The sequence below is a fragment of the Manis javanica genome, chromosome 3, assembly GCF_040802235.1.
Source record: "Manis javanica isolate MJ-LG chromosome 3, MJ_LKY, whole genome shotgun sequence".
NCBI classification, from domain to species: Eukaryota; Metazoa; Chordata; class Mammalia; order Pholidota; family Manidae; genus Manis; species Manis javanica.
In genome coordinates this window covers 172,074,035-172,362,392 of record NC_133158.1, presented here as the reverse complement: position 1 = coordinate 172,362,392, position 288,358 = coordinate 172,074,035, and the positions used below count along the sequence as shown (strand labels likewise).

The 288,358-nt window shown below is 43.8% G+C and overlaps 5 protein-coding genes and 1 long non-coding RNA gene across 17 annotated transcripts; 3 read left to right on the top strand and 3 right to left on the bottom strand.

The window, feature by feature from the left end:
- Positions 1-57,052: 57,052 nt before the first annotated feature.
- XCR1 (X-C motif chemokine receptor 1) lies at positions 57,053-66,633 on the top strand. Its single transcript, XM_017640616.3, has 2 exons — positions 57,053-57,111; positions 63,852-66,633. The coding sequence occupies exon 2, from the start codon at positions 63,869-63,871 to the stop codon at positions 64,868-64,870; it is 1,002 nt and encodes a 333-aa protein (XP_017496105.2). The 5' UTR covers positions 57,053-57,111; positions 63,852-63,868; the 3' UTR covers positions 64,871-66,633.
- Positions 66,634-78,526: 11,893 nt separating this feature from the next.
- FYCO1 (FYVE and coiled-coil domain autophagy adaptor 1) lies at positions 78,527-157,764 on the top strand. Of its 8 annotated transcripts, XR_001849880.3 has the most exons (19): positions 78,527-78,683; positions 88,300-88,457; positions 91,779-91,885; positions 93,402-93,527; positions 97,450-97,556; positions 98,983-99,126; positions 102,185-102,275; positions 103,237-105,660; positions 106,757-106,849; positions 107,577-107,695; positions 109,903-110,070; positions 114,238-114,387; positions 115,100-115,296; positions 118,003-118,147; positions 143,088-143,183; positions 146,540-146,750; positions 150,006-150,115; positions 153,952-154,956; positions 155,455-157,764. XR_001849880.3 is itself a non-coding variant. In XM_017640620.3 (18 exons), the coding sequence occupies exons 2-18, from the start codon at positions 88,403-88,405 to the stop codon at positions 154,025-154,027; spliced, it is 4,365 nt and encodes a 1,454-aa protein (XP_017496109.1). In that variant the 5' UTR covers positions 78,527-78,683; positions 88,300-88,402; the 3' UTR covers positions 154,028-157,764. The 8 variants fall into 8 exon arrangements, 7 of the variants coding, with proteins under 7 accessions (XP_017496109.1, XP_017496107.1, XP_036861510.1 ...); XM_017640620.3 differs by having other exon boundaries at positions 118,057-118,147; positions 153,952-157,764; XM_017640618.3 differs by having other exon boundaries at positions 153,952-157,764.
- On the bottom strand, positions 122,496-130,985 carry CXCR6 (C-X-C motif chemokine receptor 6). Its single transcript, XM_017640622.3, has 2 exons — positions 128,881-130,985; positions 122,496-126,103 (listed from the first exon to the last, which is right to left on the bottom strand). Exon 2 carries the CDS (start codon positions 126,080-126,082, stop codon positions 125,057-125,059), a length of 1,026 nt encoding a protein of 341 aa, XP_017496111.1. The 5' UTR covers positions 126,083-126,103; positions 128,881-130,985; the 3' UTR covers positions 122,496-125,056.
- Positions 157,765-164,384: 6,620 nt separating the features above from the next.
- CCR9 (C-C motif chemokine receptor 9) lies at positions 164,385-180,775 on the bottom strand. The gene is made up of 3 exons (XM_017640615.3): positions 180,554-180,775; positions 174,670-174,714; positions 164,385-168,726 (listed from the first exon to the last, which is right to left on the bottom strand). Exons 2-3 carry the CDS (start codon positions 174,688-174,690, stop codon positions 167,638-167,640), a joined length of 1,110 nt encoding a protein of 369 aa, XP_017496104.1. The 5' UTR covers positions 174,691-174,714; positions 180,554-180,775; the 3' UTR covers positions 164,385-167,637.
- A 1,372-nt stretch (positions 180,776-182,147) lies between these two features.
- Positions 182,148-271,643, top strand: LZTFL1 (leucine zipper transcription factor like 1). 3 transcript variants are annotated; one of them, XM_037005609.2, is made up of 10 exons: positions 182,153-182,347; positions 257,577-257,701; positions 259,696-259,890; positions 261,109-261,169; positions 262,271-262,342; positions 263,588-263,653; positions 263,733-263,810; positions 265,737-265,913; positions 266,526-266,629; positions 267,644-271,643. In XM_037005609.2, the coding sequence occupies exons 2-10, from the start codon at positions 257,625-257,627 to the stop codon at positions 267,660-267,662; spliced, it is 849 nt and encodes a 282-aa protein (XP_036861504.1). In that variant the 5' UTR covers positions 182,153-182,347; positions 257,577-257,624; the 3' UTR covers positions 267,663-271,643. The 3 variants fall into 3 exon arrangements, with proteins under 3 accessions (XP_036861505.1, XP_036861504.1, XP_036861502.1); XM_037005607.2 differs by lacking the exon at positions 182,153-182,347 and adding an exon at positions 254,010-254,153; XM_037005610.2 differs by lacking the exon at positions 257,577-257,701 and having other exon boundaries at positions 182,148-182,347.
- On the bottom strand, positions 197,796-236,369 carry LOC108383889 (uncharacterized). Of its 3 annotated transcripts, none has more exons than XR_005057895.2 (5): positions 236,228-236,369; positions 202,174-202,293; positions 200,822-200,896; positions 199,817-199,937; positions 197,796-199,040 (listed from the first exon to the last, which is right to left on the bottom strand). It is a non-coding gene; the product is annotated as an uncharacterized lncRNA (long non-coding RNA). The 3 variants fall into 3 exon arrangements; XR_005057896.2 differs by having other exon boundaries at positions 199,817-199,924; XR_012129539.1 differs by lacking the exon at positions 236,228-236,369 and adding an exon at positions 235,745-236,168 and having other exon boundaries at positions 199,817-199,924.
- Positions 271,644-288,358: the final 16,715 nt, after the last annotated feature.

The following is a 288,358-nucleotide window of genomic DNA, read 5'->3' as shown; positions in this document are numbered from 1 at the left end:
TGACTATACTATAATTATTTCCTTATTTCTGAAAATTTTCTCTAATTTTTCAATATCATAAATAATACATCAATAGATTGCTTTGTGCCCCACTATGTTTTCCAAAGATACACCCAGATATAACTGGGGCAGATTTTGATAAAGAGAGAGAACACTCATATTGTTATGAAAGTAGAGGTTAATGAGCTGGTAAAATGCAAATATTATATCATATCATATTAGATTGTATTATAGTATATTACTAGAATATGATTTTACCCACAAACTTAGGAAACTTGGGGATATTTGGATTATGTAATTATTTCCCACATTATCTATAATGAATTTATGTTACTTTATAACCAAGAAAATAAACTTAATTCAAAAGAAAATAATTTTATTTAAAATAATGTTCAATAAAAAAACGTTATTCAATAAAATAAAGTTCAAGATGACAAACAGCCATGTTTACCAGCCCTGTCTATAGAAAACTTGTCAAAATAACAATAAAGACTTATCAGGCTGAATAAGTTCATAAAGCACTATGTGTAGGGAAGAGGGTAGTAGACCAAAGATGATGATGAATTTAGTAAGATGGAAAGTGGATGGAATATAGTCTGTAAAATATAAATTTTGCAGACCAATCCTCACAGCATTGTGGGAACTGTAGCAGAAGTGGAAGTTATTGATTAAGGAGATGGGAGTCCTTCACATTGGAGCCTGTGTTGGCAAGTGCAAGTTCAGAATGGGCATAAAAGGAGGTGATGGATGGAACGATGGGACCTGATCTGCTGTGGGAACTGGCCTCCCCAGCCCATGAAGCAGCTCTTACCCCACAGGTGAAGCTGGAGAAATAATTTTTAAAAAATAAATAGAGGCACCTCACACCAGTTAGGATGGCCACTATCCAAAACTCAACAAGTTACAAATGCTGGCAAGGATGCTGAGAAATGGGAGCCCTCCTACACTGCTGGCAAGAATGTAAATTGGTGCAATTGTTGTGGAAAGCAATATGGAGGTTCCTCAAAAACCTAAAGTAGAAATACCATTTGACCCAGTAACTCTACTCCTAGAAATTTACCCAAACAAAATCCCTGATTCAAAAAGACATATGTACCCCTATGTTTATTGCTACATTATTTGCAATAGCCAAGAAATGGAAGCAACCTAAGTGTCCATCAATAGATGAATGGATAAAGAAGATGTGGTACATATACACAATGGAGTATTATTCAGCCACAAAAAGAAAAATCCTCCCATTTGTGAAAACATGGATGAATCTAGAGGGTATTAATGCTCAGCGAAATAAGCCAGGTGGAGAAAGACAAATACCAAATGATTTCACTTGTGTAGTATAAAACAAAGCAAAACAGAAGGAACAAAATAGCAGCAGACTCACAGACTCCGAGAAGTGACTAGTGGTTACTAAGGAGGAGCGGATGGGGAGGGGAAGGGGAAGTGGATTAAGGGGCACGATAATTCACAATCGCAGTGTAGGTTGGTCATGGGGCTGGTAATACAGCACAGAGAATACAGTTAATGATTTTGTAACACCTTACTATGTTGACAGATAGTGAACACACTAGAGGGGGTGAGGATTTGGTAATATGGGTAACTGTTGAACCACTGTGTTGTATATTTTAAACCAACAGAAGATTGCATATCAATGATACTTTAGTTTTAAAAAAAGCAAGTGACAAAATTACACACAAAGAATGCTATTAAAAGTCGAGTAGGTAAGAATATGAAGAGAATGATATGATTTAAATAAAATTTTATAATAAAGAGTGGAAAATAGAATAATCATAATTATAGCAATTACCAGCTCTAGTTCTAATACATTATATGCACTATTATTATCCTTATTTACAGATGAGAAGACTGGAACCCACTGAAGTGAGGACACTGGCCACCAATCAGACAATTCGGACTTGGCTTAATCAGGAAAGATGAGAGTTACTTACAATTGGAAATTGTCTAATTCTGAATGACAGTATCCAAATTCCAGTTTCCCAGAAAGGTTAGGCTAGGCATTGTGCTTTATTTTTCATTAGATTTTTAGAAAATTATTATTTTTACAGAGCATAAAGTATTTCATCATGCAAGTTGATAAATCAAAATGGTTAGCTAGGCATGCATAAATCCTTTGATCTCCCTGGGCTGAACAAAAAGCACAGCAAACAGCATTTCTGGAGGCCAATATAGTGTTAAGTATCAAAAGTCTATAAGATATTTCCCCCTTCTACCTAAGGATTCCTCTTCTGTGAATTTATTCTAAGAAAATAACAAACAAGTACACACAGAAAAAATGTCAGTGGTCCTTATCACAGGGTTATTTGGCAACAACCCACATTTCCCAGAATAGGGAAATAAATAGTTGTAGAATAAATAAACATGTAATATAAATAAATTATATGTATACAATGCAACTCTATAAGCCACTGAAGACAATAATGTAGGTAATGATGATGTTTGCAATTCACATGGAAAGATGATAGTGATGTAGTGAGTGAAAACTGTATGTAAAGTGTAACACCCAGAACAAATGTGTGTCTCTTCATCAAACATGTACCTACATAGGTATAGGATTAGAAGACTGGGTTGTGGGAAGATGTGGCTGGTCTGAATTTAGCTTTGCTTTTGTGATTTTTTTCTCATTAAAAAAATTTAATCCTTGGAATAAATAAATAAAGGCTGACTAGAAGGGGTTAGGGCTTACAGCATGGGAGGCATCCCAAAGAAGGGGGGGAGCGCGTTCTTGCGTCCTCCCCACCCTCACAGCTGGCGGGGATGCCAGGGGACAATACCTGACATCCGGTATTATAATACCGGAGAGTTTAGTCAACCTTCTAACTCAACGAAGAGGAAAGTCTCCCCTCCTCCCCATTCCCTCAGTTACACCACCCAGCCTGGCATACATAAATAGGAACAACCTGCCCCAAATCACCATTCACACAAGAAAACATGAGTCAGGGACCAAGATAAGTAAACAGAACAAATGAATATTTAGTAAAGCTAAGCAGAGGGGAGAGAACTAAATAGAAACATTAAACTCTAATTATCCTCATGGAGAATCAAGATGATACACCCATAACACAAAAAGTCTTCTATTAAAAGAAGCAGTTGGAATCTAACATTTTAAGTCCCTTTTGAAATGTGTTCACTTTTTTTTTTACCATTTTTTATTGGAATAAAGTTGATATACAATATTCTATTAGTTTCAGATGTACAACATAGTGACTTGGTAAGTATATACATATACCAGGATGAATAAAGACTTAACAGGCCACAATAAGTGTAGTTACCCCATTATCATACCAAGATATTAGAATATTATTCATTATATTCTCTATGTTGTACTTCCATTCCTATGTCTAACTTATTTTACAGTTTGTACCTCTTTATCCCTTTCACCTACTTCACCCATATCCCCATCCACCCCGTGGTAACCAACAGTCTGTTGTCTATATTTGTGGGTCTATTTCTTTTTTGTTTGTTTTGTTTTTAGATTCCACATATAAGTGAAATCATATGGTATTTGAAATGTATTTACTTTAAAATTATTATAATAATTTTTATATTTTATTAAATAATGTATTATCAAATAATTTTAATTATACAAAATATTTTAATTTAATTACAATAAATGTAATAGATTAAAAAATAAACTACACTAAAAAGTCAAGAATATTTTGCAAAATGAAAAGTAAAATGTCAAAAAGTGGGTCATTTGAGAAAAAAATACATAAATATTCAATTAGGTAGACCAACATTTATGTAATAGCAACTCCAGAAAAGGAGAAAAGTGAAAATGGAGAGAAGGAAATTTCCAAGGAAATCATTGAAGAAAATGTTACCGAGTTGACGAAAGAAAGTTTTAGATTGAAAGACTCCAAGTACCCAGAATGGTGAACAAAGAATTGTCCATAGAAATACCTGCATGGATGATAAAAGGTGATCCTAAATACATTGAGAGAGAGGCAAGAAACAGACAACCACCGAAAGAATAACAACAAGATTGACATCGTTCTCATCAGCAATACCCAATGCTTGAAAACAATGGGGCAATTACTTTCAAAGTTCAAAGAAATAATTTTTTACCTAGACTTTGATATCTTGTCAAACTATCCACAAAGTGTGGAGGAGAGATAAAGGATTGGTCTGACATGCAAGAACTCAGAGATTGACTCCCATATTTTCTTTGTGAAAATAAAATGATTTGATGATGTACTACCTAAGAAAGAGGAAGATATGAGAACTAAAAAAAGTAAACCACCTTAGAAACACAATTAAAAGAAATTTCAGTACAGATGTGCAGTTGGCTTTCAAAAGTCGGTATACTTTAGAGCATTCAATAAATATAATTAAAGAGCTAGAAGATAAGCTGTAATATTATAAAAAAGACATATGCTTCTATTTTCAATCAACGAAAAATTCCAGAAGCAGTTAGTTGTGAAGAAAATATCCATCTACATCTATCTAATCTATCATCTATCTATCTATCTATCTATCTATCTATCTATCTATCTATCTATCTATCATGACCAAAATATAAACCAACGAAAAAGTATCATGATTTGTATGGCTGATGAAGTCTAAGAAAATAAGGCCCCCTTGACCTTGACATTGGAGTATCTGCACATCTCAGCATAATACCTGCTTCTGTAGAGAGTTATATTTGCACCATCTTCATACTATAAATACTAAGTTTGTTCATTGGCTTCCAGTTATCAGAATTAACTTCCTGACAAAGCATGGATGACAAATTTAGTAAACAGAATGCCTGTGATATTGCCTTGACAATGAAAAGGAAGTGGTATAGTGGGAGAAGGTGGGGAGTAGAAGAGAGAGAATAAGGCAGGAAATAAAGGAGTACTAATTTCCTATCTTTCATAGCAGGGAATCAAGAATTACTACCTACAATTAATGGGTTAGTAAATAGAGACTGAATGTTATATAAGATCATAAGGATACCCTCAGATTTGGAGGAGGGAGAAAGGAGTTGATAAGTGAATTACTTACCTATCACAGGTAAAAGTCTATAGATAGTGCTTGAAGCTGATAAAGACATAGCTGTAATGTGTTATTTAGCAGTATCATTCAAGGTAAATGCCAGAAAAAACAGAAATAGAAACAATCAAAAGAAAATAACTGTTAGGAGGAAAACTAGAGAAGTAGTGGGGAAGAAGACTTATTTTTTATGTCTTTCTGTACTGAGTTTTAATTTCCATACACCTTTATCTTAATAATTAAAAAGCAAAATAAGAAAAATACCAAAGAATTTTAAAGTAATAGATAGATAGGTATTGGGTTTAAGAAAATTGTGTGGGTGGTTTTTTCCCCCTCTATTTTCCAGTTAGACTATAATGTGGTTTTTGTTCTTTCCATAATGGGAAAATTCATAAAGTAAAGAGAAAATAGTTAAGACATTATTTTTTATCACATGGTGGTTAGAAGTTGTAGGAAATGATAACTAAGCCAAGAAATTAATCTGAAATATTGATGGGATGATTCTACAATGACCATGAAGGCTGGGCTGTCTGTGTGGCCCTGGGCAAGTCACTTAGCCTCTCTGGACTTCAGTTGCCATGTCTGAAATACAGAGGAGTTGGCTTTAGAAGGTCTCAGGCTCTGTTAAGCTCCATTACTTATGAATCTCTGAATTTCTAGCAACTGTGAGCATTGCTATTGAGATCATGTGGCAATCTTAGCCACAGAAATGACCAGGTTATATTTTCTGTGGTTGTTAAGGAGCTGAACCAGATTTCCACTTGAAATCTGAAGCTGTGAGGTGCTTGCAAAACTCATGTTCCTTTAACAGAGTTGCAATCATTCACTCCACTACAATTAAAGTCCATGTAGACTAGCCTTGTTGTTCACATAGATAAAGGCCTCACTAACTGAAAGCCCAGGATGTGGCCCAGGCCCTGCTCAAGTCCTCAAAGAAACTGTAGTCATTTGGGCTGTGGCCTCCAAGAGAGGGGCAAGCAGTTCTTGTTTTGCAAGAAAAGCAGGAAGTGTGTTGGAAGACATAACCACAGTAACACTGCCACATCAAGCTGAGAGGTGTCTGCGAAATGTGGGGAAAGCACACACCACCAGGCACCCAGATGAACCCAAGCTCCTCTGCTTGCAAGACAAAGCTCCTCACCATGTGCTGGCCAGGATATGGGCATTTTATCCAAAATGAAGTTCTACATGGAGTAGGTTATTCACAACAACAACAAAACAGAAACCTTGTGGTGACATCATGTAACAAACGGCAGTTCGTTTGGTTTTTGTTGTTACAGCTTCTGAATTTGTGGGGACGAGTTCTGTAGCAGTAACTAAGGAATATCTACAAGTCATTATTACATAGCCTACATTTGCCAAACCTAGTGTGACCCCTGAGCTGCAGTGCCAAGAAGCTTTTACAGATGCAGAATCTTAGTCCCTAACTCAGACCCGCTGCATCAAAAACGCCTTCCACCAAAATCTCCAGGTGATGCATTTGAGCGTTTAAGTGCAGATGTCCACACGCCTACATGTAACACAACCTGAGGGTTTAACTATGTTCAAGGTCAGGTACCTGAGCCCAAAGCAACCCTCCGAAGATGATGTCCTTGTTGTTAATATTATTATTATTACACTTGCATACTCATGTGGGGACCTAGTTTAACCTCAACAGGACTAGGACTTATTGAAAGACTATCAGGAGCTTGGAGAGAAGCTTACAGGAGTCAGGAACTTGTCCAAGGCCAAAAGATGGTAAAGGGCAGAACCAGAGCCTGAAACACAAGATCTCCTTGAATCCTAGACTCACATTCTGAACCATTACTTTCAGTTGCCTTGCTAGAGTTGAATGTTTTTAAAGGATTTATTTAAGCAGTTTTCTCCAATAGGCAGCATGTCAAGAGCCATTTTCCAGAATGTCACCCTTAGGAAACGTCCTTAGGAGCTCCTTTCTTATCCCCACCCAGCCATCTGGGTGGGTACAGGTGTGCCAGGGGAACCCTTCCTGGAGTTTTGTACAAGAGGGTGTGAGCCTCCTCTGCCAAGCCTGAGTCACGGAAGGGCTGAGTACGACAGCCAGCCCCAGAAACAAAACCTAGAAACGCCTGTGTTTCAAAACAGAAGGCCAAAGCTTCCGGGAACGGTGATCTATTTAGTGATGCCTTAAGGTTTCAAAATGACTGTGGTTCCCTCTCACTTATCTCCTCTGAGCTAAACCTCATCATCTACCCACTGGCACTCAAGTCTGGAGGCAGGGGGTTTGGGGATGGAGGCAACTGCATTTGACACGAACCTGATTCTCAAGAACCCAGTCCCTGGAACAACCCTGGTCAAGGCTCCCTGAGCCCCGATGATATGACTTGGGGAAATCAGGCTTTTCTGGAAAGCTATGCACGCTCTTCCTGGATGCAGGGAAGGGAGAAGTGGGAGAGCCCATTAGTGATTCTTAGCAGTCCATTCTTCAGCCCCAGTGTCTTGGTGTCCCCACATGGGAATCTCCTCTCTGTCTGTAAGAATTAGATTTCAGCTGCTAATAACAGGAAAAGCAGTAATGATAATAGTAGCTTAAACCAATTCTTCTGGATCTTGTAAAACTACAGACTGATTCAGAAGATCTGGGCGGGCCCTGAGCTTCAGCATTTCTAACCAGCTCCTGGGGGATGCCCACATTTCCTGGCCCACCAGAAGGCACACTGAGTAGCGAGGGCTTCAACAAGACAGAAGTTTATTCCTCACTTAGGTACAGACAACCTGGAGGCTGACCCTCAGGGTATGTGGAAACCATAGCAGTAACAGAGACTCGAACTCTGACTTCTCTGCTCCTCCACCTTCAGCATGCAGCTTCCATCCTCAGGGTCACTCTGCAGTCCAGGGTGAACCCTGGAATCCAGCCTGTCCACCCATGCTCCAAGCCAGCAGCAGGAGGAAGCAGGAGAAGGAAAGATAGTGTTCCTACCAGCCACACCAACTCCTCTGAAAGATTTTTCTTTCAGATCTGCATCTTTTGCTTTGTCCCTTGGCCATCCACAAGTTGCCACAGGTTGCAGAGAGGCTAAAAGTTGTTTGTTTGTTTTTTTCCCAAGAAAGAGGGTAAGAGTGGGAGGCTGGTGGGCAGTTAGGATGTCTACCCCATTTCTTTATCCCATCCATCATCATTTTGAAACCTTGAAGCAGGGGAACACGACCGTGGCCACCCTTCCTTTCCAGCAGTTTCTGTAAGGAAGAAGAACCAAACTCCACTGTGCATTGTCTGGGTGACCGGTTAGCCACAGTTAGAAGCCAGAGCGAGAGTAAATGAAAAAATGCTGACAGCAGGGCAGGAGGAGGATGGATCGAGCAGAGTGGTCTGGAATGTTCTGCTAGAACCAGGCAGAGCAGTGGAAGGATCATAGAGAGACCTTGTGCCCCACTTTTGAAAACTGGCTTTGGTCTTGCTTCTGAGACTTGCTTCTTCTACCCCAAGGTGGGCCTTTTCCTCTGGGCCTGACAGCTTCTTTCGGTCTCCCTGGAGCAGAAGTCCTCTCTGTGATGTTCCAGCTGGACTCTCCCTGCCCTCTCTCCCTTCTCAAAGACAGGGTGCTGTGCATGCTCCAGTAGGAGCCTAGCACCTGACCTCCCCCACTCCTTTGGTTTGAGTGCAATCTCCCCAGGGCCTAAAACCTGCTAGAATCACCAGAAGCAGCTGCTGCCAATTCATTGATGCTTTAGATAGTTTTCTTCTATGCCAATATGCCCTTGAGCTGGAACTGGTTGGCCTATAGACCCATTCACCCACCCAGAGAGCAGTTCTGGAGTGACTTTGGGGCAGGTGTGACTATTGACAGGACCAGGAGTAGACACCCTACCATAAACTGCTTGTGGCTTGTGGCATAGCCTGAGACAGAGGGAACTGACAAAACACCAAGGTGATAACATTTACTAACAAAGCCAATCAGAGTCTTTCATCAGGGAATTTGGCATGAAGTTACAGGACAGAAAGAGGCAGACATGTGGCTTCTTAATTAAATTAAACTATTGCTAATGTCCCCAGCTCCTGGTGTCATTGGGCCTGAATTTCTAATTATCCATCCTGACAGTTTTTCCTCCTGCTTGCCATCTAGGAATTCCACAGCTTGGCAGATGGGTACAGCTGACATCCATTTCCATTCATTGAGTGAAAATGATTTGTGACATCTTGTGATGTATGACTAATGCTGGGCAAGGTTCTTGTTTTGATGCCTGCCCTGCATTACTATATATGCCTTCCTGGCTAAAACTGCTTTTCCCATAGCCCCTTATCCAGGGAAGCAGAGCTAAACTATTCTCTGTGGATACCTTGCCTGGCAATATAACTTTTGAAAATAAACCCAAATTACTTCACAGGCCTTACCCAATCTAGAGTATGCATAAGCTAGTTGTGAGAAGCCTAGAAGTGTTGGCATCCTGTTAACCCCAAGAGTGGGCATCTGTCATACATGCTGGCAACAAACCCACAAGCCAACTGCACTAGACTACTATGAGTCTCTGTTTTGGCCTCGATGATCCTCAGGTTAGGATTTGGACATGTTGGGCAGCATCAGGAGGACAGAGTGGGTGATTTGGGGCCTTAGCAGCAAGCACAAGAGGCCCCAGCAGCACAGAGCTTCAGCAAAGAGTGAAAGTTTGGTCCTGACAAGCAACTACTATTGATGGTGAACAAATTAATCAGAAACAACTCGCACCAGCTTGAGCAAAAAAAAGAATCTGTGGGTTACATAAGCAAACCACAGAGTTACAGAGGTACAGCTGGACCCCAGGACGACTGGGTTTGGAGATTCAACTATTGCTAGGACTCCTCTCTCTACCTATGTCTTAGTCAGTTTGGGCTGCTAACAAAATACCATAGACTAGGTGGTTTAAACACCAGGCACTTATTTCTCATGGCTGTGAAGGCTGGGATGTCAAGATCAAGGCACCGGCCCATTCAATTCTTATAGGAGGCCCCCTCCCTGGCTTGCAGATGGTTGTGTCCTCACAGGGTCTCTTCTCCCCAGGTGCACATGGGGAGAGAGTGAGTTCTGATGTCTCCTCCTCTTCCTGTAAGGACACTAATTCCATCAAGGGGTCCCACCCTCATGACCTCATCCAAACCTAATAACTTCCCAAAGTCTCCACCTTCTAATACTTTACTACTGCCATCACTCACACTGGGATTAGAATTTTGGCATAAAATTTGGTGGTGAGAACATAAACATTCAATCTATATCTCTGATTACTGCTGCATATTGGATTCATTCCCACACTCCAGGTGTCCCCACAAGGCCAAAGCCATGCCTGCAGGCAGCTCTGGACCTAAATACCAGTGAGGAGAGAGTGTCCTCACCAATTCTGGGTTGAAGAAGTCTCCAGGAAGTTTTCTGACTGTCCTTATAGGCCACTTGCCTATTCTTGGCCAATCCATTTGGCCAGAGGAGGAAGCTATATGACTGGCCTAGGTAGGTCACCTTGTCGTCTTCAAGGCCACATGGATGGTTGGAGTGGGAAGAAGCAGCTTGTGGCCAAAACGGGGGACACAGCTGCAGGCATTTCACACAAGCCATTGCCAAGGGATTTGGCAGTGGAAGGATGAAGTGAGGCCCTGCTCAGCTCTAGCTACTGAAACTTGGTAAGTCCATGTGAGATGCCTGAGGAAGCCTAGAAATAACCCATGGGACTTACTTTGCAAGGTGATGAAAAACATAGAATAACATCTTCTAAACCAAAGAAATGTTTACCACTATTAATACGGAAGTTGGGCTGCACTGGTTCTAAGGTATGTGCAATTTACTTCAGCACTGAAAGTGTGATCTAACTGGAGTCTGACTTTTGATCTATACCCTAGAGGAGGCCTCTCAGGGCAACTCCAGGGGTGGTAGCTAGAGTTTAATCAGAAGACCAAAGCCCAGAGGGTCTCCCACAAGTGCTTCTACTATCTTTATCTCCAATGAATACCAGTGGTTTTGCTAATTAGCATAGTGAATGGAGAAATGGGTTTTCACTGGTGAAGCATGTGGAGAAACTCCACAAACCTGAGAGCAGGGTATTTGAATGTAGTTAGCCTTCCCTCCTTCCCTCTTAGGAAGGTTGTCCACAGCATGTGTGTCCAGCTGCTCAACACTGGCCTGGAGAAGGTGAGCCAGTCTGAGCCCAACTGGACAGCTCACCAGCCCCACTACTGGAGCGCAGTCATGCTTGCCCCAAGCAGCCCTTTCTGTCATGCATGATCTTGTCGGATTGCTCTGATGAACAGGAGGTGGTGTGACGGATTTGTGCCTACTTATGAATAAATGTCTGCTTGGGGGGAAGAATTCAGTCTGGGACTTGCTTTTATGGAGTGAGGCTCATGGATCTGGCCCTTGACTCCTCTAACTAACGGCAGCTGCTGATTTGACCAAAAGGACCTCATGGTTGTTGTCTTGCCAATGGGTTGCAGCCCCGGGAAAGTTCGCTATGGATTCAAGGTGACCAAAGAAATTGACAGTAGAGCATTCGTGGGGCGAAAGGGTTTCTTACACGGCTTGTTCTCCCAGTGGTAGGTCGAGCACTAGCATCTCTGCCTCTGCCCAGAGCACTGGGTCGAGCTCTCTATATAGCGCAATATAGCTCATTGCCTAAAGGTGTGGAAGTGGTAGCCTAGCAACAGGCCAGTTACATCACCAGGTGGTTTAAGTTCAGTGAGGATCCTGGCCATAAGAACCCCAACTTCCCCACAGTTGTACATAACCAAACTGGGAAATAGAAGGCCCCTTCACAAGCCCAGAGACCTGTCAGAAAGAGCTGTCATCCATCAGGCCTCAAGGTGCCAGGTGAGCTAGAGTCTGGGGCAATATTCCAACCCCAGAGAGGTGGAGGGAAGGCTGTCAGGTACAAGGCAGGGCTCATTCATAGTGAGACCAGGGAATGAGCAGGCTTCCATGAGGATAAAGAAGACTCCAGAAATGAGACAAAGGCCCAGTAGCCAAAACAGGCATACATCTAGGACCAGAGTGCATAAGGAGCCTCCACGGGTGTGAGCCTCAGGGCCTGGGCTGCAGCCTCCTCAGATACCACCCAGGTCTTCGGAAGGGGACTTGAGGTAATGTTGTCTGTAGAAAGAAGGGGCCTGCAGAGACTGGAAGCCAGGCCAGCCTGACAGCCCTCCATCCATCCCAGTGACACCCCGGAACTGCTACAAGGAAATGCAGAGATTAGAACTCACCGTGCCTCACTCTTTATAAAAAACTTTGAATCACCACTCTTTCTTTTCCCTGATCAGCATTTTCAAGGTCAGTATTTCTTTGCATGCAGAGACAGCGTCTTTGAGAGGTTGCTGGTATCTACCAGGAAGGTATCTACCAGGAAGACCCCCAAGGACCTTCCTCAGGAAGGCACAAAGGGAATCGCTGCAGGAGCAGGCCTCATCTGTCCTGCTGCAGGGGCAGGCAGGAGGTCCAGTCTGGGCAGGCTTGAGTATCTGGAATCTGCCATGGTACAACAGCAGAGACCTACACCAGGTGAGCGTCTGGAACTGGGGTTCAGTTGGCCAGGCAGCAAGAGGGGGAGAACTCTGAACCCAACAAAGAGGACTTCAAGAGAAGTGATCCTCACAGACCCAGGAAAATGAGCAGCTGGTAGGAATGAGAATGACAGGAGCAATAGGAGTGGGTTCTGGAGCGATGGAACCACTGTCAGGTAGCGACTGCGTGCCGAGAGTGAGAGAACATCCCAGTTATCAGAAACCAAGTGGAGGACAAGGAGCATACTGGCCATCCCTGAAGCTTAGGCTTGGAGTGTTGAGCTAAATCTGCTTGAATGCCCCTTCCTAAGGTCAGGATTCATATTACCCAGAAATAGGAGGATTTTAATGAGGATGCATTCTACTGCACACAACCAGAAACTGAACTGGAAGTGGCTTGAACAATAAGGAGTCATTAACTCACAAGATGCGCAGCTTGGCAGAGCAGGTCTACCACTAACCTAACCCAGTGGCTCCAACTCCCATTTTCCAGTGACTTTCTTGAGTTGGGTGGTAGCTTCATCTGCGGGCTGGCAGCCAGATGGCTCCTGGCACGTTCACGTTGGATGTGGACAAAGCAACACTGCAGGGGCAGCTCCCTTTGGTGCATGTAAGCCATGTGGGCAGGGGAAACACCTGAACAAAATCATGCTTCTGTGAGGAAGAAGGAAGAGAGGGTGGTGCCAGCAAGCAACTGCCAGTGGCCACCATGGGCGGGATGGCGCTGAGGTGGGCAGGACCTCGGCCTCCCAGCGCCACTGCACCTCTGACCGGCTGTGTGATCTGAGGCAAGCTGCTTCAGCTCTTGAGACCTCAAAGTGTTTCATCTCATAATAAAGTGACTGAACTAGAGCATCTTTAAGATTCTACCTAGCTCTAAGAACTCTTCAACTCTAGGAAATGAGATGTTCATAGGTTACAGAATACAGGCCTTCAAGTATGGGAAATGAATCTACCTATTGTGAAAGTTGATGCTATCTAAAGATGGCCACAGCAAGTTCTCCAACCCACACATGCCCATCTGCAGTTGGACCTCGCCACGCTGCCATCAGGAGATGGAGTCCAATTCTCATGCCCTTGTCCCGGCCCGCGGGATGAACGTGGAGTGTGCCGGAGATGCCTGCAGAAATGAGACAAGCAAGAGACACAAAGAATGACCAGCAAGACAGGATGTCTGATCAAGCTGGCGAAGTTTATTGTTTACAGGTTCAATTTAATCAAGTAGCAAGTAAGGGGTGGGTCAGGAGATAATTGGACCTTAGGTGGCGCTGGCAGGGAGGTGTTTTCACACATCCTCAAGGTCTCCCTATTTTCAGAGTGAGGAGTATTGGCCCATCTTCAAGGACAAGATATGTTTTTGTGAGCAGATAACTTCCAAGGACTTCCCCGGTTGCTCTCAAGCTTGTGCTTTCCCATGCTGCGTTCAGACGTGGGGGAAGGGACATAGCCCCGGCTCCCAACATCTCCCCCTTTTTTCTTTAATAAAATAACCAGCCTAACTCAGACTGGGTCAAGGTATGTGCCTGTCTTAGGTTGTATGGTTGAAGTAAATCCTTACCCGTCATGGGGGTATAGTCCTCTGTAGACCACTCCCTGTCTTAGGTTGGTATTTACCATTCAACCATATCTTACCCGTCACTGGCTACCATACTTGACTTTAGATCTTATGATTTACAAGTGGGGGGCCGTCTGTAATTTCAAATAATGCAGGTCTCTTAAGGCTTGTTGGATGAGTTTCCACATGCTGCAAAGGACACAAGGCCCTAGTAACAGCAATAGACGACATAAAATGCTTAGGGTTAAGAGAGGTGTGACAGCGTGCCAGACACTATTCAGGGGTTCTTTGAACATGTCGAAAGACAGACATAACTTGAATATATATATAGGTTTTAACAAACTGCTAGTTCAATTGCATATACACATTAACAATAGGAATATAGATACATAACAAAGGCAGGCTTACAATTACTAGTTATATCTAATGAAACTAAAAAACTAGTTAAATAGCTTAGGCATTTGTAAAAACTTATTGACAATATGATGGATATCATCTAATTGATTTTGAGTAGTTTGGGAAATTGAAACAGCACATTCTTGGAAACTGATCACATCTTACATGCTCTTTTAACATCAGACAGTCCACAGCAGCGCGATTCTGAAGCACTGCAGCTCGCAATTCTGTTTTTGGTTGAGTTCAGATAATACAGAAGCAGTCAAGTTTGTTGTCTTGCTATATGCACAGGCCAGCTTAGATATCTCTTTCTGCATTCCAATGACAAGTCTAGGAACTGGCAGGAGGAATGCAGCTGCAACTGCAACAGCGACAGGACCTCAAAGTTTCAAGTTTTCATGACAATCAGATGGCAGAGCTCGGAGAAGTCTCTTGTGCTTATATCCAGGTGGTCTATTAGAGCAGGAAGAATGCGTCCCAAAACACCTCGATAGTGTGGAGAAAGGGCTTGATATCTTTTGTCATTACGCAAAAATACCCAACTATTTGGAAGTCTATATCCAGAAGACCATTTTACAATGATTGAAGAATTATAATAAGAGGGCACATGAGTACAATTAATACATACACAATCAGTAATTATAGTAATACTAACAGGTAGATTTAATTGGGCATCAGGAGTGAGCACTTTAGGGGGAAGAGTGATGTTTATGTAACATGAAAGATTCAATAATAAAGTTTAGTATTATTCCTTTTGACAGTGCTTTCCAGGTAAATATATATCAGGTAAATAAGCCAAATTAGTCAAATATTTTCTTGATGAAGAGAAGAAATTCTACTGATACGTTCCAGGGACCCTCTGGAAAATATCAGAGTTAATCGAGAGGTAAAAATACCTTTTAAATTTGGTCTTGGGAAGTTGTCAAAAGTTTTTAAGGCACTTGCCTAAATAGAATTATAGTTATTATATAACACTTACTATTTAACCAGAATGATAATAAGAAAGTTTAAAAGCGAATGCAGAAGGTTACATAGTTGTTAACAACACTTAGCTTAGTCTTTTTAATATTAAGATCTTATTTTCTTAAATAACTTGGCAAACTTTAAGAATTTTGGTTACCACAAAAATTCTCAGGCTGTTTGCAGATATATACATTGTTATAGATTAATACAGTATTATTATTAAAAGGTTTATTTGCTACACTTGTTTACTTATTTTTAGCAACTATGCTAAATTACTTACAAAACTTTCACCACACATCAAAGTCAAGCTTTTCTTTAAGTATTTTCTTGGAATATTTAACAGGTAACATCAACTTAAATGACTTTAAGTAAACTTTGGCAGCTAATAACTATAAAGACATATCCATTTCAGTTAAGCTTAAATTAGCATTAATGCATAATATTTTTTAATTAGATTTTCTGGAAATTTTAGAATGCCCAATTTTCACAAGCACATGTTTTTTTTTTTTTTTTTTTTTTTTTTTTTTTTTTTTTTGAGGGCATCTCTCATATTTATTGATCAAATGGTTGTTAACAACAATAAAATTCAGTATAGGGGGGTCAATGCTCAATGTACAATCATTAATCCATCTCAAGCCTAATTCTCGTCAGTCTCCAATCTTCTGAAGCATAACGAACAAGTTCTTACATGGTGAACGAATTCTTACAGAGTGAATAAATTCTTACATGGTGAACAGTACAAGGGCAGTCATCACAGAAACTTTCGGTTTTGATCATGCAATATGACCTATAAACCATCAGGTCAAATATGAATATTCATTTGATTTTTGTACTTGATTTATATGTTGATCCCACATTTCTCCTATTATTATTATTATTTTTATTTTTAATAAAATGCTGAAGTGGTAGGTAGATGCAAGATAAAGGTAGAAAACATAGTTTAGTGCTGTAAGAAGGCAAATGTAGATGATCAGATGATCAGGTGTGTGCCTATGGACTAAGTATTAATCCAGGCTAGACAAGGGCAGCAAGACATCCACGGATGCAGAAGATTTCTCTCAAAGCAGGGGGGGTGAGGTTCTGAGCCTCACCTCTGTTGATCCCCAAATTCTCACCTGATGGCCCCCCTGCGACTGTGCCTGTCTTAGGTTGTTCCTCCCTTGAGGAATCTTACCCGTCTCTGGCTAACCAGTCATCTTCCGGGGCCATACAGGGAAATGTAAAGTTGGTAAGTGAGAGAGAAGCCATATTGTTTGCAAAGGTTAGCTTTTTACTTCTTTGCAGATTTATGCCCTGTGGCTTCTATGCCCAGCACTTGTCTCGAGGTATCTTTACCACCTGGAGGAATTATGATACTCGGTAAATTCGATATGAGGCACGAATTCTATTTAAAGTTTGTAATTAGGAAGGAAGAAGAAAAGCTATAGATGTAGCATATGAAGGAAACTTGGGAGGATTGATTATTTCTTTGACATATCTTCTTGTATAGTACCTTAAGTATGTATAGGTTTTAAACTACTAACTAATTTGCACACACATATTGACATAATAGGAATACGGTGACATAAACAAAGCAAATCTATAATTACCAGCCATCTCCAGTGAAGCCAAGAAAACCATTTAGGCACCCTAGGCATTTGTGAAAATTTATCTATGATATGATGGATATTTTCCAACTGTACTTGAACCATCAGACAAATTAAAGCAGCCCATTTCTGGGATCTGTTCACATCCCATATGTTCTTTTAACCATAGATAGTCTATAGTCATGAGATTTTGGGGTGCTACAACTTGCACCCCTCCCAACTCCTGGTTGAGTTCCAACAGTACAGATCCAGTCAAATTCGTTGTCTCACTGTATGCACATGCCAGCCTAGACATCTCCCTCCTCCTTCTTATGGCAAGTCCAGGAGATGGTGGGCTGGATGCAGCCACAACCGCAGCATCATCCGGATCCCTGTGGAGGCTTTTTGATGATCATCCCCCGGCACGAGTCCTCCAGAGAGTGCTGATGCCGGAAGCTCCTCCTCATATCGTATCTTAGTTCATTTTCTGGGTATCCAAGCTAGGCCTTGATCTTCTGCGTAGAAACAAACAGACCCTTTGCCCACACTTTGACATGCCCTCTATACCACTGTGCAGAACTCATTGGAGGTCAGCACACAGTAACTGCTTTTTTTTTTTTTTTTAATTAAGAGAAAGGAATATTATCAGAAAAGAGTACCTCCATAGCTGATCATCTGACACCCTTTAAGTGATCAACATTAAGGATATTTAAAGCATGCGTTGATCTTTGATTTACCAATAGTTTTATCCTGTTAAGGAGTAATCCCCCTTTTCTTTCTTTCTTTCTTTTTTTTTTTTTAAATTTTTAATCTACACTTACCTGAAGAATACTATGTTTACTATGCTCTCCCCTATATCATGTCCCCCCTAACAACCACATTACGGTTACTGTCCATCAGCTTAGCAAAATGTTGTAGAGTCACTACTTGTCCTCTCTGTGTTGTGCAGCCCACCCTCCCCTTTCTCCCTCCCCCCCATGCATGCTAATCTTAATACCCCCCTTCTTCTTCCCCCCCCCTTATCCCTCCCTGCCCACCCATCCTCCCCAGTTCCTTTCCCTTTGGTACCTGTTAGTCCATTTTTGGGTTCTGTAATTCTGCTGCTGTTTTGTTCCTTCAGTTTTTCCTTTGTTCCTATACTCCTCAGATGAGTGAAATCATTTGGTATTTCTCTTTCTCCGCTTGGCTTATTTCACTGAGCATAATACTCTCCAGCTCCATCCATGTTGCTGCAAATGGTTGGATTTTTCCACTTCTTATGGCTGAGTAGTATTCCATTGTGTATATGTACCACATCTTCTTTATCCATTCATCTACAGATGGACATTTAGGTTGCTTCCAATTCTTGGCTATTGTAAATAGTGCTGCGATAAACATAGGAGTGCATCTGTCTTTCTCAAACTTGATTGCTGCGTTCTTAGGGTAAATTCCTAGGAGTGGAATTCCTGGGTCAAATGGTAGGTCTGTTTTGAGCATTTTGATGCACCTCCATACTGCTTTCCACAATGGTTGAACTAATTTACATTCCCACCAGCAGTGTAGGAGGGTTCCCCTTTCTCCACAGCCTCGCCAACATTTGTTGTTGTTTGTCTTTTGGATGGCAGCTATCCTTACTGGTGTGAGGTGATACCTCATTGTAGTTTTAATTTGCATTTCTCTGATAATTAGCGATGTGGAGCATCTTTTCATGTGTCTCTTGGCCATCTGTATTTCTTTTTTGGAGAACTGTCTGTTCAGTTCCTCTGCCCATTTTTTAATTGGGTTATTTGTTTTTTGTTTGTTGAGGCGTGTGAGCTCTTTATATATTCTGGACGTCAAGCCTTTATCAGATCTGTCATTTTCAAATATATTCTCCCATACTGTAGGGTTCCTTTTTGTTCTATTGATGGTGTCTTTCGCTGTACAGAAGCTTTTCAGCTTAATGTAGTCCCACTTGCTCATTTTTGCTGTTGTTTTCCTTGCCCGGGGAGATATGTTCAAGAAGAGATCACTCATGTTTATGTCTAAGAGGTTTTTGCCTATGTTTTTTTCCAAGAGTTTAATGGTTTCATGACTTACATTCAGGTCTTTGATCGATTTTGAGTTTACCTTTGTATATGGGGTTAGACAATGGTCCAGTTTCATTCTCCTACATGTAGCTGTCCAGTTTTGCCAGCACCATCTGTTGAAGAGACTGTCATTTTGCCATTGTATGTCCATGGCTCCTTTATCAAATATTAATTGACCATATATGTTTGGGTTAATTTCTGGGGTCTCTAATCTGTTCCACTGGTCTGTGGCTCTGTTCTTGTGCCAGTACCAAATTGTCTTGATTACTATGGCTTTGTAGTAGAGCTTGAAGTTGGGGAGTGAGATCCCCCCTACTTTATTCTTCTTTTTCAGGATTGCTTTGGCTATTCGGGGTCTTTGGTGTTTCCATATGAATTTTTGAATTATTTGTTCCAATTCATTGAAGAATGTTGCTGGTAATTTGAGAGGGATTGCATCAAATTTGTATATTGCTTTCGGCAGGATGGCCATTTTGACGATATTAATTCTTCCTAGCCATGAGCATGGGATGAGTTTCCATTTATTAGTGTCCCCTTTAATTTCTCTTAAGAGTGACTTGTAGTTTTCAGAGTATAAGTCTTTCACTTCCTTGGTTAGGTTTATTCCTAGGTATTTTATTCTTTTTGATGCAATGGTGAATGGAATTGTTTTCCTGATTTCTCTTTCTATTGATTCGTTGTTAGTGTATAGGAAAGCTACAGATTTCTGTGTGTTGATTTTGTATCCTGCAACTTTGCTGTATTCCGATATCAGTTCTAGTAGTTTTGGAGTGGAGTCTTTAGGGTTTTTTATGTACAGTATCATATCATCTGCAAATAGTGACAGTTTAACTTCTTCTTTACCAATCTGGATTCCTTGTATTTCTTTGTTTTGTCTGATTGCCGTGGCTAGGACCTCCAGTACTATGTTAAATAACAGTGGGGAGAGTGGGCATCCCTGTCTGGTTCCCGATCTCAGTGGAAATGCTTTCAGCTTCTCGCTGTTCAGTATAATGCTGGCTGTGGGTTTATCATATATGGCCTTTATTATGTTGAGGTACTTGCCCTCTATTCCCATTTTGCTGAGAGTTTTTATCATGAATGGATGTTGAATTTTGTCAAATGCTTTTTCAGCATCTATGGAGATGATCATGTGGTTTTTGTCTTTCTTTTTGTTGATGTGGTGGATGATGTTGATGGATTTTCGAATGTTGTACCATCCTTGCATCCCTGGGATGAACCCCACTTGGTCATGGTGTATGATCCTTTTGATATACTGTTGAATTCTGTTTGCTAATATTTTATTGAGTATTTTTGCATCTACGTTCATCAGGGATATTGGTCTGTAATTTTCTTTTTTGGTGGGGTCTTTGCCTGGTTTTGGTATTAGGGTGATGTTGGCTTCATAGAATGAGTTTGGGAGTATTCCCTCTTCTTCTATTTTGTGGAACACTTTAAGGAGAATGGGTATTATGTCTTCTCTGTGTGTCTGATAAAATTCCGAGGTAAATCCGTCCGGCCCCGGGGTTTTGTTCTTGGGTAGTTTTTTGATTACTGTTTCAATTTCTTTGCTTGTAATTGGTTTGTTTAACTTTTGTGTTTCTTCCTTGGTCAGTCTTGGGAGGTTGTATTTTTCTAGGAAGTTGTCCATTTCTTCTAGGTTTTCCAGCTTGTTGGCATATAGGTTTTCATAGTAGTCTTTAATAATTCTTTGTATTTCTGTGGAGTCTGTCGTGATTTTTCCATTCTCATTTCTGATTATGTTGATTTGTGTTGACTCTCTTTTTCTCTTAATAAGTTGGGCTAGAGGCTTATCTATTTTGTTTATTTTCTCAAAGAACCAGCTCTTGGTTTCGTTGATTTTTGCTATTGTTTTATTCTTCTCAATTTTGTTTATTTCTTCTCTGATCTTTATTATGTCCCTCCTTCTGCTGACTTTAGGCCTCATTTGTTCTTCTTTTTCCAGTTTTAATAATTGTGATGTTAGACTATTCATTTGGGATTGTTCTTCCTTCTTCAAGTGTGCCTGGATTGCTATATACTTTCCTCTTAAGACTGCTTTCGCTGCATCCCACAGAAGTTGGGGCTTAGTGTTGTTGTTGTCATTTGTTTCTATATATTCCTTGATCTCTATTTTGATTTGTTCATTGATCCATTGATTATTTAGTAGCATGTTGTTAAGCCTCCATGTGTTTGTGAGCCTTTTTGTTTTCTTTGTAGAATTTATTTCTACTTTCATACCTTTGTGGTCTGAAAAATTGGTTGGTAGAATTTCAATATTGTGGAATTTACTGAGGCTCTTTTTGTGAGCTAGTATGTGGTCTATTCTGGAGAATGTTCCATGTGCACTTGAGAAGAATGTATATCCTGTTGCTTTTGGATGTAAAGTTCTATAGATGTCTATTAGGTCCATCTGTTCTAGTGTGTTGTTCAGTGCCCACAAGCACATGTTTTTAAATCAATTTTATTAATACCCTCCGGAGGTAGAAAATATATATATATATTTTTTTACACACTTAGACACACGAACATACAGACTAAGACATAATGACTACAGTTAGTAACACTCTTCATACAAATACATATACACAGACAAACTGACATAAAGATTTGAGTTTCTAATACTCAATGGTCTTCTTTCTTCTTAGTTTATTTGATGAAAAGTACTTCAGTTTTCAAGAATACACTCTAAAGGCAAGCAGTTTACATAACTGGGTTAACGTTTAGACAGCCCCAGACTAACAGGGCCGCTGAAGGCTCTGAACTGATAGGGACCATGTGTGTCTAGGGGGCTGGAAATGAAATGCAAGTACAATTCTAGCTCCAGTCATTTAAAGCCAGGCTGTATTGCAGAAGATAAATTTCTTCTATCTCAGGGAGTTTAGTTTAAGACTTCTCAATTCTCAAAGACAGTGATGAACTTAATAAATAGAATAGATGTTCACTAAAAGAATTCAGAAAACTAGCTCTACATTTTAGCAGTTCATGGAACTCTTGACTATCCTCTTCCCTTGTGGCAAAATATATTTAGCTGCGTAACATTATATTGCATACTTCTTTCAGGGGCCAAGCCTCTCTAATCAGAGTTTGTACTGGGGCCAGGTTTGTGTGCAGAAGATAAGATACTTCTTTTTAGAGTTTAGGGATCGAATTGCTCTCAGTTAGTTTTGCTAGTTTTTTCTGCCTGAGCTATTGTCATTCCTCAAGAGGCCCCTGCCTGTCTGATAAATGCAAGGACTGTGTGACTTTTCGCTACTAAAGCCCTGATCTGAGTCACAAGCTTGTTTGGCTTCCCTGGGGCTGCTGAGGAGGTTTTGGGATGTAAGTTATGTGAGTCAATTTGGAGAGCTCTTGATCTAAATCACCGACGGCCTGCAGGAGTTGAATCTGCTCTTTTCTGTTTTTGACCATGTGCCTGAGGACTGAGAGGTCATTTGTCATATGCAGACGCTCGCAGGAGAGAGTTGATGAGGCAGGGAACACTTGATCAAGGACAGGGAAATGATAAGGTGGTGGTGGGAGGAAGGGAGGCAGGCTTACAGGCAGGCTTATGGTTGGAGGGCGGGGTAAATACTTGGGGGAGAAATAACAGGATCGGCAGAACTATCAAGGGGAGGGGACGGAGAAAGAGACTCAATTGTTGGCAAGGGCGGGAGCTCGCTTGGGTCCTGGGAGGAGTTTGTAACAGGATCTGAAGGGTATGTTTTAAAAGAAGGGGAAGCTGGCTGGGAGGCTTCAGAAGGGGGATGGGAGCGGGATTTTTGCTAGGGAGGTAGTAGGGGAGCCTTTAGGAGGGATGCGCCGCCAGGCTTTAAGGGCTGCGTTTTGGACTTGAGCTAAAAGGCCTGGGGGGAAGGCTGCTTGGGCTTCATTTGTTTCATAGGGGCTTCACCCAAGCAGTTTATCTCTTGTCCATGCGCGTGAAGTTTTACTTTCACTATTGCGCTGCGCAATCTCACGGCAATTTTCTACAAAGTCAGTGCGCCATAAAACATACTCTCCTCCTGACAAGGCGGCTCGAGCTAGGGAAAGCCAGTCATTAGGAATCAACCACCGGTCACTCAGGCTTTCAATTAAGGCTAATGTAAAAGGAGCTGTGGGGCCATAATTGGTAACAGCTGTTTTTAAGTCTTTTAAGTGTTTAAGGTTAAGGCGGCGGTATTTCTGGGCTTTAGCTGGTTTTTCTATACGATCACCAGACTCTTTTCCAACATTTATGATTGATAGTGCCTTCGAGGGGAAACCAGGAGCAAGTCTCATGAATAAAGGAAAAAATTGTCTAAGATCTTTTCTTTTAACCCTTACTCTTCGTGTCCTGAGGGACTCCCTGAGTCCGCTAAGAAATACCTCGTGGGAGTTCAGTGAGTTGCCCATTCGGACGGCTGGGATTTCAACTCTATGTAACTTGGAATTATACTAATGCAGCCGCAACCACGCCAATGTTCTGAACTACTGGAGGCACTCTCATCAGCTCAGGCGAGCCCTTGCTTATGTAGGACAGTCAGCAAGTATAATCCGCTTGCTCGGACCCTCTAGGGCAGGCCCTAGAGGTGAACAACCATTATCCCAAAGTAAGCACAAGGTTTTCAGAGAGGAACAACCAGAGGACAAAACAAGGAATAAATTGCGGCAGCAAACTAGAGGGAGGGGATCAGTGAGAACTCACAAGAGGTATTTAAGATGCTTGCTTGGGTGATGCGTCTACTCACCTCTCCGGGATCTGTATTACGGACGGGTGATCCGCAGTGATCCTCAACGCAGAGTCCACATCAGGTCAATACCTGTGCGATGACTCAGAAGAATGCCTGGCCAGGGCTTCCGAGCAGACGTTTCAGCAGGAGTCCCAGGGTCCCACGTTGGGCGCCAGTTGTCCCGGCCCGCGGGACGAATGTGGAGTGTGCCGGAGACGCCTGCAGAAATGAGACAAGCAAGAGACACAAAGAATGACCAGCAAGACAGGATGTCTGATCAAGCTGGCGAAGTTTTTTGTTTACAGGCTCAATTTATACAAGTAGCAAGTAAGGGGTGGGTCAGGAGATAATTGGAGCTTAGGTGGCGCTGGCGGGGAGGTGTTTTCACACATCCTCAAGGTCTCCCTATTTTCAGAGTGAGGAGTTTTGGCTCATCTTCAAGGACAAGATATGTTTTTGTGAGCAGATAACTTCCAAGGACTTCCCCGGTTGCTCTCAAGCTTGTGCTTTCCCATGCTGCGTTCAGACGTGGGGGAAGGGACATAGCCCAGGCTCCCAACATGCCCTGAGTCTGCATTAAGCTGGTGACTTGCTTGTACTCAGGGGGCCATAGCAGCTTAAAACTATGAGCAAAGTCACACTGCCAGCCTTCCCAAAGGCCACACAGATTGATTCCAACTGGCCCTTTTAGGACCTAGCTAAGGAGAATCCAGCACTGTAAGAAACTCAATGACTCTGAGATGGCCATGCCGTGGAAGCCATGTGTGGGCATTCGTGTCAGCCACCCAGCTGAGCATCCAGCCCACAGCCAACATTGGCTGCCAGCCACAAGTGTGCACTGTCTTGGACATCTAGCCCAGACTGACCTTCTGATGACTGAAGCCTTAGCCAACAGACACTGCGACCCCATGAGAAATCCCAGGGGAAACAGTCCAGCCACGCCTTTCCAGGATTCCTAACCCAGAAAATCATGGGCAAAACGAAGTGGCTGCTGTTCTACACCCCTGTATGCCAGCAGTGGTAACCAGAGTACCCTTAGAGAAGAGTGGGCATAAATGAACCAGGAAAGATTTAGAGTCAATGTTGAGAAGCTGTTTCTGATAGTTGCAAAACATTCAAGATACTTAAATCTGTTTTTGTGGCTGTTTAAGGAATCAGGTGGAGAGATTCTCTGAGCAGTGACTGGGGGCAGTCTTGCCAAGAGTAACCATGGACCTTTACGTTTATGAAGCCCTTTGGAGGTCGTGAAGAGCAAACCCATTTGAATGTTAGGACGAAAGGCTAGGGCACAATTCAGCCTCCACTTGGACTCAGCCCCTCTTCTGGAGTTCCTGAGCCTCTGACCCACCTGTTTTCCTTCGGGAGAAAACTAATGGAATGAGGAAGCTTCCCTTAGGTGAGCACCATCTGTGACAGCCGCACTGTCGGGCACTTTCCTAATTGTCTCCACATCGTACCTTCAAATGGGACAGCAAAGAGCCCTGGAGGCCTCTGAGCGATGAAGTTTCCACCTGGCCCCCCTTGTGCTCCTCATGGAGTCCCTTTTACAGCTCTTTTTAGCAGCTGCTGCCTTGACTCTTAGCAGATGCACCCTCCAGTTAATGGTTTTCCTTGCAGTGGCTGTGCAAACAAAACCTCATGCCGGCTCTGTGAGATGGGCAGTGCTGTCGTGGTGGCCAGCTTTCAAGGTGGCCCCTGGTAGTTCGTACTTCCTGGTATTCACATCCGTGCACAGAGCTGACTCGTGTAACAAATAGGATACCAGACAGAGCTTGACTTCCGACGGAGGTCAGAAACGATAGCGTCATTTCTGCCTTGCTCTTTCAGATCGCTCACTCTGGGGAAGGCCAGCTACCATGTCAGGACGACACTCAAGCAGCCCCAGGGAGAGACACATGGTAGGGAACCGAGGGCTCCTGCCGGCAGCCATGTGAGTGGGCCGTCTTGAAAGCAGATCCTCCACCTGCAGTCAGGCCTTGAGATGTCTGCCAACATCTTGACCTCATCCCATGAAAGACCGTGAGCCAAAACCAAAACTCCTGACCCACAGGCACTGTGAAATAATAAATGCTTATTATTTGAGCCACTAAGTTTTGAGGGAATTTTTTAAAGAGTGATAGATAACTAATACAAACATTTTACAAATGAGAAACTGAGTCCCAGAGATGTACAGTGATTGGGAAAGTCACACAGCTAGAGTTGTGGCAGAACTGGAAAGAGAGCCCTCATCATAGGACTGAGGATCTGCACAGCGTGACTTCTCTCACAGCCCCATGATTCAGCAGTTCTCCAATTTGGCCTCAGAAAGGGGAGAGGGGAGGTTTCAGACACAGTGCAGTGACTGCCCAAGCAACCAGGGTCATGCTCAGGGTCTAGACCAACTCACTCCTAGACCCGGAATCCAGGTGTAGGGATGGTGGTTAGGACCCTTTGCTCCCACTTGCGTGGGGACTCCATGACGAGGAAAGACAAGCCAGCAATAGAGACCTCTTCTCATGTAGGCAGACACACACGCAGAGGCTCACACATGTGCTCTAGGCCTCAACCCCTGCGGCGGATGAAGCTCTTGCTGACTCATGCTGCTGCAGGTCTGACGGGCTGCGGTGGAGGTTTGTGGTGTGGGGCTTGTGCTTCAGATACCTGGCCGTGAAGAGGGTCTGTCCTTGCCTCCCGGCTTTCCTGGCTTCCCCTCTGCCGACTCATGTACTTGCTTTAGAGAAGTCACCCCGCGGAAGGGTGCTTTCAGTTCCTGTGTGAATCACTGTCCACGTGCTCGCTGGTCACTCCTCTGCAGGCCGGGTGTACGGGTTATGTGTCCCTGGAGTGACAGAGTGTGGTGGTCATGCAGTCAGCAAGTGACAAGTCTGGCTGACTGCTTCTCATCCTTTCAGCTAGATTGGACTTATTCCAGTGAGAGCCAGCAACCCCTGGGTGGGCCTGGGCCTGGGTAGTTGAAGAGAAAAGGATAAAGATAAGCCATCATCGCTTGTCTTCTGGTCTCTAGACAGGCTGTCAGCACCCCAGCAGGGGCAACTGGATAGAGCTTGAAGCATGGGCTGGGATTCCCGGCAGGAAGCAGAGCAATGCTCATGGGGTGGGCAGACAATGTAGCAGAAAGCAACCCTTTAGGGTGTGCAGGAGACGTGTGGAAGGCCACAAGGGAGAGGCCTGGGATGGTGACATTTCTTGATAAAGGACCTTGAAGGCTCAGCAGAGGGTCTTGTGCCTATGTTCCTATATGGGCATTCAAAGACCTCTGTAATAGGAGAGAGAGAGAGAGAAAAAAAAAAGAGGGTATAGGACACTGGGTTCTAATCTAAATTCAAAATTCTATCACTGGAATAACCTTGGAAAAATTGTTGGCCAATATGGGTCTCAGTTTCTTCATAAGTTAGGCAACTTTTTCTCAAACTGGGTTCCTTGGAACCCTAGGGTATTGCAGACCTACCTTAGAGTTTGCCACTGGGAGGGAGCCTCTTGACCAGTGCTGTCCAATAAAAATATAAGTGAGCCCATATGCAATTTAAATTTTTTTTAGTAGTCACATTTTTTAAAATGAAAAAATAAATAGGTGAAATTAATTTTATAGTATCTTTAACCTAATATATCCAAAATATTACCACTTCAACATGTAATCAATTTATTACCTTTATTAATGAAATATTCTCTTCATAGTGTATCTTCAATATCTGCTATGTAGTATGTACTTAAGCAAATCAAAGTTCAGACCAGCCACATTTCCCGGTCTCAATAGCCAGAGCTCAGTACCCGGCCAAGGAGGGAGGAAGAATAGAGAATAAAAGAGGAGAAGACCTCCCCCTGGTGAGCAAAACAGGAAAGTACATGGAGACTGAAAGAATGAGCAGAACCCTGGAAGGGCCAGAGAAGCGGGGTATGTTTGCAGGGGCTTGAGTCCAGTGAGAAGGGAGAAAGCAGGAAAGCAGAGGTCACGAATGAACTCACGTGGCCTTCTCCTGCACCGTGGGTTTTCAAGGTCTCAGTCTTTGAAAATGTCTTTGGGTTGTGACTGTCACCAGCATTCTCGGGCAGGCGTTGTGCACAATAATAGAACCAAGGACAAGACGGCATGTTGAGAAAGTGCACACAAATCAGAGAGGCGGGTTGGGGCCAGATTCTTGAGGAATTTAGGAATGAGAACTGATGGCAGACTCACTGCCGGGAAGAGAATGGGTGTGGACTACTCTTTCAAAGAATTTTGCTGGACAGTGGAGGGGTGTACAAGTGGGTAGGGCACAGACTCTAGGGTGCTTTAAATGGGGAAAAATACTGGGAAACAATACAGGCTGCAGAACAATTCCAGATTAAGGAATCAGCGGCATTCAAGAGGCAGAATACAGAACTGGTTAGGAAAACAGACTGGAGCCAGCTTTGCTGCTTCCTGGCTGTGTGACTTTGGACCAGTTACCTAACCTCCCTGTGCCTCAGGTCCCTCATCCATATAATTTAGATAATAATAGTCCTGCCTCTTGTGCTTGCAGTGCAATGAGTTGTGTTTGTAGTGAGGACTGATTCCTTTTTCTTGAAATAATATACATCAAATGCTTAGAACAGACATAAGAATGTGCTGTGTATTAACTATTATGATTATAGAAATTCCTTTAGAGGGGTAGTATTTTCTGTGAGTGCTCACAGAAGGGTCAGGCTTTTCCCCAGTGAGCTGAGGTTCGAGTGGAACTACATGGTAATTGTGAGTATTCTCTACTCAGAAGTGACAATATTTTTCAATAGAGGGCAGCGGCCAACAGTAAATTTCTTCAGCATCTTTAAATGGAAACTACTGGGAAGGGCCGACACCCTGGCCTGGTGGGGACATTCAGTACCATTGAGCGCTGAAAACCAGCCCTTTGTTTTACCAATGTACAAGCTTCCCTCCTTCTCAGGAAAGCATGGTAATTTAACAGATTTCACAATTTTACCTTTTAACTTTGCCGCCGATCATTTCAATGATCCTGCAGGGTTTTTTTTCCAACATAATGCCTACCATTTGTTGAGCCACTACTAAGTAGGGATCACTGACCAACATCACATCTATCCATTCAGTTCTGCAAGGTGAGTGTCCTCCCGTTTTACAGTTGAGGAAGCTGAGGTCTCCCAAACTTCCCTAAATTACAGGGTTGCCTGGAGCAGTAGTTTTATGTACCGTACCTGAGCCCCTGGGCAGTGTTCTCAGTCCTGGCCGCACTTCGAAGCAGGGAAGGGGAGGGAGCAACTTTTTATAAATCCTGGTGTTCCAGGCTCACACTCCAGGGCAATTAAACTGAAATCTCTGGCTGTGAGACTTAGACATCAGTGTTTCCATACTCCCCAGAGATTCAGTGTGTAGCCCAGATTGAAAACCACTGACTCCAAAGTCGTGGTTCCTGTTTCCAAACCTGGCCGATTCTCAGTATTACACTTGGAACATTTTTGCAAGCTATTTAGGTGCACAGAATTTAATTGAATGTTCTCTTCATCACAGCATGCTGAATTATTGGTCCATACCAAGTCGTTCTTTCTCTTTGTTATTTTCTCCCTTATTACTCATTCCTAGCCCATTCCCCTCCACACTCTTAGGCACTCATCTCTCTCCAGTTTAGTAATGTATATTCTTCTGGTCCACTTTTCATATGGAATTATATTTCATATCAATAAAATTATGTTACAGTCTTAAATTCTAGGGTGCATGCATTTAGTTGATACAAGTGACACTATGCCATAAATATCATTTGGAATACTTTTTAAATTCAACAAAATATTTCTGAGCTACAACCATGTAGTTATAGGAAATATACTTCTGATTGCTGCTTCATGTTACTACATGTGCACATACCAACAGTTTATGCATCCATTTCCCCATGACAGACTCCTGCATTGTCCCCATCTTTGCCATCAAAAACAATGCTGCAATGAGCATCTCCCCACCTGTCCCCTTACAACCTGTGCAGTTTCTTGGCATGAGGAACCCAAGAATGAAACTGCTGGATCAGAGGGTAAATGCAGCTTTAATTTCTCCCAGGTTGTGCTCCAAATGCGACCCTAATTCACACTCCACCAGCCTTGTCTCCAGGGCTCTCACTTTCTCCAGGCTTGTCAGTCCTTGACATTGTGACTTCCTAATTTTTACCAAATACTTGGGTAAAGAATGATGGCTGGCAGCTTTAATTTGTGTATACCTGATGGCTATTGAAATCTCCTCATGTTCTTAGAGCCATCTAGACTTGGATTCAAAGGGCTGCACAAAGGGAAGTTTCCATCCAAGAACTAGTAAAAATTCCTGACAGGGGTGTGGCTCCTCACCAGCTGACGTCACGTACTTCAGTGTGTTAATTGCTCCTGCCAGCCCCGGGAAGTACAGCAGAGGAGGAAACTGGGACTCAGAAACTTAATAATGGACCGTGGGTTGTCCAGCCAGTCATCACTAAAACCAGGATGAGCATCCAGGTGTCCTGATCCCTCACCAGGGCTCCTACTTAACTGTATTGTCTGGAGCCCATCAAGAAGAGAGAGACTTTCTTTTAAAGCACAGGGTCAGATATTTGTGAGAGAGCTGGGGCTTTTTTTGTTTCATAGAGGTGTAATTCATATACAATAAAATGCATCCATGTTAAATGGCATTTTCACAAGTATACATCAGGGTACCCACCCCACCTCAAGATATGAGAGAGTCCTGTTGCCCCAAAAAGTTCTCTTATAGTCACCCCCCTTCCCAGATAATCACCCACCCAGGAACCATTGATTTGCATTCAGTTAATGTCAAGCAGGGGTTCTACTGCTATAGATGAGTCCTTCCCTTCAGAGTAAATACTCTTTTGTATTACTCTGAATAATTTATGTGAGATCTGTCCATATTCTACATAATCTGTATAAGCAGTTTGTTTCTTTTTATTGCTGACTAGTATTCCATTCTATGACTAGACCACAGTTTGCTGGTCCGTTCACTAGCTGATGGACATTTGGTTGTTTCCAGTTTTGAGTTATAATGTAATAGAGCTATTACAAATCTTTACGTCCAAGTTCTTTGTGTGCAGAGTAGGGCCGGGACCAGGAGGAGGCACCTCAGGGCAAAATTTAAGGAGGCGCTCACACTCAGGTTCGGGAAAGAGCTGACTCTGCACTTGCACGGACCTGAGAGCGACTGCCTCCTTAAACGTAACACCCTCTGCTTCTGCAGTCCTCGCCGTCCTGGACCTGGTAACCAGATGTTTTTGTTGTAGAGCAGGGTTTTAATTGTAAACTGAGAGCTCAAGAGCAGAGCCAGAGTCTGAGTTTCTCAAAGTGTGACCAGAAGACCCCTCCTACAACCTAATCCTCTGCTGAGCTCATTAGACATGCAGGTCTCTGCCCTGCTAGCCTACCATCTGCATCAGAATTTTTGAAGGACCTGGGGATCTGCATGTTTAACACGAGATAACTGACAAGTAACTGAAGTTGTAAAACCACTGTTGTAGGCAACAGATAATTGTTGCAGATTTTGAGCTGAACAATAGCAGGATCATAGCTTTTATGTTTGTGTAACTTCGAAATAATTGTAGATGCACAGGAAGTTGCAAAAATTGCATGGAGAAATCCCACCTAGCCTTCGCTCCTTTTCCTCCATTGGTTACATCTTGCGTAACAAAATACAGTACCAAAAGCAGGAAGTCGACAATGGCACAATGTGTGTGCATTAATTCTGCTCCATTTTATCAATGTGTAGATTCCTGGAACCATCGCCTCAATCAAGATACAGAACTACCCACCCCCACAAGCTACCACTTTATAGTCACCCCTGTCCCCACCATCCTTAACCCCCCGCAGCCACGGATCTGCTTCACACCTCTGTGATTTTGTCATTTCGAGAATGCTATGTAAATAGAAGAGCCCAGGATGTGACCTTTAAGATGGAATCTTTTACTAATCATAACACTCTCTGAGATCTATCCGAGTTGTCGCACATACCAAAGGCTTGTTCCTTTTTCTTACAGGGTAGTATCCGGTGGCATGAAGTTTAGTAATTCACCCATTAAGGGACATTTTGATTGTTTCCGGTTTGGACCCATTTAGAATTAACCGTCCATAAACATTTGTAGGCTTTTTGTGAGACTATAAATTTTCACTTCTCTGGAATAAATGCCAAAGAGTGTGATCGTTGGACCATACGGTCCTTTTTAACTGAGCCCTTTTTAACTATGCTCTTTTCCAGAGCAGCTATGCCCTTTTACATTTCCAAAAGCAATGTATGGGTGATTAGTTTCTCCACCTCCTTGCCAGAATCTGCTCTTGCCACTGTTTTTCATTTTAGCTATTCTAATAGACATGTGATACCCTCTCATCAGAGTTCTAATTTATATTTCCCTCATGGCTAGTGATGCTACATATCTCTTCATGTGCTTATTTGCCATCTGTATCTCACCTTCAGTGAAATGCCCCTTCAAGTCCTTTGCCCATATTGAACTAAATTGTTTATTTTTTTACTGCTGAATTCTGAGGATTCCATCTATATTCTAGACACCAGCACTTTGTCTTTTGCAAGTATTTACTCCCAGTCTGTGACTTGTCTTTTGCATAGCATTTTTCATTTTGATGAAGTCTAATTTATCTATTTTTTAAATTTATTATGTTTTTGGTATTACATCTAAGAAATCTTCATCAAGCTTTCAGTCCCCCAAATTTTGTCCTATGTTTTCCTCTGAAAGTTTTTATAATTTTACATATACATTTATATCCATGATATATGCTGAGTTGGTTATTGTACAAGGTCCAAATTTTAGGCTGAAGTCTTGGGGGCTTTTTGCCCATGGATGTCCAGTTGCTGCAGCACCATTTGTTGAAAAGATTCTCCATCTGCCATTGGCTTGCTTTTGCACCTTTGTCCAAAATCAGTCTGGCCATACTCATGAGGGGCTATTTCTGGGATTCCCATTCTCTTCTCTTAGTCTTTGTGTCCACCCCTCTGCGAGTACCATAGTCTTGATTACTATAGTTGCAGAGTACGTCCTGAAATACAGTGATTTCTCCTATTACTTTCTTCTTTTTCAAAGAATTTTAGCTATTCTAGTTCCTTTGCTTTCCATATAAATTTTAGAATAAGCCTGTCTGTGTGTACAAAATATCTTGGGGGCTATTGATAGGAATTGCATTATAGCTATTTATTATTTTGGAAATAATTGACATTTTTCCTATGACGAATCTTCCAGCCCATGAACACAGTACATCTCCCCATTTATTTTGATCCCTTTTGATTTTCTTCATCAACATTTTATAATTTTCAGCATACATGTTTTGTACACGTTTTGGTCATTCATGCACAATATTTCTTTTTTGAGAGAGAGATTATAAATGATATTGTACTTTAATTCTGCTTTTCATGTGTTGTTTGCTAATATACAGAAATATATTGACTGTTATGTGTTGATCTTGCATTCTGCAACTGTACTAAACTCACATATGATCCTAGGAATTATTTCAGTTTTGTTTTGTTCTTGGATATCCTTTGGCATTTTCTCTATAGACCATTATGTCCTCCGCAGAGACAGTTTTATTTCTTCCTTTCCAATCTATATGACTTACTTCCTTTTCTTGCCTTACTGTGCCACATAGGATTTCTAGTACTGTAATGAATGAGTAAGACTGGGGAAAGCAGACATCCCTGCCTTGTTCCCAATCTTATGAGAAGACAGTCTTTCACTATTAGAATGATGTTAGCTGCTTGTTTCTTAAATAAATATTCTTTATCAGGTTGAGGAATTTCTCCAGCATCCCCAGTTTTTCTGAGCCTTTTATCATGAATGGGTGTTTTGTCAAATGGCTTTTCTGTATCATGTACCTGCTCATGTACCTGTTTTTCTTTAGCCTTTTAATATAGTGGATTACACTGACTGAGTATTGAACCAGCCTTGCATCTCAGGAATAAACCTCATATTCTATTTGCTAATATTTAGCTAGGGATTTTTTGCATTTATGTATGTGAGGGATATTGGTCTGTAGTTATATTTATGTATTTTTGTACTATATTTGTCTGGTTTTGGTATCAGGATAACACTGGTCTCACAAAATGAGTTAGGAAGTATTTTCTCCTCTTCTAATTTCTGGAAGGGATTATATGGAATTGGCATTAACTCTTCTTTAAATATTTGGAAGAATTCTCCAGCCAAATTATATGTACCTGGAGACTTCTTTCTCAGGAGTTTTTAAATTATGACTTCAATGTCTTCAGTAGTTGTAAGGCTAGTCAAGTCACTCAGTTCACATTGGCCAAGTTGCAGCAGTCTGTGCTTTTTGACAGATTAGTCAATTTCATCTAAATCGTAGAGTTGTTCATACGCTTTGATTATCTTTGAGGTCTGCAGAATCTGTAGTAATAACCTCTATTTCATCCCTTATATTAGTAATTTGTGTCTTTTTCTTTTCTAATGAATCTTTCTAGGGGTGTATCACTTTTATCCATCTTTTCAAAGGCAAACCTTTGCTATTTCATTTCCCTGTTTTTTGTTTTCAGTTTTATTAATTCTCCTTTAATCTTTATTTTCTCCTTCTTTCTACTTGCTTTGAGTTTATTTGGTTTTCTTTTTCCATGTTCTTAAGATAGGAGCTTAGATTATTGATATGAGACAGTTTCTCTTTTGTAATGTAGGCATTTAGTGCCATAAATTCCCCTCTCAGTGCTGTTTTAATCATTTCCTACAAGTTTGATGTGTTGTATTTTCATTTTTATTCCATTCTTTGTTGCTTTTTATTCCCCTTAAGACTTATTTGATCCTTGAATTATTTAGAAGTATGCTATTTATTTTCCAATCACTCCCTTAGTGAAGATTTTCAGGCACAGTAAACTGGTTTATAATTTTTATTATATTCTTTTCAGCTGTTCAGCTGTTTATTTCCTAGTGAGGGTGTGCTTCAAGGAGAACCACATCTCTATTATTAAAGGAGCCCAGACCTTTGTCAGCTAACTTGTGTTGACATGGAAACAAATGTGAATCTCCCTCCACAAATACACACGAGCACACACACACACACACACACACTCACACACACACGTGGCATACTTACACCCATATGTAACCAGCAGAGCTCAAACTCCCATTTTTTTCAAAAAGCTAGACTAATGGCAGACACCATGGCAAGCAAGAAACAGGAAAAAGAAGCCGTACAGGAAGGAAAAAAAATCTAGTCAGTATTGCATCTCTAAAAAAATTAGGCCAAACCAGAAACCTCCAGCGGAAACATCAGAGACATTTCAGGGTCTGGGCTGACTGTAGACAAGCTGTATTTCTTGAATTTTGGCAACACCTGCCTTCAAAGTTAACCTCTCCCCCACTTCCCACCACCACTGGCCCTATCATAACAGGCCAATCAGCTTATTCTGCTTCAAAAAATTGAAAGGAAAAGAAGATACTTCCTTGAATATAACACTGAATGGAAATTTCAGAAACTAGGGATGTATCAAGAAGAAACAGAGGCATGTCCTGCAAAGCGATGCAGTGCCTCCCAGATAATAGCACTCTCCTCAGATGGCATGTGCTGAGGACCATGTATTTATGTATATATGCAATATATGTAAACATACAAGTATGTTTATAAAATCTTTTCCTGTCCGATAACTATTTCTGTCTTCCAGTTTTAATGGTTTTGTTTCTTACATTTGAATCTATCTGGAACTTCATATGGTTGGAGCTTTATAGTAATTTATACCCTGGCAGTGTCTCAGGTTCCTCAGCTGCTGAGCGATGAAACTGGATCTTTGGGCTCCAAACTCCAAAAGTACAGTAAGGGAGGCAACCTCACCTCCCCATATAAGCTAAGGGCACCTCATCAGTTTAGATCAGTGTTTCTCAACCTCAGCACTATTGCCTTTTGGTAATTTTCTTTCATAGGAGTTTGTTGTTTGGCAGCATCCCTGACCTCCTCCTGCTTGATGTCTGTAGCTTCCTCCTAGTTGTGATGACCAAAAATCCCCCCTGACATCACAAAAATTGTCCCCAGTGAGAGACCCTGGTTTAGACATATGCCTCCATATTTCCTGCTCTGGATCTTGTACAAAGCCATGATGCTTGGCACTGTAGCAGCCATCTTGCAATCATGAGGAATGATGCTACAGAGACACTGCAGTGCCACAAGAGAGAGAAAGGCCTTGGTTCTTGATGACATTGCTGTGTTGCTGTGCTGACACTTGTGTTACCTTCCAAAGGGAATTAACCTCCTACTACTCAAGTCACTTTAGTGACATGCTCTGTCACTTGTAGCCAAGGCCGCCCTTGTGAATCCATGGATCACCTTATTCTTCTGCTTAAAACCCTTCACTAGTTCTCTATTTAGGATGAATTTCAAGCTACTTCACTGAGTCTCTCTCTCCTGCCTCATTTCCCAGCACATACGTTCTCTTTTTGAGTCATAGTTATAGAGTCCTTTGAACCAGCCCTGAGACTTTCTGTCTCCTGATTTTTACATCTGCTGGTCCCCACATACCATGTCCTTCCTCCTTTTCTCTCTCTGTTCCCTCCTATTCACCTTTCAAGGCTTAGTCCCTGTCGTCACATCTGGAAAGTTTTCCTTGAATCTCCATGTGGTGGTTTAGAATCATGGGCCCCACATTATTTACAGTCCTCTGCTTGAGAGTGATTGCAGCTTTCCTCAGGCAGGGATTTGGACCTGTATGACTTCTCATACCCTGAGCACCAAAGACAAGTGCTAATGGACTAGTCCAGGGGCAGCGCTATTCAGTGACACACAGGGTCACCTTTGTGCAAGGACATGCAATGCAGGAGATGAGCTAGTCCTAACTGAAGGCATTGGGCAACCCAACTCAACCCAGCCAGCTGGTGCTGTTTGTCTTTTGAGCCTCAAACCCTGACAGTGCCACCTCTTTTACCACACACCTCACCCTCTGAATCACTAGGGAGCCCAGAATTCACACGGTTATGTAAGTGCCACCTACACATGGCATTTAACTCCTTGTACCTAGATAATTCCTACTCATTCTTCAGATCTCCCCTCAACATCAGCTCCTCTAGGAAGCCTTCCCTGCTTCTTCAAGGTTGGCGTGTGTGCCCAGTCACCTGTGCCCTCAAGTCACACTTCACTGCATCCTGATCACCCATTTCCACATTTATGAGTCTGTGAGCATCTTAAGGGCAGGGAGTGATTCATTCCTTTTTGAACCCCCACTACCTAGAATAATGCCAAGGCTTGCTACAACAATAAAAGTTCATGGCGTGATTGTGCCAATGGTATGGCTGAATGGGTTTTTCTCTTGTCCCCACTGAATAAACATTTATTGAGATCTGACTCTGTACTGCAAGTATGGCTTCTGGCACCACATCTACTGCTATCATCCAGGGCGCTGGAGCTAACAGCTATTGAGCACTTGGCAGGTGTGTTCTAAGACCCTAACTCATAACAAGTCAATGAGTTTGATGCTCTAATAACCTACAATTCATGTAGGGAAACTGAGGCACCAAAATTACATGGGCCCTGAATTTTGGGGTCCAAATTTGAACCCCTGCAGTTTAATTCCAGAGCCTGTGATAACACTGCCTGGCTTCCTCCTTCTGAACCACCTCTAGGTGGCTCTTACTTGTTACAAATGCCAAGGCCCAGACCCCACCAAAACAGCTTGTTTCTGTCCATCTGGGTACAGCCTGGAAAACTGCATTATCACGAGCCCCACACAGTGCGGTTTCCACACCGATCTCCCGCTAGGAAGTGATGGCAGGGACACCACGGGGTCCCTGAGGCTCTGCGAGGTCCGGCCCTCATGGGCCTTTCTCTTGGCATCACAAACATATCCTGTACTTCCTCTTCTTCAGATTCCAGCTACTGGTGTCCAGAATGCTGTCACCACTCCCACCCACCCAAGTGTGCTTGAGGAACGACTGAAGGAAGGAGGAGAGGGAGGCCTTCCTGCACAGGATGAGCTGGCCAATGGCCCATCACCCAGGACACCCGCTGTGGTCCCTTCCAGAAGCCCTGGAGAAGGCCATGAGGCCTTGCACTTCTCAAATGTCTGTTTTATCTTTGGTGCTACCAGAAATGTCCAAAAAGCTCCATCTAGAACTCTCCGTGCTTTCAGAGCACACCCACCAGGTTTTGGTCCTCTAACTGCACCCATGGCTGCCTTCTGACACTTCACAGACAAGTCCTGGTGATTCCAGCAGTGGTTTGCGCTGCCTGGGACAGGTCTGACCAGGGAGCAAGGCAGCAGGGGACCAGGGGCAGCCCAACCAGTGTTTCCCCAACACTCAGTGTGAAAGCCATCTGACTAGGCCTGTGTGTGGCTGGGTGGGCAGAGCAGGCTTCAGAGAAAAAGGCCCCTGCCTGGCAGTCAGTGAGTGCCGTCACCCAAGGTCAAAGGGGTGCCACATGAAGATCTATGAGGTGGCCTGGAACAACTCAGCTGTTGGAGCTTCGCTGTAAAGCAGGCAGGCCTGCAACCTGGGGAATTTCCCAGTGGTGTTGCAGGTAGAAGCTAAATAGCAACCACATCAAGGGTACTTTGCTGGAGAGCTACTGGGAGCCCTCGGTGACAGTCCTCAAGGGGAGCCTGAGAGTCTGGGACCAGTGAAGGCAGACGGAAAATCAGTCTGGGGGTTTCCCCCCCAACCAATACGATCTGTTCTGATGATTGGTGTGTAATAAAGCCCCCCAAATACAGAAACCTGAAATAAGAAACACTTTATTAGATTTCATAATTTTGTGACTCAAGACCTTGAACAGGGCCCAGCCGGGTAATTGTTTTTCGTGCGGCATGAGCGGAAGTCCCTGGTGCTCACTGCACTGGTGTGTGGGCTGCTCTGAGGCAGCTTCCCTCAGCAGAGAAGGCTGAACAGCTGGGCTCAGGCACACACAGCAGCCGCTCTGCATGTGGCCTCGCCAACATGGGAGCCTCCTGCAGCCAGGCTTTCCGAGTGGTGCCACAGAGCTCCCAATGAGAATGCCCCAAGCGACTCAGCTGGAGGCTGTAAGGCTTCTAATGACCTAGAAGTCCCACAATGTCACTTCTCCCACATTCTACTGGTCACGCTGGTCACCAAGACCAGTCCACATTCAAGGAGAGTGGAATAAATTAGATTTCGCCTCTCAATGGAAAGAGTAGTAAAACATTTGCATCTTTGTGGGGATTTTTACTCCACACATGTTTGTTGGGTTCCTAGCATGTTTCCAGACACTGGAGGGATAGAGACATGAATGAGACAGAGGCCCGCATGGAGATTGTACTCCAGGACACAGCCTGACGGACAGTTACACAGTGCCTGACACGTGCTAAGTGCTCCGTAAATGTTGGCTGTCTATTATCATAATTGTTAAACGAATCATTATTGGACAAAAATTTTGCCATGAGCAGGGGAATGCTTTGAAAAATGATGAGGTGCAAAAGAACACCATCAGCAGAGAGCCTGACATGTTCAAGAGGATGGGGTTTAAGCCATGGAGGAGGAGCTGTGAACTAGGGGAGAGGGAGGCAAGAGGGCTTCCAGGCAGAGGGAACACAGCATGTGCAGAGTGCAGTGGCCAGAGTGGCAAGGAGCCTGCACCGCAGGGGGCTACACAGGCTGCATGACCCAAGCGCTGGAACTGGGTGTCTTACATGGTCCCCCAAGGTCCACCTTCCACCCTCTCCACCCTGCCCTGTGCTCCTGCCGGCTCACCTGCCTGGGCTGCATCCACAGCCTCCCTTGCCTCCTTGCTGGTGCCAGCGAAAGGCATCATACAGGGTTTGGGCGGAACGGACTGGGAGGAGGAAGAAGTCGGAGCACTTATTCCTCTGGCTCCATCCCTGCTGGTAATGGTGGATGTGACTGCTTCCTCTGCCATTCCCTGAGGCCATGTCCTATGCCAAGCAGCTGTTTCTTATGGCTACAGGTCTCACCAGGTCCTTCAGTGGCTTTTTCTCCTGTGCCTTCAGGCATGGGGGTGGTAGCAGCCACCCACTATTGCTAGATTAGGGGTGCCTCACCATTGCCACCTGCGTGCCCTACACCCTGCCCACACCTTTGTAAAAGTCCTTTCCTTGACTTATCCTCAGTCCCCTTCTGAGAGGGCCATCTGTCTCTTACTGGGTTCCTGAATGATAACACCACACCAGCTAGGATAGAAAGTTAGGACTTTATCCCAGGAGAAGTTCTAAGAAAATAACCTTCCATCTGGTAGTGTGCTGGCAAATTTCAACAACCAGCTCTCCAGAAGGAAAAGCCTTGATTCAAAGGGTTGCCCCAATTCTGAAGTGTAAATACTCCCACCATGGCTGATTTCAAGCTACCAATGGAATGGCAACAACTCAAAAAATATAACAAGCTGGTACGAACCAGCTCCAGCATACCTCTGCCCAGATCAAATGCTGGCTTCGTCTCTTTCACCACTAGGGTCCCTCCCAGCAGAGACGGCTGGCAGTTCCAGCAGAGAGACAGCTGAGCCTTCTGGACCCCGTCAGCCTCCCCCATCCTGCTCCTTGTCCCAAAGCCCTGTTTCTCCTGGACAAAGTGTGGCTTCCTTAGAAGAGTTCTGGTTAGGGCAGGAATGGGATGGCTCTAACATCCTGCCAAACTCAGTCATTGGCTCGAAGCAGCATGGGTACAGGGCAGAGTGCACGTGGCCCCCATGCTGGTGATGGAGGCAGCCGGAGCCATCAGCCAACCATGCGCCCTGCAGCAATCTCCCAAAAGAGAACTTCCACGGCCACTACAGAAAGTCAGGCCTATAGGTCTTGTTGCCCAGAGGCCTGAATCTCCTCAGAGAAGTTCAGGCTCTAGGTTCAGAAGTCATCTACCTTCTCCTGAACCACTTTATCTAACTGCTCACTGACAAATCCCAAACATTCCAGAGGTGTCCTAGGCCCAATCTGACCTACCGACTTCTTTATATAATGGACACTGCCAAAACTGGCCTCTGGCTAATTGAGACCCCCAAAACCTTATGCCACTCACTCCATGGTTCATTTCTCTACAAGACTCAGACCTTCGGACCTCCAGGAATGGACCAATCCAAAAGAGACGCCAGACTTCCAGAATCCAGCTTTAACCTGCCACCAGTCCCAGGCCCAACTGGGCCCCTGAATCCAAGCCTCCAACACAATGCTTCATTGTAAGGTTCCCTCATCTACCATGATCAGGGGCCAGGAGACCAGGGGAAGAGGTCCAAGCCCTGCACACCCACGACCTCTCCAGCGTCAGCCACCTAACCCCCGACTCTGTGCCTCACACTCTGACTCACCACCTTCCTTTCCCCTGGCCAGACCTCAGGCTTTAATTTCTGCTGGCTAAGGTTGTATCCTCTGATTCCCGGAGGTCTGTCCCAGGGGGATCCTTGGAATTCAGTAAAGCAGGACTGAAAGGGGCCCTTACAGGTCAAACCAGACACCAGACACCATGCTTCAGCCTGAAGGTTCTCAATAAGAGTGTTGAATGACATCCCAAAAGAGAGTAGGAAGTGCAGAGGAATGCCCTATGTGAGTGCTCATCAAAGGGTGACCTCTGCAGAAGAGGATTTTAGTATTCAAGTGGATAGGATGACCCGGTCAGCCTTTCTCCAGATACTACTCTCATTAGCCAGTGGGCTCATGGACGAACTGGCCATGGTGGCAGGGATGGAAGTCATGCACGGCTCAGCACCATGGCCTTCCACTCCCCACGGCCACCCTGGTTACAGCCACAGCTTAGCGCCCAGTCTGCCAGAGGCGGAGACCAACACTGAATTCCTAATAGACACAATTCCCCAGAGTAGTCAGCTGGATGGGTTAGCGGTAGGTCAGCTACACTGGACCACTTCTATCACGGGAGAGGCAGCACTTCATTGTTGCTGGAATAGACATTTACTCTGGGTACAGATTTGCTCTCCCTACACACAGTGTTGCTGCAAAAACTGCCATCTGTGGGTTTATAGACTGCCTTACCCCTGCCATGGTATTCCACACACAGCAGTGATTCTGATTAGGGAACTCATTTCACAGCAACAGAAATGCAGCCATGGGCCCAGGCTCATGAATTCCCTGGTCTTACCATGTGGCCCATCAGGGTAGGATGGGGAAATAGGTTGCTTGGTAAAATGGTGAAAAGACCTTCTAAAGACTCAGTTACAGTGCCAGCTAAGTGGCAATGCCTTGTAGGACTGGAACAGTGTCCCCCAGGAGACTGTATATGCTGTACATATGTACCCAATATATGGTTCTATTTCTTCCATAATCAGGATTCATGGTTCCAGAAACCAAAGGGTAGAAAGGGGAGTGCATCACTCACTATTGTCCCTAACAGTACAATGCTTCATGGTAAGGTTCCCTCTTCTACCCCGCTCAGGAGCCAGGAGACCTATGATTCGCTAACAAAACTTTTGCTTCTCGTTCCGACTACCTGCTCTGCTGGCCTAGAGGCCTTAGTTCCAAGGGGGGGAATGCTTCCACCAGGAGACACAACAATGATTCCTCTGAACTGGAAGTTAAGACTGCCACCCAGCCACTTTGGGCTCCTCTTGCCTCTGAATCAAGAGGCAAAGAAGGTAATTCCAGTACTGGCTGGGGTGACTGATCCTGACCACCAAGGGAAATTGATCTGCAATTATACAGCAGAAGCAAGAGAGAGTGAGTACAAGAGAGTCCTTGTAGTACTGCCATGTCCTGTGATTAAAGTCAGTGGAAAAGTACAACTACCCAATTCAAGCAGAAATGCTAATGGTCCAGGTCCCATGTATGAAGGTTTGCATCACCCATCAGGCAGAGCTATGACCAGCTGAGGTACTTCCGGAGAGCCAGGGGAATATGAAATGGGTGGTGCAAGAAAGTAGCTGTAAATACTAGCTGTGACCATGTGACCAGATGCAGAAACAAGACTACAATGGTTACGAGTATTTCTTCCTTGTTTTGTTATGAGTATGTTTATATACAGATGTATTAAGCAAATAATTTTATTTTCTTCCCTCTTTTATCTTTCTATCATCTAACAAGATAAAGTAATAGTAATTAACTTTACATCATGTATTAAAGTTATAGGGTCTCAAGGAAAAGAATATCACCCAAGGACTTTACAACCTGTCTGGGGCAAGGGTCAGCATATTTTCAGTTGTATGCAAGATAGTTATGTCATATTAGGTGGAATAGGACTTTGTTATTTTAGATGTATGTATATATGTTATTATAAATGTATATACAAATATATATGTATATTGTAAATATACAACGTACCTTATACATACTTCAATAAAACACACACCAAAAAAATCGTGGAGAAGACATTAGTCATGGGCATCAGGCCTCAGTCAAGTTTAAGTGAGAAGTGATTAGGTACCCTTTCCTCTTTTTAGCAGAAGTGGGAAATGCATTGTGAAAACTGCATGTTACACAGAAATAATAGTGAGACTCCTTTCCCTCTCTGTCCCTAACAGCGGGAATCAGGCAACTAAGATTTTTTTTTCTGAAATCTACAAGTAAATTTGCCGTGCCCAGGATGAGATCTGTGGTACTGACCCAGGGGTTATGTATAAGTAATATGTTGGGAGTTTAGGGAGCCATTTCTCCTTCCAACGTGAACACCCAGGAGCAATACTCAAAGTTCTGCCCGCTGGAAGGATTTCCCTTCACCACTGTCATTCAGAGATGTCCTAGAGAGGAGGAAATCTCTGTAGTGTTGCAACTGACTGCTTTCAGGTGATGCCATGCAGAATCAGCTGTAAACCAGACACGAGTTTTTCTCTTACTCATTCAGTGGGTCTCAGGGAGCTAGCTCCTCATGAGGTCACAGGTGTGTGGGCTGGAAGAGAGAACGCAGTGTAGCAGGCAGTGTAGCCATTTCCTCCTGTAACTTACTTGTGCCTTCAGGGCACGCTTGGCCCCACTCTCTTGTATACCACCTGCATTAGATAATGGTTTGGTGGGTCAGATGGGGTGGGGGGAAGGACTGCGTCTACTGGCAAAGAAGACTCAGCAGAATTTAGGGGTTCTATACCACCAGCTTCCTTGGGATCTGCCTGTATGTCCTGATTCCAGTTTCTAGGATCCCATTCCTTCCCCGAGCAATGCCTTTGCTTTAACAGAAGGCGGCCTGCAAGAGTGTGGATTTGACTTATGCTGTAATTTAGCCACCTGCGGGTTGAGGGTTGGTGTGGTGTTCAGAAATCTCAGCCTTGTGGCTACAGGAAGTAGATAGGTTTTCTGTAAGGACAGAAATAGAAGTTTTCAGGTCATTTAAGTGGTACTTGGAGCTGGCAGTTTGAAGACCTGTGGTCATTGTTTTTCTTGCCTACTTTCTCTAGGACAGTGGAGAGCAGTCAATCTCATTATAATCTTAGTCTGACTAATACGTCCTAAAGTATCAAACACAAGGTCACCCAGAACCTTACCTTTATAAGTATTTGATTAAGAGTCTACATTAGCAATATTTTACGTATCTCTGTTGCAACATCACATCATGCCCTCTTTACCACTGAAGATAGTCATTAGTGTCTTTTATCATATTAGGGAACCAATTTCAGAAAACCCAGAACAAATTTAGAAAACTCATCCCTAAGATTCTGTTCTAGAACAACTTCCATTACCAAAATCTGTACAAGCCAGGGTTCCACCAGAGAAACATTCAGCAGGATAGATGAGATAGGTAGGTAGATGATAGATGATAGATAGATAGATAGATAGATAGATAGATAGATAGATAGATAGATAATAGACAGATAGATAGATAGATAGATAGATAGATAGATAGATAGATAGATAGATAAAGATAGATTCCTACACACTGTGCTCATAATAAAGACTTCTGTAGGAAAAACTAAAAGAGAATGACCATTTGTGCGACTTTTTGAGGAGGCTGAGAATCCCTTGATCATGACTTCATGCAAAAATAATCTTAGTGTAAATATCCGTGTTTGCTTATATCTGCAAAAAGAAACATTGGAAGGGAACACAAGGAATTAATAAAAGCGGCTTGGGGGAGGACAAGATTGGAAGATTTTGCACTGTGTAACTTTAGTTTTTAAAGCTTTTTAACTATTAATTTGAAAATAATTTCAATAAAGAAAACTTGGCAAGAATAGGGATAGCACACAGCACTTACGCTCTCAGCGTAAGTACCTCCGGCTCACATTTTATCCCACTGGCTTTCCCATGTGTGCATGTTCTCTTTTTCTCTTTTGCTGAGTTATTTGAAAGTAAATTGATAACCCAGAGTCCTATATCCCTACGTTTTTCAGGTGTGTATTCCCCACGAATAGGAGCATAGATAACCACAGTGTGCTTATCCACCTCAGGAAATTCGGTGTTGACATAACCTTGTGTCCAGCCTGCTAACGGGTGCTCCCGCTCAGGCAGGTGACCCACTCACCGCCTGTGTAACATTGTCTCCTCCACTGCAGGATCCAGTCTAGGGTCACGTGCTGCATTCAGTTGTCACGGCTCTGTACCTCCTTCAGCCTGGAACCACTCTGCAGCCTTTCTGGCTCTTTTTTTGACATTGACATTATTGAGGACTAGAGGTCCCCTCTTTTTTTTTTTTTTTTTTTGAGAGGGCATCTCTCATATTTATTGATCAAATGGTTGTTAACAACAATAAAATTCAGTATAGGGGGGTCAATGCTCAATGTACAATCATTAATCCATCTCAAGCCTAATTCTCGTCAGTCTCCAATCTTCTGAAGCATAACGAACAAGTTCTTACATGGTGAACGAATTCTTACAGAGTGAATAAATTCTTACATGGTGAACAGTACAAGGGCATTCATCACAGAAACTTTCGGTTTTGATCATGCAATATGACCTATAAACCATCAGGTCAAATATGAATATTCATTTGATTTTTGTACTTGATTTATATGTTGATCCCACATTTCTCCTATTATTATTATTATTTTTATTTTTAATAAAATGCTGAAGTGGTAGGTAGATGCAAGATAAAGGTAGAAAACATAGTTTAGTGCTGTAAGAAGGCAAATGTAGATGATCAGATGATCAGGTGTGTGCCTATGGACTAAGTATTAATCCAGGCTAGACAAGGGCAGCAAGACATCCACGGATGCAGAAGATTTCTCTCAAAGCAGGGGGGGTGAGGTTCTGAGCCTCACCTCTGTTGATCCCCAAATTCTCACCTGATGGCCCCCCTGCGACTGTGCCTGTCTTAGGTTGTTCCTCCCTTGAGGAATCTTACCCGTCTCTGGCTAACCAGTCATCTTCCGGGGCCATACAGGGAAATGTAAAGTTGGTAAGTGAGAGAGAAGCCATATTGTTTGCAAAGGTTAGCTTTTTACTTCTTTGCAGATTTATGCCCTGTGGCTTCTATGCCCAGCACTTGTCTCGAGGTATCTTTACCACCTGGAGGAATTATGATACTCGGTAAATTCGATATGAGGCACGAATTCTATTTAAGGTTTGTAATTAGGAAGGAAGAAGAAAAGCTATAGATGTAGCATATGAAGGAAACTTGGGAGGATTGATTATTTCTTTGACATATCTTCTTGTATAGTACCTTAAGTATGTATAGGTTTTAAACTACTAACTAATTTGCACACACATATTAACATAATAGGAATACGGTGACATAAACAAAGCAAATCTATAATTACCAGCCATCTCCAGTGAAGCCAAGAAAACCATTTAGGCACCCTAGGCATTTGTGAAAATTTATCTATGATATGATGGATATTTTCCAACTGTACTTGAACCATCAGACAAATTAAAGCAGCCCATTTCTGGGATCTGTTCACATCCCATATGTTCTTTTAACCATAGATAGTCTATAGTCATGAGATTTTGGGGTGCTACAACTTGCACCCCTCCCAACTCCTGGTTGAGTTCCAACAGTACAGATCCAGTCAAATTCGTTGTCTCACTGTATGCACATGCCAGCCTAGACATCTCCCTCCTCCTTCTTATGGCAAGTCCAGGAGACGGTGGGCTGGATGCAGCCACAACCGCAGCATCGTCCGGATCCCTGTGGAGGCTTTTTGATGATCATCCCCCGGCACGAGTCCTCCAGAGAGTGCTGATGCCGGAAGCTCCTCCTCATATCGTATCTTAGTTCATTTTCTGGGTATCCAAGCTAGGCCTTGATCTTCTGCGTAGAAACAAACAGACCCTTTGCCCACACTTTGACATGCCCTCTATACCACTGTGCAGAACTCATTGGAGGTCAGCACACAGTAACTGCTTTTTTTTTTTTTTTTTAATTAAGAGAAAGGAATATTATCAGAAAAGAGTACCTCCATAGCTGATCATCTGACACCCTTTAAGTGATCAACATTAAGGATATTTAAAGCATGCGTTGATCTTTGATTTACCAATAGTTTTATCCTGTTAAGGGGTAATCCCCCTTTTCTTTCTTTCTTTCTTTTTTTTTTTAAATTTTTAATCTACACTTACCTGAAGAATACTATGTTTACTATGCTCTCCCCTATATCAGGTCCCCCCTAACAACCACATTACGGTTACTGTCCATCAGCTTAGCAAAATGTGGTAGAGTCACTACTTGTCCTCTCTGTGTTGTGCAGCCCACCCTCCCCTTTCTCCCTCCCCCCCATGCATGCTAATCTTAATACCCCCCTTCTTCTTCCCCCCCCTTATCCCTCCCTGCCCACCCATCCTCCCTAGTTCCTTTCCCTTTGGTACCTGTTAGTCCATTTTTGGGTTCTGTAATTCTGCTGCTGTTTTGTTCCTTCAGTTTTTCCTTTGTTCCTATACTCCTCAGATGAGTGAAATCATTTGGTATTTCTCTTTCTCCGCTTGGCTTATTTCACTGAGCATAATACTCTCCAGCTCCATCCATGTTGCTGCAAATGGTTGGATTTTTCCACTTCTTATGGCTGAGTAGTATTCCATTGTGTATATGTACCACATCTTCTTTATCCATTCATCTACAGATGGACATTTAGGTTGCTTCCAATTCTTGGCTATTGTAAATAGTGCTGCGATAAACATAGGAGTGCATCTGTCTTTCTCAAACTTGATTGCTGCGTTCTTAGGGTAAATTCCTAGGAGTGGAATTCCTGGGTCAAATGGTAGGTCTGTTTTGAGCATTTTGATGCACCTCCATACTGCTTTCCACAATGGTTGAACTAATTTACATTCCCACCAGCAGTGTAGGAGGGTTCCCCTTTCTCCACAGCCTCGCCAACATTTGTTGTTGTTTGTCTTTTGGATGGCAGCTATCCTTACTGGTGTGAGGTGATACCTCATTGTAGTTTTAATTTGCATTTCTCTGATAATTAGCGATGTGGAGCATCTTTTCATGTGTCTCTTGGCCATCTGTATTTCTTTTTTGGAGAACTGTCTGTTCAGTTCCTCTGCCCATTTTTTAATTGGGTTATTTGTTTTTTGTTTGTTGAGGCGTGTGAGCTCTTTATATATTCTGGACGTCAAGCCTTTATCGGATCTGTCATTTTCAAATATATTCTCCCATACTGTAGGGTTCCTTTTTGTTCTATTGATGGTGTCTTTCGCTGTACAGAAGCTTTTCAGCTTAATGTAGTCCCACTTGCTCATTTTTGCTGTTGTTTTCCTTGCCTGGGGAGATATGTTCAAGAAGAGATCACTCATGTTTATGTCTAAGAGGTTTTTGCCTATGTTTTTTTCCAAGAGTTTAATGGTTTCGTGACTTACATTCAGGTCTTTGATCCATTTTGAGTTTACCTTTGTATATGGGGTTAGACAATGGTCCAGTTTCATTCTCCTACATGTAGCTGTCCAGTTTTGCCAGCACCATCTGTTGAAGAGACTGTCATTTTGCCATTGTATGTCCATGGCTCCTTTATCAAATATTAATTGACCATATATGTTTGGGTTAATTTCTGGGGTCTCTAATCTGTTTCACTGGTCTGTGGCTCTGTTCTTGTGCCAGTACCAAATTGTCTTGATTACTATGGCTTTGTAGTAGAGCTTGAAGTTGGGGAGTGAGATCCCCCCTACTTTATTCTTCTTTTTCAGGATTGCTTTGGCTATTCGGGGTCTTTGGTGTTTCCATATGAATTTTTGAATTATTTGTTCCAATTCATTGAAGAATGTTGCTGGTAATTTGAGAGGGATTGCATCAAATTTGTATATTGCTTTCGGCAGGATGGCCATTTTGACGATATTAATTCTTCCTAGCCATGAGCATGGGATGAGTTTCCATTTATTAGTGTCCCCTTTAATTTCTCTTAAGAGTGACTTGTAGTTTTCAGAGTATAAGTCTTTCACTTCCTTGGTTAGGTTTATTCCTAGGTATTTTATTCTTTTTGATGCAATGGTGAATGGAATTGTTTTCCTGATTTCTCTTTCTATTGATTCGTTGTTAGTGTATAGGAAAGCTACAGATTTCTGTGTGTTGATTTTGTATCCTGCAACTTTGCTGTATTCCGATATCAGTTCTAGTAGTTTTGGAGTGGAGTCTTTAGGGTTTTTTATGTACAGTATCATATCATCTGCAAATAGTGACAGTTTAACTTCTTCTTTACCAATCTGGATTCCTTGTATTTCTTTGTTTTGTCTGATTGCCGTGGCTAGGACCAGAGGTCCCCTCTTTTTAATAGAACATTCCTCACTTTGGGTTTGTCTGATGGTTCACTGTCTTTCAGTTTGGGTTATGCATCCCTGGCTGGAGTATTACATAAGTGATGTCAAGTCTTCCTTAGGACACTGTCACATCAGGAGGCACACAGCATCCATATGTCCCCATTGGGGAAGTTAAATTTGATCATTTGGTCAAGGTGTTGCCCAATTTCTCTGCTATATAATTACTATTTTTCCCTTTGTATCTAATAAGGCATCTGTGTGGAGGCACTTTAGAACATGCAAATATCTTGCTCCTCAGCAAAATTCCCCACCCTCAGATTCAGCACCCACTAATGGCTCTTGCCTGAACCAGCCTCTCTGATGGCTGGACAGTGAACTTCCGCTGCAGCGCTCCCTCCACACTGCCTGCTGGCCTCTGGTATTCTCCTGTAAGCAGAGCTTGCCCCTCTCGTTTGTTTATTTACTTACCTACTTTCTTCCTTATTATCAATATGGAGTTGTGGATTCCTGTTTTTCAATATGCATCTTCACTTTGATCAGTGGTTCACATTGACTCCTATGACTGTATTACCTATTCAACAATAATAAGGTTAACTTTAAAAAACAACCTTGAGTCCTATTGTGCAGTGACATACACAATGACCCTCATGGAGTCATATTTTTCTATAACTCTTGAAGCTAAGACCACTTAATTTTCTCCTGTGGATCTAATTCTGCCCTAGACTCTGGCATAACTAGGACTCCAAGATCTACAACCTAATATTTCAAATAAGAAATATTCACACTAACCTCAGAGCCTAGATGGCAGGGGCCCTAGCACACACACACACCCTCAACTGACAAGACCTCAAAGCTTGTCCTCCTCACTTCCTAAAACCTACTTGAGTTAATGATGAGGTGCCCCTAGGGTCTCATTTGTTGCCATCAAGGTTGTGGCATTCTTCCCTTCCAAACCCTTCCATGGTATCCTTGGCCTGTATGGCTGCCCAAGGCTGCCCCTCATCACTGCCATGACTGCAGATGGTCCCTGTGAATGTACTGCCCAGGAAGGCCAGGATGCTATTTCCAAGGGTTCCCAAATCTGCAAGATCTTTGATGTGAATATGCCTGGTCTCATGTGGATAGGCCTGAGGCTCAAACAGATCCATCCATCTTGCTAGAATTGGTCTAATTATGCCATGAGACCCCAGGGATCTAGACAACAGTTACTGTATTAACAGCAATAATTCCCGCTTGAGGCCTCACTCTGATGCTGATGCCAAAGACCTCTGATGCTGGTCTCTGCCCCACATCCCACTTCTCCAGGACTGGACTTCCCCTTCTGCATGTCAAGTCTGCCTGAGACTGGACTCATTCCTACTTTTTTCTAGCCTGACCAATGTTTCAAAACTTTCTGTTTAAGACAATTTTTTTCGACACTGAGACCAACATGAGGAAATGTGAAAACCTTAGTTTCAAATTGTATCTTCATATTCCGGGAATAAACATTTGTTAAGCACTTGCTATATGTCCTCTCAATCATTACCTACTTGGTAGAGAGCTATTAAACATGCACACAAACAGTTGGCCAATAAATTTGTGGGGGGAAAATGCCCAACTCATAATAATACAAAATTTGAATCAAAACAATATGATACTACTATCCTCCTTTTAGAAAGACCAAAATTTTTAAAGTTAATAACATCCAATTTTGACCAGGTATATGAAAATGTTCCTTATACAACATTGTGGAAATGTAAATAAATGCAACCATATTAGAAGGCAATCTGGCAATATTTACCAAAATATAAAATTTATATAATTTTCACATATACAAAATATAACATTCACATATAACCCAGAAATCCATCACTTCTAAAAATCCATTGTACAGAAATACCAATACCAGTGCATTAAAGTATATATATATTGAAGCTTCCTGTAGCATTGTGGTAGTTTTAAAAATTAGAAGCAAACTGGATGCCCATTGACAAACTGGAAATACGTAAAGTACAAGACCATAATGCAGTGGAATACTTTCCAGTGGTTAGAAAAATAATATAGGTATAGAAAGATGTTCACATCATTTTGCTTAATGGAAAAAGAATAAGTCCATGTACCTTTATGGCCCTAGTTTTGTAGATGAAGTCAATAAAACCAAAAACAGTTCTTTGAAAAATTTGATAAAAGTAATAAACCTCCAGCCAGTCTAACTAAGGGGAAAAAAAGATAGAGGATTCAAATTACTAATACCATAAATAAAAAAGGAGACATCACTATAAACTCCATCAACATTAAAAGAATATTATGAACAACTCTGTGCCCATAAATTTGAAAACCTAAATGAAATAAACCAATCTCTTCAAATACACTCTCTGTTAAAACTCACATAAGAAGAAACTGACAATGTGAACAGGTCTATATCCATTAAAGAATTAAATCAATAAATAATAGTCTTCCAGAACAGAAAGCACCAGACCCAGTAAGGTTCACTGGTGGACACTAACAAATGTTTAATGAAGAAATTATATAAATGCTCTATAATCTGTTTCAGAAGATAGAAACAGAGAGAACACTTTCTAACTCAGCATTACCCTAATACTGGGCAAAAGCATTAAGAGAAAGAAAACTCTAGACCAATATCTTTCATGAACATATATGCAAAAATCCTCAGCAAAATATTAGCAAATTGAATCCAACAATATATAAAAAGAATTATACACAACAACCCAGTGGGATTTACCCCAGGTATGCAAGCCTGTTCAACATTCAAAAATCAATTAATATAATCTGTCACATCAATAAGTTAAAGTAAAATAAAATGATTATATCAATAGATACAGAAAAAGCATTTGAGTGGCATTGCATTTTTCGTCATTCATGGGCAGATGACCATTTATGAAAGATACTGGGAGTCAGAGGAAATCACCACCATCCAACTGAAGAGTTATTGGGGTGTATAACTAACCAGAATCAAAGGGAGGCTTTAGGAAAGAGGGAACCAGCAGACAGAACCTCAGCATGATCTTATGTTAAACCTGGAAATCTTTGGGCCTTTGAGCCCATGTTTCTTGAACATTTTTAAATAGAAATAAATTTTGGTTTTAAGAAAAAGCATTTGACAAAATCCAACAACCATTCATGATTTTAAAAAAAACTCTCAGTAAACTAGGAATAGAGGGAAATATCCTTAAGTTAATAAAGAATATCTACAGAAAGCTTACGCTAGCATCATAATGGGGAGAAACTAGAAACTTTCCTGCTAAGACCAGAGACAAAGCAAGGATGCCCCTCGCATCACTGCTTTTTAACATTGTACTAGAAGTTCCAGCTAATACAGTAAGACAAGAAAAACAAATAAATATATACAGATTGGGAAGGAAAAAATGAATATGACATGTTTGTCTTTGTTACAGATGACATGATCGTCTATGCAGAAAATCTGAAAAAGCTGACCAAAAATCTCAGAACAAATAACTAATACACAAGGTTGCAGGATATTAGTATACAAAAATAGATTGTTTTTCTATATACCAGCAGTGAATAAGTGAAATTTGAAATTAAAAACACATTATCATTTATTGTGATATTTATCTCCCAAAATAGTAGCCCCTAATACTAGCCCCCAAACTGAAATATTTAGGCATAAATCTAAGAAAAAATGTATATGATCTATACACAGAAAACTACAAAATTCTGAGGTAAGAAATCAAAGAACTAAATAAATGGAGAGATATTCTATGTTCATGGATAGGAAGGCTCAACATAGATGTCAGTTCTTCCTAACTTGATCTATAGATTCAATGCAATTCAAGTCAAAATCTCAAGGAGTTATTTTGTGGATATTGACAGACTAATTACAAAGTTTATATGGAAAGGCAAAAGACCTTAATCAGTCAACGCAGCAGTGAACAAGAAGAATAAAATCAGGGACCTGGCACTACCCAAATTTAAGACTTACTGTTAAGCTACAGTAATCCAGGCAGCATGATATTGGTGCAAGAATAGACAAATTGATTGATGAAACAGAATAGAGAACCCATAAATAAATCCACACTAATATAGTCAACTGACCTTAGACAGAGGAGCAAAAGCAATTCAATGGATAAAGGATAATCTTTTCAAGAAATGGTGATGGAGCAATTGTACATCCATTTGAAAAAAAAAAAGAATCATTACACAGATATTACACTTTTCACAACAATTAACTCAAAATGAATCTTAGACCTAAGAATAAAATGACAAGTTATAAAACTTTAGAACAAAATGGGGGAAAATCTAGATGACTTTCAGTCTGGCAATTGTTGTTTTTAGATACAACACCAAAAGCACAATCCATGAAAGAAAAATTAATGTTGGACTTTATTAAAATTAAAATTTTCTGCTCTGTGTAAAATACTGTTAAGAGAATGAATAAACTACAGGGAGAAAATATTTGCAAAGCATATGTCTGATTAAGGACTTGTATCCATAATAAATATAGAACTCTTAGAACTCAATAATAAAAAAGCAAACAACCCATTTTAAAATGTGGGCAAAAAATATGAACAGATACCTCACCATAGATGATATAGAAATGGCAGGTGAGCACATGAAAAGGTGTTCAACATCATATGTTATTAAGGAACTGCAAATTGAAACAATAAAGAGATACCATTATACACCCATTAAAAAGGTGTAAAAATATTTTTTTAGGGATACACAGCAACACAAATGCTCATTCATTCATCATGGGAATGCAAAATGGTCCAGCCACATTAGAATATGGCTTGACAGTGTATTACAAAGCTAAACAAAGTCTTATCATATAATCCATCAATCACACCCCTAGTATTTACCCAACTGAGCTGAAAACTTATGTCTACACAAAAACCTGCACGTGAATATATAGAGTATAAAAATGTATACACTAATTTGTAGATATACATTATACAATATATATGCAATATACATCATACATTTGTGTAGTGTATAAAGTATTTTTCATGTTTTCAAGAAATGGAAGTAACCAAGATGTCCTTCAATAAGCAGAGGGTTTTTAAAATTTCTAATATATCCATACAATGGAATTCAATAAATGCAGGAAAAGCATTTATCAAAATCCAATACCCTTTCATGATTTAAACAAAAAACACCCAACAAACTAGGAATAGAGGGGATCTTCTTTAATCTAATAAAAGATAAGCAATAAAAACCCACAGCTAGCATCATACTTAGTGATGAAAGACTATAATATTTCCCCTTAAGATCAGGAACAAGACAAGGATGTCCACTCTCACAGCTCCTACTCCACATTGTATTGGAGATTTCAGCCAGGGCAATTAGGCAAGAAAAAAAAGGCACCCAGATTGGAAAGGAAGAAGTAAAATTATCTCTGTATGCAGATAACATGATTTTATGTATAGTAGATCCTAAAATTAGCCACACACACACAAAAACAACTGGAGCTAAGAAATGAGTTCGGAAAAGGTGCAGAATACAAGATCAAGATATAAAAACCAGTTGTATTTTTATATGCTATCAATGAACAATCCGAAAATGATTAAGAAAGCAATTCCATTTATAATAGCATAAAATAAAAAAACTTAGAAATAAATTAAGCAAGAAAGTGTGAAATCTGTATACTGAAAACCACAAAAGACTGTGGAAAAAATTAAAGAAAACTTAAATAAATGGAAAGACATCTAGTGTTCATGGATTGTAAGACACAATATTGCCAAGATGTCAGTACTCCCCAAATTGACCTACAGGTGCAGTGTAATCCCTATTAAAATTCCTTTTTAATTCCTTGATAGTATTCTTTGACACACAAAGGTTTTATAGCTTGGGCTCTTACAGTTGGACTTCAATCAGTTTTTGAGTTAATTTTGGTATTTCACATGAGGTAAGAATCCAAATTCATTCTTCTGTATGTAGCTATCTAGTTGTCTCTGCACCATTTGCTAAAAAGGCTATTCTTTCCCTGCTGAGTCATCTTGGCACCCTTGCCAAAAAACACTCTAAGCTATATTCCATTTACAGTTGATTCTTGAATAACACAGGGGTTAAGGGCACTGACCCCTCACACAGTAAAAAATCCATGTGTAATTTTGACTCCTCCAAAACTTGATTACTAATAACCTACTGTTGACCAGAAGCCTTAGCAAAAACATTAAGTCAGTTAACCCATAGTTTATATGTTACATGTATTATATACTGTATTCCTACAATAAAGTAAGTTAGAGAAAAGAGTTTTTTCAAATTGTTGCAACTCTCAAAAAAATTGCCAATATATTTTACTGAAAAAAAATCTGCATATAAGTGGACCTATGCAGTTCAAACCTGTGCTGTTCAAGGTCAACTGTATCTATATTTACAATCTTAAACAGAAGAAAGAACTAGTTGGAGGACTCATACTTCCTGATTTCAAAACTTACTACAAAGGTATAGTAATCAAAACAATGTGGTCCTGGCCAAAGAATAGATGTAGAAACCATTGGAATATAATTTAGAGTTCAGAGTTAAAACTAAAAAAACCCCTTAGATAGAAACACAAGTAAAGATTTTTGTGGTTAGGCAATGTTTTCTTAACTATGACACCAAAATCACACACAAAAAAATTTTATAAATTTGTCTTCACCAAAATTAAAAACTTTTGTAAGTAAAAGGACACAATCAAGAAATTAGAAAGGAACCCACAGAATGGGAAGTTATTTGCAAGTCATGTATCTGATAAGAGTATCCAGATATGTAAATAATTCTTACAATTTAATAATAAAAGGCCAGATAACCCAAATTTTTAAAAGGCAAGGTTCCGAATAGATACCTCTTAAAGAAATATCCAAGCACATGAAAAGATACCACATTGTTATTCATTAAGGAAGTATAAATTGAAATCATAACAAGTTATTGTTTCATAGCCTAAAAGTTTTGACTCCTTTTTTTATAAAAAGGAAACAAGTGTTGGTAAAGGTGTGGAGAAATTAGAACCCTTGTATTCTTCATGAGAAAGTAAAATGACGCAGCTCTGTGGAAAACAGTTAGGCAGGTCCTCAAAAGGTTAAGCATACAGAGTTACCGTACAACCCAGCAAGCAATTCCAATACTGGGTATGTACCCTAGAGAATTAAAATTATATGTCCACACAAAAGCTGGTACATGAATGTTCAGAGCAATATTATTCATAAAAATAGCCAAAAAGTGGAAACAAACCGAAATGTTCTTCAACTGATGAGTGGAGAAATAAAATGTATTTTTTCCATATAATGGAACCATGAAATGGAATGAAGCACTGATGCATGCTACAACATGGATGAACCTTCCTTCCAAACATTATGCCACGTGAAAGATGCCATTCACAAAAGGTCACATAGGTATGATTCCACTTATATGAAATTTCCAGAATAGGCAAAACCATAGAGACAGAAGTAGATTAGTGGTTGCCAAGGGATAGAGGGAAGTGGACGGTAGGATCAACTGCTAACTAGTATGGGATTTCTTTTGGGGGTGATAGAAATGTTCTGGAATTAGTAATAATGATAGCTGTAAATATTGTGAATATGATAAAAGCTACTGAATTCTATAATTTAAAATGGTAAGTTTAATGTGACATGAATTTTATCTCAATTTAATATAATAAGAATAAATCATACATAATGGGTACTCATATAATTTTTGGTAAAATAGAATTACAACGTTAAAAAATGTATCCTGAATCTATCGTTGGTGGAACCAGGGGCTCCAATGACTTCTATGGAGACAGGCCTGGCCAGCTCTTCTCTGCGTGACCAGTGGTATAGCCATGTTCTGACATGAGGTCGTGGGCGGGAGTAGAGCAGTTGGAGGTGGATGAAGCCCCGAAGACAGATGGTGGGAAGAGGAGGGAGTGGTGCCTTGTGTCTCCCTCTGGCTACCTCTCCCTCTGAGACTCAGTACAATTGTCTTCCCCCACCCTCCTCCAGTCTTCTGGGCAGGGCCAGTGTTTCACTTTCTTTGAGCACAATGTGAAACAAAGAAGCACCATTTCTGCCTCAAGACGCGTGTAAAGAGGTACAGATATTGGTGAGTTCCTTTACAAACATTTCAAGTTTACGTTTTCCTCTAATTTTAATAGCCTATACTAGGAGTTTCTTAAACTCCAAGTGAGCATCAGAACTCCCTGGAGAAGTATAAATACACAGAATCCTGAGCCCTCCCTCCAGAGGTTCTGATTCCATAGGTCTGGGGATTCCCAAAAATTTGCATTGCTCAAAGGCTGGTCTGTGGACCATACTTTGAGTAGAACTGTCATATACAATGTTTTTCTCTTCCTTATGCTGAAGAAAGTAGAGGGGTTTATTTGGTTACAAGTCCTTATGCAAGGTGGTGTTATTATTAGTGGTTCGATCATTTAGATCTGCATTTCTTAATCCAGATCATATTGTGGACCAGAAAGCTAAATTTACTCAGAGTTGAAGTGGGCAGATGGAGATGCCAAGGAGTACAATGACAGGCCCAGGACACCAAACTCCTAGATTCTAACTTGGAAAGGTTTGGGGATTGGGAACATTCTCCTTTGTATTCTCAAGGTGTTCCAGATCCAGGCCAAAAGTACTCTGACATTTTGAGAAAATGAATGAATAACCAACAGAAAAGTGAAATATTTTTTTTAGTTGCCCAATATTCCTTTTATTTCTAATTTGCTGAGGGTTTATATCATAAATAGGTATTGAGTTTTGTCAAATATCTTTCTGCATTTATCAAAAAGTATCATGTAGTTTTTGTCTTTATTCTGTTAATATGGTGACTTAAGTTGACTGATTTTTCAAATATAATTCAACCTCATGTTTCTGCGGTAAACACCACCTGATCATGATATATTACCCTTTTTAAATATGTTGCTGGATTTGATTTGCTGACATTTGGTTAAGGATTTTGATCTACATTTCATGTTTATCCATGAGGGATATTGGTCTGTAGTTTTCTTTTATTGTAATGTTTTTGTCTGGTTGTTGTATCAGGGTTATGCTGGTCTCATAAAACTATTTGAGAAATATTCCACCATGTATTTCGAATAGTTCGTATAAGACTGGTGTTATTTCTAAAATGTTTGACAGAATGAACTAGAAAATCATCTAGTTCTGAAGTTTTCTTTATGGAGGTTTTTAGAATTTAAATTACTGTAATACATGTAGTACTTTTCAGATTTGCCATATCATTTCATGTCAGTTTTAGTTTTGGTAAGTTGAATTTTTAAAGAAATTTTCCAATTTCACTTAAGTTGAATTTGTTAACAAAAAATTGATCATAATATTTCTTTGTTACTCTTTTAAAGTCTGTTGAGTCTGTAGTAATAACCATTATTTCACACTTGATAGTCACAATTATGTTCTTCCTCTCTTTGCTCTCAACCTAGCTAGAGTTTTATTACATTAAAAAAATTGTCTCCAAAATAGTGACTCTATAGCATCTTACTATGCTGATGGACGGTGACTGTAATGGGCTATGTGGGGTGGGGGGGACTTGATAATAGGAGGAATGCAGTAACCACAATGTTGCTCATGTGAAACCTGAGCATAAGATTGTATATCAATGATACCTTAAAAATAAACTGTCTCAAACAACCAGTTTGGGTTTTGTACATTTTCTCTCTTTTTTATGTCCTATTTATTTCCTTCCATTTACTTTGGGTTTACTTAGCTTTTCTTTTTCTAGCTTTTGAGTCACTGATTCTAGACCTTTCTTCTTTCTCGTATAAGCATGTATATAAATTTCTCTCTAAGCATTGCTTTAGTTGCATGTCATGAATTTGGGTATGTGCTATTTTCATTATTATTCAGCTCCAAATATTTTACAATTTGCCTTTGATTTATTTTTTGATTCAGATTCTTTAGGAGTATGTTTTAATTCCAAATTATTGGGGGTATTTCTAGATATCTTATTGTTACTGATTTTTAATTCCTTTGGTGTCTTTCATATAATTTATCTTTTTCTGCTGAGATCTCTTATCTTTCTATTCATCATGAACATATTTTTCTTTATTCCCTTGAGCATTGTTGTAACAGTTGTATTTTCATCTTTATTTGCAAATTTTAACATCTGGAGTATGTCAGGATACATTTCTTTATTGTTTTTTCTTTTGGGTATGGGCTGTGTTTTCCTACTTCTTTGTATGCTGAGTAATTTTGTATTGTATCCTGCTCATTGTGAATGTTATGTTGTGGAGACTGGATTCTTTTTCATTCTTCTGAAAAGTATTGATTTTTTTGTACACTTTTTGTTCTAGCAGATAATTAACTTGGTTGGCTCAAAGTCTAAATTCTCTCTCCCCTGAAGTGGACAACCCCTCAAATTTCAGTTCAGTTCCTTTGTATTTCATGGTGCATTCATGGCTCAGAGGTCAGCCTGCCATGTGGGCTGAGTGTTTGCACAGAATTTGGGACGCTCACTGTTTCCTGTCTGTGTTTTTCCCCCCTCACTCTCCAATAGTGATAGTTGTTCTAAACTCTGTCCTCTGGTTTTTCAAGACCAAAAACTTAAAATTTTTCTACTAGAATTTTAGTTCCCCTTCTGACCAGGTCTTATCCTGAGTCCAAAGCCATAAAAATGGAAATCTCTCCCAGTGCCATTTGGCTATTCTCTTTTTTCAAATCCCTAATCACTTCCAGTATTCTCCCTTTTTTGGTAGCTCATCAGTGCACTCAGGAAGTTTTTTGGGTTTGGTTTGGTTCCAGGACTTACAGTTCCTTTTATCTACTGAGGGGTTGGTCACATCTGAACTTATTCAGCCATCACTGAAAAGTGAAACCCAGTTATGTTATCTTCTGTATAATAATAATTCAGCATTTGATAACCTCACAGAACATGAACTAAAAAGTCCTCTTACTAGCCCATCTAGGCTTCATTATTCAAGACTACAGAGCACGAAAAGACTGGGTAAGGTGGGAGAAGTGGTAGTTAACTAAATTGGCCACTGGCGCCCTGCCGCCCACGCCGGCCTGAGGGCTTCCTCCACTCCGGAGAGCTTCAGTGGGAAAATGCAAACTCCACTGCGGGTAGAGATGTGATCATTCTGCCCTGGAGATGCAGGTAACACAAGTCATCATCCAAGGAAGCTGAATCATCTGTGTGTTGCTTTGTTTGTGAGAGATGTTAAAACACCGAGCACCTGTAAAACAAGGAGTTTTAATAATGAATTTATTATTAAAGTATGTATTTAATAATTCTAATTATTTATTTATTTTTATATAAACATGTGTTTATTATTTATATTTTAATTGTTTTATTAATATGAATATGAATAATATATTTGATATATAATAAATATATGATATATATTTAGTATATGCATATATAAAATATATTTATTTTGTTATTTATTATAAAAACATATACAAACATTTATTTATATATTTTATTTACTTTTTATTTATAATAATAATAATTTATTTAATAACAAATAAAAGGCGGAAAAGATGTCTTCTTTCTCAAGAGAAGCCATTTAATTTTGAGAAATTGCCAACCATGGAGCTGGGGTGCTGATGTTAAAAAGATGGGTCAATCTATGCTGGTCAAAGGTTGGGGAAAGATCAGAGTTACACAGCACACTTGGGGATTACCTGTATGACATGAAGGAAGGGTGCTTAGAAGGCCCCTGTCCTCAAATATCCCCCCTTCCAATTTGTCACACTACAGGCAATCTCAGGCCTTTGTCTAATTCTGATTTCTTTCTAAACTGCAAGCTTGTTGCTCATATTTATACCCTAGAATCCAGCATCTGCCATAGTGTTTAGCATATGTCAGTGATCATTAAGGGCTTCTGTATTGAGTCAGATAAGCTCCTCTTTAAAATGTAAATACCCATTTTCTAAATGTCAAAAAATTGAAAGACCATAGACATAATTAAAAAGTTAAAAAGCACAACAGGTTCCAGATATTAACCCAAGCATATATGGTCAATTAATAATACGATAAAGGAGCCATGGATATACAATGGGGAAATGATAGCCTCTTCAACAGCTGGTGTTGGCAAAACTGGACAGCTACATGTAAGAGAATGAAACTAGATCACTGTTTAACCCCATACACAAAAGTAAATTCAAAATGGACCAAAGACCTGAATGTAAGTCATGAAACCATAAAACTCTTAGAAAAAAACATAGCAGAAATCTCTTGGACCTAAATATGAGCAACTTCTTCATGAACATATCTCCCAGGTAAGTGAAACGAAAGCAAAAGTGAACAAGTGGGACTATATCAAACCAAAAAGCTTCTGTACAGCAAAGGACACCATCAGTAGAACAAAAAGACGTCCTACAGTATGGGAGAATATATTCATAAATGACATCCAAAATATATAAAGAGCTCACATGCCTCAACAAACAAAAAGCAAATAATCCAATAAAAAATGGGCACAGAATCTGAAAAGACACTTCTCCAAAGAAGAAATTCAGATGGCCAACAGACACATGAAAAGATGCTCCACATCACTAATCATCAGGGAAATGCAAATTAAAACCACAATGAGATATCACTCACACCAGTTAGGATGGCCAACATCCAAAAGACAAACAACAACAAATATTGGTGAGGATGTGGAGAAAGGGGAAACCCTCCTACACTGCTGGTGGGAATGTAAATTAGTTCAACCATTGTGGAAAGCAGTATGGAGGTTCCTCAAAAAACTCAAAATAGAAATACCATTTGACCCAAGAATTCCACTCTCAGGAATTTACCCTAAGAATACAGCAGCCCAGTTTGAAAAAGACATATGCACCCCTATGTTTATCACAGCACTATTTACAATAGCCAAGAAATGGAAGCGACGTAAGTGTCCATCAGTAGATGAATGGATGAAGAAGACGTGGTACATATTCACAATGGAATATTATTCAGCCATAAGAAGGGAACAAATCCTACCACTTGCAACAACATGGATGGAGCTAGAAGGTATTATGTTCAGTGAAATAAGCCAGGCAGGGAAAGACAAGTATCAAATGATTTCACTTATCTGTGGAGTATAACAACAAAGAAAACACTGAAGGAACAAAACAGCAGCAGAATCACAGAACCCAAGAATGGACTAACAGTTACCAAGGGAAAAGGGACTGGGGAGGATGGGTCAGAAGGGAGGGAGAAGGGGGAAAATGGGGCTTTACAATTAGCACATATAATGTAAGGGGCTGGAGACATGGAGGAGGCAGTATATACCGAGAAGACAAATAATGATTCTATAGCATCTTACTACACTGAGGGACAGCAACTGTAATGGGGTATGTGGGGGGGACTTGATAATAGGGGGAGTCTAGTGACCATAATGTTGTTCAAGTAATTGTACATTAATGATATTAAAAATAAGAAGAAGAAGAAACAGAGGTGAGCAGTAAACATTCCTTTTCTAGGAATCCAAAGAATACAAAACAACTCCATCTCATGTAATGTTTTCAAGTATCTAAGTATCTTCGCTTTGGTGTTTGGAGACACAAATTGATTGAGCTATATAAAATAGGATAAATTTTGAAACACCCCTCCTGCCCCACCTCATTATTTCTCCTGTCCAGATCTAGGTAAGTGAGAACTCAGGCTACTTGTCCAGTTCTCCTCCTCAAAATACAAAGTGATAGAGCCTGAGTTCCTGTCTTGCTGTTTGTTAGCTTTATAACATTGAGAAGGTCATTGTACCAGCCTGAACCTCAAGTTTCCTCTTCGGTAAGATGGAGCTGGTGGTGCCTTACAGAGAACTGCAGGATCAAAGGAGCAGGTGAGCACACTGTAGCACAGTGTCTGGCACGCAGCAGTGATGAGAGCTCTCTTACCCAGTTCAGGCAGCTGCTCCACCCAAGTCTCTCATCCTCCTTTCTTCAGGCCCAGCAGCTTCATTTACCGGTCAATGAAAATTCCAGCTCTTCACACACTTTCTCTCCCTTTTCTCTCCTTGGCCTTTTAGTCTTACTATTTCTAAAACCTCACAAGCACAGAATCAATTTGAATCAACATATTTTCTTAGCTACTCCCTTCCTATTAGACACAGGTTATTAACACTTGCTTCTGTCTGTAAAATGTTCTGTAAACCAAACTTCCAAATGATGAAACATCTTGCTCTAGGAGTTAATCCTGAGGGTTAGTGAGGATTCCATCTCCCAGAGTCTCAACCATTCATTGTAGTCTCGAGATTATTTCATACTTGGGTTTACATAAGAGATGTCTTCTCCATTAGTGTCCTCTTTTATGGCCTATGTCAGTAGTCAGCAAGTTTCCTGAAACAATCCTGGTGTCAGGATTTCTGCACTTTATGGAAGGGAAGGTGGAAGAGGAAGAAGAAAGAAAGGAAGGGAAGGAGGCAGGCAGGCAGAGCAAATGCTCACAAGATATGTGTTGAATAATTGAAGGAATGACTCTGGGATCATTAGCCCTATTTTATAGATCAGGACCTAAGGTTCAGAAAAGTTAAATAGTTTGCCCAGAAACACAGTAATGGGTTGACCTCAAGTCTTTGAATCCAGTTCCACTACTCTTTCTCCTACACTTACTGGGAAACTGGTCTAGCTTAGTGCTATTCAAATACCAGTTTTCAAGGATAAAAGGGGCTTATGGCATAATGTAAACTAATTCACTGCTTCCTTCATCAAAGTCTTGCTAAGAAAACACGCTAACCAGACTAAACAGTGTGCTTAGTGACTTCACATTCTGGCATAAGTTCCTAATGTCTTCAGAAATAGTTCACCAACTGGTAGCTGATCCATGGGCCACACTTTTTAGTAATGTGGGTCTGTTGATCTCTAGCCTAACCACATGGCTTTAAACTCCATGTCTCATCATTTCAGATGCTCTCAACATCTAGATGGAGCCCTCAGGCTTCCCAGAGTCCACCACCTATTTTGATTATGATCCTCAGAGCTTCCTGTGTGAGAAAGAGACCTTCACCTTTGCCACCTTCAGCACCACCATCCTGTACTGCCTGGTGTTCCTCCTCAGCCTGGTGGGCAACAGCCTGGTGTTGTGGGTCCTGGTGAAGTATGAGAGTCTGGAGTCCCTCACTAACGTGTTCATCCTCAATCTGTGCCTCTCAGACCTGGTCTTCTCCTGCTTGTTGCCCATGTGGATCCTGGCATACCACTGGGGCTGGGTGCTGGGAGACTTCCTCTGCAAGCTCCTCAACCTGCTCTTCTCCACTAGCCTCTACAGCAGCATCCTCTTCCTGACCATCATGACCATCCACCGCTACCTGTCTGTGGTGAGGCCCCTCTCATCCTTGCGCATCCACCCCCTCCAGTGCCGCGTGCTGGTCACCATGGCTGTGTGGGCAGCCAGCATCCTGTCCTCCATCCCCGATGCTATCTTCCACAAGGTGTTTCCTTCAGGCTGTGATTATTCAGAACGCCGGTGGTTCCTAGCCTCAGTCTACCAGCACAATGCCTTCTTCCTGCTCTCCGTGGGGATTATCCTGTTCTGCTACGTGGAAATTCTCAGGACCCTGTTCCGCTCGCGGTCCAGACGGCGCCACCGGACAGTCAGGCTCATCTTCACCATTGTGGTAGCATACTTCCTCAGCTGGGCCCCCTACAACCTGATCCTGTTCCTGCAGACACTGCTGAAACTTGGAGTCATCCAGAACTGCCAGGTCAGCCAGCAACTGGACTATGCCTTGCTCATCTGCCGTAAGGTTGCCTTCTCCCATTGCTGCTTCAACCCTGTGCTCTATGTCTTTGTCGGGGTCAAGTTCCGCAGACACCTCAAAGGTCTGCTCCGGCACGTCTGGTTCTGCAGGCAACAGGCACCCAGCCCTCCCCCGTTCCCTCACCCTCCGGGTGTCTTCACATATGAGGGCGCCTCCTTCTACTGAAAGGGGATTTGGTGGTGTGCGTGGAGGTGGACAGAATTGCCGGAGGGGAGCAAGGAGAAGCAGAGCAGGAAGGAGCGTGGCAGAGGCGTGACCTGGTGGAATGCTGCAGCTGCAGGGGCAGCATGAAAGAAACACCTCGCACCAGTGTGCCCCCTGCCTCTGCAAAAGAGTGACTCCCCACCTGGAAACTGTATCCACCTAGAAAATGGTTTTTTGGATTGGGTTCATCCTTCATTCCTCCATTTATTCATTATTTTAGAATGGATTTATTATTGCTTGGTTCAGAAGGCTCTCAGACATGAAAGAATTCTCAGAAAGAAGCAACCTTCAAGACTTTATGAGGATCTGAAATTCAATGTGTATGATAATCATGCAGATGCAGGCTGCTGGCAGATGCTTTCTCCCCCCACTGACTGTAGGGTTGTCCTGGGTGGTTTTGGCTCTGTATTCCTCAGTGACTGATGAATGAGACTGGATCGAAGGCAGGACAAAAGTAATCACATCCTCAAATAAGCCTAGTCAGAAAGAAATGTGGAAACTAAAAACCCACAACTGGACTGGAGATGTGTTTTGCATTGCAGTTCCAGTTTCTAAAACATGAACTAGCAGTTGCATATTTAGTCCATAAATCTCTTACTGATGAAAAAATGATTGCAATTAAGTGCCACTTTCTGCTTAAAGCACTTATTTGGAAAATAAAATGATGATGAGGTATGGTTGCTCCCCTCCAGGTGCCAACAGTCCAGCTGTGAAAGTGCAAATAAGTAATCACCTACCTGGGCAAAGGCGTCCAGAGTGAAGATTCTTCATGAATAACAGCTGAAGAACATCTCGTCCTATCCAGGTGGACATTGAACTGACACTTCAGATTCACCCCTTTCCACGCCAAGTGGTCTCTCCCTGCTTAGTTGATGGCACCAGCTTCCCCAGTCACTCATGCTCCAAACCTGAGTGATCTTAGAGCCACATTACTTTCCCCCAACTCCTATGGCCAAGTCCTACTGACTGACATTCCCACTTGTTCTCGCCTTTGCAGACCCATGGTTCCATCCCCAGTCAGCCTCACTTCCTCAGCATCTCTCTGCTGTGCATCTCTTTCCCCACTAGCAGTCCTCTGCATTGACATCAGGGTGCTCCAAAACCTGTAGTGGCTTCTCAGCACTTTCAAATAAGGCCCAAACACCTTAGCAGTCTTTCCGGGCCCCTACAGTCTGACACCAACTACCTTTTCCATTCTTATTCCACTCTAATCCTCCACCCCAAGCAGCTTGGGATCTAACCACTGGCCCATTTCCAGTCACCCTTCTCCCAGTCTCCTCTGGGCCTTTGTCATGCTGTCACCTGGGACACTTGTCATTCTACTCCTTAGCCTATAAGCCTCAGCTGAAAGGGCAGCTCCTTCAGGAAGCCCTCCCCAGTCAGTCTGCAAATCAGAAGAACATTTTCTGGGTTGCTGTGGCACTCTGCTTATCCTCTCGAAAGTGGTATTTGTCACTTGCCACCATGTATATGTCATAGTTACACACTTGCATGTCCTAGCTGCCTGCCCCACCAGACTGAAAGCTGCCTGAGGACAGGCCTCTGGTGTTGCACTCTTCCAAGCATGGCCTGGTGTGCTATCACAATGTACGAGTGGGAGCAAAGAATGACAGCTGTCATTTTTCTCCTAATAAATGACTTTTGGGGAGCTATGCCCATGGCACACAGTCTAGCTTTCTTGCCTCAGGCTGCTGCTTTACAAATATTAAACTTTCTTCCCTGTGAGACTCTCAAAGCATATTGTTTATCCTTCTTTGCGGCATTGGCTATACTCAGGCTTGCTTTTTAGTTAAGGGTACACATGCCTGCCTCTTACACTGTCCCGTAGCTTTATATCCAAGGACGTAGATAAAAACTACCCTCTAAACTTTCCCAAACCACACAGACCTGGTACCAATCTGTGAACCTCACTCAGCTTTGCAGTGGGTCTTTGGAAAAGCTCCCCAGGTGATCTTGATGTGCACCCCAGTTAGGAACATCTGGCTACAGCTCCTTGGAAATGGAATACCAGAGTCTTCCATAGTCCCTTGAGCAGGACTTTGTATACAGTAGGCATTCCACATATGTCCTTGTTGAAAAAGTAGCTACTAATACAGCCTCAGCTGGAGCCCAGAGGGCTCATAGGGCATTTTCCCTTTCAGTTCCTGCTGAAGTTTTGGTGATACAGCTGCCCTTGGGTAGCCAGACTTGGCTGGGGAGGAGTAGGGGTCTGGTTTAGGAATCAGGCCAGTAGTACCTGCCGAGAGGGCTGGGCGGTGCACCAGTGAAAGGATGACACTTTCATGGATTTCCTGACCAATAGGTGGGGCCATTACTCACCATGGATGGAAGAGACAGCCCATGGGAGGAGACAATGAGGTAGTTGGGGGGTCAGAGCTAAGCCTATTGGCTTCCGGTCAGGCCAAACACTCAGTGCCCCTTCAGACTGATATTATTAAAATTGTGTTCAACTTTTATTCAGAGGGCAAGCTGAGCCCAGGGAGAAGGGCAGAGGACTCCAACTCACACATGCACTTGTCTAAACCAAAGCACTGCAGCTTTTGAGCCCACTCGTCACAGAAGGCAGGTTTGGGGATATGTGCCACTACAGAGCATGCCCTTTGAGAGGTCCACTCTATTGCATCCTCAGCCCATCCCATTTCTTCCCATCCCAAGGTGTTTATCAAAGTATTTCTTTCAACACATACAGCCATATCCCTGGAGCACCTCATTAAATACAATCATGTCTCTTCACATTTTTAGTGATTTTTGGCATCTCCAATGAACTAGCTCCCAGGTTAGCTTTAATCAAGGCTCTTCTCCTAATCTAGCTCCTTGAGAATCCAAGGGAAGAGGCACAGAGAAGAGGTGTGAGTGGGAAGACAGAAGGGCGTCCTATCAGAAAGGGAGCCATAGGTGGACAGCCCCAGAGAGCTACACACCAGCAGCCACACTTGGCCATCTTTGACCTCACCCACCATTGGCCACAAACTCCTGCTTTCCCTTCCCTCCACACACTGAAACCACTGTGCAACCTCAGCTAGGCTCCTGCAGACTAGCCCTCCCCCTCCAGTCAAAAAAAGTGCTCTGGACCCAGGGTTACATACCTCCTGCCATTCCTGGTATGAAAGAAATCCACAAGGGTAGTGGCCCTTCACAGCATCTCCACCTCCACACTCTCAGACAAAATCAGGGGAGGAACCTCACTGATCTCTGAATAGAAATGTAGCCAGGGAAGCCTCAGACCTCAGATGACCCCAGCCAGAGTAGAAGTTCCTTAAGGGGCACAAACCCCATATTACATGTCCAGAAACTCCCTCAGTGACCAGCAATGTTTGTAATTGGTTGAGTAAGTGGATAGAGACCATTTTTTTGTTTTTTTTTCTACTTCTGTTCTTCCCACACCTGCTTACAGGACATTTCCCAGTCAACACCAGTACTGCCCCATGGGCTTCCTATGAATCCTTCTCCAGGGCCCACCAGCCAAGACATTGCCTGGTTTATTGAACTCCTGACAGCTTTCATTTGTGAACCCTGCCTTTGATGGGACAAAGAGCCCTATGAGTGTGGAAAGCCCAGTAGAACAGATCCCTAAGGTAAACTCTCTGAGAAAGCTCTTGGGATTTGATCCCTGGACCCAAATTCCAAATTCAAGCTCTTTTACTTAACCCACTGTGACCTTGGGACTCTCAGAGCTTTGTTGTCCTCAGCTATAAAACTGTGTAAATGCCAACAGCACAAAGACAGATTCTACCCACAATGGAGATGAATATTAGGTCATGTGTATTAAAGTACTTGCTTCATGAATGATTCAGCCCCACACAAACAGGAATTACTATTATAATTATCTCATAAAAGCAGAAAGCATCATCGTATCATACACACAAATAAGTGATTAGCATGTATTGACTTACCTCTGGCTGGTTATGTTCCCCTCATTTCTACCCACAGTCATATAAAATTCCTAAAAGTTCTCTGCTTCTGGGACATCTGGGTTAGGATTTCGGGTGAAAGGAGGGATACAGAAGATGGGCTTGGAGGTAAATTGTGGAACAAGCCATGTGTGGGTCAGGATATTTGGAAAATGGCTCCATTTAGGCCTTTGCAAAATTGTCCAGGAGGCCACATCTGTCTTGAGTCTTCCATGGCTAAGTTTGCTGTTCTTATCCCTCTTCTGGCCTGGCCCCCAGGTCTTTTATCTTCAAGTCCAGGCTTGTTTTCCTATCTCATATCCATTGTGTCAGAACAAGTACCTACCAGAGATCCACCCTCCAGTTGAAAGGAATGATACGCTTCCTTGCTAGGAATGTCAGGCATCCTGAAAACTTGGTGGGAGATACTTTACAGATTTGGGGAAGAGTTTTGGAGGGAGGAGGATTATCCTAACTTCTCACCAAATTACTCTGAGTACAGACCTCCTCTCTCCACCTTGGGAACACCCTGGATTTTAGGTATGGGGTTGTTGCAATCCCCTTGCACACATTCCTGGCACTTCCAGAAAAAAGTGTGTCCACAGGAACCAAAGGAGGACAAAGGTGGCCTGGTTACTTGCCTTTGACCATTTCAGAAAATCAGACTTGAGCATCACTCATGCTTGGAGAGAAGTCAGAGACAACAGATGGGCATGGGAAATTGGATGGTTGTTAGGGATTAGGGACAGAGGTAGGGGTGAGAAAGGGATAATGAAGACCTCTAGGAGGTCTCTGGCTGCATTTGTGCAAAGACAGTGGGAAACCCATGTTGCAGGGAGTGACATCACAAAGATGAATTAGTCCCACTCTCAAGTTGGCCAGCCTCTGGTCATTCTTATATGGGTAAAGGCTTGCATAGGATTACTTCAGTCCCAGGGACTTCCTGGCCCTTGTCCTAGATGATCTGAATGAACGCTCTTGACAAAGAAAATGACCTGGCTTGATCATCCACACAACTGGTAATGTGTACCTTAAACATGTCATTAAAACAATACCATGGTACTTTGCAGTGAACTATGGGAGTCTGGGGAAGGAAATACCCACCTGCATGTGCTCCCTCCACTTTGGTTACAATGTTTCAGCACTCTGCTTCTGATATTTTCCAATTGTAATAATAATGTGAGTTCTAAAAACAGAACATTACTAATTTTTCAAAGCATATTTTGTTTATTTCAAACTTAGAGGAAACCCACAAATGTGACCCCTAATTGGAATTCACATCCACTTTTATGGTGGGTCTGTAGCAAGCCACTGCCCCAATTTGAAGCTTACTTACTCAACTCAACTGGAGAGGTTTGAACTCTGACTTCTAAGATCTCTTCACATGATTGAAAATAAAGTCTATGGGTCTATAATTTCATGGGTTGCATTTCCATGAGGCTCTTCAGGGGATACAAAGCTATAGCTTAGGGCATGTTATGGGTTGAATTGTGTCCACCACCCCCAAACAAATCAATATGTTCAAGTCCTAGCCCCCAGTACCTCTGAATGTGACCTTATCTGGAAATTGGGTCATTGAATATATAATTCATTAAGATGAAGTCATACCAGCCTTGGACAGGCCCCTAATCCAATATGAATAGCATCTTTATAAAAAAGGGGAAATTTGGACACAGACATCTACAAAGGAGAATGGCATGTGTTGATTGGAGTTAATGTTACCACCATCAAGGAGCACCAAAGATTGCCAGTAGCCCCCAGAAGCTAGGAGAGAAGCAGGGAACAGATCCTCCTCACAGCTTCAGAAGGAAGCGGCCCTGCAGACACATCAGTCTCAGACTTCCAGCCTTAAGAACTTAAGAACTATTGTTTAAGCCACCCAGTCTTAAAGTGAGACTTTATTATGGAACCCTAAACAGTCTAATACAGGGCACAAATGTCAGTGAGTATGTGGAGAATTCCAGTGCATCTTAGAACTCCTCATGAGGTTTCAGCGTCTCCCTCACCCATACAGAAGACTGTAGCTGAAGATATGCACAGGAGATTGCAAACTGACTTTTACTGAGACCTGTTCTGTATTGTGCCCATACATTTCCACATCTCACAGCCATCCTGAGAGGTTTCTATTTCCCTACTTAGACCAAGGAGGACATAAGGTCTCAGAGAGGCCACAGTCCAACATCCAGGGATGGTTCTCAATCTAGGCAGCATGCTAGATCACATGGGGAGCTTGAAAAAATATTGGGTCCCACCCCGAGAGATTCTGCTGTAATTGGTCTGGGGTGTGCTGGATTTTAAAAGCTTCCTGATAGTTCTAATGTAGAGCCAAATTTGAGATACGGTGTATTTATTCATTTGGTGATTTACTCAATAACTATTTATTGAGCACCTACCACATGCCAGACAGTGTGCCATGTGTCTTGTGCACATTATTCCACATGCTCACCACAACTTTGAAAGGCAGGCATTGTCTCTTTTACCCAGAGGAGAAAAGAGTGGCTTGGAGAGATAAACCACTTGCTCAAGCTCATGGGCTCAGTGAGAGTCAGATCAGGGATTTTCAGCTCAGGTCTATCTTGTCCCCAGATACCTACCCTTTCTACCACATCATTCTACTTCTCCAAATAAGGGGTGTGCCCATCAGGACTCAGCTATAATCAGCAGAAATCACCTGTAGTTGACATGGCAGAAGGGAAATATATGGAAAAGATACTGGGCCTGATTACCTGTGATTGTGTCAGAGGTATATCATGATATCTGCAACTACACTGCAAATGATCCTGCAAAAAGAAAAAGAAAGAAATTTATATAATTATACATAAAAATGGGTGAAATAAAACAGAACAGTTTTTATTGAAAGAAAGAGAAAAGATGCTGGGCATCTAACAAAACTCATAAGAAGGCAGGAGATGGTGATGGTAGCAGTGGCGGTGGCAGTGGTGGTGGTGATGGTGGTAGTGGTGGTGGTTGTGGTGGCGATGGTGGTGGTTATGAAAGTGGTGGTGGTGATGGCGGTGATGGTGGTGGTGGTAGTGGTGATGGTGGTGATGATGGTGGTGATGGTGGTGATTGTGGTGGTGGTTGTAGTGGTAGTGGTGGTAGAGGTGGTGGTGATGAAAGGTGGTGGTGGTATTAGTGGTGGTGATGATGGTGTTAATAGTGATGGTGGTGGTGATGGTGATAGTGGAGATGGCTGTGGTGGTGATGATGGCAGTGATGGTGGTGATGGTGTTAGTGGTGGCAATAGTGGTGTTAATGGTGATGGTGGTGGTGGTGGTAGTGAGGGTGATAGTAGTGGTGGTGATTATGGTGATGGTGGTGGTGGGATGGTGGCAATGATAGTGGTGGTGGTAGTATTAGTGGTGGTGGTGGTGGTGGTGGTGGTAGTGTTAGTGGTGGTGATGATGGTGATGGTGGCAGTGATAGTGACAATGATGTTAATGGTAATGCTGGTAATGAAGGCAACGTAGCCAGCAGTTATTCAGCACTAGCTTTTTATTAAGTACCATATTACAGTGCTTGTTTTGCTTTAATGCATTTAATACTCACAAAATTCATTTGAAATTGCTGTTATTGCCTTCTTTATAGATGAAAAACGTGAAGCACAAACTGGTTAAGCAAATTACCCAAAGTCACACAGAGAGGATTCAAGTCTAAGCCTTCAGGCCACTGCACTGTGCCTCTTTCTGTAAGCCTATTAACATTTCTAGGCTTTAGTTTCTTCATGTGTAATACAATGAATTAGATCAGAAAGTTTTAACCTGGAATGTCTGGGAGGAATCACCTGGGAATGTACTTAAAAATATATATGCCAGACCCTTGCCCTCATCAGCAGTTCTGATTCAGTAGGTAATTCTAATGCTCCCAGGTAAGAACCAGTGAACCAACATACCCTTGCAGGTCCCTTCCATCTCCTCTGGTTTTATATCTGCACATGTTAGTATGTGTTTCTTGGAAACACTAATCCCTAAAAAACGCCTTGTGGCCAGTGCTGCCCGGGGTAAATCAGTCTGGGAAATGTTGCTGCCCTGTCTTAGAGTCTCCCAGTGCTGCCCTGGCCACTCTGGCCTGAGGCTACTTCATGAGGTCAAACTGTGATGGTGTGACCAGAGAGTGGTGATACCAAGTTCTGCGTGACTCAGCCTTTCATAGAAGTGCTGGTGATGTGAACTCAAGCCCAGGATTGTCAAGTTCTTCCGCTGGTCTTCCCTGTGAAATCACTCCATTGCTGTCCCTATGCTGGGCCACTGCAATAGGTCTTCCCCAGTCTTCACCTGCCACCTCCTTCAGGCCATTGTCTTTGCCATCAGTCTGGCCTGAAGGGACTGGGACAAGGATGAAGGAAGGAGTTCATTCATCTTGTTGCCACTCCATCCCAAGCTAAAACTTGCCCATCCTCTTCATTCTCACATTTTACTGAAGACATTGGTGCTAATCAAAAGAAAGGATCTCAAGGGGAAGGTGTCTGTTTGCATCTATGTTCAGAGCTCTGATGCCCAAACTACTTGTTGAAGACCCTTGTAAGGCACCTCCCTGCCCTATTCCTGCCTGCCTACCTGGGCCAGGGCCCAGCTCACCTCTTCCACCTCAAAAACTTGTCTACCCCTTAGAGTTCAGGCCTGAGAGAAGACTACATTTCTTCCTCTTAGGCCCACCTCCAACATGGTCCCATACCAGGCAGCTGGAGTACTCCATCCATTCAGGTCTACCACCACACATACTCGCACACACACACATGCGTACACAGCCCTTCCTCCGGGAAGCCCTTCTGTACTTGGCTTCCAAGTCACCAGGTCTCTTGGTTTTCCTCCTCCCACTTTCTACTTTGCTAATTGATCTCTATCTCCCTGGACTCTCACTATCACTGTGCCCACAGCATAGTCCATGGGTCTCTCCTCTTCTCTCTTAGGGATTTCATCCAGTTTATGACTTTAAAATAGCAGTTTCCAAAGTATGGCCTGAGGACGACTGGGATCCCCACGAGCCTTTCAAGGGGTCTCTGAGCTAATGCCTTTTCCAATTACATGTCTATGTGAGACTAGTTTTCCTTCACATACTGCAACCAAAGCGACAGATCACAACAGACTGAATGCAGAACAGATATGAAAATTCAGTTGTCTTCTATTAAGGCAGATACAAAAAAGATTCACAAAGATATAAACCAGTGTTATTCTTCTAATTTTTTTATTAGTCTTGTTTTTACATGAATTAATAAACATTTAAATGTATTTCATTAATTTCTAATATATTTCTAATATAGTATCTAATATATTAATTTAAAAATAGATATAACCTATATAAATAAAAGCTCTTTGGGGGTCCTTAATAATTTTTAAGAGTATAAAGGGACCTGAGATCCCACTGTGAAAGTCACTGCTTTAAATCATCTGCATATTGATAACTCTGCATTTATATCTATAGCAGCTCAAACAAACCTCTCCCCTAAACTCCAGGCTCATGTAGCCCCTGTCTGCTGCAAACCTCCATTGGGCTGTCTAACTGGCATGTGAAATCTAGTATGTCTAAAATGATGTTGATTTTTATCTAAAATGTTGATCTTAATGATCTTGATCTTCCTCTGTACACACATGACCCACATCTGCTTCTCCTATAGTCTTCCCCATTTCTTTTTTTTGCCAACTTCATTCTTCCACTGGCTAAGGCAAAAGAGCTTGAGGTCATCTTTGATTCCTTTCTTTCCCTCAGAGTTTATGGCCAATTCATGAGCAAATCTTCTCAGCTGTGCTTTAGAATCCATCCACTTCTCACCTTCATCTCTCCTGCTACCACCCTGGATGACCTATAGTCTCATAATGGTCTCCCTACTTCTCCCCCTTGCTCCTCCCCCCATTCTGCCGCTGTAATACTGGTCGCCTTGTGGTCCCTCAAACACAGCAGGCACATCTTGACTCAGAGTCTTGGTACTATTAATTCTTTCTGCCTAAAAATCTTTCAGTTATCTACAAGTTTCATTCCAAGGCTATCTCACCATGTGGGCTTCCTCAAGGCCTGACTCCTTCAGGGTAGCCAGACCTCTTACAGGAAAGTTCCCAGCTCCAGTTACATCATTTTTTGTGAGTCAGCCTTGAAAGTCACATCACATGGTGTCAATTCTGCCCTTCTCTATTGGTGGAAGCAGTCACAAGCTACCCAGATTCAAGGGGAGGGGAACTAGACTCCACATCTTGGTGGGAGAATGGCATGACCACATTGTGGAAGAACATGTCAGATAGGAAATATTATTGTGGCCATCTTTGGAAAATACAATCCGACCTGGTTTACTCTTTCCACTCCATTTTCGGTAACCAAATCTCTATTCCAGATACCACTGTTGCCTAACAAATTATTTGGAAACATAGTGCCTTAGAACAACCACTTTTGCCCATGATTTTGTGAGTCAGGAATAGAGGAAGGGCTCAGCTAGGCAGTTCTCATCCAATGTCACCCACAATGTTGCAAGAAGAGGTCAGCTGAGTCTGCTGTCATCTGATGGCTTGATTGGTCAGGATGTCCAAGATGATGCAATCACCTGGCTGACAGTTGATGCTGGTGTCAGCTGGGAGTACCACTGGGCTGTAGTCATGGCTTCTCCTGCAGAGAGTTCTCAGAGAGTCAGACTTAAGTGATATCCAGCTTTGCCCAGAAGACAACCCCAAGAGAACCAGGTGGAGACTGTGGCCTATTCTGACATAGACTCAGAAGTTACACAGTGTCACTTTTACTGCATTCTTAGGTTGCAAGCCATTCACCAAGACAGGCCCAGATTCAAGGGGAGGAGACGGAGTTTGCAAAAACGTTGCCTTCTCATAGAGACATTCCTCTTCCAGACCCAGCATTGCAATTCCTTTCCTCTGCTTTATTTTTCCTCCATAGTACATGTCACCTTCTAATTTATCATTTAAAGTATCATGTTTATTATCTGTCTCCCTCCTTTAGAATGTAAGTTCCATAGCAGCAGAGATTTTTGTCTATTTTGTCCACTAATGAAACCCCAGCATGTAGACCAGAGGTCAACAAACTACTTCCACATGGGCCATATCTGACCTGCTGCTTGTTTTTGTAAATAAAGTTTTCTTGGAACACAGCCATGTCCATTCATTTTGTATTGTCTATGGCTGCTTTTGCACTACAATGGCAGAGTTGAGCAGCTACAACAGAGACTGTATAGCCCACAAAGTCTAAAATATTTACTAACTGGCCCTTCATAGAAAAAGTTTGTTGACTCCTAATCTAAAACGATGCCTGGCATGTAGCGGTAGCTCAGTAACTATTTGTTGAATGAATGAATAGCTGTGATTCAACCAAATACAACTTTTCCATTATCAAACAGAACTCTGTTTTAGCTTTTAAGTCTAAAACAGGAGGCAGGGCACTAAAAGTCCTGTTTAGATGGTTTTTATAAAATAAACATTCTGCCCAAAGGTATCCCTTACAAGATAAATGCAGTGCATATGACTGTGAAATGACAAATCTTCAGCTACAATTCCTTCCCAGGCTTCTGCCAGAGGCTCGGTTTTAAACATTAAGAGGTTCACCAAAGTCCTATAGTATAGGACTTTGTCTTTCTTTCTTGGCTTACCCTGTATTTTCAAAGCTTATTTGATCACAGAGCCCTATCTTCTTCATGAAACACCCTTGAACATCCAGGGAACTAACTGTCTTATGAATGACTATATAATTTATTGGCAAAAATGGGACACCACGGAGAGTGAAGGGAGGTGCCAATAACATTCATGCTGGGATAACACAGCTCTCCTCATGAACCAGGAAGTATGGTCACCCTATTATGTGGGAAATACTATTTTCTATGACAATAATTCAAAATGGGAAAAGGAGTGAATCCATATCATCAAGAGCTTATTTTAAGTTTTCAAAGGTTTTCAATTGTTGTTGGGGCTGGGGAATTGAGGAGAAAAGTTGATAGTATAGTCATGGAGAAAAAGCTCTGGAAAACATACATGTTAGAATTAAAAAACGTCCAGTTCTGGAGCACTGAAGTCTAGCTCCTTCTGCATTGCTGACAGGCAATTACTGAAAAGCAGTGTTCTGTAGGGGAAGGTGACTCAATGAATTTGGAGCTGCTGATTATGGAGTCAACTTTGGATTCCCATTGCAGGTCTTACACTCAAATTTTCCAGAAGGCTGATATGACTAGAGGCCATCAAGAAAAGCTTGACTCTTTAGAACTGAGCTACCAGATCAGGCCACCAGCATGTGTGGCATCAAGCCCTGGCCTGCTAAATAGGGACCAAGATGGTGGGTTCCCTTGGCTGTCCCACATAAAAAGCTGTCAACATAGTGGTTAACAGCTTAAACTGTATAATCAGATAGAACTGAGCTCAAATCTGTTTCTATCACTATTAGCTTTTGACACTGGGCAAGTTGCTTTGCCTCCCTAAATCTCAATTTGCTTATCTTCTTAAAATATATAATTACGTATCATGAGACTGATACGAGGATAAACTTAAACCATGGGTAAAATACACTTAACATAGTGTCCTGCACATGCAAATTTCCTGGAGAAAAGGAACAATCACAGAGAGCCTCTTCCCTCCACGGGGCTGTGCATAGGGTTGGCCTCTTGTGAGAGACTCCTCTTCTGCTGCATGTGAAGACAGTAAGAGATGAGGGATTTTGGTGATTTTGAATCTGATGTCGTTACCTAATGTGTATTCACATCAGAACACAAGAATATGCTGAGTTTGTTTGAACGAATATAGTTGTAAACACTCAGCTTTATCAAAAAGAAAATCTAAGTTAAACTGCCTGAATAATAGTGATTTTTAAATCTCCTTCCCTCTATCTGAGACAGTGTGTTGGGTAGGCAGAGAACTCCTCAAGAGCCCCTGGTTCTCCCCTGGCCTCCACCACCTACCAGCTGGGAAACTTGGTACTTAACTTCTCTAAGCCTTAGTCTCCCCATCTATAAAGGAGATATAATTAATCCTACCTACATTAGAGTTGTTTTAAGTATAACACTGCATGTGTTTTTTTGGCTAGGGTTGGGCATATAAATATTGGGTCCTCAATAAATACTGGGTTCATCTCCCTCTTCTTTCCAAATACCTTTTAGGTCTAAATTTTAAACATGGGTGTTGGGATAAAATGACTGATATTAAAAACTCCCATTCTTAACATCTCACAAAACTGTTTAGATTGTGGTTGGACGAATGCTTCCCTTCTGCCATCTCCTTCCTCCCCTCGCCACTTCCCTTTCGTATTTTTGAACTAGAAAATGGAAATCACTTCTTCCCAACCCTCACTGTTGTCTATGCCTGATTTATAAAAGATGGCTAATGACATACCGTAACCTAAACTTAACTGGTAAATCTATTTCCTTTCCTATATTATTCTACTCATAATGCTCTTTATTTAGCCCAATATATCAAAAATAGTATTATTTCAACACGTAGTCAATATAAAAATATTAGTAAGCTATTTTATCTTCTTTTCTCAGTCTTTGGAAGTCAGGTGTATTTGCACTTAACAGTACTTACAGGTACTATTCAACCCAAACTAGCCACATTTCGAGTTCTCGAGGGCTACACGTGGACAGCACTGCTTTCAAGATCCCAGACAAATGACTTGTGGCTACACGTGCCCGCGGTAATTGCACGGGTTAATCTGCGGTGGGCTCCGGCGCGGGGCCAGCGGGCGGGGCAAACCTCGGCTCTGCGGAGCCCGCTGGGAGTCTTGGTCGGCCTCTGCCTGCCCGCGGGGCCGCTGGGAGTCGGAGGCCTCGCCCTGCGGAGCATGCCGGGAGCTGTAGTGCGCGCCCGCTCGCGGCGGGCTCTGCGTGTCATGGCTGCCCACGCCGCGGTCGGCTGCTTTTCCGCTTGGCCCCAGAAAGTTTCCGTTCTGCCCAGCCGTGGACCCACAAACGCGTAAGTGCCGCGGGGGACCGGCCGGACTTTGGGGGTGCCTGAACCGCTGTCGGCCCTGGAACCGAGAACTTCCCGCCGGGCGCGGCTTGTCACCTGTTGCCCTCACCGTCCCCGGCTTTCCCGGCCCTCCCACAGACCCCGCCCGCGCCCTTGCCTTGGCCTGGTGGGCCTGGCAAGCACCTGCGGCCGGTGAAGCTGACCTGGAACCCGGGCTGCCCCTGGTGATCAGTTAGAAAGACCCCTGAACACCAGTTCCAAGACCCCCGACGGCCCTCAAAGGGGCCCACCGTGTGGGGGTGTCGAAGCAAGCCTTGGATCCTTGAGGCATAGCAGGATGGGTCCTGGAGTTTTGCTTGGATTGTCCAAGGGGCTGCTGACCTTAAGAAGCACAGTTTCTGCCTCAGCTGGGCCGTGACAGGCCCGACCTTCACCTTTCCAGACTCCACTGATGCTCCCGTCTCCCTCATAACATAAGGGGACTATTTCCCTTCACCTGGGGCTGTCCTCAGGCCACAGCCCTTTCTCTTTACCCAGTGCCCCTAGTGCCCGGGTGCAGAGTCTCGAGCTAGCCCTCGGGTGATCTTTCCTGAAGCACCTGTGGATTTGTGAACTGTCTCTGGTGTGGTTGCAGGGGACTTGGGCTAGAGTCTGTGCTATTCAGAACCTAGACTGTGGCAGTAAGGGATTTTTTTAAGAAAAGCATGTGTGGTTAATACAGTAACCACGTGGCTCCTTGTTAAAGCACATGTGTTTTCTAATGACCCTTGTCACTCTCCCACTTCCCATTGGCTGTCCCCACCAGAAAAAAAAAAATAGAGCACATATTGAAACTGCCTGTGTTGGCCACAGCCCCTCTGCCCTTCAGGCTGTCTTACCACAGCTGTTTCCTTTTCTGGCAGAGAAATGGGTCAGGAGCTCTTTGAGGGCAGATAACCGGCCTTAATCTGCCCACTGTTCTTCTGCCACTGCAAGCCTGTGGGCTCCTCTGTAGTAAGCTTAGCTCCCCTGCCATCTGCCTAGTCTGGTTGCTGGGTTTTGCAGCTGGGTAAGAGCTGTTAGTGTGAGGTTTTCTGCTTTCGGTGGGTCCCCCCCCTTCTGAAGTGGGCCCATGTTGAGTGGGCTCCACTGACCCTCCCAGCTGTGACAGCCACTTTTTTGTAAATTATTATGCCCTGTACCAGTTGTGGGCTATTGTTATTAGTACCCTGGAAATCAGTTAATTGTCTCAGTGGTGGGATGTAGCCTTCTTCAATTAAAAGGATCCGGAAAGGTTCTTGTTTCAGGAAACAGGTTTTCTATTTCTATTAAATATGTTCATCTTTGTGTAGTGTTTCATTTAATTTTTAAATTCTTTTCAATACTTTATTAGGAAAATAGTTAAACATACAGTATCATTGAAAGAATTGTATAGTGAACATATACCCACCTGTTATAATGTAATTCTACAATTAATAATTTACTTAGATTATTTTTGCTGTTGCTCTAGAGTCGATTCTCCAGCTGCTTTTTGGATGGTCTTTGCTCCTTGTGACTGGTTTTGCAGCACCCACGTGGGTTCAGGAGCCACAGTTTTGGCCTGATCCCTTTGGGGGATGGGATGGTCCATAGATGTTTGTGATGAGAAGAACCACCCAAAGCAGAGCAAGATCAGAGCAGCTGGTGACTTTGACCCAGGTTGGTCACCAAGGCCATGGGCTGCTATCTCCAGAACACACAATAGGCACTAAAGAAATGGCAGTTCCCCTTTTCTTTTTAGGGGGGAGGCTTGGCTGATGGGTAACCTGTGCTTTCTGGTGATTCCAAGGATAACATTGGTGAGTCAAGACTAGAATGTCTTGAAATATGAGGCAGAGAAAGTGTGTTGTCTAGCTATGGTCTCACTGTGAAAATCACTGGTAGGAACTCAGTTTGCAACCACATTCACTGGAGCAGCCCCAGGCAGCTAGCAGGTAAGGTTCATTAGCTGGTGTCTAACCAGCCAGAGGCCACCTGTGAGCAGGGATAAGTGGAGTCTGGCTTTGTCAGTATCTGCTCGCCGAGTGGCTGGATGTTATTACTGTCTTGTTCAAAAGATGAACAGTGTTTTCCGTTTGTGACCTCAGTGCCAGTTGTTTGTTTCAAAAGCTCTTGACCGGTTGTAAGAGCCTCTGTTTGAACAACTAAATAAATCAGTAGGCTGTGTACTGAAATATTTCCATGGGTCTGTGTTCATCTTCTTGCTGTTTTTAGATGTGTCACTTTACTGTCCCCAGAAGAGATTCATCCTCAGAGTGCATGGACTCCATGGCTTTTAGAAGATGAGGGTGGCAGAGATGGGCTTGGTTGGGCAAGAGGCATTTTTCCCTTCTTCGTCACATCAGACCCAGCCAATCTGAAGGTTTTAGTGACCACTGGTGATCCTTCCTGTTCACAGAGGTCTTGGTGACATTTGAAAGATACCAAAGTGTGATAATAACAATATCTTCCTGTTTCTAGTTGGGCCAGATCCAGTGTTCAGGGATGAGGATGTGTACATCACTGTGGTTCTGAGGAAAGGCTTAAGGAGAATCTGTGGTCTGGTTATAGTACTGTGGCCCTGAAGCGGGTTCTTGGGCCCAAGGGCGGATTTGGGCAACTACCTCAGGAGCCTGGGGTACTGCACCCTTGGCCTGGGGCAGAAAACTAACTTAGGGGAGCCCTTGGAATCTAGAAGAAAAACCTGAAGCAAAAAAGCCTTCCAAGCAAGCCATTAGTAGGCAGAGGCTAAGCCACGAGGAGGATCCCTGTAAGAGGTCCACAGTGGGTTGCACACCTGAACCAGTGGTGGTCGTTTAACATGGAGCTACAAGGGAATTTCCTCAAGCTGAACCTGTAGCCCCAGGGTGCTTTTCCCAGGGCATCTGCAGACTTGGTCAGGAGCAGGGAGGGGGCCCTTAGAAGCCTCAGCCAAAGTTAGCCACTGAGAATGCTTCTTTTTCTGCCTCTCTACCTCATCCATGAAGGAAGGTAAAAGGTAACCTTCCCACATTGTGCCTGAACACACACACACATACACATTCACGCATACATGCCTGCACATAGGAAGAGGTCAATAACTTCCCCAGAAGTTATTTTTGCTAAAATTGCCTGAGAATACTTTGATGAGCTAAACATAACAACTCAGTCACACACAGCATGATCTTTATCACATTATTCATTCCATACTAAATAATGGAAATTTCACATAGCTAGTCTGATTGCAATATCCAAATAGGGCCCAAATTGGCAAGACTCATCTACAGTTGATAGAAGACAGTTTTTTCTTGCCCATTGCTACAACTCCAGCTTCAGAGCCATCCTGGGTCTACCTTGCCCCTCCTGTCTGCCAGCATGACCCACCCCCTGCCCCATCTGCACCCAGGTTGCTCTAGTCACCCATATTGCACAGCAGAACTCAGATCTATCAGTACCTCCCATAACCTTGCAGTGTTCCTGTTTGATGGCTCTAGATCCAACTTCCAGGACTGGAGAGAGGAAAGGGTCTGGCGGGGAGGAGTGGGGAGGTGGTGGTAGTTCTTTCAGATAAGGTAAAGGAGGTGTCTGGGTGAGGCTGCTGTGGGGTTGGAGCTGTGGGGTATACTGTCTCCTGTAAACACACTTAACCCATCCAATCCCTAAACTATTCCATCCATTCTGGGAAAAAATTCCATAACACTTTCAAAATTATGGTGATACCATGTATATAATTACAACTTGATTTTTAATGCATTATTTTAGTCCACATAAAGTAATTTATGCTCAATAAAGGAAAATTGAAAATCAGAGAAATAGAATTTTTTAAAAATTTACTCACATTTCCCACTATTGAGGGATAATTATGATTAGTTACATGTTGGTACATTTCCTAATACATTTCTGTACCAAAAGTTTGGTTTGTGGAGCAAGAGACTATGTGTTTGGTTTGTCTCATTCAACAAGCAATGTATTCGGGCTCTCCAACTGTCAGAATTGTGCTAGGTGCTGAGGGAACAGCGAGATTCAGTTCATAACCATCGTTGGCTGGACTGACCCTCTTGACTCTCTCTGGTCAGGAGAATTGCCGGGCATATGATTGTGGAGCTGTGCAGCTTTCCCCACCTTTGTGGGGTTTGTCCTCTGGGGGCAGGAGAAGATGGATCAGTTGAGTTCTCAAGTGTTTGTGCAGCTGTTCCAAAGACTGCCCAGATTGTCACATGTGCCACTGTGGCCTCCTGGATGTTTATTCTGGGCTTTCTAGTGGCAGGTCCTCAGCCCTGCAGCCTCAAGTATGTATGTGTGACTCCTTCTGGAGCAACTGAAAAAGAGCTTTCCCCAAGCCCAGAGGCCACACCTCACAGCCACAGATCCCTGCTCTCCTGGGTCCAGGCTGGAATCAGGACCAGGTTTGTGTGTGTTCCGGGAGGAGTGACCAAGAAACCTGGATTGTTGGTGGGGAGGGAGAAGTCAAAAGGAGATTCAAGAATTGATGGCAAAGTCATCCTTTAAGAAAGAGAAGATTGCCAGCAAGAGGGAGTGTTTGGAAAAGATGTCAGGCATTCAGTTGGTCAACACTTTAATTATAGGTCTAAGGAGGTTGATTCACCTAATGAGCCTTTGTTCATCTGTGTTGAGATGTCTGCTTGGGACTGGCCTCTCATAACTCCTGAGCACTCTCCTAGGCACCCTCCTGAAGCTCTGGGTGAGGGTAGCCGGCCTGCCCCCTGACAACTTCAGCACTGAACCAGCAGGACCACCAGGCCTTCAAAGCTTCAGGTACCAGCCAAGTGCCCCCACTTAACGTAGATGGTAACTAGGTAGATGCTGTTGGGCGTGCTGAGCCAGGCCGAGGCAGCAACTCTAACAAAGAGGCTTTCTGCTTTTGACTGATCTTAAGCATCTTTGTCAACATTCTTCCTTGGTAAGGACAGAATTTACAACTGGAATGCTCCACCTTGTTTGGGAGTTGGGGAGGAGCCCAACAGGATGACGGTTACCCCTCTGGGTCAGTTCTTAGCTTTCGTGTTAGGTGCAAGTGTGAACACGTTTGAAGGCGGGGCAGAGTTGTCTTCCACACCCCAAACCTCCTCCTCCCCACCCTGTTTGGATCCTTCTTTCCTACTGTGGCTACTCAAAGGCTATATTGCTTCTGCCTAAGCCAGTTCTGGGCAGCATGAATATTAGTCATCAGCATCATAGTGTAAATAAGTTCATGGGTCAGTCAGTGTGTCTTTATATCTTAATTTGGGACTAAACTGCTCTCTCTATCTATATTTGAAGGCACTTAGGGCAGCTGGGCAGGTATAGGAGGAATTTGGAGGTCAGGGAAGGTCTTTTAACCTCTAAAGTAATACCGAGGCTGTGACTAGGAACTCAGGCAATGGTCCCAAGTAATAAGTTTGAATTTTAAAATTGTATCTAGTCCCTTTTCCTCTTTTTCATTGGATGTTTTCAAACATTCTGGATAAGCTTAAGCCTGATTTTGAATTGTTGGCAAGAGTTCCCCCAAATTTTATAAAATGAATTTCTCTGGTATTTGAAAGAGTTTGCCAGAGATAGTCATGCAGGTTTTTACTGTCATGCAGCAAGGACCGTAGTAGATTCATGGAGGTGATTTGTACTTTAGGGGCCTTGCAAGGTGAGGAGTTGCAGGGTTCTTCCCCTGGTGTTGAAGCAGCCATGGCCATGCAGTGTGGACGGAAGCTTGAGTGTCTTCTGAGTTAGGAAAGCAGTTTACTAATGGGTTATGGAGGTCCGGTTAGGGCTGGTTCATGCCAGAAGTCTGCTATTGTGATATAAGAAATATATATTTTGTTCTTGACCCTGGTTCCTGGTCCAGAGTTTCTAAAACCCCTGGAATTTCTTGAGTGATAGGAGTGTCTTTTGTTATTCATAACATGCCCCATTCAACCAGACCTGGATTTGTGCTAATAAGATGACACTTGGTGGGCCTAGCTGCTGGCTGGGGGCTGGTTGCCAGGGAAACCAACCTTATAAGTAGAGGGTTGGAACTTTGAGCCCCAGCTCCAGACTTCTTCAGGAGTGGAGAGGGACTTAAGGTGGAGCTAATCGCCACTGGCCAGTGATTTGATTGGTCATACCTGTGTAATGAAACCTCCATGAAAACTCCTAAGTGGCAGAGTGCTGAGAACTGGGTTGGTGAACACATCAGGCTTCTCAGGGTTCCTGAGGAAGCTCCAGCATCCCCAGACACCACCCCAACTCTATGCACATCTCCCATTTGGCTCTTCCTAAATTGTATCCTTTAAAATAAACTGGTAATGATACAGGGTTTCCCCAGGTTTTGTGAGCCATTCTAGCAAATTATTGAACCTGAGGAGGGGATTGGAGCAACCCCTGATTTACAGCCAGTTGGTCAGAAGTACAGGTATTAGCCTGGGACTTGCAGCTGCTGTCTGAAGATGCAGCAGTCTTGTGGGTTGAGCCCTTAACCTGTGGGATTTGCACAGGTAGTTAGCGTTAGAATTGAATCGAATTGAAGGAAACCCTGCTAGTGTCAGAACTGGTTATTGATGTGGGAAAAAGCCACCATTTGGTTTCTGAAGTGTTGTGAGTGAAAAATAGGTCATCCCTCAACCACAGAGCAAACATCTAGGGACACAAGGAAGCTGCCCCTGGTGTGGAGAGTGCCCCATTCTGTGTCTTTTGATGGTTAGTGATGACCTCAGACCAAGGAAGAGGGAGGGCAGAATGCCACAGGTCATCCTTTCCAAATCCATGAAAACTGTCACTCCACTCATGATCTTCCAAGTCTGACTTTCTGGAACCCTGTGAGTTGGGGACCCACAGCTATGGTGGGGAAGCCCCTGGTGACCCACAGGCCCTGCAACCGATTTCTTTACCCTAGCTCATTACCTTGATGGTGACACAGGCCTTTTGGAAAATCAGCTTGTGTTATCAGCAGTTGGACACAGCTTACCCTGTGACCTGGGAACGTGGCCTCAGCTCCAAGTAGCCCAGGGTCAGGCAGAGAAGGCCTCCTGGGCTTGGGGAGGTACAGGACAGCTGCACCAAAGAGCCAGCAAGTCTTGAAGGAGCACTTTTCTGTCTGCTCAGGAAGTGGCAAGATGCCAGTTTGGTTTGCAGACATTGTTACCTTCGTGCCAGGCTCCAAAGGGCACTGGTTTCCAGGAAATGTACCTGGTTATATAGTTCATGTCCAGGTCGGAGCCTGGATGAGTTAATTCAGCATCTCTTGTTATCACTTCCTTGCCAAGCTCAACCCTCTCCCATGTGCACTCCCACTCCCTAGTTGAAGTATACACACAGACCAGTGGGCTTCATTTGAGGACTAACGGCATATTAGTCATCTTCTTCTGAGATTATTTCTTCCAGAAGCCACAAGGCCTTGTGTTGACAATTGTCAAATAAGAGAAAGGCTGATAGAAAACAGCCTTTCTGTTTGTTGTGCTGTCCACCCTGGTGCCCTTTCTCCTTTGGGCCTCTTTGAAGACCTCCTGTTCATTTTTCAGGCTTAGCCCACCTCAGTTGCCACCAGAGTGTCTGCCACTCTATCCCTTCCCAGGTGGAATGAATTTTCCCTTCCTCAGGTTCTATTGCATCTTTCTAAATTCATCATAGTGCTGCTTGCTTGTTGCAATATAATTTACACTATGTGAGTTCTGACAAATACATATATTTATCAACTATATACAGTATGTAACCACCACCATAATCAAGACAGGACCGAATTGCCCCCTTCCAGGTTTCTGCATACTCCTTTGGAGTCAGGCCCTTTCTTCACTCCTAGTGCCCGGCAACCACGGATCTGATTTCTCGCATGTTTTGCTTTTACAAGAATATCATGCAAACGGGATGGCTAAAGTTTATAGCCTTTTCAGGCTGCTTTCTGTCACTCAGCATAAAGCATTTGTTGTGTGTATCCATAGTTATTCCTTTTCATTGCTGAGTACCTCTAATTTTTTATCCATATCTCTAAATGGAATTCTCCACCATATCTAGTTATCTGGATATTTCTGTCTGTCTCCGGCTGGCTGATGCTCTGTGCTCAGAAGGCAACCTGGAGAGACACCCATGGATGGGCAGGCTGGCTTCTTATGGGCAGGATCCCAGCACTTGTTGGGGAACTTTGGTAGGTTCTCTGTGGATCCCCTAACTCTCTGGGCCCCCCTGTGGGCCTTTGTTTCCACTGAGTCCCAGTGGCACTGGCTAGTTCAAAACAGACCCGGGCCCCTGTGTCCTGTGACAAGCCCCCCCTGCCGCAGGTGCACGCTGGAATGCTCACCTAAGTATTTGGAGGAACCTGAGGATCTATTCTAGGATCTCCTTGCACTGACTCCTGGGGCAGTAAGGGGAGGATGGTGGAGGGACAGTGAGGGCAGCATGTGTCAGAGACACATAGGATGGTGCACACGACTTAGGAGATGCCAGACTTCAGGGTGTTCCTAGAAGCCAGTGGAAGTGGTTGGTCATTTGCTGTAGTGACAGTGGTTCAGCTGTAAATCCACAGGGTTTGAGATCAGACTGACCGATATTCAAATCAGTTACACTCTTTACTGGCCTATGGCCTTAAACAAGTTACAAGATCTCCTTTGTGAGAAAAATACCAGTTTCTCCTTTGTGCATTATCCACCCCACTAAGGTGACTGGGAGAATTAAAATGGTCACTTGTGCAAAGCACCTGGCAGGGCCCAGCACACAGTAGGCCCTCATTTAGTGTTGGCTGCTCCTGCGGCCACCTGTAGTCTTGCTATCTGCTTTTGCCAGCAAACATTACATAACTTTGCATGGGACGTCTAAGAAAAGAATGCTGTGTTCTGGAAGGACACAACAGTGTCCCAGTGCATATCCAGACTTCTTTCCAGCGCTATCCATATCTCCTCATCTTTGTTGGTCTTCTACCACTACTGTGTCCTTAAATCACTTCAGCAGCTGCCCAAGAAGGGCTGGTAACTCGGGACTCACCAGCCACAGCAGTACTGTAACCAAGCTTAAAATAGATACATGTCCCTTGACTAGACCGAGGACTGCACAGGCTCCTAATGGCAGCCCAAGCAGTGTCTGCACACCCAGGCTGAGCTGGACTCTGGGCAGCTGGGGCTGCAGACCTCCCCACAAGGGAGCCACTTCCCCACGAGGCAAGCCTGGCGTTCCTTCGTCCAGAAGCCCGGAGTGTCCTCAGCCTCTTGCCCCCACCGCTGCATGACCATTCCTCGGAGAAAGCAAGCCTGGGGAGGATGTGGGGCGGCATGGGGGGATGGGTCTGGTGGTGGCTGGCACCTTAGGCTTAGCAGGCCATCTGAATGTGGGCTAGACTAGTTCTGGCCTTGGTATAAGGGAGGAAAGGGTGTCCCAGGGAGGTGTTTTTTAAGGTAAAGAGAGGCAATATCCTGTCTCATCTAAAAAGGTGGAATATGGAGGGGAGTGCAGAAAGAACAGGCCATACTGTTTGGCTGATCTTGTTTCTTTTTAAGGCCCAAACTGGGTCATCATGTCAGAATGTGTGTCAGAAGCCAACCAGAGAATGCCCTCAGAGAAGACCCACACAGAAAGGTCAAGACCTTCCCGCTAAGGGAAGACATGCAGTTGAGGCGCCCCTGTGCCAGAGCAGCGTCCTTTTGCTACCGCCTTTCCATTGTGTCTGTGATGGCTTCCTCCACAGCTTCTCCTGCCCCCGTGCTCGTGCTGCCAAGGGGTCTGACCTCTGTTGACCGGACCTGGGCAGGAGGCATACAGCCGAGAAAGGTGGCCTGCGGCCAGTCGCCATGGCTTCCTCCGGCGCAGAGAGCCAGCTCCAGAGAATCATCCGAGATCTGCAAGGTACAGTTAGGCCGCAGGGCCTACCGGCTTTGGTGGCAAGGGAGCTGTGGCTGTGCCTTTGCTGTTACCAGTCAAACTTCAGTCAGTCCTTTCATCTTTGTCGCGCTGGAAGTGATAGGAGCCCTCAGGACACATTATACTGAAATATTTGGGGCTCAGATGCCCGCCCTGTGTAAGGCTGGGAGAGCTTGCCTGGCCCTCCTCCCAGGGCTCTGTAGAGCCAGTTTGTAAACAGAATCAAATACCTCTGCCTGGGTCTGGGTGTGCTTCCAGTTCCTATGTGAATCTGTGTTCTCAAGCTCCCTCTTAGTGGCTGCCTGACTCATGAGCCTCTGGCTGTTGTGGGAGCTGGCACATTTGTGAGGAATATCCTCCCTCCCTCTGAGCGGGAAGAGCAGAGTCCCCTCGCTCTTGCTCTGCTGTCCCACCTAGTCCTAAGCGGACTGCCGGCCTGCTGCCTGTAGACACTCTCATTCTGGGCCTGCTGCCTCCCGGGCTTGCTGAGCTCCACGTTCCCCCAGTGAGAGAGATGACCAGTAGTTGTTGGCTCACTGGAGGAAGGCGAGCCAGGGGAAGGGGCATGTGCGGAGGGGTGGGCTCAAGAGGACTGGACTGCTTCCTCTGCTGGCTGCAGAGTCTGGTGCCTGAGTTCCCTCTTACAGGTGGTGTCCCAAAGGGCAGAAGTTTGGCAAGTTTTCTGTCCCCCACAGATCACCAGGGCTGGTCTTCTCAGCTCTAAGCAACAGCACGTTTGCTCCAACACACCCTGAAGCTGACCACTTCTCCATGTTAAGGAGACCACAGTGACATTCTTGTGACTGAAGCCGCAGCGTCCTCACAGCTCAGACACAGCGATCACCCACTGCAGTCTCATACCCAACTAGTGGAGGCCACAATACAGCCCTCATTCTGAAGGTCAACAGTCCATGAGATAAAAACCACTTTCTCAGGCTTATCCTTTACATAACATTTTGGGCCTCTAATAGTTAATAATCACATGGCATTTCATGTGTGCCAGGCACTGTTCTACACATGTCTTATGATTAATAACTTAGTGAGCCCTCACGTTTGCTTCTGTAAGGTAGGAACCATTATTATTTCCATCTTGCAGCTGCAGAAATAGGCACAGAGAGGTTAGGTGACACTTGCCTAAGGTCACACATCCCAGCTGGGCAGATCCTAGGTTTGCACACACACCTGGTGCTAGGGGTCTGTGCCCTTAACCACACCAGTCTCCTTTCAGCAAAAATGTTAGTTGCCTTTTTAAAAAAATCTATGCATGCACACACACGCACACAGAGGCAGAGAAGGTAAAACAACGAGCCCTGCAAATCTAGTTTACCACTGGCCTTGAGAGATTTCTCCACAAAGTAGGCGATCTTCTCCATCTTTTAGTCTCTAGTTCTCAAGGATAACTTTTGGAACCCAGAGGGATAACTTTGGGAGGTGGGAGAGGACACCCTGTAGAGCTCCTGATCCAGGGAGGAGGACAGGCATTAGCGTCTGTCCAGTTGCCCTCTGCCATGTCCTGGCTGCATCTGATCATCTCCGACATCCCAAGGCCACCTACGAAGTGCTGTGGTGGGGATTCTTAGAAGATACCACTTTCTCAAGACTGTTTCTTTTCTTCTGTTGGTAAATGTCTTAGTAAGTATACCACACATGCACAGCTTCTACCCTGAGAGGGCTCATCCTTACTGAGGAGTCCTTGTGCAGTCTCAGCCTTCACACCTCTGCAGGGCAGCCTTCTCATCCTCCTAGTGACAGCAGTCACGAGGGCTTTGGAGTCAGGCAGGGTCCAGGTCAGCTCCTGGCTCTGCCTTTGAACCCTGGAAGATGCTGGACAAGTCCCTTCATCTTTCTAAGGGACAATTGCTGCCTTCGTGTGCTAGGGAGGCTTGATACTAACACCCGCTTCTCAAGATTGTTGGCAGAGCAAATACATAATTCAGAAGCAAATACATAATTAAGATTATTCATTAGTAATGCATTTGGATTATCAGAGATTAGGGCTGAAAACCTCATATTTCATGTCCAAGGCCCCTTCTTGCAAAATTTCAGGAGTTCCCAAATCAGGTCATGAGCATGAACCCAGCCTAAGGAGGAGGAAGGCTGTGTGTCTTTCCCAGTCCCTGGGCCCCCAGCTTTCAAGGCCAGCCACAGCAGACACTTCTGGTAGGGCACAGCAAGACAACAGTCACTTGCAACAGTCAATCCCAAGAACCTGTCTTCCCCATTTGCTGATATTTTGCTGGGGGTCAGTGTTAATTAAATTTTAGCAGCTGTAGCTTAGCTTTAGTTGTGGGCAGGTCTGTTTTCTAACTGTGGTGCTTGGGAGCAGGGCCTAGGTTTTGTCTAGCACCCCAACCCTCTCAGCTGGGGACAGTTTTCCCTGTATTCAAACCAAACCCAGCTTCTCACAGTGCTTCTGTCCCACAGCAGAGACTGTGAGAATCACAGGTAGTTTTCCTCTTTTCTCCATAGGCAGGTAAATTATCTTAGAAGTTAAGAGGTGGGCTCTGGAGCCAGAAAGCCCTTGAGAAAACTGAGGTTCTTGTTTCAGCTCTGCTGTTGGCCACTCGTGATCTTCAGCCAAGTACTCTGACCTCCCCATGAGTCCTCACCTGTAAAATGGGGATGGTATTATCAGCCTTTATCAATTCTAGATCATACTTATTTTTTTTTTACGTTTCAGCAGCTCTGAAATTGGGGTCATCTTAAAAATCAATTGCACCTTAGATTTGTTGCAGTAAAGCAGTTCCTGCTTTGCAGTGCTGTATTACTTGAGAAGGACACACCAAGGTCTGGCCACTACTAGACAATCAGTTAACAGAAGCAGGACCTGTCATCATTCTCGGGGATGTTGTCATTGCTATTATTTGCAAGTTCTGAGTCTTCCTGAAGCCTGGACTTACTTATACTGAGCAGTAGGGTTATAGTGAAGAAAAGCAAGAAACGTGATCGGAATGAAGGGCAGATCTTCCTGGATGTCAGTGTCAGGAGACTGCTGAGTGACTCATCTACACAGCAAGCACTGGCTGCCCAAATACCGCATGCCATTTATGAGGCTTATGTGGTGGCCCTGCAAAGAAGACCAAGAACTCTGCCCAGTCAGCGAGCTGTTGTAAAGTGTCTGTGGGCTCCCAGGACATCATCACGTCTTCTGACTTGGCATTGCATCCCAAGGATGTTTGCATACCACTTTACCTTTCTGAGGTGCTTCGCCATTATTAACCACTTAGCCCTCATGCTTCCTGGGGCTGTTCTCTCTCTGAGGTCAGTCTCCATCTGGTTACATGTTCCTGTTTGTTGTCTTAAAAGATGCTGTGACAGAACTAAGCAAAGAATTTAAGGAAACAGGGGAACCCATCACAGATGACAGCACCAGCTTGCATAAGTTTTCTTACAAACTTGAATATCTCCTGCAAGTAAGTGAGTCCTGTAATTTGTTGATTTCTGCTTTATTGTCTCGTTTTCCTCTTGGGTGACTCACTAGCATTCAGGATGTGGTTCAGAAAGTTCAGTGGAGACATAAGGCAGTCCTGATTGGACTGAAGGCCAGAGTAGTCCCCAGCAAGAGCTTGAGCCTCCAGATTAGATCCTCTTGGGAATAGGAATATTGTCCTTTAGGATGATTTTGGGAATTAAGAACATTCTTCAGGGATTTAGGTCAGTTTCAGGGACTTAAGGCAGTTCACTAGGTCACTGTAGAGCAAGGATCTTAACTTTGGGGCAGTCAACTACCCCTCAGAGAGTCCAGTGAAAGCTGTGTAATCTCTCACCAAACAGACATGCATATTCACCCAATGACACATTTTCCAGGAGTGTGTGTATTCTCTGAAGCCTTGCTGCTTAAAGCATGGTCCCTACCCGTGCAGCTTCAGCATCACTGGGCAGGGAAGAAATGTATTCTTCCCACCCTGACCTGCTGAATCAGGATCTGAGGCCAGCGCAGGTAGTTTTCTTTTAGCACATTCACAGTATAATGCCTATTATGTCTGGTTGGTTCAAGAAGCATGAATCTAGAGAACTCTACAGATGTGGAAAAATACAGGCAACTACAGTAGGCAGGACGGAAGTGGACCAAAATTGTTCACAGAAGTTATCTTAGGATGGTGGTATTAGGTGTTAGAATTTTTTCTTTTCTATTTTTTTAAATATGGATTTCCTAAATATATGTATATCTAATAGAATCAGAAAAAATTCTAGAAAATATTATCTTGTAGAAAGATACACCTCTCTCATTTTGAATACCAGAAGTTTGTAATATCCCAACCCACCAAAGCAGGTGGGATGAGAGCGGGCTGAAGGAGACGCCTCCGCTGTGTTGAAGGACTTGCTTTTGCATGCCTTTTCAACTGGTTGTCTGTTTTACATTGTGAAAATATTTCTGGGCCTTTTTTTTTTCTTCCAATGAGCCCATTTTGGTTTTGGATTTGAAATGACTCATAGCTTACATTTATTTGAATGCATCACATGTGTACTAAAATAGTACTGAAATTTAAGTTGAGGACATGGGATGAAGTGTCACTAACTCACTTCCCTGAGTCGAGACATAGTTAACATTCTGCATGTTGCCCATACAACTTTTTACTTATATTTCTCTATCATGTGTGAATAGCAACTTTGGTGGTCTTCTACCCAAGTCTATGCAAAGAGATCCCTTCAAGGGATAATCTTTTTATGGGGTGTTATTCCTGAATCCCACTAGTTGTGTGACCTTGAGCCAGTTACTTAACCTCTCAGTTAAGTATTTGAGAGGTTTCATCATCTGTGTATTTGAGATTAAAACACCCTAATTTGACAATAAATAAAAATAGTGCCAGTGAAGGGCCTTGCCAGTGCCAGGCAACTAAAAAGCTATTGTCATTACTTACCATTTAAATGGTAGGATAAACAGCAGTTGGGTTTGGGCCTCTTCTCTCTCTCTGTTTCCCTGCTCAGTTCGATCAGAAAGAGAAGGCCACCCTCCTGGGCAACAGGAAGGACTACTGGGATTACTTCTGCGCTTGCCTGGCCAAGGTGAAAGGAGCCAATGATGGAATCCGGTTCGTCAAGTCTATTTCAGAGGTAAGCAGAGCAGCCAAGGCCTCCCATCTTCTGTTTGCCTGCATTAAGCATCTCTTGCAGAGACCTTTGCTGCAGACAGCCAAGGAAGAAGGGGGTGTTTACAGGTGGTAAAGAAGTCAATCTAGTCCAAGTATAGTCAGTGTCCACTGCTGGCTCAGGGAAGCCACCTAAGTGAGCATTTACCAAGCCATGAAGTCGCTCAGTCTGACTCTGTTAGATCACACCTACATGTTCCCTAACAAGGCAGGCTGTTCACACTGTAGTCTGCTCATGGTGCCCCTCAGAGGTGTACAGCACAGGATGCCTCCACATTTTGGAAAAAAATCCGTTTCTTAGATAAAATTCTCAGTTTACTAGGCTCTTTTCCCTGCAGTTTGCCCAGGAAACTTGAATTTAAAGTGAAGAGAGTGATGTGAGATTTCAGAGATTTCTTAAAATGCTGGTATGCTACGCAACTTCCCACATTCAGTTCTCAGCCCTCAAGAGCAGAATGCCGTGGCTTTGCTGTTTTACAGAACTCCAGAACAGCAATCTCTCTCTCTCTCTCTCTCTCTCTCTCTCTCTCTCTCTCTCTCTCTCTCTCTCTCTCTCTCTCTCTCTCTCCTTCCCTCTCCCTCCCTCTCCCTGATCCCTAATGAAAATCTCTCTCCATCTCTTTCATCAGCCTAATCCTTCTGGAAGTGAAGAACTTTGTACATTAGGGAGCCTGTAAACCCCTAGATTTGGGGCAGAAAACCTAAAGGGTTTTCTACATTTCATCTTTCTTTTCAGCATCTTATAGTAAGTTTAAAGTCACTTGAAAGTCAACACGCATGCTCCTTTCCTTGCCTCCCACAAAGGTCATAGAGTCAGGTGCTCTTCCTTGACCATGCCAGCTGGAGCCCCATGGGTTTCTTCTTATAGAAGATGACTGTGTTAGCTATGCTGACAAGGACGGCCAAGCATTTTCCACCAGCTGCACTTCAGACATTAGAGAAAATGAGGAAAGATCCTGGCTCTGCAGAGTTTCTCTAACATGTTAAATTTCTTTAACATCCATGTAGTGCAGCAGGTCTTATGAGCTCTTGCCTGGTGGGACACTCAGGTCTATGATGTAGAGCAGTGTTTGAATGCATCATAAATCTGGAGAGGGTTCTCACTGTCACCTTCCTCTCCTTGAATCTAGGAGTTCTCATTGTCACTCTCCTATCTTCTACATTGCAGAGCAACTAAAGCCATTGACTCTATGACTTTGGACAGCTGAAGTCTTGAGACAAATTTAGTTTAATACTCATTCCCCAGGGTTGCAAAACACTTAACTCTCCTTTTTGGCTAGTGTCTTCTTTTGTCATAATGCACAAACCTTTAGACAATCCAAGGCCAAAGAAATTGACTTCTAGAAGCAAAAGCATTCCCTTGTTGTACAGACGTTACTGGTTTCTCAGTGGCTGCATGGGCTCTGATTCCCAACGGGTCCAGTTGTGGCATGGGCTCTGATTCCCAAGGGGTCCAGTTGTGTCATCTCTGTTGAAGACTCTGCTCTCTGGGGCATCATTGGGTGGAATGGCTTAGAATGTCACTAGGCCAGTAGGCTGCTGGATACTCGGATTAACTTTAATAATCAAGTGCTGTCCAGGCCAGTAAACCAAAGGGCAAAAGTTAATGGACAAGAAGCACAGTTGGGCCCCTCAGGCCCCTTTGGGGTCGGAGGCAGCCATGTAGGCTGAGATAGTCCGAGTCTCTAATCAGCCACCTCCAGAGGTTCAGTCATGGACTCAGCCATGACTGTGTGTGTTTCACCATGATGAACAGGGTCAGAACCAGGGTTCAGCTGGACTTCAGGCTGCTGGCACAGTGTCCTGTTTTCGAGCAGACTTGCTGTCCTTGCTGCTGGTGCAGCTTCTCAGTGTAGTGCATGAGTTTTGAGAAGATGCTAAAAAATTAAGAAATTAGGTAATGAAAGCAGAGCCATGATCTCAAAAACTAATAAAGCTGGGCAGTATTTTCATTTGCACTACAAAGAAACTATTGTTCTCTTACTCAAAGGATATTTAAAAATACCTTTAAAATAAACAGCTCCCTTTACATATATATAATCAATTCAGTTACTAGGCCTGATTAAAAACACAGCCTCAAATCTTTGCTATTAAAAAGTTTTAATGTTCTAAATACTGTTACAATGACCATTTTGCTACTAAGACAAGCCCCTCCCTTGGGAGCTTACAGACACGGGCTGTTACTTGATTCTGTGGGGCCTGTGTGTGGGCATGTGTTTGTATGACTGACACACTTCACAATGCCTTGCTCAGCTGTTCTGGGCTGCCCGAATCTCCTGGTTATCACTGCTAAACACTGTTCTCACCGAACCTATCAATAGAAAAAGCATTTGGACACAAGGATGTCATCAAGATTCTCCCTGGGCATCTCTCATGACTAACTATCTACAGACATGCCATGGTGGTTTCTATAAAGCCAGTGAGTCAAGCTGCCACCTATCTTCATTTCCAGGCATCCGGACTATGCCGCAGACCCATGAAACACACATACAGAAATGTCTTACATCCTCTGTAGTTCATGAGGTTTCACACCCTTTTATTTTTTAAAACTACATACTGTGGTATCATTTCCTTGAGTCAGCAATAAGAGAACATGTAGCTGTGAGCTAAAAGTTGTTACATACCGGGATGTTTACACCAGCATTAATATGTTGTACCACATACTTACTGTCTCAGTCCAGTGCCAGGATTGGTTTCTTAGTAGTATAGGTGTTAGGACCATCTTTTGGTCAAACCACTGCTCACCCTGCCCTCCATCACCAACTTTAACATTTCTGACCTTTGAAGGGATAGGGAAGGTATGACTCAAGCCAGAGCCTCACAGAATTGGGTGCATGGGGTAGGTTGAGAGGTTTGGAATCCCAGCCTACTTATACTGAGCTTTTGGGACTGAAACATCAGGAATGAATCCTAATTTGCAGCCTGGTCCCAAGTGTCTTCTGTGGCTGTCCCCTTTATTCCATCCATCTTGGCGGCTGTGTGCTCACAGCTGGCAGAGCTCTTCTGTGGCAGCCTCGGCAGAATCTCTGATCAGCATACCCCACCTCCCTCACAACAAGCTTTCAGAAACTCTTTAGAAGCCATGTTTTGCTCTGTGGGGAAAGGTTTTGAACACAGGCCTGTACCTAGATCCTTCTGTGTTGTCCACCTCAGACTTCCTGTAACAGAGCCAGGCCCAGTTTTTTGCTTCTTCAATGTGACTGGGCCACTTAGAGACATCCGTGCTCCCCCCGCCGGGCACCTTCTGTCTAAGTGCAGTGCGTTGGCATGTCTTAAACACATCCAACCAGGAAAGCATTGACAGATACGTGGATCTTACTGGTGGTTTCATGAGGACACAGAGAAGGCAACTACCCACGCACCAAACCTCCTTCGCAGTCCCCTTCCTGAAGGGCTCCAGCTGAGGCCTGTAGGCCTCTTTCCCTGCACCTCTAAACCAAAACATTAGCCAAACCAAGATCACTCTCACTTCAGTTTATTTCTGGTGTGAGAAGCCCTTCATTTGCATCCACGGTGTAGTCTAAATATTCCAAGTTAAATCAAACAGTTTCATATCTGACTCCAAACCTAGAGATCCTGATGGAGCAGACAAGGGCGGATGACATTTTTGTAGCATGCACTGATGTTTGAGAGCCTCTCCTAAGTATATCTTCCACACATGTTTGCTGGGGTCTGCAGATTATCCACAGATGCAGGCCGGCAGGCATCCACCCACTTCAGGCCTCACTCTCCCGAGGTGACGTTATTGAATGTTTTGTGACCTTTGAGGGACGTGAGTGAGGCCAATGCGCAGGGTAGAACTGAGTAACATTTTCATCCAGTTTCTGTTTTTCACAAGCCACCCATGAAGCCAGGTCTATTGTTGCTACATAATGTACTCTTTCCAGCTCCGGACATCCCTGGGAAAAGGGCGAGCATTTATCCGCTACTCCCTGGTGCACCAGCGCTTGGCAGACACCTTACAGCAGTGCTTCCTGAACGCCAGAGTGACCAGGTAACTACATGGCAGTACTGGGTGTGCACTTGTGCTCAGAACAGACTGATGGGCGCTCGTTGGTAACAGTGCTGGCTGCAGCAGCAGTGCCCGTTGCATCACACGCAAAGCCCTTCACCATCTGTCATCCTCTGCCCTCCCACAGCAGCCCCGGATGCGCGGGGGGATGTTTACAGGTGAGGAAATTGAGGCCCCAAGAGCTGAGGTCCTTCTCTAGGCCCCACCAATGCCAAGCCATAGAGCTGGAGCTGGGATCCAGCTCTCTTAACTCTTTTCCCTAGTGGATGGCATGTCCTCGGTGCTGGTGGACGGACCCCACTGGCCACCCTGGAACCTTGGCCTCTCACAGAATCACCTGTGGGGTTTTGAACACCACTGCACCTGAAGCCTCCCCTGAGACTGGGTCAGCACCTGCTGGGTGTGTCTGGGCTCTCTAGACACTGTGAAGGTGACCAGGTGGGGAGCTGCCATGGGCCAGTGTTATCTGTGGGGTCAGCCTTTGTGCTGCCAGGCTGAGATGGGAGGAGGAGGGAGAGAGACAGGACTGAACATGTAAATGGAGTGAGGGTGTCAGATTAGGAGCTGCAGATCTGCTGCCTCCCAGCTGGATCTCTTTGGGTTGCCCAGCACCCACTTTCCAGCTCTGTCACGCCTCTCCCTAGCAAGTGTTCTTCCAGTTAATCAAAGAAATCACTTCCAAATCTAACTGTTGGGCTAAAAATATTTTGTTTCATTTTGTCACCTTTAAGATTGATTTTCATAAAGATGTATCTCTCTCAAGTGTGCTAACTTTGTGAATTCAGGTGAGTTGATAACCTTAACACATTTAATTTGAAGGTTATTGTTTTCTAGATGTTGGGTGAGACCCGTCCCAACAGCTTGACTTCCAGAGTATCTCAGTCACAGGCGTTGGCCAAGGAGCTCTTTAAACTCATCAGTGTTGTATTGTTCAATATTTAGTATGAAGTGAGACATCCAGCACCTCAAAGTGCAGAGTTGTTTTTGGCTTTTAAATGATTGTTTGAACAAAGATTAACAGTAAGTTCAGTGTCCTGTATTGAGTACTCCAGAAGAAATAGAAGATGAGGTTATCTTACAAAAAGAAAGTATTCTTTCCCTGCAACTGCCCGTTCTTGGCAGTAATTGGGATTTAAGGTTTCTCCTATCCTTTCTGGGAAATAGATATGATATAAATAATAATGAATAAGTACCTAGTTTATTTCAGTAATTCCCTTGAAGCTTATTTGAGTTATGTGCTGCTACAGTGAAAATCAAATTGGTGTGTTTGTCTGTCTGAATTTAATTAATTTTGTAACCTGGTTTTAAAATTTGACAAGGCAAAACCATACTGGGAGGACTGACTAACCTCATTCTTTCCTTGACTATATTACTTCTGTAACTGATACCTTGTCATGTTTCGCTGCAGTGACTGGTACTATGCAAGAAGCCCCTTTCTGAAGCCAAAGCTGAGCTATGACATTGTGGGCCAACTCTATGAACTGACGGACGTTCAGTTTGACCTGGCATCAAGAGGCTATGACTTGGATGCTGCGTGGCCAGCATTTGCCAGGTATTTTGGAAAACTGCTTGGTTTAAAAGGCAGGGAGAAGAGTTGTTTGAAGCCTTGAAGATTGCCACCAGTCTAATTTTGTTTGCTCAGTAAATTACATAAAGCTTTGCGACTCATGCCTGCTAATTTTACAGACTTTGTTGAATCATGACTTGCGATAATACCTGAAGGCTCCAACCTTAGACTAATCTAATGGGCCAGATGGTAGGAGTCAGTGGAGATGCATATGCAGAAACCAAGGGGTTTAAATGTGTTAAGGGATTCTTTGGCATGGGAGTCAGGGGGAGTGAGGGGTGGGGAGAACAGGTGGGCTTTTCCCCCATTTGTGTTCTTACAGGGTCACCATGGAGGCCTTCCAGGCAATAGCAAGGAAGTGAAAGCTGAAGCTTCTCCACGGAGGGACTGCTGGGAACGTTGCCGCACTCTCCTTTCTTATTGCAGTATGGCACTCACATCCAGCTGAATCCTCACAGTCACACCAGGAGGGAGATGCTGAAGGGGCGGGCACAGAGAGCGGAGGGACTTGCTGAAAGTCGCACAGCTGGCAGGCAGCAGGGCCAGGGCACCAGACTTGGAGAAACTAAGTCCAGCATTCTTTGTTTTGCTTTCTGTTAATAAGGTTTTCTGAATTCGAGTTTTCATATTTTTATTAGGAAATGCTTCCTATGTAAAGTACTGAATGTAATGATACCATGTGCCAAACGCCAGGATTTAGTAGCTATCATTTTGCCATATTTACTTCACATGTACTTTTTAAAACTTTAAAATTTTGATATCATTTCAGAATTATAGGAATGTCACAAAAATAGTAAGAGTACTCATTTATCCTTCACTTTGGTTCCCCAGTTATCAATATTTTGCTACAAATGTTTTAACCTTCTTTCTCTTTATATATATATGGCCTATATATATATATAGGTTTATTTTCTAAGCTGTTCGAATATGTTACAGACTTGCTTCCCCTTTACTCCTAAGTACGTCACTGTGATTTCTCTAAAATCAAGGATATCTTCTTATATAACCTCAGTACAGTTATTAAAATCAGGAAATAACATTGATACAATCCTGCTATCTAATTTACAGACCTTATTCAAATTTGAAGAATTATCTCAATTGTATCTTTTATAATCCAAGATCCAGTCCAGGATCATGCATGGTTAATTGTCATGTCTCCCGTTCTCTTCAATTTGGAACAATTTCTCAAGAAGTCTTTGTCTTTCATAGTATAGACATTTCTGAAAAGTACAGACCAGTTATTTTGTAAAATGTACTGTAATTTGAGTTTGTCTAGTTTGCTTTATTATCAGGTTCAGGTGAAGCATTTTTGGCAGGAACACCACAGATGTGTCTGCAACACCCTATGGCCACAGACACAGGATGTTGATCTGTTTAATTATGAGTAAGGTTAAGCTTAACCATAATCATTTGGTTAAGGTGGTGTTTGCCAGGTTGTTCCTAAAGTTAGTGTCCTTTTGTAAGTAATATGTAACTTGTGGGAAGATATTTGAAGATTAGATTATTATCCTGTTTCTTTTAAATCTCTCACCTGTTAGTTTTAGCATCCATTAATACTTCTTTCCTGAATCAATTATTGTCATGGGTACCAGATTTTTCTGACAAGATTTTTTCTTTCTTCCCCATTTATTTATTCACTTATTTATTCCTTATATCAGTATGACTCATGGAGTCTTTGTTTTATTCAATGGGTTATATTCTGTCACTGTAGTCACTTATTTTGAAGCATAAATTGTTCCATATTTGGCCAGTGGGAGCCCCTTCAAGCTAGTTCTTGTGGGGTTTTTTGTTGATGTTATATCTAATACTTTTTTTTTTAAGAAATAAGATACTATAAGTCCAAAAAAAGCCCCACCCGACTACCATCCTTTTCCCCTTTCTCTCTTTCTAGAAGTAATACAACCTTCTAGCTGATAAATGTCATTCCCAAGTATTTTCAGGTTTTACTACATGTATCGATAAATTTATATATACTTTTATTTTGTATATATTTTTTAAATTTCGCATACATTGAATCATGAGATAAACAACCATTTGCAACTTCCTTTTTCATTCTACATTGTTTAAGAATTTTTATGTGTCTTTACACATCAAGTTCTGTAGATGAAGAGTAAGGGTCATCAAACTTCTGTCCACAGGGCAGTGTATCCCACAGTCCCACAGTCCCACATTCATTTACATATTGTCTATGGCTGCTTTCATACTACAGAAGCAGAGTTGAGTTGTTGTGACAGAGACAATAATGCTTCCAAACCCAACATATTTACTGTCTGGCCTGTTACAAAAAACGGATTGAAAAACCATGGTATAGAGTATTCTGTTTGTGCCAGTAAATCAGTTTATCTGTTTCTCTAGCAATATAAAGCCAGTCTGGTTCTACTTTTCCACCATTATAGCACTGCCCAGAGCATTCCTTTGCATCTCCTTGTGTATACCTGTTGTGTCCTCAGGGTAGATACTGAGAAATGGAATTGTTGGGTTGTGGAAACTAACAAGTTTTAAAATATAATAATTAGATTATGAAGAAGATTCTGGTTAGGCAAAAATGTGTTTAATTTGCTATGTTCCCACCAAATGAGAATTATCATGTAAGTCTTTGTGTTTCTAGGCTAATGCAGTCAAGTAGAACTTTCTGCAATGAAGAAAAAGTTCTCTATCTACACTGTCCAATGCAGTTACATGATGACCATGAGCTTTAAGTACAGTGAGACCTTTATTTAACAGATTGCTGCTTTTTCCTACAAACAATGGCAGGCACCAAAGGTTCAAGGAAAATTTAAACCAAAAATGGGAAAATACTGTGTTCTTAGTTCTTTTTTGGCAGTGGGGGAAAAACCATCATATTTAAACTTTAGCAGTGGAGTCCACCTGCTACAGACTAACATAAATGTGCTCTTTGGTGGAAACTATTGGGTTTTGCCTTCTTACAGTCTTTCTGGAAGGGCATTGCCCCCTACTACCACCTGGTTGCCTAGTAACAACCAAGGCCTCCGTGTGTGTGTTCCTGCTCTGATACAGTTGTATCTGTTGTGTGGCCCCACAGGAGGACACTGGCCGCTGGCTCTTCTGCTTACATGTGGAGACCCCCGAGCCGAAGCTCCAGCATGAGCAGTTTAGTGAGCAGCTATCTGCAGGTAATGCCAGAAAGGCAGAAAGTTTCCTCTCTGTAGTGTCAACTAGGGTATGTCCTGCCCTTCACAGCTCAGAGTGATATTCACAAACACCTGTTGTTCCCACCACAGCAATACAAACACTCAGTTATACCCACTATTTCTTGGAGGTCAGGTTTTTATAACCAAATCGAATTGGCCTTTTAAAAAATTAAATTCTTTTAAAAGCTTTTAAAGTGTCTTAAAAGAAGCTGTTTAGCACTGTGGTTAAAAGGAGAGTCAACTCCTGATTGCCACCCGTCAACTGTGTGATCCTGGAAAGATGGTTTACCCTCTCGAAGCTTCAGCTCTCACCCATAAAACAGGGATCATAAAATCATTCTCTCTCATAAGGTGCTTGTGGGCATTGCAAGAGGAGGCACATGTGCAGTGCCAAAGGGCTTGACACAGGTAAGTGCTCAGTAAATGTTAGTGTGTACGGTTAGTTTTGTTCATTTTGTTAGAAATGTAAATGTATCATAGCTGTATATGGTTTAAGGGGAAAGAACACTGAAATTAGTCAGCAAAAACAAAATAAAACTAATTTGAGAAGCATTAAGAGTAGAGGTTAGACTAACTTTTACCCTGTTTTGTGGTGTAAGGAGTTGTGAGTGTGATGCCATAGGTGAACAGAAGTTTAAATATAACCTAATTTATCTAAGAGGCAACATCCATTATGTTAATAAAGCTGTAGGAGGCTGGATGGGTAATTTGAGTTCTGAGACTCAGTCAGGTTTCATGCATGTGGCATCGTGTCTGTAAGATGAGCAGCTGACTTCCTGTGGCAGATGCGTTGAGCAGAGGAGTTCTAGTCCTTTGAATAGCTAGATAGACTAAATTTAGGTCGTATAATTACTGTATTTTTACTTCTTATTAAAACTAAACCTTTTCAAATAGCCATGTGACTTCATTGCAAAGCCATTTGATTTTTGTATTTCCTCCCCAGACTCAGGAGATAGGCTCCAGCTTTGACCTGAATAGCCCCTTAAACAATGAGGCCCTGGAGGGCTTCGATGAGATGCGGCTGGAGCTGGACCAGTTGGAGGTACGGGAGAAGCAGCTGCAGGAGCAAATGCAGCAGCTGGGCAGAGAGAACGAGGAGCTGAGGGCAGCTGTCACCTTGCAGAGAGAGCAGCTGCAGATGGAGAGGGAGAGGGGCCACACTGCCACTGAGGACAGTGTTCATCTCCCTGGCATGCTGGCTGAGCTCCAGAAGCAGTGGGAGGTCACCCAGGCTGCACAGAACATGGTAAAGGAGCTGCAGAAGTGCCGGCAGGCCCTGGAGCTGGGTGCAGCAGAGAAGGAAGATGATTACCACTCAGCCCTGCAGCGTCTGGAGTCCATGCTACAGTCTCTGGCCCAGGAGCTTGAGGCCACACGGGACTCCCTGGGTAGGAAGAATCAGCATTTACCTAATGTCCCAGACCAGCTGGGCCTGGCTGAGCAGAAGGCAGATGTAGCACTGGACACAAAGAGGCAGCAAGAGCTCATTCTCAGTGACCCAGCCCTAGAGGTCCTGGAGCTCGGGGAGAAACTTCGAGCCCTAGAAGGAGAGAGCACCAAGGTCCAGGAGCTCAATAGACAGCAGAGTGCCCAGCTAGAGCAGCTAGCCAAGGAGCTGTGGCTGAAGGAGGAGGCACGGGCCAGCCTGGAGCGCCTGGTGGACGAGATGGCCCCGCTCCGGGAAGAGCTGTCCGGGAAGGGGCAGGAGGCAGCCCAGCTCCAGCAACAGCTGCAGGAGTCACTGGCCCGCTTGAGCTCCCTGCAGGAAGAGCTAGCAGAGGTGAGGCGGGAGGAGCAGCAGCAGCGGGGAGAGAAAGAGCTGCTGGTGCAGGAGGCCGGATCCCTGACCCAGCAGCTGCAGCTCCTGGAGACCCAGCTGGCACAGGTGAACCAGCATGTGCATGACCTGGAGGAGCAGAAGCAGCAGCTCATCCTGGACAAAGACCACCTCAGCCAGAAGGTGGGCATGCTGGAGCAGCATGCTGGGCGCTCCAGCCCAGAGGTGTCTGTGGCAGGTGACAAGGGGGAGGCTTTGGCCCCGCTGGACTCCACCCTTCAGCAGGCCTTCGGGAAGCCGGAAGAGGAGCAGAGGAGCGTTCAGGAGGCACAGGTGGACGATACCAAGAGGCAAGGGAGCAGCCAGGAGGAGAAACTCCAGCAGGCCAACAGGGAGCTGGAGAAGGAGCTGCAGAGTGTGGTTGAGCGCAACCAGCTCCTAGAGGGCAAGCTGCAGGCTCTGCAGGCTGATTACCAGGCACTACAGCAGCGGGAGGCCGCCATCCAGGGCTCCCTAGCCTCCCTAGAGTCAGAGCAGGCCAGCATCCGGCACATAGGTGACCAGATGGAAGCAAGCCTCCTGGCTGTGAAGAAGGCCAAGGAGAACATGAAGGCCCGTGTGGCAGAGAAGGAGGCTGCCCTGCAGAGCAAGGAAGCCGAGTGCCAGAAACTGCAAGAGGAGGTTGAGCAGTGCCGGCAGCTAGCAGAGGCTCAGGAGCAGGAGCTCAGGTCTCTTGAGAGCCAATGCCACCAGCAGGCCCAGCTAATTAAGACCCTCACAGTGGAAAAAGGCCAACAGGGGCTCAGCCCACCTCAAGACAGCACAGCCCAGTTAACAGCCCAGCTAGCCCTGTCTCAGGTGCAGCTGGAGGTCCATCATGGGGAGGCTCAGCGACTGCAGGCTGGGGTGGCAGACCTCCAAGCCAAGCTCCAGGCAGCCCTAGGTGACCGGGACAAGTTACAGAGCCAGCTGAGTGTGGCAGAAGCAGCTCTGAGGGAGCACAAAGCCCTTGTGCAGCAACTAAAGGAACAGAATGAAGCCCTCAACAGGGCCCACATCCAGGAGCTGCTGCAGTGCTCAGAGCGGGAAGGGGCCCTGCAAGAGGAAAGAGCCAGTGAGGCCCAACAGAGGGAAGAGGAGCTTCAGGCCCTGAGAGAGGAGCTGTCCCAGGCAAAATGCAGTTCCCAGGAAGCCCAGCTAGAACACGCCGAGCTGCAGGAGCAGCTGCACTGGGCCAATACGGACACAGCCGAGCTTGGCATCCAGGTCTGCACACTCACTGCCGAGAAAAAGCGGGTGGAGGGGGTACTGGCCTGCACCATCCAGGAGCTCCATGATGCCAGAGAGGCAGCCTCAAGAGAGAGAGAGGGCCTGGAACACAAAGTGGCAGGCCTGCAGCAAGAAAAGAAGGACTTGCAGGAGAAACTGAAGATGGCTGAAGAGTCAGCCAGCTCCCTGCCTCGTCTGCAGGCCCAGCTGGCCCAGGCTGAGCAGTGCACCCAGAGCCTCCAGGAGACTGCACACCAGGAGCTCAACACCCTCAAGTTCCAGCTGAGCACCGAGATCATGGACTACCAGAGCAGACTCAAGGTAATCCTGGCCTTAACCATCTGGCTGCACCTGTCTCCTGTGGCAGGTCCAGTTGGGCCCATGAGAGGACAGGATGCACCTTCAGCCATGTGTCACATGAAAGCCCCAGGATGTCCTGGGAAAGTTCAGGCAGGCCTGGTGCCATCCTGCCATCAGAGCTCATAGCATCCTACTCCCTGCAGGAACATGTTAGGGCATAACATGGGGAGTGATGGCTTAGCCCACAAGTCTAAACTCAAAGCATTGCAGACAAGTGTGGCCTATACAAAATGCCTTTTTAAAATTGGTAGCCAATATTAAAGGGCAATTTACAAATTCAGTTTGGGGGCTGCTTTTGAAATCTCAGAAGGTCTTGAAGATTATACCCTCATTCCCACATGGCAGGTGTCAACAGTTGCTGGTGGTGGCTGCCCAATAGAAAACAGGCACATATCCTCTGAAATTTTCCATACACTCATTTATGTACTTACCCAGCCCTTTGGGGCATGAGTTGGAGACCTCTGCCCTAGGCTCTAGAACCTACTGCAGAATACCAGCAGTTTCTGACTACACTGAGTCCTGTCTCAGTTCTCTGTCAGGTGCCATCCTGACAGGTGTGGTTGTAGGGGGCTGGCTCAGTTAGTTTCCACAAAGCCCTTGGGATAGGCAAGCTGATGAGAACAGTGACTGCCATGTGCCTTTGATAGTCCCAAAGCAAGGTTAAGACTGAGGACACAGGCAGGGTGGCCATGGGCTTTGGTTGCCAGTGCTTATCACTTGTCTGTTTGATGGAGGTCTGTGTCCCCTCCTGACCCTCTGCTATTAGGCACCTGCTGTGTCTCCAGAGATATGCCTCCCACACTGTGTTACCCTGCCATGTGCAGCTCCATGGGGCCTGTAGGCTCCCTTTTCTTTGCATAAATTAAATTCTAACTCTAGGGACCAAGCTAAGTTTCTTAGAAAGTTCAAAAGGACTTTGTTACCAATGAAGCCCAGAGCTTATTGAGTTTGTGGGGCAAAGAGAGAGGTAGCTTGTTTTTACCCATCAAGGGAAAAGGGCTGAGGGAATCTCAGAATAAGGAGCTCACTTGTACAATCTCTTTCTTGTCCTCTCCAGGCTGCCAATGAAGAGTGTGGGGACCTCAAAGGCCAGCTTGAGGAACGAGGCCGGCAGCTTCAGGCCACTGAGGAGGCTGTGGGGAGGCTGAAGGTAGGCCCCAGTCTGGGTGGCCCGGGTGGTGCACTTCATCCAGAGCTTGTCAGTGGCTGGTCCACCTGGCCACTGGGTGGGGAAGACTGGTATGCTTTCCTCAGCCTGGTCATGTCCACTCCCAGTGTGGGACCTGACAGAGAGAGGTATTCTGGTTTGGGTTGCAGTGAACCATTTAAGAGGGGTCCCTGCAAGATTTCTAATTCCCAAACTGAAGCTGTTGTCAGGTTGTCTCTGTATTTGTGTCATGGCCCTTTCCACCCCCTGGACATCTGGCTGGAGCTGCCAAATGTGTTTTTCACCCAGCCTTATGGAAAGGAAATAAGTTGTCCTTCTTAGCTATCTGTAGATGTTCTGCAAGTTGGTGATTCAAAGTGGGAGCAGGGGTGTGCTGTAACCACAGTCCTCAGGGCAGTGACTTGTTCAGATGATCTCTGCTCCCTTCCACCCCACTTCCACCCACAGCCTGGAGATTCTGACACCTGCTGCCCCTCCAACCACAGCCACTTGCAATTGACACTTGAAGGACATAATTACAAATAGGAGTGTGTCGCACTCCACAAGTATAGAGCAAAGTTTCATGGCCTCCTGAACTTAAAAACAAACAGAAGCCTCTCCAGTTAGATGGGACCCAGTCAGATGGGGTGGAGAGCACACTACTTAACTTAGTGGCGTCTTGCATGGGCTTCTGTGAGCTGAATGTCTTCTCTCTGATATCTGGTGCCAGGCTGCTCAGGCAGATATGGAAGAGAAGCTTAGGTGCACCAAAAACCATCTTTCCGAGTGCCAGGCCACCATGCAGAGGAAGGACAAGGAAGGAGCTGCCCTGCGTGAAAACTTGGCCAGGTTCGTTACACAGTCTTTGCATGCGGCCAGTGGTAGAGTCTTCAGGGAAGAGGGCGTTTGGTGCAGTCATTTAGAAAGTCCACAACTCAGATCAGATTAAAGAAGTCCTTTTGCAAGAAAAGCCACAGACTCAAAGTGCTTGTGCTAGAAGCATCCCACAGAGCATCTGGCAGACTGCTGATCACAAGCATATAGCTATAGAACCTCCCTTAATTCCATTTTCTTATCTCTGGCAGGACATATTTCAGTTCAGTAACTTCATGCTTTGCAAAAACTAACATGAAATAGGAGTTGGGATATAATAATGGTAATAATAACAGTAACATTTAAATAATGCCTACAATGGGGTAGGCACCATTTTAAATACTGTGCATCTGTTTACCCATTTAATCCTCCCAGCAGTCCTATGAAAATGGTATTATTTATCCCATTTTACAGATGAGGAAAATGAGGGGAGTTGAGTCACTTTCCCAGGGTCAGATAGCATATAAGTGATAGTGGTAAGTTTGGAACCCAGACCACTTGGCTCCAGAGTCTGTTTTCTCAACAACTACTCTAAAAAATACATTTAGAGAAACACATAGTTCTGTGTTTTGCTTTGTTTATGGGTCCTGGTGTTTGTGTGTGCACACTTTCACCACTCTGAGTCTTGACTTGAGCTCTTCCTCACTTCCTCTGTGGAATGAGAGGCTGCAGGTGAGGGGTGGGGTTCCCTGAAGCTCATCCCAGGGGCAGGTGAGTGTGCCGGGACCAGGAATGGCTTGTCCTCCTGCAGACTCTTGGCTGCTGTGTCTGGAGCACACTGTCATTCTTACATCAGGATTTTTTCTTACCTTAAAGTGTGGCCTTATTGTGACCAGTCCCAAGTGTCTGAACCTCCTCATCCTCAGGCTTGAAGACCACCTGGAGTTGTGAGCATGAGCCCGCCATCTTGTGATGGGGCCAAGCTAGTCCTGCGAGGGATGCTGGGTCCCAGTTGCATGTGTGCCTTTTGCAAAGACACGCACATCAAGTTGTTCTAAGGCTTTAACTTTTCTACCCATGCCCATCTCCTCCTACCACCTAGCCTCCAGGGCTTGGGCACAGGCTCAGTGGGAAATTCAGAGCATATTGGATGTCCAGTAACTTGGATGTACATTTCTTCTCATCTGATTCTTTCAGAGTTTCAGTCTTATAGTGCTCTCTGCCTTTAGCCAGGTCGCATTCATGTGACAATTTAAATAGAGAGCCTCCTAGTTGGTGGTATATATTTTTATATATGATGTAACAGTGATTATTTGTAAGATGTCAGAGCAGTTGTGTTAGCGGCTCCAAGTTGCATATCCATCTGCCCGGGATTACATATTGCATTTTATTTTATATATGTGTGTGTGTGTGTGTGTGCGCACATGAGCACCCATGAGATCATTTTGGTGGACAGTGTCTAGAAAACAACCCCCTAACAACTTTATAGTGGATGTGGAAAGGCTGGATTAGATACAAGTTAATTGTTCTAAGCCAAGCCCTCTGAACATCTTGCTAAGCATTCGGGTTTACAGAGCATCCTTAGAAACCACTGCCTTAGAGGATAGGTGAGCTAAAAGTGGAGGGGCAATGGGCAGTCCCACCAGCCTGCCATAGGACAGACTCTGCAGTGCCCAGAACGGAATTCCTTAGGCCTTGGGACCATCATATTGAACACCTGCCATGCAGATTGCAGTGCCTGCTGTCTGCTCAGCACCATGTGTAGAGTCCCAAAGACTCACAGAAAGCAGGTCCTCCATGCGGTCCCCTCCAGGTAGCAACACCTTGGTTCTTTCTGTCCTGACTCCTTTTCCCTCTTGCAAACCCCCCCATTACTGACCCATGAGCCACCCCCATTGGGCTCCTCTCACAGCCTTGGTCTCTGCTCAAGAACCAAGTGATGCAGAGTTCCACTCACCTGGGGTGCTCCTAGAAACCTGAGGTCTGCTGCTCTCACAGGATGCCCCTTGTGATTGGTTTTGGGAAGGGTGGAGAGTGGTGTGTGTGAAGAGTTTGGGTGTGTGAGGAAGTTTTGAGAGTGAGGGGAGCTATAGCCTGTGAACAGGTAGCGCTGAGGGGCTCCCGCCTATGAAGGGGAAAAGGCTGGAGGACGGTGGCCCAGCAGTGGAGGTCTGGGTCGGCACGGAGGCTCTGGGGAGGCTCATGTAGCTGACAGTCAGGAAGACTTACCTCTCCTCCACCAGGACCCAGAAGGAACTTGAAAAAGCTACAACAAAAACCCAAGAGTATTACAGCAAACTCTGCCAGTTGGTGACAGACCGGAAAGAGAGTGACCAGAAGATGCTTGCTGACCTGGACGACCTGAATAGAACCAAGAAATACCTGGAAGAACGGCTGATAGAGCTGCTCAAGTGAGTGACAGGACAAACAGGCGGCTGGGGGCTTCCCCAAGCTCGGCTTTTCTTTAAAAAGCACAACTGTTCTTGAAAGGACTCTTCAAGGGAAATGGGGCCCCTGTCTGCTTGTGTTCTCTTGTTAAGGGCACCCCCGTACAGGTACAGGTCTGCTCAGGCCCTTGACAACCTTGTAAGTGTGGATTTCACTGTTCCTACTAAAGCTCATCTGGTTTTGTTTTCATATTACTGTATAATTATTTTCAAAATCCCTATGTGCTTAGGCATGAGCAACAGTAAATATTTAATATGTTTAATATCTTCAGTAAGTCCCCTATTCCCTTGCCCATGTTTCATGAGCCCTTTTCTCCTTCTGCATCCCACTTCCTCCCTCCAGGGGTCCCAGACTCCAGTGCCTGCAAGAACCGGAGAGCTAATGTAAATGTGCGAAGTGGGCCAGGAGGGCCACTGAGAAAGCAAGCAAACGGCATGCTCTGCTCCTGCTTATTCTTGCCACATGGGCACTGAGCCCAGAGTTGCCAGATAACTTAACTTTTAAGAGAAGGTAGAGATCTGAATTTTTATGTGAAATTGGCTTGACTTTTAAATGTTGTTAAGCCATTGAAATTTTTTTTTTCTTATTGAAATTTTCAAATATATAAAAATCCACCTCTGTGTACCTGTTACCCAGCTTCAACATTATTCAGCTTATGGCCAGTCTTATTTCATCCAGAATCCCACCCATTTCTCCCACCTCCCCAGTTATTTTGAAGCAAATCTCAGATATCATGTCATTTCATCTCCAACTGTTTAAGCACATACCTCTCCAAGACATGGACTCTCCATTTTAAACGACCACAGTATCATCACCATGCTTAAAAATTCACTGTATATCTAGTCAGTTTCAGATTATTCCAAGTGCCTTAGAGTTTTTTCTAATCAGGATCTAAATTAGATCAATACATTTCATGGTGATATGTTTCTTAGATCTCTCTTACTTAGGTTGTGGTTTCTCCACCATCTCACTTTTTTTTCTTTGAAATTTACTTTTGAAGAAGCCAGGTCATTCATCTGGTAGAGTTTTCTGTAGGCTAGAGTTTGTTAATTGCATCCCGATGTTGTCATTTAACATGTTCTTCCAACCTTTGTATTTCTTGTAAATCGATCATTGAATTAGAGCAGTGGTTCTTTATGCTCACTGCACAGTAGAACCGCTAGAGGAGCTATTGACCCATTTCCAGACCCCACCCAGACCAACTGAACTTCTGGGAGTGGGGACCAGGCATCAGTTAGCCTGAGTTGAGAACCTCTGTTCTGGTAGAGGCTTGCTAAGACTTGATTTATTGTCAAGAATGCTTCATAAGGGGATTAAGGGTCACTGTACTTTACAATCACAACATAGGTAGGTCACTGGAACAGTAGTACAGCATGGAGAAGACAATGACTGTAACATTTTATTTTGTTGATAGTTACCTCAGTGGAGGGGGTGAGCGCTTGGTAATATGAGTGAATGTTGAACCACTTCTTGTGTATGTGAAACCATCATAAGATTGTATATCAATGATACTTTAATAAAAAAAAAGACACTGTGAAAAAGTTAAATATGTGGAAGACAAAGTGAGAAGGGCAAACCTACATGGAATAGGAAGTCCAAAGGACAAGAATGAGGCAGAGGCAAGATGTAGAAAGCTGAGAAAGATCCAGAACTGATGCATGATACCAGTCCTTAGACTCAAGAAGCTCAAAGAATAGCCAGCAGGACTTTTTTATTTTAATCCACCCTTAGCTTACAGTGAAATTTGAAAAGAAAATCATAAAGCAATCAGAGAATAAAAGGAGGGACAGTTGGACTAACAGTTGACTCCTCTAAACAGAAGCCATGAGATTAAGAAATTATCAATGTGCCAAAGAAGTTAAATAGATGGTAAGTCACCACACAAAAAGATGCTCAGCACCATCAATACCTAGGGAAATGTAAATCAGTACTATAGTGAGAAAATACTACATACCCCTCGAATGGCTGAAATAAAAAGATGGACTAAATCAAGTATTGGTGAAGATGTGGAGGAACTGGAACTCTCACAAATTATTGGTGGGAATGTAAAATGGTACAACTACTTTGGAAAATAGTTTGGCAGCTTCTTAAAAAGTTAAACATATACTTACCATTTAGTCCACTCCTAGGTATTTATCCAACAAAAGTGAAAAGCTCCATACAAGGGTATGAAGAAATTATTGGTGCACATAAAAACTTACATGTGAATATTCAACAACAGCTTTATTTATGAGCCAAAAAGTTCCACCAACCAAAATGTCCATTAACAGCTGAGTGGATAAACAAACTGTGTTATATCCACACAAGGATACTCTATTCGGTTATAAAAAATGAATGTACTATTGATACACACGATAACATGGATGAATCTCAAAATAATTATGCTGAGTGAAAAAAAGCCAGACAAAAAAGAATATATACTGTATGATTCCATTCATACCAAATTCTAGGAAATGTGAACTACTCTATAATGATAAAGCAGATCAGAGGCTGTCTGGAAATGGAGAGAGGTTGAGGACGAGGACAGAAGACAGGGTTATAAAGGGACACGAGTAAACTATTGACAGGGATAAATATGTTCATTATCTTGGTTGTGGTGATGATTTCATGGGTGTATGCATGGGTATATTCATAAGCTTATCAAATTATATCTTTTAGATGACTGCAGTTTATTGTATGTCAGTTATATCTCAATAAAGCTGTCAAATAAAATAAAAAAGAAAGCTTCTTAAAATTGTTTTTTAGTTTTGAGTCTTCCCTTCAAGAGCCCCATAGATTTGATTAGCCCTCTCTTTGTGACATTAGCAGCCATGGATAAGCAGTGCCTAAATTAATTATTTTGTGGTTGTGAATTATTAAATATTGATATTAAATTATAACTAATTTGGAAGTTTAAAAACTCTGCTTCCATCGATTTGCAGACTTGGAACTCAGAGCATTTGTGGCCTCTGAGCTCACACATTTTCCTGAAGTGTGTGATAGAAAAGGTGCATGCCAGGTCCTGACAGCATTCCCACATTCCCAGGGTGTGGGTGCCTGCCCTCCTGGGGACAGGAAGGACAAGCTGTGGACCATTTGGGAGAATGAAGTCAGTACAGAGAATGAGTCTTCCTGGTTTCTGACAAGTTTAAACACCCTCAAAAAGCCAATCAATTCTGTGTCCTGGCTTTTGTATTTAAGGGGAAAGATCTGTGGTTGCTTTGGAGTTACTGGCTACTGACAGAGCCAGTTTCTCTCAGGACCTAAGAGCTCTGTGTTAATCTTCAGGGATTTGCTTTGGAGTTACTGGCTACTGACAGAGCCAGTTTCTCTCAGGACCTAAGAGGTCTGGTGTTAATCTTCAGGGATTCAGGTGCTGCCAGGGCCACACTAACCCTCAGGGTGGTTGGTGGCTGGGATTCCAGCCTTCCCTTGTCAAAAGCCATGAGGCCCCAAAATGACCATAAGTGGCAATATAAGAAGTCTCTGTGCACACCTTCTCTAGGGCATTGGACACGCTGAGACACTGCCAGACCTTTCTGTAAAACCTCCCACTTCTTCCATTCTTACTTCCTGGAGTGACTGCACTGCCTATCTGAGGACCAGGGGTATTTGCATCCCGTCAGATTTTCAGGCTGGGAAATCTTAGCTCTTCTCCAATGATTAAGTTGTTACTTGAACAAACCATAAAAGCATAAAGGGACCTAAACACATTTATGATTTGGGTGAGCAGTGCATTCATGTGCCTTGGGCTCACAGCACACAGAGTGTCATTCAGTCATGACAGCAGGTTATGGCTTAAACTCCCAGTGACCATATGCACTGTTGTTTAGACTCCTGAGCAGTGTACTACCCTTGTTGGTGCGGCAGTTCCTTGCAGTTGCCAGAGCCATTCATGTACGGCCTGGTCCACCTCTGTGGCTTCACATGTGTGATATCAGTTAACGGCTTGCATGCTGGGAGGGTCCTGTGGAGGCTGGGCTTGATTTGGGGTAACAGAGGAGACCTACAGTGAGGGTATGTCCAAGGGAAAAGTGCATTTTCCTTTGTGTCTCAGGAAATTTGGAGTGAGTCCTTTGAAATGAAGCAGAGATAATTCTATTGTTTTCATGGATTCTTTTTTCTCTTTCTCCAATGTGGCTTTGTCCCAGAGACAAGGATGCTCTCTGGCAGAAGTCAGATGCTCTGGAATTCCAACAGAAGCTCAGTGCCGAGGAGCGGTGGCTCGGGGACATGGAGGTGAACCACTGCTCTGACTGCAAGCGGGAGTTCAGCTGGATGGTGCGGCGGCACCACTGCAGGTGAGCGGGCGGTGGGACCCAGGCTGGAGAAGATGGCTCCAAATGAATAATCTGTGAGGTGCATTGGTGCCATGTCTGACTGCCTTGGAAGGGCATGCTGCCTTTTGGTTTTAAGGGAGCCAGGCAAGGAGGGTGTAGCAGGCAGGGTTCTAGCAGAACATGCAGGGATCCCTGAAAGCAAAGAGTGTTCAATTCAGGTGTGGGCAGAGTTAAGAGGACCCATCAGGATGTGGAACACCCCAGAGACCAGCAACCCTCAGCTCTCTGCCAGCCTGCAGGGACTGGAGGGGCAACTGCGTTACTGGACCCCAGAGAAAACCTCAGGTCTGAGGCTTCACTGGGAGAACATGGAGCAAACACCTTCTCAGGGCCCATGGAACAGTAGGCAGAAATGAATCTGGTTGGGGGCCGGGCCAGATGGAGAACCACCAGCACAGGCCTTGGAGGGCCTGTCGTCTCTTAGAGCCTGAGCCCCTGAGGTGTGGAAGGCACACCTGCATCTGTTTCAGGGAAGGTGAGCTCCACCATGCCCCACCCTCCGGCCGCCCAGGGCATTGGGAAATAAAACATTCTCCCCTGGGGCTTACCAAGATGGCCGCACTCTGGAAGTTGGGGCAGAGGCAGGTCTACCAGAGCCCCGTTCTCACGCTGAGAAAGTCACACAAGAACCACAGCGTGCTGTCCTCATGGCTCATGCTCATCTTGTCCTCAGGGTCTGTGGCCGCATCTTCTGTTACTACTGCAGCAACAACTATGTCCTGACCAAGCCCAGTGGCAAGAAGGAGCGCTGCTGCCGAGCCTGCTTCCGGAAGCTCAGTGCGGGCCCTGGCTCCCCAGACAGTGCCAGCTCAGGCACCAGCCAGGGAGAGCCCAGCCCCGCACTGTCGCCAGATGCCACTGGAGGCCAAGGTCAGGCTCCTGCTTCCACACTGGGTGTTCTTAGGTGTCACCCCCCCACACCACTCCCCCATTTGGCTAGTTAGCTCTAAAAAGCATAATTCAGTGTTTCCCAAACTTAGGCATTAAAGAGGTGCTAAAAATGTATTTACCTCCTATTGAAGACTTTCTTTTTAATGTAATTTGAGTTGAAAGAGAATTGAAAAGGGAATAACTTTCTCCTTATATGATTCAGTATATAACGTGAGGTCTGTGTACCCCTTAACTCACATATTACCAGTGCATGTACCCCATCCCTTGGAAGCTGCTGTCTTCCTAAGCCTCAGCCCTGATAACCAACCCTCTCTCTCCCAGAGTCACCAAAAGCGAGGATTTGTATCTGAAAGTGACCACATCCATCTGCTCTCCTTGGGCTCACATTCTCTTTCAGTGACCAAGGAGGATGCCTTCTTTGTGTCCTTTCCCTTCGCCCAGTAAAAAGAAGCAGGATTTGGTTCCCTGTACTCCTGCTCTGAGCACAGCCGAGCAGACCAGCTTGGCTGCTCTTGGGTTCTGGACTGGAGATGTGGAGGCAGAACTGAGATGGCAGGGGCAGAAGTGAGTCTCCTCTCTGCTCCTGCATTACTGACTCCTATCGCTGGGCCCTGTGGACTCCTCCTAGGCCTCAGCCAGCCTTCAGAAATACTCTTGGTTCCTCTTCTTTTTAACTAGATCATTGAGGAGGTCAGCAGGTGCATTATTTATATTGGACACAGAGAATTCCTCTGGGATTCAGGAGGGTGGGTGTACTTTACACTGCATTAGTATATCTTCTTTAATTCTTTTGCCCATTTAAAAATTTTTTTAATTATTGAATTTTCAGAGTCCTTCGTATATTCTGGATACAATTTGTTTACCAGATATGTGTTTTACGGATATTCTGTCCCAATCAATAGCCTGTCTTTTCACTTTCATTCAAAAAGCAGAAATGTTTTTCAAAGAGTAGAGGTTTATAATTTTAATGAAGTCCAATCTATCAATTGTTTTCCTTTATGGATTAATTTTTTTCTTATCTTTTGGAGTTATGTCTATCTTTCTTTAACCCAAGAACACAAAGATCTGTTTTCTCTTAGAAGTTTTATGGTTTGAGATTGCACATTTAGGTCTATGATCTATTTTGAGTTAATGTTTGTATATGGTACAAGCTGTGTGTAGAGATTCTTTTTTTTTTTTTTTTGCATATGGTTATCCAGTTGTTTGAACACCACTGGTTGAAAAGTTTACTCTTTTCCCATTGAACTGCCTTGGCACCTTTGTCAAAAATCAATTATATGTGTGGGTCTGTATCTGTGGAACTTTCTGTTCCATTTCATTTATTTATGTGCCTTTTCTTTTACCAATACCGTATTATTATGATTACTGTAGTTTTATAATGAATCTTAAAATCAGGTAGAGCGGGTCCTCTAATTTTATTCTTTATCAAAGTATTGGCTATTTTAGGTCCTGTGCTTTTCCATAAAATTTCAGAATCACATCGTTAATTCTTACCAAGAAAATCCTGGTAAAATTTTTATTGGGATTGCATTGAATGTCCAGATCAGTTTGGGAAGAATTGACATCTGAACAAAATTGAGTCTTCTAATCCATGAACATGGCATAGCTCTCCATTTATTTAGGCCTTCTTTGATTTCTCACAGTGGACATCATTTTGTATCTCTGATGCTCATTTTCCTTTCTCTTTCCTTCTTCCCTCTGCCAGCTTCAGAAGGTAGTTCAGGAGTGTGGCTGTGTCTATGGAAGGAAACCAGTCTCTGGTACCCTTTTTCAACCTGTACCTCAACCCTCCCTATGCAGACTTCAGACAGAAGGAAGAATGTTCATTCTAAAGCACAGCCTGCCATATTAGCCATGTGGCAGGGCCAGCTGGGAACTTGTAGTTCACATGAACTGTTCTTCTTGCTGAACAACCCAGGAGTCTTTCCCTTGCCCCAACTCACTGGCACATGTTCCAGTGATAAGAGATGATAGCACTGTGCCAGAGTGCTGATTTGGTTGTTTTGATCTCTGACATTTCCCATCTCCTGGTCTGTCTTTCTGTCTTTCCTTCTTTCTTTCTTTTGCCTCAGACCTACCATTGCATTTGTGATGACATGCAAGAGAGTGCTTGTGTGTGAGTGACTAGCACAGTGTCCTTCCTACTGAGTGACCCAGATAATGGGACTCAGGTCCCTTGGTCAGGAGCACTATGGTTGCTACAACTCCTTGAGCAGAGGAAGGTCCTTTCCCACCCCTCAGTGGACTGAGGTGAAATGCAGGTCAGACAGAATCCTGCTTCCTAATAGGCCTGAATAAATAGTGTGTATGATTTGTGGAGCAAAGATTCAGTGGCACAGAAGCATGTTTACTTTTACTTTTTTTGATTAGGTTCTTTTCTGATAAGGTTTTGATAGGCTTTTTTCCTTCTAAGTAAGGAGCTTTAGAGAATATGTAAGGGCTTGAAAGCTCTTTCAGCCCCTAAGGGGTTAAGAGAAATCTCTGAAGTTGTGCAGTTTCATCTGTTTTCTTCTGCTTTTCTGGAATGTGTCAACAGCCGTTTCTCTTACATCTGGACACAAAGAGGTCAGTTGAATGAGCACTTCAAGTGGCTAGTCCTGCATAGCTGCACTCCCTCACATCTTGAGGTCCCCGTGCATAACTGTGTGTGTTTTTCTTCTCTCCTGATCTGCCTCTGTGGCCCAGGTGCAAACACAGACTGCAGGCCACCAGATGATACCGTGTTTGACATCATTACAGATGAGGAGCTGTGCGAGATACAGGAGCCTGGATCCTCCTTGCCTGAAACACCCACTGAAACAGACTCTCTTGACCCACACGTGGCTGAACAGTGAGTAGACATCACCTCCATCTCATGGGAACCTTGTTGAGTGCCTGGCCCTTTTGTGTTCTTGTTAAAGGACCAGGAAAGTGAGGTTTTGGAAGCAGGAGTGAACATCTCTGCTTAAGGGAAGTTGCCTTAGAGCAGTGCTCAGGGCAGGTAGCCCTCGGGGAGCCCCAGGGCTCAGGGTAGTCAGTGTTGAGCTTTGTCAGAGAGTGCCCAGAAGTTCCAGTGTTCCCTCTGATTTAAGGATCTCCATTAGGGCCTCTCTTGGCTTGGGTAACTTTATTAACCTACTCAGGCTGCCAGCACAAGTACTGTAGATTGGGGGGTTTAAACAACCAAACTGTGTTTCCTCACAGCTCTGGAGACTGCAAGTCCAAGGTGCAGGCCACGGCAGGTTGGTCTCCTCTGAGGCCTCTCTCCTTGGCCTGCAGGTGGCCGTGCATGTGCTGCCCCTTCACACAGCTGTCCCTCTGTGTGTGTGCTCCTCTGGTGTCTCTCTGTGTCCTCATCTCCTCTTAAAAGGACACAGTCAGACTGCATTAGGGCCAACCCTAATAGCCTCATTTTTAATTAAGTTATTTCTTTAAAGGCCTACCTCTAAACAGTTACATTGGGGGTACTGGCAGTTAGGACATCACCATATGAGTGTGCAGGGGTTCATGTGTGTGCTGCCCTTGGTCATGCTCAGGGCAGCATGCTGCTCTTTAAATCCGCCGTCATCTTTGAGGACCACCAGTAAGGCTTGGTAATGATGCCATGGGGGAGGAAGCTTGGCTGTAGTGTCAGTTGTCTCAGGAAGATGTGTTCCCTCAGAAGTCCCTTTAGCTCCAGATAAGCCTTCCCAGAGCCCCAGTTCAAAAACCAGTAAAAATGTAGGAAAGTCTACTGCCCTTACTCTACAGAATTCAGATGACTGCCACTCCTCTGGCCTCTGCTGTGCCTCCTCTTGTGCTGCCATTAGTCCCTGACCCATACCACTGAACCTTCCCAATGCTGCGAGTTGGCGGCATCAGCCCCAGGGGCATCTTTTAGTACTTACTCTCCATTGGCCCTCTCATTTTTCTGGGGTAGCTATCATTTTTGAACAAAGCTTGTGAGGAGAGTTTTGCAAAGGCCAATTTTTAAATAAATAATGGTACAGAGTTTTTTGTGAACAAATAACTGTGCTACATTAAAATGCCAGAGTTTATGCTATGGGACCCATAAGGAAAGGTCAAGTTCCCCTCCATGGCAGCCTTGCTTGGTGTTTCTCAGCACCTTGTGTCTAGCCTAAATGCAGTTTCTGCAGTGAAGTGCTGGCTGTTCAAAAGCACAAGAAAGGTAACATGGTGCCCAGGTCCAGATATTTCTTGACCCATTTTCCCTTTGCCTCCATTTAGGGAGTTTTGTGATGCTTTTGCTGACCTTGCTTGAGACCTCTATTCCTCTTCCTACCTAGATTTCAGAGGAGGGCTAGGATTGGTCTTTGGGACTTCTGTTATGTGGGAGGAGATGTACTTACTTACAAAGCTCTCAGCACAGGAGATGTCAGGCTTACGTGGATCTCTCCTCACTTCTCTGTCCCCTGTCTGGAGAGGGGTTGAACTCGCCATGTTGTGATGGGTAGAGTCAACCTGATCACCCAGCCCAAGTCAGCCCTGCTCACTGGAGTTTGTGTGACTTTGGGCCTTCCCTTTTTCTTCCTTCAGCCTCCCGCCACCCCCTCTGAAGTCGTCCCTGAGCACATCAGCCTGCAGACTTTTCCCCAGCCCCCACAGCTCAGTGGTCTCTAGGGTGCATTCTGTTCCATTAGCGCTAAGCCACCCTCTGCCACTGTTACCTGGCAACTCTTTACTAACCATGCCTGGACTCGTGGCCAGCCAGCCAGGTAGGTCCTGAGGTGAGCAGGACCAGAGCCTCAGGGCCTGGGGGCACGGCCCTCAGCTGGAGCCTGCAGGAGGAAGTGACACCCCCGCTGCTCCCTCTTTCCCTCACCTCCACCTTCCCCTTGACCAGCGGGAACAAAAACAGAAGGTGTTCTGACTGCTGACAAGTACATGTTTTTGGTCATGGGAAATCAGGAAGTGTTCCAGGGAAAGGAAACTGCCTGCGTGCTGGCCAGCAGCCTCAGAGGCGGATCCAGGACTGGCAGACAGGAACCTGCAGTCCCTGCACTTCATCTGCTGGGGGGATGAGCTGGCCCGCCAAGGTAGTTAAGGGCCTGCATCATCGCACACCTTCTCTGTGCATTAGAGTTTTACTCAAACATCTCTGGTAGCTTTTCCTTATATTCTTTTTCCTCCGAAATTTAAGACCAGTCAAAAACACCAGGAATCTGAGAAAGTGTGGGAGGTACAAAGCCCTGGTTTTGTGTAAGCATCCCTGACAGGAAACTTCAAGAAAGAAGTCCGAAGTCAGAAGTGATCCAGGAGGAAGTAAACACTGTGCAGTCTGAATCCCTGGTGACAAGAAGGCTGCTTGGAGACAGTACTGTTGAAAGGGACTCCACTGAGCACCTTCCCCATGCTAGCTGCTGTTACACGTGACTCCCGTAGTCCCTACCCAGCCCTTCAAGACGTAGGGACTTTGATCCGCATTTTGTAGGTAAAGAAGCTGAAGCTTCAGGAGGCCAGACAGCTTGCTCCAGGTCACATGGCTGTAAGCTTCAGAGCTAGGCTTTGAGCCCAGAGATCCTTCCTCCAGTCCACGGGCTTCAGATTCCTTTTGAAGAGTTCAGTTCTCTTCTCTGGGCCCCCATTTCCCCATTCGCATATCAGAAACCTGCCCCATTCCCCCTGCCCATGTCCACCCCTATCCACACATACACATTCTTAGAGCTAATGAAGTTGCCCCTTCTGACAGTGATGGGAGAGGAAGAAGTCCCCAGATCCAGGCCCCCAGGGAGGCCTGGAAGGATGCCACAGGCTCCCTAAGGAACCTCCCAGTAGTGCCCCACTTCCGGCTCAGAGCTGGAATGTTGACGTGAAGCAGGAGCATGGCCCCTCACCTCGGCTGAAAAGGTGATACTCTTCAGAACCCTGCAGTCACACCGCCACCCACAGTCACCCAGGCCCACCCTCAGCCACCCGTTGACCAGGTGTCCAGCTGATCTCGGACCGAGGCAGCAGGCAGAGAAGGAAACGCCCTTGTCAGCCAGCAGCAGGGCTGGTCCTTGGGTCCCTTGGCTCAGCTTCCAGCCTCTTATGGCCTCCCCCAGGTCTGGCTTCCCCTTCTGATTACCAGGCAAAAAGACCCTATGACGATGAAGAACTTGAGCCCCAGAATCACACACTGGTCAGAGCCTGGTCTGCCACCCTCAGCTTCCATGGCTTTGGGCACTGTGGTCCTCTGAACTCAGTTCCTTCCCTGCAGAGGAGACAGGAACAGCCCCCACCCCCTAGGGTTGTTAGAAGGATTGGAGGAGAAGGATGTGTGCAAAGCACCGAGCCCAGTGCCTGGCTACTGGTAAGTGTTCTGTGGAGGTGCACTGTTCTCATGGTGTTTTACCTGAGCTGTGATGTTGGGCTGAGCCGCGCCTGGCTACCGTGTTTCCTGGTACCCTGCACCTAGTATCCCAGTTGTCCTTTCCAAGAAAGTCACTCCAGGTGTCCAGATGACACTGAGCTTACACTCGCCCACTGTCCCCAACCCGCAGAGCTTCTCTGCCAGTAACTGTTTTAGAACATGGCCAGCGTGTTTTGAGGAAGCTGTGGTGCTTTGGCACCAACCAAAGGTTTGATGCCTAGTGTCTCAGAAACAAAACGGGCACGGCTGTGATATGGTGATAATGGCTAAGGTTAGAAAGTCGCTGTGCACTGGGTTAACCCGACGTCTCTGCCCTCTGATGAGTACAGAGCTGGCAGCTACCTTGGGCCTGTCAGCTGTGTAAAACCTCCTTTAGCCAACATTTGGGGGAAGAAAATGAGGCTGTTTCCTGGGGTCTTAATCCTAGCTCTGCAGTGAGCTTTGGCATCCATTAATCTCTCTGAGCTATTTTCCTCATCTGAAAACTGGGGGCGATAGTGCCAGACCTCCTACAACAGTGTTGGGAGTTACCATGAAGGGCTGGGTGTGGGGAGGGGGTGTTCCCTTGGGAGCCCCTTGGAGGAGAGGGCCAGAGTGAGCCCCCAGGTTCCCTGCCCAGCCTCCCCCACCTCCAGTAGGGCAGCTTTGGGTTTCTCCCCTGCAGCACCATTTCCTTAGGCCAGAATGCTCATGGAGGTTCACCTTCCAGGTAACCCCTGGAATCAGAGTTGCTCTGTGTTTACCACACAACTATCTCTGGTCTCTAGCCCCCTGCCAGGTATTAGGAACACCATGCGAGAGGACCACGTTCTGTACCTGAGGCCACAGCCAAGGTGGATTGGATTCAGCCAGGGGCCATGCCTCCCCCAGCCTGCTCCTGACACAAGCCCTGGTGCCTGAGCAGAGGGCAAGGGGAGGAGCAGGACAGGCCTGAGGTCAGAGCTTGTACTTCATGGGGCTGTGGTGTAGATGGAATGAAGTCAGGATGCAGAAGCCCTCTATGACATGTGGCTGTGCAAGGGCCTCTTGCCAATAATGGTGTATGTCCAGGGTAGGGGTTGGAAAAATTATATCTACTCCGAAGTGCAGCGGGTAAGGGCCTGAAGAGTATTAGAGCAGTGAGTGACCTGGGAAGTAGAAAAGGGGAAGGAAGATTCCTGGGGATAGGCAGGCAGATTTCCCCAAGCTGAAGAAGGGCCAGTGCAAACCCGTTTGCAAAGAGCCTGGAGAGAGGCCATCTGAAATAGGCCTGGGACTGGGCTCAGCCTGCTAGGGCCCTGGTCTCACTGGACTCAGCCAGGCAGGCCCCCGGTTGGGGAGAAAGCGGAGGTCTTGGCAACTGCCCCTCTGCTGCCTTGGCCAGGCAGCTGCCCCTCAGGCTCAGGGAGACTGAATAGCTTGCCCAGGGATGAACAGCGATAGAGCTTCACTGAACTAGTGTCTGAGTGACCTCAGTCCCTGGTTTTTCCGTCTCACCACACTGCTTCCTTCCATGGGAACACGGAGAGGTGCCAACTCCTGTGAGGCGCAGCTGGCTCGCAACACTTCTTCCTTCCCAGTTAGGGCCTCTGCCTCTTGTTCTGGGACAACTTGGGGAAGCCAAGTGTGGGGGCCCCTCTATCAGAAGTGTTCAACATTAAGATGAATGCACAAAAGGGGGTGACAGTAACTCCCCCTTTGAAACCAATTTTATGAAGATAAAAGCCTTGTCACATTGGAAAGGGCACATTTTAATGTTTGAGGAAGTGCTCAGTAGTCCCTGTGGCCTGAGGACTTACTGTTCTTGTGGATGCATTTAGGCTTGTTTATACCTAATAACATAATAATAGATACGATCAAGTGGGCCCTGGAAGGCCTGCCTGTTGTCTGCTGGACCAGGGTGTGACATGCCCTGCACCTCTAGAAGGCACAAAGCAAACCCCCCATGCCTCACCAGCTCAGAGAGTGATGGCAGCTTACCTTTGTATTATAGTTCTGGTGGGAAATTCTAGTAACTACTGCCATTTGGGAGCCCCTCTACCTGTGAATGCCAACCATGCTATGTGTCGTGTGCATCAATTCAAGCCCTCCTCACATCATCCCTGGTAAGAGGATACTGTTACAGTCCATGTTTCAGCACAGTGAAAGAGGTTAAGAGATTACCGACCGGTTCTTAACAACTGGTGAGGAGCAGAACCAGGATTCAACTCTGGTTTACCCACATCTCAAAGCCAGACCATTGGGAAGCTTCTGGCCCACCTCCTGGTGCACTGTCTTTAGCTGTGTCCATATTTTGGTGTGTGATTTTCTGAAGTGTGATCCAGAAAGGCAACTTTCGGCCTCTTGCACAGATTGCTCAGATCTAATAAACACGCAGGAGTGTCTGACGCTTCTCACTCTTCCTCGTACTGTGACCATAATACAGAGACTAACCCTATGCACTTCATATCTTGGGCAGCAGGCTGGCAGCCACAGTGAATAGCATATTCCATTGCCTTGGTAAAGCACTGCCCTGTAAGTTTACAATTTTAACTTCTTTCCTGTGTCCATAAGTAATCACTTTGGGTATATTCCAGGCGTAACACATTAAAGTAAAATGTGTGTAAGGATAAAAATGGTTTGGAGACTTTAAAAAGGTTTTATTTGTTGTCATGAAAATCATATGCTTTTGATTGTGTGTGTTATATATACATTCATATATGACTTATATCTGTATGTGGTAAGCATTGGATAATTCAGTTTTTAAATAAGTAAACCCACCAAAGACTCCCCTTTAGAAATGCTGTTGAGATTTCCTAATAGTCTTAAACTCTGCTTTGCACATTTTTCTATATAGAAACTCTATGGTCCACTCTATGGACCACTGGAATTCTGTAATTTGTTTGGCCCATTCATACTCCCTGGTGCTAGTCCTTCTGGGATTAATCAAAGAGAGATACACCTCTATCTATGTAAAAGTCCAACCCAAGGTGAGGCAGAACCTGATCTCAGTTCTGTTCGGTGCCTGATAATTGCAGTCTGAGCCTTATGGGCCAGCACTAATTTCGTGGCTGCTCTAATCTCCTCTGCTTCCGTAGCCACAAGAATCTGCTGAATTTAGGAGCCCAGAGTGTCACCTGCCATCAGTAACTTTGTTAGCCATGCTTCTTCAACCCTCAGTCCCGGTCTCAGTCCCAGTGAGGGAGAACCTGAGGTCTCGAGAGTCACTCATCAATCCCTTCAGTCAGCATTCTTGGGGATGAAGGAAGGAAAGCCCATCCAGTGTTCACACTTCCCTTTGAGCTCTAGGCCTGAGTGTTCAAGAAGAGAACAGAAAGTGTTCCTGCCTGAGAGGAAGCACAGCTGCAGCATCCGACTACTTCTCTATGAGAATCTGCAAGCTATAAACAAAGAAAAATTCCTCGGAGTGCCTCCAAGCATCAGCAAGACCTACAACTGGAACATGTTGGTGGCCTCCACATTATGAGAGGCAGAGCAAGTCTTGGAAGTGTCCTCAGAAGATTTCCATTGACTTGAGACCCCCAGGTAAGGGAGGCAGCCAATGTCTTTTACAAGTTTCCAGAAATGCTTCCGAAACTTCAAGCCAACAAAGGCGTACAGCACAGGATTAAGGCAGGCCCGCAGGTAGGCAATGGCCTCTGTCACTAAGATGGCATAGTGGAAGCTGGTCATGGTGTTGTACTCCCAGCTCATGCTGCGGATGAGCTTCACAAGGTTGAAAGGCGTCTGGGTCACCAGGAACACAGCCACTACAAGAAAGATGATCTTCAGAGACTTGTGCTTCTGAAAGCCTCGGGCCTGAAGCAAGGTCTTGACTATGACTGAGTAGCAGACAATCATGGTGATCAGTGGCAGGAAGAATCCCAGTGTCATCTGGGTGGCAAGAACCACAGTAGAAATCTCCTCATTGTGATAGCCACAGATGGGCTTGTCGAGGTAATGGACATTGCCATAGATGATCTGTGGCAAGGCAACCAGCAGGGAGATCACCCAGATGGACAGGCAGATGGCCTTGCCCAAGGTCATCCACTTGGCCTGCTGGTTGTAGGTCTTAGTGGCACGGACCACTGCAATGAAGCGGTCCACAGTGATGCAGGTGAGGATGAGCATGGATGTGTAGAAGTTCAAAGTGTAGATGCCCAGCAGGGTTTTGCACATGAAGCTGCCAAAGATCCACTCGTGAATGCCTGCATAGGCCCAGAAGGGCAGAGTGCAGATAAACACCAGATCAGCCAAGGGCAGGTTCATGAGGAACACATCTGTCAGGCTCTTCAGCTTCTGGTAGCAGACGTATATGACCAGCACCAGGGAGTTCCCCACCAGGCCACAGATGAACACCACCACATACATGCAGGGCAGAAACAGCTGGCTGAACTGCAGGAAGTCCTTATGTGCCTGGCTGCTGTTGTTGGAAGTGCGGAAGAATCCAGGATCTACATACTCATACTCGGCCATGGTGTCTGTTCTGATGAATGCCTGTGAGTCAAAACAGGAATTATATTTGGGGGTGATGACAACACCTCCTGTCTTTCCACTGTTCTGTTGTCCACTTTTGGGGGCAAATAGTCATCTCCCAAGCCCACCGCTCTTCTGCTCAGTAAAGGCTCTGTCCAGTATAGCAGAGAGACCCAGTTCTGAGGGAAAGTGCTCAGACAGGATGAGGAACTCTTCATTAGCCCTAAAATTCTCAGGATCTTACCCATCTGGGGGACTACATGCACATTCCATAAAATCCTGTGCTAACTGGTCCTGAAAGCAAAGGCCACCATGTGGTGCAGTGGGGACGGCGCCTTGTGGAAGAGCAGCATTGCTCTTTAATGGACAGGGCCCATCTCCATCAGCCCAGGCCTCAGCAGTTGTCCGGCCACCCTGTCCCCCATTTTCTGTTAACTGAGACCTCTGAACTGCTAAGGCAAGTGTTCCCCTTCCTGGGGGTCTACCATCAAGGGGACACCTAGAGACAAAAAGGTGTTGGGGGATGACCAGGACTTCTCTGTCTGGATGGACTGTCCATCCTGCCTTTTCTTGCCCTCAGTTGTGTAGACTTAAGAAGATGATGGATAGGGAAACAAGGATAGCATGGCCTGTGGCTGCCCAGCACTTTGGCCAAGCCAGCTTCCTGACCAGGGAATTGGGTGGCTCTCTTCATGTCCTGGCCCAGTTTTCCCCTCTGTCATCTATCTACCATCAGAGCTTCATTGCCTAAAGACTTTTTGATCTTCAGGAATCTCTTAAAAGGCAGATTTTCTTAGAAGAGAACATTGCTTTAGCTTTTAAAACTAGCAGTTTAAGACCAAGGTATCTTCTTTGACAGATGGAAGATCTGGTTGAGATGGGATGCCAGATGGGAGAACAACTACAGTGAGGCCAGTGACCAGCCTTGTGTGAGGCTGGCAGCCAAGACCACATAGCTGTCCTTCTGCCCCTCCTCTATGCCCTCTGACCCTGCTAAGGACCACGGACAGGACATAAAGTGATGTGATCTGTGACATGGGATCAGGGCCAGCTGCGGTACCACCAGTGGCCTTGGAGTGCCAGGCCACTGACTGCAGGTGTTCAGCACACAGTGACTCATTTCCAGTGACCCCCTGCCATATCCCGCCAGCATCTCAGCAAGATGTTTTAAGAAGAGCAGGCATTTGGGTTTAGCAAAATCAAAATATCAACTGGCCAGACAAGGGCATATAAAAAAAGAGATCATCTCTTTTCTACTTGGAGACTTCTTTTCCAGACCTCATACTGTCTTCTCTGTCTTTCCTGGGGCAGAGCGCCCTTTCTCTCCAAGGTGGGACCACGCCTTTGGTGTAAGACTACTTAACAAAAAGTCCCTGCTCCTAAACCACAAAATGTTAATATCTCTAAGGGTGATAGGCCTGCCGGAAGGCATCATGCCCCATCAGATCTCTGGGCTGCCAGATTAAGTAGGTTAGATGACGATGTGTATGTTACTGCTTGATGTGGGGACAGAAACACTTTTTTCATCATTTAGAACATGAAACAGGCAGCTTTGCTTTCCTTAAGAGCAATACCAAATCTCCATTTTTGCTTGACTTACTCTGCCCTTTTTTTTTATTAATCCTCCTATTATGGCTGTTACTGGATCCTTACATTGGCATTACATGTTTCCTCAAAGGGCTTGAGCACCTCTATTTGTAATAATTGGTAAACTTTAATGTTAATATTATGTTGCCAGATTGGGACTTCACAATTCTGTGTAGAGTATTAAAAAAAACTTTCCCTTCTAGAAACGTTTAAACCATTCATTTCTTTATATTCTGTAAATAAAGTCCTATATTGATTTCTTAAAAAACAGTAATATATATCACTTTGGAAGCAGTATAAATGTCTGATAATAAGTAAGCAAATTGTAATTCAGACATTGAATATAACTGAAATGTTTAGGAAATATTTTCAGTGATTTGGAAAAATACATACATTTACATTGATCAGAACAGTGTAGACAGAAAGTAAATATGCAAAATTAGTATTCACTGTTGCTATTGCAATAAGTAGATAACAAAAAGGAGGTAAAATTGACCACGATTCTTAACCTCCTTTGATCATAAAGCCCATGGAGAATCTCATAAAAGCCACACACCTTTTCCTCAGAAATAATACACACACACCCGCAATTCTGAGGGTTCATAAACTCTTTGAATCCCTCTGCCACGCATTCCATGAACCCTTGTTTAAGAATCTATGGTAAGTATGTGATTTTGACTGTATTTTTTAAAACATAGAAAAACGACCAGGTTTTTTCAGCAGTTTGCCTCTGGCTTATGGTATTAGTGGTAACTGATTTCCTTTCTTTCTTTCTTTATATTTTTCTATATTTTCCAAAGTTTCTACATTGGTCACATTGACTTATACTGAGAAAAGAAAGTAAACAATGACCTAACAGCCTGTCTTAAAAATGCAATAGAAATGAAAAAGAAAACCCAGCAGATTATTTAGTGAGCAAACATAGACATAGACTCTCCTGATCTCCCTGGGAGGTTCTGATGCCATTACTGCCAATTCCTTTAGTTTACAAGCACTTACTGTGTGCCCAGAATCTTGGTAAGTTGTTTTCACAGTCCTCTAATCTAACCTGCTTGGCAACAAATGGCAGAGATGGAATTTGATCAGAGAGCAATTGAGCTCTAAAACCTGGGCATTTTACACCACACTGCTGGAGGCAGGAACCTGAGGACCCCTATAACCTGGAGTTAGTACCTGTCTTTTAACTACAAAGAAGAAGACAAATTACTCACCAGCAGAGCTGCTCTGTCGATTTGTTCCAGGTATGAGCTTGCTCACAGCAGCAAGGGCTGCCTATATATCTCTTGTGGTCCGTGGTCCGTGTTTCCGCTGAATACTTTTAAAGAGCCCTTGGCTGATGATTAAGAGACCCACTCTGTCCCCATCTTGCAGATCAGAATCCACATGACTAGCCTGCACCCATGTAGTTTGGGGGTCAAAGATATGAAGCAGTGGCTCTGATACCATCCACCCCTGCAGCCTTGCTGGGGACTTACTTACCAACAAGGTCCTGAAAGTGTTTTTATTTGTAAACTGAAGGGAAGCAATAAGTAGCTCTGGCTCTGGCAGTCCACTGAAGATGGTAGGATTTGTACATTAAAATTATTTCATTTGCTACTCATAATCTCTTCAGAGCAGTTTGGGGCTACACCAATTCAAAGTCTAAGATGTAGCCTAGATGCTGTGTACGTGCAGCTCCAAAATACCTGACAGCCACTGATCCTCATAGCAGCCCTGCAAAGTAGGTATTATCCCCATTTGTGTGTGTGTGTGTGTTAGTTTTCTATTTTTATTACCAGAAACTTAACTTAAAAAGACTCCTATTTGTTATCTCATAGTTCTGTAGGTCAGAAGTCTAGTATTGTATGGCTAGATTCTCTGCACAGGGTGTCACAAGACTAAATTGAGGTATCAGCTGGGCTGCAGATTTCATCTGGGACTTGTAATTTTCTCACAAGCTCACTGCTAGCTCACAGAATTCAATTCTTTCTCATGCTTTCATTTGGCTTTTTCTATCTTCAAGTTAACAGTGTGGTGTCAACTCTTTCCCATAACTTGAATCTCTCTTGACTTCCTCTTTTGCCTTCTTCCTTTGCTTGTATGATTGCATTGTGCTCTCCCAGATAATTCAGGAAAATTTCTCCTTGGAAGATCAGCTGATGAGTAATCTTTTCATTTTATTTTGGTATCATTAATATAAAATCACATGAGCAATATAGCAATCTCTGTGCTATACTGCCTTCCACGTGCCCCATCCCCATATTATGTGTACTAATCGTAATGCCCCTTATTCCCCTTATCCTTCCCTTCCCACCAACCCTCCCCAATCCCTTTCCCTTTGGTAACTTAGTCCATTCTTGGGTTCTCTGAGTCTGCTGCTGTTTTGTTCCTTCGGTTTTTGCTTTGTTCCTATGCTCCACAGATGAGTGAAATCATTTGGTACTTGTCTTTCTCCACCTGGCTTATTTCCCTGAGCATAATACCATCCATGTTGTTGCACATGGTAGGACTTGTTTTCTTCTTATGGCTGAATAATATTCCATTGTGTATATGTACCACATCTTCTTTATCTATTCATCTACTGATGGACACTTAGGTTGCTTCCATTTCTTGTCTACTGTAAATAGTGCTGCAGTAAACATAGAGGTGCATATGTCTTTTTGAAACTGGGATCCTACATTCTTAGGGTAAATTCCTAGGAGTGGAATTTCTGGGTCAAATGGTATTTCTATTCTGAGATTTTTGAGGAACCTCCATACTGCTTTCCACAATGGTTGAACTAGTTTACATTCCCACCAGCAGTGTAGGAGGGTTCCCCTTTCTCTGAATCCTCGCCAGCATTTGATATTCCCAGTCTTTTCTACGTTGGCCATCCTAACTGGTGTGAGGTGATACCTCATTGTGGTTTTAATTTGCATTTCCCTGATGATTAGTGATGTGGAGCATCTTTTCATGTGCCTGTTGGTCATCTGAATTTCTTCTTTGGAGAATTGTCTCTTCATATCCTCTACCAATTTTTTGATAGGTGTATTTGCTCCTTGGGTGTGGAGGTATGTAAGTTTTTTATATATTTTGGATGTTAACCCCTTGTTGGATATGTCATTTACAAATATATTCTCCCATACTAGGATGCCTTTTTGTTCTGCTGATGGTGTCCTTTGCTGTACAGAAGCTTTTTTAGCATGATGTAGTCCCATTTGTTCATTTTTTATTTTGTTTCCCTTGCCTGAGGAGATGCATTCAGGAAAAAGTTGCTCATGTTTATATTCAGGAGATTTTTGCCTATGTTTTCATATAAGAGTTTTATGTTTTATGGTTTCATGACTTACATTCAGGTGTTTGATCCATTTTGAGTTTACTTTTGTGTATGGAGTTAGACAATAATCCAGTTTCATTCTCTTGTGTGTAGCTGTCCAGTTTTGCCAACACCAGCTGTTGAAGAGGCTGCCATTTCCCCACTGTATGTCCGTGGCTTCTTTATCATATATTAATTGACCATATATGCTTGGGTTTATATCAAGGCTCTCCAGTCTGTTCCATTGGTCTATGGATCGTTTCTTGTGCTAGTACCAAATTTTTTTGATTACTGTGGCTTTGTACTGAAGCTTTAAGTTGGAAAGCATAATACCCCTGCTTTATTTTTCCTTTTCAGGATTGCTTTGGCTATTCGGGGTCTTTTGTCATTCCATATGAATTTTAGAACTTTTTGCTCTAGTTCATTGAAGAATGCTGTTGGTATTTTGATAGGGATTGCATTGAATCTGTAGATTGCTTTAGGAGGATGGCCATTTTGACAATACTAATTGTTCGTATCCATGAGCACGGGATTTGTTTCCATTTATTGGTATCTTCATCAATTTCTCTTATGAGTGTCTTGTAGTTTTCAGGGTATAGGTCTTTCACTTCCTTGGTTAGGTTTATTCCTAGGTATTTTATTCTTTTAGATGCAATTGTGAATGGATTGTTTTCCTGATTTCTCTTTCTGCTAGTTCATCATTAGTGTATAGGAATGCAACAGATTTCTGAGTATTAATTTTGTATCCTGCAACTTTGCTGAATTCAGATATTAGATCTAGTAATTTTGGAGTGGATTCTTTAGGGTCTTTTATGTACAGTTTCATGTCATCTGCAAATAGTAACAGTTTAACTTCTTCCTTGCCAATCAGGATGCCTTTTATTTCTTTTTGTTGTCTGATTGTCATGGCCAGGACCTCCAGAACTATGTTGAATAAAAGTGGGGACAGTGGGCATCCTTGTCTTGTTCCCGATCTTAAAGGAAAAGCTTTCAGCTTCTCACTGTTAAGTATAATGTTGACTGTGGGTTTGTCATATATGGTCTTTATTATGTTGAGGTACTTGCCCTCTATACCTACTGTGCTGAGACTTTTTATCATGATGGATGTTGAATTGTATTGAATATTTTTTCAGCATCTATGAAGATGATCATGTTTTTGGCCTTTTTGTTGATGTGGTGGATGATGTTGATAGATTTTCAAATGTTGTACCATCCTTGCATCCCTGGAATAAATCCTGCTTGATCATAATAGATTATCTTTTTTATGTATTTTTGAATTCAGTTTGCTAATATTTTGTTGAGTAGTTTTGCATCTACGTTAATCAGGAATATTGGTCTGTAATTTTCTTTTTTTTGTTGTTGTGTCTTTGCCTGGTTTTGGTATTAGAGTGATGGTGGCCTCGTAGAATGAGTTTGGGAGTATTCCCTCCTCTTGTACTTTTTGGAAAACTTTAAGGAGGGTGGATATTGGGTCTTCACTAAATGTTTGATAAAATTCAGCAGTGAAACCATCTGGTCCAAGGATTTTGTTCTTAGGTAGTTTTTTGATTACCAATTCAATTTCTTTGCTGGTAATTGGTCTGTTCAGATTTTCTGTTTCTTCATGGGTCAGCCTTTTAAGGCTGTATTTTTCTAAAATGTTGTCCATTTCTTCTAGGTTATCCAGTTTGTCACCACATAATTTTTTATAGTATTCTCTCATAATTCTTTGTATTTCTGTGGTGTTGGTAGTGATTTTTCCTTTCTCATTTCTGTTTCTGTTGATGTGTGTAGACTCTCTTTTTTTCTTGATAAGTCTGGCTAGGAGTTTATCTATTTGTTTATTTTCTCAAAGAACCAGCTCCTGCTTACATTTATTCTTTCTGTTGTTTTATTCTTCTCTATTTTATTTATTTCTGCTCTAATCTTTACTATGTCCCTTGTTCTACTGACTTTGGGCCTCAATTGTTCTTCTTTTTCCAGTTTTGTTAATTGTGAGTTTAGACTGTTTATATGGGATTGTTCTTCTTTCCTGAGGCAGGCCTGTATTGCAATATACATTCCTGTTAGTATGGCCTTCGCAGTGTCCCACAGATTTTGTTGTGTTGAGTTATTGTTGTCATTGTCTCCATATATTGCTTGATCTCTGTTTTTATTTGGTGATTGATTAATTGGTTATTTAGGAGCATGTTGTTAAGCCTCCATGTGTTTATGGAGTTTTTCATTTTCTTTGTGTAATTTATTTCTAGTTTCATACCTTTGTGTTCTGAGAAGCTGATTGGTACAATTTCAATCTTTTTGAATTTACCGAGGCTCTTTTTGTGGCCTAGTATATGATCTATTCTTGAAAATGTTCCACGTGCACTTGAGAAGAATATGTATTCTGTTGCTTTTGGATGGAGTGTTCTGTAGATGTCCGTTAGGTCCATCTGTTCTAATGTGCTGTTCAATGCCTCTGTCTCCTTACTATTTTCTGTCTGGTTGATCTGTCCTTTGGAGTGAGTGGTGTGTTGAAGTCTCCTAAAATGAATGTATTGCATTCTATTTCCCCCTTTAATTCTGTTAGTATATGCTTCACATATGTAAGTGATGCTGTGTTGGGTGCATAAATATTTGTAATAGTTATATCCTCTTGTTGGACTGACTCCTTTATCATTATGTAATATCCTTCTTTGTCTCTTGTGACTTTCTTTCTTTTGAAGTCTATTTTGTCTGATACAAGTACTTCAACTCCAGCTTTTTTTCTCCCCATTAATTGCATGAAATATCTTTTTCCATCCCTTTTGATCAGTCTGTATACGTCTTTGGGTTTGAAGTGAGTCTCTTGTAGGCAGCATATAGATGTGTCTTGTTTTTTTATCCATTCAGTGACTGTATGTCTTTTGATTGGTGCATTCAGACTATTTGCATTTAGGGTGATTATCAATAGGTATGTACTTATTGCCATTGCAGGCTTTAGATTCATGGTTACCAAAGGTTCAAGGGTAATTCCCTTACTATCTAACAGTCTAATTTAACTCACTTAGTATGCTATTATAAACACAACCTAAAGATACTTTTTTAGTTTCCTCCTTTTCCTTCCTCCGCCATTCTTTATATAGTAGGTATTATATTCTGTACTCTGTCTATCCTTTGATTCCATTTGGTGGTAGTTGATTTGGTTTTGCATCTGCTTAGTAAATAATCGTTCTACTTTCTTTGCTATAGTTTATTTCCTCTGGTAACAGCTATTTAGCTTAGCCTTAGGAATATTTCCATCTATAGCAGTCCCTCCAAATTGCACTGTAGAGGTGGTTTGTGGGAGGTAAATTCTCTCAGCTTTTGCATCTGAAAATTGTTTAATCCCTCCTTCAAATTTAAATGATAATCTTTCCGAGTAGAGTATTCTTGGTTCAAGGCCCTTCTGCTTCATTGCATTAAATATATCATGCCACTCCCTTCTGGTCTGTAAGGTTTCTGTTGAGAAGTCTGATGATAGCCTGATGGGTTTTCCTTTGTATGTGATCTTTTTTCTCTCTCCTGCTGCTTTTAAAAGTCTGTCCTTATCCTTGATCTTTGCCATTTTAATTATTATATGTCTTGGTGTTGTCTTCTTTGGGTCCCTTGTGTTGGGAGATCTGTGCACCTCCATGGCCTGAGACAGTATCTCCTTCCCCAGATTGGGGAAGTTTTCAGCAGTTGTTTACTCAAAACCATTTTCTATCCCTTTCTCTCTCTCTTCTTCTTCTGGTACCCCTATAATGTGAATATTATTCCATTTGGATTGGTCACACAGTTCTCTCAATATTCTTTCATTCCTAGAGATCCTTTTTCCTCCCTGTGCCTCAGCTTCTTTGTATTCCTCTTGTCTAATTTCCATTCCATTTACCGTCTCTTCTACTACATCTACTCTGCTTTTAAATCCCTCCATTGTATGTTTCATTTCAGATATGGAATTTCTTAATGATTGAATCTCCATCCTAAATTTGTCCCTGAGTTCTTGAATATTTTTCTGTACCTCCATGAGCATGTTTATGATTTTTATTTTGAACTCTCTTTCAGGAAGATTGGTACATTCAGTTTCATTTGGCCCTTTTTCTGGTGTTTGTGAGATTTTGGTTTGAATCAGTTTCCTTTGACGTTTCATATTTGTATGTGGCACCTTCTAGTGCCCAGATGCTCTAGTGTCTGGAGCTGCTCTAGTGTCTGGAGTGATGTCAGTGGTTGCAGGGGAGTGTCGCTGGTGCTTGGGGGTAGTTATGAACTGTTTCCTGCTTCCCATCTGCAGTGCCTGTCTCCACTGTCAAAACCAGTGAGCCAAGCACACAGGTGTAAGCCTCTGTCCTTTGTGTCTGTAGCTGCCATAGGCAGGACCTGCCTCTGTCTGGCCTGACACCAGGACAGGGACTGCCAGTTTGCGAGCCAGTGCCAGCAAACCAGGAGGAAGGCACAGCAGACTGCATATCATAGTGGGGTGCCTCAGAGCTGAGTAGCCAGCCAGGGGAATGGAACACCTGAAGCTCCTTAAAGTTCCCAACTTGCTGGGCAGAGCACGCCCAGACAACTTTGTCCACCTATCCCTTCTCCCACACAGCAAGATCTGGTTAACCCCGCCCCTTCAGCAGCCCTCTTGCTACTAGGAAGCCTCTCAGACCAACCGCCTTTCCTTTGTTTCAGAGAGGCTGGATGTGGATCCCTGTCCTCCACAAATGGCTGGAATCTCAGTCTCTCCAAGTATTCTGCTTATCTTAGCTTTTGAACCCCACTAATCTCCAGAGAACCATGCAATGTAGGCTTGTGCACCCAAAGCAGATTTCCATGGCTGGGTGTTCAGCAGTCCTAGGATTCCACCCCTTCCCCCACTCTGCTTCTTTTCCTCCTGCTGGTGAGCTGGAGTGGGGGAGGGGCTTGGGTCCTGCCCCATCAAGGCTTTGGTACATTCTCTGTTTCATGACTTCTGCTCTCTTCTCCAGGTGTAAGAAATCTGGTGTAGCCTTATTTCCTGTTGCTTTTTAAGAGTAGTTGTATTAACTATATTTTCATATTATATGTGGTTTTGGGAAGAGTTCTCTGTCTCATCTCTCATGCTGCCATCTTGCATCTCAAGCATTATCCCCCCTTTATAGATGAGAGCACTGAGGCCCATAGCTGAAAGAACAGCCCCATGTGCACAGCTAACAGCTGGCCCTTCCAGGATACAAACCCAGGTTTCTGTCATTGCCAGACCAAGGGCCTGGATGGCTTCTAGGTTGTGCATCTGCCAGAAGGCCTGATGCAGCCCTGGCTGGAGTCATCCTTCCTGAGGCCACCCTTCCCACTGCAGGTCCCCAGATACTGAACACCTTGATCACAGTACAGTTCTAGTTGTTGGTCCCTGTGACCCAAAAATGTTAACATTTCTGGGAAATAACACCCAGAGGGCAGGAATTGGAGAAATCTCTGCCTGGGTCACATTCCACAGTACCTCCTTTCCATGGGAAAGGTCCCAGGTAGAGGTATGGATTCCATTTCTCCCTTCCTCTGGCTGAATGACCAGACCTTCCTTGAGAAGGTGAGTAGACAATTATCTGAGATAATAGCCTGTCTTAAAATGCAAATGAAAACAAAACCATATTAAGTTAACAAATATAGACAGTGACTAGACTCTTCTTACCTCCCTGGAAGGGTTTGCACTCCCATTCAGCCTGGGTTCCCCAGGGCTGGTGGTCTCTGCCCCACTTCCTGGGCAAACCCTCTCCTGTGGCTCTTCCTAAGGGTAGGGTGTCAGGTACTGGGAGCAGGGACTAGAAGTAGCCCCAGAGACTAACACTCAGTTATGCTATGAGCCAGGCCCTGTGCTGGCTGCTGCTTCAGTACAGCTGTCTAATCCTCAGGATGAGTAAGCAGGAGGCTAGAAGGATTAGCTTGCTTGCCCCAAACCACACCCGTCGTAGGCAGTACTCAGGATCTGTCTGACTGCAAAGCCAGTGCTCCCTGTACTCTTTCTGAGCAGTCAGCTATTCCAGGGCCCCTGATAGAAGACCTAATGACCTCCAGTGGATTATCAGGTCTTTGTTAAACAAACTAACTCCAGCTATCCTTTCCACCAAATTGATATGAATGAATGAAGTGTTCCTGAGGGTAGGAACCATGAGGCTATGCACAATATATTAACCCAAGGGGGATGGATGCATACAGGGACAAATGAACAGGCTGAACCAAATACTGAAGGGAAGATGGGTCAAAGCATCCATCCTCTGAAAGAGACCCTTTGGGGCAAGACATCACTTTAAGGTGAGCTAGCCTGACAATTCAGTCTTTAAGCTTTGAAAGATGAGCTTTTCCCAGGGACAAGCCAACTGCATCATTTGGTACCAATTCACGAGACAGAATTGGAGTGGCCTGAGCCTTATTGAACACACTCGGCCATGCTCTTCTGTCAGCAATCCCTAGGACTGCCTTCCACACTGTGTGCACACATGCTCAGGCCTGCGGAGGACAGGGGATGTGTGTATTTGAGACAGCATGACTGCACTGTCAGAACCATTCTCCAGTGGAAAGTTCTTCAGTGAGAGACTTACAACTAAACGGGAGGAACACAGCCACCCACAATTTTGGGGCCAGAATTTTATTTCAGTCACTTCACAAGTGCCTTTGTTCATCTGCCAATTTGTAGCATTCATTGTTTCAAGGACATTACTTTTCTTTGAAACAAAAGTTTGAAACTTTTTATGGGCAGGTCTCCAATTATGTCTTAAATTTCCCCTAGAATACTTGAACACTTTCTGAATAGGATTGGATGAAGAATAAGAGGGAAGTGGCAGCCATGCCTGCTGCTGGTTTGTCTTGGAAGTTAGACTGTGTTGACATGCTCACCTTTCCTGAACACCTAACATGTCTCGAGCCAGAGCCCTGGCCAGGATGTCAGTTCTGGGGCTCTGGGCCGAGGCAGTTACTGCTGCTGGCAGAAGAGTGTGGCTGCGAGGCCTTGGGTATGGAGGGTGAGTTAGGACTGCAGATACACAGGGAGCTGGCCTACCCAGAAGGCTGCGAGTGGGCTGTGCCCGGCACCTCAGCAGGGTGCTGTTGTGAGGATGGGCACTGCGGTCAGACCATGGTTACTAAGTGATCAGATACCCAAATACCAGAAGTGCTCTTCTTCACTTGGTTTTCAGGCAAAAAGGAGTAACTTAAAGAAAACTACTGGGAATTTACTTTTAATAGGAAATTGAAAAGTGCCCCCAGATCGCACAGTGAATGAGACCCACAGCATGGCTCAGCCCGACCTTCCAAAGCCATGCTGTCCAGTAGCATCCTCTGTGATGATGGGCGTGTGCTGTTCTGCACTGGTCAGTTAGCAGCTGCTAGCCCCTCCGGCTGTTGAGCACTTGAACTGTGGGTAGTGCAGACTATGGAGCCAAATTCTGAGGTTTTATACATTCTGGTGAAGATGAGTTTAAATAGCCACATGAGGCTAGTGACGCTGTCGGACACTGTGGTTGTAAACTGAAGACCTCTCCAGTTTGCAGGAGACTGTGCGCGGACAGAGGCTGGCCTGGGGGGCGAGGGGGCCGTGTAATCAGGTGGAGCAACACTTCTCACTGTGCTGGGCTTGGCGAGGCAGAGGAGTTCATGGAGCCCTGTGAGGAAGATGTCAGCAAGATTCCCAGGGGCTGGGCAGGCAGCCATCCCTTCCTCAGCTGAGCTAAATCGGAGAATCTGCTCCTCGGACAGCCTGCAGGATGGAAGTTGTACAGTAATTAAGTGAAAAAGCAGCTAAGACGTTCTCATTTGTGAGAGGAAAAGGCTATAGATTCCAGCAGTAAAGACCAGGCAAGAGGGACCCCACCTGTGACCGCTGACGCAGGAGTCACGGGTCCCCGGACGGCACTGCCAGGAACGCCTGCGGTGCCCGCCTTGTCGTGGTCGCCACTTTATTATTAACTTGTTTTTAAATGGAGCCTTGGTTTTGTCCCCCATTGGGGGCATTTGGGACAGGAACCCCCTCACCCTGAGGCACTTCTTGACATTTACTGAGCATAGGCTGTGGGGAGGGCAGGTTCCTGGGGGCACCAAGACGATCACCCCAGAAGATGGAGCAAGTTGGCAGATACCCATTGCCTCAAGACAGGCTCAGCTTCCCGACCACAGGCTCAGGGACGGAAACTCGGCAGGAAAGGGTGACATACCATCAGCGGTGGTAGGCCACCCCAGCTAGCAGTAGGCCCTCGTGGCTGCAAGAAGGGGAAGAGAAAGGTTACTTGTGGGCAGTGAATTTGTTGCGAAACTTCTGAGAACAACACAGTGGCAACAGAAGGAAATGGCTCTGGTGGGAGATAGGGCGCCCCCTGGCGGCCTTGTTTTTGTTCCCCTCAATCTCAAACTTCCCTTAATCCTTTGACATCTAACAGAGTTGGTTGAATATTTTCTACTGCATCCCACAGTAAGAAAAACATTTTTTCATGACTACCCAGGTGTGTATGTGTGTAGAAATAAGTCAAAACAAGAGCCTCATAAACAATACTTCCCACTTCCCTAACAACATGCCATAGACTATTGCACTGACATTTTCTATTCTATTGTCAGTCATAACTAAAATTGATTCACAACCCACTTAGCGGGTCCTGGCTCCTGAACCACGATTTGAAAAGCTATTGGAAAGAAAACTCTAAGCCTGTAATCCTTACCTTCAAGGTTCCACACACTCCGCCTCCACCCCAGGACTGGCCAGGGTCTGCAGGATCTGCTCCAGAAATCATCTTCTGGAAGGTAGTCAGGGGCTGTCTGTCGTCATGATGATCAGAGAGAGAATGGTAGGTTAGGACAGCATTTATCCTAAATGCAGCAGAATTCAGAGACCCAACTACAGTTTCAGAGTTTGTTTCATCATATATTGTTTCTCTTTCTCATTTATGATATTCACACCATGGTCAAGGATAAGTGCACATGACATGAGGCAGGCCTGAGACCTTGGGCTCGTCTCCTGTCCCCTGGGGCCCTGCCTCCCTGGCTCTCGTGTGGGGTTTGGACTAGATGGTCTCGAGCTGCTTCTCATACTGACGTTCTATGATCCTCTTTGTCCCAGGGTAAGGGATGGCGGATCTGGAAGCCAGGGGTTGGAAGAGCAGAAAGAAGGAGGTGGATAGGGAGGAATCAGGGGTTGGACTGGGCCGGGAAGGAAAAGGGACAGTGAGTGACAGGACTTGATCTCGGTGGCAGCGGGCACTTCCGGACGTGTTTGTACCGCACCTTCCCTGGGAAGAGAGAAGGCCAGGGGCAGGGAGCTGCCAACCAGAGCAGACCCTCCTCAGGCCCAGTCAGCAGGCTTCATGCAGCGCCTTCTCTGTCCCTTCCAATTTACAGCCTTTTCAAGCCAGCAGAACCTGGAGTCCATCTGGTTCCATCTCCTCCATTTAGAGAAGAGAAAACTCAGGTCTCAGAAGAGGAAAGGGCCCACAGAAGTCACATAATGATAAAGCCAAGACTGACCTTGGAGTGATGGCGCCCCCACCAAGAGCCATGCCACCTCTCCAGCCCTTTGGAGCCGCAGTGAGCTCCACTAGAGGGAGCCCCACTCAAGGCTCGTGGTGGTCAGCCCCCGAAGGACAGGGTTTGGGAAGACGGGCTCTCCCACTTGTCACAGGCTGGCCAGGCACCTGGGCGCTCGTGGGTATCTGATTATCTAGGCATCCCTGGAGGCTCCATGTGCCAGCACCCACACCCTTTTGCAGCAGTGCCCAGAGAGCAGATCCTCAAGCTGGCAGCCTCAGCCCTCCAGCAGTCAGCAGGAGCCAGGCTGAGAAATGGCAGCTCCCTGGCAGAGAGCAGCTGCTGGGTCCAGAGAGCAGGAGTGATGTCCAGGCTGAATGAAGCCAGATCTTGAGGCCACTCCCTGTGCAGTTCCTGCTGTCCTCCAGGCACTGAGACTTTGAAAGTTGGCAGCAAGTAGTCACTTTTGTGTCAGAAAATCCTGCTAGAGGTGAAGGTGGCCCCAGGTGTTGATCCTCGGGTGCTGATCTGCTAACCCAGCATCTGCCCCTCTGTACATGACTCAGAGCCTTCCTCCTCCAGGAATCTGGCCCTGACTCTTCTCTTGGCTTCATCAGCAGTCCCTTGACCCTTTTCTCCTGAGTCTACACAGTGATGGTTTACAGCCCATGTATGTTTGTTAGCAAGTAGCACGCACATTCTTTGGTTCCTGCTAGCAGCAGTGGCTGGCCGGCGGTGTGCTGGTGCTGTCTGGTGGGGGACACTCAGCTGTAGCCCTGCCTGCAGAGTTCATGGTCTGTGGGGAGAGAAGACCCAAAAGCAGATAAGTAAGCCTAGCATGTTAGAAAAAGCATAAACTTAAATTTGATTTATTCCCACCAGGGGATTTAAATGTTTAAACAAGGTATTGACAAAAAGCCCACATGGCAAAGTACATGCCAGGAAGTCACTCAGGCTGGGAGGGGGAAGGAAGTTGAGCAGGAACAGGTTATGCATATTCTGGAAAAAGGAGTTTTGAACCAGCCAATAAAATTAAGACAAATGTAAAGAAAGCCTAATATGGATATAACTTGCTTAGGCGACATCCAGGAAAGAACGTGAACCCTGCAGTACTCAGCCACTGAGGAACCAGGGGAGGGTCTTGAGTGCCTCGGAATAAATTGCTTGTTATAGCCGCCCTGGGTGTGCCTGCCCACCAGACACCCGATCTTGCAAGATCACTATTAAAGCCTCACTCCGCTGTTCTCTTTGTCTCTGTGTCCACTTACTGAGTTCAGACCAGTGAGAGTATGTCTCAGAAGCATGACCAGGGCTGTAACATATGGGTGACAGGGAGGAGTATGGGAGGGGAGGACAAGGGGCACAGGAGCAGGCTGCAAATGCCACCTGTATTCCAGTCCCTGGGGTGAGGCCGCCCACCACATCCCCAGCCTCTTGATGTCTGCTGTTGAGGCGGTGTTCTGGGTGGTGCACAGATGTTGCTGCCCCCACAGCTGAGCGACAGCCAGGACGGGCCTACGTGAGACTGAATTTGCCAGCTCTTAACCACTGCTTTCAGTGTGCACATGGAGATGCCTGCATGCTCCAGGTGGGCCTTCCCAGGGTCCTGCTGATGAGCAGGGAGCTTCAGGCCTCAGACACAGACCATGGGCTGTGGTGGACTGTCTGCTGCCCCTCTCCACAGGCAAGTTATGCAGCTGTGGCATGGATGTTGGCGCCTCTCCCTGTGGAAGAATGAGCAGCTGCGCCCATTGTAGTGGTCGGCCTTGGACTCTCCTGGCAGTGAAATGGGAGAAGCAGTGTGGTGAGAATCACCTCCAAGGAAAGGTGATGTGTGCCACCTCCAGGCAGAAACTCTGTGAGCACCAGGGCATGGCTGCTGTGGTTCTTTGTGTTGCTGATGTCCCAGGGACCCTACTAGGTCCTGAGCTCTAGGATTCAGGGTGTGTGGGGGGCCTGGAAGGCTGAGCAATGAGCTGGGGTCAGCTTGTCTGATTCTCACGCTGCCTCCCAGGAACTGCCTGGGCCTCTGTGTCCCCCTCAGTGAAATGGGGGAACTGCAATCTGTGTTCCCAGGGTGAACAATTAAGCAGGGGGTAAAATGTTCCATGGTCAAATAAACAGGAATATTCGAAGAGTCAATAGATCTGTGCTACAGGCCTTCTTAAGGATACTGGCACTGACGGGGAGAGCGTGTGGGGCACTCCTCCGCCAGCGCTGGTGTTCTTGGGCATACTTCGGGAGCTGTGGTATGTCTGTGCTGGCAGGCCACTCCTGTTCGTGGTCCTCAGCATAGCTGATTGTGGGTTGTGAGGGAAAGAGGAGATATGGCTTAGGTCTGCCCCCTTTGTCCATGGCTCTGTCCCCCGGCCTCCCTCTTGACCCACACTGTCCACTGCCCCATCAGCTCTCAGTGCCTATTCTTGTTCTCCAGAGCAGGCTCGTCCAGTCCTGGGCTGGGGCCGAGGAGGCAGCTTTTGCAGTGCTGCTGAGTTGCCCCATGGAAGTCCGCCTGTGGTCCTCTCCCCACCCTGCCTGCTTGGCCGCAGCTCTGGTGGCCCTCTAGCCATAGAGCCTGTATACAGGCCTTCACAACACAAGGACCCCCTGTGTGTTCTAAGGTTGACTGCATGACTCCAAGACTATGGGCTTCCGGCTGTGGGACCCTGTGTGCTGATGATTTGGTAAATGGCTGTGTTCTCATTTGTGACATTTTAGGGATACCACATCAAATTCACTAACCCCTGAGGACACTGAAGACATACTGTTGGGGCAGGATGCTGAAATCTGCTTGCTGAAGTCTGGAGAACTGATGTAAGTGATGGGTCCCTGAATGGGACATCCCCAGGGTTTGCCTCTGTGGGGCAGGAGCACCAAAGGAGGAGCCCTGGCCTTCGCAGGGAATTCACCGTCTTAGTGTGCTGGGACTTGGCTGGGAAGCACCCCGAGGCTCCGGCTTGGCCCTGATTGTGGCTTTCAGTCAGTGCTTTTGTTTAGTTATCATTATATACCTATATAATTATATACTTTGTAGTGTGTAGTGTACAGTGCTTGGATTTTGACAAATAATACACTCTAGTCACCAATCATCCTGCTGGGCTCCATGCCCACGTCTGCCAGAGGCTTACCTCATCTCAGGGACCTCAAAGCCCAACCAGGCCCAGCCCCCATTTCTGCCAAAAAGGAAACCTAGATCCAGAAAAGAAAAGTGATTCACCCCTGTATGACCACAGTGGAGATACAGAACAGGTCCATCACCCTGCAAAGTTTCCTGGGCCCCTTTACGGACAACCCTCCCTCACCCCTACGCCCTTTGTTCTTCTTTTTGGAAATTAACTTTGTTTTGTTTTATTATTGTAAGAGCAATACATTTCGTTATAGATGATTAGGAAAACAGAGGTAAGCAAATTACTTTTTCAGGCCTTTATATATATTATATATATACATATATATGTACATATGTGTGTATATGTATGCACACATAATTTTTCAACATAAAGATTCTATCTTATTTCACAATCTTTTTAAAGTTGATATTGCATGAATATTTTCCTTCTTTTCTCCAGTGTTGTGTCCAATGTCTGCATAATTGCGTAACAATCATTGAATAGGTGCAGTAACTAAATCAGAGATATTTACTCAGCACCTACTATGTGCCAAGTACTATTCAGGGTCCTTAGAGTTCAATAGTGAACAAAAAAAAGATCCCTGCCCTCGTGTTCAGTTCATACTCCAGCAGGGACAGCAATAAGCATAAGCAAATAAGTAAATTATACAGTACAACACAAGGTGGGGCCTGCTATGGAAAGGAAACAAAATGGGACCAGACTGGGGCAGGGGTTGGGATTTACAATTTTAAATAGAATGTCACCAAGAAGGTCAGACTTGGAGGAGTTGCCATGCTAATGTATGAGGGAACAGTCAGCACAGAGGCCCTGCAGCAGGACAGCGCCTGGCATGTTCTCGGGACCGGGAAAGAGGCTGTGTGGCTGAAGCAGACAAAGCAAGAGAAATCCCAGTCAGAGGGAGTCGGGACCCACATCACATTAGGCCTTGTTGGCCATTGTAAAGACTTTGGCTTTTAATTTGTGGGAAATGAGAGCCCAAAATGAAGTTTGGGACAGAAGAATGACTTAACCTAATTTTCACTGAAAAAGGATCTCTCTGGTTGCCATGTGCAAAATGACTATGGAAGGACAAGAGCTGAGGTAGGGAGACCAGTAGACTATGACGTGAGTCCTGTGGACAGTAGGCTTCTCTTATTTAAAATTATATTTGAGCAGAGATGGTGAACCCTTGATTTGTTTTTATTAGCATCACCTTTGGGGAGACTGCGTATATCCTCTACTGAGCTGATGAAGTCTAGAAAGGTAAAGGCTAAAAGCACAGTCCACATAACTGGGTGCAAGGGGAGAATTCTGGAACCTAAAATTATAAATGAACCAGCATCAGAGGCATATTCTGTCAGAGTGACTGCATGTGGTAAGGGTCCTGATTGTAAGAATGACCTCTTTTCCAAAACATACCCTTTACCTACTCTCAGATTCTTGAAAATTATAAATATTGGACCAGGCCTTTTGTACCATAATTAGAAGTAAAGCTTAAAAGAACACATGGAAAAATGTTACATGGAATTAAATTTTCATGTAGGTGAGTGGCTGATATCAGAGCTATTCTTTAGTGCATTTTGATTTTTTTAATCATTTTTTAATCATTACTCTTCTCATTAGCATGGCTTTGGACAGTCTTCCCATCCATCTCCGCAGCTTTGGAGGCAGACAGAACTTTTGGTGCCACTGTTTACTTGCTGTGCAGCCTTGGGCCAGTTACCTAGCCTCTCTGAGCTTCAGTTTCCACCCCTGTATTAAAGGGGACAGCAATGTGTCTTCTCCATGAAAGGCAATTTGATACAGTGGAAAGATAATGGCTTCAGGTCAGACTTGTGTGGACCTGGATCAAGTTTCATCATCTTTTGAATCTTAGCATCTACGTGGGTAAAATTGGGGGTATTGGCTTTCTCACTTAGCTGTTGTGGTAACACACGGAGCCTGTGAGCAGAGGGCCTGGCACACCTCCCCACTGCGGCTGACTAGATGAGACCTGCCCAAGGCCACAGTGCTGCTAAGGGGCAGCTCTGCCCTGGAGGCCTTGTCATTGTGCCCCAAGCTGACACCCCACCTCTGGAGTAGCAAGGTGTGGGAGGGGGTGCCACTCAGTCAACACAGGGAGCATCAGGCAAACTGGCCACTCCTGTCCAGTTTATCCTCTGAGATCATCCTCACGACAGTCAGGAGGCAGGCCTGGCGGTCCCTGTTTGCAGGTGAGGAAACTGAGGCTTAAGAAAGGGTGAGCCCTGAAACGGATGGGAAGCAAGGCAGCTGCCAGAGCCCAGGTCCCTCTGGTGCCACGCTTCATGTCCTTCACGTCGCCCTCTGGGTCCTGCAGAGGACCCTGAAAGTGGAGGAACTTGCCACCGCCAAGCCCTTCAAACCTGGAAGGGGCTCTTACCCACCTGGTGAGAATTGGAACCAGGGACACGGCCCCAGGAAGCCTGTCTCCACGAGGCCCTCATCCCACCCTGTCACCCCTGTATCATAGAGTACGGGGGGTGGCATTTAAGAAAAGTCAGGGTGGCCCCTTGGAATCTTGTGGCAGGCCTCAGATTCCCGCCGAGAGGGACAGCAGACAGGGCGGGAGATGTCTAGGGTGAGTGTGCTTTCTGCGGGTACAGATTAGAGAAAGGGGAAGCAGGGGGTTGGGATGAGTAAGGGGGAGAGAAAATGGACGGCCAAGCAGCAGGGCAGCTTCAGGAGAGCTACAGAAAGCCACCGCCCCAGTACTCACCTCCTGTCCCCGGGGGACGTGGGCACCTCAGGCGGTCCTCTCGGTGCTGACAGGCTCCACACAGGCAAGGGCTGTCGTCTGTGTTTTGCACTCTTGTGTTCCTAGTGCCTAGAACTATGCCAGACAGGTAGTAAGTACTCAGGAAACACGTTTAGCTGCCCATCAACTTTTCATCCCTAATTAAGCATGTTGGTCAGGGTTACCCAGGGCTTGTTCTCGCAAGAGTCTCCAGGGTTCTAGCCACTTCTGAGGCAACAGGTGACCTGGCCAGCAGACTCAAGCGCTTTGCCCATTTGATCAGGCCCCTCTCTGCATTTGTATTTTAGGATAAAGTTACCCCTCACAGTGGAAGACATCGCCAGCTTCGGGGAGGGCAACCGGGAGCTGTTTGTCAGGTCCGGTACCTACAGTCTCATCACCATCAGCATGGCTGAGGTGGGGCTCACCATCAGCTGGGTCTTCTCCTCTGACCCCAGGAGCATCTCCTTCAGCGTGGTCTTCCGGGAGGCCGAGGCCACACCGCTGGATCAGTGCAAGGTGGGCGGCTCCCTGCAGCGGGCCTCTTCTCACACAGCAGGATGCTTAGGCAGCCTTTCCCAGAGCAAGGCCATGTCTACCCTGCCTTCTGCTGGGCAGGCCTGACCTGGAATGCCCTGCACCCCCTCTGTGAAAGGGATGTGGGAAGGAACCAGGCTGAAGGAGACATGGAAGGAGAAGCCCTCTGGGTGGTGTCACGCAGAGCACATAAAGCAGCTGGGCTTGTCCGGCATCGGGCAGGAGGCAGCTGGGGGCCCAGGAGTGTGGTCGCCAAGTGTCCGGAGGCTGCTCCTGCATCAGACAGCCTCGGCCTGGCTGTGGGATAGATTAGGGGAACACCGAGGAACACAGGCATCTGACTCGGTGTGGAGTCACTGTGGGAGGCAGGAACCTCTGCTTCTGGTCGTGAGCTCAGGGGGCTCAGCATCTCACCTTGAAGACATCAGTGGAAACATATAGCCATTGTATCACTTGGGTGACTCGGCATGAAATCTTGGTGGCAGATACTCATTCATAAACTCCTATGACATTTTAAGCATGGAATATTGATGAATGGCCTGGACCATAGTTTTCGGTCTTGGCTGCACAGTGGAAATCCAGGGGAACTTTTTTAAACCCACTCCTGAGGCCACACCCCAGACATTTCTGTTTTGTAAGAATGGCAAGAATCATGATAAAAAACAGTGAAGTATGTGAGACAAGACTTCTGTGTAGTCTTTGCAATAATATCCATTAGTCCCTGGTGCACGGGGGCCGTGGGGGCCCTAGGGGGCTCTCGGTGGGGGGTGGGGAAGGCCCGGGGTCAGGGCGTGGGGTGTGGGGCACACAGTGGCCCACTCCTGCTGTTCTGGAATCTACATGGAGGAGCATGTGCCCGTTTGCGTTTGCAGCCCTGCCCTGTGGGTACCTGCTGCCATTTCTGTCCTCTTCAAATTCACTCCTAAAATGTAATCTAGCCCCCTTGAGTTGGGACTGCGAGAGTCTCATGTCTGCTCGTATTGGGAAGCTGCTCTCCCCCTCTTCCTTTTGGGGGCTCACAGCCACGCCACCTACCTAGCCTAGGAGCCCTTCCTTCCTGAGCGGTCCTGAACCTCCCCCGGGGCGGGCCTGGGGTTTTGGGTCTGGGAGCATGCAAGGACTCAGCCCTGCGGGGTGCACGGGGGGCGCGCCAGGCCTCAGTGCCCTGTGGCAGGTGAGGACGCAGATGCAGAGCGGCGAGCCCCGGCCGTGAGGCAGGCCGCGGGTGAGCCAGTATGCCTGGAGCCGGGCACTAACGGCTAGCTGCACCGCCGAGGACTCGCCCCAGTGCCTTTGCTGCTCGCCCTGTATTCCTGAGGCCTACCGGGCGCCTAGCAGAGCAGCCTCCCGATGCGGGCGGCGCTGTGGCAGGGAGGGAGGGACGTGACTAAATCGGCACCCAGGCCTCTGCCATTCCACCTGCCCCACACATGGCTGAGCTGTGGGCCTCTCCCCTTGCCAGTCACTCACCCGCCAAACCTCATGGTCGTGGGACGCTTGTGTTCCGGCCAGAAATCAGAAGCGCGGGAGGTAGAGGAGCTTTCCTCATAGCTTTCCTCTTCTCTGGCTTCCCGTGGCCTTCTGGGGCCATGGCTGCCATTGTCTTTCTCATAGTGGACGCCAGGGGGCAGAAGGAGCCCGTCTTCAGGGTGAGCAAGAAGGGTGCTCAGGAGTTCTTAGGCCTGCCAGCATCCCCCCAGCTGAAGGGAGCAGCCGTTATTTCCACTTGAGATCCCCTGAGTAGATATCAGACCAGGGAACTTGTTTCCAGGCCCACGTCCTCACCTCTGCCCTAGTGATGCCCCGTGCAATCTGCTGACCAGCCCGGGCCTCAGAGGAAGCAATGGCTGCAGCACGTAGGGTCTGTTACTGTAGAGGTGGGACCCGACCGACTGTGCTGCACACTTGCAGTTGTTCACAACCAGTTACTGAGCTTCTGCTAAGGACTGGGCTCTGTGGAGCGCCCTGGGGCTACAGACAACAGGGGCAACATGGGATCCGCCCTTGAGCTCACAGTGTCATCAGAGAGAGACCCTAGTAAACAGGCAACTGTGATTCATCTAAATTCTAGTAAATAGGTACATGTGTCGTGACTAGGGTGGGCAAGACTCTCCTCCCCTAACCCAGCCCAGGGAGCAGCGATCGGGGCAGCAGACCCCTGGGCCGAACCAGGAAAAGTGATAGGAAAGCAGCGGAGGGGAGGGCTGGGCTGGGAAGACGCATCCAAGTGGACGACACCTCACAGAAGGAGGCCAGCCCCATCTGTAGTGGCACCTGGGCCACCCTCTCCAGAATGACTTCCCCCATCAAGGTAATGCCTGGACGTTGAGGTAGGGACTGTGAATTTGGGAAGGAACCTGAGGAGAGAAGCAGCAGCCCAGGGACCGGAGGCTGCCCATGTCCTGCAGCTTGGGCATGATGGAGGGAGCAGGACCCAGGCCCTGCTCTCTCTTGAGACAGAGGACTCATGTTTGGCCAGAGAAGCTCAATGGCCACAGAGAAAGTCAGGGGAGGAACCAGGACTAGAGGCAAAAACATTTGGCTTTTTATTTTTTAAGCAGCTTTATCAAGATATGATTCAAACACCATATAAGTCACTCATTTAAATTGTATAATTCATTGGTTTTTAGTGTGTTCACAGAGTTGTACAACCATCTAATTTTAGATCATTTCATCATCCCCCAAAGAAACTATCTACTAGCAGTCACTCCTCAGCCTTCACCCCAGCAACCATCAACCTGCTTTCTGTCTATGTGGCCTTTTGTGACTGGCTTCTTCCATTTAGCATAGAACCCTTGCTTTGTATCAGAGCTGCAGGCCATCAGGAGATAAGTAAAGCCAACTTGGACTGTGTGCAGACAGATGGATTTCACCTAGAACAAGGCCCCGCTTCCTGAAGACAGAAAAACTGTTCCCCAGATGGTGGAGTGTTCTGGCATTAGGCATGGTCAGAGGAGGCCGGGGAACCACTCTTTTGGGGTGCTGACTAGTTCATGATTCTGGATGAAATTCATACCCACGGTCTACCCCTACCGCAAGTTGTCAACAAGCACAGGGCATGTGGAGGCACCCCACCATTCCTGGGGGCTGGTTCCAGCCCCAGCCTTGCTCAGCTGTGACCTCGGGACTCGGCCTTCTCAGGCCTCAGTGTCCTCTTCAGAGATAAAGGGTCTGCCTAGACAGTCCGTGGGCCTCTCAGCTTCGGTCACACTTCTTCTCATCTGCTCTTCCTCCCAGGTGCTCATTCCCATGACCCGGTGCAATTCCCACCAGGAGAACATCCAAGGCAGGCTCAAGGTCCGCGTGCCGGGCATCTACATGCTCGTCTTTGACAACACCTTTTCCAGGTAGGGGCTACCTCATCTACTGCCATCCAAATGATAAGAACAGAGGTCACATTAAAAGAGAGTATTTAGTTACCAGTAATGTATTATTAATAGTTTTTTAATTTTAGTCCTCTGTACTGTGGTGTTCAGCATCTGTTACAGATTTTAGAACATGGCTAATGTTTGTGGAGTCCTACTGCATGTCAGGTGTGCTCTCAGCCCTCCACTCCTCAAGGGCTGACTCAAGCCCCACAGCATCCCTATGTAGCAGGGTCTGTCTTTCTCTCATGTTCCTATTAAGGGACTGAGGACCACAGGGGTAAAAGTGCCACTCCCAAGTCACACAGCTAGTGGCAGAGCCATTTCTACCACTGAACTCAGGTGGCCACTACCAGACTCTGGACTCTTAACTGCTGTGCTCTCCCACGCCTCTCTGATGTCCAGGTTCCCAGTGCTGAGCCCAAAGAAGGAGCTCATTAAACACAGTGGAAGGATTGGATGGATGGATGGATGGATGGATGGATGGATGGATGGATGGATGGATGGATGGATGGATGGATGGATGGATGGGTGGGTGGGTGGGTGGGTGGGTGGGTGGGTGGGTGGATGGATGGGTGGGTGGGTGGGTGGGTGGGTGGGTGGATGGATGGATGGATGGATGGATCGATGGATGGATGGATGGGTGGGTGGGTGGGTGGATGGATGGATGGATGGATGGATGGGTGGGTGGGTGGATGGATGGATGGACGGGTGGGTGGGTGGGTGGATGGATGGATGGGTGGACAGGTGGGTGGGTGGATGGATGGATGGATGGATGGATGGATGGATGAATGGATGGATGAATGGATGGATGGATGGATGGATGGATGGATGGATGGATGGATGGATGGATGGATGGATGGATGGATGGATGAATGGATGGATGGATGAGTGGACGAGAGGGTGGATGGATGGATGGATGGATGAGTGGACGAGAGGGTGGATGGATGGATGGATGGATGAGTGGACGGATGGGTGGATGGATAGGTGGGTGGGTGGGTGGATGGATGGATGGATGGATGGATGGATGGATGGACGGACAAGTGGGTGGATGGGTGGGTGGATGGATGGATGGATGGATGGATGGATGGATGGATGGATGGACGGACGGACAAGTGGGTGGATGGGTGGGTGGGTGGATGGATGGATGGATGGATGGGTGGATGAGTGGGTGGATGGATGGATAGATAGATGGATGGATGGATGGATGATGGATGAGTGGGTGGATGGATGGTGGATGGATGGATGGATGAGTGGACGAGTGGATGGATGGGTGGGTGGATGGATGGATGGATGAGTGGACGAGTGGGTGGATGGGTGGATGGATGAATGGATGAGTGGACGAGTGGGTGGGTGGGTGGATGGATGGATGGATGGATGGATGGATGGATGGATGGATGGATGAGTGGACGAGTGGGTGGATGGGTGGGTGGATGGATGGATGGATGGATGGATGGATGGATGGATGGATGGATGGATGGATGGATGAGTGGACGAGTGGGTGGATGGGTGGGTGAATGGATGGATGGATGAGTGGATGAGTGGGTGGATGGGTGGGTGGATGGATGGATGGATGGATGGATGGATGGATGGATGGATGGATGGATGGATGGATGGATGAGTGGACGAGTGGGTGGATGGGTGGGTGAATGGATGGATGGATGAGTGGACGAGTGGGTGGATGGGTGGATGGATGTATGGATGGATGGATGCGAAAGAGAGAAATGGAGGAATGAATGCTAAAGCTTGAGGTAAACAGGTCCAGAACTGTGAGGCACAGCCCCTGGACCTTTTTTTCATGGAAATGGGAGTATTGTGTGATGTCTCTGGAAGCACTGTATCAAAACACCAGATGCAGGTCCGGGAGGCTTGTGGGGTGGCATTTGGGAATACAGGGAGAGAAGGCTGGAAGGGCTGCCAAGGAAGGAAGTAGGAGAAAGAGTCAACATTGGTTGAGCATAAGCCAGGGGCCCTGCTTCATGGAGGCATGAGACAGGGGTCATTAAGGTTGCTGGTTAAGGTTGCTGTCCCTTGTATGTCTTCTGGCTTCAGCATAAGCTCTTAATTGGGGCTGCCTCTTTTTTTTTTTTATTAAGGTATTATTGATATACACTCTTATGAAGGTTTCACATGAAAAAACAATGTGGTTATTACATTTACCCATATTATCGTGTTCCCCCCATACCCCAATGCAGTCACTGTCCATCAGTGTAGTAAGATCTCACAGAGTCACTACTTCTCTTCTCTGTGTTACACTGTTTTCCCCACACACCACGTGTACTAATCATAATACACCTCTATCCCCTTCTCCCTCCCTCCCCACCCACCCTCCCCCACCCATCCCCCACCCATCCCCTTTGGTAACCAGTAGTCCCTTCTCAGAGTCTGTGAGTCTGCTGCTATTTTGTTCCTTCAGTTTTGCTTTGTTGTTATACTCCACAAATGAGGGAAATCATTTGGTACTTGTCTTTCTCCGCCTGGCTTACTTCACTGAGCATAATAACCTCTATCTCCATCTATGTTGTTGCAAATCATAGGATTTGTTTCTTTCTTGTGGCTGAATAGTATTCCATTGCATATATGTACCACCTCTTCTTTATCCATCCATCTACTGACGGACACTTAGGTTGCTTCCATATCTTGGCTATTGTAAAAAGTGCTGTGATAAACATAGGGGTGCACCTGTCTTTTTCAAACTGGAGTGCTGCATTCTTAGGGTAAATTCCTAGGAGTGGAATTCCTGGGTCAAATGGTATTTCTATTTTTAGTTTTTTGAGGAACCTCCATATTGCTTTCCACAATGGTTGAACTAGCTCACATTCCCACCAGCAGTGCAGGAGGGTTCTGGGGGCTGCCTCTTTCATGAGATCTGCCTGATCAGCACCCAGCCACATCCTCTCTGTGTGGGCCCTGAGCTAGTGGCTGCATCCCCCTGCATGGGTACCCTTCCCAGCCCACTGGCGTTTAGCAGAATAACTCGATAAGATGCTCTAGAGGAAAGCTGTGCCAGACCTCGCCATATCCATGCCTTGAACTCCCAGGACTGTGACCAAGAGCCCACCAAAGGAGAGGTTAGGAGAGGTTAGGAGAGTGAGCAGTGGGTAGGAGAGTGGGTGGGGCCAGCCAGGCACAGGCTCTGCTGTCCCTCTGTAGCCTTAGCTGAGACCCAGTTCCTCTGCAGTGGCAGGGAGCATTGTCCCTACCCCACTGAGCCTCTCTGTGGGTTGACAGGCCACAGGGTGGCATGCTGAAGGCAGAATGCCATCCCACGCCCCAAGCAGGCTCCCAGTTATCACTGGAGGTGGCTGTGGTGCTATAACAAAGTCTGGCCTTAGCCCATTGAGGTCATCTCAGAGGCCTACTCGAGATTGCCCAACCATGGACAAAACAGATTTAGATGCTAGTCAAAATAAACTCTGTACTCGCCTCCACCATGTATACCTCCTCTCAGTGCCTGCTCTGCCCACTGCTCCCTTGCCCCTGCAGGCACCACTGCCCAGGCCCCAGGCTTCTTCACAGTAGCATGGCTGGGGAAGGAGGGCCACCGCACGGGATGGGATGGGGGTGCCCGAGGCCCAGGAAAGTCAATAGCGATGTCCCAACACCCCCTGACCTTTGCAGGGAGGGAATTCTGCTAGACAGGAAAGGGGGTGTGTGTCCAAGAAGAGGCCACGCCCTCTGTGAGGGGCCCCCTCCTAGCAGAGGTCTCTCCACAAGCCCTACTGCAGCAGCCAGCACCCACAGGTCACTGCAGCACCCCAGACGCCCCAACCACAGCCCTCGTGTAACACCCTCCTCTCCCATTTCTGTTTCCTCAGGTTTGTCTCCAAGAAAGTATTTTATCACTTGACGGTTGACAGGCCTGTGATCTATGATGGAAGCGATTTCCCGTAGGCTCAAGCACCTGGATTTTAGTAGTTTCACTTTATCTACAGGAAACACTATTCTTCTTCACCTGTCACTTATAAAGCACTAAAAAAAAAACTGAACAAAAAAATAGCAGCTGCCCCGAAGCCGAATCAGCTGTGCAGCTCTGGGAGCCAGGCCCCGGCTGTTTCTCAGAGCTGCATCCCCCGGAGCTCGGTGTGCTCGGCACTGTGCGCCATCACTCTTAAGCCCCTGCAGCTTTTAAGGGCTCAAGCAATGTTTCCATTGATTAGGGACCCAACTGTCCTCATGCCCAAAGGGACACTCTGCCAAAGGCTTAAACATTCAGGAGCCCATCAGTGGCCCCTGGGAGCTCAGGTGCTTATGGGACGCCTGAGTCCTGCCCCTGGAGAGAGTGGCCTCACCCTGCCCACCCCAGGGCCGGGCATCCAGGTGACTGTGGGCCAGGATGTCCTGGCCAGTCCTGTGTGTCCTAGGGAAGGAGGCCACAGGCCATCATGACAGTCAAGGTGCCTGGGGGCCCTCCTGAAACCCCCACCAGCTTTTCCTGTCACGTGCCTGTCCCTCCCTGCCTCAGCAGATTTGTGATTTTGGAGGGGCCTCTGGCTGCACTTTCCTCCTGGCCCTCCTGTCTGGACAGTGCTGCCCTCAGGCGAAGCTCTTCACTCACCCAGGCCTTAACAGCTCAAAACCTTGCCCTGAAAATAAGAACTGAAGATGCCCAAGGGACCTGAACCCGCCCACTGCCCTGAGGGCCTGCAGTTGCTGATGTATATGAACAGCTAAAGCCCGAATGCTGGCCCACATCGGAGCGGTGACCAAAGAGCAGGGTCGTGCACTCGCCATCTGGGCTCACTCGTTAGCTGCCAGCTTTGTTTATACAATGAGAGGTTCTGCCTCACCTGCAGACATGTTCACCAATGACCATAATCAGAGTAAGAACCACTTTTCAAAAGTTAGAGCCTTCTTAACAAAACTCTTTGGTAGCTCAAATGTATAATTCAGGCAGAATTCATAAATCTACACTGTGCTCACCTCTTGGTCCCCATTCCCCACCTGCTGGATTCCCCAGCTTCCATTTGCCCACTTAGTACTGTTCAGCCTGCACCTGACACCCAGGAGCCATCTCCCTGTGGCGCAGATGAATCCTGTTTCATTTCACACGACAGGAAGATGATCTTCCTATTCTCTGCAGCCCTTTTCTTCTCCTACCACAGAGAGCTCACCTTTGATGGCCTCTTTGGGCCTTGTTCACGGAGGCCAACTGCCTGCAGTCAGGGCCCAGATTCTTCAGTGAGCAGGGCATCTGATGAAGTGGCTCCCTTTGACCAGGGATGAGGGAGAGAGTGCTAGGGGGGTCGTCTGAGGATCTGAGTGCTGGGCCCAGCAGGTCCAAGTCACACTGCCCAAAAGCTTCATTTTGTCATCTACAGGCCTGGTCTGACTGCTTTGGAGAGCTTGAGAATGGGTCAGGGACCCCAGGCCAAGTCCAGCGCAGACTCCACAGCCACCGATACCAGCAGAGAGGACTCTCATGGGGCAGGAGGAAGTAACCTTTGCCGTGGCCTCAGACCTTTCGCTTAGGACGCTTGAGCACTTCTGTTCAGTGTGATCAGGGCAGAGGGAGTGGTGAACAGAATCTTCAAGAGAAGTTAGCCCAGAGAAAAGCTGAACCTTGTGTGCTCTCTTTCCTTGGGACAGCTGCCTTTGGCAGAAAGCCATCGAGGTCTCTAGCATCTCCTGGCCAAGAACCCAACTGTACTCAGGCCCCAGAGACTCTTCTAGATTCATGCTTGTCCTCACATGCATGCCACACAGCCTGAAGATTGTTACAGAGCAAATTAGCTTGCCTTTGAATCCACCACCCTCTTGGAGAGGATCATCAGAAGTAGCTGGTTCACCACGAGAAAGAAACGAGAGAACCCAAAGCCGTCTGGAGTCTTGTTCTGAGAGCTTAGCATTCCCAGGACTCTGCAGAGAAGGCTTATGGCCTTCTGCTGGTGGCACTGCTCTTGTCTGCAAGTAAAATCAACATTTACCAAGTGGCTGATGTGTTTGCTGTGAAAGGCCTGGGACATTCCATCCAAGACCCTTCTGAACCTCTGTCACTCAGCCTGACAGGGGACCAACTATAGCTCAGAAACTGCTCGGCTCTTGTGAAGCCGACCCAGAGCCGCTCCGGGACTGCAGGGTCCCCTTGTGGCGTGCACCACTTTGAATGTTGACTGCAGGTGGGCAAAAAGGCCTTTGTGGGTTCAGAGGACAGCCAGATACCCCTGCAGTCACACACTGACTCTGAGCATATTTATTTTTCTGGGCTGGACAGATGCCTGTCCTTCATTACTTTGCTGTGTGAGCTCGAGTTTGCTATGACCTATGCAGCTAGAGAATTATCTTGACCTATTGAAGTGTGGCTTGTATAAATACCTTTATTTTTAATAGGTTCCAATCTTTACTGAGGTTTTGGGATTGAGGTACTCCTTGAAAAATGCAAATGACAGTGAAGTACAGCTATTGCGCAGTCACGGCAGACTGAGTAACACTAGAAATTAACAAGAGGGAAACATTCTTGGGATCCCAGGAAAAACTATTTTTTAAAAAAGACAAAAATGCAGCCCCTTGATGGCCAGCTCTCTGAATGACAGTCCCTTACTTTTGATACCAATACTGGCCACCTTGTTCACAGCCACCTCGGAGCACCGATCAGCTTCATCCGGAAACACTGCCTCTGTCAGGCACAACCATCCACAACAAGACTGGGATAAAGTGAGGCCTGTGCAGAGCACTCCTGCTGGAACCCACCGGACCCCAAGGCGACTGGACCAAGAGTGGGCCAAGAAATTGTCTAGCAGGAATCTGGGGCTGAAAACCCCCACAGAGTTTGGAAAGCAGAGATGAAAAGCCAGGTAGTATAACTTAAAAATTAAGGAGATTGTTTTTCTGAAATTTTTAAGTTGTCACCCACCTAAAGTGGTGAAGACATTCCAGACTCGAGTGAAATGAAATCCCCATTTGATGAAATCAAATTAAATCACAGTCTTTTTTATGATACTGGTTAGACATCCCTGATACAATTTTGCAGGAGTCCCACTTTTAAAAGGCCGCCTTGGCACCCCCCACCGTCAGCTCAGAGGCACTGAGCGCTACGGCCCAGAGAAGCCCTCGTGAAGCTCAGGCCCAGGCTCCTGCCACACGGACTCTCAAGTCAGCTGTTCATGACTACAGAACACTTATCCAAAAGGCACTTTTTTGTGGAAACTTAGGCCAGTTTTTTCATTTCATTGTGATTCTTCCAAGGAAACAGGAAACAATGAATACTGCCTTTTCCCTCGTAAGCACTTTTAAAAAATAATATAGTGTATCTTTAAATTTTGGGAAGCCTGTCTGATAAAAAGGTTGCCTTAGAACCTTTGGGTGAGTGTGTTCCAGAGATGCTTCTGCCTCTGGTGGCTGCAGAGCAACACCCACACCTCGGCTGAGCAGCCTCCAAATTGGATTTGCACTTTAATTGACCAATCTTTAATTCTCACAGCCTTATGGGATAGCAGGTCTGGGAACCTGTTTCATTCTTACCTGCCAAAGAATTGCCCAGAAGCACATCAAATGCCAGCACCCCACCTGTGTGGTGGGGGTGGGAAACGTTTGTATCCCAAGACATACTCCTTCATAGCACTTGCTATACCATTTGGAAGTGGTGTATTTTTAACCTTGGGATTTAAATAAAGGAAACACTATGATACTGAGAGTAGTGTCATCTTGTTCCACGGGGACCCAAGGCAAGTGACGCAGTGAGCCACACCGGAGTCCGGGGGGAGCTGCCCCACTGGAAGACAGAGCATCATCTCACATGGCAGCTTTCTGGGGGGACTGGAGTCAGCGGGCGTTCCCAGAGGTCACAGGGCCTGATGTCCAGGTACTACCCGGACTACCCTGCAGCTGGTGTTTGGGTCTGCCTGAGCCAGGGCTCCGCCAGGTGGGCTGCCCTCAGCTCAGCGCCCCAGCTCCCCTCTGGCACTCCTGAGACACTCTGAGCAGAGAGCGGACTGCTGATTTACCAGAATCCCGGGGGAGGGGAGAAGTCATGGCTGGCCTACACCCACGATGGGTTCATCTGTGGTAGGAAGCAGGGCCAGCGGAGGCGGGACAGACAGAGGAGTCTGCACCCCCACTGCAGCCCGTCACTCCCAGCCCAGTGGGGTTGAGCTCAGGCCCACAGTCCCCTGCACTCACAGCCCACATCCAGGGGTGACGGGGGCTCCTTCCCTCGAGTACCTTGCACCCATGGAACACCCCCGGCCCTCCCTCCACCATCTCCCTCCAGGTTCCCACGTGGCCCTCCTTCAGTCAGTTACTCAGGAATAAATTACACTGTGTAACCCTGTTCTGCCCTGAGGACAAGGAGCAGTTTCCTCCCCCTTCACTTCCCTTCTTTCCCTCACCCCCACGGCCGTGTGAGCACCACGCCAGACACGTAAGTGCTCAGCAGTTACTCAATCACTGGGGACAGTGGTCGGTCCCAGCACCTTGGTCAGCTAAGGTGCCACCTCGGCCAGGGGCAGAAGCTACTGAAATGCCCCTGGCAGAGATGAGCAGAGGGCAGGAGGAAGTTTGGGGAGGACAGAGCTAAGCTGGTCACTCAGTCCTACCCACCTGTACCCCATCTCAAATCAAGCCTCTTACTGTCCAGTGAGCAGGCTGAAGTAAGGGAAGTTTGGTTTATCCAAGGGCCCGAACAGCACAGCAAAAGGGGTCCTTTATTAGGAGGACAGCCCCTCCAGAGGCTTGGTGGCCACGTGGGCGGGCGATGAGAACAAGAACCAACCGAGTCACAGAGGTGCTGTGCTGCCTCGGAGGCCACCATCGGGGGCTTCCATGTCAGAACATCCATCCCACGTCACCCACTAACTAGACCACTGAGTGAGCCAAAAGCACCAGGCCTGCTCAAGGTTTTCCAGGCCTCACCTGCCATCCAGGAAACCCAGCCAACTCAGCGTCCGCAGGCTCCATGGTACTCAGAGGTGCCGCGCCTCCGGCCTGTGGGGCTGGAAGACGTAGGGAATCCCCAGTGACTCAGAAGGACCCGCTCAGCAGGGTTAGCCCTTTCAGTTTGAAGATGTGTGGGAAAAATCTGGCTGTAGAAGTTTGCCACCCACACACCTCTAAAAAGCAAATAGACAGTGAAACCTGTCACCCAAGATGAGAAAAGAGGCTTTTTTTGAGGGAGCAGCTGAATTGAAGCCATCAAAACTCAGGGGAAGAGCAAGGCTATTATGAAAGCCATTCAAAGTGGGTTAGGGTTGACAGAAAGGTCAGCCTTTTACTTTTCCCACACCCCACAGTTTCTGAAGAAAGATGGTAAAACCGAGCAGAAGCGTGATCACCAGCCCCTGGGCTTTGATGTGTGTCCCCTTGTCCCTCCCCGATCCTCCAAGCTCTGTGGGAGGACAGAGGCTGGTGTGGTTTCCTCACACCTTGTGGCACGTTTGTGCTGAGGTTATATCAGAGTTGGCAGCTCCATCTGTAGCCTGGAATGAATCATCTTCTGACATAAAAAAAAAACTCACCAAGTGAGACAGGTGTCGATGGACGTGATAGTTGTGAGCATCCTTACCAAAAGGAAAGCCTCATTTCCAGGCCAGTTTGGCTTTGGGCCTGTGGCTACATAGAATCCTCAAAGAAAAGATGTTTCAGGAGGGCCTCCCTGGCTTTCACTCCCAACAAGGCTCTGGCTAAGCCACAAAGGGGAGAAAGAATCCCTCCTGGAAGGCCTAAACACGTGTCTGCCAGGTCAGTGGGGCAGGCACTGTCTTCTGGCATGAGAAAGGAAAGCAGGTGAGAGTGGGTCCGGGGGTAAAGGGATAATGCAGGGGCTTCCCAGAGGGTCTGAGGAGGGCTGGATGGGGGGCTGGGTTAACAGGTTGCCTTCCTCATTGGAAGAAAGGTACAGTGGGGTCGTGGCACCAGTGCTGTGGCCAGAGCAACTACTACATCCAGTAGAGGCAATACTTAGTGGAAGTAGGACCTGGACCACTTACCAGACAGACACCAACGGCAGTGGCCGCAGACATGGAATAAATGATGCAGTCTGTCCCTGTCTCTGAAGCTGAGCTCCAAGGCCTCACGTGTTCTCACAGAAAGGCCCTGGGGAGGGCTTTGCACAGAAGACAGATCCAGTGTGGGACCAAACATTTTTGTAAAGGACTCCCACAGAACTTTTGGGTGTTCCCAGAAAGAGGATCACACATGCATGTCCCCCAGGATGACCCTGGGGAAGAGGGCTGGGGAAGCAGCGTCAGTCCCGGGTCTGGCCTACCGCCTCCTCAGTTAAGGGTTCAGATGCCAAGCTATCGGGAAAAGCCCAAGACTCACACAGGACTCAGTTTTGCTCCAGAGTCAAGGTGTTGACTTTTTAAGTGTCAGTAAATACAAAGCAAGTGTTCAAGAGTTTCTTAGAAAAAGAAACAAGAAAACCTCTTTGGTTGCCTGGTACCCTATTAAAATGCAGAGTCACGGGCACTGCCCATATCAGCTCTGTTCACAAGATCTGGTCCATTCACACATCTGCCAGGTGATGCTGATGGAGGTGATCCGTGGACCACACCGAGAAGGTCTTGGATGATTGCCACTGTATTACCTCTTTGTTAGAACTTGAGGAAAGGGGTAAAAGGAGCTAATGCATCTGCCTCCTAATTTAACTCTACCAGTGACCCTTACATCTTAGAACCAGACTTCTACCTCAACCTACTGCCTTACACACTGGAACAGTGATGAGATTTCATTCTTGGAGAGGAAGATATTGCTAAACAAGTCCTCTGGCATGACATGATTCCATTTACCTAGAGAATGTTACTACTGCTGCACGATACTAAGACGGCTGCAGGAGTAGCTTTCCCCTAAACCATTCTCATTTCACTGGAACATAGATTATCTGATGACTAAAAAAAAACTTTAATAAACCAGAATTTTCTATGAGAGCTCTTGACCTTGAAACCTTACTTTGTATCACCCTTCATACAAAAGGCTATATCCATTATGTATAGTCACACTAACACTGCACAACCACTTCAAAACCAAGAACATAAACACTAAGCATTTACTTAGCTCACAGATCTTCAAGTTGACTGCGGGGTTCTTCTGGGCTTACTCGCCACGGGCTCACTGGTATGTCTGTCCTTGGTCAGCTGCACGTCTTCTAGGTGATTCCACTGACCTTGGCTGTACTCTCACAAGGCCTAGAGTTGTCTGGCTGTTGGTTGATCTCAGCCAGATGACTGTGCTCTGCTCCACACGGTCTGCCATTCTCCGGCAGGATGGCCAGCCTTGGTCAGATAACTGCTGGGCAGGTTTCCAAGGGAGCAAATGGAAGTACATGGCCTTGTGAGGCCGAGCCTCACAACAGCTCAGTACCACTTTGCCCGTATTCTACCGACCGGAGCAGGTCACAAGGCCAGCCCAGATCTGAGATGTGGGAAAAGGGATTCCTCTTGATGGGAGGAACTGCAAGGTAACTTTGTAAAGAGATGGGGAAGGGGGTTGGAGAATGAGGATCATTTTTGCAATCATTGTACCAGAGTCAGAGGATCCTCCCTTCTTGAACTTTCCCCTTTGCCCCAATTCTCATCCTGCCTTCTGCTCCAGATACACCATCCATGTACACAAAGATGCACAAGACTTTTCATGGGCACGTGGCTTGTGACCGCAGAAGTAGGAAAGAACGCGTCCGGGGGCCTGGCTGAGGAAGCACACAGCTGCACACTAGAGGGCGCTGCGGTGGAGCGCGGGTGACCACACGTTCCCAGGCGCGTGCGCTGCAGCGGGGCTGGCGCGGCCCGTCAGGCTCCGGACATGGCGGCAGGGGTGGCAAACTTTTACTTTTCTCTTGGTACCCTTCTATACCATACAATTATTTTTACACGGCAGTTCAACTTTTTAAATTTCAAAACTAATTTCTAAAAAGAACAAATTCCCCTCAGGGTATGGCTATCTCGGCCTCCCGGTAAACAACCAAAAGCCCAATTCCTACAAGCTTGAGTTATAACAAAGTTGTTCATATCTACCTACAGTCACCAAAGAGGTCAACTACTCGGCAGTAAGCATGACAGCCCGAAACCACAGCCTGAAACCTGGGAGGGAGGGCCTAGGAGGAGGCCACAGTCTGACCAGGGCCCTGCCTGACCGCCCAGGGACTGGCCCACCTCGGCCCACCCCACCCTCCTGACGCAGGACCTCTGAGCTGTGCAGTCTCCGCGGTGGGAATGGACCACTGGAAAAAAAGAGCTTGAATTCCAACTGGGAGAAAGCATAACAGAGCGTTTAGGAGGTCAGATTCTATTATCAGAAAGACACGCATATGAATTGCTGGTGCCATTACCTACGAGCTATGGCTTGTGGCAGGTGACTGAGCCCCCCTCAGTGCCTTAGTTTCTCCATTTGTTAAATGAGGGCTATCGCATTAGCTACTTCATAAGGATGCCATGAAGACCGCATAAGATCATAAGGGCCTTTCATAGTGGTTTCCATAAAGAGTCACTCAAAAATGCTAATGGCTGCTATTATTAAGAAAGTTGTCTACATAGGCTTTTCTCTCCTTGGCCCTTTTCTCTCTGGGTATTACTCAGCTAGGCGGTTGGGGGATTGAGTGATTGGAGTCATTGAAAGATGAACTAACTGACAGGTCACAGAGTGGTGATTTTAAACCATGACCCCAAAGTTATCTGACACTCTTCCCATAAGAGGTGGGGTCTTGGCTGATTCCTTTGACTCAGGGCCAGCCTGACACTGCTCTGACCAGTGGGAAACAGCCAAAGTGACACTATGTGACTTCTGGTGCCAGGTCAGAAGAAGACACACACCTTTCCCCAGTTCTCTCAGACCCTTCTTCTGGAAAAACCCCTTGCTGTGGCAGAAGCCGGGGTGCCCTGACCCCCCACACTGAAGAGGCCATGTGCTGGTGCCCTACTTGGCAGCTGGCATCAACTGCCAGCCTCATGGCCTGAGCCTCCCAGTCAAGCTTCAGATGACCACACCCAGCTAATGTCTGAGTGCGACCACCTGAGAGACCCAGAGCTGGAGAGGTCCAACCAAGCCCATTCCAACTTCCTGACCCCGAAAATCGGGTCACTGCAATGGATTCTGTTTTATACCACTAAGTTTTGTGGCAGCAGTAACTGGGGCACACTGGACTGGAGTATAGGCAAGTCTGTAAAACCCCTTCTTTCACTGAATTATGAATGAGCCAAAAAGAGAACATCACATAAAAAAAAATCACAAAACAAATTACCCCAAAACTCAGTGGCGTAAAACCATAACCACTGTGTTACGTCTCATGATTTTATGCGTCTGGAGTTTGAGCAGTTTGATGAGTTTTCTGTCCCGTGCCATATTGGTGGAGACCACTTAGGGGTCTTCAGCTGGAGGGCGGCAGGTCTGTTCATAAGGAGCTAGAGGAGACAGACAGAGGACAGGGTGGGGAGAAGGAGAGCCACAGCCAGGTGTGCTCTGGGGGCCAGGAGTCTGCCCGGGCTCAGGTGCAGCTTCCCTGGACCCCCCCCCCCACACACACACAGGCCAGCAGCGGAGGCTATGGCTCCTTCACAAAGGGCTTCAGGCCCCACAGCTCTATGTATATGGGGGGACCCCAGGAGAGGGAACAAGTGGGAAACTTCTTGATACTGCACGTCCTTTGCTAGTACAACTTCAGAGACTACTTTGAAGGAGGGATCAGCGTGGCCTCAGCTGCCATGTGTCACCATTTAGAGTTTGCATGCAGAAGTATCTGAGGGAACGCCTGTCTGTCTGTGCATCCCCCAGCTCTCACCCATTGTTGGTCAGCCCTCCAGAGCAGCGGCTGGCTTGACTGGCTATGGCAAGCAAGGTAGGATGGCATCATGTGCAAAGCCAAAGCTTGAGGGACAGGCACACCCAGGTCCATGAACTAGCCTTGCCAGTTACTAAACGGGTAATTACAGCATCTAGCTGGCACAGAGTAAACAATCAGGGGGCAGTGGCTGAAAGGCCCGGAAGGGAGACTGTGTCCGTCCTGCACACCAGGGCCTGCAGTTGGTGCTCGTGACCTCTCATGACCTCTGATGGTTGACTTAAGATGTTTATTAGGGATAAATACCCATAAAGGGAAGTGAGAGGCAGCAGGACTGGGTGGAGGGAGATGAACTGCAATGCGAGCCTGACAAACCTTGGCCAGCCTAGCAGGAAGCTCTGGAGCAGACGGTGCCCATCAGAGTGCCCTAATGTTGCTCAATAAATATTGAGCAAAAATTGCTTGATATTGCCGATCTTTATTTTTTTCAAAGTTTTCTGGCAGCTGATTTCTGACACGTGAGGTACAAGTCTGAGATACGACTAATTTAAAATTTTAACAAGTTTATTGGTTCAACATATTGCATCTACTACATACAATGTGGGGGTCAGAGTCAATGAATTTCACACACACAGCAGATCAAGAGCACACACTTAGCTGCTTGTCCAAGGACTCACCCTAAAGGCTGCCATGTGCAGCTTGTCCTGGGGACTGTCTGCAAACCAGTTTATAAGCCATAGAAAGATGCCTTGCAATTCTCAGCCCAGGGGTGTCACCTGAAAGAGCTTTCCATTCCATCCTTGCATATCTGATTCCATGTGGCACTTGACCATATTTCTAGAATGCAAGCATCTTGAGAGGAAGGAATATTGTGTCCCATTAGAACCTCACTGAATAGAAATGGGTATGCACTGCGTGGCTCACAGTATATACACAAATATTTGCTGAATGAATGGTATTCTGCAGGCCTGAAAGCCCATAAAGCACAAGTCTCTAGTTGTCCAAGATGGCTACTTCAAAACAACAATCTCCATTTAAATATACATATTGTGGTATGTTGGCTTAAAATTCATTTTTAAAAAATTTTAGTAAAAAAAAAATCCCATTTCTTTTTTGATAATGAAAATCATCATATTTCATTCTGTTTCGTGATTTTTCTGACTTATAGAGTTCCAATAAAATATGATTATATATTATAACCTTTTATCACTATTTCTAAAAGTACTCACACAGCATATTTTCTAGAAATGTCGAGGGGATCACTACTTCCTCATGGATTTCCTCCTATTGACTCTTCCAGTGTTCTTATCTTAGGATAAATTTGCTACTAAAACCTAATTTAATTTCAGTGTCAAATGGTCCTATTTATGTAATCATTTAAAAACTAAGATAGGATGAAAAGTATAGCATAGGGAATATATCACAATATTTGTTTCGTGACAGATGGTTACTACACTTAATGTGGTAGCATTATGCAATGCATATAAATGTCATATCACTGTTTTACACCTGAAACTAATACTGTGTGTCAACTGTACTTCAATTAAATTATTTAAAAAATACTAAGGCAATTTGCCAACAAAGGATACTTAAAATCTTTAAAATATAATACAGTTGCAGGATGCCTTTACTCTGAAGCTGTGCTAGAACCAGGATAGCCCAACAGTGCCACTCAGGTCCTGAAGGAAGTCCTCAGAAGTGGGTGTGATCACTGTGAGTTAGGGTGCAATGCAGGTTTTGTAGTTCTCCTGGTGTTCCTACATCTCCTTTCTTAATAATCAGAGCGGGGAATGGTGGAGCCCCTGGCAATTTTTTTTTTTTCACAACTAATGTGAATTGGACAAAGTCTTATTTCCCTCTGATCTCCCACTCAGTCTCCACCATCGTGCTCCTTGAGTAACTCTCCGCTCCACTGGGACCCCCATGGCATACAGTATCAGAACCACAGTATCAAAAGGGTGCGAATGGAGATGTCAGACTCAGCTGTGCCCCTTTAACCTAACTGCACAGTCTTATTCAGATTTGGCCCATGCTTATTGCTTATTCTTTCAAGTTCCTCAGAAGATACGTGGTTCTCCCGGAGGCGGTAGCCATATGGATGGCTCTGTCCATAGACAGGCTTTGGGGAAGTCATCCTCCCCTTGACCATAATCTGTGCTTGTACTGGGGGGCATGTGCTGTGCTGGCCCCACGCCAATGCCTATGCACCACCGCGCTCATGTGGGAAGTGTGGGGGCGGCCCTGTGGCAGCCCCTCCTCTCCCTGTTGCTGCCTGTTTTCTGCTCACTTTGTTCCTCACTGACACATTAGAAGTGTGCAGGGAGGAGGATAATGTGGCATAGTCCAGTCCTTTTGTGTCCCCTTTGGAAACAATGACTTGGAACTGAATCCACGGAAATTCATAACATGGTGGGAAAATCAAATGCTTCCTCCAAAGCACGTGGCAAAGCTGGGTGGCTTCTGGTAATGCTCTAATAGAACTCCTTGGAAGTTCCACCGAACTAACTGGGAAAAACTTGGGAAACAAGTTTGACCAGAAGAGAGATTAAAAACTGGTCAGCCAAGATGGTTTTAAGGTTTTATTTCTTATCCCAGTCTCCTATGATTCATACTCAAACCTGACAATTTGATCTTACTTGCACACATTTAAAATATGGAGATAGCAAAGAAAGTGACCGATAATGGATATTTTTAAATGGTCATTCAGAAGTACTTTTCCAATATATAAAATGTTTTCAAATAGACAAATGTGTCAACTAGTTAAAAGACAGAATGCAAAAGCAAATTATATTACATTTTTTTCAGCCTAATGAAGCCTTTTTAACATGTTAGCACTAAACAGTGAGAAAAGGAGAAGCATGGAGGCAAATATCCTTCCGGTGACCTCAGAAACAAGAAGGCCGATAGGACCCACCCATTTTACAGGGAGCAGACAGAGCTCACTGTGATGAAAGCTACTGCAGAACAAGACCCTGATGGAGCCGGGGGTGGTTCTGCCGGCTCAGCTGCTTCCCCGCACAGGCTGAGAGCACCGACTCCACGATGCCAGCGGACCAACGGAATCCTTACCCAGATCCACCCGCGGCCAGGTGCTGACTCAGAACCTCCAGCAGGACATAGAAGTGGGTTGGAAGCCAACAGAACCTGGATGACTTGCTGGTATGGCCTGGGACTCACTGACCTGTCCTGCAAATACGTTTTGTTCCTGAAAACAAGAATAAGGACCCTCACTGGCCCAGAACAGATCAAAGAGATCAGAAGAGAATTAGATCTGAAGTGGTTTGGAAAGATTCTAGATCAAGAATCCATAAGACCTGGTATGAGTATCAGGCCAAAAAACCAGGGTAGGAATCTGCAAAGATGGAAGTTTTCATGAAACTGTGCTTCTGTGGACTATGATTCTGTGTGCCCCTCTGGAAGGGGTGGCCTCAGAACTAAAGGCACAGCAATTTACAGTGGCCTGAAAAAATCAAATACCTGCTCCAGGGGTGGCTGCGTTCATGCTGGGCTAGAGGCAAAGCCAGGGTGGTCTGAAGTGCTCTTTCTTAGTCCTCCTTTGAAAATTGCAACTATTTCTGCTAAAAGCCCATCAACAGTCTCCTGGGATGGCAAGTCAATTTTGAGAACTCTGGCTTGGCAAGTTTTGAGTAAAAGTAATAATGTTCAGATTTGTCCCTTTCTGAGTTTTGATTTCCCCCTCACTTCCTTTTTCTTCTTTGGTTTCCTCAGTCTCATCAGTAACAAGAAACTATATTTCTTGTTACTTTCAAAGAACCAATCACCTCTGAGAGAAGGTCCCTCAGAAGGAGAGAGCTCCTGAGGTTGTATCCAGCAATGTAGATGACAGCTTCAGGCTTCCCTCTCTCCTTGTGAAGGAGACCCACTGAGCCTGGCTGATGCAGCCCAAGTTCTTCAGGGTTTTCACAAGATCCCGACGGAATCTCTCACCCACAAAAACGTAGAGAACAGGGTTCAGGCAACTGTGGAAAAAGGCAATAGTTTGAGTGACCTGGAGGCAGATGTCAATGTTGGTGGAAATGGCACAGCTGGAAATGAACGGGGAGTAGGCATCAGTGGTCTGCACCAAGAGAACACAGTTGTAGGGGAACTGAGATAAGACAAAGACAGTAAGGACCGTGGTGGTCACCTTCAAGGCCTTGTGCTTGGACGACTTCTTGGCTTGTATCAGAGTATGAATGACGATGGTGTAGCAGCAAGCCATGACCACAAAGGGAAGGAAGAACCCCAGGATGACCTTCAGGGTCAAGACTGCCGACTTCAGTTTGGTACTCTCATCACTAGGGTACACCATGGTGCAGATGGTGGCGTCAGATTTCTCCTTGATTTGACTGTACAGGATTTCTGGGATGCAGAGTGTGAGTGCCAGTGCCCAGACAATGAAGCAAACCATTTTGCTGTACAGAAGTCTTTTCTGCCTCCAGGTCTGTGCTTTCGTGGCCTGAGCAATGGCGATGTACCTGTCCACACTGATGCACATGATCAGCAGCATACAGCTGTAGAAGTTCATCTTGTACATGCTGTTGACCACTTTGCACATGAAGGTCTGGAATTTCCATTGGTCAGCAGCGGCAATGGCCCAGAAGGGAAGAGTGACAAGAAAGAGAAGGTCAGCAATTGCCAGATTCAGAAGGAACATGTCGGTCATGGTCTTCACTCTGGTACAGTACCAGTAGACAAGGATGACCAGGCTGTTGCCCACAGCACCCACAATGAACACAAGCCAGTACAAGGGTGGCAGGAAGTGGCTCGCAAACTGCCTGACATTGTTCTTCCTACAGAAGAGTTCAGTGAAGTTGAAGTTCAGGTAGTCATCCGTGGAAGGCATGGAGCCATAGTTGTAGTCGTCAGACAGATTAGGGATAAGGCTCTGCAAGGAGATACAAAATAGCATTAGGCCAAGGACAATCTTTTGGAGGTCCTGTCTGATGGCAGAGGTTTGTACTACTTGACCCTTCCAATCCTCAAAGTCTATGAGAAGCCAAAAGACATATATGTGTAGGAAATAGGAACTTCTGAGAGCATCTTATTGGACGGAAATGTATTTTTTCATTGAGCACCTGTCATCTGTAAGGTACTGTATACATCCTAAAACTACAGTGGTGACTAAGTCAAAAGTGGTTCCTGCTCTCACGGAACCAGCCTACTAGTGGAGGACACACACAAGCAAATGAACAGTGGGCACATGGCACATGCTCTGAGGGGGTAGGACCCCCTCGGACCCAAGAATGGGCATGAACGTTTAGCAGACTCTGTGATTCTGGTTGTCCCTTCTCTTCTCTATTCTACTCTCTGAAAAGGCCCTCAGGGGCTGTTACACTTTGCTGGGAAGAACTGAGGAAAACTCTCTAGTTTATATGCGCTTTGTCCTCAGGCCTGATGTACCCATTCTCGATTTACATATAAAGATTTCCCTTCCAACTTTGATGGTTTTCTGGAAACCCAGTCTCTTGGGAGGACAGATCTTAAAGGTGACATATATTTTAGTTAAGATGCCAAGGAAAAAAAGCCTTACGTGAGAGCAAGGCGTGACCCGTTTTACAAGGTCATCCCCTGAGACGTGTGGTTTGAGTAGACTTTGTGTGAAAAGAAGATCTTTTAGGGCAGAAGGAAGACTATGAAGAACACAGATTTCCCAAATGGGCATAATTGTAGATGAAGATGTTGGGAGGATGACACTTGGGAGGAGTCAGTAAAGCCATGCAGATGAGCAGGTGTCAGCCGTGACTCCACACAGTGAGTAAGCATGAAACTGCTTTTGAGAGGTCTGGCTTTGGGGGTTTTTCTTAGCATTTTTTTGGTCAAATATCTTTAAGAGACTGTCATGTGAGCCTGAGCCCAAGAGTGGGGCGCACGGAGGCAAAGCGCAGCGCATTCACAGACACAGCCCGGAGATCTCTGGGAGGGGAGCTCAAGCAGTCCCAGCTTTCCCCACTGCCTGGTAAGTGGGCGCATGCCCACCACTCCCCAGACCGAGTCCCAGAATGAAGCCACTGTGGCCGGCCTGAAGCACAAGGCAGGTGTTCTCTTGTTGGGTGAGGGCTGGACGACCCAGTCCTTCGGCATTGTAGTTAGAATTTTATTTATTTAGTTAGGGACTCCACAGATATTTTTAAGTGATTCAATTCACACACAAAAAAACTGGGATTTGTGTAAATTTTGTCAAGACCACATTTGTTGGAAAGCCCAAGGTAAGCCTATGTCATCCTTACAAATTCAAAGCTTTGGCTGTCTCTATGAAGCCAACAAGAGCAAGAGTTCATGTCCCAGACTAGGGGAATCCTGCACAAATGTGTCCCACCCATGTCAGGACTCACACGCATAGCTTTGTTTGTGCCTGATGGGTAAATATCCTCTGAATCTCAGACACAGGATCTTTTGAAAATCTCCCAACAAACGTCAATGCCAATATTTGCCATCTTATTTTATTCACTACTGCTGGGGCACTTAGTGCATGCCAGACCCCAGCCAAGCACAGTACATGCATACATGTAATCCTTGAGATGACAGGTAGGGGTGCGTGGCCCCATCTTTCAGGTGAGGGATGCCAGGCTTCCATGAGGAATTCTGAGGTTGCAAAGCCCTTCCTTCCATCTTCCCTGCCCTCTGAATAGCTGTCTAGAGACGCTGCTCTTGCTGGAGAGGCTACCCACAAAGGCTGTTCTCAAAGCCCTGGTCAGTCAGAAAAAAATCTTGAGAGAGAATTAGTGAAAGAATCTGAAATGCACATGTTTTTAACCCGGCTCCATCCAAGAGCACATGATGGAGGCTTCTAACATGAGAACTGCCTAGAATGACCTCCCCCAAGCCATCCTGGCATTATTCCCAGGCTCAGCCTCAAGGTGGGGTCTAAGGATCTCTCCGCGCCTCTCCGCGCAGCCGACTTTCTCCACTGAGAGGGGATCCTCACGGGGATTGTTCATGCTGCGCTGTGTCCCACCCTAGGACCTACCCCAGGATGCTCATTTGACATTTAAATACAAAAGAGATGTGAAGAAAGGCTTCCTCTCTCCTGAAGAACAGGTGAGGGTTTTTTTCCTTGTGAGCCATTTGAATTTTATGACTGACCGGATTCCCTTTTTAATTGGGAAGTTCAGCCAAACTTGTAGCCCGATTACAATCAACAGACAAGACCCTTTAGCCCATCGCTATCCAATAGAAATAGAAGGCAAACAGCAGGTTAAGTTTGCATTTTTTAGTAGCCACATTAAAGAAGTGAAAAGAAACATGTGGGATTCATTTAATAATGTTATTTTGTTTAAACCTAATATGTCTAAAATATTATGTAAGTTATTATCTATAGATATTATCTATAATAAATAAGTAATATTATTTAGATATAATATCTAAAATAATAAAAGAATTATTTCACTAGGTAAATAACACAAAAATCATTGATATTTTTTGCATTTTTTTAGTACTGTTTCGAAACTGAGTGTATTTTACACTCACAGGGCATCTCACTTGGAGCAGCCACAATTCAAGTGCTCGGCAGCCCCACATGGCCTGTGGCTACCTCACCCGACAGGGCAGCTTTAGGCTGAAAACCAAGTTCTTACTCTTCTCAGTCTCTTCTCCCTGTCCTACCAACTACCAATGTCCTTGGACCCTGTTTTCATTTCATTTTTTCTCTATTCTGTCATACATATCCTGGGAAAATGCCTCACATCCATGTGGAACATGGGGTGGGAGGGGATGGAGTCAGACAGAAAACGTCCTGGCCCTGCGGTCCGAAGGGGCTGCCCAGTCCTCTTCCGTGTCGTATTGAAATGTCTAGTGACACTCTGAGCTCTTGCTGTGCTCCTACTACACTATGCTGTTCTCAGACCCTTTTAAAAACATGAAGTCTTTACCAAAATCAGACCACTGTTTGCAACCTGTGATCCCAAATTAACACAAGTCTGAGCTAGATCTTGATTCTTCTTCTGCTGTGAGAAGCGCTTGTTCGTTGGGGTGGGAAGGGGCCCAGACCTGGCTGGGACGGTGTTCTGGTGAAAATGCTACTGTCTCATTCCTGCCAGGACTAAGAAAACGACATGCTCATACAGGCTGAGAAACGTTGGCTCATTATTTCTTGTTTATTGGCAATAAGTTGTGTAATTTGTTCACTCATTCAGCAGAAATTTCCTGAGCACTGTCTACATGCCAGGCAAGCAAAGAGCTTCCAAGGATCACTATTCCCATCACTGATGGAAACAGACACGGAGCAAGACATTAGGACGTCCACAGCCCCTGCCCCAGGCCTCCGCCTGTCAGGCCCACAGCCTGCGGGGGAGGCTGAGGGGGCAGGCGTGGTGTGCCTGTGGGGCCCATCGGGGATGTCCTAGCTAGGGCTGCGTGCGGAACAGCTGTGTTACTCCTCAGGGCCTACTTAACTCGGGGATTGTATAATTAATTTTGGGTGATTTTTAGCATCTTGATCCAAAAAAAAGTGCATTGTAGTCATACATCTAGGAACAGAAGAGAATGTGTGTAACAGCACGCCCAGTAGCCAGCCCAGAACTCAGCCACATGGGCTACCTTCGCCTTCTCATGTACACTTTGATTTCTGCTCTGTAAAGTTTTTTCTATTTTAACAGGTTTGGGAATGATTTAGAGGTCTTAGAGACCACTGGTCCTACTCAGTCATCTTAGAGTGGAGGGGACAGACCAGAGGAACGGAAAGTTCTTCCCAGAGCCCGCAGCCACGGGGGAGGGGTCCAGACCGCAGCCGGCCTCTGACTGTCCTCGGTCCCACGCTGGGCACCTTGAATCTCGCCTGACTCAAAACTCTGCTCTGCATGTCCTCATGTTGTCAAAGTGGCCGTGACAAATCTGAGCCGCAGCGTCAGGGCGGCAGGCACCTGAGTTGGAACTCGGGGAGCCCAGCTAGAGTGGCCGTCGGGCCCTCTCCCCCCACCCCCTGAAAGACTGTGAAGCACTGGAGGATGCCTGGGGCCCCCTCAGTCCAAAGTGACCGGGAGCAGCCCCTTGCTGGGGGCAGGGTCCTGCCCCGCCTGCCTGCACCCCTGGCAGGGCCCTCACCTCAGGCCCTGGCTCCCCAGCTCGGGCAGGGGTGTCCTCCTCCCCTCAGGAGCCTCGGGCTCAGAGGCAGCGACCCAAATGCTGAGGGCTGCACAGCTACTAAAGCAGGAAGAAGGTCCCCAGAGCTTTCCAGGGCCTCCCTCGCTGGCTCATGCTTTCTCTGCAAACCCCCCGCCGGCTCCACGCCCCTCATTCCCACCCGGCCAAGACCATGTCCTCCAAGGCTGTGGGTCCCCCACTGCTCCTCAGCACCAAGGCGGACAGCGGGGCTGGGAGACAGGATCAGAGGAAAGACGGAGGGGGGCAGGGAGGGCTGGCAGGCAGCGGCAGCCGGGCACTCCGCCCACACTTGAGGAAGTAGGACTCCCAAGCCGTGAGACGGGGGATCTCGGTGCTTTTGACATGTGGCCACAGGAAGCAACCCAGTGAGGCCGTGAGGGCCGAGAGCACCCTCCAGGGCGCCCCCTCCGGTTCGCTGTGAGAACCTGAACCAATATCCCACTCCCCCAGCCTGTTTCCCCATCTATAAACATGGCTCTGTCTTTACTATGAGGCTGAAGGAATGTGACATCTCGGGCGGTCACCAGGGCACAACGTGTCTTTGGAGAAGTGGCCAAAGGGCCGTCGTGACTATTTCCCAAACACCGTGGGAACCAGGGCCTCAGAGTTCCTGACTTTCCCCACTCAGGTGGTGCTGGATGCATCTGACTACAGAAGGTCCTTACTGGGTACATTTTTCTTTCTTTCTGGGGCTCCCTGCAGAGTTGGAGTATTTTCCAAGATCCTAAAGGAGAAAACGGAATGACTGAGTCTCAGAAGCAGGCTTGGCTCTGTGTCCCCAGCGCAGCTCTGTTTTCACCACTTTCGGGATGAAAAGTGAAACTAACTACAGGAGAGACTGAAGGTCTAATTCTGTTTTTAAAAAAAACAAAAAAAAATGGAGACTTACCTCATTACTTCATCAGATCCAAATGAATTGTCTTCTTTTGTTGTGACAGATATGTAAGAACACATGTGCAGTACTAAGCGTCATTGCTTATTCTGCACTAACCATGGCAGCCACCGCTCTCCGCAGACCATGGAACCCCCAGTGGGCTGCGGGGGGCAGTCTGTGAGCTCCACTAAGAAGGCCTGATTTCAACTACCTGCATGTAAGACCCAGACCTTTGAGAAAAGCAAACTGAAAACCCTTCGATATTTGTGTGAGGCATTTATGAATATAATAAAAGCATTAGAATTTGATTTGATTCTATAGATTACATTTGGCTATAAAACCATCATTGATTCTCTGGATAATGACTTGGCTCACTCATTTTTGTTAGCCTCTTTGTTTCTTCCTGAGAAATATATACTATCATGTGATTTTTGCAAGGCCCATGTAATGTCATGTAAGAAACATAACTAAAGTGCCCAACATGGGTCTTTTACAAACGAGTTAAATGGATTCTCTCTTGTCCTTTTATGTCTGAATTTCAGGACAGACTCATGGAAGTAAGCACATCCTAGTAAAAGATCATAAAAGCTCTTTCCTATTAATAAAATCTACAGTAGTGTTTTCCTCTGTCTTCATAACACATCTCAAAGCTCTTCTGGCCCTTCATGTTTGCAAGGCCCTCCGTGCTGGGCACTGACCACCTACCTGCATGGGGCATTGCTCGGCAGAGATCTTACCCCGGGGGGAAATCACACAGAGAAATCCTTCCCAACAATGGATGCCTTCCCACACACCCCAAAAAGAGCTGAGATGAGAGCTCATTTCAAGGAGCCCAAGGAACATGGCTCTACTCACTGTGGATTCTGTGGGGACCATGGTGGGTCAGATGCACGCTCGCTTCTAGAACAAGAGGGCAAAAATCAAAAAGAGGACTGGCTTGTAAAGGAACAGTAACAAATACCTGCAGGTGGAGGTTAAATCTGTTTATTCCTGTGGAAAAAAAAATTCCCAAGCAAGAGATACATTCCATGTTATACTGATGTCAATTTAAATATTCTAGATTACAGAATAATCTTGGTTAACATAGAAATGAGAGAAACCTCTCCTCTGAGAGCCTTTGGGACTCTAACATTTTCCCAACACATCCTTTTTCCATTAATTCGTTTCCTTTTGGCTCAGCGTCTCCATCAGCGTCTTGTTTTGCTGAATGTCCCCCCTCCCCCATTTATGAAACAAGAGACTCCTGAAGATGACAATGGCTGGCTTGAGAACGCGGTGGTGGGGAGCCAGCTGGCAAGGACTTAAGGGTGGCTGCCAGCACGGGGCAGGGCCCAACTCCCCAGCACACACCTGCACTCTCTGTTGCCAACCTCAGGGCAGGAAAGTGGGCTCTATTTTTTCTGTACCTTGACTCCTGCAGTAAAAGGAAGTCCTAGTGTTGTTTACCCATGAAAAGGTAGTTTTCTAATGCAATGAGCCTCTGAGCTGAGATAAATCTCAGCTGCTGTTCTCATGTATTTCGTATCTCTGTAAAACCCACTCGTATATGACAAAGGGAATGACAGCTTGACTCTCTTCAAGGAAGGCATCTTTATTGAATGTATTTCAAAGAAATGTGTCCAGCACCACATCCCAAGGGTCTAGAAGACAATATTCTCCGTCATAGATCCAGCCCTAACCTGTTGGTTTCCTTTCCATACCACAACATCGTGATGCGCCCTGCTTTTCTGAAAGTACAGTGGTTTTCAATACATAATGTATGGTCCAGCCATCTTGGAAAGATGTTTGTCAGTTTCTTAAAAGGTTAAATATACATGCACCATGTTACATACCATCCCACTCCTAAGTATGTACCTAAGAAAAATGCAGGCGTATGTCCACACAAAATCGATTCATGAATGTTCACAGCCACTTCATTTGTGATAGCCAAGTACTGGAAACAACCCAAACTACCCATCAATATAGTGAAGAGATAAGCAAACCCTGGAATATCCATGCAACGGAATAAGGGTGAATGGCATGCAGCAAATAGGCGATGATGCTAAGAAGGCAGACCTAAGAAAAAGCACATACTGTGTGATTTCACTCATATAAAATTCTAGAAAATGCGAACTAATCTATAGTGACAGAAAGCAGACCAGTGGTTTCCTGGTAAGAAACAGAAGGGGAGGGCAGGGCAGGGCAAACAGCAGGAGGGGCAAAGGCACGTGAGGCCTTGGGGGAGATAAATATATTTGCTGTATGCACATGTCAGAACTTATATTCTATTCTGCACTTAAAATATTTGCAGTCTACTATAGTTGGTAAAAGTGTTAAAATGAAGGAAGGAAAAACAGCAAGAGCTGATGAAAACCTGGTTCTCCTCTCTCCTCAGAGTCCTATCTGGCTGCTAGTGGGCAACAGGGGCAGCCGAAATGGCCTCCGGGGAACTTCCCTTCCATCAGCTTCTCCAAAGTGCCCTGGGGCGCCTTCTGCTGCTCTGTTGGAATTGAGGGCTCAGTATGTATGAACTCATGTTCTTAAAAATTAGATTAGACTGGATTAGATTAGATTAGATTAGATTAGATTAGATTAGATTGCGATAATTTGTGGGTTTTTTGTTTGTATTTCACATACATATGTCCTGGTTCTGTCCACTGAAAGGGCCTAAAAGCAATTAACACAGAGTAGAATGAGCCCAAATGGTGGCTTCTAATTACCTTTCTCCACCAAAAGGAACCAGGGCTCTTTGGAGAAACGTCTGATTCCAGAGCTGGGCCAGGGAAACTGCAAGGTGAACCTGAACCTGCTTTCTGCACCAGAAAGCAGAGTGTTCAGAGGAGTATGAGGATTTGTCAAAAGTACCCAGGAGGCAACCTGACAGGGCTGCCCCAGCCAGGTTTGAGGCGATGTCAGTGTCAAAGTGAATAATGGCAGCAGTGATTATTGCCCATACAAGTAAACAAAGATCCATGAATCCACAGTGGTGAAAATAAATGAATAAATAAATAAATGAGGAGAAGAGAAAGTTCTTCTTATGATACCAACTAATATAGAAGGAATAATGAAATTAGAAAGTCACCAGTGGATACTGAAATTAGTGGGTGAATGTTTGATGATGAATAGGATATTTACCTCATCTCAAATGATCTCCCTTAAAATTACATATCACCCCATTAACTTAATAATTCCCTCATTATTTTTTTTCTGAATTTTGTTCTAAAAAAATTAATCTTTTTTTTAAACATGCTAGTTAGGTTTAGAAGATCCCAACCCAGCTAATTTAAGCTTATTGTAGTTTGAGGAATAGAGAGATTGGTTTTGAGATATTAGTTAGAAAATACTTTGTGTATTTCTAATACCCATGGCTAATGTCCCTTCCTTTTTACTTGCATGAAGAGACTGAATATGATTCAGATAATATCTGAGAAAACAAATTCCCAAAGAAAAAAACCACATAAAGAAGAAATAATGACTTTTGCTATGGTTAGTTATAGCTGGTTTTAGATTGAACATAGGGATTGGTGATAACGATATTGGTAAGAGTTTGGGGGAAAAGGCCTCCACACTGCCATGCGGAGTGTAAATTTGTATGACCAGAGGCTTAAGCTATATCTGCCAAAATGTGTAAGTTAGAATACCTCTACCTCAGTGGTTCATCTGCTGGGAACAGGCCCTCCAGGTATCTCACAAAAAAAACATTAAGATTCATGAAAAGGGGTGTATATGGCAGCATTTGTTTTGTGAAGAGCCCGAATATCCAGCAATTGGTAGTATTCTGATATATCCATCCAACAAACCGCATGTAGCCAATAAAATAGACTTCACACTATACAAGAGGTCACCAAGATTACTAGGTAAAAATAAAAGGCATCAAAGACATCGCTGTATGACCTCTTAGAAAACACATAGAAGGTTATATACTTCCCTGCTGATCAGTATTGAAATATTTTTCTAGAAGGAGGCTGAACAATGATGACCAGTGAAAAGTGAGACTTTCATTTTTTCCTTTAGATTTTGTAAATGATTTAAATATCTTACTTTGTGCATGAAATTTTATTTTAAGATCTACCATAAAAATAACTTGTCAGCTTTAAAAAAAAAAAAAGTTGCCCCAACGCTTTCCGGTCCATACACCTGTTTGTGAAACGCGTCCCAAGGAGGGTCATGGCACCGTGGCTGGTCCGGAGAGCCGCTCAGACTGGGGGACGCATCTAGTCATTAAATTCGCTGAGGCTACTTTTTGCAATTGTGAAATCTATACTAGCTTTTTATAAAAGTTTATCTTCCTTCTATTATAAGTATGTTTCTGGTTCACAGGAAAATTGAAGGGAACTAAAGAGTAAAATTGAAACCCCCTCAACCCACCTACTACTCCCGAGACCCACCATCTAAAGACCCCACAGACAGCTTTTCCGTCTATTCTCCCTACCCTCTGTCAGAATACTTTTCAATTGTTTTATTACACATACTGCAAAGTCTCAGAGCTTGCTTTCATTTTCTTCTTCCCCTGAGGAGGGGAAAACAGGGCGGAGGGGGGAACCCACATATGACAAGACATACTGAAGCAAGTCACCTCTCAATGGCCTGCCCAAGTACACCGGAGCTCGGTTCCGTGCCGCCCAAACCTCCCCCCTCGCTGCTCAGTGTGACCCTATTAGGGGAGCTGCATCTGCCCAGATCTGAAAAGCCCACCCAGGTTTTGCAGCGCAGTAGGGGTGAGGTGGGAACAAGCACAATGGACCCCATTTGAAAGCCTCATCTTCCCCTTGGTCCATTCTCTTCTGCCTGTGAGACCTCAGCAAGAGTGGCGTGCCCTCCCTGAACCTAGGTTTTGTCTGTAAAATGCAGGGGAGAGCCCAGGCTCTGGCCAGGACTTACTGCAAGGGCCAAGTACAGTGCACTGTTCTTTGCAGATGCAGACAGCTGTGTGAGAAGAGGGGAACATTCTTCACCCAACAGCTCATTTATCCTGAGTGCCTTGACACCTGGTATGCTTGCTTGGCTTAAAGATGGCAGAAGACATGATCATGTCCCCAAGAAGCTCAAATTCAAGCACAGTGGATGTGTCAAACACCAACAGTGGTAAACACTATGAAATGTCTTGAGAATTGGGAGAAGGAAGTCACATCTCCAGCTCTGCGGAAACCTAGGAGGGCTTCATTGAGGAGGTGAGATTTTTGCAGGTTTCCTGAAGTGTGGAGAACATGAGGACATGTAATAAAGGGCAAGAACACTTCTCCAGGTCAGGAAAACACTGACAAGGGCAGAAAGCTCAAGGTGCATACAGGGCCTTGGAAGTAAAGGAAAAGTAGAGAGCTGCTAATTCTCAAAAAGTAGAAAATGCCTGTCAGAAAAGTGAGCTTGGAATCTGCTACTATCCAATCATTATTTTTCTATTCTCTGCTACATGAAAATCAGCATGGACAACTCCCCAAGTCCACAGTCTCTGCTGCTCATAGTAGCCCAGTGGATTGGATACAGATGCTAACATGAGGAACCAGGGGCCTTACTTTGATCTCTGTCCAATTTGCTACATGGAAAGTGAATCATCTCTTGCCTCTTTTGTAGCTCGTCTTTTCTCACCCTGCAGGGAAGCGGGGGCTCTGTTTACCAGACCACCTGCTCACAAAGCTGGGGCAGGCGCCCACACTGCACCCCCAGTAGGCACTGTGCTGGACTCAGGGGCTCCCGGTGTGAGTTCGTGAGTGGGGTGCATGCAAGGGGGCTTCAGAGCAGATAGGCAGAGATTGGAAGAGAGAGGCTGCCAAATTCCAGGGCTGAAATGGCAGATTAATTGTGATTTGTTCAGCAAAGCGTGGGAGGAGACAAGCTCTCAGCCTAGTTGCTGGGCACATTTCCATTTTGTCTTTTATGGAGCAACAGTTAATTAAGAACTAAAGCAGTGGATGTGTTTAAAGGGACAACACAGTGTCCAATGATGAATTATTTAACATAGCTTTGCTTTTCTCTGATTATAAAGGAGTGTTTTCACAATGAACCAAAAAAAAAAAAAATCCCCAGAAAGCAAGCATATATAATGAAGAAAACAAACTCCTCCAACACCACTTTCCCAGGTTAGCCATTGTTAACTTTCTGAAATACATCTTTTTAGACTTCTCTGTAACACAACCTCACACATCACACATCACACACACACACACACACACACACTCTCTAGATGGTAATGAATCAGACCACACAAACAATTCTCTATCTTGCTTCCTAGTTAACGGTCTTTCATTGACCACTCTTAATGCAATTCATCGTGGAGCTGGGCCTGTGCCGTCAGAGTGGTTGGCTGCCAAGCGTTCCAGTGTGTGGATATGCCAAAGTTCATTTAACCCAACACTTCTTGGTGCAAAGTGTCCTTGTTTCCAGTTTTTCACTGCTACAAAGAACGCTGTCAAAACATCCTTTCCATAGGGCAATCTCAGACCTAAGGTTTTAGGGTGGCTTCACTTTCCTCATCTCTGGCCACCTTTTTGTTACCTTCTTTAAGGTCTCAGCCATGGAACAGACTGCATTGCACCTACACTTCATATGTGTGGGTGGAAGGAGTCTTATTACTCACCCTAGAAGCCTGGGCAGGGCAGCCTTGATTCACCTTTGCCTCCCTGGAAGCTTCTAATAAAGTGCCTGGTGCTCATGACCATTGCACAAATAAGTGCAAGCCTGAGTTTTAGAACCATCACGGCAGCACACAGATGAGGGTACAGGTGACACTGGGACAGGGGAGGAGGAGGAAGGGGGTACTCACAGTGAAGGGCTCCAGGAGAAGGCAGCGCCTCCAGCTCTGTGTCTGGGGAGAGGACTGGCTTGGATGAGGGCAAGGCTCCTACGTGTTCTGAGCAGGCAATCACCCAGTAAAAACACCAGAAAGGAAGCCAGGCCACCACTACCTGTGTTGTCACTGGTGGGGTGACCCGGGAGGGTTGGGGGTGGAGAGTCACCAGCTGCAGCTTCTAGAAATCAACCGAGTTGATTATTTACAACCAGAAAAGAAAAGCTGAGAACTGCTGGGCTAAGGGAAAATAATCTTCTCTGAAGACATATGGTCAGACTGATAATCTAAGAACAATATCTTTTCCTAGACAGCACAGCGCTCACAGGGCATGGGGAAGTGGGGAGCCGCCTCCACAGCAGTCAGCTTTGTCAGGCTCGTTAATGGTGTGCGTTTATAAGGTTCCTTTGGGTGGTGGTGTCTGAACAGGCCTGTATGGGGTGATCACCCCCAGAGCTGTCCATCACAAAGCCTTTTGCCTTGACAGATGTACTCAGACCCACAGAGCTATGCCATCCAAAAGAGTGGCTAGTAGTCACTACAAAAACTTAAACAATTACATGATTTAAATTATGCCTAGGAAAATTTAAATATCTACAATGTAACTCCTTCCTTAGTCACACCAGCCACATTTCGAATGCTTCCTAACCACAGATAACTCAGGGTCCTATGCAGACAGCGCAGATCTAGACCATGCCCATCACATCTGCAAGTTCTATTGACCGGTACTACTCTAAAAAATCATGTATTTGACACATATCTAGGAACATAGGCAGTGTTGGAAGGCCACAAATGCCTCAAAATTGGGGTCACATACAAAATTTTATTTTAACATGAGCACTCTACATCAGATACATTAATACTGATAAGATGTTTCACCTTATTAATCATAGGTGTTCACATGAAGTTTTGAAGAAGTTGGAACGTATAAAATGTTATGCCTTTACTGAAGCTCACATATGAAGTCCTCCTGGCCGCGAAGACAGGTCCTTCCACTCTGACATAATTGCACCCATCTGGGTCCTAGAGTCAGATACCATGCCTGGCCAGTTAGGGACATTTAGGGAATAATCGTGGAATAGAAGCTGCAGTCCACAACCTTTACCATCTGTAACAGAGAAAAGACCGGAGTTGACTCCTTGTCATCATTATAACAAATATCTCTGTTTATATTTGCCCCAGGGAAAAATCATGACTACACTCCAGTGGACACTGATTTTCCTTCTGGGTATTTATCATCCTGCAGGCTCAGTGGGACTTTTCTACAGAGTGGCCCTCCCCAGGCACATGGCCCATCATTTCCTGTCAATTCCTACAGAACAAAGCGATGCAGAAGATGCAGCTGGATTTATTACCTAAATGGGAAAGGCTGACAAACAGCTCTGATGAAGAAACAGAGCACGAGCAGTCAGAACGAAAGTGGTGGGTGATTCAGCAGCCAGGTGGGAGCTGTGAATTCCCTGACCTCGTCCCACATTGGTTGAATGGTATATGGCTGAAAATCAGCAAAATGCTGCTCTGGCCTTTCACTTCTCCCTCCAAACTGAAAATTACTGACAGGAAAGGAAGTGGCAGCGGCTGGGAGAGAATGCCCCCTTATTTCTGTCTGTTTTTGGACATGGAGAGCAGTGAATTTGTGCCTGCCTGGGTTTGATTGTGACCTGAGAGAGCTTTCAGGAGGCTGAGACAGGCAGTATTGGAGCAGGAGCCCTGGACGCAGAGGATGCTGAGCTTCCTACCTCTTCTTGACTCAGGCTGTTTCTTCACCAGGTAAGGGTGCCCCACTCTGGCCCCCCGAATGGTGGGGGAGAGCTGGCAGGAGGCAGGGGAGTGGAGGAGGAAGCGCGCCATTGTGGGAAGGTCCCCTGCGCCGTGTGGCCCGCCGTGGCCCAGGGCTCCAGGTGAGGTGAGGAAGCTTAGGTAGTACCATGGCTGGAAGGGCTGCTTTGACTCTGAGTCTCCTCTCCCGTGGCACAGACTGGAGGTGTGAGGAGCCAGGGGACAGGAAGGTGCAAGGAGGTTATCAAGAGAACCTGCAATTTCTCAAAGGAGCCTGGGACAAATTGATTCTTTTTGCTGTCACCAGTTGAGGTTCGTCCTTGGAGGGAACACCCCATTCTTTTGTTTTCGGCAGATGGAATTCAGAGCTGGGTGATTGCAAGAGGGTGCAGGTTCCCTTGACAATGGGTGTTCTCTCTCTGCATTCTTGCCCTGCGGAGGGTGAGGTCTAGAGCATGGGGCAACGTGTGCATCTCCTCTAGGTTCCAGAGCCCTGTGCTATGCTGGGGCTGAGGGTGTTTAGGGAATAATCGTGGAATGGAAGCTGCAGTCCATGACCTCCTGTCTACAACAGAGAAAAGACCCAAGTTACAGGGGCGAAGGCGAGTGCCAAGTCTGCTTTTGCTCTTGTCCACTCCCACATTCAAGTGTCTAACAGTCTCTGGCAGAGAATAAATGGGTTTGGCATCAGCCCTCTACTTCCCAGGTTCCCATCTTTGAAACTAGATCACAACTTGCTTCTCCCTCCCGAGCCTTCCGTACCTACTGGGAAAGTCACATCACAGAAGTGCAGTGGGGTCTTTGAAAGAGGATGATGCTAGGTTTCTACTCTTCATTGATTCAGGCCTTAACTTGGGAAGTGCGAAGTGTCTCAGAGGGGTTGACGCTAATTTGGTGGAGAGGGTCTGATTGACACAAGTGCAAGGAGTCCCAGAGCAAAATCCCAAGGAATAAAATCTGTAAGGACTCTTCTTGGCCCACTAACTTATAAGGATGGGGACCGTGCAGTCTTGGCACATTCTAGGAACTTAATAATCATCATTTGACTGTATTAATGGAAAAAACAAACCTCATACAAGACCAGGAATCTAGAGTGCCATCACCCAATAGAGTTTTCTACAATGACGGGCATGTTCTGTATCTGCATTGTTCAGTCAGCCACCAGCCACATGTAGCCAAACTTAAACTGTGTTTGGTTTGACTGAGAAACTGATTTTTTAAAATTGTATTTAAATGCAACGAGTTTAAATTTAAATGTCAATAACAGCATACACTATATATAATCAGTGTAGGTCTGTAGTGACCCCCCTTTCAGCAGCTAACGTGTCTACCGCAGATGGCTCTCCCTGTGATACACTTGGAGGAGGCTGGCCCATGGCAGGGCCCCTCCCTCTCCTTGAGAGCACAGGTGCCTGAAAGGGCCTCCTCCCTCCCCAGGAGGCTGAACGCCTGTCAGCTTTTGCTCCACTGGTAGATTCTTTAAATTCCTCATGTTTTGTGGTTAACAACAAAATCCACCAGAGGACAAGAATGAGGAGAAAGGAGTCATTTACAAAATTCACTTGCCATGAACAGCCCTGGGAGGCTGCAAGGCCAGTTAGAAGGTGGCTGTCAGAGGGGCCAGTCCTCTCCCCACGGCAGCAGGGGGAATGAAAGGGCTGGGGGAGTCACAGTCTCTGGGCAGGCGGCAAAGGACTTGGGTGCCTTTAACGGAAAGGGCATGTAAGAGGGATGTTGGTGCTGTCAGACAGGGACGCCTTTTGCACTGGACGTGATATGGATGTGACATATAAGATCCAAATCACAAGTTCCCACAAAGGTGAAGATTGGGGTAACCACTCCCGGCAGAAGGAACAGGTGGCAGAGAGAGTTTGACATGTCCAAGAGGAGAAGCCCAGTATGCTGGGGACAGAGAGGAGTGAGGGGTAGCCGGAGAAACAGGAGGGGCCCGATCACATGGGGACGCGGGGTTCCACAGTGTTCGTCGGACGCCAGACATGATGGAGAGCCACTGGAGGGGTTTATACAGTCAATCACACAGTCCGGTTTCCATTCCAACAGATCACCGGCCGCTGCTTCGGGGCAAACAGCAGGTTTCTCTGCGGGTTCTCTCAGTTGAGCATCCACTGGCTGGAAGCAGCTGGTGGGATTAGCTGGGCCACCACAGGACCCAAACCCTCAGCTCTGCCACTGTCTCTTCTCTCACTTCCGCATCCAGGGAGGCAGCACAGTGAATTAAGAGCGTTATACCCCTCTCTACCTCCCCACAGCCCAGATGGTGGGAGGCCGCCATGCTAAATGCCAGGGAACCCTTGCAGCAGTGATGACAACTAGAAAGCACGATGAGCTGACAGACTTTTTTTCCCTAATAGACTTTATTTTTAGGGCAGTTTTGGAAGGTACAGAGGATTCCCATGTATCTGCTGTTGCTAGGCAACCTCCCCCACTATCAACATCCCTACCAGAGTGGTACACTTGTTACCATCAGTGAACCAACACTGACATGTCATCATCACCCAAAGTTCACAGGTTTGCTCTTGGTGATGCACATTCTGTAGGTTTAGACAAATGTATGACACATATCCACCATTACAGTATCACATAGAATAGCTTCATCATCCTAAAAATGTTCTGGGCTCCCCCTGTTCATCCCTCCCTCCCCTCTAATCTCTGACATCCACTGATCCTTTTCCTGTCTCCATAGTTTTGCCTTTTCCAGAACGTCATATAGTTGAACTCACAGTACCCCTTCAGATGGATTTCTTTTATTTAGTAATACACATTTAAGTTTCCTCCTTGTCTTTTCATGACTGGATAACTCCTTTATTTTTAGCATTAATATTCCATTGTCTAGATGTACCACATTGATGGATTATACCAGTTTATTTATCCATTCACATATTGAAAGACATCTCACTTGCTTCCAAGTCTTAGCAAGTATGAATAAAGCTGCTATAAATATTCATGTGAAGATTTTTGTGTGGACAAAAGTTTTGGAACTCCTTTGGGTAAATACCAAGGGGCTCCACTGCTGGATTATATGGTAAGAGTATGTTGAGTTTTAAGAGAAACTTCCAAACTGTCTTCCAAAGTGGCTGTACCATTTTGCATTCCCACCAGCAATGAGTGAGCATTCCTGTTGCTCCACAACCTTGTCAGCATTTGGTGTTGTCAGTGTTCTGGATTTTGGCCATTCTAATAGATGCATAGTGGCATCTGATTATTGTTTTAATTTGCATTTCCCTGATGACATATGATCATATGAAATACTTGTAAGACATTTGGCCCATTTTTTAATAAGGTTGTTTTCTTATTGGTGGATTTTAAGAGTTCTTTGTATATTTTGGAGACCATTTCTTTTACCAGATGTATCTTCTGCAAATATTTACTCCTAGTCTGTGCCTTGTATTCTCATTCTCTTGACATCACCTTTTGCAGAACAGAAGTTTAATTTTAATGAAGTCCAGTTTCTCACTTATTTCTTTCATGGATCATATCTAAAAAGTTATTGCAATGCCCAAGGTCACCAAGGTCATTCTTCTATCTTATCTTCTGGGAGTCTCATAGTTTTGCATTTTACATTTAGGTCTATGATCCACTTTGAGTTAATTTTTGTGAAAGGTGTAAGGTCTGTGTCTAGATTCATTTTTTTGCAAGTGGATGCCCAGTTGTTCCAGCACCATTTTTGAAGAGATTATCTTGCTCCATTGTACTGCCTTTGCTCCTTTGTCAAAGATCAGTTAACTATATTTATGTGGGTCTATCTCCAGGCTCTCTGTTCTCTTCCATTGATCTATCTGTCTATTCTTTCACCAGTACCACACTGTCTTGATTACTGACAGGATTTTTAAACTTGGGGCTTTTTGTGATCCTAAAATTGAAACCATGACTTTTAACTCAACTTTTTCTGTAAGAAATGTGAATGAAAAAATGGATCCCCTCCCACAGCTGCATCCTTCCCGTTTGCTCCATGATGCTGACCCTCACCCTCTCCCTGCCCCCATGCTGCACTGATATTTGCTAATTTTTTCAAAAGCTGAATGTTCAATGGCTGATGTTTGTAAAAGTCAGAAAATTTCCATAGCATTAAAACAACTGTGTCAAAATGTCCTCTACTGCAAAATGGCCACATCAAAACAACCACACCAAAAGGCCAGGTCCCTGTGATGGAGGCCCAGAGAAGAGCTTCTTAGTGGGGGAGTGGGAGGGGGTAGTTGTGTTGAGGCTCCAGGCTTCTTTTTCCTCCTTGCAGTCACACACCTTAAAGGCACTTACTGTGCTTCTACCTGCCGGACAGGTGAAAACAAAAATTAAGACCCCATCATGGGCTCCAGATTGCTCAGGGGTTTCCATTTGAGAAATAAGAGCCCCGTTTTCAATATTAACTATATTTAGAAAAAAATATGCCCAAGAAGCAACGTATGAAAACCTCCCCAAACTGAGTCCCGTGGCCAAGAGATGTGGGTCGATGTTCTGCAGAAGGTGGGATTCTTTGCAGAACAGGCAGAGGTTTCTGAAAAGTGCTGCAGAACCTGTGGAGGTTTCTGAAAAGTGCTGCAGGAAAGGAGTTTGCTTGCTCTTTTTAAAGTTTGGATTCATTTTTCAATAGTGTCAAGTTTTTTGTCTTTCTCAGGCTGTAGGGGTGGGGATGCCCATACTTCTCCCTTTCTCTGACATGTGCTGATGAAGCCTTTTCTCCCTGTATTTTGAGATTACAGAGGAGGCTTCAACCCCTGCTGTCTTCATCCGGGGCTGTGAGCAGAGCTGGTGGACAGTCTCCCTTCCACTCCTCAGTCCTGTGAACACTCAGATGACCTGTCCTTCCTTTCTGTGAGCCTCAAAGACTTCAGTTCTCTTTCTGTTTTAAGGTTCCTACTATCTATCCACCTTCTCGAACTTTCCCCTACCATGCCTGGAAATGACCAAGGAAAAGAATGAAAGGTCTCTGCTCAACAGAACTCACTGAAATGACTGCCACTCACTGTGTGGCCCTGGGCAAGCACTCTCTTTATCTGTAAAATGTGGCACTAGTACCCCCTCAAAGAGCTGCCATGAGGGCCAGAGAGTTAACAGAGTGGGGGGCCAAGCCAGGGCCTGGCACTCGGCACATGCTCAGTGAGTGGTACTTGCCAAGGATGAAGGGTGTTGTCATGCTGCTATGGTTATATCTGGGGTCTGTTCAATTCTACACTTCTTACAGGGTGGCCTTTGTCTCAGAACCTTAGTTTCCTGGCCTGTAAAATAGAACAATAATATCTATCTCCTAGGGCTTGGTTGCTGAGAGTTTGGCACTCAGGAGGTGCCAAAGCAACAATACGGGTCCTTTTCTCATTAAAAGATTTCATTTCTACACTCTACAGGGAAAGCCAATAAGTGACATGCAGGATCATTCAAATCTAACCAAATCAACAGGCTTGCTTCACCGTCTCACCTGGGTTCCCCTTTCTAATGACCTTTCTGTTCAATGATTCCAAAGCCTCTTGGGGCTTTCTCTTGTGTTCCTGGGAGAGAACAGCTCAGGCTTTATCTTGACTGTGATCCGCATTCTTCTCCAGGAAAAGAGAAAATAAATAAGCATCCTGAGCACCTAGTTTGTGCCAGGAGCTTTACAAACAGCAGCTCACTTGAATACCATAATAATTCTATAAGAAAGAGTGTATTTTTCAAAGATAAGGAAGTTGAGTCTTTGAGTAGCTAACTGAATTCCCTGAAAAGTACTGTTAAGTAACAGGCAAGGTGATCAGTTGGCTATTGCTGCCTAACAAACTACTCCACAATGTAGTGGCTTAAAGCAATGATTATTATTTAGCTCATGATTCTGTAAGTGGCGATTTAAACTGGACTCAGCTGGTCAGTTCCCCTAATCTCAGCCAACCTCAGCAGGGCCCCCTTATGTGTCTGCGGTTAGCTAACAAGTTGACTAGGCCCTGGCTATCTAAGATGGCCTTAGTTCTCACCCATGTGGTCTCTCATTTTCCCGCTGGCTAGCTGGGTTTGTACGCATGCCCAAACCCAGAGAGAGAGAGAAAGCAGAAGTACACAAGGCTCCTGAGTTCTGGGCTTTGAGTGGGTATCCTGTCTCTTCTGTCACATGCTATTGGTCAGACCAGTTCACAAGGTCAGCCCAGATCCAAGGAATATGGAAATGGACCCTACCTGTTGATGGAGAGAGCTACTCAATCCATTTCAAAGGGTATGGATGGAGGGAGACTATTAACTGGAGACATCAGTGAAGTGAATCTACCATGCAGGGTGATGTGTCTGAGGCGGCTGTGTGTGGGAAAGGGAGAGATTAGGGGCACTTCAGATAGGGGGACAGGAAGGCCTCTCTGAGGAGGTGACATTAATGCTCAGAGCTGAAGCTTGAAAGCAAGAGTCATCCAAAGACACAGCAAGGAGCTTCTCCTGAGTGGAAGTTGTGATAAAAGATACGAACCCCATTGCACAATGTCCATATCTTGCACACAGACCTACTGGACAGACATATTCTAAATGAGGGACTCACCAGGCACCCAGAGAGCAGCGTGGAACAGGCATAACATCGGAATGCTTATCCCTCCTCCTCTCTCCGTGCCCAGATGGATGTTGAAAGCCTGAGGTATTTTCAGTGGCTGTTATTTTCATGAAATAATTTTGGTTACTTAGAGAAAGATGCCTTGTAAAATAGGGGTGTGGAAGGGAGGAGGAAGCAAAAGGAATATCTACAAGGAATGAAGACAGCAGAGAGTGATTACAAGAAAGGGAGAGGAGTCAGGAGGAGAGCGGCAGAAACATCTCTGGCATGTGGTGAACCCCTGATAAACACTGACGGAGCCCACGGACAGATGGGGTCACTGCCTACTGCATGAGTTAAGGCTCATTTCAAATAATCAATAAGAAGCAGAATAAGAAAACCTATGTACATATATATATGCCCCCACACACACTCGTGTATGTACATGTGCATGTACACATGCAGTGGAGGAATAAGGGAGATAAAGCGGAGCAGAGGGAGACATCTGCACTGATGAGGGTAGAGAAGCTAAATGGCTTCAAAGGTTGTGTTATGATTTGAACAACAGTGATATTTTGACAGGTTGCATGTAAGCCTGAGGGAAGGAGATTGAAGGAGACAGGGGCTGGTATTACAGGAGGAGTGAATGATTTCAGGATTGTTCAGAGGCAGGAGGAATTTGTTTTGTTTGAATTTGGGGAAGGAGTAAATGAGTGGGGGTAAGAAGGTCTTCCAGAGAAAAGGGGACTTCATAGAATGTCTGTTATGGTGAGATTTTGGAGGAGAAAGATTATTATGAGCAAGACATTTTCAGAAGAAAAGAAACACAACTCAAAACACCAGGAAAAACAAAAGGCTGTATAAGAAATGAAATGTAATAAAGTTCACTACTTAGCTCTGCAATGAAGAACTTTACATAATCACTATAGTATAAACACAGCTTGTTAATGTTGATAAAATACCAAATAAAACGTAATTATAATGATGGGAAGGTGAGGCTGGTATGGTAATGAAATCCTTATCTGTTAGAGCAGGACCTAAATTAATAATGTCTAAAATTGATTACCAGAGCACACAGCTGAAGGGATTTAAAAACTTCCAGTACAATGTAGTCTAAAGACCAACATCAGCATCATCTGGGAGCCTGTTAGAAATGCAGAATCTCAGGCTCTGCCCCAGACCCACTGAGTCAAATCTGCACTTAAAAAATCCCCAGGGGATTCATGCACTCAGTAAAATTTGGGAAGCACAGAAATGTTGGTTTTAGGAATAGGACTGGGAGAGGGGAGAAAACAAGGAATAGGAGTTTTTCTTAAGGCTTTGAAGTATTATTTGACTTCATTTAGCTATGTGCATGCTATTTATTACTTTAATTTTACAAGTTTTTCATGGTTTAAAAATAAATACCGGAGGGGAATATGGTCCCATTTTCAGTAATATTTATTCCCCATCACAGCTTGATCTAATCCCAGCCATGGCCCCAAGCTTTGACTAGGGTGATCTTTCTAAGACATCACAGCCCCATAGCTGGTGCCACCCTGGATGGCAGCCTCACTTGCCTTTAGAAGATCTTTGGTCAGACATGGTACCTCATCTGCCCTCTGAATACTCTGCCTAAAAGCATTCCCCTAGTTTTCCCTGACGCCATGCACTCCCCTCCCCCAGCAGCCCAAAAGGAGCCCATAGCCACAAACTTTCTACAAAACCTCCCAGCATCTGCTTTCTCCCTAACTGAAGATTTCTCTGGCAACTTACGTCTAGCCCAGTGGTTCTCCAAATGTGTTCTGCAGACATTTGTTAGCGCTCCTGGACATGTGTCAGAGCTGGGTGCCTCAGGCCCACTGAGTCAGGAACTCTGGAGATGACCCCAGCATCTGTGCTTTAACAGACCCTCCAGGGGTTCCTACTGCTCAATCAACCATCTAATCTTCTTTTGCTGGATTTTTTTGCTACAAATTCCAGTAGCATCTCAGTGACGGCTTAGACCTACAGGCCGCTTTCACAAAGGATGGAAGCACAACCACCCCCAAGCCTGCTTTCTAAAAATGGCTGGAGCCTCTCACTATCTGATTCTTTGTAAACAATATTTAAAACAGAGGAGTAAATGGATTATGTTACATGTATCACACACGTGTCCACACCATGCCCCATCTTATAATTTATCCTTATAATTTGCTCCATAGACTCATACACACACACACACATCAGAAACAATCACAGAGAATATGGATCTGCTACCCCCACCCCCTCAGCCCCTCTGCACCCCATAAGTGCTCCATTCTCTCAAGCACCCAGACTTCAGCTTTCACCCAGGAAGATGCCCTGTGGAGATAAGTTCCCTTGCGGTTGAGGGTGAGTCAATGAGCCTAGGCCAGCCACTCCTCGCTGCCACCTGGCTGCTTCTCTGTCTCTGTCACTACCATGAGTGATGAGCCCCTCAGATAACCTCAGACAAGAGCCACAGACTTACATCACTTCCTTAAAGGGGCACCTGATGAACATGAGCCCATCTCCCAAGCTCCTGCTAAAGAAAAGATTCCTGTGGGGAGGAGCTGGCCCTGGGACTGCAGAGCAAGCCTTCTGCACAACGTGAAATTACTGTGGACTGGAAACTGCCTTTCTTATTATTAAGCACCTGGTAGAACTACCTACCCTTCTTTTCTTTGTCTTTCATCTTTGCCATTGCAATCTTTGGGGGCTTCACTCTGTTTACTAAAGGTGTGTGGGTGTTAAAGTCACGCTATGGAAAAAAACATGCTCACACCACAGACTCTTTTTTCTCCGCTTCCACACAAGCAGATGTTTTCACGACTTTCTGAAATAAAACTATCTGCTGCTACTTGCTTTTTGCAATTTTTCTTAGGAAAAGAAATTCTGCCCCTACCAACTCAAAAGAGAAAGACAAATGACCCCAATTTTAATGTGTACAAAATTAAAAAAAGGCCAGTCCCAGATAAGGAAAGAAAAACATCTGACAAGATGCTCTATTGAACTAGTAATCAAGGAAATGCACATTTAACAACACGTTCACCCTTTCAATGGGCAAATATTTACAAGTCCAGTAGGGAGCACTGGGGTGGAAAACCAGGCATGCTGACACCCCTGAGGGTGAACCAGCTCCACAGGCATGATGCCAGGATCTGTTAACATATAAAGAGTGCATCCCCATGGCCAGCCATTCCACAGTGGAATCCCCTGTAGAGAATATTCATGAATGGCTTCAAGGAGGTATCCCAACAAAGGTATTTGTGTTGGTGAAAATGGAAAACAACTACATGCCCTTCAATAAGGCAATGATTTCATAAAGGATGGTATGTCCATTCAATAGAATACTGTGTAGGAGTTAAAAAGAATGAGGTAGATCTACACAGGGCATATTACTGAATGAACAAAGCAAATTGTAGATGATATGTTCAACATAGTGGTATTTCTGATGGAGACAAAATGACATTATCTACTTGTCTAGAAACATATATATGTTCATAATTGCAGATGAAAGGCTCTGCTTTCACACTGCTTACCTCTGGGAAGAAGTTGAGGGTTGGGGGAAGGTAGTCAAAGAGAAGTTTAGCTTCGTCTGTAATCACTGAATATTTTACTGTTGTTACTGACCGAGGGTCCTAGAAGAATTAGCATCAGACTCACAGTTTGGCTTGGATAAGGCTTTACTAAAATTTATGCTCGAGCAGAAAGGAGACAGCACAGAGGAAGAATCCTCAGGCTGTCTTCCAAAAAGAAGTAGAGGAGGGTTTTTAAAAGGTCTCACAGCTGCTAATCCTGAAGCCAAAATTATCACCAAACAAGTTTAATTCTGGAAACTATGCCAACAATTGCTGACACACTGCCTAGGGTGAGTGATGACACACAGCCCAATGTCTAAATAAAATCAAATGAAAATCTTTACATCCTCGGATATCAAGTAAGCAACACCACAGATGAATCAAAGATGAAATACAACTGCTAGGAAATATGCAGGGACATACCCCATAAGCACAATAGACAATAAAGGCTCCGATCGCTGTGAAATGCTTAACAGAGCTGGGTCCTTTTCTATTTTGTTTCCCTATGAGAGTGTATTCAGGAATAAATTGCACAACTGTGTATTTAACATTAAACATTTTAAGATTCTAATACGTGTTTCTGTATATTGAACAGCACAAAATCTGTAACTTATCTTGAGCATTAAGTATTTGCATTTGTGCAGATATACAATTACTTCTCCTTAGAAAGTTATGATAAAATCATTCCATTTGTCAAAATCCCTCATTGTTCATCTGACAGTTAAGATCAAAGATGGGTTCTCTGTGTTCAACTACATGCACACACACATACATTTACCCGTCACTCATCCTGGGCATAGCCAGTTTCCACCCTGTGCCACACTGTATTAAGTTTCAGGATGTCTAAAACCACATCCAAGCAGGCCTTTCTGATTAGCTGATAGCTTCGTTGCCAGGCTTCCGTGCCATCTGATTGTCAACTCATAATCTCAGAGCTGCCAAAACCAAGAGACACCCGACCTGGTGGTGGTGCCTGGGTCTGCGGGCGCAGCCCGACAGCTGGCAACTGGTTTCCTGGCCCCAAACCACACGGCTTCTCACATGGCCTCATCTTGCAACATGCTGTCCTGTCCCTCCTACCAGCCTGAACTTCAGAGCAGGCACTGGCGAGATGGTGGGGGGCCTACAAGGCTGCTGGTTGGCCAAAATAATCTCAGGAACTTCTTCATTACAATGTTCTAATTTATATCCCACTTAAGGAGGCAGTGTTATATAATGAAAGACATGGAGACTTGGAGAAAAGTGTAAAAGCACATGTCACAGGGACTTGAGTACTTTTGTTGGCATGACCACCCTCTCTCCATGAGCAGATCCCAGAAAAGCCAAATTATAAGCCTGTAAGAAGGGGTTTAGACAAGAGGTTAGAAGATGATGTAATGGGCATGTTGGGCTCTCCCACACTTTGGGGTGAACCCCCTCTCTGGACCACATATACCTGAGTCTTTTGTTTCAGTGAGATGGGGATTTTAGGACACCAAAAGGAGACAAATGAATGTTTTCTTGGTTTCTTCCTTTCCTACCAATGCAGTGCCATGCCCCCTCCAGCAATCACCCACACTGCTGCCGGCTACCTTCCACAAAGGGGGTCTCAGCAATGATATGAGCAGCGGGAGGCTCAGAACTGTTGACAGCATTTCTTTAAAACTTAGAGGTGAACCAAAGGAGGGCTGCTCCTATGGCTGTGTCCCACTGCAGACAGGGAAAGATGGAACCTGTGGGCACAGGGGGCCATCCAATCACTTACTTCATTTGTGACATTGACCATGTCCTCCAAGAGAAAAAAGAAAGACTGAACAAATGTGAGTGTAAACAAAGAGGAGCTTTAAACTAATACCTGCCAGACATGGCACCTTCCTTGCCCTGTCTTCTAGGAAGAGCCTCATGAAGCTTAAACCATAAGAATGGCTTACAGTCTGCCTAGCCTACTATCCAAGGGTCTCCCATGACAGATGTGCAGCACCAGCAGGCTTAGATGCCTGATGCACCCCACACACAGCGGGACCGACCTTGCCACAGGCCATTAGCCAAAACCCTCCATCTGGGGGACTGACTGTCAGTGGTTGCCTCTGTGGAACTCCTTTCTCTGCTCCTCCTGCCCCACCAGCCCATTTCAGTGCACACATGCTTTCTTTAGCCCTTCAGTCAGTGTCACACAAGACTTACTAGCCTGGGGCACCCTCTGTTTCAATGACTCTGCAACTCTGTTCTGGCCCTAATGTGTACATTTGATGGCTTCCTTGATGGTTGGGCCTTTCAAACTTTAATGTGTCAACACATGGAGATCTGATTGAGTTGACACGTCTGGATGGAGCCTTAGAGTCGGCATTTCTAACAAGCTTCCAGGTGATGCCCGTTCTGCTAGGCCAGGACCATACTTTGAGTAGGAGGACAGTCAAAGGACAGTCTTACTTCCAAGTTTGGGAGACGCGAGGAGAAGCCCTTGTAAGTCCAGGGAGAGGAAATCCTGGGGCAAAATACCTCTAAAAACCGAAAGCAGTCAAAGGGAGAAATAAAGTTTAAAATCCGTTTATTTCTCACAAACTGCAGTCCAGGGCCTTCTCTCTTTCCTTCTCCAGCAGCAGCAAAACTGGCCCTCCCCTCCCCTCTCACGTACAGATAAGCCCTCAGTTGCCCAGGTAACTACCCATTGATATGGAGATGAACTTCTCTCCACCCCTGAGGAATGATGCAAATGCACTAAAGTCATATTTCTTTACACCTCTGAACACCTATTGATTTGCAGATACACTATGTCAGGTGAGATATTCTGGAAATGTTACAATTTTACCCACACCCTGAATCAGAATAACCACTTAGGATGGTGCAGAGAATGGCTGTCAGTGCCTGAAGAGACAACACACCTAAATGGCCAAATAAACTGTCTTGGGCAAGGAAACTGTTGACTGTTATTGTTGCACTATATTCTACAGATTATATACTGAGTTTGAGCAACTCATTTCATTAAGCTTCATTTTCCTTCGCTATAAAATGGGATGTCATCCTTTAATAAGGATATATTTGCAGATATTCTGAATCAATATATACTTATATATATATATATTCATCTTCTCTTTGTTCATCTAAATGAACAAAAGCTTTGTGTGTATGTCTAACTCACCAAACTTCTGCTAAATGCTGAGAATCTGGAACTAGAACTTGGCTGAAAATCCACTCCAAAACTGTTGGCTCAAACAGTTATTTTAAGAGTCATCTGGTTTGCTAAGGCTTACAGAGCTTCTTAAGGAACCCAGAATGATTTATGGTTTGTAACCATGAAGCTAGTGGTTTCAAAGAAGTTTCACTTACTCAACCTTGAAATTCAGCGGAAAGCTGGGGAAAATCCACTCAAAAGAAAATTGCTCCCCTGAATCCTGATCAGCAGAGCTATGTAGGGCCAGAACTTGGAATCCATTCCATCAGGGCCAACATTTGTCTTTGAAAAATGAGTATTCTAAAGAGGTGCCAAATGGTAACAATGTAAAAACTTCAGGGCTGGATTCCAACCCATCCAAAAGATTCTTGTGGCAGATGCGTTCAGCCGGGTAGATCCTTAGAGGGGCCACAGGTGATTCTGGCACAAGGGCCCCTAAGTACCCATCACCACTATTTCATTCTCTGCCCAGCATTGGCTAAACACTGTTTTTGTTTCCTTTAATCCTCACCACAACCTGCAGAGGTGGGGATTACTTTTACTCCCATTTTACAAAAGAGGAAACTGAGGAAAAGAGAAGTTAATTAACAAGTGAATTTAAAAGATGGAAACTTTAACTCTCTTATTTTTATCTGAGCAATGTAAAATTAAATTATTGACCTGCTTAATTGTTTTGGAATTGCCCCCAATCTACACAGCTCTTCCATGGTACATCCAAGGTTTTATATACAAAGCTGAATATCACAGCACCATTGATTATATTGAAAAAGTGTAAACAACCCAAATCTGAAGTCAATTACTGTATATCCAGAGAGTGGAAGGCTGTTCAGCTGTAAATATATTTTCAACGAATTTTTAGTGACATGAAAAAGCCCTAATGATATAATATGAAATGAAGAGGGTAGGTTATTTACACACTCATTTATTCAAAAGAGTTCTTGAACACTTGTTTTTCCCTCATAGTTCTGGCAATAGAGCTGGCCACCAGTCAATTAGACATTGTCTTCGTAGAGCTTACAGTCTGATGGGTTTGAAAATTTACTGGAGGAAAAAGCCCCCAAATGGTGGCAGTTGTCATCTCAGGAAAGTGAGGGTGCTATTTATTTTCTTCTTCATTCTTAGGTTATTTCCAAATTTTCTGTATAAAACATGTATTACTTAAAAAGAAACAGATTCATTGAGGTATAACTGGAGCACAATAAACGGCACCTATTGAAAGCATACAGTTGGAAAGAGTATGCTACAGTATACACCAGCAAGGCTATCACTGCAGCCAGGTAGTGCACACATCCGTCACTCCCAGCGTCTCCTCGAGCCCCCTGGTAATCCTTCCTCTCACCACCCCTATCCCCTACTCCCCATTCAAATGCCAGTCTGCTTTCTGTCACTATGGTGTGGTTCATATTTCTGGAATTTTATCTGAACTGACATATATAGTATGTACTCTCCATTGTCTTGTTTCTTTCACTCAGTATCATTATTTTGACATTTACTAAACACAAGTTGTGTTCAGTGTCAATGTCAGTAACCATAGTTGTTCCTTATTATTGTTCAGTAGTATTCCATTCTATGGCTATATCACAGCCTGTTATCCACTCAGCAATTGGTGTACATTTTGGTTGCTCCCAGCTTTGGGCTATTACAAATAACAGTTTTATAAACATCCATGTTTTTATGCATACATATATTTCTGTTTCTCTTGGGTAAACATCATGAAGTAGAATGGCTGGGCAGTATGGTAATACTGTTTAATTTTTGAGTAACTACCAAACTATTTTCAAGTGGCCTTACCATTTTCACTTTTCTACCAGGAGTGTATGAGTTCCTCTTCACTTTTTAAAAAAAAATTGCATAAGAAATAAATGAATATCTGCTGTTGTAAAAAGAAAATTTTTTAATTCAGAAATATATTGGGTGAGAAGAGTTAAAGTTCCCTTTATGCCATTCTTTTCCTAGTTTCTCATACATATTTATTATTAAAAGTTTGGTGTGGTTTCATCCTGTGACTTTCTTGGCACGTGCGTGCGTGTGCATATGTGTGTGTGTGTGTGTGTGTGTGCACGTGTGTACGTGGGACTCTACAATATCTGCTGCTCTGGCTCTGGCTTCACGATGCACAAGGAAGCCTGGAGACCTTTCCTTGTCAATGGACATAGCTCTAGCTCAATCTTTTGAATTGTTGCTGAGTATCTTACTTGAATAATGAGAGGAGGTGGGAGTACTTTTTTTTATGTATTATTTTTATTGCAAGGTAGTTGATAAACAGTATAATGGTTTCAGGTATAACATAGTGATTCAACATTTATATACATTACTAAGTGTTCACCACAGTCAGTGTATCTCACCATACAAAGATATAACATTACCGACTGTATTCTCTGGGCTGTACTTTCATACCCGTGACTAATTAATTTTTTTTTTTTGAAAGGGCATCTCTCATATTTATTGATCAAATGGTTGTTAACAACAATAAAATTCTGTATAGGGGAGTCAATGCTCAATGCACAATCATTAATCCACCCCAAGCCTAATTCTCATCAGTCTCCAATCTTCTGAAGCATAACGAACAAGTTCTTACATGGTGAACGAATTCTTACATAGTGAATAAGTTCTTACATGGTGAACAGTACAAGGGCAGTCATCACAGAAACTTTTGGTTTTGATCACGCATTATGAACTATAAACAATCAGGTCAAATATGAGTATTCATTTGATTTTTATACTTGATTTATATGTGGATCCCACATTTCTCCCTTTATTATTATTGTTATTTTTATTTTTAATAAAATGCTGAAGTGGTAGGTAGATGCAAGATAAAGGTAGAAAACATGGTTTAGTGTTGTAAGAGAGCAATTGTAGATGATCAGGTGTGTGCCTGTAGACTATGTGTTAATCCAAGCTAGACAAGGGCATTAAAACATCCACGGATGCAGAAGATTTCTCTCAAAACAGGGGGGGTGAGGTTCTAAGCCTCACCTCTGTTGATCCCCAATTTCTCACCTGATGGCCCCCCTGCGACTGTGCCTGTCTTAGGTTGTTCCTCCCTTGAGGAATCTTACCCGTCTCTGGCTAACCAGTCATCTTCTGGGGCCATACAGGGGGGAGTACTTTTTTTTAATGTGGTTAGTATATTAGTTACCTGTGCCACAAAAGAGGCAGGTCTCTTCAAAATTTTAAACTCATGTGACAGTTGGTGAAGTTCCTCTTTCTTTTACTAACTGAAGAAAGGCTGCCCATGAGAAAGGCTTGAGTATCTTCCCGTAGACCTCGGTGTCCTGGTGTACCATAGGCTTGGCCACCCTTCCAGGGAGCAAGAGAACGGTTCAGTGAAGATTTAGTGGGTGACCCTAAGGTGTAAGCAGCTCTGCCATCATGTTACATCCAAGTTTATTTCGTGTTTGTCAGAGTAGAATTGCCTTTGCTGGTCCATCATCGGGTGCTGCACTTCGCGGTGAGGAGGCTTTCTTAAGATTAGTCATTCTGTGAAGGGCAAAAGGGCTTCAACTCTTCAACTTTTAGTTTGGGAGATGAGTAAAATCGGGAGTTTCTTTTTATCACGTCATAAAATTTACCACATCTGCCCAATGTGACAAGAAACCTACTTTCTTGTTTGTTAGACAAGGCAATCCATGCCTATTGAGCACTTCAATTTTTAACTGTCTCCTCTATGGGTTTTTTCCCCCTTTATTTTCTTGTAACAGTCACAGTGGTACTGAGACTATATTAACTGATACCTCTTTGTCCCTGTGCAATTATCTGGGGACTTAATCATTTATACTTACACGAAATTGGAATTATATTCCAATACAGTTGTATATCCTGTGCTTAGTATTATATCATAAATGTGTTTTCATGTTATTAAATATTAAACCAAAAGTTAAACTAAATACAAATCTTCCTTGTTAATGACTTCACAGTATTTCAGATATGGCCATACCATAATTTATCTAACCATTCCTTTAAGGCTGGTTGGTTTTTACTAGTAGATAAAGATTTTAAGTAGCAGGAAAAGTCATAAAAATCAGTAATGGTGATCACTGAAAATTAGGTTCTGGTGGCAATACTAAGATTAAGTTAGTTACCAGCTCTTGAAGTTATTTTTTACTCATCTTCTTATGATAATGCCTTCTTAATTATTTTGAACTAAATATTCTGCTGCTTTCTCTCACTTTACTCACTTTTAAGATTTCAATCTTTAGAAAATGTACAAAAATTTTACTCATTATTTGATAGCAATTTAATCACACATTACTCACTGGTCACTGGCAAGGGTGGTTGGTTAAAAGTCCATGTGCTATCAGCTGTCCCATAGAAGACCTTGATGTCATGGTCTGTTTCATACATAATGTCCCACTGTGTGTAATCTGTGAAAATAAACTAGAAACATCAAGTCATTGTCCCTTAAATGCCTCAAAATTGCATTTCAAAAAAAAATATTAGCACTTTCTTATGTAACAAAAACAATAGCACATTGCACCTAAGATTAGTAAAATTATTCTTCAACATGATCTGATAGCCCATATGTATTCAAATTTCCCAAATGTTCCCCAACATGTCTTTTGTAGTCTCTGTGTCCAAACCAGGAGGCTATTCAGGACTACTCATTGTATGTGGTTGCTACATCCCCTCTAATTAATAAATCTAGCCTCTAGTCTCTTTCTTCACGGGTCTTCTTATGCAGCCATGGGCCTTTGGAGGCTCCTCCCTTGCTTGCCTGTGGTGCCATTGAGCTCCCTCTCCAGTATTTCCCAGAAGTTATGTCTGCAGAGCGATTAGGCCCCAGGTAAATATTTTTGGCTAGACTGCATCCCAGGTCATGCTGTGACATCATGCACGACACCAGAAGAATGGTGTACTATCTGGTGTCCCACCTTTCTAATGCTAAAATAAACCGTTAGATTAGGGTGAGGGCAGTCTGATCCATCCATTGCACAGTTACATTTTTCTTGTGATGACCAGAATCATGTAACTGTGGTGTTACTTTGGTTCCACATGAATATCCAGATGTTATCAGCCATTCACCTAATGTCTTTAACACAAGTTAAAAGTCCTTGCTTAGATCTTCATATTCTGAAATTGCAAGATCATGATTTTCTAAGTCTATCATCCCTCTACATCTACCTGGCAGTCTTCTGTAGAATAGTTTCATCTTATAAGCTAGAGCTATTAGGTTATTTTGAAGTATAGTTCTTACTGGAAAGACAGTAAATGTATTTCCCCTTTAATATGTAGTTTTCAAATAAAGAGTTGGTATTACTTACCTCAGAAGAGTTTCTTCTGGCTTTTTCCTTTTTTTTTTTCTTTGTCTTTGTCTTTTTCTTTTTGGTATCATTAATCTACAATTACGTGAAGAACATTATGTTTACTAGGCTCCCTCCTTCACCAAGTCCCCCCCACATACCCCTTCACAGTCACATCCACCAGCATATAAGATGCTGTAAAATCACTACTTGTCTTCTCTGTGTTGCACAGCCCTCCCTGTGCCCCCCCCCCACTATACATGCTAATCATAATGCCCCATTTCTTTTTCCCCACCCTTATCCCTTCCTTCCCACCCATCCTCCCCAGTCCCTTTCCCTTTGGTAACTATTAGTCCATTCTTGAGTTCTGTGATTCTGCTGCTGTTTTGTTCCTTCAGTTTTCCTTTGTTCTTATACTCCACATATGAGTGAAATCATCTGATACTTGTCTTTCTCCACCTGGCTTATTTCACTGAGCATAATACCCTCTAGCTCCATCCATGTTGTTACAAATGGTAGGATCTGTTTTTTTCTTATGGCTGAGTAATATTCCATTGTGTATATGTATCACATCTTCTTTACCCATTCACCTACTGATGGACATTTAGGTTGCTTGCTTTTTCCTTTTTTTGAGTATCATTATGGATCATGAATTTTCATTTATTCAATGGTGTGCTTTTATTGAATTATTCTTGGCTCCCATGATAATACTATTTCCATCCGAACCCAATGCAACCAAAACTGAGTTTAATTTAAAACAGTTTCAAAATAAAAATGGTTCCAAATATAACTTTCACATATTCTAGAAAGAGGAAGCACTACTTTCTAAGAGAACAGTGGCAAGATAACCTAATAAACTGTTATCATTATTGTACTTATGTTCTCTCTTCATCTTGAAGATATGGGAGAATTCCAAACAGCTACAAGCCTGTGCTGGTTATGCTCATTGATGATCAGAGATTTAGGTGCGTGTTGTTGTTAATGCAGCACAGATAAACTCACATTCAGGGTCAAGTTGATTGACCCATACTTGAAGATGCTTCCAAGCCACAGCAGCTATTTTTTTAAAATACTCTTTCTTTCTTATTTGCAGTTAGAACATAGTCTAGACTCTCTTTCTTTCTCAAAAAACAGATAGTAGAAACAAGAGGATCAGAGCCCATCCTCACGTTCTTTCGCCACCATGGTTTGCAGAAAAGGTGATGAGTAGACCAAGCTTTGCTGTTGCTGAAATAACTACTGAGTTATGCCCTTCCGTCAACATCCTCTGTGGTCCTGCAGATGTGCATTTTGATTTTGCCCTGTGTCACTACTGGTCCCTTCCCCAGGGGAGCAGATCTATCTGAAGAGAAGCATCACATCCCACTCCTCACCTTGTTCGTGACCACGCTCTGTCCCCTTCAGCAGAGGCTGAGGCATTCTTCCAGGCTGCTCCCCGTGTCCCTAGCAGTTCCAAAGGGAGGATGCAGAGGCCACAACTAATCTGCAAGGTTCTTCAGAGGAAGAGCATAACTTTAGAACCAATTCACACAGCTTTAAGACTCACTTTAGCTCAGAAGAGCAGAGACCATATCTGTTCCCTCACCAATGTGACACCAGAACCCAAGATGGTGCAGGCATAAATATCAAGTCTCAGGATACATTTGATGGACAAATAAATGAACTTGATTACCAAAGGTCCATAGCTGGCCATATGTAATTTTCATCTTATTAGGAAAAATGATCTCCATAACAATGAAAACAATAACAACCACCAGGTTAGAAATAAAATGTTTTGACAGTGGCTTGGTAACAAGCAAGCCATGTGGCTGGTTTTAGACCTCAGCTGTCCCCAAGACAAATTTGTAATAAATGATATGAATGTCCTCACAACTTTTAGTTTCTATAAGTAAATTTACTTTTTAGGTAAGGGGTGAGGAAATTCCTCTAGTTAGTTATACCAGGAGAGCTAATTGGTGAAACCTAAGAAAATGGTAGAGCCCAAAACAGTTGTATGCTTTAGTTTGTAATAAAATGTCAACAGTGCTAGTTTATGGTCTTTCCTAGGGTCTTATTCAACTGTGGATTTGCCCCTTGTATCTATGAACAAGCATACATGACAACACATGCACACTCACACACTCACACACCTTTGCAAATACAATTCGCTCGTAGGCAGGCTCAGCCTCCTCAGAGACTATTTTATCCCATGTTCCCACCCTCTCCTCTGCACACATTGAAGCTGTACTAAATAGTTTTATCTGAGACTAGCCACCAATTAGAAAAACCTTTTAGGAATAAAGCAGAAAGGTTGGACTGGTTTCTGGCTCAGAAAAAAACAAACATTCAGCAACCAAACAGTACCTCTGGGTTTTCTAAGCTTTTGCATTTTAATCAGGGTTCTCAGTTTTACTCATAATCCATCTTCCCTTTTAGCATTAAAAATAAATCCTCCCTTGAACTTTTACCCTCTGAAGTTTTGATCTCAGGCATTTTTTTCTTTTTGATTCTTTGCATTCTTTCAAAATAACTATAATACCCACAAGGGGTATCTGTACTGAGATTAAGCAGGCTTGGAATAAATGCTGCTCCTAGGCCACTCTAGTTCCTGGAAATGATGCCTGCCTCTCTGGCCTAAGCTCATTACTACAAGCCAGTGTACGTAGACCCTATGCTAAATGGAGATACATTTTTTTCTTATCTTCTCTCTAGAAATAATCCCAAATAAAAGACCCAGAAGAAAAATGCCCAGGTGAGAGCCAAGCAGAAAATTGTTGGCAATGGACTGGACCAGAAATAGTTGGGAGACAGAAGCTGAAAATCTCTCCTCCCAACAGACAAAAAAAAGTGGCTTTAAAATTAAGATGGGAAACATGAAACTGCTTCACATAATGTAACTGTTGCACCACTCCATGTTTATTACATGAACTCCTAGCACCAAGTTCCCTTGCTGTGCCAGCATTTATGATTTATGAGACCAGTGGAGAATGCAACCCTTCTCTAAACTCCAAACCTCCCTCTGGAGCTCTATCTGGCCTTTGTGATCCATTTTCAAGATGACTTGTATGTTCCATGTGCTTCAAAAGTCACACAGTGAAACATGAACCTGCCTATGTATTTTGACTTGGTCTAAAATAAGAAAAGATTGATTTCAGGTAAAGAAAATCTTTACCTGCCAAGGAGAACTCCACAATTCTATTTTTAGAAAAGTAGATTATTCATGCTTGCTAATGTTGCTGTTTTTACCACCTACAAAATGCATTTATTAAAAGAGGCTGATAATAAATGCTCACCCACTATCTGGATTATTGTAGGATCCCACCTTCCTCTCCTTTTAATGTCTGCTCTACCCTGCTAACACATGCACTTTCAGGCACATGCATTACACACAAATACATATGCAACCATACACAGAAAGATCATATACACACACATATACAACACACATATATGCACATACTCTCACATGTGAACACTCCTGGACACACACCCTTCTTTCATTCTCTTGGTATCATTTCTTGAATAAATTATTACTTGCAGATGAAAATTTAAAATTGACATTCAATCTTTATTTTCTCCCTCTAAAAAATATGTGTGTTCATCATGCTGTGATCCTTAGAGATTATTAGAGCAATATTCTGTGATTAACATATAATTAATGTGTCATTCCATTTCAAGTTTCCCTAATTTTTATTTTTCAAATTTTATTTCAATTCTTTACACTATTTACTAAGTAGTCCATGTAATGGTCTCTGTGAAAAATCCACATGCATTCATTTATTACTTTTTGACATTTGGAAATGAGAACTAATCCACTGTATTTTTCTGTTGGTGAAAAAGTATTAGCATAGGATAGAGGCCTTTGCAAGGTCAGGGTCCTCTGATGAGTGTGAAGGGAGCAGAAAATGTAGACCCAGACTTGTAGGGTCATTACAAGATGAAAACTCATCCCTGTATAGCAAATATTTTTTAAAATACAGGAAGAGATTAGTTCCCATTTCTGCACACATTATCAGCTTGTACCATCCAGAAAGCAAGCTTTCGTTTTTAAATTCAATTGTTAAAGCATTTTTATTTTTACCCATAAATAATTTTTACAAGGAGCAATAAGAGGCGTATGAGTTCACAGTCAGTGGGTTCATCACAAGGATGATAAAGTAAATCAACCTCCTCTAAAAACCACAATTTACAACTTTAAGTGAACACACACCAATTTCTATAGTAAACATCCTATAGAAAACATTTGCAAACTCAAGGCTCAAATCAACAATTCTTAGAATTATGTTTTGATGATGACAATGCAGGAAAACTGCTCTCTGAGTAAAGACTGACTTAACTTTTGGATGATGAGAGAAACCAAATTTAACAAAGGTCACTATCCTTTTCTTTTTTTTTTATTTTTTTTATTTTGGTATCATTAATCTACAATTACATGAGGAACATTATGTTTGCTAGACTCTCCCCTTCACCAAGTCCCCCCCACATACCCCATTACAGTCACTGTCCATCTCCTTTTCCTTTGGATCTAAACAAAGGTATTTTCAAGCCAGTTGTGTCAGTAGCTTCTCTTTCTCTCAAGATTTCTATTTTTTTTATTGAGGTTTCTTTTTTTAGTTTTGTTTTTATAGTATATATAGCATATAAATATAATTTATAAAATTATAAATTTTAAAATACAGGAAGAGATTAGTTCCCATTTCTGCACACATTATCAGCTTGTACCATCCAGAAAGCAAGCTTTTGTTTTTAAATTCAACTGTTAGAGCATTTTTATTTTCACCCATAAATAATTTTTACGAGGAGCAATAAGAGGCATATGAGTTCACAGTCAGTGGCATGTGATTTAACTTTCACAAATACACTAGGGATATTAATGAAATATTTCCATGACACTAGGTAAAAATGTAAACAAGGCAAATGTTGCCTTGAATGCTTCTCTGTCACACTGTGACCCTAAGTAGTCCTGCACACTGGAGTCTCCCAAATCTTCCCCTGACCTTGGAGGTAATGTTGAAGGGATAATTCATATTTTGGCTGAAGTACTTACAAACACAAGCCTCACAGAATCTTTCAGAATAAAGAAGAGCAACACAAAATAATTTTGTTGTGAAACATTAGGTATTTTTTTTGACCGCACACCCTGACAGTTGCTTAAAGAGCCAAATACAGTAGCATTTCATTTTAATCTACTAGTCATGTATTTATTCACTGTTCTTGGAAATGGCTGGGTATGAGCCAGTATTTTTTTCTCCTGAAAACCGAGTGCATAAAAGTGAGATCCCAGAAAAGGCTTTAAAAAACTTTTGGCCAGTTGATTTAATCCATCTTGCAAGAAAAATGCAAAATTAGCATACATTAAAATTACCACTTCCTTGATAAAATGATCATTATGATTAACTGATTTGAAAAATCATAAAACATTGTTTTTTGCACATCAGAAATGAAATTAAAAATAAATGGTCCTTCAGCCTATTTGCCCAGTAACATCTCTAGCAGTTATTTTTTTAACTTTTATTTTAAACATTTTAATATGCATTTTAGTCCACTGGGCAATTTCATCAATGTGTGTAACTTCTAGGTTGGTGTAATTGATATATTTCTCAGTCCACAAAGTTAAGTGTCCAAGAACCATCCCATTGATTTTCCAAGATACAATTAAATTTTTATTTTGAACTCTTTTTTATCTGAAGACATACACCAGCTTCCTGTCTAATCTTGCTGTAAAATACCTGCATGGGACCTGCCCAGCAAACCTAATTGATATCAGACAGACACTTTGACACACCCTCACCAAGTCCAAGCATTCCTGCTCAAAGTAAGGTCAAAGCAAAAATCAATCAATGGCGAGGCAAGTCTTCCCACTGGCCCCACGCAGCCCCACGCAGTGTGGAAGGCCTGGGTCTGCTCAGCCATTTGGAGAAAAGGGAGGAAGGCTCACACCCGAGGGCCACAACCCACGTGAAAACACCCGTTAGCAGCAGCATTTGGAGTGCAGAATCAGGAAGAAAGGGTTTGTTCTGTTGAGTGGTCTCCATCCAGGCCTCTTGCTGACCTGAAACTCCTTCCTCGTTTCTCATTTAAAAGAGAACAGAAAGGAGGCCTGGCCCTAAGAAGGAAAGTGCCTTGACCATGGGAAGCACATAAAATAATGGCAAATGTAACAAAAAGTGTTTTTTCAACAGCTTTTATTTTCTCTTTATATCATTAAATTATAGAAGTAATGCCCACTTAGTTACAAAATTAAAATTGCAGACATGTATAAGCAGAGATCAACTACCCCCCACACCTATCACCATTATTACTCCTGCCCAGGTTTGAGCATAAGTTCATTGCTTTATCTTTCTAATTTTTTCTGTGCATGCATTTATAATTAAGTAAGTGAGATCTTACTATGACTATTAGTCTCCAACTATATTTGTTTTTATTTTGTTATATATTATGGATATCTTTCCATGTCAGTGCACATGTATTCTTCCTTGTTCTTTTTGACAGCTGCAGAGGAGGCCACCTCATTGCAATATAACTTATTTAGTCATTGCCCCAAATCAGGAACATTTAAACTACCTCAAGATTTTTACCACATCAAAGCCACAGTAAACATCTCTGTACACACATCTTTGAGTTTTTTTTTTCATAAATAAATTCTTAGAAGTGAAGGCAAAACAATGTGTCAAAGGGTGTGTGCATTTTCAGTTTTGATACTGATTTCCAGTTTGCCCTCCAAAAAGAGCCATACCACTTTTTCCTCCTACTAAAGGTTTTAGGCATGTCTTTTTCCTCATGTCCTAGGCAATATTTAATGTTAATAATTTTTAAGTATTTCCACACTCATTGATGAAACAACTAACTTTGAGCAAAAATACAGGGACACCAAGGGAGTCTACCCTTCCAGAAAAGCAGAAGGGGAGTCACCTGTGGGACTGAAGAGGAGAGGGAAGGCTGAACGCCTGAGGCCAGGGCAGACTTTAGTAGGAGATGGGCACCTGGATGAAGAACAGGAGCTGACCCAGAATGTCAAAGCAGCTGTAACACTGAAAGGAAGTTGAAAAAAAGAGTCAAACAGTTTTTATGAAGCCAATGCAGTTACTTATGCAACTTTTCTGGCTTTGGAGCAAGAACAAAAGACTGGATGCATTTAAGGTTGGAATTGATCTTGTTGGTTTCATAACAGAGAGTTAACTGGTGAGAAAGGCAACTTCTCATGGTTAAGTGTTGACATTGCAGATCTAGATTTGGGAACCACACAAGTGAGTCAAGGAGAAGGGATTAGAGCAGAAGAAAACATAAGGTTCAAAAGATCACAGTTAGGTCATAGTCAGGTCAAGGGCAAAGTTTAAGGAAAGTGAAGGAGGTGGAGGAGCACTCAGATATCAGAGAGGGACATTTCTGAGTTTAAGGCTTCAGCACTGCAGTGCAACAGCTGCTGACTGATGAGGTGTGGGGAGCAGAGTAGGTGCTAAAGTGAAATACTTGGAGAGACTGAGATTCCAACCACTTGTGGAGAACAGGTACCCACAACTGGTCACACTGGGACAAAGAAAAGGAGGGTGCTTTGAAAGACTTCCCAACAGCAAGGGGGCTGCTAAAGGAGTAAGGATTATACAGCGCTTGCTACTTGGGAGAAAGGACAGGTGGACAAAACAGTCATGGCACACTCAGCCCAGCAGGTTGGAAACTTTCAGGAGGTTCAGATGCTCCATCCCTCAGCTGGCAACACAGCACCAAGGCCCCTCACAGCACCTGCTGCTCCTTCCTCCCACTGGCACAGGCTTGCAAACCTGCAGCCCCTGCCATTGCACCAGGCCTGCTGGAGAGAAGCCCCACCTGTGGCATCTACAGGGGCATAATGCAGAGGCTGCTCCCTGTGCACTCAGCCCACTGGCACTGGCAGTGGAGGCAGACACTGCAGCCAGAAAGCAGGTAAGAGCTCTTTCCTCCTGGCAGGCACTGGTGCAGAAGGCTGGAACCCCCACCATCCTTCCAGCTGCTGGACAGCTCAAGAGAGTAGAGTTTCTGGGCACTAGAGGGCGCCACCTACACAAAGTTATTATTCCATATTATTCATTACAAATGTGAAGTGAAAAAGAAACTTGTGCAAACCAAAATCCTGCAAACACCAGAAAGAGGGCTCAGTGGAACAGAAATCACCAATCTTCTTGATAAAGATTACAAAATAAAAATCATAAATACGTTCACGGAGCACCAGAAAAATGTTCAAGACCAAAGGGAGGACTTCAAGAAAGAGAAACTTTGAAAAATACAGTATCTGAAATGAAACATACAATGGAGAGATTTAAAAGCAGATTAGAAGAGGTAGAGGAGATGGTAAATGGAATAGAAATTTAAAAATAAGAATACAAAGAAGATGAGGCACAGAAAGAAGAATCTCTAGGAATGAAAGAATAATAAGACAACTCTGTGACCAATCCAAATGAAACAATACTCACATAATAGGGGTACCAGAAGAAGAAGAAGAGAGAAAAGGGGATAGAAAGTGTCTCTGAGGAAATAATTGCTGAAAACTTTCTCAGTCTGGGGAAGGATATAGTCTCTCAGGCCATGGAAGTGCACAGATCTCCCAACACAAGGGACCCGAGGAAGAAAACACCAAGACATAAAATAATTAAAAAGACAAAGACCAAGGATAAACACAGAGTATTAAAAGCAGTCGGAGAGAGAAAAAAGATCACATACAAAGGAAAACTCATTAGGCTATCATCAGACTTCTCAACAGAAACCTTAAAAGCCAGAAGGGAGTGGCATGATATATTTAATGCAATGAAGCAGAAGGGCCTTGAACCAAGAATACTCTCCCTGGCAAGATTATCATTTAAATTTGAAGGAAGGATTAAACAATTTCCAGATAAGCAAAAGTCGAGGGAATTTACCTCCCACAAACTGTCTCTACAGTATATTTTGGAGGGACTGCTATAGATGGAAGTGCTCCTAAGGCTAAATAGCTGTCACTAGAGAAAATAAAACCACAGTAAAGGAAATAGACCAATTAATTACTAAGAAAATGCAAAATTAAATAAAATACACACAAAGTCAGTCAAGGGATATACAAACAGCACACAATATGACATCTAATACATAAAGAGTGGAGGAAGAAAAATATGGGAGGAAAAAAAAACCTTTTGGTTGTGCTTGTAATAGCATAATAAGCGACTTAAGTTAGACTCTTGGACAGTAAAGAAGCTGCACTTGAACCTTTGGCAAGCACGAATCTAAAGCCTGCAATGGCAATAAGTACATATCTATTGATAATCACCCTAAATGTAAATGGACTGAATATACTAATCAAAAGACAGAGTTATAGAATGGATTAAAAAAAAAAACAAGAACCATCATATGCTGCCTACAAGAGACTCACTTCAGACACAAAGACATACACAGACTAAAAGTGAAGGGATAGAAAAAGATATTTCATACAACTAATAGGGAGAAAAAAGCAGGAGTTGCAGTTCTTATATCAGACAAAATAGACTTCAAAACAAAGAAAGTAACAACAAAGAAGGATATTACATAATGATAAAGGGCTCAGTCCAACAAGAGGATATAACCATTATAAATATCTAAGCACCCAACATAGGAGCACCTAAATGTGTGAAACAAATACTAACAGAATTAAAGGGGGAAATACAATGCAATGCATTCATTTTGGGAGACTTCAACACACCACTCACTCCAAAGGACAGATCAACCATACAGAAAATAAGTAAGGACACAGAGGCACTGAACAACACATTAGAACAGATGGACCTAATGTACACCGACAGAACACTCCACCCAAAAGCAACAGGATACACATTCTTCTCAAGTGCACATGGAACATTTTCCAGAATGGATCATGCACTAGGCCACAATAGAGCCTCAGTAAATTCAGAAGGACTGAACTTGTACCAACCAGCTTTTCAGACCACAAAGGTATGAAACTAGAAATAAATTATGCAAAGAAAACAAAAAAGCCCACAAACACATGGAGGCTTAACAACATGCTCCTAAATAATCAATGGATCAATAACCAAATAGAAACAGAGATCAAGCAATATATGGAGACAAATGAAAACAACAACTGAAAACACCAAAATCTATGTGAATCAATGAAGACCTTTCTAAGAGGAAAGTATATTGCAATACAGACTCACCTCAAGAAAGAACAAAAATCCCAAATGATCAGTCTAAAATCACAATTAATGAAACTAGAAAAAGAAGAACAAATAAGGCCCAAAGTCAGTAGAAGGAGGGACATAATAAAGATCAGAGCAGAGATAAATAAAATTGAGAAGAATAAAACAATACAAAGAATCAATGATACCAGGAGCTGGTTCTTTAAGAAAATAAACAAAATAGATAAAACCCTAATCAGGCTTATCAAGAAAAAAAAAAGAGACTCTACACACATAAACAGAATCAGAAATTAGAAAGGAAAAATCACTATGGACACCAAAGAAATACAAAGAATTATTAGAGAATACTATAAAAAATTATATGCTGGGAGCCAGGATGGCGGCGTGAGTAGAGCAGTGGAAATCTCCTCCCAAAAACACATAGAGCTATGAAAATATACCAAAGAAAAATCTTCCTAAAATAGAGACCACAGGACACAGGACAACATCCAGACCACATCCACACCTGCAAGAACCCAGCGCCTTGCGAAGGGGGTAAGATACAAGCCCCGGGCCGGCGGGACCCGAGCGCCCCTCCCCCCGGCTCCCGGCGGGTGGAAAGAAACCGGAGCGGTTTTTTTTTGGCAAGTGCTTTTTGGAAGCCTTAAAGGGACGGGCCCCCGTTGCTAGGGAGGCAGGGTGGCGGGACCGGTGAGCAGGTGCCTGGGACCGGCGCCTGAGGACAAAGAATATCCAGCGTTTCTCCCTGCGGGACCGGCGGGCGGGTGCCTGAGACCGGCGCTTGAGGATGGAGGAAATCGCGTGTTTTTCCCCTTTTTTTTTCTTCTCTTTTTGGCGAGCACCTTTTGGAAGCCTTAAAGGGACAGGGACCCCGGTGCTAGGGAGGCAGGGTGGCGGGACTGGTGAGCGGGTGCCTGGGACCGGCGCCTGAGGACAAAGAATATCAAGCGTTCCTTCCCTGTGGGACCGGTGGGTGGGTGCTTTTTGGAAGCCTTGAAAGGACAGGGACCCTGGTGCTAGGGAGACAGGGCAGCAGGACCAGTGAGCGGGTGCCTGGGACCGGCACCTGAGGACAAAAAAAAAAAAAAAAAAAATCACGTGTTTTTTCCTTTTTTTTTTCCTTTCTGTTCCCTCTCTCATTGCTGCTGTTGTTTTGGTTTGGAGAGTGCTTTTAGGAAGTCTTAAAGGGGCAGGAAAGGTCACTTAGACCAGAGGCAGGGAATCTGGGGATCTCTGGGCACTCTAACCCCCTGGGCAGCAGGGAGTACAGAGGCCCCTTACGGAGATAAATAGCCTCCTGGCCGCTCCCCCTCCAACGGGGCTCCACCATTTTGGAGGAACAGCCTCAGCCAGACAAAGCCAACACAGCAACAGCGGAGATAAACCACAAAGCAACTGGGCAGGAAGCAGAAGCCCTGTCTGCGCACAGCTGCCCAGCACAAGCCACTAGAGGTCGCTATTCTCCCAGGAGAAGGCCACAAACCAAAAAGAAGGGAAGCTCTTCCAGCGGTCACTTGTACCAGATCTGCAAACTATCTCTATCACCATGAAAAGGCAAAACTACAGGCAGACAAAGATCACAGAGACAACACCTGAGAAGGAGACAGACCTAACCAGTCCTCCTGAAAAAGAATTCAAAATAAAAGTCATGAACATGCTGACGGAGATGCAGAGAAAAATGCAAGAGCAATGGGATGAGATGCAGAGAAAAATGCAAGAGCAGTGGGATGAGATGCAGAGAAAAATGCAAGAGCAGTGGGATGAAGTCCGGAAGGAGATCACGGATGTCAGGAAGGAGATCACAGAAGTGAAACAATCCCTGGAAGGATTTATAAGCAGAATGGATAAGATGCAAGAGGCCATTGAAGGAATAGAAGCCAGAGAACAGGAACGTATAGAAGCTGACATAGAGAGAGATAAAAGGATCTCCAGGAATGAAACAACACTAAGAGAAATATGTGACCAATACAAAAGGAATAATATTCGTATTATAGGGATACCAGAAGAGGAAGAAAGAGGAAAAGGTATAGAAAGTCTCTTTGAAGAAATAATTTCTGAAAACTTCCCCAAACTGGGGGAGGAAATAATCGAACAGACCATGGAATTACACAGAACTCCCAACAGAAAGGATCCGAGGAGGACAACACCAAGACACATAGTAATTAAACTGGCAAGGATCAAGGACAAGGAAAGAGTTTTAAAGGCAGCTAGAGAGAAAAAGGTCACCTATAAAGGAAAACCCATCAGGCTAACATCAGACTTCTCGACAGAAACCCTACAGGCCAGAAGAGAATGGCATGATATACTTAATGCAATGAAACAGAAGGGCCTTGAACCAAGGATACTGTATCCAGCACGACTATCATTTAAATATGATGGCGGGATTAAACAATTCCCAGACAAGCAAAAGCTGAGGGAATTTGCTTCCCACAAACCACCTCTACAGGGCATCCTACAGGGACTGCTCTAGATGGGAGCACCCCTAAAAAGAGCACAGAACAAAACACACAACATATGAAGAATGGAGGAGGAGGAATAAGAAGGGAGAGAAGAAAAGAATCTCCAGACAGTGTATATAACAGCTCAATAAGCGAGCTAAGTTAGGCAGTAAGATACTAAAGAAGCTAACCTTGAACCTTTGGTAACCACGAATCTAAAGCCTGCAATGGCAATAAGTACATATCTCTCAATAGTCACCCTAAATGTAAATGGACTTAATGCACCAATCAAAAGACATAGAGTAATAGAATGGATAAAAAAGCAGGACCCATCTGTATGCTGCTTACAAGAAACTCACCTTAAACCCAAAGATAAGCATAGACTAAAAGTCAAGGGATGGAAAAACATATTTCAGGCAAACAACAGTGAGAAGAAAGCAGGGGTTGCAGTACTAATATCAGACAAAATAGACTTCAAAACACAGAAAGTAACAAGAGATAAAGAAGGATACTACATAAGGATAAAGGGCTCAGTCCAACAAGAGGATATAACCATTCTAAATATATATGCACCCAATACAGGAGCACCAGCATATGTGAAGCAAATACTAACAGAACTAAAGACGGAAATAGACTGCAATGCATTCATTGTAGGAGACTTCAACACACCACTCACCCCAAAGGATAGATCCACCGGGCAGAAAATAAGTAAAGACACACAGGCACTGAACAACACACTAGAACAGATGGACCTAATAGACATCTATAGAACTCTACATCCAAAAGCAACAGGATATACATTCTTCTCAAGTGCACATGGAACATTCTCCAGAATAGACCACATACTAGCTCACAAAAAGAGGCTCAGTAAATTCCAAAATATTGAAATTCTACCAACCAATTTTTCAGACCACAAAGGTATGAAAGTAGAAATAAATTCTACAAAGAAAACAAAAAGGCTCACAAACACATGGAGGCTTAACAACATGCTACTAAATAATCAATGGATCAATGAACAAATCAAAATAGAGATCAAGGAATATATAGAAACAAATGACAACAACAACACTAAGCCCCAACTTCTGTGGGATGCAGTGAAAGCAGTCTTAAGAGGAAAGTATATAGCAATCCAGGCACACTTGAAGAAGGAAGAACAATCCCAAATGAATAGTCTAACATCACAATTATTAAAACTGGAAAAAGAAGAACAAATGAGGCCTAAAGTCAGCAGAAGGAGGGACATAATAAAGATCAGAGAAGAAATAAACAAAATTGAGAAGAATAAAACAATAGCAAAAATCAACGAAACCAAGAGCTGGTTCTTTGAGAGAATAAACAAAATAGATAAGCCTCGAGCCCAACTTATTAAGAGAAAAAGAGAGTCAACACAAATCAACATAATCAGAAATGAGAATGGAAAAATCACGACAGACTCCACAGAAATACAAAGAATTACTAAAGACTACTATGAAAACCTATATGCCAACAAGCTGGAAAACCTAGAAGAAATGGACAACTTCCTAGAAAAATACAACCTCCCAAGACTGACCAAGGAAGAAACACAAAAGTTAAACAAACCAATTACAAGCAAAGAAATTGAAACAGTAATCAACAAACTACCCAAGAACAAAACCCCGGGGCCAGACGGATTTACCTCGGAATTTTATCAGACACACAGAGAAGACATAATACCCATTCTCCTTAAAGTGTTCCACAAAATAGAAGAAGAGGGAATACTCCCAAACTCATTCTATGAGGACAACATCACCCTAATACCAAAACCAGGGAAAGACCCCATCAAAAAAGAAAATTACAGACCAATATCCCTGATGAATGTAGATGCAAAAATACTCAATAAAATATTAGCAAACAGAATTCAACAGTATATCAAAAGGATCATACACCATGACCAAGTGGGGTTCATCCCAGGGATGCAAGGATGGTACAACATTCGAAAATCCATCAACATCATCCACCACATCAACAAAAAGAAAGACAAAAACCACATGATCATCTCCATAGATGCTGAAAAAGCATTTGACAAAATTCAACATCCATTCATGATAAAAACTCTCAGCAAAATGGGAATAGAGGGCAAGTACCTCAACAAAATAAAGGCCATATATGATAAACCCACAGCCAGCATTATACTGAACAGCGAGAAGCTGAAAGCATTTCCTCTGAGATCGGGAACCAGACAGGGATGCCCACTCTCCCCACTGTTATTTTACATAGTACTGGAGGTCCTAGCCACGGCAATCAGACAAAACAAAGAAATACAAGAAATCCAGATTGGTAAAGAAGAAGTTAAACTGTCACTATTTGCAGATGATATGATACCGTCCACAAAAAACCCTAAAGACTCCACTCCAAAACTACTAGAACTGATATTGGAATACAGCAAAGTTGCAGGATACAAAATTAACACACAGAAATCTGTAGCTTTCCTATACACTAACAATGAATCAATAGAAAGAGAAATCAGGAAAACAATTCCATTCACCATTGCATCAAAAAGAATAAAATACCTAGGAATAAACCTAACCAAAGAAGTGAAAGACTTATACTCTGAAAACTACAAGTCACTCTTAAGAGAAATTAAAGGGGACACTAATAAATGGAAACTCATCCCATGCTCATGGCTAGGAAGAATTAATATCATCAAAATGGCCATCCTGCCCAAAGCAATATACAGATTTGATGCAATCCCTCTCAAATTACCAGCAACATTCTTCAATGAATTGGAACAAATAATTCAAAAATTCATATGGAAACACCAAAGACCCCGAATAGCCAAAGCAATCCTGAAAAAGAAGAATAAAGTAGGGGGGATCTCACTCCCCAACTTCAACCTCTACTACAAAGCCATAGTAATCAAGACAATTTGGTACTGGCACAAGAACAGAGCCACAGACCAGTGGAACAGATTAGAGACCCCAGAAATTAACCCAAACATATATGGTCAATTAATATTTGATAAAGGAGCCATGGACATACAATGGCAAAATGACAGTCTCTTCAACAGATGGTGCTGGCAAAACTGGACAGCTACATGTAGGAGAATGAAACTGGACCATTGTCTAACCCCATATACAAAGGTAAACTCAAAATCGATCAAAGACCTGAATGTAAGTCATGAAACCATTAAACTCTTGGAAAAAAACATAGGCAAAAACCTCTTAGACATAAACATGAGTGATCTCTTCTTGAACATATCTCCCCGGGCAAGGAAAACAACAGCAAAAATGAGCAAGTGGGACTACATTAAGCTGAAAAGCTTCTGTACAGCGAAAGATACCATCAATAGAACAAAAAGGAACCCTACAGTATGGGAGAATATATTTGAAAATGACAGATCCGATAAAGGCTTGACGTCCAGAATATATAAAGAGCTCACACACCTCAACAAACAAAAAACAAATAACCCAATTAAAAAATGGGCAGAGGAACTGAACAGACAGTTCTCCAAAAAAGAAATACAGATGGCCAAGAGACACATGAAAAGATGCTCCACATCACTAATTATCAGAGAAATGCAAATTAAAACTACAATGAGGTATCACCTCACACCAGTAAGGATAGCTGCCATCCAAAAGACAAACAACAACAAATGTTGGCGAGGCTGTGGAGAAAGGGGAACCCTCCTACACTGCTGGTGAGAATGTAAATTAGTTCAACCATTGTGGAAAGCAGTATGGAGGTGCGTCAAAATGCTCAAAACAGACCTACCATTTGACCCAGGAATTCCACTCCTAGGAATTTACCCTAAGAACGCAGCAATCAAGTTTGAGAAAGACAGATGCACCCCTATGTTTATCGCAGCACTATTTACAATAGCCAAGAATTGGAAGCAACCTAAATGTCCATCGGTAGATGAATGGATAAAGAAGATGTGGTACATATACACAATGGAATACTACTCAGCCATAAGAAGTGGAAAAATCCAACCATTTGCAGCAACATGGATGGAGCTGGAGAGTATTATGCTCAGTGAAATAAGCCAAGCGGAGAAAGAGAAATACCAAATGATTTCACTCATCTGAGGAGTATAGGAACAAAGGAAGAACTGAAGGAACAAAACAGCAGTGGAATTACAGAACCCAAAAATGGACTAACAGGTACCAAAGGGAAAGGAACTGGGGAGTATGGGTGGGCAGGGAGGGATAAGAGGGGGGAAGAAGAAGAGGGGTATTAAGATTAGCATGCATTGGGGGGGAGGGAGAAAGGGAAGGGTGGGCTGCAGAACACAGAGAGGACAAGTAGTCACTCTACAACATATTGCTAAGCTGATGGACAGCAACCATAATGTGGTTGTTAGGGGGGACCTGATATAGGGGAGAGAATAGTAAACATAGTATTCTTCATGTAAGTGTAGATTAAAAATTAAAAAAAAAAAAGAGGAAGAAAGAAAGAAAAGGGGGATTACTCCCTAACAGGATAAAACTATTGGTAAATCAAAGATCAACGCATGCTTTAAATATCCTTAATGTTGATCATTTAAAGGGTGTCAGATGATCAGCTATGGAGGTACTTTTTTCTGATAATATTCCTTTCTCTTAATTAAAAAAAAAAAAAAAAGCAGTTATTGTGTGCTGACCTCCAATGAGTTCTGCACAGTGGTATAGAGGGCATGTCAAAGTGTGGGCAAAGGGTCTGTTTGTTTCTATGCAGAAGATCAAGGCCTAGCTTGGATACCCAGAAAATGAACTAAGATACGATATGAGGAGGAGCTTCCGGCATCAGCACTCTCTGGGGGACTTGTGCCGGGGGATGATCATCAAAAAGCCTCCATAGGGATCCGGACGATGCTGCGGTTGTGGCTGCATCCAGCCCACCGTCTCCTGGACTTGCCATAGGAATGAGGAGGGAGATGTCTAGGCTGGCATGTGCATACAGTGAGACAACGAATTTGACCGGATCTGTACTGTTGGAACTCAACCAGGAGTTGGGAGGGGTGCAAGTTGTAGCACTCCAAAATCTCATGACTATAGACTATCTATGGTTAAAAGAACATATGGGATGTGAACAGATCCCAGAAATGGGCTGCTTTAATTTGTCTGATTGTTCAACTACAGTTGGACAATATCCATCATATCATAGATAAATTTTCACAAATGCCTAGGGTGCCTAAATGGTTTTCTTGGCTTCACTGGAGATGGATGGTAATTATAGATTTGCTTTGTTTATGTCACCGTATTCCTATTATGTTAATATGTGTGTGCAAATTAGTTAGTAGTTTAAAACCTATACATACTTAAGGTACTACACAAGAAGATATGTCAAAGAAATAATCAATCCTCCCATGTTTCCTTCATATGCTACATCTATAGCTTTTCTTCTTCCTTCCTAATTACAACCTTTAAATAGAATTCGTGCCTCATATCGAATTTACCGAGTATCATAATTCCTCCAGGTGGTAAAGATACCTCGAGACAAGTGCTGGGCATAGAAGCCACAGGGCATAAATCTGCAAAGAAGTAAAAAGCTAATCTTTTCAAACAATATGGCTTCTCTCTCACTTACCAACTTTACATTTCCCTGTATGGCCCCGGAAGATGACTGGTTAGCCAGAGACGGGTAAGATTCCTCAAGGGAGGAACAACCTAAGACAGGCACAGTCGCAGGGGGGCCATCAGGTGAGAATTTGGGGATCAACAGAGGTGAGGCTCAGAACCTCACCCCCCCTGCTTTGAGAGAAATCTTCTGCATCCGTGGATGTCTTGCTGCCCTTTTCTAGCCTGGATTAATACTTGGTCTATAGGCACACACCTGATCATCTGATCATCTACATTTGCCCTCTTACAGCACTAAACTATGTTTTCTACCTTTATCTTGCATCTACCTACCACTTCAGCATTTTATTAAAAATAAAAATAATAATAATAATAGGAGAAATGTGGGATCAACATATAAATCAAGTACAAAAATCAAATGAATATTCATATTTGACCTGATTGTTCATAGGTCATAATGCATGATCAAAACTGAAAGTTTCTGTGATGAATGCCCTTGTACTGTTCACCATGTAAGAATTTATGCACTGTGCAAGAATTCGTTCACCATGTAAGAACTTGTTTGTTATGCTTCAGAAGATTGGAGACTGACGAGAATTAGGCTTGAGATGGATTAATGATTGTACATTGAGCATTGACCCCCCTATACTGAATTTTATTGTTGTTAACAACCATTTGATCAATAAATATGAGAGATGCCCTCTCAAAAAAAAAAAAGAATCATGAAAACAATAATTTCAAAGAAAGACTTATGAAAGAAGATAATAAAATAGTTTTTATTTGCAAAAAAAAAAAAAATCCTAGCCTTTTAAAGCTCAGTTCAACTCTCTTACACAACGCTATTTCCATAGTTTTCAATAGTCTTCATGGGCTGATAATTCCAAGCTTGTATCTTGAACTCACTTAGTCCTGAGCTCCTGATCCTTACCTTGACCTGCCTATGGTGGGCATTTCTCAGGCACATCAGATCCAACATTTAAAAATAGTTATTGCCCTCCCCACTGGTGTTCCATACCTAACTGAATGGTACCACTATCCACTTTATGGTGGCAATATGGGTCTTCAGGGATTTTTTAAAATACTTTATTTTCATTAATTTTATTGCCTAGCAATTTATGTTAGATTGATGATAATGTTTATATTTTAATAAATGTTCACTTTACTTGAAAAAAATAAAATAAAATAAAATAAACCTTCGAAAAAAAAATTATATGCTAACAAATTGGATAACCTAGACAAAATGGACAACTTTCTAGAAAAATACAGCTTTCCAAGACTGACCCAGGAAGAAACAGAAAATCTAAACAGACCAATTACAAGCAATGAAATTGAATTGGTAATAAAAAAAAACTACCTAAGAACAAAATTCCTGGACCAGATGGCTTCACTGCTGAATTTTATCAAATATTCAGAAAAAACCTAACACTCATCCTCCTTAAAGTTTTCCAAAAAGTAGAAGAGGAGGGAATACTTCCAAACTTATTCTATGAGGCCACCATCAGTTTTACACCAAAACCAGACAAAGACACCACAAAAAAAATTACAGACCAATATCCCTGATGAACATAGATTGAAAAGTACTCAGCAAAATATTAGTAACCAAATTAAAAAATACATCAAAAAGATCATACATCATGAATCCAGGAACATCACACACCACTTTAACAAAAAGAAGGATTAAAACCATATGATCATCTCAATTGATGCTGAAAAAGCATTTAACAAAATTCAACATCCATTCAGAATAAAAATTCTCAATAAAATGGGTAGAGGGTTATGTGCCTCAAAATAATAAAGGCCATATATGACAAACCCATAGCCAACATCATACTTAATAGCAAAAAGCTAAAAGCTTTTCCTTTAAGACTGGGAACAAGACAAGGATGCCCACTTTCCCCACTTTCATTCAACATAGTTCTGGAGGTCATAGCCTCAGAAATCAGACAACACAAAGATATAAAAGGCATCCAGACTGATTAGGAAGAAGTTAAACTGTCACTGTTTGCAGATGACATGAAATTGTACATAAAACACCCCAAAGGATCCACCCCAAAACAACTAGAACTAATAACTGAATTCAGCAAAATGGCAGGATACAAAATTAATACACAGAAATTCTGTTGCATTCTTATACTAATGATGAACTATCAGAAAGAGAAATTGGAAAACAATTCCATTTACAATTGCATCTAAAAGAATAAAATACCTAGATATAAGCCTAACCAATGAGGTGAAAGACCTATACCCTGAAAACTACAAGACACTCATGAGAGAAATTAAAGAAGGCAATAAATGGAAATACATCCCACGCTCATAGATAGGAAGAATATCGTTAAAATGGCCATCCTGACTAAAGTAATCTACAGATGCAATGCAATCCCTATCAAAATCCCAAAAGCATTCTTCAACAAATGAGAACAAATAGTTCTAAAATTCATATGGAACCACAAAAGACCCCAAATAGCCAAAGCATTAGGGAAGAATAAAGCTGAGAAGGAAGGATAAAGCCAGGGGGTTATACTCCCCAATTTTAAGCTCTACTACAAAGCCACAGTAATCAAAACAATTTGGTACTGGCACAAGAACAGACTCATACATAGATGAATGAAAGAGAATAGAGAGCTCAGACATAAACCCAAACATATACAGACAATATATGATAAAGGAGCTATGGATATGCAATAGGGAAATGACAGCCTCTTTGACAAGTGGTGTTGGCAAAACTGGACAGCTACATGTAAGAGAATGAAACTGGATTATTGCCTAACCTCATACACAAAAGTAAACTCAAAATGGATCAAAGACCTGAATGTAAGTCATGAAACCATAAAACTATTACAAGAAAACATAGGCAAAAATCTCTTGAATATAAACATGAACAATTTTTTCCTGAAAACATCTCCTTGGGCAAGGGAAACAAAAGCAAAAATGAACAAATGGGACTACATCAAACTAAAAAGCTTCTGTACAGCGAAGGACACCATCAGTAGAACAAAAAGGCATCCTGCAGTATGGGAGAATATATTTGTAAATGACATATCTGATAAGGAGTTAACATCCAAAATATATACAGAACTCACATACCTCAACACCCAGAAAACAAATAACCCAATTAAAAAATGGGTAGAGGATATGAACAGACAATTCTCCAAAGAAGAAATTCAGATGGCCAACAGACACATGAAAAGATGCTCCACATCTCTAATTATCAGGGAAATGCAAATTAAACCCACAATGAGTTATCACCTCACATCAGTTGGGATGCCATCATTCAACAGACAAAGAGCAACAAATGCTGGCAAGGATGCAGAGAAAGAGGAACCCTCCTACACTGCTGGTGGGAATGTAAATTAGTTCAACCATTGTGGAAAGCAATATGGAAGTGCCTCAAAAAACTAAAAATAGAACTACCATTTGACCCAGGATGCCACTCCTAGGTGTTTACACAAAGAAAAGAATATTCCATATTCAAAAAGAAATATGCACCCCTATGTTTGTCACAGCAGTATTTATAGTAGCCAAGATATGGAAGCAACCTAAGTGTCCATCAGTAGATGAATGGATAGAGAAGAGGTGGTACATATACACAATGGAATATTATTCAGCCATAAGAAGAAAACAAATCCTACCATTTTCAACAACATGGTTTGAGCTAGAGGGTATTATGCTCAGAAAATAAACCTAGTGGAGAAAGACAATTATCAAATGATTTCACTCATCTGTGGAGTATAACAACAAAGCAAAACTGAAGGAACAAAACAGCAGCAATCTCACGACTCCAAGAAGGAACTAGCAATTACCAAAAGGAAGGGTATGGGGAGATTAACTGGCATCATGATTAGCATACATAATGTAGGGGGGTCATGGGGAAGACAGCATAGCACAGAGTTTTGGTCCCTCCCTGCTTCTGACCCGCAGATAAGGGAGGCAACACGATGAGATACCAAAGATCTGAAAGGACCAGCCAGGGGACTTGAAGCCTAATAGCGCAAAAGTGGTGCTGAGAGGGCACCCTTTGTATTTATTGTGCAAATAAATGTTAATAACAATAGAGTTCTGTGGGGGGGGGCTTGATACACAATCATTAACTAACTCTAGACTTAATCCTTAGCAGTCTCCAGTCTCCTGGGGTGTGACATCTTACATGGTATTGAAACAATAGCAAGGGTGATTATGTCACAGAAACTGTTCTGGTCTTGTTTGTTCTGTTGTTGATCATGCATCAGGAATTACAGGAAAAATAATCAAATCATATATGATTATACATTTGATTTCTATACTTGATTTATATATTAATCCCATATTTCCCTTATTTTTTTAATAAAATGTTTAAGTAGTAGGTAGACATAATAAAGATTACAGTTTCTAATAGAAAGCTTTTTAACACAGTTTACCTTTTCATAAAAGATCATCTATCTTTTAAATCTCGTGATGCAAAATAAAGATGGAAAGTAGAGTTGAGTGCAGCAGGAAGGCAAGTGTAGGCAGTCAGGTCCGTGCCTATAGACTAGGTATTGAACCGAGCTAGACAAGGGCTACAAAACAGCCACAGCTGCAGGAGATTTCTCTCAAAGCTGGGGGGTGAGATTCTAAGCCTCACCTCTATTGACCCCCATTTTCTGATGGCCCCCCTGCGACTGTGCCTGTCTTAGGTTGTTCCTCCCTTGAGGAATCTTACCCGTCTCTGGCTAACCAGCCATCTTCTGGGGCCATACAGGGAGATGTAAAGTTGGTAAGTGAGACAGAAGCAATATTCCTTGAAAAATGTTAGCTTTTTACTTCTTTGAAGATTTATGCCCCATGGCTTCTACGCCCAGCACTTGTCTTGAGGTAACTTTTACCAGCTGGAAGGATTATGATACACAGTAATTTTAAGTATTAAATTTAGGCATGAATTCTAGGAAAGTGCAGTATTTAGGAAGGAAAAAGAAAAGCTATACAAGAAGCAAAGGAAGAAAATATGAGAACATTGGTTATTTCTTTGACAGAACTTCTTGTAGAGTAGGTTTTAACAAACTACTAATTAAATTACATACACATTAACAGAACAGGAATACAGATACATAACAAAAGCAGACCTACAATTACCGGCCATATCCAATGAAACCAAGAAAACCAGTTAGGTAGCCCAGGCATTTGTGAAAACTTATTAATAATATGATGAATACTGTCTAATTGATTTTGAAGAGGTTGAGATAAATCAGACAAATTAAAACAACACATTCCTGGAAACTGTTTACATCCCACATGTTCTTTTTTTTTTTTTTTTTTTTTTAGATGGCATCTCTCATATTTATTGATCAAATGGTTGTTAACAACAATAAAATTCAGTATAGGGGGGTCAATGCTCAATGTACAATCATTAATCCATCTCAAGCCTAATTCTCGTCAGTCTCCAATCTTCTGAAGCATAATGAACAAGTTCTTACATGGTGAATGAATTCTTACATAGTGAATAAATTCTTATATGGTGAACAGTACAAGGGCAGTCATCACAGAAACTTTCGGTTTTGATCACGCATTATGACCCATAAACAATCAGGTCAAATATGAGTATTCATTTGATTTTTGTACTTGATTTATATGTTGATCCCACATTTCTCCCTCTATTATTATTATTATTTTTATTTTTAATAAAATGCTGAAGTGGTAGGTAGATGCAAGATAAAGGTAGAAAACATAGTTTAGTGCTGTAAGAGGGCAAATGTAGATGATCAGATGATCAGGTGTGTGCCTATGGACTAAGTATTAATCCAGGCTAGACAAGGGAAGCAAGACATCCACGGATGCAGAAGATTTCTCTCAAAGCAGGGGGGGTGAGGTTCTGAGCCTCACCTCTGTTGATCCCCAAATTCTCACCTGATGGCCCCCCTGCGACTGTGCCTGTCTTAGGTTGTTCCTCCCTTGAGGAATCTTACCCGTCTCTGGCTAACCAGTCATCTTCCGGGGCCATACAGGGAAATGTAAAGTTGGTAAGTGAGAGAGAAGCCATATTGTTTGAAAAGGTTAGCTTTTTACTTCTTTGCAGATTTATGCCCTGTGGCTTCTATGCCCAGCACTTGTCTCGAGGTATCTTTACCACCTGGAGGAATTATGATACTCGGTAAATTCGATATGAGGCACGAATTCTATATAGGGTTGTAATTAGGAAGGAAGAAGAAAAGCTATAGAGGTAGCATATGGAAGGAAACATGGGAGGATTGATTATTTCTTTGACATATCTTCTTGTAGAGTACCTTAAGTATGTATAGGTTTTAAACTACTAACTAGTTTGCACACACATATTAACATAATAGGAATATGGTGACATAAACAAAGCAAATCTATAATTACCATCCATCTCCAGTGAAGCCAAGAAAATCATTTAGGCACCCTAGGCATTTGCGAAAATTTATCTATGATATGATGGATATTGTCCAACTGTAGTTGAACAATCAGACAAATTAAAGCAGCCCATTTCTGGGATCTGTTCACATCCCATATGTTCTTTTAACCATAGATAGTCTATAGTCATGAGATTTTGGAGTGCTACAACTTGCACCCCTCCCAACTCCTGGTTGAGTTCCAACAGTACAGATCCGGTCAAATTCGCTATCTCACTGTATGCACATGCCAGCCTAGACATCTCCCTACTCATTCCTATGGCAAGTCCAGGAAACAGTGGGGTGGATGCAGCCACAACCGCAGCATCGTCCGGATCCCTGTAGAGGCTTTTTGATGATCATCCCCCTGGCACAAGTCCTCCAGAGAGTGCTGATGCCAGAAGCTCCTCCTCATATCGTATCTTAGTTCATTTTCTGGGTATCCAAGCTAGGCCTTGGTCTTCTGCATAGAGACAAAGAGACCCTTTGCCCACACTTTAACATGCCCTCTATACCACTGTGCAGAACACACTGGAGGTCAGCACACAGGAACAGGTTTTTTTTTTATTATTATTAAGAGAAAGGAATATTATCAGAAAAGAGTACCTCCATAGCTGATCATCTGACACCCTTTAAGTGATCAACATTAAGGATATTTAAAGCATGCGTTGATCTTTGATTTACCAATACTTTTATCCTATCAAGGAGTAATCCCCCTTTTATTTTTTTCTTTCTTTCTTTCTTTTTTTTTTTTAATTTTTAATCTACACTTACATGAAGAATACTATGTATACTATGCTCTCCCCTATATCAGGTCCCCCCTAACAACCACATTACGGTTACTGTCCATCAGCTTAGCAAAATGTTGTAGAGTCACTACTTGTCCTCTCTGTGTTGTGCAGACCACCCTCCCCTTTCTCCCTACCCCCCATGCATGCTAATCTTAATACTCACCTTCTTCTTCCCCCTCTTATCCCTCCCTACCCACCCATCCTCCCCAGTTCCTTTCCCTTTGGTACCTGTTAGTCCATTTTTGGGTTCTGTAATTCCGCTGCTGTTTTGTTCCTTCAGTTTTTCCTTTGTTCCTATACTCCTCAGGTGAGTGAAATCATTTGGTATTTCTCTTTCTCCGCTTGGCTTATTTCACTGAGCATAATACTCTCCAGCTCCATCCATGTTGCTGCAAATGGTTGGATTTTTCCACTTCTTATGGCTGAGTAGTATTCCATTGTGTATATGTACCACATCTTCTTTATCCATTCATCTACCGATGGACATTTAGGTTGCTTCCAATTCTTGGCTATTGTAAATAGTGCTGCGATAAACATAGGGGTGCATCTGTCTTTCTCAAACTTGATTGCTGCGTTCTTAGGGTAAATTCCTAGGAGTGGAATTCCTGGGTCAAATGGTAGGTCTGTTTTGAGCATTTTGATGAACCTCCATACTGCTTTCCACAATGGTTGAACTAATTTACATTCCCATCAGCAGTGTAGGAGGGTTCCCCTTTCTCGACAGCCTCGCCAACATTTGTTGTTGTTTGTCTTTTGGATGGCAGCTATCCTTACTGGTGTGAGGGGATACCTCATTGTAGTTTTAATTTGCATTTCTCTGATAATTAGCGATGTGGAGCATCTTTTCATGTGTCTGTTGGCCATCTGTATTTCTTTTTTAGAGAACTGTCTGTTCAGTTCCTCTGCCCATTTTTTAATTGGGTTATTTGTTTTTTGTTTGTTGAGGCGTGTGAGATCTTTATATATTCTGGACGTCAAGCCTTTATCGGATCTGTCATTTTCAAATATATTCTCCCATACTGTAGAGTTCCTTTTTGTTCTATTGATGGTGTCTTTCGCTGAGCAGAAGCTTTTCAGCTTAATGTAGTCCCACTTGCTCATTTTTGCTGTTGTTTTCCTTGCCCGGGGAGATATGTTCAAGAAGAGGTCACTCATGTTTATGTCTAAGAGGTTTTTGCCTATGTTTTTTTCCAAGAGTTTTATGGTTTCATGACTTACATTCAGGTCTTTGATCGATTTTGAGTTTACCTTTGTATATGGGGTTAGACAATGGTCCAGTTTCATTCTCCTACATGGAGCTGTCCAGTTTTGCCAGCACCATCTGTTGAAGAGACTGTCATTTTGCCATTGTATGTCCATGGCTCCTTTATCAAATATTAATTGACCATATATGTTTGGGTTAATTTCTGGGGTCTCTAATCTGTTCCACTGGTCTGTGGCTCTGTTCTTGTGCCAGTACCAAATTGTCTTGATTACTATGGCTTTGTAGTAGAGGTTGAAGTTGGGGAGTGAGATCCCCCCTACTTTATTCTTCTTTTTCAGGATTGCTTTGGCTATTCGGGGTCTTTGGTGTTTCCATATGAATTTTTGAATTATTTGTTCCAATTCATTGAAGAATGTTGCTGGTAATTTGAGAGGGATTGCATCAAATCTGTATATTGCTTTGGGCAGGATGGCCATTTTGATGATATTAATTCTTCCTAGCCATGAGCATGGGATGAGTTTCCATTTATTAGTGTCCCCTTTAATTTCTCTTAAGAGTGACTTGTAGTTTTCAGAGTATAAGTCTTTCACTTCTTTGGTTAGGTTTATTCCTAGGTATTTTATTCTTTTTGATGCAATGGTGAATGGAATTGTTTTCCTGATTTCTCTTTCTATTGATTCATTGTTAGTGTATAGGAAAGCTACAGATTTCTGTGTGTTAATTTTGTATCCTGCAACTTTGCTGTATTCCAATATCAGTTCTAGTAGTTTTGGAGTGGAGTCTTTAGGGTTTTTTGTGGACGGTATCATATCATCTGCAAATAGTGACAGTTTAACTTCTTCTTTACCAATCTGGATTCCTTGTATTTCTTTGTTTTGTCTGATTGCCGTGGCTAGGACCTCCAGTAGTATGTTAAATAACTGGGGAGAGTGGGCATCCCTGTCTGGTTCCCGATCTCAGAGGAAATGCTTTCAGCTTCTCGCTGTTCAGTATAATGCTGGCTGCGGGTTTATGATATATGGCCTTTATTATGTTGAGGTACTTGCCCTCTATTCCCATTTTGCTGAGAGTTTTTATCATGAATGGATGTTGAATTTTGTCAAATGCTTTTTCAGCATCTATGGAGATGATCATGTGGTTTTTGTCTTTCTTTTTGTTGATGTGGTGGATGATGTTGATGGATTTTCGAATGTTGTACCATCCTTGCATCCCTGGGATGAACCCCACTTGGTCATGGTGTATGATCCTTTTGATATACTGTTGAATTCTGTTTGCTAATATTTTATTGAGTATTTTTGCATCTACATTCATCAGGGATATTGGTCTGTAATTTTCTTTTTTGGTGGGGTCTTTCCCTGGTTTTGGTATTAGGGTGATGTTGGCTTCATAGAATGAGTTTGGGAGTATTCCCTCTTCTTCTATTTTGTGGAACACTTTAAGGAGAATGGGTATTATGTCTTCTCTGTGTGTCTGATAAAATTCCGAGGTAAATCCGTCCGGCCCCGGGGTTTTGTTCTTGGGTAGTTTTTTGATTACTGTTTCAATTTCTTTGCTCGTAATTGGTTTGTTTAACTTTTGTGTTTCTTCCTTGGTCAGTCTTGGGAGTTTGTATTTTTCTAGGAAGTTGTCCGTTTCTTCTAGGTTTTCCAGCTTGTTGGCATATAGGTTTTCATAGTAGTCTTTAATAATTCTTTGTATTTCTGTGGAGTCTGTCGTGATTTTTCCATTCTCATTTCTGATTATGTTGATTTGTGTTGATTCTCTTTTTCTCTTAATAAGTTTGGGTAGAGGCTTATCTATTTTGTTTATTTTCTCGAAGAACCAGCTCTTGGATTCGTTGATTTTTGCTATTGTTTTATTCTTCTCAATTTTGTTTATTTCTTCTCTGATCTTTATTATGTCCCTCCTTCTGCTGACTTTAGGCCTCATTTGTTCTTCTTTTTCCAGTTTTGATAATTGTGATGTTAGACTATTCATTTGGGATTGTTCTTCCTGCTTCAAGTGTGCCTGGATTGCTATATACTTTCCTCTTAAGACTGCTTTCGCTGCATCCCACAGAAGTTGGGGCTTAGTGTTGTTGTTGTCATTTGTTTCTATATATTCCTTTATCTCTATTTTGATTTGTTCATTGATCCATTGATTATTTAGTAGCATGTTGTTAAGCCTCCATGTGTTTGTGAGCCTTTTTGTTTTCTTTGTAGAGTTTATTTCTACTTTTATAACTTTGTGGTCTGAAAAATTGGTTGGTAGAATTTCAATATTTTGAAATTTACTGAGCCTCTTTTTGTGAGCTAGTATGTGGTCTATTCTGGAGAATGTTCCATGTGCACTTGAGAAGAATGATATCCTGTTGCTTTTTGGATGTAGAGTTCTATAGATGTCTATTAGGTCCATCTGTTCTTGTGTGTTGTTCAGTGCCTGTGTGTCCTTACTTATTTTCTGCCCGGTGGATCTATCCTTTGGGGTGAGTGGTGTGTTGAAGTCTCCTAAAATGAACGCATTGCAGTCTATTTCCGTCTTTAGTTCTGTTAGTATTTGCTTCACATATGCTTGTGCTCCTGTTTTGGGTGCATATATATTTAGAATGGTTATATCCTCTTGTTGGACTGAGCCCTTTATCCTTATGTAGTATCCTTCTTTATCTCTTGTTACTTTATGTGTTTTGAAGTCTATTTTGTCTAATATTAGTACTGCAACCCCTGCTTTCTTCTCACTGTTGTTTGCCTGAAATATGTTTTTCCATCCCTTGACTTTTAGTCTATGCTTATCTTTGGGTTTAAGGTGAGTTTTTTGTAAGCAGCATATAGATGGGTCTTGCTTTTTTATCCATTCTATTACTCTATGTCTTTTGAGTGGTGCATTAAGTCCATTTACATTTAGGGTGACTATTGAGAGATATGTACTTATTGCCATTGCAGGCTTTAGATTCGTGGTTACCAAAGGTTCAAGGTTAGCTTCTTTAGTATCTTACTGCCTAACTTAGCTCACTTACTGAGCTGTTATATACACTGTCTGGAGATTCTTTTCTTCTCTCCCTTCTTTTTCCTCCTCCTCCATTCTTCATATGTTGGGTGTTTTGTTCTGTGCTCTTTTTAGGGGTGCTCCAATCTAAAGCATCCTGTAGGATGCCCTGTAGAGGTGGTTTGTGGGAAGCAAATTCCCTCAGCTTTTGCTTGTCTGGGAATTGTTTAATCCCACCATCATATTTAAATGATAGTCGTGCTGGATACAGTATCCTTGGTTCAAGGCCCTTCTGTTTCATTGCATTAAGTATATCATGCCATTCTCTTCTGGCCTGCAGGGTTTCTGTCGAGAAGCCTGATATTAGCCTGATGGGTTTCCTTTATAGGTGACCTTTTTCTCTCTAGCTGCCTTTAAAACTCTTTCCTTGTCCTTGATCCTTGCCATTTTAATTACTATGTGTCTTGGTGTTGTCCTCCTTGGATCCTTTCTGTTGGGTGTTCTGTGTAATTCCATGGTCTGTTTGATTATTTCCTCCCCCAGTTTGGGGAAGTTTTCAGCAATTATTTCTTCAAAGAGATTTTCTATCCCTTTTCCTCTTTCTTCTTCTTCTGGTATCCCTATAATATGAATATTATTCCTTTTGGCTTGGTCACATAATTCTCTTAGTGTTGTTTCATTCCTGGAGATCCTTTTATCTCTATGTCAGCTTCTATACATTCCTGTTCTCTGGCTTCTATTCCTTCAATGGCCTCTTGCATCTTATCCATTCTGCTTATAAATCCTTCCAGGGTTTGTTTCACTTCTGTGATCTCCTTCCTGATATCTGTGATCTCCTTCCGGACTTCATCCCACTGCTCTTGCATTTTTCTCTGCATCTCATCCCATTGCTCTTGCATTTATCTCTGCATCTCTGTCTGCATGTTCATGATTTTTATTTTGAATTCTTTTTCAGGAGGACTGGTTAGGTCTGTCTCCTTCTCAGGTGTTGTCTCTGTGATCTTTGTCTGCCTGTAGTTTTGCCTTTTCATGGTGATAGAGATACTTTGCAGAGCTGGTACAAGTGACTGCTGGGACAGCTTTCCTTCTTGTTGGTTTGTGGCCTTCCTCTCCTGGGAGAATAGCGACCTCTAGTGGCTTGTGCTGGGCAGCTGTGTGCAGACAGGGCTTCTGCTTCCTGCCCAGTTGCTATGGGGTTTATCTCCGCTGTTGCTGTAGGCGTGGCCTGGCTGGGGCTGCTCCTCCAAAATGGTGGAGTCCCATTGGAGGGGGAGTGGCCGGGAGGCTATTTATCTGTGTAAGGGGCCTCTGTGCTTCCTGCTGCCCAGAGGGTTAGAGTACCCAGAGATCCCCAGATTCCCTGCCTCTGGTCTAAGTGACCTGTCCTGCCCCTTTAAGACTTCCAAAAAGCACTCTCCAAACCAAAACAACAACAGCAACAATGAGAGAGGGAACAGAAAAAAAAAAAAAAAAAAAGGAAAAAACACGCGATTTTTTTTTTTTGTCCTCAGGCGCCGGTCCCAGGCATCCGCTCACTGGTCCTGCTGCCCTGTCTCCCTAGCACCAGGGTCCCTGTCCCTTCAAGGCTTCCAAAAAGCACCCACCCACCGGTCCCGCAGGGAAAAACGCGGGATATTCTTTGTCCTCAGGCACCGGTCCCAGGCACCCGCTCACCAGTCCCGCTGCCCTGCCTCCCTAGCACCTGGGTCCCTGTCCCTTTAAGGCTTCCAAAAAGCACTCGCCAAAAAGAGAAAAAAAGGGAAAAACGCGTGATTTCTTCCGTCCTCATGAGCCGGTCTCAGGCACCCACCCACCGGTCCCGCAGGGAAAGACGTGGGATAATCTTTGTCCTCTGGAGCCTGTCCCAGGCACCCGCTCACTGGTCCCGCCACCCTGCCTCCCTAGCAATGGGGGCCCTGTCTCTTTAAGGCTTCCAAAAAGCACTCGCCAAAAAAAAAAAACCACTGCGGTTTCTTTCCACCTGCTGGGAGCTCGGGGGAGGGGCGCTCGTGTCCCACCGGGCCGGGGCTTGTATCTTACCCCCTTCACAAGGCGCTGGGTTCTTACAGGTGTGGATGTGGTCTGGATGTTGTCCTGTGTCCTGTGGTCTCTATTTTAGGAAGATTTTTCTTTGTTATATTTTCATAGCTCTATGTGTTTTGGGGAGGAGATTTCCACTGCTCTACTCACGCCACCATCCTGGCTCCCTCTTTCCCCATATGTTCTTTTAACAGCAGATAGTCTATAGTAGCATGATTTTGGAGCACTGCTATTCACACTTCCCCTGATCCTCGATCGAGTTCAGATAATATGGAAGCAGTCAAATTCGTTGTCTTACTGTATGCACAGGCTAACTTAGATATTTCATTTTGCATTCCACCAACAAGTCCAGGAACTGGCAGGATGAATGCAGCTGCAACTGCAACAGAGGTGGGATCTAAAAGTTTCAAGTTGTCATCACAATCAGACGGCAGAGCTTGGAGAAATCTTTCATGACTATTTCCAGGATAATCCATTAGAGCCGGAAGGATGCATTCCATGCCACATACACCTTGATAATTGAAGAGAGGGCTTAGGGTTTGGAATTGTACTACCTGCCCTGCCCCTAAGGTGGGGTGGGCTGTTGTTTGCTAGGGCTGTTTACAGTGAAGTCACGGGTTATGCTGAGATAACCTTCTTTATTTACGGAACACTCAAACATTCCAGGCCAAGTTGCTCCTCGTCTTTTGAGCTTCAACTGATCTCACTGAAGAATGACTCTAGAGCTTAATGTTTAACACAGAATTTTGGTAGGGGGTTTCCTTGCACGTAGTTACATTGCTCCGACTGCAAATATCCTTCCTTAATTTTTCCGAAGGCTCTCACCCTATTCTGCCTAAGCTCACAGTCCCTGTCTCATTCCCCACTCTACAGATAGAGACCCTAGCTGCTGCTAGGGAAAAGGGGCGACAACCGCTCTGGCTGCTTCATGCTGAGAGGGGGCACAGAAGGGGTGCAGTTAGGTCTCCATCAGTGGATGGTTGAGAGGGCCTCGGAAGATGGGCACTTCTATTCCCGGCTCCATTTCTATTACTATTTACAGTTTGATGGCTTCTAGGCAAGATAGACCAAATCATGTTATTAGGGTAAGTGGCAACATCTGGTGTTGGATTTTCCTTTTTGGAGCAACTTGACAAGATTAAGAATGCATGGGTGAATATAAGGACTAGAAACAGTAAACTTTTAATTGAAATGATGGGAGAAAACTAAAACATCTGGAGAATCATAGCCAGATATTTTGGGGAAACTAGAATTCTGGGTCTAGTCTACGTCCCAATGACTAGTATTAGGATTTAGTATAGATAAGGCTACTTTATTGAAACAATACTTTTTTCTAAAATCACTCTCATTTTTATTAGAAATAACTAGATTAAGAAAATAATTAACACTTGGCTTGGGTATTTGCATAAGTGCAGCAAGAAGAGCAATTGATTACATAGGATCTTTTAAATATGCTTTGCTGGAACATTTTATAAGGAATTTCAGATTGGACTTTTAAAGGACTCTTGAGGCCAGAAAGCCAAGCCAGACTTGCCATCAGGCTGGGCCTGCAGTACCTGTAGATTTGGGTGAATTCCTCTCTTCTTGAGGTTCCCAAGACATTCCTGAGGTTCCTGCACCTGCCAGGAAGTAACCTTCCTTACTTCCCTGGTACGGCTGCTTGGGAACCCTGTAAGCAAGGTACCAGGCCAGTTCTTCCAAGGGGCTTTGCTGGCTCTATAAAGTCAATCTTAGTTCCTTAAAGCCATCTGTTCATATCTGAGTTTACCCACGTATCTCAGGTATGACATTCCAGTCAAAGCCTTGGTAATACAACCAGTCTTTTTGACTGTTCCTGTTACAAAGAAAGCAGCTTCTTATTGGACTTTTGCAAATAAACATACTGCCATAAAATACTCACTGAAAGTGAGTATTTTAAATTGTGGAGGGTCAGGTAGAAAGATAAATGTTTCAATTCTGCTTATAAAGATATTGTCCTTTACTAAACTATTGTCAGTCAGCTTAAGAGAAAAAGCTTAAAATACTTTATCAGCAACATTTGAAACAAAAAGCCAAAAAATCATTTTCTTTAGTTTACTTAATCTTATGTAACTAATACTTGCTCTGCTGAAATCTAGTTCTTTACTAGATTAGGAGTATAAAACAGTGACTTTATATGACAGAAGACCTACAAATGATGAGAGCTTACTATAAGACAGTTGACATAAGAAAATTTGGATATTTTTGTAACATAAACATTCAGTAACAAAGTTTAGCATCATTCCCTTTGACAGTGCTTTCCAGGTAAATATGTATCAGATAAATAAGCCAAATTAGCCAAATATTTCTCCAATGAGAAAAAATTCCTCTGACATGTTCCAGGGGCCCTCTGGAAAATATCAGAGTGAACTAGAAGTAAAAAGCACTTTTTTGAATTTGATTTTGAGAAGCTGTCAGAAGAAAGTTTCTTTGGCACTTGCTTAAATAAGATTACAGGTTGCCATGAAGCAATACTTATCCATTTAACCAGAATGACAACAAAATACCTCAAAGGCAAATACAGAAGGTTACACAAACTTAAAGTTTAGCTTTTAGTCCTTTTAATATTAAGATCTCATTTGCTTAAATACTCAGAAAACTCATTGAGACTTTAAGCATATGAGAAACTGTTTTGGCAAAACAATTTAGAAAACCCTTTGCAATCTTTCAACATTAATGGTAGACTAATAAACCTTTGTTCTTTTAACAAAGAAAAAATTCTAGTTTTGCTGCATACCAGATATCAAGACTTATTTGCTTTAATTTCACATAGCATGACTATATCAATTTTCCACAAACTTTCTACAACTTTCTTTTTACATTGTGTTCTCCCTCTTTAAATAAACAGCTGTACTTTAGAACAGTTACCTTCTTTTATCAAAAGATACATTCTTTAGTATGCAGAAATGTTTTCCTTATTACTTTAAGTAGTTTTATTTAGAACTTAAAACCATTAGGAACCTTAATTTTCAGTGAACACTGAGAAGCGGGCTATTGTAAACCATTACACTAGCATTCTTTAGATTAACAAAGTTATGAACACACTTCACAGGGCCGGTGAAGGCTCTGTACCGATAGGGACTGTGTGTGTTCAGGGGTCTGGAAATGAAATGCAAGTACAATTCTAGCACAGGTCATTTAAAGCCAGGCTGTATTGCAGAAGATAAATTTCTTCCATTTCAGGGAGTCTAGTTTAAAAACCTCCCAATTTTTTAAGATAATGATGAGCCCAATAAGTAAAATAGATTTTCACTAAAAAAATTTAGAAAACTAGTTCCATATTGTAGTCTATGGGATTTTTTTACCATTTTCTTTCTTTGCATCAAAATATATTTAGCTGCATAACCTTATCATACTGTATACTTCTCTCAGGGGCCAAGCCTTTCTAATCAGAGACTTAAGACTGGTAGCCAACGCTAATCATCTTTTAAGTGGCTAACAGGTGCCCAGACACATTTTATGAGATAAAGAGTACAGCATTTAGTCAGGAATAAGAGCAATCTCTTACCTTGCTGTGGTGGGCATCATGTTCCGTGAAACTGATGAAGTTAGGAGAGAGTTAGTAACATCCCCTGCCTCACTCAGAGGCCAGGGCAGCCTGAAGAAGCAGGCTGGAAGCCAGAGAGACAGAGAGAGTCACTCCTCATGGACACCCAGTCGGGCTGTCGGGGTCTGATTCCAGACACGCGGCCCTTTGAGAAGCCGCTGAAGTGTGGCCCCAGCTGGTGCCCACAGCCTTCCTCAGTCCCTCGCATCCAAGGAGATGCCTCTGAAAGGGAATCCTGGCCTCCACTCAGGTGACATTCCCGGCTCCCAAGGGAGACGGGGGATCCACTGAGGGACACGCAGGGGAACCTGTCGCTCGAGACTTTGAGAACGGAAGCCAGGCTCGTCCCAGTTAAGTGGCTGAGGGGTGCCCAATGTTGTGTGCCATAGACGGCTCCCTTCTAGGACAGCGAAAGAAGAGGCAGGCTCGGATTCCGGTACTCACCTCTGAAGTTACCCCGGACAAGCCCCCAAGATGATGCCGGGGTTCTTGTTTGCGGAGTCGAAGAATGAACTTAGCAAACAGTCAAGGTAGGAGAGCTAAGGGGAGGCTTTTATTTAGAGATACAGTGAGAGGACGGACAGAGCTCCTGGCTCACACCAGGAGGGGGCATGAGAGCCCTTGCACATAATTTTGACAAATTGTAGGGCTGTTTAACATTCCTTGAGGAAGTACTCTCCATTAGAATCTTTCTGAAGGAGCTTGTAAATTTAAGGAGGGTACAGTAAAAGTGAAATTTTCCCTATCTGCCAAAGCTAAAGGAATTGTAAAAAAAGAAAACAATCTTTAAGACCAATGATAGCCATGTCCTAGTCTTTTGGAATCATGGCTGGAGAAGGGAGGCCTTGTTGTAAAGGTCCCATAGGTTTAAGGACTGCATTAATTTGTCTTAAGTCATGTAAGTGTCTCCATTTTCCGGACTTCTTTTTTATAATGAATACAGGGGAATTCTACAGGCTTATGGAAAATTCTAATCTAACTGAAGCTGTTCTTGAACTAATGTGTGTAAAGCTGACAGTTTTTCTTTACTGACGGGCCATTGATTCACCCAAACAGGTACCGGGATAATGTTTCCCTGTCTGTGAGCCTTTTCGAAATCTCTTAATACATTACTCCCATCAGCTTGTCTGTGGGTTCCTTGTGGGAGCAACCAGTAACAATGTTTTTTAATATATTTGTAAAGTTGCGCAGAATCTTTTTTAGAAATTTTCACTCCTGATGTTTTTAGGAAGGCACGGAGTAATTTTAAATAATCCTCCGGTCTATCTGCTTTAGTTTCATTTTGGCCCATTACAGTGTCCCTGACATCTCGACCCTGTCCCTATGCTTTCCTGTGAGTCTTACCGGATCGACGATCTTTGGAGCTTCCCCGCTTTGAGCTTCAGGTCCCTGTCCAGGCGCCACTTGTCGGTCCCCCCTGCTTCTGACCCGCAGATAAGGGAGGAGACACAATGAGATACCGAAGATCTGAAAGGACCAGTCAGGGGACTCGAAGCTTAACAGCGTAAGAGTGGTGCTGAGAGGGCACCCTTTGTATTTATTGAGCATATACTTGTTAACAACAATAGAGTTCTGTGAGGGGCGCTTAATACACAATCACTAACTAATTCTAAACTTAATCCTCAGCAGTCTCCAGTCTCCTGGGGCGCAACGTCTTACATGGTATTGAAACAACAGCAAGGGTGATTAGGTCACAGAAACTGTTCTGTTCTTGTTTGTTCTGTTCTTGATCACGTATCAGGAATTACAGGAAAAATAATCAAGTCATATATGATTATACATTTGATTTCTATATTTGGTTTCTATATTAATCCCAAAGAGAAGTCAAGTAGTGACTCCACAGCATCTCACTATGCTGATGTACAGTGACTGCAATGGGGTATTTGAGGGGGACTTGATAATATGGGTGAATGTAGTAACCATAATGTTATCCATGTGAAACCTTCATAAGATTGTATATCAATAATACCTTAATAAAAAAAACAATAGCATAAAAAATAAAATAAGAGTGATCATAGTATTTACTCTTGGAGTTGTTTTGAGGATTAAATTGAATATTGCATTTTAAACATGAAGGAATTAGGGGTATTTATGGCATACCACAATGAGTGTGTAATAAAAGACAGCTATAATCCCTTATGCCATAGGTTTAAAAATATATATTTTTTAAAGAAGTAATTTTTCACAATATTGTAAATTCTAAATTAAAAAATACATTGGGCATATGGACAGTCTCTCAACACACAGATGGAAGCTTCTTATGTGAATAGAAGCAGAAAGCCTAGTAAAAAACAAACTGGTTGGTTTCAATGGTTTCTCTCACACAAAACCAAATACAGAAATTCATACATTAAATCCCTTAAAATGCAAAACTATTTCTGTGCTCTACATGAAGAGATTAATTGTTGCCTTATGGTTTATTTCAAGTCTCACTATTTTTAAGTATGTCCAAATTATATCAGATAAGAACAATGAGGGACCATTCAGCTCCAATTCTAATGACTAGAGGTATTGATTCTGTGGGTATTAGTTGTTCAAACTTATCCTCCACAGGTTGGTCCATTTCTCCTCCACCTGTACCTGACAGTGCTGACTAAGCTTTGCAGGCTAACCAAGTGCAGGTCGGATAAATACGCTCCACTTCCAGGAAAACATCCCCCCCTGAGGTTAACACCAATGCCTTTGATGGGTATCTCAGCCTCCATGGTAACAGTAAACCAAATATTCAACTTATCTTTATATCTCCTTGATTTTTACTGTGTTGGGTTATTTCTGCCCTGTAAAGGTCATTTGTTTTTCTACTCACAATTTATTCACCAATATTCTTAGTGAACCTATGACAATTTTGGCAACAGAAACTTCTAAAAGTATATACTAATCTAATATTTAAGCTCCTGGGGTTTATTAGGAATTCACACACTGTTTTAGGTTTGTTATACTCTCTCTGCCCTTTCTACCTTGCCCTTCCCAGGCTAACTCACCAGTCCCTCAAGATTCAGTTCAGGGATCTTCCTCAATACTTTTCTTGAAGCCCTCTGTTAAGCTAAGTGCTCCATCTGATTTCCCAAAAGGTGACCACATTATGTTGACAAAACTTTCTAATGGGTCTGTCCTGCTACACAGTTAGGAGCCCAGAGAGCAGGGACCTTGTTTCAATGATCTTGTTCTTCCAACATCCAATGGGCATTTAAGACACAGGACCCGGGGCTTTTAAATGTTTGAGGTCTGAAATATAGTATTTCAGATTATTATATTATATTATATTATATTATATTATATTATATTATATTATATTATATTATATTATATTATTAATTGTATTAATTATATTGTATATTAATTATATTATATTATATTGTATTATATTATATTATATTATATTATGTTATATTATGTTATATTATTTATTATTTTTGTGGTCCCACCATAAGGAAAAGAAAACCACAAAATCTAAATTAGTAATTATTTCATGGGATATCTTCAAAATGCAACATTATGTCAACTTGATGAACTAGAATTCAATTCATAGTTACATAAGAACATAAGGTTAAATCACAAGAACTAAATAATTCATTCTAAAAAACTCATAATTGTAAAAGTTATATAAACCATCTCAACAATTGCATTTAACATGGGAAATAGGGATAGCTGAATGTGTTTGATATCATGTGATACATGTTCCAAGAAAAGGCATGCTCAGGGCCAAAAACAACTCACACACACAGTGTCTGGCACCCAACAGGAACTCAAATGTTTGTTGAGATGTTCCTGTTTATCTTAATTCGATTCTATAAGCATTGCTCAGAGCTTATTATAGCCAGCCCTCTGGGGGGCTCAAGTTGATCGTATATAAAGATTCCTTCCTTCAGGGAGAATGAAATGTATTAGTGGGAAAGATAAAACATGAATAAAATAAGAATAATGTTCTCTTTTGCCTTCGTTCTATTTACCCATTCCACTGAGAATATTTAGATTCATGAGCGCTGCTGGCACGGGGCTGTCCAGACCTCCCAAAGGGACTGCACAGCTCCACCTTTGAAGGCAAAACTTCCTGAGCCAATTTAAGTCTGTTTTCCATTTTCTAAGAAGGGAGGCAGCCAGTGCACACCTTTACATGACCGTAGTCCAGGTAACATTTATTGAAGATCACGGAACTAGGAAGGCCCAGATTCCTGAACAAGAGGCAAGTATACTCCATCACTGTATATCTCTACCTGCAGTTCAATCCTTGAAATACTACCAAATCTAAATGAACTTCTCTGAACATTTCTATTACATCACCTGATGAAAATTCTGATTCCTTGCTTAGGACAACTCTCCCTCACCCACAATGTCACACTTGCTTTTATACACATCTTTCAAAACCTAGCCCAAATCCCACTGCCTTCAGGAAGACTCTCCTGAACCTCTCCTCCACCTTCAATAGAGATGCACTTTCCCTTCTCTGAACTCCCTTACCACTTACCATCTCCTTCAAAATTGTTTTGCAACCTTGCATTTTCCTTTGGCTTCATTATAAGGCCAGGTTTGAAACGGACAAGTCCCATCTTGCTCACTGTCCCCTCCCCTACAGTGTCTTTCATGTATCTAGTTTTCCATGAACAATCACTGATTAAGAGCATTGAGCTTGTGGGTGTACTTCAAACATATATGTGCAAATGGGGGTGTGGAATAAGGATTCAGCGCACATCATCACATTTACAATCAATTTTTCTAGTACTTTGGTTCCCCACAACCAAATCCTAACATTTGTTTGGCTTCATTTTTGATAGTTTTGGTGTTTGTTTCCTTAATATATGAAGCTTATCCATGAAACAAAAAATCTATTTTGGGGGCTAGGAAATTGTCATCCTCCACACAATCTTAAAGGGAGTTGTGTTTTCTTGTGAACCACTTCCTTACCTGACCTTCTTTAATGCATGTGGCAGTAATTTCTCTAATCTGTCAGCACCCTCCAAAACTCTGTCCGTCACCAGAACATTCTGAAACCTACTGACTGAGGGAGAAAACGGAACTAAAAATAGCCTCTTGCCCACTAGAGACCCACTGAAATGCCATATCTCCTGCAAAGACCCTTTCAATCCTGAGCTCTTCCCTTCTTTAAAGTCTTGGCTCCTTTCTCAGTTGTAATGAGGCAGGGTGGAGAAATTGGAGGGGGCCCTAGTAGCGTTACATGCAAGCAGTCGTACTCCAAAGCCTCTGCCTTCTTCAAAATAATTCCCCTATATGACTTTTCCCAACCCCTTCCCACATACCACCAGTCCAGTGTTTCTCATATTTTCCTTTTTCCCATAAAACCTTTGAGATTTTTGCCTTTCCTGGGTACCACCTATGTTATTTTTTACTTAATCATTTTTATTATTTTGACTTTTTGTTTAAGTCAAAGCTTCACTTTAGCCTCCCTGCCCCCTGCCCCAATGTCACCCAAACATCTATATAGTAGGGAAGATGGGCTTTTCTGATTCCCCTCATGTCTCCCTCCAGATTCTCAATCTCCTGGCCACAGAACCTTGCACACAACAGGGTGTTAGGGTCCAGGACTCCGGGGTTTCCCAGAGAACAAGACACATGGACACGGAGATAAATCCAAGCAAAGTCTTTATTCAGCCAGCAAGCTGGGGTCAACAGTACCTCCCCTGACACGCAGGCCGAGTCCGAGCTGCTGACCCCAAAGCAACTTTGGGTACTGATCATATAGGATCTTCACAGCCGTTACACCAAAGCCCGCTCAGTTCTACAACTAATAGGTTTAAAACACACTCTATATTGTAACCAATGGGAAACATTGTAACCTTTTTAGGGAATGCACCAGTTGCCCGCCCGCTTCAATTGTTATCTCTTGCTTACCCAAGCATGTCTACGTGACTTATCATGGGTTACATTCCCAGGCGTTCCCAGGCTGTTGCCCACTTCTAGTTATCTAACTTAGGGTAGGTGCATTTCTCAGAAGCCTCGGGTAATTTACACAAGAAAAAACTGGGTGGCTCTCGCTCTAGGCAGTCAGGTTAAGTGTCATTAGTTCTTTTTCCTGACTCTTGATGCTCTCTGCACTCCGTTACATTTCCCCCCTTTTCTTGATCAGACTAAGGAATCTTCCGCAGCAGTGTCTAGGGCCTGATATTTTTGGTGAAGGACCAGGAGTTGGACGATGTCAAACCTCTCCTGCACAAACTTAAGCAGCCTGTTTATTATACACAAGCCGATGGTAAGCAAAAGTAGCAGGATGACCAGTGGCCCTGCAACGGCCGAGAGGAGGGTAGCAAACCATGGCTTGTGCTTGAACCAAGACTCAAACCAGCCTTCACTGCTGCTGCTTTCATATTCTTTATGCTGCCTGTCAAGATCTTTTTTTAGTTTGGCTAAGGAATCTCTGACTGCACCTGTCTTATCTACATAGAAACAACATTCTTCTTTTAGGGCTGTGCATAGCCCACCTTCTTTTAAGAACAAGAGGTCCAGGCCTCTTCGGTTCTGTAGGACCACCTCTGACAAGGAGGTGAGGGATTGCTCCAGGTCTGATATTGACTGTCGGAGTTGTTCTAGGTCCCTGTCAACTGCCAGCCTCAGGGCTGTGAGCCCTTTTTCCCATGTCACAAGGGCTGCGACTCCAGTGCCTGCCCCTGCTATCCCTAGGGAGAAGAGGGTCCCAATGGTCAGGGCGGTAACAACCTCCCTCTTGCTCCGATGGGGGCTCAGCCTTTCTTCCCAATAAGAAAGGAGAGATTCATGAGAATGATACATTAGGCGAGGTAGAATGGCCACCAGCACACAAAACTCACTGTTAGCATTGGACACAGAGGTGGATAGGGCCAGAGTGAGGCCTGTCTTTAAGCAGAGCCACCAGCCCGAGGAGGGTATAATCCACTTTCCCTGCTCCCATGTAGTGTTATTATAGGAGGAGCATAACTGGCTCTGGGTCGTCGGGACTGTGCCTACACACGTACCAACGACTGAGACTTGAGCGATTGTAAGTCCCCACGGTCTCCCGTCCCAGTAAGTGGGATGGGAGTTGTTGATAGTGTAGGAGCCATTTATCCCAATTGCCTCATAGAAGGGGGGTGAACCTGGGTAGCATAGCCAACAGGGATTGGTGAGGGAGGAAGTGGTGTGGTTAAGAGTCTCTACTACTGCCTGCACCATTTCCCACATGGGATTATCTAACCCGGAGGGAGTGTGCTGGGCCTATAACTCAGAGGTCGATGGACCCGGTCCTCTCGTGGGCTCTGGAGCAAGCGTTCTGGTCGGCATTTTCTCATCCTTTTTGCTCAGGCCCTTGTCCTGGATTGAAGGTTTCTGGGGATTTATAAGCGGGTTGGGACCTACGGTGGTGGTGGGAGTTGACATGGTTAATTTAATGATGAGGGTCGAGCCGGCATGCCCCCCATATTTATAATACATCATTCCCCACGTTAGTCCATTTATCCAGCGCGGTACCTCAGTGTTTTTGCCCGTCTCGGTGAATTGAACTCTTACCCAATCCTGGTCCGTTTTGTCACAAGCCTTGGTTTTGTAAAGGGTCATAGGCTGGTGACGAGGGATGCCCTTGTTGACATAAGTAAATTTGACAGAATTGATTTTTGTAACTGTCCATCTCCAATCCCCATCGTTTGAGGTTACACAGTCCCAGCTGGCACAAAAGAAGTCATGCCCCCCCCTCCCAGTGCCTTCCTTTACCTGTTCCTGGGCAAGCATAAAACCCATGGGAGTGAGCCAAATTTGGAGGGATGGATCGGTAAACGGGGTTGATCTGCTGAAAGCAGAAATACAGGTCAGGCCACCAGGTTCCGATTGGCCCACTGTGCTGTGTGGAGTTGATGACTTCCCCATTGTCGCTGTCAATCAGCATCCAGGTCAGGTTCCTTGGTTGATGGGGGTTGGTGCCTCTGATCCCCACAGATGTGGCTCCCATGAAGATCCATACTAAGGAGCTTATTAGCAGGATCTCTTTCATCTTCAGCTTAAGTGTAGTTTTAGGGGATTGGCAGGATGCTGCTGCACCTTCCACTCTTCGGTTCTTTGGATCGTTACGAGGTAGGATCCGAACGTGGGTGTGGTGCACCCATGGAGCGATACCATCAACCTTGAGAGCAGTGGGGGTGGTAAACAATACAACGTAAGGTCCTTTCCACCTGGGCTCGAGAGTCCTCACTTGGTGTCTTTTGACCCATACCATATCCCCTGGGACTATGCCATGTTCTGAGCTCGGAATTTTCCCACCCTCGTAATATGTTCTGATCAGGAGCCAGATTTCCTGCTGCACTTTAGCAAGAGCTTGCAACACATTCAGATAGTCAGGGGATGGGTCCTCTGCACCGAGAAGCTGCACTCACCGGGTTATGGGTGGAGGGGCCCCGTACATTATCTCAAATGGAGTTAAACTATGTACATAGGGGGAGTTCCAAGTGCGGAATATGGCTAAGGGAAGGAGGGTCACCCAGTCCCCGCCAGTTTCCAATACCAATTTAGAAAGGGTCTCCTTCAGGGTCCGATTCATTCTTTCTACCTGCCCAGAGTTTTGTGGGTTATAAGCACAATGTGACTTCCAATCTACTCCCAAAGCTAGGGCTAGTCCTTGCAGGATTTTGCTAATGAGAGCTGGGCCGTTATCGGAACCTATTGCTTCAGGGACCCCATATCTGGGGATGATTTCCTCAATTAATCTTTTTGCTACTACCTGGCTCGTCTCATGCTTGGTTGGAAAGGCCTCCACCCACCCAGAGAAAGTATCTACCATAACCAGCAAATACTTGTATCCATACTTCCCTGGTTTTATTTCGGTGAAGTCTATTTCCCAATTCCTCCCTGGAGCCCTCCCCCTTTCCTGGGTACCTGCCGGGTGCAGCCCTCTTGGGGCAGGTCTTAGCATTGCACAGCTACTGCATTCTTTCGTGTTCTGATGAGCTGCCTCATTCTGGTGGGGAAACACCAACTGCGCGGACTGGAAAAGGCTGAGCAGCTTTTTCCAGCCTAGATGGGTGGACTTATGCAGATTAGCGAGCATGTACTGCCCCAATGCTTCTGGCAGGATCAACCTACCTTCTTGGTCCCTACTCCAATTTCCCTCCCCAAACACTTTCCCCAAGACTTGTTTCTTAATCCACTCAAGATCCTGGGGGAAATACTCAGGTTTGGGTGGCAAGGCGGGCAGTTCAGGTATGGGTATTTCGAGGGCTGCAAGTACAAGGGAGTCCGAGAGGGCTGCCCTCTTAGCTTCCGCATCAGCATGGCTGTTGCCGATGGCCTCAGGTGTCTTCTTTGATTGGTGGCCCGGTACATGTATAACTGCTACCGCTTTGGGTTTTTCGACAGCAGCTAGTAGTCTTTGGACTTCTTGCAGATTCCTCAGTCCCTTCCCTTCCGCAGAATGGAATCCTCTTTCTCGGTAGATGGCACCGTGGACATGGACAGTGCCAAAGGCATATCTGCTATTTGTGTAAATGTTGGCCTGCTTGCTTTCTGCTCTTTCCAGGGCCTCAGTGAGAGCAATAAGTTCCGCCTTCTGTGCTGAGGTGCCAGGGGGCATAGCTGCGCTCCAGACAACTTCCCCTTCATGGGTTACTACTGCTGCCCTTGCTCTCCTGACCCCCTCCTGCACAAAGCTGCTCCCATCTGTATACCAATTTAGCTCACAGTTTGGTAACAGTGTGTCTTTCAGGTCTGCTCGCACCTGGATAATTTCGGAAAGGATGTCTCTACAGTCATGGATGGGGGTCGTCAGATCTGGGTCTGGCAGAAGGGTGGCAGGATTTAGGGTTACCGGGTCAGAGAAGGTGATTCGTGGAGAATCTAGTAGGAGCCCTTGGTAGTGGGTGAGTCTTGCGTTCGTCATCCATTTTCCTGGAGGATGCTTGAGGATCCCCTCTATGGTATGTGGGGCTGTTACTTTCAGGTTCTGGCCAAAAGTCAGCTTGTCTGCCTCCTTTACCAGTAGAGTGATAGCTGCTAGGATACGCAGACAAGGTGGCCACCCAGAGGCCACTGGGTCTAGCCGCTTGGACAAATAGGCCACAGGTCTTTTCCACGGGCCCAGCTGCTGAGCCAGGACTCCTTTAGCCACTCCCTTCTTTTCATCTATAAACAGGATAAAGGGTTTTTCTGGGTCTGGCAGAGATAAGGCGGGGGCCCGGAGGAGAGCTTCTTTTAGTCTGTCAAAAGCCTCTTGTTGTTCCTGAGTCCATTGCCAGCCCGGCCTTTCTTTGGTCGCTTCATATAGCGGTCGGGCTATTTCTGCATACCCTGGAATCCAGAGCCTGCAAAACCCGGCTGAGCCAAGAAATTCTCTCACTCCCCGGGGTGAGGAAGGGACGGGGATTGTCAGGACAGTTGGTTTCATGGCCTGTGTTAGCCACCTGGCCCCATTAGATATTTTGTACCCCAAGTAGACTACTGACCTCTGACAGATGTGGGCTTTCTTGGCGCTGGCTCGATATCCCAGTTCACCCAGTTCAGCCAGCAAGTTCCCCATGGCTTCTTTGCACTCTTCACGGGTTTCCGTGGCCAGCAACAGGTCATCCACATACTGCAGCAGTGTCACACAGGGGTGGCTCCTGTGAAAGGGCTCCAGGTCCTGGCTTAGGGCTTCATTGAATAAGGTGGGAGAGTTCTTGAAGCCCTGTGGTAGTCTAGTCCAGGTAAGCTGCCCTTTTCTCCTCTCCCCCTCCCCCGGCTCTTGCCACTCAAAGGCAAACAAAGGCTGACTAACTTCACAGAGTGGGATACTGAAGAAGGCATCTTTCAGGTCCAGAGTAGTATACCACACATGCGTGGGTGGCAGGTGGCTGAGTAGGGTGTAAGTGTTGGGCACTGTAGGATGGATGTCTTCTACCCTCTCATTGACTTTTCGCAAGTCCTGCACTGGTCTGTAATCTCTATTGCCAGGCTTCCTCACTGGAAGCAGGGGTGTATTCCATGCAGATTGGCAGGTTTTAAGGATTCCTGTCTCCAACAGTCTATGGATATGGGGTGCTATCCCTTTCCTAGCCTCTTCCGGCATTGGATATTGCCGGACCCAGATGGGTAGAGCTGCGGCTTTGAGTTGAACAACGACCGGGGATAGGTGTTTAGCAAGACCAATTCCTCTGGTCTTGGCCCATGTGGAAGGGAACCTCTGCAACCAAGAGTCCATTTCTCGCTGGCCCCCCTTTTCTTGATCTGCCTGAAACAGACGATGTTCGTTGGCCAGGAACAGAGTTAACACATGTGCCAGTTGTAGGGGCTGCCCTTCTTTGTCCATGATTTTTATCCCTTCGGGTTCAAAATGGATGTACACCCCGAACTTGGTTAGTAGGTCTCTACCTAACAACAGTGCGGGGCTCTCAGGTATAACCAGAAATGAGTGAGAGATTTGATGCCTTCCTAGGTCCACTTTTCTGCTAGTGGTCTAGGCACGTTTCTTGGACCCTGTCGCTCCCTGGATTATACTTGTGCATCTGGGTTCAGGGGACCGTGGGCCTGGTTAAGAACTGAATATTGTGCCCCAGTATCTACCATGAACCCAATGGGAGTCCCCTCCATGCACAGGGTTACCCAAGACTCGGGGAGAGGTGCCGAGCCCCGTCCCCGTCAATCCTCCTCTCCTAGGTGCAGGGTCTTAACAGGGTTTCCCCTTCCTTGTTCCCTCCTTTGGGGGCACTCCCTCTTCCAATGTCCATGTCTCTTACACAGGGCACATTGATCTCGTCCTAGTTGGGATTGGCAGGGTCCTGTTCCTCGAGGTGGCCTAGGGCCCTCCTTCACTCCAACCAGGAATATCCTGGCCATCTCCTCCCTCTGCTTCTTGTTCTCCCTCTTCTGAAATTCTCTGCCTTCCTTCCTATTTTTCTCCTGCATTACCCATTTCTCTTTCCTCAGCCTTTCCTCTCTATCCTCCAGAGTTTCCCTAGCATTGAAGACCTTCTCTGCCTGCTGCAGCAGTTCCCTAATAGAGATCTCCCCCAGGTCCTCCCGCTTGTGGAGTTTTCTCCGGATATCAGGGGCTGCCTGGTTGATGAATGAGAGGACTACAGCTGATCTATGTTCCTCTGCTTCCAGGTTTATGGGGGTATACTGCCTGTAAGCATCAAACAGCCTTTCCAGATACGCGGCTGGGCTTTCCATTTCCCCCTGAACAATAGTTTTTACCTTAGCCAGGTTAGTGGGCCGTCTGGTGGCCGCCCGGAGACCGGTCATCAGAGTCTGGCGGTAGACCCGGAGATGCTCCCTACCTTCTGCAGTCCCAAAGTCCAATCCTGGCGCGTAAGTGGGAACGCCTCATTGATGATGGGCTGGAGGGTAGTGGGTCTTCCATTCTCTCTGAGGACATTTTTCCTGGCCTCGTTGAGGATACGCGTCATGAAGAGAGTGCGGAGCAATTGCTGGCAATCGTCCCATGTGGGACAATGGGTAAACATAATGGACTCCACTAGACCTATAAGACACTTGGGGTCCTCTGAGAAGGGAGGGTTCTGAGTCCTCCAATTATAGAGGTCACTAGATGAAAAGGGCCAGTATTGATATTGTTGAGCGATGCCTGTACTGATGGCATGCACAGGCAGAACCGGCACTGCTCCTTCTGAGGTGGAGGAGGGAGCCTACCCTTCTTGTTCCCTGGCCCTGGCCCCCCGAGGCCTTAACTGCATTCCTCCTGTTCTACTTGGTGCCCAGCATGGGGCCAGAGCGGGGGAGTGGGGAAGCTCTTTCCGGCCTCCTGCCTCCCTCTACTGAAAAGTCTGGGGAAGCTGCAGCCGCCTGGTTCCCGCTGGGTTCCCCAGCCTCGTTTTCTATCCTCCCAGCAGCTTCACTCCTCTCCTCCACATATGGGGGTGGCTGCTCAATCGGCAGAAGGGGGTAGAGAGGAGAACTGTCGGGGAGGACAGGCGGCGCTCTCGGGCACACAGGATTTCTGGCCCTGCAATCAGAGGGCTTTAATTTTTCCTGAGCAACTAGGACAGAGGTCTTTAGTGGGTCGGTATGAGGTTTCCCCACTAAAAAGGGCCTCAGCCAGGATGGAGGATTCTCGGCTAGATTTTCCCAGACCAAGATATAGGGGAGTTGGTCAGGGTGGCCCTCAGGGTCTGGTCGGGAGATAATGGTTTTGACTTTGCCGATAAGGTCCAGGGAAAGAGATCCCTGGGTCAGCCAGCCTACTCCAAAGGAAGGCCACTCGACTGAGCAAAAGGTGTCGAGCTTACCCTTCTTGATGCCAAGGCTCATATTTAAGGCCTGTTCCTTGACCTTCAGGAAATGGGAAAGAATCAGACTCTAAGGAGTAGCCTGAGTCTGACTTATAGTGAGAAAGAAGAAGAAAAAGAATATGAGGGAGACAAAGGCGAAGGATGAAGATGCCACTTCAAAAAAGATGACTGTTGTATGTGCTTGTGAACGGGTGCCTATCGTTGCACAGTTTTTCTTCTGTAGGGACACGAATTTATCTGGGATTTGCGGCTGTGACCCCCTTATCCTGTCACGGGAGTCTTCTAGCAGCGGGCGCCCTAATGGCTCTTAATTGCCTGACCCGTGCCCGCGGGGAATGATGTAGTGGCAGAAAGGAGGAATGGAGAGAGCAGGAGAACCTTAGAAGAGCAGGAGAACCTTAGAACAAGGAAACTTAAAATGAGAAGTGCAAAAAAAAAATATAAACCGAAACCAAAACACAATAAAACAATCAATGATAACACCAAGCACACCCACCACATCTGATCGCACTCGTTCGGACTGGTCCTTCTTTTCACTCTGGTGCGCACCACCCTCACCACTTTCAGGATCCTCAAAAACTCTCGTGATTCTCCCGAAAGGCATCCACTCGGACTGCTGCAGGGTGACGAGCTCGATCCTTTCCTCCTCGGGCGCCAGGTTCCTGCCGATCGGACTTGCTTTCCTAAGGCCGAGTCACTCAGACCCTAGGGCCAGGATTAGTTACCTGGACTTCACCCAGGGTCACTAACCCGGGGGCCGGGACTACCAACCCGGACTCTCTCACTTGGGGTCACTAACCCGAGACCATACACGGGATGGCGACTCCCGCTTTATAATGGATTTATGCAGACACGAGGGGGCGACCCTCGAATTACACTGCCCCGTCCGGACAATTAGACCTTGCCTCCAGCCGTCCTTTGTTCTCAGGGAAGCCACACGGATCCCGGACAAGCCCCCAAATGTTAGGGTCCAGGACTCTGGGGTTTCCCAGAGAACAAGACACACGGACAGAGATGAAAATCCAAGCAAAGTCTTTATTCAGCCAGCAAGCTGGGGTCGACAGCACCTCCCCTGACATGCAGGCCGAGTCCGAGCTGCCGACCCCAAAGCAACTTTGGGTGCTGATTATATAGGATCTTCACAGCCATTACACCAAAGCCCGCGCAGTTCTACAACTAATAGGTTTAAACACACTCTATATTGTAACCAATGGGAAACATTGTAACCTTTTTAGGGAACGCGCCAGTTGCCTGCCCACTTCAATTGTTATCTCTTGCTTACCCAAGCATGTCTACGTGACTTATCATGGGTTACATCCCCAGGCGTTCCCAGGCTGTTGCCCACTTCTAGTTATCTAACTTAGGGTAGGCGCATTTCTCAGAAGCCTCGGGTAATTTACACAAGAAAAAACTGGGTGGCTCTCACTCTAGGCAGTCAGGTTAAGTGTCATTAGTTCTTTTTCCTGACTCTTGATGCTCTCTGCACTCCATTACACAGGGCTCTCTAAATAGTGGCAGAATGAGGGAATTTGTCAACAGTGTTAAGAAGACAAGGATCACCTTCCTATTCCTCCTCTTGCCTAATCTAGGTTGCAAACACCCTGAATTGGTGGTCCCAGTGTTATGACTGGTGGTTTACAAACTCCAAAGAATCTCATTTTGTAATAATCTAAAAGATGATGCTCATTTTATGTGGAACTATGCTAAAAGGTATATAATGGCCTTGTTTGTATGCCTCCCATCTAATTCTTCCAAATCTACACACAAGCGCACACACACACTTTTAAAATGGTCATCGGGATTTTTAAAAAATGCAGTGAGACAAAGAAGCTCACTATTAGGGTGGAGCTTCTCTCCCTCACTGCTCGAATTGTTTGCTTTGGTAATCAACCCAAGCAAGTAAACAACCCAAAGCACAAGTTCAGCCTTCTCATGAGCCAGATTCATCAATCTGAAACCAAAAACACACATTCATATTTGCTGACACTATTTAGATAGCTTATGTAACAACATTCATCTCAGCTGGGTAGATGAGCTAACAGTGATATTGTAACATCCTTGGTATAGAAGATTTTAGATTAAATTTAAAATTAAAATAACTACCTGATACAACTTTGCAAAACAACTTTAAAAATCCCCAAGCCACAAATATACACACAAATGAAATATTTGCATGATCCACCCACTTCTTTGGTCCTCCTGAATTAATGACATTTAATGAGTACAGGAATTTGCCTGCGGGAAAATACACTTGTTTCCTTAGAAATGCAATCTGATGAACAGCCTTGTTTATTTAAATGTTCTCAAAGTGTTTATGAAATTCATTATTTATCTTGCATCCACACCACTTAGTAAAGTGACAATGGAACTCCTGAACTTCTACTGTGGTAAGAAAGAACCAAAGATTTTGAGGATTAACTCCCGGACTGGAATATGCCTAGGGCACAGTAGGCACTAAATAGTGGCAACATTATTGAATCAGCACTCACTCACTGAACAGAACTGTGAGAGAAGGCAGGTATAAAGTGGATATTTAACTGAGCTTGGAGGGGGTCATGATAACGAAGGGGGTTAAGAACATACCATATGAACAGGGAGGCAAAGAGTCTACCCAGGTGCCACTGCGGGGCCAAAAGTGAAGCTGGGCATAGCCAAACCAATGCCTGCAGACCATCCTTCCATGTGTAGGAGAGTGCTCCAGTTTACATACCAAATAAATGTCAGCTCTTCTTGTCCCTGAGGCTTAAGATGCTTCCATGGGCAACTGCCTTCATATCATCCCTGGATCATCTAAGGGAAGAACTCCTGACTATGCCCCAAGATTTTGCCAAGCCTAATCCATATTGGAAAACCACCCCTTCTTTCCCTTCTTTCCAACAGTTATGGGACCCTCATAAATTCCCCTAAACAAAGGGCAAGGGGCTTTACATTCAGAGGGCTGAGGACAAATGTGGAAGAGAAAGCCCTCTCACCTGTGCTTGGGTAGGACTAACTGGTCAAGAAACTCTTAGCAGAAATCATGAGATTTGGATTCCAGACTTGACTCTGCTGCCTCCATTACTGGGCAAGACCTTACACTGCTCTCAGCTGCCTTTCTTCATCTGAAAATACTGTTTCCCTCTAGTTCTTACTTTGTCTGAATTGAAAACTATCCATTTTAATTATTTCCATATTTCTATATCACCATTTAATTAGTAAACATGTTTTAATTGCTCCACCTCTTTTTCTAAAGACAACATCCCTTTCTAAGTCAGCTTTATTCTACAGAATTTATCTGTCACCACTTTGTTCTAGCAATGAAAATGTTAAATTTATTTTTTAAAGTATTGAGTCATTCCTTGGTACAACTACCAAGCTTTGTATATAACTTAGATCATTTATACGGAATTAAATGAATGCGGCAAGAAATGAAAAGTAAAATGAAATTACTGAAACCAGAATAAGATTTAACACACCCACTGTACCAGAATAGTTCACACCTGCTTTCCGGTTTTGCTTTTGAAAACATGTTTGTATTAGCTTCATCACAGACTCAAACTTGAGATGCCTCTACATAGCCCTCCTCAGGCTTGGACAATGGACCTTGGCTCTGGGTCTCTTCATCCATAAATTAAGCAGGTGGAATCAGGTCTTTCAAATCCTTTCCAGACTCTTAGGTCCCAAGTGTGATCCATCTTAAGCTGCACTGTGTTGTGGCCAATATCAACATAAAAGCATTAGCTACATTCGTTTATTCATGAGCCAGGGCTAATGCCAATAGCCTTGCCTTAGTTTTAAGGTTCCCAGAGTCTCAAAAAGCTCCTCACTCTGTGCTCCTTCTTGTTTCAGTGTTTATCTCACTGATCTGACTTTTTAGCTTATTGCTTGCCTCCCCAGTGTATCTGGCTCAGTTTCTGTCTTCTGGGCCTGATGAAATGGCCAATTATGGCTTATGTCCTCTCATGGCTTTTCACCCACACAGCCCCAAACCCCTGGTATTTCCAGTAATCTCATCCAACACCTTTGCTTCTTCAAGGACCGTGCTTCTTAGAGAGTGACATACCACTCCTGGAGTGTCAGTGAAAACTGCAGGTTCCAAGACACACATGCTAGACCGTTGTGATTCAGAATTTCTTGGGGTGAGGCCAGCATTGTTCAACAAGCTTCCTTGTGTGAAGCAAAAAACCTGAAAAACCTGGACTAGATCAATGACGGAGAAACCAAGCGGCACTCGGAGGTCTTGGAGTGTTGAAGTTTTAGTTTTACACCGGCGGGCTCAGAGGGGAGTAATCTCCCAAGGTCTGAGCCCCCGAAACAAAGACAAGGGGAGCAATATATATCTTTTTGCTTCCTTATCTGCAACATTTCTAGCAAGCAAAGGGGAGTAAATTTAGGGAGCGAGTGCCTGGCAGAGCGGGAATTAAGGAAGTGTTCTGTTGTTTTAGCCACCTGGACTAGATTGCTGTCCTTGTAAATTTTTCCCTATTACCTGGTGAGTGCAGGTGTAACAATTTGAAATTCACTGCTCTTTCACCGACTTCATTTGAGCTCATTTTTTAGGAGAAAAGGTGTTATTAGAGATTTTTACCAGAAATATAAATAAGAGAAAAAAATGGGCGGGGTGGGGAGAGGGTCGTTCAAAGCTCTATCCAGGAACCTAGCAGCTCTGGTGCTGGCGGCCTACCTCGGCCAAGCAGGAATTCCTGGAGAGGAGAGATATAAAATCAGGCGTACGCTCCCTACGCCCCATAAGACCATTAAAAAAGGTCGGGAATCGGCAGTCGAGGCTACGGCCGTCGGGGCTGCCAGGCAGTGGGACGTAAGGGTTAGGACCTTCTCCATAATCCAGTCCTTGGCTCCGCCACGCGCTAGAGTGCAGTACCCCAGGCAGCATCTTCCCCGCGGTTACCATTGGCAACGGGGGCCTGCCTCCACAGTTAGCGTGGCACGAAAGGCGGGACTTCCTGGCTCTAGAAGCCAATGCGCATGCAGCGGTAGGCTGAGCACCCTGCACTTCCTGTTACGTCATCCAGATGACCAATAAAAGCTCGTAACTCAGCTCACGTGCCTCCGTTTCCATTAGCAACCAGAGGCTTCTAAACAACGTGCCCTCCCTTAGCGTCTTCTGCGGTTCAGTCACCCTTGTCTTTCCCCACTTGAGGAGGTTCCGCCAGACCTCTCCTGCTCCTCTAGACTGCTAACTCCCGCCCGCCGCCATGGTGAGTAGCGGCCCGCCATGCGCGGAGGGGAAGGGGAGGCCGGGGACCTGGAGTGATGACGTGGCCTGCAGGGGGTTGAAGTTGCTGAGGAGGGAGGCTGCGCCGGGTGCGGGCCTCAGTTAACCGCGGCCGAAATCCCTCTGGCATAATCATAGGTATTGTGTCGCTCCGCCACTACATTCCTCGACACACACACACACACACACACACACACACACACACCACCCCCACCCCCACCTCCTCCCCCTTGGCAACTAAACCGATCATGCGTTAACGCAATTTTCTAACGTGAGAGACTTTAGAGTCCAGGCATGCCACTTCACATTTAAGGAAAATTGGATGACATTTCTTTTGTTTTGACTTGTTCAATGGAGGCTAGGTTTTCCTGTATGCTAAAATAGCCATTAATTTCTCCAGCGACTATAGCATGCTGGCATAAGTAGCGGCTGCATTTAGGGCATAGATAATATGTGCTGATTTTTAAAGGAAGGTATAACTAGAGTTACCAGGGGTATACTGGAAGTCTTCACAGAGCAGTTAAAATGGGTTTGGCCTTGAAGGATAAGTAGGAGTTCGGTGATGTGCTGGAGCATGCTGGTACTGGTAGGTGAAAGCCAACTGTAAGCATTTCTTCCCACTACTCGTTCAGTGACATTATATTGGTAGCTTAAAATCAGCCACGGTGGGATTATTTACACCATGGAAATCGGCAAAAGCTACAAATCAAGAGTTTCACATTCTTCCCACCTCCCACTGCTTTTCATTTACCAGCACACCACTGGATAGGATTCAGATTCTTGAATAGGAATAGAGAGGGAGAGGTACTTTTAGGCAAGGGGAGGGTAATGTGAGTGAAAGTAGAGGCAAGAAATGTCATACCTCCAGGCTAATGAGCAGACTAGTCTGACTGAAGAAGAGTGTTTTTAAAATAGGATCCTGGGAAAGAGGGTTAGGGAAAGAGTTTGGGGAGTCTAGAGGCTTATGAGTGTAGCTTTTATATTATAAACAGTGAAGAATGAGAATTTGTGTTTGTGGTTTCTGTTTTTAGGGTTTTTTTTAGTAAGTTGTGACATTGTTTTGAGATATTTTCTAACTGGGATATCCTTGCCCAAACTGATGTAACTATAAAAGACAACATCATTTCTAATGTAGGCATTTGGGTTTATTTTTTTAGTGGCTAGGGGAAACCTGTCTTTTTGTGAGTCACACCTCAAGATGCATATGCAAATCTAACGTGTATATCCTTTTATTTACTTAAATTCTGCCATATCCCAAAAATGATTTGAAACAGCAGAGGTGAGCATGGGCTCTGGAGTTAGATTTCCTGGTTCAGATCTCTGTTCTACCATATACCATTTCAGTAATTTGGGGAAAAAATTCTTCTCTGAATCACACTTTTCTATCTGTAAGTAGGAACAATACCACAGTTTTGTACAGGGTTATATTGAGGATTATATGAGGTCATGCCAGGCACATTACAACCTCTGAATGACTTTTACTTATTATCATCATTGCTATTATTTTTTCTAAAATTTGACATTCATTCAGAGTTGGCTAATAATCAGTATATCCAAAGCATAAGAAAATTCTTCCTTCTCTCCATTCGCATTGTATAGCCCTAAGGCAAAATCTTAATTACCAGATTAATCAAATAAGATAGAGTCATGAAATATAAGTACATACCTCAAATGGGTTGGTTTGTATTGGTCAAAATACCTCAACTGGTTTTTCTGAAACAGTAGCTATTTGATAAATACTCATTAGCATGATGTCTTGGGTAATTCTTAAGTTATGAAACTTTAACGTCTTGAACTGTAGAAATATTCAAACCAATATGAGGGGAAACTTGGTGGAGATTTCATCGTGTTGTTGGGGATACACATGTGTAGGTCATCTGTATACAGGAAGCAGTTAAAACCTTGAGATAGATGATGCCATCAAAGAGAAGATAGAGAGTGAAAAGAGCATGGGTCCAAGGGCAGGGACCTAAGAAATACAGATATGTGAAGCAAGTCCCAAAGGAGGAGCCTACAAATGAGATCAAGAAGGCAGGAGTTAGCAGCCAAAGAATGAAGCAGGTCAGCTGAGAGGAAGGGCATCAGTCATTGATAATTCAGAAGTTGCTAGTGAGCTTTACAGAACAATTTGAGTAGCATATGGGTTTAAGGACTAGATAATAGAATGGAGATCGCAACAGTAATAGAAAGGACATAGAGAAATGCAATGGTAGCTAGAGGGAATCTCAGGTTTCAGGAACTTTTTCTAGCCTGAATGAGGTATATGTGAATAGTCTTTCTACTACTCTGAAGCATAGAAGAAACCTATAGAATGTTGAGAGGGGGGCATTACTGGTTAAAGTCCCCCAGGAGTTTAGAAAAGAACCAATTAAGTCCCCATGGAGAAGTGACCTTCAAAAGGAGGAACCGTCTTTAAGTTCATTTGTTGGGTACATGTCTGTCATGCACTAGGCACTACAATTGGTACTTGGGGGTGCCTCGGAGAACCAGATGGGCAAGGTCCTGGCCTCAGAGGCTTATGTCCTAAGCCTGTGAGAGGAGGTAAGGATGTATGTGGATGCAGAAAAGAACAGTGTAGGACTTGAGGGGGGTGGGGTACAGGGATCTTGCCAGATCCAATGGCCTCAGTATTGGCTTCCTCAATGTCAGAGGCAATCCTGTGAGAGGGAATGAGAGGTAAGCCTAAAAAAGAGGCTTGGAAGTTAGACCTTTGTCTTCCACAAGAAGGCTATGATAGATCATTATTCTTAAAGATAATTCTGAACCATTTAGTCCCCTTCATTAGATGTTCAGTTTTATAATTTCTTCTTTTCTTTTTAGTATAACTGTAAAATGAAAAAGAACTTCATTAATCTCTAGTTCATAGTTATCAACCTCTCATCTGGTTTAAAATAAAGAGCAATTAATGGTTATTTCAAAACCAAAACATTTTTTAAAGCTGTATTAGATGGGGGTACAGTTAAGTTACTGTAGTAGAGATCCAAAAAACAGTGGCCGAAGGAATACAGAAGTTGAGTTCTTCTTCACTTAGCAGCCCTCCCGCTGCCCTCTCAGGTGCGTATGTCAGTGCTGCTCCATGGACGAGTTAGGGGTACAGGTCGCCCTCATCTTGCTCTTTCCCCAGCCCCTGGGCACTGTGCCCCATGTCTTAAGGCCCAGGCTTGGGAAATACCCACATGTCTTCTGCTCACATCCACTGCTGAGAAGTAGTCATGTGGCCATACCTCATTGCAAGGAGGGCTAGGAGGTGTCCTTTAGTTTGGCAACCAGGTACTCAGGAAGAAGGGAAGAACAGAATTTGACGGACATCTAGCAGTCTCTACCATAGGATATCCTGTATATTTTCATGTTGGTTCATTTATCACATCTTCAAAACTAACAATTAAATTGCGTCTCTCTCTTTCAGGCAGAGTTGGGCCTAAATGAGCACCATCAAAATGAAATTATTAATTATATGCGTTTTGCTCGTTCAAAAAGAGGCTTGAGACTCAAAACTGTAGATTCCTGCTTCCAAGACCTCAAGAAGAGCAGGTATCAGAGGACTCCAAGTAAAAGCAATGGAAACATGAATCCTTTCTGGTAGCCAGTATGGGGTTGCGGTAGCAGAGCCCCTACAAAGCATTGCCGGGACTCTCCTGAACCGTTACTCACTGAGAGCAGTTACACCAAGCTTTGTTGGATTGTTGTGGGAGCAATCTATTAGCAAACGTGTACATATGACAATTATGGGATTGTAGAGTTTCAAAAGGGCAGTCAGGAAATTGTAAAAGCGCATGTAAGTTAATGATTGGCTTAGTGTATTGAAGATTCCAAAACTAATCACTTGAGTTATTAATTAAAGAATTAGAGCCATAAGACAAGGCAATTAACAAGAAAATGCCTACACAGTTCATATTAAAGAATTAGGAGAGGGGAAAAGAGCAGGAAACCATGAAATGCTTGCTGCCTAGTCCTGAAATGGTTGTTGATTTGTCATAAGATGATAATTAGTTTGGTTGGATCAATAATGGAATATAATTGAAGTCCATAGATAATGTATGCTTGATCTAGAGGATAATAGGGAAACCAAAGGAAAGAACTAAATAATATAGAGACATCAGATTACTTAGAGTCAGATGTGAAGTGAAGGGCACAGTGTCGAGTAAATAAATGAAAAAGGCCTCCAAGTGAGGTCTTGGTCATAAAGCTGCCACTTCACTCAGTAGCAGATACTATCAGCTGTAGACTGTTACTGTTCAGCCCATTAATCTAATCTGGGAATCTGGTTTCCTAATCCCCAGCAGCTGTGAGCAACAATTTAATTGGCCAGGCTGTGAGCCAAAGAAGCTACTTTATAGGTCCAAGTACCTTAACTTCTATTCATAACAATGATCTTGGGTTGCCAAACAAAAGGCCTAAGCAGATTTGGTATGTTCTAGTAAAGAATATTGGAAAATTGTTAATATATTTAATAAAGACTTAAATAAAAAATAATTGAAGTTTTGGTCTTTTAGATTGGTTAAATTCTGATGGCTAAATGAAAAATTAAAGAGTGGTAAATCAAAATACTACTAACTATAATAACTATAATAAGGCTTTGGTACAAAGCCCTTCATTGTGTCCTTTTGCAGTGAGGAAGAAGATAAACCCAGGTTTGGGGCTGATGGTCTTTACCTGATGGACATCTGAGAGATAAGGGACTTGAGGGGGGAGGCAGGGAGGGGAGGACTCTGGTACTGTCAAATTGTCACTGAAAGTAGGCATGCACAGAAGCTTTCTCAAGATTCAGCTGGTGGCCATGTTGCTGAGATTGATGGAAATGATTGTGGGGTTGAGTCACCGCCGGTGGGACCATGGGCATATCACCTCCACCCTCTGAGCCTGCCTTCCTGCCTATAAATTGAAGGGACTGAAGAAGAGGGCTCCCAAGCTGTCTCCCAACCCAAACATTCTCTGTGTAAGAGTAGATTTGTAATACTATCAGTCATGATGTTTATTTCTATGGAGCAGTTAGTGGTCAGTCAAGCTTTAACTAAGATACATTAGAGTTGTTTTTTTTTCTGTTGGGCCCAAGAATGCTAAGAAAAGCAATATATAATTACCAGAGATTTTCTGATAGGCATTTACTACCATATGAATAGTTTATGCAATTATTGAAATGTTGGACAAATAATAAGAAAGTCAGGAGAAATTCTACCTTCCAGGTGACTTTTGAAACTATTAAATGTGCTAAGACTAATTTTAGTGGAATTAAAGTGAAAAATTTTAACTGCAAAATTAAAGGGTAAAAGTGTGGGGGACTGTATCTGAGCATGTACTTATATTAAACACTGTGCACATTTGAAGAATGAGCCACAGTTAATCATTTAAATAGACATCAATTATTTTCAACCATTTTTATTAATAAAGAAGACAGTTCCAGGGAGATTTTCACTATAACCCTTGACCCCTTAAGGTGACATGAATGTGGATTTCTTAGGTTTGCTTTATTTTGTAAATGATTTTTGTTGTTTATCCAGTAATTTTAGGTCACGGTTGTTTTTCAGGCTGGTAGAGGAGACCTTCACCGTAGATGAAGTCTCCGAAGTCCTGACTGGGTTACAGACTGTGGTACACAGTGAGGTGGAGACTGAGCTCATCAACACGGCCTACACCAATGTGCTACTCCTGCGGCAGCTTTTCTCACAAGCTGAGAAGTGGTACCTCAAACTACAAACAGATATCTCCGAACTCGAAAACAGGTAATAAAGTTTGTACCTGCAATTATGACAGTAGTGGCCCAAGCATGACCTTAAAAGTCAGTTACTGTCTTTGTTGTTTCTTTTGTGGGGACCGGTGTGTGAGAAAATTTGGCTAGGGGGGTAGCAGAGCATCTGGTTACTGAGTGAACTCTTAGTGCCACTCAATGTCCTCTTCAGAATTCTTTGTTTCTACCATGCCTCGGTGTTATAGGGCAATTGAGATTTATGAAACTGCTTTTCAGGCTATTATTGATCGTTTCTTACAGCCTGGTGAGTATTGTAATAAGTCTTTAGAGAGAGGTCAGCTAATAAGTAAAGATTATAGAACAGTTGAAAACTTAATTCATATACCATCAGTTCAGACTAGTAGAATTGGAAGTTTATTTCTAAATAATTATGTTTAAAATTATGCATTTATCTTTAAAATAGGAAATGTAAAAAAGCTTTAGAATCTAAACAGTATCAAAGAGTTCATTAATTTAAAAAAATATAGTAAGGTGAAATTAAAACTAATTTTAAGAAAAGTCATGCCAGAAATCAGGAAAGATGGACCACTGAGCCCTAAAAGCAGGTCTCAAAACACAGCTGCAGGATGTGGGCTCATGTGGAGAGTATGGCTTACGGCAGGGAAGGAAGACCATGTAACTTCACCAACTGTCAGTAAGTAACTGGTGAGAAACCGACCTATTGAGAAGCTTATTAAGGAATTGCTCTTCTCTCTATAAGGCCTCATATAGTCCGCTCATTTACCTTGGCAAATAAGAGGAAATAATCAGGTAGACACCCCAAACCAGCCGTCTGTCTGGAGGATATATCACACTTTTTCAGTAGACATTATGAACTAATTCCATTTTTCTGAGCTCCTCTATTAAAATCAGTTGTCTTCCTTGAACATCTACTAGCAATTTCTCTATAGCACCTCAAAAATACAGAGTAGACTAAAGAGTTCATATTTCTATTAATAGTTTAGTTCTAATAGTTACATTGCACAGTCCGGGCAGAATCCTAGGTTCTGTGGAAAATTCAAATCTGAGCCCATGTGGTTTGGATTCGCAACCATTAATAACTAAATATCATTTTTGATATGGCGAAGTTTTGTTCATCTTGCTCTGTTCTCTCTAGCATGTAACATTGGTACCAGTGATTTAAGTATTATATGTATGATGCAAATCTGTTTTAAATTAATGTTGTTTTTTCACATTTGCTTTTATCTTCAAGAGAATTGTTAGAACAAGTTGCAGAATTTGAAAAAACAGAATTCATATCTTCAAGTAAAAAGGTAATTTTTGGTTATTCTAAGTCCATATCTTAATAGCCAGTATTTAAAATTCCCAAGTTGCTCAGAGCATTCAGAGGTTGACGTGAGAGCACTCAAAGAAAAGTATTCAATTCAAGAGCAGGATTCAAATATTGCCTCTCAGATCTTCAGGCAAAAGAAGAAAAGCTTTGGAAGTAACTATGTAAAACTGATTTTGTCTGTCAAACACACGTGTGAAATCCCTGCAGTCCATCTGACTCCCAGCCAGAGAAACCCTTCCCACAGATGATGGAGGGCATAGGCGTTGGGGTCAGCCAAACCTGGGTATACATCCTGGCTCGGCCACTCCCTGGCTGTGACCTTGAACAGGTACCTGAGATGGCAGCCCCTCATTTTCCTCATCTGTCAAGTGCTGTCTGTACTAGTAGTTACCTACTTTTCTTTTTAATCAGTCCCATAACTTGCAATGACCATTTAACATTTCACTGTATAGATGCACCATAAATACCCCCTGGTGTTGGATAGTAAAAAGCTGTTAAGATATCCATGAACATACATGTACAAAACAATTTTCTGGTAATTCCTGTGGAACGTATTATTAAGAAACTGCCATTCTTTCGATAAACTTTCATATGGTCAGCTTTTCTTATATTTCTGGCTCAGAAACTTCTGGGTCAGAGGACATGGATTCTTCTGTTTTTAATACATATGGCTAAACTACCAGAGTATTTGTGTCAAGTTACTCTTTATTGGTAGTGTAGTTGCCTAAATTCTCATCAGAATTAACAGTTTTTCCCAGGGACTGGGGCTCCTGAAGACCCAGATCTATATCTGCTCTGGCTCTGAGCATCTTTCCTCCTTCCTTCCCTCCTTTCCTTTCCATTTGTATTTTTAAAAAAAGATATGGAGAGTATGGGTTTCATTTTTATCTCTTAATTTATACTGGGCACTGTGGGCCAGGCACGGAGACGAAGCAGAGACCCAAACCAGCACAATCCCCCCTCGTGGAGCTGACATCCCAGTGGGCATGTTTACACAGTGTCTCTCACTTAGAAAGTGTCCAGTGGTTATGTGTGGTTTATTCCATGGTGATTTCACTTTGGCTTCTTTATTTCATTTCAGCCCATCATAGATACTGTAAAGCCAAAACTTGCTCCACTTAATGAAGGTAGAACAGCAGAACTCCTCAACAAGGTAAGGGCAGCATTTTGAGAAATGGCCAACCCTCTAATTCTGGCCTTTCATTGCTGGCACAGCTCTAGGGTGGGGAAACCGAGGTAGGAGAAGATTGATTCAGGCTTTGGTCCACCGAGGGTAATTAGTCCATTGCAATTTTTATTTAATAGTGCCCAGCGGGCCAGAAGAGGGCATCCTTACCTTCCAGAAAGTCTGAGGTGGCTCTGGATTGCATCTTCTAACGGGGAAGTGAAGAGCACAGAATTTAGATGGTGTTTATTGGTGAACATTTGAAGCCTATGATCTGTAGTAACAATGAAGGGATATTTTTTATTCAGGTTTATAACCATTAATTACTAATATACAAAAAAATGTCTCATGACTCCTGTATTCTCAACATTATATGAGGTATTGTTAGATAAAAAGCAGTGTAACACCTTGCCTTTTGCCCTCAAAAAACTTATAGTCTCATTGGGAAGGGAGAATTAATATTCTGGAAAGAGGGATAGGAGAATGCTCACCTGTATTGCCACAGGGGCCACTGGTGGCAGAGAAGACACAGTTCCATGTGGGAAGAGTGGTGGGGACAACCTTTGGGGTAAGGCAGTACCAGAGCTGGGCTGAGGGGTAAAGACAGCTTGAACTGTTGGAGGAAAGAGAAGAGGAAATGGCAGCAAGGGAACAGAATGGGCAGCAGTCAGAGGCGGAAGGGAGGCTGGCACAATTTGGAACAGAGTGCAGAGCTCTCTGACTTGAGCCGGTGGGGGTATTGGGGCAGAGTAAGAAACCTGGGCTAGCAGGTGATTCCTGTAACACAGCTGCATAAGAATAAAGGTGTTTGGCCTCAACTCAGTCAGAACCATTCAGCAACTTGGGCATAGAGTACTGGAACAGTCAAGATTGTGTTTGTAAGACAAGCAGCACATGGTGTACAGGGCAGGCCCAGAGTAGACCCAAGAGTTACAGGACCAGCTGGTAAGAAATGGCAGCGGAGGAGGACTTTGAAAAAAGGCTGAGAACAGAGGGCTGAAGAGAGTCTGAGAGATTGAAAGAAGGAACTAGAAGTCTTAAAGCCAAAGATGACTCAATGGCGTTGAGGCTGGTAGGTTAGGTAAAACTGGGATATTGCCAATAACTAGGGCATGCCAACTTTTGAGCTATTACATAATTTAATTTTAATTTAAAAATGTTAAGTGAAACAAATAACCTCAAGTATTAAAAATACTTTGGCTGAAGTAATAACACTTGGATTTATTCACAAAGGAAATCTTAAGACTTCAAGAAGAGAATGAGAAATTGAAGTCAAGGCTGAAGACCACAGAAATACAGGTAACTAGAAATACTTGAACAGAATTATTGAGAGTTGCAGACTAAATACTGAATGTGTTTTGTTTAAACTCGATTATAGACAACAAAGGCTTTGGATGAGAAATCAAAACTAGAGAGAGCACTTCAGGATTTACAGCTTGATCAAGGAAATCAAAAGGTAAAATATGTCTTAGCTATCTTTTTCATGTTTTCTAAATAGAATAAAATTATAAACTTAATATGAAGTCGTAATGACTCTTCATCATGCCCTCCCTGAGAAGGATGCCACTGCTCTGCTTTGGGTCCGGGAGAGGCCAGGCGAGAGCCTGGGGAGGGAGGGGGCAGACCCGCTGCTCGTGGGCCGCCCCCATGCTGAGAGCCCACTGCATACGCACATTCTTAAATTCATCTTAAGACGTGTTTTTTAAAATTCTTCCCCCTTTCCCTTTGACATTCCAATTACAAAAAGGAGAAAAGGAAATGAAGAGATTTTAGTTAAATGTATTTGTATTAGGGTTTTATTAAACAGAAGTCATTATAACTTACATTTGTCTTTGGTGAGTATGACAAAACAGAACGATGACTTTCCTGGCTATGCACCTTCAAGCCCATCCATATGCAGCAGTACTTGGGCAGTATGGTGACATCCAGTGTTGAAGTTCTCCGGGTTTGTTTGAGCAGACACCTGAGGATCGTGCGGCCTGCAGGGAGTCAGCGTGCACATTCCGCTTCCCATGGCCTCCCCGTTGGGTTGGGTGCTGGGGAAGATTTCATGCCAGTGGGACCATTTGAGGAAATGTTCAGGGTCTCCTACTGGTTATACTGTCATTGTAAGCATCTACTAAACAATACCAAACCTACTTCACTAGACTTCTGTTATACTTTTTCTATGGAAAATTTCAAACATACAAAAGTAGAGAAAATAGTATAAGGCGCCCCCAGCTTTACCAATCATCAGTCATGGCCAGTCTAGTTTCATATTTACCTCTACTTTCTTCTCCCCTCCACCCCATGGTTTCTTAAAGCAAATCTCAGGTGTTACATCATTTCATCTGTAGATAATTTTAAAATAGCAAGATTTTTTGTATGGCTTCTTATATGGCTAAAAAAGCAAAGTAAACATATATGTGGTTTTCAATCATTATATAACAAGGACCCATAGAGTTATAAAACAGAGCTAAATATTCCAGAATAGCTTTATAATGTCTCAGAGGTAAAACAATTGCAAATATTTTTGGATGATAAATTTGTTTTAAAAGCCATTTTGGATTTTGCTCCAATTTTACTTTTGAGATTTTGGCAAAAGCAGATCCATCCATGCTTTCACTAGTTGCAATGGAATAAAACCCTTTTAAGCACCAGATTTCAAAAATGAGTAAGGAATTTTTCTTTTGTTGATAGTACTGCTTTATCTTCATATTTAGTAATTATAGACCATTTTCCTATCTTATTAATACAAGTATTTTCTATTATAAATTTTATCCAGTCAGAAACAAGATCCAGCTGCTTGTATAATGCTGACAAAGCATGCAAATGTGCATATTGTATTAATATAAAAAGCTTAAAATCTTGTAAAATTAGCAAGCTGTATAGGCAGTAAGCACTAATTAAGCTTGTATAATGTTTTATTGTAAATAATGACTAAAACATCTATTAAATTTTTATATAAATTTTATTAGTTTTATTATTTTTCCATCTTTTCATTCAAAATTCTTCACCAAAATTTTTTTTGACTTTTCAAAAATGAAAACTTGTTTGCCAACCCAACTCAGGGACACAAAACCTTGTCAAATTTAGGATCTCACCTCTCTCCTGTTCCTCTTTGGAATTCCATCAGTTCATAAATCATATTTATTTACATATTTGGGAATCAGTGACCAGAGTGTCTGCCTTGTGCAAACACCACACACTGAGGGCTGAGGGCGAAGTGAGGGTAAACTGGGTGCTGGCACCCCAAGGGGCTGGAACTAACCCGAGCTGGTGAGGGAGGTCCACAAGCATACATGACATCATTTGCTTTCACCTCACGATGTTGAGTCACGATTCTAACAGTTGTTATTTAGGATGTCAACATGAAATTATGTTAATTATGTATTTTTCATAGGATTTTGTAAAGGCCCAAGACTTGAGTGACTTAGAAAACACAGTTGCTGCTTTAAAGAGTGAGTTTCAGAAGACACTTAACGACCAGACAGAAAACCAGAAGTCCCTGGAGGAGAGTCTAGCGACAGCCAAGCATGACCTACTCAGGGTTCAGGAGCAGCTGAGCATGGCTGAAAAGGTCAGATTTGTCTGTTTATGTCCCAGTAAGTGATGAATGCAGTATAGAGGGACCAGTGTGACTAACAGAAACTTTGGAGAACTGCAGATTCACCTCATTTTTTCTCAAGGTATTTGCCAATGTGTGTTCTAAAGATTTATCATTTCTGGGCACTGGGATCCTTCCATCCTTGGCACCAAAGTATCTATGATAATAAAAAGTTTCCTAGGGTGTAGTAAAATCCCCACTGCGGTGGTTTACGTCCACAGCCCTGCACCCTCATGTTGCTCTTGTCCTCCTCCTAAAATACCAACACTACTTTAGAAAAGTTCATGCTTGTTTTAGCTGGAAATTAGTTTACTATTTCAAATAGAATTCTTATGTCTAGGGCATATGTTTGAGTTATATGTTAACATTGTACTTGGGACAATGGTACTATTTTATTGACTTCTTATATGAAAGAATATATTTTTAAAGTTTGGAGAGTTAATTTTATATATATTTTCAAAAGAAATTAGCAAGTAATAGAAGAATATTAGTAAAATTAGGTAAAAAAACATATTTTTTCATCAGATTTGTTACTTCTTTCCTTAATTATTTCTTAGTAATGGGCTGACATTTTTGATTATTCAGGAATTAGAGAAGAAATTCCAGCAAACAGCAGCTTATCGAAACATGAAAGAGATTCTTAGCAAGAAGAATGACCAAATCAAAGACCTGAGGAAAAGACTGGCCAAGTAAGCCGTGCTGATCCTGCCTCTCGGATTTGTCTCCCTGCCAGTGGGTAGCCGCTCTATTGTTTAATCCAGAAGCCTGTGTTTGAGGAAAGAGGAGCTTTGTCCAGGCCTTGTCCTTAATGCCCACCAGGGCTTCTTTTTAGGTTCAGCTACAACTTTATACTCACACACAACTACAATAGGCTGCTCTTGGCAACGGATTCACTTAGCAGGATGTTGTATAAGCAACAGAGCAAGTTAACAAGGCAACATTAGGCATTGCTCCTCAGTGGTGTCCTTCCAGCATCCAAGATCTGTCGGTCATAGAGTGCCTTCAAGTGACAATTTAGGTGCTAGAGAATGAGGTCCATACAGATGGGTGCCACAGTTTAGAAATCCATGTTCCCCCTAGGACCCCAGGATCCTAGTGTAGCCACATGGTGTCAGGCAGGGACTTGGTGGCTGAGAACTCCCCACACAGATGGAAGCCTGAACCCGTGGCTCCTACCATGTATTTATAGCTCATTCACAGTTCTTCTACTGCACATGTGGTCTGTTCATCAGAGTCATTTTTTCATTGGCAGTTTTGCCTGGAAACTCAGCTGACATTTTATATTCATCAGAATTCCAGGGGAACAGAGCCAGAGAGTAAATTCAAGAATCAAATTAGTCCTTAGAGAATGGGGTTTGTTAGCCCTTTACTCACATAGCCATATCAGATATTAGTGCCAGTCTGATAATTTAGATAATTATTACATTTTACTACACTAAGCTATTATGAGTCTAAATGCTAGATCTGAGACCTGAAGGTACCTTAGCTGTTATCTGGTCCATTCTCCCACCTGCTGCAGGAATCCCCTTTGTCGTCATCATATATGGGCCATATCTGACTTGTACTGAGCAGTGGGTTTAAGGGGAAAATGCAACATTGCTGTGTTAGTCACTGGAGATGTTTCAGGGAAAATCATTTGGTAACAGTGACACCAACAATGGAAACTACCATGACACTGTACTTTAATTCACATCTCTTTCCAGCTATGAACTCGAAGATTAAAAAATGAAGAAAGATTTTTCATTTGGAAGCTGCCACCACATGAAAGTACAAGCTTGCACGTAATTTGAAGCAGTTTCTTACATTCTCTCTGTTTTTCTACTATTTAGGCTTTGCTTCTAATACTTAGAACTAGAGTTCCTATTTCAGTTACTCAATTGAGAAAAGAGAAAACTTAATGAATTCTGGCCAGTCATCCCAAACTCCTCTCGCCCAAATGCTCCAGCGTCCTAGCTCAAATGTAGAGAGAATTCTTTATAGTAAGAAAAGATTTTTTGAATAGGAAAAGAGTTTTGTCCTTTTGCATTAGTGTAATGACTATACCTTTTTAATAAATGTGAAAGCTAGTATTGTCTATACTTGTGTATTCTCCAGGGTAAAAGTAGAGTTACTAAAATACTACAGATAAACCTTATTTTTAAAAATGAAGTCTAATTCATTTTGTCTATTTGATCATCAAAAAATATATGAATTCATTGAAAATATGAATGCCATCTCTTGTAGGCAGCATTTTTACCAATTGTAAGGAAAATTAACAGTAAACATGAAGATTTGATTAATTTCTTTTGGTCTGTCCAAATGCTAGAGAAGATTCAGACATTTTTGCAGCCCAGCTTAGCCTGAGTCTGTATTACTGATGGAAAAGTCAGATTTGCCCTGTACTTCTACACTTGAGAAAGCACCTGGACTCAGAATAAATATATCTTTATACGTCAGTTTCCAGAATGTTCTTTTAAATCTTTTACATTTAAATGTTAAATAACACTTTTAAAAAGTCTTCTCTTCAACAAAAAATCAGTTACCAGACCTCAGATTCAACTCTTGATTGTAGTTTATTTATACGCATCTACAGTAACACATTTTCAAGAGGTTTTGATTATATTTCCATTGGTCCTGCTTTTTCCTGAGTGATTTTGGATAAGTCATTAGAAATTAGGCATTATATCTGCAGTTGTGTAATGCAATGATATACTATAGGATAAATAAAACTCCATAAAACATTAATGCCTCAAAAGGGAAATACTTTTAGCACATTATTGAGAAAGTAGTTATTCCCACTTTCAAAAGCAGAGTATCACATCCCAAATTAACGCTCTCTACTAAAGTCACCCATTCCACAAAAATTAAGATTTTATTCACCAAGAAGAATTTACTGATCAGAGGATAGACTTATTGTTGTTTTTATTCAAGCTTTTAAATACTGGCCTTGAATTTGTTCTTTTTCTTCTAATCTTTATGTTATAATATTGAATGAACAAATGATAAAGATACAGAAAAGGCAGTCTTAGAAAGATGAATGAATCAAAGAAGGGAGGGGGGAAAAACTCCAACAAGCCAGCATTTACTGCCTGTTCTTTCCTCACCTGGCTTTCAATATTTAGGTCACTTACCAATTTCTGTGTCCCACACTTTCACCGAGGGTCCATTTCACCCCATAGTTCCTTAGCCCAAAATTGATACCCTTTCCAAAAATCGATTCCATTATTTATGGACCAGGATATTCTGTATGATTCAGAAACAGAACTAGATGGCTAGTGTATCGTTCAGAAACCATTAATTATTTTACCCTACATCTTTCTTAGTCTGATGCCCATATCAAAGGAAGATATGTTGAGAAACTGAAATTGCCACATAGAATTTTAACTTGTTTTTTGGTAGCAACTTTGAAATACTTGGAGGCACACTTTGGAAATATTGTGGGTTACTGCAATGAAGCGAATATCAAAATAAAGCAAGCAAAATGAATTTTTTGTTTTCCAGTACACACAAAAATTATAGTTACACTATACTGTGGTCTTTTAGGTGTGCAATAGCATTATGTCTAAAAAAAACAATTGTATAACTTAGGTAAAAAATGCTTTATTGCTAAAAAATGCTAACCATCTGAGCTTGCAGTGAGTCGTAATCTTTTTGCTAGTGGAGGGTCTTGCCTCAGTGTTGCTGACTCCTGACTGATCAGGGTGGTGGCTGCTGAAGGCTGGGGTGGGGGTGTCAATTTCTTAGAACAACAAAGTTTGCCGCATAGATTGACTCTTCCTTTCACAAATGATTTCTCTGTAGCATGCGATAATATTTTATAGCATTTTACTCATATTAGAACTTCTTTCAAAGTTGGAGTCTATCCTCTCAAACCCTGCTGCTGCTTTATCAAAGTTTATGTGATATTCTTAAGCCCTTTGTGGTCGTTTCAACAATCTTCGCACTTCTTCCCTGGGAGTAGGTTCCATCTCAAGAAGCCACTTTCTCTGTTCCTCCATAAGAAGCAACTCCTCATCTGTTCAAGTTTTATCATAAGATGCAGCAATTCAGTCTCATCTTAAGGCTCCACTTCCAATTCTAGTTCTCTTGCTATTTCCACCACATCTGCAGCTGTTTTCTCCATTGAAGTCTTCAATCCCTCAAAGGGATGAAATCAACTTCTGAAGTTAATATTGATACTTTGACCTCCCCACATGAATCACAAATGTTCTTAATGGCATTTAGAATAGTGAATCCTTTCCAGAAGGTTTTCAGTTTACTTTGCCCAGATCCATCAGAGGAATCACTATCTATGGCAGCTACAGCCTTACAAAATGTATTTCTTAAATAATAAGACTTCAAAGCTCATCAAAATTACACCTCAGTCCATAGGCTGTGGAATGGATGTTGTATTAGCAGATAGGAAAACAACATTTATCTGTTGGACATCTTCCATCAGAGTCACCAGGTACATTGTTGATGAGCAGTACATATTTTGAAAGGAATCTTTATTTCTGAGCAGTAGTTTCCAACAGTAGTCTTGAAATATTCTATAAACTATGCTATGAACAGATGTGCTGTATTCAGGCTTTGTTTTCCACTTACAGAACATAGGCAGAGTAGACAGCATAATTGTTAAGGGCCCTACGATTTTTGGAATGGTAAGTGAACACTGGCTTCAACTTAAAACTCACTGGCTATAGCAGCCCCTAACCAGGGAGTCAGCCTGTCCTTTGAAGCCAGGCATTGACTTCTCCTCTCCAGCTGTAAAAATCCTAGATGGCATCTTCTTCCAATAGAAGGCTGTTTTGAATGCACTGAAAATCCATTGTTTAGTGTAGCCACGTTCATGAATGATCTGAGCTATATCTTCTGGATAACTTGCTGCAGCTTCCATTGGCACTTGCTGATAAGAGACCGCTTCTTTCCTAAACCTCATGAACCAACCTCTGCTATATGAAACCTTTCCTTCTCCAGCTTTCTCACCTCTCTCAGCCTTCATAGAGTTGACAAGAGTTAGGTCCTGGCTCTGGATTAGGTTTTTGGCTTAAGGGAATGTTGTGCCTGCTTTGTTCTTATATCCAGACCACTTATACTTTCTCCATGTCAGCAATAAGGCTGTTTCATATTCTCAGCATGTGTGTGTGCACTGGAGGCGCACTTTTAATTTCCTTCAAGAGCTCTTCCTTTGTGTTCATAGTTTGCCTGACTTCGGCACAAGAGGCCGGGCTTTTGGCCTGTCATGGCTTTCAACATGCCCTCCTCACCAAGCTTAATCATGTCTAGCTTCTGATTTAAAGTGAGAAACGTGCAACTCTTCCTTTCACTTGAACACTTAAGAGGACACTGAAGGGTTATTAATTGGCCTAATTTCAATATTGTGTCTCAGGGATGAGGGAGGCCTGAGGAGAGGGAGAAAGATGGGGGAACAGCCTGTGGGTAGAGCAGTCAGAACACACACATGCATTAAGTTCACCATCTTTTATGGGCACAATTTGTGGCACCCCAAAACAATTACAATAATAACATCAAAGATCATTGGTCACAAATCACCAGAACAAATATAATGCTAATGAAAAAGTTTGAAATATTGTGAGAATTACCAAAATGTGACACAGAGGCCTAAAGTGAGCAAACACTGTTGGAAAAATGGCTGTAATAGACTTGCTAAATGCAGAGTTGCCACACACCTTCAATGTTAAAATGTATTATCTGGAAAATGCAATAAAGTGAAGCACAATAAGATGAGGTATGCCTGTATTCTATATGGTGTGTTCCAGTTCAATAATAAATTCAAGTGTTCCTGAAATCTTATAACCTAACTACACCTCACATATAGATATTCTTTCAAACTTCATATATTCTTCAACTATGATATTCTTTGACATAAATCAACATGGTGATTCTTTCACACATGAATACTTTCTTTTTGTACTCTGTTTTTGTCACTTTTCTGTATGGGCATGTGTTTTAACTCATGCCCTTAGCAAATAAAGTTTAGAATTTTTATGTTTTAGATATTTACCTAGTTTTAAGGCTTATTTAGCTAAGAAAGAATGGCTTTTTAGTTTATATTTTGGATTTCTAAGAATGTTGCTTCAAACCGTGATTGAGCCTTCAGTATGGTGAGCTGTGCAGATTGCTTTGGTGGCTGTCACAATGCAGCTTTGGTTTAACCTAAAAATTTAAGGTTCCCATTAAGTTATGACTCAGATCTTTTGTTGACAAAAATATAAAGTAAAGGGTTTTGTTATTTCTTCTGTTCAATATTTAAGTTTGTTTTTTCTCATTATTATATTTTGAGTCTATTAAATAGACTTACATGTTTAATGATCATCTTCTTGTGTCTTATCTAACTCTTCATAAGGAAAATACTGCTTAACATTGAATTTGTTGTCCTATTTGATAAAGCCTTTGCTGTTTGTTATTCCACACAAAATCTCCAAGCAAGTAACAACATGATGGTGAAAGGAGCCACTTCTTTTTATACCTATTGGTTCCCCAAATTGTGTGTTCTGATTGTTGGTTCAATGTGTAATACCACATTGTGAAGGACAACCTCAGCCCCATTATTATAAATTAATTTCAACATTTCATAATCTGGCATCTTCCAAGTAATGCAGTGTATGACAGGACCAGTAGACCTTTGTCCATGTGCCCATTCTCTGGACTTTGTGTGGGGTCCCTTGGTCTGATACAATGTTATGCAAGATCCTACATGAGCCTTCATATAGTGGTACTGGCAGAGGCATGGACAGATAAGGCAAACCCATGTTTAAAAGATATACCAGTTCTAATAAAGATGAATGAATGCCCCTTCCAGAATGGAAGAGATTTATTTTAATCATCCTGTAACAAATTGGCTGATTGTTCTCCTAGAGAGATACAACTATATGAAGGTCTCAGCACAAATTTCTAATACCTGCCAAATTTCTAATCTCTACCACCATGAATCAACAAAAAAAAAACTCCTGGAACTAATAAATAATTATAACAAGGTTGCAGGATACAAGGTTAATTTACAAAGTCAATCTCTTCATTTATGGGTTCATTATGCAAGCACTGAGGTAGCTAAGAGCAGAGGCTGGCTGACATCTGTGGGCAAGACACTCTGTCCACCTAGTTGTTCTTCTGCACCTTCTGCAGTGGACAGTCTCTGGTAAGCATTAACTAAAGACAAAAAGATCCACCCCTCATACTTAATGGTGAGAAACTTGAAGCCTACTAAGATCAGATACAAGTAAAAGATATCCCCTCTCACCACTCCTTTTCAGAATTGTACTGGAAGTTGTAGTTAATGCAATAAGACAAAAGAAGGAAATAGAAGGTATACAGATTGGGAAGGAAAAAAAATAAAATTGTGATAGAAAATATGAAAGCATCAACAAAAAAACTCCTGGAACTAATAAATAATTATAACAAGGTTCCAGGATACAAGGTTAATGTACAAAAGTCAATCTCTTTCCTACATACCAGCAATGAACATTGGAATTTTTTTTCATGTGAAGTTTCTTTTCTCTGAAATTTCCCAGCTCTGGACTGTGTTGAGACATTTTCTCTCTTTTAAAAATACTTTCTAAGTTTTTTATATTAAGATACATAAATAAAATACCCAAATCTTAGTATAGAACAAATGGAACTTGAAAGTAAAAACAATACCATTTACATTAAAAGCCCCCAAAATGAAATATTTAGGTATAAATCTAACAAAATCTGTACAAAATCTTTTTGAGGAAAACTAAAAAACTGATTAAAGAAATCAATGAAGAACTTAATAAATGGAAAGATATTCCATGCTCATGGATAGAAAGACTCAATATTGTCAAAATGCCAGTTCCTCCCAACTGGAACTATAGATAAAGTGCAATCCCAATCAAAATCCCAGCAAGTTATTTTGTAGGTATGTAGATATCATTTTGTAAACAGAATGATTCTAAAGTTTATATGGAGAGGTAAAAGATTGAGAATAGCCAACATAATATTGAAGAACAAAGTTGGAGGACTGACTTCCAAAGTTGGAAGACTTACTACATATACAGCTATAGTAATCAAGATGGTATGGTATTGGTGAAAGAATAGACAACTAGATCAATAGAACAGGAAAAGAACCACACAAATATAGTCCACTGATCTTTGACAAAGGCACAAAAGAGGAGCAATGAAACAAAAATAGTTTTTTCAACAAATGGTACTAGAATATCTGGCCATCCACATGCAACAAAATGAATCTTGACACAGACATCACACCCTTCATAAAATTAATTCAAAATGAATCAGAGACCTAAATATAAAAATCCAAAACTGTAAAACTCCTGAAGATAACATAGGAGAGTGACCTTGGTGACCTTGCGTATGGCAATGCCTTTTAGAAACAACACCAAAGGCATGATCCATGAAACAAATAATTGAGAAGCTGGACTTCATTAAAATTAAAAACTTCTGTGAAAGGCAATGTGAAGAGAATGAGAAGACAAGCCACAAATTGTGAGAAAATATTTGTAGAAGACTTATCTGTTGAAGGATTGTTATTCAAAATATATAAAGAACTCTTAAACTTGCCATAAGAAAACAACCTGACTTTAAAAATAAGCCAAAGATCATAACAGACCTTACAAAAAAAAGATATCCAGCTGGCAAGTAAAAAATATGAAAAGATGCTCTACATCATATGTCATCAAGGAAATACAAATTAAAACAACAAGGAGGTACCCTACATATCTATTAGAATGGCTGAAATCCATAACACTGGCAACACCAAACGCTGGTTATCAGCTTTGTTTCAGATAGTTGCAGTTTCCAATTCTGAACAAGTGAGCTAGTAAGCCTGTACTTATTTCTCTTGCTTTATTGCACTGGCTAGGACCTCTAGTACAATGTTGACTAGAAGTGATAATAGAGGGCATCCTTGCCTTATTCCTAATCTCTGGGAAGAGATTTAAATATTTTACCAATAAGGATAATGTTTACAATATTCTGTATTAGGTTAAGAAAGTTCTTTTCCCAATTTGCTAAGAGCATTTGTAAAAATTACAAATGGGTGTTGAATTTTGTCAAATGTCTTTTCTGCATCTATTGAGATAATAACATAATTTTTCTCTTTTGCCTGCTCATGTTGTGAATTACACTTAATTTTCTAATGTTAAACTTCCTTAGACCCTCTACTTGGTCACTGTGATGGGTGCTATAGGTGTTCTGGCACATAGCACCTGTGGGTAAGAGTTGAACCACAGCTCGTCTGAGTCTTGACAGACCGCCTTGTGATGTTCCCAGAAGACAAGAGGCTGTGAGGCTGTGTGGAACTGCTTCAATGCCATTTCCCATTCACCTGCCTGTCTCCCTTGCAAGGATTCTGATGAAGTTCTGATGAGTGCAGGATAGGTCTGCAGAATGTAAAACTGCTGAGGCCTCAGTCTAGACTTGGTTCCTCAGTGATGTAGTATCCCACAACTTGTGCTGCAGTCATTCTGCCCCTTCTGTGTAGGTTCTGCCTTTTTGCATGTGGGGGAAGGACCCAGGGAGCTGGCGCCATTGCCTTATTCTATTCCTTTCATGGCCTATGTAAGTAAGAAACCATTTGAGTCTAAAAGTGAGTGTGAGTCTAACACTCATTCTATCTTTACCATCTGATCTAGTCCAGCCTTGACTGCTGCTGAGTGCTTGATAATTCCCTTCAGGAGTAAATGACTATGGTCCTGCCTGTTGGAAATATTGGCAGTCAGCCCTCAGCTGTCTGCCCTTTGCAGACTGCCCAGCTAAAGAGAACCACCTTGCCCAAGTTTAAGCTCCCCTTCAGGGTGGCTGCATCCAACCATAATCAGTGGGAAAAAATAAAGGCCAGGCCCTGTCACCCCAGCGTGGCACTGACAAAGTGTGTCTCATCTTCAGAACTCCCCACAGGGTCAAGAGCCATTCCCCTGGGCCTGCCAGCCCTGCTTCCTTCCCTTTGCAAGGGTGCTCCCCAGCTGATGCCCTGCTCACCAATCTCTGTCCAAGTCAGCTTCCCGAGGTGCCTAACCTGCAACAGTCATGATGGACAGTCCTTTTATAACTTGCTAGTTCTATTAGCTGATACATTATTTAGGGTGTGCACACCAATATTCATGTTAGAGATTGGTTTGAAATTTTCCTTCCTTGTAAAACAGCTATTATTTGAAAGCTACCTCCAGCGTTTCTGAATCAACAACTGATTAATATTCAAGTAAACCTTTGAATACTTCAACCGGTGTTTACCCCACTTTGTAAGTAAAATCAATCATGTCATCAACATTAAGCCCATCTTAAAGGAAAGAGCAGACAGAGTGAGAAGCGTAAGTGAGGTAGATGGGGGTAATAAATAACTACCAGTATCTCTTCAGACAGTGCTAACCCAGTAAACGTTTTCATGCATGACCGAGGCAGCTGATTTGCATTCCAGGAATTCGATGCAGCAGGTGAGAAGCCATTGTTGTGTGGTCTAAACATGGACTCTGTGAACAGTGACATATTGTGCACGTATCCTTGATCAGACTCCCAATCAAAGGTCTGAACGATCTTTTTTCTATTGCTTTGGTTTTATATTTTCTGCTTCCTTGTACTGTACATTCTTGTCACATATTTTTGGACTGTAACATCTTTAGGCCTGCTCCAGGGCCCAAGGTGGGTATTTGCTCTAGATAATATTACATTTTTCTAAATAAACCACCTTATTTTATCACCTTTTTGAGATATAATTTACACACAATAACATACACCCTTCTTAAGGGTCCACTTGCAGAGTTTTGGCAAATGTAGATACCAGGCATGCACCACTGCAGTCAAGATATAGGGCATTTTTACAAGTTGCCAAAAGTTCCTTCATTCCCCTTTGTACTCAGTCTTCTCTGCTCTTGACCCCAGGAAGCCACTGGTCTGCTTTCCCTCTTGATAGCTTAGATTTGCCTTTTCCAGAATGTCATAGGACGATATAATGTAACATGTTCTCTTTCATGTCTGGTTTCTTTTACCCAGCAAATGCACTTAAGATTCATCCATATTGGGGTGTGTATTGGTAGTTCATTCCTATTATTGTTGCATGGTACTTCAGTGTATGGATATATTACAGTTTATTCAACCAAATCCTAGAATACTTTAACCAGTGTTCACTACATAAGTAAAATCAATTCTTTGTCAGCCTTAAGTGCCTGCTATGTGCCAGGCACTGGTGTTTGAAATACATCATGAGCAAAGTAACAATTTTTGCCCTTAGGAGCTAACAGTAAGAGAATACAGAAAATAGACAATACATAGTAATAAATAAATTATATTGGTGGCTTCAAACAACAAATTCATTCTTGCACAGTTCTGGAGACCAGAAGTCCAAGAGCAGCGTGTTGGTGGAACTGGTTCCCCCTGGAGGCCCTGAGGGAGACTCCAGTCCGCACTTCTCTCACAGCTCCTGGCAGCTGCCAGCAATCCTTGGCTTGTAGACTCATCACTTCAATCTCTGCCTCTGTTTTCACTTCGCCTTCTCTTCTGTGTGTCTTCTCCCTTGTCTTCTCTTCCATGGACTCTTGGCACTAGATGCAGTGCCCACCCTAATCCAGGAAGATCTTGGCTCAAGACCCTTAACTCACTTACACCTGCAAAGGCCCTTTTCCCAAATAAGGTCACATTCATAGTTTCTGGGCAGATTTTTTGGAGGGTCAAGCATGCAAACCATTACACTATGTTAGAAGAAGAAAGTGCTCTGGTAAAATAATAATAATAGAGCAGAACAAGGAGGCTCAAGAGTGCTGGAGAGATGCTTGATACGAGGTCAGCAGGCTAGTCAGAACAGGCCTCACTGAGGAGACGCCGAGCAAAGGCTGCAAGGAGGAGTTGGCCCTGGGGGATAAGCACCCCAAAGCAAGGAACAGCAGGGCAAAGACTTTGTATGGGAGTGGCCCCAGCATGCTGAAGGGCAGGAAGGGGCCATAGGGCTGAGCCATGCCAGTGAAGAGAGCGGGACTGGATCATGCCAGCCCCAGAGCCTCCTGGAAAGATTCAAGGCTTTACTCTGAAAGAAATGATTTTACTCCGAGTTGTGAGCCTTGGAATTATTAAAATCGGATGATATTTAAAAGGACCACCCTGTGGCTATGTTAAGAATAGCCAATCCTTGGGCAAGATTGGGAGCAAGGGCAGTATGAGGTGAGCACCAAGGCCTTGGACCAAGGAAAGAGCAGAGGGGGAAGTAAGGGTGATGGAGGCTGTGCTTTTTCTCCCAACTGAAGTAAAACCTATAAATCATAAGTGTACAGCTCAAAGAATTTTCACAAAATAAACATTTTAACTAGCACCCAGCTGAAGAATCACCCATTTTCTGCCCTCTCCCAGAAGCCTCCTGTGTTTCCCCACAGGCACCATCTCCCTGCAGACATAACCACTCTCCTGACTTCTAGCACCTGAGATTCATCTTGGCTACTTTTGAACTTTATATACATGAAATCATACAGTATATATTATGTCCAGTTTCTTTTGAGGTTAGTTGTGAGATTCATCTCTGTTATTGTATGTGACAATCCTTTGTACATTGTTATTGCTATGTAGTGTTCCCTCGTGTGACTATTCCATAATTTATTTATCCATCCACTGTTGCTGGACGTCCGGGGCTGTTCAGCTCTGGGCCAGTACAGACAGAGCTGCCAAGGACACCTGGAGCAGCCCTTCCCGTGGAGACCTTTACCTCAGAGTGCCCTTCCTGGATCATAGCGTATACAAATGTTTTACCTTATGGATACTGCCCCACAGTTTTCCAATGTATTCTGTTAGCAGTGTAGGAGAGTTTAATTCTGGATACATTTTGAAGGTAAAATGATTAAGATATCAACACAGGTTAGAAGTGATATGAAAGAAAGGAGTCAATAATGACACCAAAGGTTTTGGCCTGAGCAACTCATTGTTAGACTTGGTATCACCAGGGCTGAGGAGCAGGTCTTGGGAGCTGAAGATAAGGAATTCTGTTTTAGACAAGATCGACGTGCCTCCCAGACATCCAAATGGGGATGTTGAGGAGGTGATGGACATACGAGTTTAGATGTCTGAGGCATGGTCTGGGCTAGAGATACAACATGGGGAGTCGTAACTGTACAGATGGTATAGATGGCTTTCAAACCATGAAAGAAGTGAGTGCAGATGAGAAGCCCTGGGGCACCCCAATATCACAAGATCACAATGTTGAAGAGGAGGAACAGCAGAGGAGACTGAAGAACAGCAGCCAGTGACACAGGGAAAACCAAGAGAGAGTGCTGAACACAGGCTGGAGAGGCATACCAGGAGGAAGGAGCAATCACCCGGGTCAGACATGGCTGAGAAGGCAGGGGAGGGAGGCCTGGGGCCTGGCCACTGCGCTTAGCCACGAGGAAGCCACCGGTGACCTAGCCAAGGAGTTTTCGTTAGGTGGGGGTAGTTCTGGTGAGCTGACTGTTAAAAAGTTATGAGAGGAGAGACTTCTTATATAGATAAGAGTAGGTATAGATATCTTTTGATGAGTTTTGCTGTAAAATAAATCCAAAAACAAAAAACAGCCAAAATGTAACAAAAAATAACAGAGCAGGTGCCAAAGGGGAAAGTGTTACACCAGGCGAAGGGATGTGTCTCTCAAGATGGAAGGAGCAGCATGTTTCCGTGCCTTCCTCTCCACTGGAATGTACGTCCAAGAGTGCTGAGCCCCGGGCTGTCCTGCTTGTGGATCCCCAGACCAAGAACAGGGCCTGGCACATAGGGGCATTGAAGACTGTCCCATAGATAAATGGGTGAGCCAGATCTGTTAAGTGAGCAACACGTAATATGCTAAATAGTGAAAAGTGCCAAGGAAATAGAATGAAGCAGGAGAGAGGCTATAAAATATGGGGTTGGTAACTGACATTCTAGATAGCATTATCACTGAGGCCTCCTGAGGAGACTGTTGAACAAAGATCTGAAGGAAGCGAGGAAGCTGGTCAGGCGGTATCTAGAAGAAGAGCATTCTAGGCAGAGAAAACAGCCAGTGCAAAGGTCCAAAGGCAGAACTAAGCTGGAGTATTGGAGTAACAGCATCTAGGGTGCTATGCTTGGAGTTGTATAAACAAGGAAGAGTAGCAGGAGAGGAGATCATAGAAACAATGAAGGTCAGGTCATGCAGAACCTTGCAGATCGCTGTAAGGACTTTGTCTTTTGTATTTAGTGAGAGAGGAAGCCACTTGGAAATCTGAGCAGAGGAGTGAGTGACCTGATTTGATTTATACTTTATCATATCAAATCAACATCCTTACTTAGTGGTGATATGTGGAATGCTTACCCTTTGATCTTAGGAACATGGTGAAGTCCTCTGCCATCCCCACTTCTATTCAACATTGTGCTGGAGGTCCAACTAAAGCACGGGGCCAAAAATAACCTTGGCATTATCCAAAGATGACACGATTGTGAATGTAGAAAATACACAATGTAGAAAATCTGCAGGTCAATTATTCAAATAAAAAGAGAACTTAGCACTGATAAACAGTCATCCCTTAAGAAAAAAGTTTTAATCTTCCAGGAAGATAAAACAATTTAAAATTTGATTACCTCTAACAGCTTTGAATTCTATAAAGTGAACACTGACACAAAAGGAAAACTAGACAAATCCACAACTATAGTGGAAGATATTAGCACACTTCCCTCAGTGACTGACAGAACAAGCAGATAAAAATATCAGTGAGGAGACAGGAACCGGATGACAGCAAATCTGACCCAGTGGACAGGAAAGCTCCCCTCTCAAACTGCAGCACTGTTTTCCATCTAAGCACCTACAGAATAGTTAGGAAAGCTCAACCAAGTTCAACAGACTGAATCACACAAAGTATGTTGTAACTGAAAATTCCCATTAGCTGTAATCATAACATTGACATATAACCACAAAATTGAGCAATGAAAATACACAAATTATAGCTCCACAGGTCATGGATGTGACCCACAAACAGGACATTTTAAAAAAAAAAAAGGAAGAAGTGAAACATAAAAACATTATGATTCCATTTGTATAAAGTTCAACACAGGCAAAACCAAGCTACATTTCTTTAGGATGCATGGATAGATAGGGAAATTGTAAAGAAAAGCTAAGAAGTAGTTACCATAAAAATCAGGATAATGGTAATTTCTGGGGTCTGGGGGAGTAAAGAACTGGAAAATGTTGGGATGAGATGTGCTCTGGAGAACTGGAAAGACTTTAATTCTTCACTTGGGTGGTTGTATGTAATTATTTTATATAGCCTTATAATTATTTGTTACACAACAAATATGATAATTACACAGCTTTGTAATTATTTGTTACACAACACCCTCTATGTGTTTTTCTATAGGGATGCTAAATGTCATAATTTTTAGAGTACTGAATAAATGAAAACAAAATATGGCAGACCACAATAAAATGTAACTCCAGGTAGGTTGTATATTGAGAAACGGAAACCAGAAAGTCAGAAGGGCCATTTTAGAAGCAAAGAACTCCCTGAAATTCTGTGAGGAATCGATTGTGTGCATATACACACAAAAATAAGATCTTTTTTTATTGACGCTGAATGTATTTTAGAAAAACTATTTCAAAGGTGGAGAAAAACAGGCAGAAGTGGACAGTTCACAAAGGTCATTAGGGGCAATGGGAGATGGAAAATGGAAGGGAGATTTTTTGGAAAAAAGATCTGTAACTTCGAATAAAACAAGTTCAGAATAGTAGCGGCAGTGCTCTTCCTTTCCCCGGACAAGGCGGCCTGCACAGGCGCCATGCAGCCTCTCAAGGTAGCAGTCAAGACACCCCTGGGCCCGTGCAGGTTTTCACTGCGACCCACATCACTGTGTTTTAAAGCTCCACAGATGGTGCTGACGTTTCACCAGGTTTCAGAACCCGGCATGGTCCTGAAACTTTAACGAGCCTACAAATCCCTTGGGGGGCAGTGGGGCGATGCAGGGGTCTTGCTAGAACACAGGTTTTGACTTAAGAGGTCTGGAGAGAAACCTGAGAGCCTGAATTTCCCACAAGCTTCTCAGTAGCACCACAGACCACATTGTGAGTATTGACAGGCGAAAGAAATCCAATATAATTTGAACTATTGAGCTTGTGAAATGAAGAACATGTGTTTTCTGGCAGAGTGAGATTCACAGGACTTCTGTTATGAAATGAAAGAACAAGCACAGCACAGAACAGCACAGCGGGACACAGTGGGTTCCTCGGGGGGTCACGGACTGGGACAGTGTGGGCCCAGGTATACGCTGACCCTTGAAATATTTTCACAGTGCTCCATCTGTTTTTCTCCGTCAGATCATGTCTTCAAGTTGGTCTGGATTGCTTGTCCCCAGCAGAAATATTTGAAGTGAAGAAATAAACTAAGCCAACACCAGCAAAAAGTACAGAAGGATTCCTCACTGCTCTCTGGCCTTGTGTTTTCATAGTGCGTGGCTGATGTCCAAATGCAGGTGATCAGCTGAGTGGTCGTGGGGAGAAGCCAGGGTGTTTGCCAGATAAGCTCATCTCTGCATCTGTTCTCTCTGACCTTGCAAAACTCCTATTTGTTTCATTTGGGCCTTTCTGAACAATGCCCGCTTGGTGGTGTTTACCCAAATTAGTTACTTCAGACAATATAAGCAGCAATTCACAGAAAATCCCTTCAGGTTACTCTGTTGAAACAGTTGTCCTTTGTAAGTGGGCATACAGACAAAAGGACACCGTATATTGAATTTATTTTCAATATATTGAAAGCCTTACTCTCAGTCTCACGAACACCCCTGAGTTTTTACCAGTATGTACTAGTAAAATACACAAATTCAACCTTTATTTCAGCTTCCCACCCGGTACTCTAAATTACGTCTTCTTGGCTTTCAAGCCTTAGACTTCATTTTCTTTTATTTCATTTTTAAAGCTGCCATTAAAGACATCGGTGTCCCATTAGTTTTCATCAGCCCACAGCAGAAACAGGGCCAGACACAGAGCTGTGGCCTACAACTGCCACCCTGGCCCCAGGTCCTGCTGACACTCTGCTTTCAGGTCCAGCCAGGAGTTTTGCACCGTCCTGGGGGCACTGCCTCATTTAGATTTGCCAGATAGTCTAAATTGCTTGGAAGTGTTCATTGAAGAAGGTCGGTACTAGCTCCCATTTTACAAATATAAAATGTAAACTCAGAAAGTTTATACACTCATTTTTTCCCCCAAAACCCATCAGTGACAGACACAGTTAATTGCCTGAGTGCATATATAATGCTGTAAGATACATATGCCACATAAAGACTAAATTGAACACATCTCTGTAAGTTACAGGGAGAAAAAGGCCAGTGTTAAATGATTCTCACCACCACCCCCATGAAAACAACCAGACAAATCCTAAATAGAGACCATTCTTCAATTTAAACAGCCTGGTCTCTTCAGAAAGTTAATGTCATGAAAATAAAAAGGTGAGAAAACTGTCCTAAAAGCAACTCTATCTGTAACAACCAAATGTATTATATGAACCCTAAGTTAGATCCTGGAGAGCTACAAAAAGCATTTCGTATACTTTCACCAAGTCTAAAGTTGTTCAACAACTTAGAAGACTTAAGCTCTGATCACTCTTGTGAATCACATGCTGTTCTACCTGACCAAGATTTAAGTTGTACCTTTTTATTTTTTTAAATCCCACAAACTAAGCACTGCTTTATCCTGAGAACTATGCCATAAATTAAGGGCTCACCATGATGCTCTGGAGCATCACCAGGATGCTTCCTGGTATACACATATTTTATCCTACACAGGAGTCATTGGGCTCCATGAATCTGGAATGGAAAATGCTAAGCTTGTAGTACTTTAAATATTGCTCTCAGTTTCTCTCTTCTTCTCCTTCTAGAATTCTGGGTAAGCATATAGTACTTTATTGCCCTACATATCTTAACCTTTTTTCCTATTTTTTACCTCTTTATCTCTCTGTGCAATGTTCCAGAAAGTTTCTTCTGATGTATCTTCAAGTTCATCAAATCTTTCCTCAGCTGTGTCTAATCCATTTTTAAACCATTCATTGATTCTAATATCTAAAATCATTGCATTTTTCACTTTTAGGATTTCCATTTGGTTCTTATTCTAATAATCTGTATCATTTTTCATTCCCTGCTCTTTACTTTTTATTCTGTTTTGTCTATCCATAAGAGAAGTACAGAAATCTCCAGCATGGCAGATATATCAATTTCTCCTCCTAGTTCTATCAATTTTTGCTTCCTGTTTTTTTAAACTATTTTATTAATTGTATTCAACTTTGATAATATTATATCTTTCTATTAATAGATTCCTTTCTATCACTAATAACACTTTTTTTGGGGGTTTAAAGTCTATTTTGTCTGATGTAACATAGCTCCCCTTAGCTTTCTTTTGGATAACATTTCCCTGCTATATCCTTTTCATCATTTTAATGTAAATTTTTCTGTGGTGTTATGTTTTCTATGTCTCTTATAAATGGTGTGTAACTGTGGGAAAATTTTTTAAATCCCAGTCTTTCACCTGGTCCATTTAATCCATTTATATTTACTGTGATTACTGACACATTTGAACTTATTTCCTCACCTTTTTGCTTTCTATTTGTTCTGAATTTTTAATAACTCTCTTCCTCCTTTTTCCTTTCATCAGATTCTGCAAAAATATAAAGCAACTAGAATTCTCAGGCTGCTATGGGAGTATTGACACAAATATGAATATGAATTGATACTCATATCCATTTTAGGTATCATCTGCCATTCACTACCACTTTAGAGATCATCTGCCAAAGTTGAAAATACACACTATGTTTCAGCAATTCCATCCATAGAAATGCTTATGTATATGTACCAGGACACATGTACCAGAATGTCACTAGTAGCATTCTTCATGATAGCCAAAACCCATAAATAATACAAGTGTCCATCAATAGTAAAGTGGACAAATGATCTTGGTTATAATCATATGGGGAATATAATACAGTGGCAAAAAATAAAGAATCAACTACAGCTACAACATCAACTTGGATGAAACTTAAAAAAAATAATAATGTGAGGCAAATAAAAGTCAGACACTAGAGAATAGCCACTATATTTTCCCATAATGTAAAGTTCAAATGCAGACAAAATGAAAGCATAGTTTTAGGGATTCATGCTTAGGTGGTAAAACCATAAAGAAAAGTGAGCAAGAGACTCTCAGCACAGAGTTTCCTTCTGCGGGAGAGGGCTGGGATATGAAAGGCAGAATAGGTGACGAGGATTTTCTAGGTGCTAACAATCCTTTTCTTGACCTGAGTGAGATGGTAAGTTTTGAACTGTAGATTTTTGTGTGTGCAATTTTCTGTATGTGTATTATATCTCACTATGAAAAGAAAAAAGGAATACAATCCATACATATCTCTTTTCTACTTATTAAGATGATTTTCCAAATTTCTCCATTCACTAACAATATTGATATCCTATCCTTAGCTTAAGTCATTAGACTTTACTTTTTAAATTACTATATACTTAGTGTTACCTGGGTATGCAAGGTGACAGAGGAAGCGGGAGGCACGCATAGTCCTGGCACTGGAGGAGGGCTTAGCAAGGAAGACAGGCTTCCCATCTTAACAGAAGGAAATGAAAGGATGGTGCATGTTTCCAGGTACACCGGGCAGCGTGGACTCATTAGGATTTGGGACTAGGTGCCACATTACTCCCTTCTGTGAAGTAAAGGAGTAATGGTGTGATGAATGGAGGCAAAGAAAGTGGGCCACACACACCCATAAAAAAAGAAAAGCTAATAGCAAAGCTCGGGAGAGTGGGGCTGGCTGGTGGGGGAGACCCCAGAGTCAGGGAGGGCATGGGAGCCCCTGCTCCGGGAGGCTGGCAGCCGGGGAGCTGCAGGTGGGGGCCCAGCCTGGAGGGACTGTCTGCAGGACTCTCAGGACCTTTGCACGTCATCAGTGGGAAGAGCAGGATACGGAGAGAGGTTTGAAGCACACAGAAAAGATCTGGAACCCTGACCAGGGCCACAGCACAGGGCTTTACCACAGATGCTCTCAAAGGAACAAGGTGCAGCAGGGCCCTGCTTCAGCCTCACGACCTGTGTTTGCAGATGACCCAGTCACAGCTCTGTGGGGTACTTCCTGAAGCCTCTAACAGAGACTGCTGCACTTGGGTGAGAGATGGCAGAAGGACTAGGAGCAAAGGTGGGTAGGAGGAAAACATGCGGAACTGGCTGGCTGTGAGGTCCAGGCCGGAGAGGAAGGCACTAGGAAACAGGGAGGACCAGAGACAAGGGCCAGCAGAGGATTCCTGGTCCCAGGAGACTAGAAAGGCAGTGGGGGGACTTGGAGCTGGGTCCAGAGGACAGTGTTGGGCTTTCCCACCTTGCAGCTCAAGTGGCTTCAAAGGATGGAGCCACGCATGGCATACCCAGCCTCCCTGCAGGAGGACAAGCTGTTGTGCTCAGAGTCATGAGAGACGGAGGAATGAGAAGGAAGGCCCCATCTCTCCTCTTCTGGGACAAAGGGATAGCATTAGGACATTGCCGCCCCAAAGAGCAGCTCACAGTCCAGGCCCAGAAAGGGTCAAGTCCTGTGGCTGGAATCAGCACAGAATCCCTCCCTCCAGCTCTGTCCACCAAGTCAGGACAGCCCAGTGATGGGGCTTCCTGCAGTTACAGGAATGTTCTGTATCTGCACTGTCAGCACAGCAACCACCAGCCACATGAGCTACTATGGCTGGCATCACTGAGGAGCTCAATTTTTCATTTTATTACATAACTTAAAGTTAAGTGACCACATGTGGCCAGCGGCTTTCATACTGGACAGCACAATTCCAGGTCCTCACCTCTAAAACAAAGGTATGGAATTGGCAGTGGGCTTCTGGGACTTTCTTGGGACTATATATAACTCTTTTCTTGAAGACCCACACAGAAACACAATACATAAAAACATCACGGTGGGGCTGCTCTGCCTGGGCTCCCACCACCCCACCAAGCCTTCCTTGGGCACACCCTGGCAATTCTGGAGCTCTGTGGGCACAGTGTGTGGACTAGGTTTATGGCGTCCAGTAAGGCATACATACCACCGGGTGTACATGGTACATGAGGCAGTTCAAGGTGGCACCACAGATAGACATTTTAAAACCTTAATATTTATCAATTTATCTTAAGTGCATCAGAAAAACACTAACTTCACATGCATGATAGTGACAGGAAGCTTCATTCTTAAATGTATTTTAGTGAAAAAATGAATTAAAAGAAAAAAATAGTCCACGTGGCTCACTGATACTGCAAAAATGGTGGTTAGAAAAAAATGGCAGACACGGCTGGAGTATGGGTAGTCCTGAGGCCTGATTTGGAGATCTAGGGTCCTGGACTAGGAGCCACGGCATCCCCTGGCAGCTTGCTGGAGATGCAGAATCCTGGCTCATCCTGGACCCACCGAGGCAGGATCTGCATTTTAACAAGACGCCAGGGGATTTGTGGGCTCCCTGACACTTGAGAATCACTGCTGGGAAGGGCACTGCCGCCCTGGGATTCCGGTGCTCAGAGGCCTGGAGCTCCACCCGAAGCCAAGAGAGTCCCAGGGCTCGGGAAAAAGTGACAGGACACGCCGCCTCCTCAGCACACGTGCCTGCACAGACACACACACATACACATGCACATACAGTGAACGTATGAGCACACATACAGGCTACACTCACACACATGCACAGACGTACAAACGTGCACGCGTGCATGCCATGCTCACACACACACGTGCACCCACTCAGCCCTGAGCAGGGCTCCACAGGCTCTTGGGAGGACCCTCCTACTACCTCCTGAGCTGAGCCGGTCCCCTGCAGCGCCGCACTTCCTCTGCCCAGTGTCCTTCGGCACTCCCATTTGCACTGTGTGTCTCTGCTCCCAAAGGAGAGGAAGCAGGTACCTTGGACAGCAGGTGGGGAGGACAGTCATGTTCGGTGGTTTTGCCTCGAGTTCAGGAGCCTAGCAGGCTCCTGGCACATGGTAGGTGGGCAATAGAAACTTGAACGTCTGGAGAAACATTCTGAAATGCGGACTTCTTAGGGTTGTTGATACTGTACAACCATGAGGGTGAATTTATACTGAAGAGCTCAGATTCTGCAGCAGGCTTGTCACTCATCACCTAACTTTTACTGGGACTCAACCATGTACCTGGCATTGGGGAGAAAAGGATGAATAAGACATGATACCAGCCACAGACCAGAGGGGACGCTCGTTGTGACAAGGCAGCACAGAAAGCATTAGAAACCAGATATGCAGCCTGGCTGGGAGACAGAGAGGAGGGAAAAATATATTCTGGCTGGGGTTAGGGAGCTGGGGCTTCTTACAAAGGGTGACATTTCATCAGGGTCAAGAAAAATGGACAGGCTTTTCCTGGGTCAAGAAGAAAGAAAGTGTCCCCGGCTGAGGAAACTGCCCAGAAGGGTAAAAACACACAGCATTTTCCGGAAGGTGAAAAGTGTAGCTTCTCCTGGACCCTAGGTGAGCAAGGGTCAAACTCCTCAGGGCC

Bases quoted from the DNA above. Each gene is read 5' to 3' on its own strand.
- XCR1 (XM_017640616.3), top strand. From the start codon at position 63,869: ATGGAGCCCTCAGGCTTCCCAGAGTCCACCACCTATTTTGATTATGAT.
- FYCO1 (XM_017640618.3), top strand. From the start codon at position 88,403: ATGGCTTCCTCCGGCGCAGAGAGCCAGCTCCAGAGAATCATCCGAGAT. The intron at 106,850-107,576 runs GTAGGCCCCAGT...ATCTGGTGCCAG, and splicing joins AGGCTGTGGGGAGGCTGAAG to GCTGCTCAGGCAGATATGGA. The intron at 110,071-114,237 runs GTGAGTGACAGG...GCTTTGTCCCAG, and splicing joins CGGCTGATAGAGCTGCTCAA to AGACAAGGATGCTCTCTGGC.
- CXCR6 (XM_017640622.3), bottom strand. From the start codon at position 126,082: ATGGCCGAGTATGAGTATGTAGATCCTGGATTCTTCCGCACTTCCAAC.
- CCR9 (XM_017640615.3), bottom strand. From the start codon at position 174,690: ATGGTCCCCACAGAATCCACA. The intron at 168,727-174,669 runs GTGAGTAGAGCC...ATCTCCTTGCAG, and splicing joins TGGTCCCCACAGAATCCACA to AGCCTTATCCCTAATCTGTC.
- LZTFL1 (XM_037005607.2), top strand. The intron at 259,891-261,108 runs GTAATAAAGTTT...TTTATCTTCAAG, and splicing joins ATCTCCGAACTCGAAAACAG to AGAATTGTTAGAACAAGTTG. The intron at 263,654-263,732 runs GTAACTAGAAAT...ACTCGATTATAG, and splicing joins TGAAGACCACAGAAATACAG to ACAACAAAGGCTTTGGATGA.